Below are 242049 nucleotides of genomic sequence, written 5' to 3' on the forward strand. Positions count from 1 at the left end.
ACACTGTGGGAACCCACATACTTTGCTAGTGAAAGCATTGACCCTGAGATGATAAAACCAGCAGTAAGGAGGGATGCAACAAGCACGTCACCAATGGAGCTTGTGTGTTTAAGGAATTAACATTGGGTGTGGAGAGAGGGAGAAAGGGGCTTTACATTGTGCTAGAGAAATACAAAGTGCTTCCTAAATGCCCCTGCCATGCCTTTGGTGACCCGGGCACCTACCTAGCTAAGGATGTCACTGCAAACTGTAAGAGAATACACAGTGTGAGGAATAAGTGGGACTCCTGGTTTTCCCAGTACTTCGCCCTGTTGCTAGGCACATCCTTCAGTTTTGTCCTACAGGCTACCCCTGCCCCCTTTGCTCTGACTGCCGCTCACTTGGCACTGGGTGTGAGCAGTCGCGCGCGAGAGATGCTGTTGTTGGAGTCACTGGTTTGTCACTCAGCCCTACAGAGGTAGTTAGGCCTTCCCACCTTGTGCTGCCAACATCCAGCACAGCAATGAATTCTTGCGGCTGCACCCTTGCTAATGTTGGCATCAGCGGCTCAGTGGAGTGTTAATGCTAGTCTGAAGGCATGTTCCTCCTCTCACAGCCACTGAGCTCTTTGAGTTCCCTGGAGCAAGTTTTGGCAGTTGATGGCATTGTGTGTCTGGTCGGGACAGGGGTGCAGACAGGGTGAACACAGATGCTGTTTTGATCGGGAATCGTCTTGCCAGGGGGCTTGTTCCAGCAGAACGTAGCAAGGATTTTACTGCATGGCTATGGAGGTGAGCAAGCCAGAAACCAAGCTCTAATGAAACAGAGTTGTTCCCCTGACAACCTCTCTGCTGTGATTCAGACATTGCACAGTGCCTCTGACAATGTGGGGCAAAAGCAAGGGTCTTTGGGAAGTGAGGCTTGTCCACAACAGGCAGTGCCTGGGCTTCCATGGGAAGATGGGGGGAGAAGAGGGTGGTGATCCTGCAAGGAAAGCCAGGCAGTGTCCCTGCTAGCGGCCATGGCTTCCTTGGGGTTGTGGTTGTTGGTGACTGCTGAGTCAGACTGTCTTGGAAGAGCATCCTGACTTTGGAAAGTCCTTAACTAGTTTAATTTGAACGTGCTGTATGCAAACTCCAGAGAGGACAGTGTTGCTCTTTAAGTCTCATAAAAGGTCATGTTTGACCTTAGCCCAGCATGGAGCATTCTGGATAAATGGAGCATAAGCCTGAACACACACTCACACACGTGCGCGTGCACACACACACACACACACACACACACACACACAGAGAAAATACATACTTGTTTGGAATATGTGAGCAGGTGCCTGCAGATAACCATCTAAAACGTGTGAGGGCATGTGATGTGCCTAAAAAGAGAGGGACAGAGACCCCATCCCCTTCCTACAAGTTCGTTCCTATATATTTAAAGGGTTTAGAGTCTTGATGCCTTCTGCTTTTATTGTGATCACAAAGCTATACAATATATAGTCTGCAGCTCCTGGGTTGTATCCAGTGTGCTAAGTACTGGCTCTAAGCCTGCTTGTCAAATGGCAGATGCCCCCTGAGTAGGGAATGTTCTATATTCACCAGTATAAGTTTGTTTTTTTTTTTTTTTTTTGTTTGTTTGTTTGTTTTAATTAACACAAAAGGAACTTAGAAAAATTAACATACACAGCATTTTTGGATCAAAAGTATTTCACTTTCTCCTCTGCCAAAGTTTGGCTGGAACCTGGTCTGTCCATCTCCTGTGGGTTTAACAATAGACTGGCTAGGAATGGGTTTACAAGGTCTTTCCCAGTGCAGCTATGCAGTGGTTGTACTGGACAGTGTCATCTTTGTGTCCCAGAGGAGACAGCCAGCTGCCATTGAGTCAGGAGGGCCACTTGAGGTGCTTACAGCTCTGTCTGTTGACCTCGGCTGATGTGAATACTTGAATTCCAACATGGTTGTTGTCCCATGAAACATAGGTAGGAGAATATGTTGATCGAGGCTGTGTATCCACAGCACAGCTGAGTTACTGCAGACAGCTAGCCCTTGTGCCACGCTGAAGTGAGGATGCACTCTGAACTTCCTTGTATTTTTCCATCTCCTGTGATGCTTTTCCACTTAATGCAGAGCCAAAATTGGATCAGGCTTCTGCTGTATTTTGCATTTATTAGGCAGCTGTTGCTGCCATGACTCTGATTTAATATCTCCATTATCATAGAGCTCTGGTTTGCCAATGACTCCAGCCATCCAGTATGCTCCTCAGCCATAACTAAATGTCTGTGGGGAACGTTGAGGGGCTGCTGAACGTAGCATCTTTCGAGGAAAAGCACCTTGGAAGGTGTTTGTGCTCCTTTCCACTCATCTTGTGAGCCACTTCCCTCCAAAGGCGAGGTGAGACTGTGAAGGGAGACCTGAGGGCAGGTGCCATATTACTCCTCTGGGATTATTTGGTGGTAGGGGGATCTGAAAGCAACTGTTCTGTGTGAACAACGCTGAGGAGATTCAGTCCCATCAAACTGCATAGAAACACAGCTGTAGGAGTGGCAGTGGTTCAAGAAAGCCATCGCATGGCTCTCCTCAGAGACAACATACCCCAGCCCTCTTCAGCCACAGGCTGCTCCCTTTGCTCTGGCACTTTGCATCCCAGCATAACTAGCCATCAAGGAACCAGGACTTTATCAGAAGATAGTATGAGGCTTCTCAAATTAGCAAGGAAAGGTGTAAACTAGGAACTACCTCTAGGTCTTTCACAGTGAAGGTGCTTTGTTTAGGAAGGGGAAGAAAACTCCCTCTGAATGACCTCTCAGGTTACTGTGCAAAGAGGAAGACTTATGTTATCAGGATCCTAAGAGTACTCACTAATAAACCTTGATTGCCAGACCAGTCTCACCTGGGGCCTCCACCCACATCCCCCCCAACCATAGGTCCAGGAGCCCCATTTAAACTCAAGTTTGGGCAGCTGGTTTCTGAGTTATGTTGTAGGAGTAGTGGTTTCTAGTTCAGTCACAGCTATTTTCCTGCCTGGCAACAGACCTTGCTGGTCTGAACCCCAACCTGCAGACTGTCTTGGCTTGACCTCAGACCGTGTCCCTGTGGATTTGCCCAGTGTTCATTGGACTACACGTGAGCCTGCTTACCTGAACTGACTTCCCAGCTTCACCCTGCACTTGCTTCAAGCTTGTTTGATGATCTGGATTCCTGGTTGAACCTGGTTACTATCTCTGGGTCTGCCCTGCTTGCCTTTCTAGCAGTGCCCCTGTCCTACCAGTTGTGTTATCAAGCTCAGCTCCCTGTCCTCTAAGAAATAGCCACCCATTGATGCTCCTGCCTGTGTTTCTCAAACTCTGCATAGCAAGGGCTTGGCAGTCACTTGTGTAGGCTTAGGTCACTGCTCTGAGAGAGGCAGAGCAGGGACTAAATATCCCATACCTTGCTACTAACCTCCTGTCTATCTTCATGATATTTACTTTTTTTTTTTCTTTCCCCCCCCCTGCAGATTTTCTATCCCTTGGCAGCCCTTCCCAGAAAGGCATTTGGTCTCTCTTAGGATCTGAGTTGCTGAACTCCACACTGAGATAAAGAGTTTCTCCAGGCTGTGCTGAGCAGAAGCCTAATTTAAATGCTGTGAATAACCATAAAAATCTATCTTTCTTTCCTCTTCTTGGTGGGGAGATCAGCAGTCACCCTTTATGTGAGTGGCAGGCAGTGACTGTCCCTCCACGAGCTAATGCCAATAGAATGATGACTGAGTTGGTGTTCCTCTGGTGCAGAGTCCTATCCCTTGGGGTATCGGGAAAACCTGCTTTGGTTTTTATCTGGAGAGCTGTTTGGTTCCTTGCCCCAGGTGGCTCTGTTAGATGGTTATTCTAGCCCCTTAATCAAACCCAATATAGCTTTGTTTTCTTCTGCCCTCAGGAGTCTGTTGGGCTTTGCTGTCAGAGCCTCCTGCAGGGGAATGGCACGGCTGTTAATGCAGCGATCAACTCTGTTCAGTGTTCAGAAATGTAAAGCTTTGTGGATGGAGAGCAGCAGGGGCATGTGAAAACTGGGAGGAAAAGTAAAGAACAACTTGTGCTTGCTCTTCTACCATGCCTTACGGCGGGGGATGGGAAACAAGCAGGAGTGGTAACAGCTCTGTGGCCCAGGTAGGCAGCATGCCTCCTTCCCCTAAAGGAAGAAAGCTGATGCAGAAAGAGACAATACAGAAAATCTCACTTCTACTCTTGGGCTCTAAACAGAGCAGATTCTATTCCCCTCCAATTACAGCACACCCCTGGAGCATTAATTGCTCTAGGACCTGCACCTGAAGTGTTTATTATGTCTTCCCCCCACGTACTTTTTGTAGAAGACTGGTGTAGAAGCTTTGTGCCGTGCCCAGGGAATGGCTATGCCCCTCACACTGAGCTCTGCAAGAACAGAACAGGTACCTGCCCCCGCATGGTACTACAGTCAAAATGTTTCAGTGTCCCAGCATTAAAAAGGCTAAGTCAACAAATAAGCTTACAAAACATTCGTTGGCGACTGTAATATCTGTGTATACAGCAAAAAGGGAAGGTTAATTCTCTCCTTGTGCTTAAGAAAGGAGGGATTGGACTGGGCCTGGCAGGGGAAGTCTTGAGCCTCCCCAGGAAGGGGGACTAGATGCCAAAAGGCTACCCAGCTTGGTGGGAGGTGGGGTTAAAGTGTTTGGTGTGCTGCAAGCCTTCCCCAAAGAGGCAAAAAACTAAGCAAGCTGGAAAGAGTTTGAGATGTTTTTTTTCCTTCTGCCCTAAGAACAGGCACAGATCATTTTTTCCATTGTATGTACAAATGTTAGTGTGCAAACGAAAAGCAAGGGTTAAACTTTCCCTGGTGCTAGTAACATCTTGCATTTCTAATATTGCAAGAACCTAACATCTGAGTGCTTATTTGTTTTGCTTCTTGTTTACTTTCCTGCCCTGATGAGCAATGGCAATAGATTAATTTCACCTTTGTAGGTAAATTAAATTTTGATGTACTCAGGAGACTAAAACATCTTAATAGTATACTTGAATGTGTTGTTTTTGTTTTCTTAACATGAAATTTCAAAACAAGTTGGACTTCTGTTGAGAACAGACTTAACATTTATTTTTTTTAATTAATAAGTTTAAGGCATTGAATTCTTTTCCTTAGTTATCACCTCGTTCCTCAGTAATACTTGTTTGCTAGTATCTTGAAACAAAACATGACCCTTAAATTGAAATCAGAAAGCTAGCTGAAATTCCTGAAGGCAAAAGCTGTTTTGGTAACTTATGGGAGGAGACAACAGAAGGATTTTCAGTTTTGTCAGCTTAAAATACACACTTACTTTCTGATCCTGTATAACAGCCATCACTGTGAATTAAATAACTTGGGGAAGAACAGAAAAACACAGACAAAGGCAATATTGAGGGGGAAAGAAAAATCCTGCTATCGCTTTTCAGAACAGTTTTGGAGCAGCTATATATTAAAAATAAAACAAAAAAAAAACAACAAAAAAAAAACCCAAACAACCAAAAAAAAAAAAAAAAAAAAAAAAAACAAAAAAAAAAAAACTTAGTGTAGTTCCAAAGCCCTTTTTACCACTGCTCTAAACATTGTTTGAGAATATACACCAGGTTGGAAAGCTGGAGAAGATCAAATGAGGAATGACAAGCCTTTGCTTATAAAGTTGTTGTTATCTTAGAACAGACCCTAACTAGCCATGCTCATTCAAGGTACCATAAAATGAGATGACACAGGGGCTGGGTTTAAGTTCATGCTCTCTTGAAAAAGAGAGCTCCTCTCCAGCTGTTTCCTGCTATGCTGACAGTGCTGACCTGGCTGATTGATGTTGCCACTAATTTTTATTTCATTTTCTTGCCTAAGATGCATATTCTCCTTTAATACTGTCCCTTTATGTTGCTCAGTCTGAGACCAATGTACAATGTCAAAATAAATCCAAGCAGCATGAGGGAACACCATAAGCCTCAAAGGAAGTATGCACAGTGCCATGCCCACGTGGTTCCATTCCTCTAATCTGAGGGCATGTAATATATGAGGGCATTTTTGCACTTTCTTTAATGTGATTAGGATGCTGTAGACTCTGGATGCAACTTCTAAGATTTGAGGGTTGATTGTACCAGAGTCAGGATATCTGAATGGCGTTCAGTTACCCACTTGTAGTAAGCCACCTGCATGCTAAGAGAGCCAAATTACCAGCAGAAAAGTGAAAAATGACAAGAGTATTCATTGAATACCATGCTCAGGATCTGAATGCATTAAAGCGTTTTTATCTCATCTAACGGCTAAACTACAGCTCAGTATTTCCAGCTGCGTTTCCTGCTCCGTGGGGCTAGTGGCTTCATTGATTGTGGGATAAAAAGGATTTTCAGAGCACTGGAAGGACTCTTTCTGAAAAAAGGCGGAAGAGATGGCTTTGTTTCGGGCTTGTTACCCAACCTGATAAGGCAAGACTAACCAGGGCCTTGTTACGTGCCCTTGTACACACTGACTACCCAGAGCATGACAGATGTATGGAAAAAGCCTGCAAAAAAGGCAGGCACCTGCGCAAGGGGGTGACTTGTCCCAGTGCTTGCCTGGTAGGAGCGATGGAGGCTGGTATCGGTAATTCAGAGGAGACTTGGTTGGTTGGTTGATTCACAGGAGGGTTCAGCATGTTTTGGCCCACGCAGGGCAGTGGCAGGCATCTAGACGCCCTTCTTTCTCTGGGTGTTTGGTACAGAGAAAGCTCAAAACTACGAAGTTCATGCTAGAAAAATACACCGCCAATAATTCCAGAAGATTCACAAAACTAACTCTTAAACCAAATGAGGTTTGACTCTTATTTGGGGGTGAGTTGGCATGGGCAGATTCTGTTGTAAAATATTTTTAACAAACTCTTATTTTGGAGTTAAAATGTTTCAATCTGAAATTCTGTCTCCCTTTAGACCTATGTCCTGCGTCCTTGGCCCCGCATCTGTGTCGTCGCCCTGGAGCGTGAGGCCCGTGGAGCCAGGTGAGCTGCTGACTCGCTGGGGCTGTCGTGGTGCCCTTGTGTCACCCTCTCTGGGCGCGAGCCAGGTGGTGGTTAAGGAGAGGGCACCTCGCGCTCCTTTAACGTGCTCTTTGACGTGCTCGTAGCTTACTGCGGAGAAGAGCGCGCGGAAGGTGACTCACCGATTCACCCTTGCCGCAAAAATCTTTGTGACTTAGGAACCAGCAAACCCCGCACGCAGGAAAGGACCCGGTGAGGCAACGACAGGGCGCCCGGCTCTTCACGGCAGCCCGGGGGTGTTTGATCTTTAGCCTTTCCTGGCTGGCGCTGAGGCGCTCGGCGGGCGCTGGAGGAGGACTGCCGAGGGCGAGATGCCTGATGGCTTAGCTAGTCAACGAAGAGGGTGAAGCGCAGGGAGCGCGGGGGTGGGAAGGATACAGAAACAAGTCGGATGTAAAGTTGGGAAAATGAAGTTGCCCCAGTGAGAAGCTTCCATGTTAGAAAGTTGAGGTGGTACCAGAGGGAGAGAGGGCTGGGAGATGTGACCAGCTGGTCCGTGGGCCAGTAAGCACAGCAAATGAGGAAAGGCTGGAAGAAAGATGTGTGGAGGGTCTTTCCTCCATGAGGTTCAAAAGGGCCTCGGTTTGGGCAACTGTTCCTGTCAGACTCCCCAGCGTTTAGGCTGAAAAGGGAGCCGCACGCCCTCCTGGACCTTGCGGAAACCCCCAGCTCTGGTCGTTTTTCCTGACGGAAAGACGCCGGCGCAGCCAGGCAGCGGCTCCACGAGGAGACCCCCGTCCCGTCCCGTCCCGTCCCGTCCTTCCCCCGGCGCGGAGGGGGCCCGCGGGGCACCGCGGCCTCCCGCCCTCGCGGGACTCATCACCCGCGGCGGCGCATGCGGCCGCGCGGCCGGCGCTAGTTGCGGGCGCCGGGGGTGGGGGGGCGCCCGGGGCGGGGCGGGGGGGGCGCCGGGCGGCAGCGCCGCAGCCCGGGATGGGGCCGGGCCGGGCGTGCGGGAGCTGCCCCCGCCCCGCTTCCCCGCCCCCGGGCGCGGCGGGCAGCGCCCGCGGGAGGAGGCGGCGCCGGGCGGCGGGATGCAGTGCGGGGCCGGGCGGCGGGCGGGCGCGGCGGCGAGGGGCAGAGCCCGGCGGGCGGCGGCGGGGCGGCCCCGCTCCCCGTGAAGGAGGAGGCGGCGCGGCAGGGCAGCGGCCGCCGCCGCCATGCAGCCGTTGCACCGGGCCCTGGCGCTGCTGCTTCTGGCCGCCGGTGAGTGAGAGCCCCGCGCTGGGCACCGGGACCCCCCCGGGCACCGGGTCCCCCCGCGCCTCGGGTCCCCCTTTCCCTTCCCTTCCCTTCCGCCCGGGGTCGGCGCTGGGCGCCTTCGACGGCCGCGGTGCGGCGAGGACGGAGCCCGCTCCAGGCGGGAGATGCCGCTGCGCCAGGGCAGCCCCCAAACCGCCTTTCTCGCGTTTGTGGCTTTTTTTTTTTTTTTTTTTTTTTTTTTTTTTTTCCTGGCATCGTGGCAATTTTACCAAGTACTGCGAAGGACGGGGGCAGCTCAAACCTCTCCCTGTTCCCCGCCGCCCCCAGGAGCCTTGTCCTGAGATCTGGAGGGGAGGCAGGGCGCCGGGGCAAGGCGGCTAAGGGCGGGAGCATCGATACTGGAACAGTTACGGGGGCTGTTGGGGGAAAATCCCCAACAAAGAGACCCCCTCGGAGGCTGCTGAGGCCGAGATTGCCCTCTCCCCCCCCCTCCACCGCCACAGCCTCTTGCAAAAAGCTGGTCGAGGCGAGGCTGCTGCTTGCAAAAAGCTGGTCGAGGCGAGGCTGCCAGCAGGAGCTTTGGACGGGGACCTTTAAAAGTGCGGGGGAGTCTTTGTCTTGAGTCATCCCGCTTGGAGGGCGAGCTGCGCTCCCAAGGAGTCACGGGCTTCCAGCGCGGCTGAGCCCTGAGACGGTGGCGTCCAACCCCCAACACGTCTGTCGTATCCCCGCCACCACCACCACCGTCACCCCAAAACGTTCCCTGGGGGATGTGCCAGCTCTGCGGGGCTGGGGCCGCGCTGTCCGGGAGCGGTACGAACGGCACCTGGCCCCGGTGGTCGGGGGCTCCCAGCGCTCCCTAAAGAGGAGGAGTAAAGCCTTTAGGTTTGTAAACAATAGGGAGCTCATAGAGCAAAATGAATCCCTCCAAAAAAAAAACCTTCTGGGATCTCGCGCCAGTGCTCTGTGTCACAGAAGCGCCAAGTCTTTCCTGAGCTGAGCCGGAAGCCAATTCTGTGGCATCCTCGAGGCAGATTGTCGATGCTGGGGAAAACCACGGGCACAGCTGGCAAAGGTCCTTCAGCCACATCTTAGCAGGAAACTTGTGCTGCCGACTGCTAGAGCGGCGTCCCCTCCGTGGAGGGGGACAACGTGCGTGGGGAGGAATGGTGTTCCCACCCAGCCCTTCTGCCAGCACAGGTTGTCCCTGTCCCCATTGCTTTCAAGCAACACCTGTCCCATGGAGGAAGGAGAGGGATCACGCGATTGTTTTAAAATCTGGTGGCCAAAACAGCTGATGCTGCTTTGAGAGGAGGGTGTGTGTTTTTTCTTCTACTGAGCCTGCTGGAAACTTTCTAGTGCTGCTGTCCAGCTGGTAATGGCACTAAGGAGCTGAGTCCTTGGATTTCCCTGTGGTCCTCTCTCCTGCCCTAGCAGGGTGAGATGTAGGGGTGGGATGGGAGATGCAGCTCTGAGGGTCAGCTCAATTCTTAATCAGGCAAAATTGATAATCTTGGTGGGTTGTGGTGGCTCTGGGGACAGGAGGGTGGACTCAGTTGGCCAGGCACCTCCAGAGTCCTGGATTCGTACCTTGACCAGAGGTCAGAAGAGAGGACGAAGACTTCTGGGAATTTTAGAAAGGGAGCCCCGTTTTGGTTAGCCACCCTGAGCTTTCTCAGTGGTTTGGGAACCGTTCCAGTGTGGAATAATTCAGTGCGCTCTGGCATCGTTCCTTCAGTCCTGCAGATCAAGAATGGTTAAAACCTGAGAGCCACAGCAGCTGAGCATGACTGATCCGCTGCAGGGAAGGTGTGTGTCCCACAGTGTGCCTCCTGGGATCGGGAGCCTCACAGGCTTGTGGGATGGGCTGAAAAGGGATGTGTGCCACCTCGAGCACCCAGCAGCGCGATGGCAGAGCATGGAGACATCTCTCCAGGCTCTAGGTTACGTGAGCCTCTTTGCTTTTGCATGTAGGAAAATGATGTGGTTAAACGGTGGGGGAAAAGGGAGGGAATTGGGTCTTTTCCCTCTCAATGTCTCCCTAGGTGCTTGTCTGCACGTGGGCTGCTAAGTTTTTTTTTTTCTTTTTTTTTTCCCTGCCTGCTTAGACGATTCCTTGTTAGCACTGTATGAACGAACCCAAGCTGAGGGAATATAAATCAGGATGGATGAAAATTCCCTGTAGTCAATTTTGCCTTGGTCTCTTCAGTGCCAAAAGAAAACATTCATTTAATTATAGGCATCAGGGATAGAAATAACTACATTAAGCCCTCAAGGGGAGGCTGCAGGTGACAAGCTGCAAATCGGAGCGCACAGAAGTTTTCCCTCTGCTCGGCGTGGGAAGAAGCTCCGGCATTTTGTGGGTAAATAAGTGAGCGGCAGTAACAAAGCCAGTCCCACCGCAGGGCTGCGGGGAAGGTGCGTCGCTGCCCATGGCAGGCAGCAGGGTGAATTTGCGTCCAGTTCTTGCTGGCTATTGAAACATGTAATCCCAGAAGAATGGAGAGAGGCTATTTGTCAGCCACACGAGTGCAGCCCAGACAGAGTCGCACAGAAGCAAAGCAAACACGTGCGTTGGTTTGTTTAGAGGGCCAGGGATGCTGGCAAGGAAGATATGTGCTGCCAGGGCTCGTATCAGACCTGTGCTGTCCACATGCCTGCTTAAGCCCTGTTGTGGTTGCCAGGATTCAGATGTACGTTCCTGTCTTGGGGATTATTTTTTATTGTTTAGAAGCCAGATTTGCGGCCTTCCCTCTATATGACAACTGCACTCAGCTCTTCCTCTCCTGTCTCGTGTGCTGTTGAGGTAGTCAGGACCTGTACCTGTGTCCACGGACTACTGAAGCGTTGCGTGAGGCCAGTGCTTTTTGCCAAGGATGCATGAAAGTGTGTGGAAGGTGGAGGCTTTGGGGACGAGCCTGCTGCGTGGCCCAGCAGAGCGTGCAGCATACGACAGGGTGGTCGTCGCTGTGCTCAGCTGCAGGGGCTGGAGCACAGCGTAACCATTTTGTGCTCAGTGTTGTGCGTGGTGAGTTTTAACGCCTTTTTGGCTGAGCCAGGCGGAAAGGACATCACTTGTGTTTTGTCGTGTGGCCGTGTCTTGAGGAAAGTCCCTCCTGCGTTTTGAGGGAGCGCTTGCCCTGCCTGTGCAGGGACGCTGTGAAGATGGAGCAGTGATGGGCCTCCGTTTGGTGTCCTGGAAATGGGCAGAGCAGTCCAAGCTGGGACTTTTTTCAGCTTTCATCCTGTGGCCTGTTAATGCCTGGGTGCCAGTGGCTGCTGTGAAAGGTGACTGAGAAAAGCAAATTCGCTTCTGTTGTATACAGCTGCCTCCCCTGATGCTGTTTGGCATGGGACCGCGTCTCCCCGGGGCTGGGAGCTGCCACTCCAGCTCACACGAAGCACGGAGGAGAGCAGACGTTACAGCAGCAGAGGAGGGGGGTGTGAAGGCTACGAGACAATCTGGTGAGAGCGTGGAGGGGAGGGTGCGAAGGGAAACAGTCTGGGAGACTGAAACCAAGCAGAGCTATGACTCGTGGCATGACTGGTTGAGGGAAGGGGGGTAGATGCAGTTGTCTGAGCTGCCACGACCTGCTTACGCAGGGTACTTCTGCTGGCGGTGGGAAGTGGTGTAAAGAGAAGTCCTGATGCTACTGTTCCTAAAGACAGGAGTCCTGACTCATCTCAGGGCTGGCATTTTCATTGCAAGTGGGGCAACCAGGACAAACTGGTTATGACTGAGGATGCCCTGCACCTCTGGAGGTCAGAGCCTAGTGCATGTGGGGTGCTGAGGAAGGGCACACCTGCAATTACCTGCAAAAGAAGGTCCGTCTCCTGGCAGTGCCTGGCCACCTCCTGGTTTGACCTCTAGACCTGTGTCCTGTGGGTGTTCTCTGCTGAAATGCCAGGGGAGAGATTGTTTGCGGTCCTTTGCTGATGGCAATGTAACGCCTACTCAGCACGTACAGACGTGCACATCCTGTACCCTAGTGCTGGAGCACTCTCATCGTGTTAGCTGTGAGGATCTATAAAGGCTTGAAAGATGGTGGCACAACTATTGTGTGCTCTAGGATCTCTCTCGAACGAGCTGTCCCAAGGCAAGGCCTTACTCAGTCACACCTTGCCTCATTTTCTCTAGTTAGGGCAGGTTGTTAAATACATGTGCTCCCTGCAGACCCAAGTGCTTTACCCGTTACTTCTCAATTGTACCGGGGCTATGGGAAAGTTGGATGACCTGGAGAGATGCTTGGCGAGGGACCTGCTGGCTAACCAAAGGAGGGATGGCAATCTGACCATGCTTTCTAAAGCCCTAGCTAGAAATGATCCCTGAGATTATGGTCCTGGCTGAATTCAGGAGTGGTAGTAGGACGTGAGAGAGCAGCAAGGTGGCGTGGGAGCTGGGCTAGGAGAAGAGAGGCATCCTAGCTGGAGCGTTTCAGCATGGGGATGGTCTGTAACTCCAGTTTAGCACTGAAATGACTTGGCCAGGTAACCTGGTTGTCTTGTGTGCTTCCTGTGCAAGCCATTGAGTGTCTGGGGGGCAGAGGCTCCAGATGAGAGATGGGAAAGGAGCTGGGACACTCCTCAGCTGAGCACTTCTCTTCCTCTAGTGTCTGTGGCTAGGATCCTTTTTATCATTTAAATTAGCCCTGTGTTTTGTTATGTTCTGCAAGCAGTTTGTGCCGTTGGCTGTGCTGCCCCAGGGCCTCTCTTCTCCCTGCCCTTGGTCCTTGCTCCCCAGCCTTTCCAGGCGCAGTGGCCTGGGGGAGGGAGGATCCCTAGCAGATGCTTCCCTCATCTGGTCATTGTGTTTCTGTCCTAAATGATTATCAGTAAATGACCCATTCCTGACCCAGGAAATAAGTGTTGGACAACTCCTGGGTTTGGGATAGGCTTGAAAGGAAGGTCAGTGGTAGCGGGGCCAGATGGACATCATTGATCTGCTGCGTTGGCAATACCAGGATGCCTCTGAGCTCTCCCTATACCCATTGCACACCTGCTTGGGTGGTATTGCACAGGATCTACTAGCTGGTGGAGAGAGGCTTAGTGAGGGGAGAAAGCCTGGGCCTGTGCTCCAGGCCGATTCTCTTCCCCTCAGGCAGGGTTGATCCTGCCTAGTGGTAGTAGTGTGGTGGGCATAGCATCTGAGGAGGAGAGGCTTGCAGAGAGAATGCAGATGGGGAGACAGGCAAAGCAAACGGCACACGAGCCCCTCTGAGTCAAGGCAGTATGCTGATATCTTAAGGGATGCTTATGTATTTCCTTGGAGAGAAAACTGAGGTTTACTTCTTTTTAATTAAATTTTTAAAAAGTCATTTGACACTTTCACAGCCAGATTCCATTTCATCTCCCCAAATCCCTACTCTCAGTTCAGCTGGATACAGAAATAACTTATTTCCTCTTTCACTTCTGGTCTGTAGGCCAAATAGGATCTTTTAAACAGCTCCCCCAACCTGTGGAGAGATAGTTTGCCTTGTGCCAAAGGATAAAGTAGTTCTCAGTTAATATAGAAAATGCTTTCAGATTCTTTCAGAATTGCTTTGAAATGTGAAATAGTTCATATTCACTGCAATTTAGGAGAAGACAGATCTCTCCTTAAACTCTTGGGTCTAAGGGCTCAACAGCTCCTGCTGTTGAGCAAAGCTCTCATATCTGCCTTGTCTGGGCATTGACTCCTCTGCTGAGCTGAACGGCTTTGAGTTGGAGGCATTTTCTGAGGGTCCACTGCAACCAACAAACTCATTTCGTGTGTTTGAGAGACACTAGCCTCGCTCTCTTTCCAGTGCCCTTAGAAGGCTAACACAGGAGTGTTACTCCCTGATGTTAAAATCTGCTCATTTTGCTCCTCATGGAGGTGATGGTCCTTCCCAAGGTCTGCATTACCTCCTCATGTCATCTTTGGGGGTGCTGGCAGCTGGAGAGCTTGGGAGGTCTCAGCCCATGCGGGAACTCCCTGTGCTGATTTTGGTGCGCTCTCTCTGCCTTTGTTCCTCTCCTTTCTCCATTTACATCTCCCACTTTCTCTCCTTTCTCGTCCCTCCTCTCCCTGAACTGGGGCTGGTTTTGCCTCCTCTGCTTGTGGCCCTGCTGTTTCCTGAAAGGCTGGCTACCCTCTTTAGCATGCACAGCCTCAACTCCTCCAGGTTACGCAGAGGTGCCGCAAAAATAGAAACAAGAGACAAACGCTCCATTGAAGCAGCTGGCGAGCCCTGGCTTCGTTCCCTATTCCTTCCCATTTACATTTGCAAGATTTTATTCGCTTGTGTTTCATTTTCCTTATCGCTTGATATCTGACTTTTAAAATACCAGATCAAGAGACTGATGGCAAATGGAAGTTGTCTGATCCTTGTCCCTATCCTAAGAGGAAACTGGCTAGCCGCAGATTTCTTGGGCATCAGATTTCCTCTCTCGGCTGTGCCCCCCTGCCTCCCAGCTGAGCTTCTGCTTTGATTCTTTCTTTGCCTTGGTGCTGACAGCTGCACTGAGCTCCTTTGAGATGCTTGGAGAGGGTGGGAAGGTGGCAATGCTTAGGTCTGCTGTTTGGCGTCCCAGGCCTTTGGGTTATCACTGCTGCTGGTGCAGAAGGCATAAAGTGTTGCTGGGGTGCTGTCAGGAGAGGTACCGCTTTATATGCTGTTGCAATGGTTCAGCTGACCCCGTGGCGTTAAGGCTGGTGCTGGGACAGAGGATTCCTCCAAGCCAACCTTGATGTCCAGTGCCTGTGGATCAGGTCCTGAGGCATTATGCTGCCCCTTCCCCCCAGTGAAGATACCTGGCTCGCTCAGGCTCTGTCTGTTAATGACTCACTCGTAGGGCTGTGAGGATGTAGTTTTATCTTGGGCTGAGGAGAGCGGAGCATCCCAGTAAACAAGATAATGCAGCTTAGGGGTTTTAAACTGGGTAAACACTTCAGAGTTAAATGAGAGTAAACAAACTTCGAGGACCTGAGCTTCCTGCACAAGTGGAATCAGCTGTCCAAGTGCCCAGGTTCATCTGCAGCAACGTGTCAGTGGTAGAGGTGGCAGAATGGGTTGTAGATAAGGTTTCGGGACAGCCCCAGTGGTGTACAGCGGGTGGAAATCAAGAGGCTTGATCTAGGCTTTGAGGTTGGGCAAGGTTATATTTCACAGCTTTTTCCCTTTGCCTAGCTGGGTGGGAGACTTGGGCATGTGCTCTAACATGGCTGGAAGGATAGACAACTGCATTGGCCAAGTCTCTGCCAATGGAGGTCAGAGGAAGCAGAGGTATCTGGGGGATGTGGGGGGGAGGGGAGATGAAGAGCTAAAGAGCTAAATCGATGCAGGCAGTCGATTGCAGTCGGCCCAAATCTTCCATGTGGTCTTGGGTCTGTGATGGTCTTTCTCCATTATTCTGCTCCGCTTTCTGCATAACAAGGAAAGTGTTCCCTTTCTCCTGCTTGCTGCTCTTGATCATTTTTGCTGGAGCCGTGAGCTTCTCTGAGCTTCTCCAGGCAGATGCTCTGTCTGACAGGGCTGTACAGAGCTGAGCAATGCTCTCTGCTAGTGATGCAGACACTGCCGACTGTCTCATGTCAGGCTGGGGAAGCCTGGTCCAGGTGCCATTGCTTTAAAGCCTGGCGAGCACACAAGCAGCACTAAACAGGCGGAGGGGCTGCCCTGGGCAGGTCTCTCCAGACCAGTGCTCCGGCGCAAGAAGTGTGTGAAGTCTTGTTCCAAATGCAGACTGTGCTGTGGATGTACAGCACATTGGGAACTGGCCTGTCCCTGGGGATGCCCAGAGGTGCTTTGGTTGGCCTTGTGGTGCTGCAGTATCTTTCTTCTCCATGCACCCTGCCTCTGTTGCCATTCCGTTTTTGTTGCTGTGCTGGCCTCGGCCAATCTTGTCTTGGATCAATAGAACAAACTGACAAGACATGCTGAAGGGCTCAAGCATACGTGGGAAAGAGCAACCAAGAAGCTCAGAGTTGAGCTTTGAGAAATGCATTTCTGGGCCTCCAGCGTTTCCAGAACAGGTTTGGTAACCAGCCCTATGAGTGAGCAGTGATTCCCAAACATTTTCTGCTGACAAGTGAGTGTTTTCAGTGAAAGCACAAGGTCCAGCCCATTTGCCATTTCCCCATAGCTCATCTCTGCACCTGCCCTGGTTTGAATTTGTCCATCTCGGATGTGGGGTTGTAGATGGTGGTGGAAGGAACCTTGGGAGGTCTCCTAGTCCGTGCCCTTGCTTGAAGGCAGATTCAGCTCTGCCTAAACCATTTCAGACCACATGTATCCAAATTTGCTTGCAACATCCAGATGAGAATTCAGCAGTGCCTGTGAAAGGCATTAATACCTCGATTTTCTAATGCTTCAGGACTGTGCAAGCGTTTTCACCTCTGCATTCCAGTGATATCTCAGAGCCATTCCTAATACAGGAATTTCTCCTATTAAGATACCTCTAATGGATAGATATAAGTTTCTTGTAGCAGAAATATTTGTTGTTAATTCCCAAGATGATGACTCTGTATTATTCCTTTTCATAACATTTCTGTTCTTTCCATCCTCAAGATTGCCTAGCTCTACCTATAATCTTTCTGTGTAGCAAAGATATCTCCTCACTTTGTCTCTGGTTAATTTCATTATCATGTTCCTAATTTTCCTGCCAAGGTCACTTAGGAAAATATTAAAGATGATGAGTTTCAAGGACAGACCTTGAGGAATTCCGCTAATAGCCTCCCTCCGGCACAAGGCACTGTCATTTTTCCTATAGCTGAGGACTTACAGTTTTTCTATTCATCACTGTCTTTTCTTGCTTCTCTTGTAAATCTCCATGTGGTGCTGTATCAGATATTTTACTGAAGTCCAGATAGATTAGATCTACTGCATTTCTCTTGTCTAGAAAATTAGTTATCAAAGAAAGTTACCAAATTAGTCTTCATTTCAGCTTATTCAATTAGTTCAGTTCAGTGACTAGTTCATTAAATTTTGAGAAACTGACTATGGGCTGAGAAAGCAGGAAAGCTTCTCTCTCTCCTTTCTTTTTTTCCCCCTTCCAATCTGTGAATAAAAATCAGCTGTGAGAGGATGAGTGTTTCTAGTTCTTGTGTACTGAAGACCAGAGGGCTAGGAAACAGTTGGTTTTGTTCATTGACTGCAGTTAGTTGTTTCATTTGCTTACCAAAACTATTTTAAATGTGTTTTGGTAAATTTATTTTTTCCTTTATCTCTCCATGATATTATTCAGCTGATAAATACCATCGCTTATGATGGTATTTATCAGCTGAATAAAGCCAAGTTTCAGATGCTGTTTTCTTGCATTTTAATTGACTTTCAATATGCATGTGAATGTACCTTGACACAAATCACAAAGTCTCATCGAGGAAATGAGAAATGTTAGCCAAACTTTCTAATATAAAAAATGGAAATACCAGGTTTATAATTGTTTAAGAAAGTCTATAAAGTATTACTCATCTCCCTGCTTAGCTTTAGGTAGATATGTTTGCTGTTAGTGTGTTTTAATTCTTACCAGTGACAGCCCTTGCTTATGAAAACAAAAGGTGTGAGTGCAAAATGATGTTCAAATCGATGACTCAAAAATAGATTGCTAGCTTGCTGATTTAAAACATGATTAGAATTGGTGATTTAAATAATTTTCATTTAAATCAATCTCCCTGCATGTGATATAGGTGCAGATCAGGAACACTAAGGTGAAATCTTGGCTTTGTGACAGTCAAGTTGAAAGTCTTGTTGACGTCACAGAGCCAGAATTTCATGCTTTAAGTGTAAAATACGCCACATCCCTTCCAGAATGGATGATTAGCAAGGCACCCCCTCTTTTCAGAGAGGCAGAAGCCTCAGAAAGGGCAAACCATCACTGCCCCATTGAACAGCAGTGCCCAAGGCTGGATGGCTGCTTGGTACTGGCTGCTTCCTGATTGATAGGAACGCTCTTCTGTGTAGTTGTGGGTGTTTCCTGAGATATCCTGATTTTTCTCATCCTTTAAGAGTGCAGCTTGCCGGAGGGGCAGGTTACCCCAAAAGCAGGTAGGCAGATAGAGTTGGCAGGAGAATACAGGCTACTGGGTGTCAGTCCTGTCTCTGATATGGGTTTGCTGTTGTTGTACAGGGACATTGTGCCTCTGCCTTGCCTCTTCAGAAGAGCCAACTGCTGATGGCCTCACTTCAACTTCCCTGCTGGAGTTTGCTATGATGTCCCATCTGGAGGCCCTGAATTCCCATGAGCAAACCAGCCCAGAGGCCCCAGAGGCTGAACTCACCCCCAGCTCTCTGCATACTGCCCCAGGATCAGGCTTTGCCAGCGAGGAGAATGAGGAGTCCAAGATCTTGCAGCCCCCGCAGTACTTCTGGGAAGATGGGGGAGAGCTCAACGACTCCAGCTTGGACTTGGGACCGGCAACAGGTATGTTATTTTTACCCCATTCTTTCTCTTCTCTTTACCAGGGCTCTGTGAAGGCAGAGGGATGTAGGGATCTGTTTTCCTGCTTTGACACAATTCTTGCTAAGAGGGTCTGAGATTAAACGTCAGCTCTATTTTATCACCTCGGTGCCTGACGTGTCCCCAGTGAACCCTGAGCAAGCACAGGCTTTAGAAAACAAGTTGCAGCTGAGCCTTTATTCCTGAGCTGCTACGAAGTTCCCTGAGCTAGGAGAAATTTCACTTCCATCTCCTTGTTTGTTGTTTGCTTCATCTTCTTTCTCTCTTTCCTTCCTCCTTTTATTCTCTCTTCTCACTCCCTTCTTACTGTTGCTGTCTGAAGGTCTCAAGACCGTGGCTCAGAGGTCCAGACCATCTTGGAATTTGAGTCCCAGCTGAATTCCCAAGGCCAAATCCTAGATTTCTCATGCCATGACTTCAGTGGGGACTTGAACCAAGTGAAAACAGCAGGTTTTCTCCATTGCGCAGTTGCCCGGCTGCCGTGTCCTGTCCGCTCGTGAGGAGCCTGGGCCAAAATTAACTGTATGAGGTGTTTGAGCTTGCCTTCCTTTGTGGAATGGTTTTGGGTGTTGGTCCCTTAGCGTTCCTCCCCTGAGCCTCTTGATGGTTTAGAAATGCTCATGGGGAGAGGGATGGGAGGAAAAAGTGTTCACAGGGTTTCTAGTAGCTTAGGAGATTACTCTGCATACTTCAGCACTGAGTGTCATGCAAGGCATGTATTAAGTGTTACCAAGGCCAGGCTTTCAGCCTTATCCCTCCTCCCTCATCAGATATCACTGCCTCCCTCTCAGCAGGTCTGATTGAGGTCTGGAATTAGAAAGCACAAGTCTTGTTTTAGTCTTATCTTCACAACCATTTTTGTGACCTTAAAAAGGCCTGTGCGCATGCAGGGCTGAGGGCTGCTGTGGCATGCTAATTGGCAATGCAATGACTCGGGTTGCCTGCTGCGGCATGACGTGCGCTCTGCAAGGCCGTAGGGCGAGGGTCATCCTGGCTTAGGTCTCTGAAGCCCTTTGCTCACTAGCATTGCTGTTAAATTTGCTTGGCCACTGCCGCTGCCCCACTGCTTGCATGGCCCCCAGGGCCCTTACAGTGCTGGCTGTGGGGAAACTCTGCAGCAATCTCGTGGAGGATGGCACTCGTTCCCACTAACGCGTCCCTGGGACAGGCTCAGCCTTAGCTGCTCTCGCGCACTGGCAGTATACTCAGCGGCGCTTTTATTTGTGTGCCAGCAGGCACCTGCATGCACTCACAGATCTGGACGTGACTTGGAAAACAGCATGTGCTTGTGCATTGAGAGGGAGATGCGCTGGGTACCAAACCAGCCTTGCCTCTTGCACGTGCCTCACTCCATTTGTATGCAGAACACGCTCATCTCCTTCCGTTCTCGCCTGCAGTACTTTCCAGCAGAAACAGATGTGTGCTTTCAGCTGTCCTTTACACGTCCTCTGCCCTATCTGGTGCCCACCTAACCACTACAGTGCTTCTAAGCACTGGCTTTTCCCTGACCATTGCTGTGTCCAGGACACATTTCTCATTGGCATTTCAGAACCTTGGTTAATAGAACAGTTTGAATTATTCAACAGCTGGGAATACATATCTACTTAAAATTTAATTAGAAACCTGCTGTGTGTCATTTTACAATAAAAGATATTGTAATAGCATCCCTAAATTGGGCAGCCTTCTCCTGTCATGCAAAGTCTGTGCATGAGAGAGATACACTCAACCTTACTTGCTGCATGTGTGACAGATGCCGTGTGATACCTTGTGGAACTGTGTAATGACATCTGTTAGGTTATTTTCAAAGTATAAATCCATTAAACAGTTTCAAACAGCTGTTTAAAAAAAAAAAAAAGGAGTAAGGTTTAAGTTTTCCTTATGCAGGCTTTTTCTCTGAATGGCAGTAGAGTATAGGCTGGCCTAGCTGATAGCTCTGCCCCAGGCACAGCTCTGAAACCCTGTATCAGTCAAAGCACAAAATAGGATTGTTATACTCCTAGAGAGAGAAAATTCCCCGCTTTGAAGAGACATGTAGTACTGGGCTTCTTTCCCTGTTTAGTTTAAAGATATTGGGCTTGGGATTGATGGTCTTATTGTAAATACGCAGATCTCCTGAGATTTCAAAGCTGTATTAGTCATCTCTCCTTTTTCCTGTCCCTCTGAAGTCTGTACGGGGTGCCTGCTCTGCCTTTGTGTGACTTTGCAGGCTGTGGGAGATAAAAAAAAAAAAAAAAAAAAAAAAAAAAAAAGGCAATAACACTCTGCAGCTGCTGCACTTTTTTTTTTTCTAAGTGCACTCAAACATCCTTTAAAAATATTTCTGGAAAACATGTGGCATCTAGGGCCACCTGTTAGTCCATTAGAAAGTAAGAAAAGTGAGAATGAACTCCCACTGGTTGGACACAGCTCAGCCTGGGGCTCTGGTTCTCTTGAATAATGTGCTTTTGCTGTTTTATGCTACAGAACAGTAAACCTATATTGACGTTAGTGAGTGCCAGTCTGTGAAAGGGCCCTGGGATTTGTCTTCTGTCTGAGTGTACACAGGGGTGCACACTTGTGTGTGCACTAACCCATTGGTATGTCCTGGCTTTGCTGTTCATGCACAGCTGCTTCCCAGGAGACCTACATCTGAATAAATGGATCTGGTCTGGTGGGGGTGTGGTGCTATATCCTTAGGGAAAGAAGCAGTGAGTGACTCCCATCTCAGGCAAGAGACAGGTGAGGGAGGCTACCTGCTGCATCTGCATCCTGCTCCTCTAGGGCTTCCAGGGAATCCAGAAACTGCTTGGGTTGTAGTTTGAAGTTTGATTGCTTTGTCTCACCTTTTGTATTAAATTGGCCTGAGCCAGGGTCAAACCTACGAGGAGATGAGGACTTGCAAGGACTTATCTGGCCTTTCTTGCCCTCTTTTCCCTACTTCCCATATTGTTTTGCCTGAAGCATTTCATCCACCCCCATTTCTTACTAGCCCAGTGTGTTTTCTGGGCCAGAGATGTGACATCTTTTCTTTAGGGGTAGAAGGGAGTTATCAGGGCTGCAGGTCTCTGCCAGGTGCAACTTCCTTGTCTCTCTCATCTCTGGTAAAGGAGCTACTGTGGTGCGTACAGCCTGATGTAGTTCCTCGTTTGCATATCTAAGTTCCTTGTCGGCTCAGTCAGAACCTGGTGCACTCGCGTTCCTCCTCCAATCAAGGCTTTGGATTGAGACAGCCTAATCATTAGTAGGAAATGGGATGTCATGAAAGCTGATCCAAGACTTGAGGGGCTGGTGAGGGAAGGTGTATATCTGTCTCTTCCCTTGTCCAAGAAATTGGAGTGCATCATCACATCTTCCAAACATGGTGGTGGGCTAGCATGAAGCTCACTACTGCTCTGTTAGCTCCACAATTTTGCCTTTGAAGACCAAGGCATAGCTGTGTGGAAGCTATCACATCTAGACTCATGAGCTGGGAATTCACTAGGATAGCATGTGGCACTTTGGGGAAAAAAATTGTAATCTTTTAATTATTCATGGTGATTAGTAGAAGGGATTCCCATGAGAGTTAGGATGCAAGATAACAGGATAGATAAGCAGAGGCACTGCATTCAAAGAAAAGTAAGCTTTCCAACCAGCTAGTGGGATAAAATCTCTCCCATCCTCAACTATTCTTTTGTCAGAGAGATCCCAGTCCCTCCAGTCGTACAGAAATCTGCTCCTCTTCATCCAGACTGACAGCAGATCTCCAGTTCTTAATACCATCTTCAACCCAAGCATTAATGAAATGAAGCACCTGGTAAAGACTGTCTACATAAGAAGCTTAATGCTGAGCAGCCCCCTCCCTGAGCTTAGCTCCCGGGATGCCTCTTGTTTATGCCTCGATTTAATGTACACTGACGCATTAGGTGATCCGTCTTGGGACAAGCCATTGCTGGCAAAAGCTGACCTGTGACAAACAGGGTTTCTCTGGGCATGGCATTAATCTGACATAACTATCACCGACCAACTGTGTGGGTGGTGGTGACTCATTCTGTCCTGTTGCAGGTTACACTGAGGGGGAAAAGGTATTGGGGCTATTTAGGAACAGCCATAGCCCTTCGAATTAGTGCCCAGTCTCCTTCTGAAGCAACTGCCAGACATCGGTGAGACTTAAAATTTTATTTCCTGGAGTCTCTCTTTTAACTATGACCTCTCTTCTTGTGTGTGTGTGGATATCTCTTGAAGTCCCAGATAGTAACTTCACCTAGCTCTTCAGGAAGATTGGGGTATTAACCCAAAGTGGCTAAGTGCCAGTATTGGTAATTACATTTTGCTTCTGAAATCCGCCTGCAATTTCAATCAGGTGTAGTATTCCTTTTTGCAGTAAGCCTAACTGCTTACTGTTTTGCAGTATGGAGCACATAACACCCCAGAACTTGCTGCACTTTAAGCAGCAGTGGTAAAATGGACCCCACACTCCATGAATATGGTAGGTAGTGTAATGTAATGATGTTAGCAAGCTGTGTTGTTGTTACAATGGGAGCACAGGAATGGGCATGTCTTTATTATAGTGCCTTCTAGTTATCAGTAATTCAATCACTGGTTAATGTGATCTGCTTTAATCCAATAAAGACCTTATGGTCATGTTGTGTGTACTAAAAATGATGAGGGTCACCCTTTATTCTGAACTGTCACAGTCACTTTAAACAGGTAATAATGGTAAATACAGGCTAGGGAACCTTGCAGGCAATGACTGAGACCAGCTCTTCTGAATGAAAAAGAAATAGAAGTGCAATGAATTAATTGTTTGGCTAGGGAATTGTGCTTTGGCAATGTGCCAAGTCTTGGCCCATCTGGTGTCAGGGAAGTTTTGGTATTGATTTCAGAGAGAGCAGGATACAGCCTAAAGGACAGCTCTTGCAAAGGATTGTATCTCATGTTCACCTCTCCCAGGGCAGCTCATCCACCTCCAGCCAAGGGAAATGAATCTGTGTGACCCAGACCTAGGCCTGTTGGGAGATGCAAAGGGCAGGCCTTGAGTAGTAAGAGAGCTGTGTGAGATGTTTTCTACAGAAAACATTGCCTGAGGGTCTTTGCAAGAGAGCTTGGAGGCGGGGGCGGGGGGCTGAAGGCAGCTGGATGTTGCAGTGTGAGTAATATTGCTACAGGGCGTGATGCGACTATGAATCTCTGGGAGAGAACAGGGCATGGAGGTAGTGGCTGCCTGCTAAACTAGTCTGGTTCATCCCTACCAGACTGCTTTGGCCAGATACTGAGACAGTCGTGCTCCAGAGGGCAGCTCTCCTGAGCCATCCACCTCTGATGGGGTTGGCTCCATCATGGCTTAGCTGTCCTTACTTGTGGCTGCTAGGGTGCAGTATCCAGGCATACATGATCTCTGTGTATATCCACATGTTTTGGTTGTGGTCCGACCTACTGCTGATCTCAGTGGAGACTGGCAGAGCAGACCCTGGCAGGGAAGGAGCTGGTGATGTGTGCGGTTACTGCCTGCTCCTTTCCCAGGCACCCTTCTGTCTAGCAGCTCTCTGCTCCCTCATTGAAATTCAATGAGTTGATAAACCAGCCTGACAAATCTGGCATTGCAGTCAGCTCTGTAATACCCATCTCCTTAATGTAAAACCCTGCCTTACTTCTGCAGCAGCAGCATGGGTCGCTTGAGTCAGTCTGGTCTTCCTGTTCCATGCTTGCTGTTTCTCATGAATCTCCACAAGAACTGATGGGCATGGGACTGAATAGTGCTGATCTAGGATGATGGGAAGGTCTGTGCAGTCCCTTTTGCATGCCAAGGGTGTGGGAGCCAGTTATAGAGGGTCTGCTGAAGGGAGAGGACAGCCAGGTGGGCCTGTGGGTTTGCAGGGTCTGATAGACCCCTCACTGAAGGAGAACTGCTAGCTAAACGTTGGAAGGGATCACTAAAAATGAGAGATGTTCTTTGAGTTGACCTAGAGCTGGGTGAGGAAGGAAAAATATTAAAGGAAACGTTGAGAAGTTTTCCTCAACGAGGAAGCTTTAGCTCTGGATTGCACACAGATGAGTGACAGAAAACAGCTTTTCTGGAACAATATCTGGGAGGAAGATGCTGGGACCAGCTTTGTGGCTGGGATCATAGCAAGGAAAAGGATGGGATGCAAAAATTCCTTTGAATTATGGAAGAGGCATGTAAACTAGAATCAAATGTGAGTGCCTTAAAGAGACTGGACCTTCCGAAGTTGATGAATACTCTCTCTTTGGAAGTGAGGCCATGGGAGGACAGTTACAGGCAGGAATGAAGTCCCTAGCTGGAAAGTTTGAAGGGAGGGACTGGATGATCATCCCTGAACCTTTGCACTTGGAAGCAATTGAATTGTCCTTAGGAATCAAATTGTACAGAGAGGTCCTCATTTTAAGGAGCATAAAGCAGCACAACTATGACCAAAACACCTTGAGTTTCAGCATTCTCCAGTTGCTAAATTTTGCATCTTGCCCCATCTGAATAACAGTCCTTGCAATATTTGACGGGAATTGAGGTTATAATTGATGGGATCTTACTGAGCCAGATGGGAACAGGATGCTCCCAGATTAGCACACTGGACAGTGGGGAGGCTGGTGGCAAGTAGGAATGTTAAATCAATTAGCAGTGAGCATTGAGGGCTCCTGTGTCTGCTTCCACCTCGCTGACTTACTGCCCCAGGGAAGCGACTTTGGTTTCGGTCTTCAGCTGCCTTGTAAGACAGACACCTGCTGGGGGAGTGTGGAATTGGTTCTCCTTGAACTTCAGTCACCACCTGGGGAGATAGCAGAGGTGGCAGTCCCTCAGGCTTCCTTAGACCTTGTTCATGGAAGGTGGCATGGCTGAACCACACGAGGCTTTTCCCCTTGGGATCTAGCTAATCCATGACAGAGCACTTTAAGGAAGGGTTGACTGCATGGCCTTGAAGGAGAGCTGACAGTTCAGGAGCATTTCTGTCTCCCCTGGGGCAAATGTCTTGCTTCTTTCTGCCTGGTCTCTTTTTTTTTTTTTTTGTGCCCAGCTACCAATTCTTGCTATTCTCCTACTGGGAAGAAGCATGGGGGGGAGAGGAGGTATAGAAGAGCTGAGAAAAGCTGAGCGTGCAGGCACAGGAGATGGTAGACTGGATCACAACTCCTTTAAAATAATGTCCTATCTGACAGGGGGAAATAAGTATCTCCCTCCTTGCCCACAGGGCGGCAGTGCAGGCAGAGCTCCTGCAGTTCCTGCTGAGGCTGGTGTGTTCAGTGCAAACCCCTGTCCCAGTGGCAGGAGGAGCAGAAGAGCCCAGGGAGAGACATTAAACCTTCACCATCTGTTGGAAGAGGGTCCTGACCTAATGTCCTCAATCCTGTGATCTGTGGCTGTTCCTGCTGTTAGCCATCATCTGTCTAGCAAGGCAACTACTTCTCTATAGATACTGGGATGCATAGCTGTCGGTGAAGGCCTTTGGGAAGGCCAGCAGCAGGCAGCATAGAGGTGATGGCCTTCCTCTGCCTTTCCAGTAGGCGATTGCTCCTACCGCCTCGGTGGCCACCAACAGAGCATCACCAGGGAGGCTGCTGGATAGCAATAATCTCCTTTAATCCTCAGGATCCTTGGACTGAGATGAGTCTCAGTCAGGCTGGGTACTCTAGTAAAATACAGCAGCAAAGCAGACATATGCTAGAGGGAGAATCTGCCCCTGGTGGTGAGTAGATCTCAGTGGTCTGTTTGCAGCCTGAGTTGGGAGAGAGTCACCACATGACATCCCTGAAGGTCAGCAGCAGTGTCCGGGGCTGTAAAGCTCATCCCTGGGTGGCATGCGGAGGGAGCTGCTAACAGTAAGGCAAGGTGGTGGATTAAAGGGAAGTGCAAAGTGGTGGATTAGGGAAGCCACTTGCTGGTGAATAGGAGTATCTTCGTGCATCTGCTAGGGGCAGAGGGAACAGTGTGATTCTCTCCCCACTTCCTAGTCTTTCCAGAGCAAAGGGGCTGGGTTGCCAGAGCAGCATGGGCAGCCCTGGTTGCCAGGGAATATCCAAGGCAATAGAAGTGTTTGTCTACATGGCCATCCCCACTTGGGAGCTTAGTGCCAGGTCCAACAGCAGCAAGCAACGGTTTGGGGTGGGGAGGGTGTGGAGATCTCTAAGACATCCGAATGGCTGCTGCCCACTGTACTCAGTGAAGCAGCTGCTTTGGCAGACAGGCAAAGGGACGGAAGTGTTGAGGATTTTAGACAGGTGCTTATTAATAACCAAAACTTGGGTTAGAAGCTGATTTCTGGCTGCAAAGGGACCCTCTCCCCTCCATTTCTTGACCAGAATATGTGCTGTGCTTATCTTGGGGAGAAAAGGAGTTAATTGGGATGAAAACCCCCTGAAACATGCTGTTGGGATACAGGCAGTTTCTTGAGAAAGATGAAGACTGATTTATGCCTGTTGGAACTTTGCTGAGTTCTAGCTTAATGTATCTGATCTTACGGATGCTTTCCTTATCCTGGGACGGCTCCTCACTGCAGTCCCAGAAGAAACCACTGCTTGCTCTGACCTTATATTTGTGAAGTGCATTTTTCTCCTTCAGCTGCATTTTCCTAGCGAAGTCACATGCAGCAAGCAGTGATCAGAGCCACAGAACAACCAATGGCTGAAGTTGAAGGAAGAGAGGGATTGAATTCAGCTCTTGCTCTGGCCTGTTTCTCGCCAGCAAAAGAGCTCCTTAGTGTCATGGGAATCTCGTAATTCAGACATTTGAGATTGCTTTTCTGCAATGAAACCAAACACACAAACGCACGAACAGAAGTCCTGCCTTTCAAAGATGCCCAAGTTGATTCAGATTTTGATGCTCTTTGGGCACACCAGGAAGCAGGATCTGGTTTGCAAGGCTGCTATTTTTCCTCCCTAGTATCTCCTGCTTTGCTAGTGGCTGACTACTGTTACAACCCAGTATCTGTCTAAGCCCTTTGTGAAATGAATCCTTGGGTCCCAGCTTTTTTCACAATGCTTGTAATCTCACTTTAGAGATGCCAAATATCAAACGTGGTGTTTGTGACTCTCCTGGCTAGCAGGTCTGTGAAAACATCTTCGGTGCAGAAAGAGGTGGGGAGGCTCAACATATGAATTATTCTTGGGGAAAATGAGTTCAGTGGGATAGGGCAGGGAGGTTGGGGGGCCATGGGAAGTTGCACTACACTTATTGGCTGGGATTGTTCCTCTTCGCAGTGGCAGGCTACATGCTCTGAGGGCCTCTGCCATTGGACCCTCTTCAGTGACTAGCCATGTATACTGGGGCTGTCTCCTAGTCTTTCAGAGTTCTTGTATATGTGAGATGTGACGCAAAGTCTCTTGGATTTCTTTTTAGACTACAGCTTCCCTGTTGCCTCTCAGAAGGCCCAGCCCAAAGGGAACAGGACGCAGATGAAAGACACGTGGGAAACAGCCACCCTTCAGCCACCAGCAGAGCCAGCTGAGCTGGACTCACACACATCTTTCTCTAGCACGCTGGAGGAAGAGGAGGGGCTACTTCCTATAGACCACTCGAAAGGAGGGCCAGAGATCCTGCAGACCTCCAGGCCGAAGGACACATCATCCAAACCAGTAGGCCAAGAGGACTCCTTGCTATCCGTCCTGTTTTCCACAGTCTCTGCAAGGCCAAGTGTTGTGACTGAGGCAGCCACAGGAATTCAAGAAGAGGAATCTGTTCCTCCAGGCTTAGACCTTGGGAGTAGCATGGGGCCAGGCCTTCAGCCTGTGTCCTCTGTCTTTTCTACTACCACTGCAAGATCCCCTGGTGTTTCAGAAGAGCCTTTTGAGCTGACAGCTGGGGACACATGGGCTGTTGAGGGAGCAGGTTTGGAGCCAACTGTGAACACCCCAAAAACAGAGCTTGCAGAGCCTGCAGTGGAGGCTGATGATGAAGAGCATTTGGCCAAAGAGGAGTTCCCAGAGACCACGGTGAGGTGGGAGACGCTGGAGCCCACGGTGCTAGCTGGAACAGAGCAGACAGTGGAAATGTCTGTGGGGACACCCTCTCCCAGCAGCATCTCCCCAGACACTCAGACCTTTTCTGGTGGAGACCAGCACCCTAGATACTCCACAGCTCTTTGGGACAGATCTGATGAGCCAGCCCTGGATCTTGCCTGGAATGACACAGAGTTGGCCACAGAGACCGTGGCAGCAGAGAGGAGCATGTCACCACAGGCTGGGGATGCCCGCATGGCTGTGCTGCCAACAGAAGTGCCCTGGAGTTCACCACAGGTAGCTCTGAGAACGAGGACTTGTTGGGAGGTTGCAAGGGAGATATTTGGATACTCCTCTCAGGAGGTGTTTAACTCCTTAATCTTATCTATCACCCTAAGTCCAACCAGTTTAAATAGCATCTTCTACTCACTCTCTCAGCCAGTAAATTTTGGAGGAAGTTTTCTGTTCTTTCACAGTATTTCACCAAGGATCATAGATACCCTGAAGAAGGACCTGCCCCCCTCCTGTCTTCCCCCATGAACTGCTGCACAGAAATTCTGTTTCTAATAAATGCTTGCCCTTGGGGACACAGAGAGCAGCAAAAGCTTGTTGTTTCCTCAGCCTGCATTATTGGAAGTGTCAGGACATAAATGGCCCCAAGGACCTCTAGAAAGGGAGTGAGAATCAAGTGCTATTTTTGCTGCTACTGCTGCTGTTAGCTGCAAGGGCTAGATGCAGAGCAGGTGGAGCAGGGTATGGCAATCTAGGAGGCTGTTAGGTTGGGAGAACTGGTGGGTGAGGAGGTGCAAGGTGAACGAATCTGGCAAACTGGCAGGTGGTTGATAGGTAGGAGGAGCTGGCTGATGAGAAAGTACTGGGGAAGGTTTTTTGTTTTGCTTTCTACCCAAAGTACTTGGGACTCTGAGGAAGTGACTTAGTCCCTTTGTATGTCCGGTCTTGCCTGCAAAATGCTGCCCTATCTGACCAGTTTGTATAAGGACCACAGAGGCTCCTGTTCAGGTTTTCTGCTGTGTTAAACCTTAGTTACATATAAAATAAGGCTTTAGGCTAGAGAGAGCTTTTCAATGAGTACCTGAGTCCTTTTAGATGTAGGTAGAAGGTAAGCTGAGCTGTGGCATGCTGGCACAGTAACCTTGTCCCTGCCTATATTCTAGCACTGAAATGAAAAGAACTTGTCTTAGCTTACAGATGGAAAGGTGAATCCCCCTGAGTTCAAAGAGTTAGAGGACGGTTACTTCCTTTGAGAAGCACCTCCAGGGGGTACAGTGCAGCCCCTTTCCTTGTTCTGCTCCCTTGCGTACCCTGTGAGTTCAGCAGGACAGCTGCATTCACTGCCCAAACTCAACTGTCTTTATGTCTTGTCTTTCAAGGTAATCTGCAAAGACTGGAGCAACCTTGCAGGGAAAAACTACATCATCCTGAATATGTCGGATAACATCGACTGTGTAAGTCAGTCCAAAGAGAGTTGATGGCGTGAGAGGAATAGCACTTAAAAATGCTGAGGCAGGCATGGCTCTTGCTGTGTGCTTTCACAGAAAAAAAAATTAGCACTAAATCTTGACGTCCCTGTAGAGCTTGTGGAGAGAAGGGGGATAGGACAGAAATATTCTCATTCCCCAAATAGGGAAAGAGAGGATTTTGCTCAGCCTAGTGCACGTCAGTCGTAGTTCAGATTGGGTTTTGTCTGTACCAGTCTTTCCTGGATTGTCATGAGACACAGGAACATTTAAAATTGCACCTGTTTCTCAAAGGGAACATGGCAGGACTGAGGTGGGACCTTCTATCTCTTTCATTTCTCTTCTCCTTCCTCTCCTTTCAGGTTATATTCACTTTCCTTTCATGGCTCAGGGGAATAAAGATGCCCCATTTGCACTGTGAATGGTTCAGTGTCAAGCAGCTGTCACTAAATCTTCCTTAAGTGCCTCTTCTCCCTACCCTGTTACCTTCTGTGTTATCTGGGTCTGTTAACCAGACATGCTCTGCTAATCCAATGCGTGTCCGTCCATCCCCATAAAGCTGCAGTTAATTCATGAGCCCAAAGCCCCTTGTGTATCTCTGGTAAAAGGGCTCATCCACCTCTGCTGGGCCTTTTACCAGGCACTTTAAAACCAGTTGTGAAAGGCATAGGGTCAAGGTGCCCTTCATATTTCTACGAAATGATTATAAGCCTAGCAGTCTGCGACTGAAATGTTGCATCAGGGAACCCTGTTCTGTCCTCATGTGTTTGCTCTCTTGCTTGTTACAGCTCCCGCACCAGGGTGGGCAGGCTGGTTTTGTTACTGCAGGGTGGCTCGTTGACACTGACCTATGTCCGCTAGTGTTTGGGGTTTTTTGGGGGGGCAGATGGGGGGAATATTTCGGGGCAAGGAAATTACTGTACGCAATAAAGTGTGCCAACCTACCTTAAAGAGAGGTGAAAAAGTCCATCTCTTTCCATTAGTCTTCTGACTTTAAGCAGACCAGTTTGCCCTTTGGGGAGTTTTAAGTATTTCTGTTGCAATTTACAGTTGCAACTCAGAAAATGAGTCCTTGAAAACCTGAATGCTACTGCACTGTTTCCTCCACGTCCTAGTCATCATCACTGTTTCTCCTATTTCTGCAGTTTAAATGCTTGTTAATTTTGTAGTACATAGTAGCTCCCTTCCTGTGCACTTTCCCTCCCATCTGCACTTTCCATGTTTTAAATCACTGAAATGGCAAGAGCTGAAAAGCAGAAATGCACAAAATTGTGTCTTTGCTGTTGAATCCTCAATTGTGCCTTGCTGAAAGAAGACAGTACCCTAGGATAGGCAGGACCGAACTATTTTTCTACTTGATTTCATGTTTCAAAACATATTTCCAAACGAGTGATTTGTGCTGTCCTCTCCTTTATTCAAAGAGACGCTTGTCAACATACATATTTAAAATGAACATTGCTTCCATTCCCTGCCTCCTGTTATCACTTTGCGTGACTGAAGCTAAAATCAAGCTCTTTTCCTTTCCATCTCTGTTGATGTAGTTTGTTTCCTAGCAGGGTAATTTGTTCTGTTTGGGCAGCTCGGCTACCCCGTCTGCCCCTTTTGCTCTCTAGTTTATGTCCTGGACCTTTGTTGTTTGGATTTCTGGGGCTTCAAGGGAAAGTCTGCATTGCCAGCACTGTAGTTTAAATTAGGATGAATGGATATTTCTCAAATATTTCCTACATTTTGAAGCTCTGATCCCACTGAAAAGCTGAGGGATGATGAGGGTGCTGAGCCCCTTGCAGAGAGGTGTGCCCTGAGCTTTAGTGTTCTTCAGAGCATCTGGTTTTTACTCGCAGGGGTGATGTCTGTGTTGCTGGGTTAAGCTGGCAGCCCTTTTATCTTCCTTACTGGGCTCTGGCCAAGGCAGTCATTTCAGTCTGTCTCTGGGCAAATCTCCCACTCACTTTACCTGGGAATTTTGCCTGAGTGAGAACTGCAGGGTCTGACCTGAGAGCGGTACCCAGCATCGCATCGAGAGGTGACCTCCACCTTGGTGCGCTCATGTGTTCAGATGCCGTCACAGGTCACAGCTCCCTCCTCTCCCCAAGGAGAATTCATCAGCGTTCTGTAACCTCTGCTTCCTCGTCACTAGAGGCATCTCCCTTCTGTCTCTGCTCCCCCTTCCTCCACCTCTCCCAAAATGGAGCCACAGCTGGCAGTGGGGCCCCAGCCTGCCTGGCAGTGAGCCGCGAGCAGGAGTCGCAGGCGCGCAGCAGTGTGCTGAGTCCTAGCACAGCTCCTCCTGCCTCCGCCTGCACATTGCTGCTGCCAAAACCCGTAACGTGATGAGGGGAGGCACTGGCAGACCCTGGTGATTCGGGCCCCAGTCATCAGTGTCGTTTCCAATTGGGCTGCTTTCGGCTCAGGTCTGTGCCTGCCCTGAGCGCTTCAAATTGCCATGGCAACAAGAGTGCTCCGTTTTATTAATCATCTCTGTGGCCTTCAGGTTGGCATGGCAACCAGAGATAAGAATAGAAAGGCAGGAATGGGAAAGCAGCAAAGGAGCCTGCCAGGGGATGGCTGGAGCGTGTCAGGCAGAGCTGGGCCTCCTGACCCAGTGCCTGGGAAAAGCCTGGCTGAGCTGGGGAAAACCTGGCTGCTTCTTCCTTCCTGCCTTGCAAAATAACAAGGGTCCCTGTGTCCTGGGGGCTGTGGGGTGCATGGCTGTAGGCATGCAAGAGGAGGGTTGGTGTGTTGGGAGAGCTGTATGAGTCTGGCCTACGAGACTGGGGATGTGCAGGGGGTGTTATGCTGGGTTTGGGCACACCTGAATGCAGGTGATGCTGGTTAGTGGGTCTTGGGCACACAGTTGCACCAGCATCCCATTGTGCTGCATTGCCATCATGCAGTCACTGAGGTCCTTTTCCCATGGCAGGAGGAGTTTCGGCTGGAGAGGGGTCCCCAGCTGCTGGCACTGGTGGAGGATGCCTTCTCCAGACAGACGGACAGACTGCAGGACCGCTGGCTGATCTTCCTGAGCAAACCTAATGAGAACGACAAGCACTTGCTAATGACACTGGCAGGGGAGCAGGGTAGGTGCTGGGAGAAGGAGTTTTCTAGTGATGCGTGGCGTGGAGGGTGGGGGAGACCCTATCTTTAGGGGTCTTGCAGTGGAGATGCTTGGTTGTGTTGGAAAGAGCTTTTGCTCTCCAGTCTGTTTCAGTGTTTCTTGTTCACAGTGTTAACTGGACTTAAAGGATGGAGGGGCATCGAGGACACAATCCTTTTGTTCTTCTCATCTCCCTCCTGTTGCACCTCTGCAGTTTGCACCAAGCTCCAGCTTCTCTGCTCTACCTCCTGCTTTATTCCTTCTCTGGGTAGCTTTGAGACAAGCATCCCTCAGTTTTCTCCCCATGTTTCTGTGCTCTCTGTGGACAGGCCCTTGCTGCAGCAGCATGTGAAAGTCTGCTCATAGTTCACTCCTTAACTTACCGCTTCTTAACTCTCATCCAGACTGGATCAGGCCTTATAGTGCCTCCCCAAAGAAATAGAAGCTGCCAATGAAAGGTGGGCCAGGGTGGAACGTTTTGTTATCTCTTTATCCCATTCTGGTACCGAGAGTGCTTTTTCTCTGCTTCTGCTGCCTGCTTAGTGCTGGAGGCCTCTTATGTTGATGTTATGGCCTATATTAAAAAAAAAAAAAATAAAAAAAGTGGTATTCTGAAGTGGCTTGCAGGGGTAGGAAAATGGAGCTAACATTTGAGTGTGTTTGTTCTATCTGTGCTGTAAATTGAATCAGTCCCAACCCCTTGGGCCAGACCACATACCAATGAAAAGGCTTTTGTGGTCATTTGGGTTTCTAATGTAAAGCCTACATGTCACAAGAGGGAATGTCCTTCCTAGAGAAGAAAGACAGGTCTGCTCCAGGAGCATGGCTAAGCTGGGAGATTTCTGTGAGTTTAGAAACCTTGAGAACTGAAGTATTTTCTGCTCTGAAGAATCATGCTTTTGTTCAGTTTCTCTTTCTATTGCTGGGCTAAGAGAAGGGAAGGAGAAATGGGCTTCAGCTTTTAAATCCTTGCTGTGTGGCCAGGCTGTCCTGGCTTAGAGAGCATCCTGAGAGCTGTTAGGGAAAAAGAGGGTCCTGGGTGTGATGCTTAGTGTGGGCTGCAGCGCTGTCTTGCTGAGAGCCAAGCTGTCACAGCACATCTCCTGCAGCCTCTGCTGATGTGCCAGGCACATTGCTGTGCTAGGGCTGCCAGCAGAGCACAACACACCTGCTAAAGGATGCAGTAGGTGAGCCTGAAGCTCTGTGGGAGCATCCTGAGTGCTACAGCTCAGGATCAAAATGCGCTGGGCAGGGCACCTGCCTCCATGACTTTTTAGCTGTTGCTGCTCCCAGAGCAGACAGATCCTGAAAGCTCCCGTGACTGCAAGAATGGTACCTGGGTGCCCTAGCATCAATTCATGCCTGTTTCTTTTCCCTTTTTAAGAACATTTTGAGATATCCTCGGTTATGATTCTTGCATTTTTTCAGCCTTACAACATAATGTACTAAGTAACAAAAATCCATGGGTACTCCCCTGCCTCTGTCATGCTGTGAATTTCACAGTGATGAGTGCTTCTAACCAGGCTAGCCTGAGCTGAGAGAGCAGCACTGATCTCTCCCTTTCCTTCTCTCCAGGTATCATCCCTACAAAAGATGTTCTCATGGCACTGGGGGATGTTAAGAGGAGCTTAGCTGAGGTAAGAGCCTTTGCCTGCATCCATCCTTTCAGGTTGGCTATGAAATTAAAATAAGCACCTGGAAAATTGGGGCCATATCTCAGTCTAACTGAGTGCTGAACCCACAACAGGTGAATAGATGAGTCAGGTGTTTTTGCAAACTCCCTTCTCCCCTCTTTGCTAATTGCAGAATCATCAAATGTCAGCTCCCAGTAAGAGAGCAACTGTGCGTTGTTCCTTCTCTGCTTTTCTGGCTTGGTTTTGAAGCTGCATTTTACATGCTCATTTTGTTGGGACCTTTGGTCTCTTCCCTTCTACACCATTTCAGATCAGCCCTGCTCACCCTACAGCTGATTTAAACACGCTGGCAGGCTGCTTCCAGTCACTCAGCCTTTGCAGAAGGGGCTGGAAGAGGTGCTTGTAGTAGACAGGACACATTCACGCACCTTTCCCCTGCGACCTCAGGTTTCACTCCTTCGGAGTGCTCTCCTGAAGCAATCGATGCCAGATTCGTCTACCAGCTGCCTCTAGTCCTCACATATTTCCCTGTAACCCTGGACAGCTTGGAAGAGGACAGAATCATGGGCAAATTAGTGCTGTGGTCTCTGAGCTTGCCCCGTAGGCCAACTGGACATGGAGACATTGACAGCCTGATTCTGCTCTTCCTTACACTGCTGGAGTAATTCTGATGACTTTAGCAGGGTAAATAGCAGCAGAATAGGGCCACTGCCTTTCTGTCTGTTTGCTCTCAGGTTTTCCCCCTGATGTAACAAACTGGTGCAGTTAGACAAAGCAAATTAACTGCTCAGTGTGGTATTGATTGGCTTACACCAGAGAAAGTGCTAAGAGCGAACTGTGTAGAAATTGTATGACTGAAATATCAGCAACTAGAACTGTCCAGATAGAAGGATTCATGCTGGTGCAAGGTTTGACTTCTTTGTGCAGCAGTGAACCTACATTAACATGGATCCTACCCAAGAGCCTTGCCACCTACCTCTGACTCTCCAGTCCTATCAATAATGAAACACGGCTCATTGCATTGACCTTGTGCTAGCACGAGCTTAGAAGGAAGAGGGCGGATATTCTCTTACACTGTCATACTTACTGTTGAATTGATACATAACCTGTTTAAAATCTACCAAGTCACTGGGTGCAATTTTCAGCTTTGTTTGCTGACACCCCATTCCCCAGCTGGCCATTCCCCAGCTTTTTGGAGCAACAGAGAGCTGTGCACACTGAAGACTTTGGATGGACCACTGTGCCCTCCTAGGACTAGAGTCTTATTGGAAACCTGTTAATTATGCTTTTGTTCTCTGTCTCAGTCACCAAAACTTCAGCACCTATCAGTGATTTGTAGTTTGGTTTGGGAGCTCTTAGCCTGGGTCAGTTTCTCCCACAAAAGCATCTCTGCCTTGAACATTGGTGTGATCCTTTTGCACGGTGAAATTGTGCCCGCTGTCATTTGCTGATATGTCAGGTCTTGTGGAAGATGGAATTAATTTAGTCATGTGCCTTCCAGTCATGTAAGACAATGTAAAACCTGCTTCCTAGTCCTGGATTTTAGTTCCTCTGTCAATGGTGAGGAACCTGTGCTTGAACCTCAAAAGTCCAAACAGGTTCCTATCCCGTTCATGATTGCAAGCTAGTGGTTTTAATGTACTTTTCCTTCTAGATTGGCATCCAGAACTACTCAACCACCACAAGTTGTCAGTCGCACCCTAACCAGACACGCAGTGATTATGGGAAACTCTTCGTGGTATTGGTGATCATTGGCTCCATCTGTGCCATCATCATTGTTTTGGGGCTCATATACAACTGCTGGCAGAGACGCCTGCCCAAGATGAAGAACATGGTGAGCTGAGGGTGGGTGGGGAAACCTTTGGGTTGGAGGGGACTGGAGAGTTAAGAGGGAGATCATTTTTCCTGGTCCACCTTCTGGATGTTGCTGGGTACAATGCTGGAGCAGCAATGCAGCCCTTGAGGCATAAGGGAGATGCAACCCTATGGTTCTTGCTGTGCTCAGGACAGCTCATTTCCACCATGAAGGCTTGGCCAGGAGTAAATGTTCCTTTTCCCACTGACCCTGCAAAGTCCCCAGTGGCCCTTATAGCCTGGTCTGACTGTGCTTCTCAGCTGCCTCAGGACCTGTCCCGCTTTGTCTCCTTTGTGTTCCTCTCCTTCCTCTGCAGTCGCATGGTGAGGAGCTGCGCTTTGTTGAGAATGGCTGCCATGACAACCCCACCTTGGATGTGGCTAGCGACAGCCAGTCAGAAATGCAAGAGAAGAAGCCGAGCGTGAATGGTGGAAATACCATCAATGGCCCCGACAGCTGGGATGTCCTGATCAATAAGCAGGCGAACGAGGATGTAGATGTGTTTGAGGAAGACACGCATCTTTAAAAAAAAAAAAAAAAAAAAAAAAAAAAAAAGGCAAAGAGAACACCACCCCTTTAAATACATTTGTCTCTCTACCATTTTGACTGATGGACCATGGGATCAGGGTGGCTGCTCAGGAACTTCTTAAAGGCTTGGGACAGGTCAAGTCTTGGGCATGTTTTCCTGCTGGAAGTCCTGAGCCCACATGAAAGGCTTGGAGCCTGAAGGATCACTGAAGAGGGAAGTAGGAGGGGTGGGTTTGTAGGACTCCGTGTGTGTGTTCTTATCAGTAGCACCAATGCTTTCATCACCTTTAAATGCACTTACTGTAGCTCTCTGGTAGTGGCTGAGAGTGGCTGGGCTTGAGAAACAAGGCGGTGAGGCTGTATGCCACAAGGAATCTGGCTTTGGGGAGTAGATTCACTTGGAGTCCAGCTTGGGTTATAGCAGCCAGACTCTGACTTTGCTGGCATCTGGATTTATAGTTGCAGAGCTGAGATCATGAGCAGGTGCAGTAAAACCTGTATCTCATTCTGGATATGGGGAGCCAAGACTCAGCTGATCTCCTGGGCAGAGAGTGTGCAGAGAGATTTTCTAGTGCTCTAGCATTAGCTGCCAACTGAATGGGCTGATGTTTACATCTGGGGAAAACATCCCCATGTGATCTCTTTCCCTTCTTACCCCCAACAGCCTGAACCCCTGTTCCAGTTCCACAGCTCCCAGTTGAGCTTGCAGCGTTTGAGCACTTTAACCTGTCTTGGTCTGCTTGGCTGGCTACAGAGAATTTGGTGCCATGGTGCAGCATCTTAGCTGGAAATCTGCTTTAGGCTGGAGAGTTGCTCAAAAAGAACTTTTACCTGCCTCTTTCACCTAACAGCCTGTGAAATCAGCAGCAAGGTATCCCTTATCTAAGTCTTAGTCTTAGGTTGGCAGGCCTTTTCCACTCTTATTCCATTTTCCAGGGTAGTTTGATTTCAGTTAATCTTTTGAGGTGAATGTACAGCCTATATAAAACTTCTAAACAGGAAAAAAAGCAAAAATTCAGAAACAGTTTTATGGTCCTTGTTATTTTCTTTTCAGGAACCTGCCTTAGGCGGAAGTGTTTAATGTCACATTGGTGTAAATCAGGGGTAACATCTTTAAAATCACTGCGTTTAAACAAGCATAAAAAATGGTTTAGGTGAGATCAGGATCAGATCTAAGAGTTCCCCAATGCCTATTTCCCAGCCATGCCTCAGGCAACTTTCAGGCCCCAACTCCCTGAAGATGTGTGATAAAAGGCATGTGAACATACATAATTGTTCTCTGAGCCCTGCGTAAATTGAGACTCAGAACTACTTTCAAACTTGAAATCCCAGAACATTTGATTCTTCTGTCACTGAGAGATTGAGGGACTTGCTTAGGTCAAAGGCAAGAGTATTCCCTTCCATTTATGATTAGCTGCTTGCTTGCTTTCTGCAAGATGCAGCTTCATGTTTGGTCTTTAAAGGAACCTTTGTACAGAAGGACCCCAGATATATGGCCTGATGCTTAACCTATAAATCTATCCCTGTATGTACAGATATTTTTAGCATGCTCATCCCTGATGTGAGTGCCTAAAGTCAAGATACATAAAGAGTCTGTAGTTTCATTTTTGCATAGCGCTTTGCATACAGACTGAACCGCAGATTACTTTGATGTAGGACCATGTTGATATCAGTCTATTATGGATTCAAGAAAGGTGATAGCCTTTCCTTTTCTATCCAGATTCCAATTTTGCGTGTGTCTGTTCTGCCTCCATACCTTTCCCTGCATTATATAGGAGATGGTGTTCCTCCTCTTTTTTTTTTGTTTGTTTGTTTGTTTTTGTTTTATCTGTTTGGTAGAGTTGCAGAGTTGCCTGGAGGAGCTCCCTCTCCTGCCTCAACAGTTGACAGTGGGTGGCTGGCTTGGGGGATGCTCCATGGGCATGAGCAGCCACATGCAGCCCTGCTTCGAATGCCCTTCGCTGGCAGCACTCTGCCCAATTTGATCTGTGCAGTGAACCTGCACAATTTCAGGAGCTGTGTTGATGGTGCTTTGGGGCTCACAGGATTAAATGTAAGTTGCTGTTATGACATGGTGAGTGATTTAAAGCATGGAGTTAAATTTTGAGTTTGTGTAGCACTTAGCATAACAAGGCCTGGCATGGCTGTGGCCTTTAGGCAGTTTCACCATATAAATGTTTATAAGTCCAATAATCCTCATTAAATACACTTTTAATACTTGGTGGCTATTTAAAAGGTAAAGGCACCAATCAAATGTGAATTAAGTTCACCCACAGAACACTTCCTTGGTGTACTTCATTGCTAAGAGCTGATTTGCTGCCCTATTTTCTCTCCACTTTACTGTAAATTCAGAGAAAAAACAAGGTGCTGATAAAGTAATGGGTCTTGTGTTGCTGTCGGGCTTAGCACCTTCTAATCTTGTCTAAAATCTTCAAACTTTAAATAGGCCAAGGTGGCTGTCCAGGCTCCTTGAAAAGCAGTGCTGACCCTTGAAGCTGTCAGCTAGCAAGCTCTGCTGATCTGGCTTACTCGGGCCTGATTGTATTCCAGAGGCTGTAGTGGTTTCTTCTGAAGCTGAAGTGCTCCAGGGTATCTTGAAAGTGTCCAAGGGTGACTGTCACTAAGCTGAGAATAATTTTCTGATGTCTCAGACATGGTACGCTTGGCTGTATAGTCTCAGTTTAGCTCCAGAAATCTACTGGTTAAGAGCATTTCGTTTTTAATATGGAGATACTTTTTATATCTTTTCCATTTGTTCTTCTTTGTATTATTTTTTGCACTAGGCTGATCTTGTTAAGTCAGTTGCACTGTTGTCCCTATCCTGCAAACCTTGCGGACGGGTCACCTCTCGGTACCTGCGGGCTGGGAAGTGCTGCAGAGTCAGGCTCCTGGGAGCCGGTTTCGCTCTGGCTCTGTTGTTCAGTTTCCAGCTCCGCACAGGGAGGAGGCTTTAAAGAGGAGAATAAATGTGATATTGTTATTTGTATCAGGAAGCTTTTCTATCACTTTAATGTAGTTAAACTTGTTTTTAACAAACACTGTAAAAGCTGGACTTCTCAGAGCGGTGTGCCAGGTACCAGAGCAGACAGAAGACAGTAATTCCTGGAAAACTATTTCCCACATACTAAGAGTTCGTTGTAGTCCCATCTGCTAGATGTTTGATCACACTGACACCTGGTGGCTGCTGGGAGTTAGAGACAAAGAATAAAAAAAAGGGACTTTTCTTCCTCCTCCTTAACTATGGATATTTATTTTCCTGTGATTTACCTGGAACAGTCGCCTGTTGTATTCACGCGGGGGGCTCGCTCAAGGGATGGCTCGTGTGAGCGCGTCCCCACCCGCAAAGCGTCGAGATGAGCTGTTCCCGGGCAGCGACACAGGGCCGCAGCCCCGTCCCCCCGCTTTCTCCTCCACGTCGCCCCTCTGCGAGCACGGCCAGACGTCAGGGGCGCCTGACCAGGAATGAAGGTGGTTCTCCGGAGCGGAGCTCTGCGCCCTGGGGAGCGCCGGTGTTCGCCCAAGGCACAGCCGGCGTCAGCAGGGTGGCCGTCCCCGGCAGGGACGCTCAGATGTTTAAAACGGGACCCGCAACGTAGAGCAGTAGCCAACGCGCACGAGGACTCTGCATCTGCCCGGCTGCCCCGTGGCCGACAGAGGGTAGGGAGACGCTGAGGAGTGACCCAAGCTCTGCAAAGCGCCTGTCACGTTGAGAAGGTCCTTCAAGATCCCACCTCGAGAAGCCCTCTGGGCAAAGGACGCCAGTCTGAGCAGCAGCTTGTCCGTGTTTCGCCAGTCGCGTGGCAGGAAGCATCTCCTCACCGGGGGGGTCAAGGCACCTGGGGCTCCACCGAGAGAGACGCCACGTGCACCGGCCCCCGCGAGGGCCCTGGGGGCTCGGCCCGGCGGCGAGCGGAGCGCGCCGTCTCGCTGCCCTTGTTCCTGCACAGCCTGTTGGAGGCTGCTGCTGGAGAAAGCTAGAAACTCTTGTGTCTGCCCTGGAAGCCACGAGGTCGTGGCTTGGTCGTCTTTGCAATAAAAAGCACCTCCCGGTGTCTGAGCACTGACTTGAGCCGGAGTCCTTTGCCTCTGCCCGAACTCGTGGCCGCTGCATCTGCTTACAGAGCGTCACTTGGGCTTCCTCAGCGGTGGGTTATCTGCCCACGCCGCAGCAGCGAGCGTGGCTGCCAGGCCCCGCTTTCCGTAGGAGCCCGCCTCCCCCCGGGCTCTAGAACAGACCCCCCCCCCCCGACGCCCCTTCAGGCACCCCCCAACCACGTGTGCTCCAGAACCGCTGCGTGCTCCAGAACAGCCCCTGCTCCAGGATCCCCCCACTCCAGAACAGCCCCTGTTCCAGGACCCCTCCGCTCCAGAACAGCCCCCCGTGCTCCAGAACAGCCCCTGCTCCAGGACCCCTCCGCTCCAGAACAGCCCCCCGTGCTCCAGAACAGCCCCTGCTCCAGGACCCCTCCGCTCCAGAACAGCCCCCCCGCTCCAGAACATCCCCCGCTCCAGGACCCCCCTGCTCCAGAACAGCCCCCCCGTGCTCCATATCCCCCCCTCTCCAGGTTCCCCCCCGTGTTTCAGAACAGCTCCTGCTCCAGAACCCCCCCGCTCCAGAACAGCCCCCCCGCTCCAGAACTGCCCCCCCCCCCCCCCCCCCCCGGGCCCCGCCAGGCTCCGTCGCTCCTCCGCGCCGCCGGGGGGCGCCGCGCTCCGCCGCGCTCCGCCCCGCCCCGCTCCCCGCCCCGCTCCCCGCCCCGCTCCCCGCCCCGCTCCCCGCCCCGCTCCCCGCCCCGCTCCCCGCCCCGCTCCCCGCCGTGTTTACATCCGCCGCCGCTTCCGTCCCGCCGCCGCGGCCCCTCCGGCCCCTTCCCCCGGCCCGGCGCGGCCCGGCCCGGCCGCCCTCCAGCCGGCAGCGTCAATGCGGCGCCGCCGCCCCGCGGCCTGCCCCGGCCATGGACACCAGCGACCTCTTCACCAGCTGCAAGAAGGGCGACGTGAGCCGCGTGCGGTGAGCGGCGCCGCCGGGGCCCGCCCGGCCCGGCCCGGCCCGGCCCGGCCCGCGGGTGGGAAGGCGCCTCCGAGGCGGGGGCCGGGCTCGGCCCCGCCGCCTGCCGCGGCCGCCAGCGCTGGGTCTCTCCAGCGGGGGCCGGAGACAGCTGGGATGTGAAAAGGAAAATTCATAATAATAATAAATGCGAACAGGCAAACACGCTTTGCCCCGAGGAGCTGGGCGCGCTCCGCTGTGTCCCTCCTCGCGTTCGCAGGCTCGCCTCGAGTCTTACCCGCTGCCGTAAAATCCGGGCCGCGGGGTCGGATGCTCGCGGATGCTCGCGGCTCGTGTCCGCGCGCACAGCGCTTCTCTTCCCTAGCTCCCTCTCTGCTGCTGGGAGTCACACCTGCAACGGTAGGAAACTAGATCTCTGGAAAATAATTGTCATGGAAATACTTAAGCACCTTGCCCTGGAGGCTGTGGTCCTGTCTCTGAGGCGTAGCAGGCTGCTAAATTTCAGCTCCTTGCTGGTATCGAAGCAGTATGGTTTGGCCGAAATGATTCGGACCTGGGGTCAAAGCATTTTCTTGTCTGCAGTGGTGAGTGAGAGTGTATGCTAGGGTTGAGCCCAACACTGCTTTTTGCTTCTCAGTCTTGCTCAGTTTTCTTGCTCCTGATGTGTGGATCTCTCCAAATAAACAGAACGAGATCTGTGCTTCAAAGTGCTTGCTAGTTAAGGATAGATAGGCAGATGGAAAAAGTTTGGAGGATGTTTACAGCAGGTGTTTGAGTTTACTGCAAGCAGTAAATTGCATCATTACTGTGGCCAGAGAGGCCCTGCAGGTGGCCTTGCAGGTGTTGTAAGAGGGCAGCGTAGAAGAGAGAGTGGAGAAATGATTGATCTGGGAATGCTGTCCAAGCAGAGCGGACAACATGGACAAAGCAGGCTGATTAGAAAGGAGCTGAATTGCTTTGGATTTTGAATCTAGAAGGGATTTAGCAGAGGAAGCTAAAGTTTGAGACCAGAAAAATGGAGAGAGTAAAAGAGGGGAATGATGTGATAGATGAGGAAAAAATGACTTGAGAATCTTTGTCAAGGCTAGGGGAACCTTTACACAGGGTCAGGAGAAATTGTGTTGCAGTAATTGAGGACATGCTATAACAAGAGCCAGCTTGTATAGGAGATTTGTGTGCAAGGCAAAGGCCAGCTTCTAGAGGTGCCAAAGAGGAAGGCTTGGCAGCATTTGATACAGTCTAAATGTGCAGGGCGAGGAAGTGACAGGAATTAAGGACAGAGACACTGATATTATTACTTGTGACAACAAAAGCCACAAGCAGGATGGGAGTCCAGCTTTAGCCTTGTAAATTTGGTCTCTTAATTTTTAAGTGCCTGGACTGTGCATGTTGTTGGAGAAAGTGAAGGTCTTCCTGTTAGCGTTCAGGCTTCATTCATGATTGCTGTTAGAAGTCAGCAAGAGAGAGCTGTCAAGCCATGTGGCAGAACCGTGCTCTTCAGGTCATTCAGCTGATACCCCTTCAGCTCTTGCTTCCCCGAGTCTCGTGCAAGTTTTTGACCTGTCTTTGGAAGTTACTATCCGAAAATCAAAGTTGCATCTTTTTAGAGAGGAGAATGTGGCTGACTGAGCAACTGCAGGAAGTTATAACTTTGCTCTCCCTTCTCTTCCAGATACCTTCTTGAGCAGCGAGATGTGGAAATTAATGTCCGCGATAAATGGGACAGTACCCCTCTGTGAGTCCTGCAACCTCGTGTGCTGGCTGGGTGGGAGGATAGGGCTTTTGGAGTTCTTTTGTCCTCTCTCCATCGGCATTCTTACAAAATTTGTTTTGTGGGAGCTCTGGCCACATATTTTTGCTTCTCTCCTCTGTGGGTGCTGTGCTAGATATGTCTTGCTCCTCCCATCTGAATGAGACTTGTAGAAGTGCTCAGAAACGTTTGTGACCAGATTACCTGAATTAAGCAGTCTATTCTTGGCCTGATGGGACTGTTTTTTCTCAAACTCTGTGGCATTCTAGCATATCTTTTCAGGTAGAGGCTTTGCTTGGTGAAATGCAAAGTTACTGTGGGATCACTGTCTGATGTGGCTGGGAACATGCGGTAGGCAGTGGAGAATCCCCATGCTAGTACTGAGGAAGATGGTATGGGCTTTGTATCTCCTCACATGCGAATTCCAAAGTGCCTTTAGACATCTGCAATATATTTAGCATATGAAATATCTTCCCAAAATAAAGGTGGACTAATGTTTGCCTGCTGCATTGCAGGTTACAAGGCTAGTTTGTCAGGCAATTTGAGATCCTCATATGGAAGAGAATCATTAAAAAGCTTAGATTGAGGAAAGAGGGAAAAAAATATCTTAAGCAGGACTTTGAGGTGCGTTTGCTATACCTCCGCTGTGAGTGCTGTTCCCTCGTTACCATAGTGCAGTAGCAGACTGACCGTTCTGAGAATGCAGTATAATTGCTGAGTGCTCGTGAAATGAAATCCGTTAAAGCAAAGAGGCAGATTTGGCAGTGCAACAACAGATGCTGATCCAAGACTGGGACCTTGAGATCTCCTTGCAGGATAGCAAGGCTTAGCATTGCTTAGGACAGATCCTGCTCAGTAGGTTGCAGGGGTCAGACTTCTGTGCTATTTGGGAGCAATTTCATACTTCTGTGAGGAGACATCTTTTAAGCTTGTCAGTGATCTCTCAGTGCTGAGGTCTGCATGCTGTGGTGTAAACCTAGCGCTGAAGTTTTCTTCATATTGTATCTTTAATTTTCTTTCTCTTGTTATTGCCAGATATTATGCTTGCCTATGTGGACATGAAGAGCTCGTACGCTATCTTCTAGCCAATGGTGAGCAAAGACATGCTGCTTATGGGTGTCATATCCTTCTCCATACCCGTCTGTAGGGATTGTACACCATCTAGCTGTCTCTTATGAAACCTTTTATTATAACCAGCCATCTGATCAGTGATCTCAGGCTTCAGTGAGACCCTACAGTCACCCACAGAAGTGGTCCCTTCTGCCATTTACTTGCTGCTTGAATTTGCTACAAGGAAGCTGTCTTTGACTCATTAGACAACGTGACTTTTTTAAAATCACAGATGTTTTGCAAGGATGTGTTACTACTGGGGATGTATTGATGCAAGAGTTGTACCACATCTGGAGATCTGTCTGTATAAAACTTTCTTCTACTGTTCTTACAGAGTCTTGCTTCATACACAGGACTGTGTATGCAAAGGCTTTTACTAATTTCAAACAAAGCAAGGCAAATTCAGGCAAAATAGTTGCTGATTTAGTTCCTAGCACCCAAATTCCTCAAGGTTGTGATGTTGTTCTACCTTGTGGCAAAGGAAATTGTGTGTAGAATCAGATCTCTGAGGATTTGTCTCTTCTACTACATTCAGCACACCTAATTATCCACTTGTATCATTCTAAAATAAGAAAAGGAAGTGCCCTCCAAACATCTAGTAAAACCTAACTTTAAAAGGCATCGCTTGCCTCATGCAAGGCAAAAATGCCTTTTGGGAGGAGCTTTTAAAAGTCCGATAGGTGATCTTACTCTTGATACAGTTGAGTCTTCTTCTTTGGACCCTGTTGGAATTGTGCTGGGAGGCGTATTATCAAAGTCAACTTAAATGAGTCCTGACACTCTGTCAGGAAGGGATTTTGCTGAGGGAGAACAACTTTACGTTATGCATGTGTAGAAGGAATTTAATTTTAGTGATTATACTGAGTAGAGGATTCCAGTGAAGCTTGTCACTAGCGAAAAGTCATACACAATTAGTGACCATCCATGGGCGCATGAGGAAGATTAACTGCCTGTTGGACTTATACCTCTTGTCATTTTGCAGGAGCAAAATGTGAGGCAAACACTTTTGATGGGGAACGTTGTTTGTATGGAGCTTTGAGCGATACCATCCGACGCCTGCTGAAGGAATACAAGCAGATTACAGCAAAGTGCATGAAGAGAGACTATTACGATGTCTTTCTACAGCGGTAAGCAGATGGGGCAGCTACATGTGTAACACATTTTATTACTCTTTCCTAGCTGCTAGCTTGGATATTCAAGCTGTCTATTAGGGGCAAGTTAAGTGGAGCCTTGTGTCATCCTGTGCATGCAGGGATTCCTGCTTGCCCTGAGGGATGACTTCCAGATACGTGTGCATTTAAAAGATAGCCTCCAGTGACTTGTGTGCAGACCCTGAACAGGTGGAAAGCTGGTCTTTCTAATGGAGAAGCATTAGATTGTCATCCTTGACAGTCAAACCAAAATCAGATTACTGAAAAAGCCTCAGTGATTTAGGATAATATGTCAACTGAAATTAAGTTTTAGGCCTGAAGTGCTGTAGCCCACAAGCCAAGGTTTCCAGCGGTAATAATAAATATCTCATTTCCAAGATAACCAATTTGGGGCTTCTGAAAGAGCTCTTATGGGGAAGAGTGCTCAGTTCTTTCTTTTTATTAAAATTTCATTGAAGTTATTTAATTCTAAGATGTTTCTGAAAGTAGCTTGTTACATCTTGAAGTCTTATCCTAGAGCTTAAACAAATCTAACTTGTTCCACAGTTAGAGGAATAGTGGTATCTTTCCCTCTTGTTTCTCTACCTGGGCAATTCTGATGCTATTACATAGACCTCTTTTTTTCTTTTTCTTTTTTTTTTTTTTTCCCTTTTTTTTCTTTTCTTGGACTGATTTTTAAAAACTAAAAACAAGGTTTCAGTATCTGTATCTTCAAAGTGTGAGAGCAAGCAAGTGCTAGAAAGATCTGAAAATCTTCCCATTAGTACGAGGTTCCAATTTGGAAGCTGTGGGGGGTAAAAAAAGATTAGAGGAAGAAAACTCATTTATCTGAGTAAAATCAGATTCTACTTTTCAGGGAGGTAGAATTGTGCATGGTGATTTTATCACTCCCCTGCTGAGTTTGTGACTCAGTTGATGCAAGGCTGAGCTCGCATAAAACCCAAAATGCACTGTTGTCTGCTTCTCTTTCTAAACAGACCTTACCTTAAAATTGAAACAAAGGGCATCAGTGGGGCCAAAAATAAACACCTAACTGCTTCTATTCTGTTTGAGTGGAATATTAGTAGGAAGAATGTTCTGGTAGTAGGAGCTTGAAACAAGCATTCAAGACCCTGCTATGGCACCAACTACTCGTGTGACCCCACATCTTTCTGTGCATCAATTACACTTTCTAAAGGGAGGATGATGCCTGACTTCTCCTGCTGGACTTGATATTTTGGGTATGGTTGTGAGGATAAATACACAAAAAGTGATGGGTACTACAAAATATTAGTGATAGATACCCTCAAACTTTAAAAGTTTATTCTTTTAAAAATGAGGGGGATGAGCATGCAGACAAACAAGACTTACATGGTAATTGCCTGAGTTCCATGCCTGTAACATCCATCCTTCTGCTGAGGGTTGCTGATCTCAAGTCTTCTTCTGTTTGCTGCATAGTTAAAGCATGCCCTCTGACAGTGGCCAAAGAGCAGGAAAACAGTGCCTTATCTTGCAGCGGGGTAACTTTTCTGTGAAACGTGTGAACTTCTTTGTAGCTTTGACTGCTTTCTGTTATCTGACAATTTAAAAGCAGGATTCATCTTTAGAAGTATGTTTGCAGACATAACACATTTGATGATGAGCAAAAATCATGGGATCCCCTCATCACGTGTCAATCAGTCCCTCTTTAAAATCTGTGCTCCCTGTGTTCAGGGGTTCATCTAGGGCAGGAAACTTTCTGTAGCCTTCCTCTTGCACTAGTAAAGCTTTTCCAACCCTGTTGGGAAAGGGAGAGATCCAAGTTTATTATGTGCAGTACCAGCTCCTTTGCTGCCCTTTACAATTGGGCAGGGAGGGGCTGCAATGTCCAGAGGTATGTGTGGAGGAGTGGGGTGGTATGTGGGAGGACGTGATCTTATAGGACAGTGAAAGTACCCTGCATTTGTCTGTCCTTTCTGGGCTGGTCTCTAGTTGAGCCTGAAGGTGAAACCAGGACGAGTTTGTTTGTTTTGTTTTTTCAGACTGCAAAATAAAAGGTTAAATCCTGAATCACAAAACTGGAAATGAGGTTAATGGAGTCATGCAGAATGTACTTCTTTACTGTGCTTAGCAACAAGATTCTTTCCTACCTCTTCCAATGTCTTTCTTCAGATCCTTAAGACTTGTCTTAATGGCTATATCTGAGTGTGAGATAACTCAGGCTTGTGTTCTAGCCCTTTCCTACAGATTTGGACTCTGTTCCTTCCTCTCCCTTTGCAGTCTGTGCTCTCCGGCTTCTGTTCAATTCAGATGTTGTATTCCTGGTTTGACTGGTAGAGGTTACCCTAATATTCTCAGAGTCCTTTGGAAGTTCACTTCTTCCTCCTGGACCGCGTGAATACAGCTATGCTGTAGCTTTGATAATCACATAGAGACTGTTTGGGTGAAGATGAACTATTCAGGCCAGTGTTGAGTAACTTTTGCTAGTCAAAATACTCTTCGGGATGGGGACTTCCCTCTTCTTATCTTGTTTTGTAAAGACAGCATAATACAAATGTTAATGATCTTAGTGGTGTTTGGTTTCAAGCTGCATATACTAGGTATTAATTGTGCACCACTTAGATAAGCTTATGAGTTTTGCGAGTTACTGATACCATTATAAACATCAGGCTTGATAAAAGGTATCATGGCAAAACAGTCTTTTAACCCCTTCTTCTCCTGTCCCTTGTACTCTGTGACCAGTCTATTTAGAGCCTAATAGCACCACGTCCCTGCTAGCATTTTTCCGTTCTCTCTTGTCTCATTATGCAGCAGGTTTTCTCTGTCTTTGTTCCTTACAGGTTGCTGGAACAGGGTTATCAAAGTGACATTGTTTTCATCGTCCATGGCAAGTCTTTCTGTGCACATCGCTGCATCCTCAGCGCTCGCAGCGCCTACTTTGCGGAAATGTTCGAGACCAAATGGAAGGGGAAGAACATGATAGTGTTGAAGCACCCGCTGGTAAGCAGGGCTGTGCTTCCACCTCTTTATTTTCTTTTGCTGTTTCAACTGGGTGAGAAAAGAGAGTGGGAAGACAGTTTGAGACTTAACATTAACAATCCTGGGGCTCAGAATGACCCTAGTAAAGTAGAAGGGCTTGTGGGGGCACTTTGTGCGCTAAAACAGCATATTACTCTGATAAGAAAAGGCTGTAGACTATGCACTTCCCCTTTATTCCTTCTGTCATGGGTTCAAACACAGCTTAATTAACTGTGGTAGCAGGTAGCTATTACCATTTGCCAGCTGTGTCACAACTCCTCTGTGGGATGAGTTGAGTCTGTCTGATTCCTGGTGGACAGGTGGTCTGCAGTGAAGACATCACCTCTATAATTGGCACTAATTGAGTCTCTTTTCTTGCCTTTATGGCAAGAACTAAATAGGCCATAAGTGCATTCCATCCATTAATCACCAGCAATCTAGCATGTGTTTCTGTGGTTTGATTGTGTCTCTGCAAAGCCTCATGAGCCTCTCTTGGGGCAAACACACTTCCGGTTTCTAGGACATTACTTGATGTCTCTCCTTCTTGCTCTTTCTACATCATGGTGTCCCCCTCACATGAACAGGAGGGGTGGAAGTGCTTGGGACTAGTGAAAGACTGGACTTTACAGAGCCTGTATTGTAACTGTCTATTTAGATATAACCTATAGCATCTCCATTAGTCAGGTCCCCCTAGGCACATGGATTAGTATTAGTTAATACCTTTAAGGAATTGTATAAACTGGGTGGAGTGACAATGTTAGTTATGTGGGGAGCAAGGACATTGTCTGGGTGATGAGTCTGCTGTATCTGAGTTGTCATGGGGCAACTATTGCCATATAGGTGGTATTTTTCAACTTGCTCAGTATCATGTTTGTATCCAGGCAAGTTTTAAGTTTGTTATGTAAATTCCTGGAAATTCCAAAGGTAACTTTCCCATATTTTATTTTAGATCAATCCAGCAGCCTTTGGTTCCCTTCTGCAGTATCTATACACAGGTAAACTACTGCTGTCTAGTGTGGTTGGCATGTGGTTGGTGGGTAGTTGAGTGTCCCTCTGTTGTGGCACTGTTTGGGCTGCACAGGTTTGCAAACAGGTGTGTTTGGGCATATGAGTTGCTAACACATCCACTCACCTGGCAGAAGGGGAAAGTGTGAGCAATCTCCTGTTCTTCCCAGGTTGGTACCTTTTGTCCGTTGTTGTCCTGCCAATAGCTACAGAGTCAATTAAAAAATCAGCTTTGGTAGAATGGGTGGGTGGATGTAGAAAATACGTTTTAACTTAGGAAAGTGTATTTGTCCTCTGGGTTAATGATCCCCAAAGTTGATGAAAAGCCAAGTTCACTCATAGGACATGTTCAGTCTGGCAGACCTGAGCTCTGAGTGCTAAATGATTTGACTACATGCTAATATTTTTCCTGAACAGAAATTGTTCCTAAACTGTCAACTAAAGTACCGAACACGTTGCGTCATAGGCATGTAAGTGCTGAACCATTTCAGACCAGAAGATGGTGCCAGAAAATAACTATCTTCAAGGTTTTCATTCCCCAGTTCAGTGTTTTCACCAGTGTTTCTTGTATATCCTCAGCAATGATAAAGGATTCTGGGATGACAGCTTATGAGCCTGAAGTCTTTTCTCACCCTAAACCAGATTTCCCATGGCAGCAGTTATGTCCATTTCTGTTGTGCTGCTCTTTCACCTTTTCTGAGAGAGAGAATTGTAGGTTTTCTCTCTAAGCCTGTTTGACCTCTTGGATGAAGATGTAGAAACTAGGCAGTGGGAATGTGAGTCAGATGCCAAGCTGAGATTCACCAGAGTGGTAGACAGTGGGGTAGCAAGTCTTAGCTTCTTGGACTGAGTTGGAACTGGAGGCTGAAAGGTGAGGCAGTATTATCTAGTTACTGAGTTTCTAGGCCATCAGGTCTTCAATCTTCTGTTTTTACAGCTAAATGATATGGATTATAAGAGCTGGCCTCTTTTTTTTTTTTTTTTTTTTTTTTTCTTGTCAGGTCGTCTTGATATCGACGTAGAATATGTAAATGATTGCAAGAGGTTAGCCAAACAGTGTCGGCTGCAGGACCTCATAGATGATTTGGAGACCAAGTGTAAAAAAGTCTATGAATTTGGTAAGCTTTTTTACCTTATGTTTTCTCTGCTGAGCCTGTATTCCCTCCCTCTCAGAGGGAAAGAGGAGAGTGTGCTGGTAGATGTTTCAAAGGTGGTGGTCCAGAAAATGAGTCTGTTGTGTGATAGTTCTCAGTTACAGGCTTTCTGTAGGGCAGCTGTAGTAGTGTTTGACACATGCATGTTCATTTGTATTGAGCATTTTCATTCTAGTAGAGCAACCATAGTGGCAGGACTTGGCTGTGGCTGCCGGACAGTCAGTGAAGCACCATGAGATATACTGGGAAGTGCCTTTTAGCAGAGAGCTTGTTCAAGTCCCTGGTGAGATAAATATGTACAACTGGAAGTCCTTTTCTGCATTTAGATGACTTCTAACCAAAGTAAAACATCTGATAATTGGCTCAAAATGGATGCTGTATGTGCATAGAGGGATATAACGCCTTTTAAAAAGCACAGAAATATTTCTGAAGCCATGTGTATATTTATAATGTGTTCATGCACAAGACCTTAAATAATGCAATTCTTTATTTAAGGGCTTTTTGTTAACCAGGAAACTTGTGATCTAATCATGACATCAGCTCATTACATAAAAACCATGGAGTTTTTCATTCATCTCCTTAGTTCAAGCTAAAGGACACGTGAAAAGGAATTAAAACAGTACAAGTAGAGCAAAGCATGGTGTTAGTCATTAAATGACAGAGAATTATTTGCTAATGAAACCTTCAAGTTGAAAACATCTGATTCTCACTTCATACTCTTGGTTAACTCCTTTACTTCAATCAAGTTACTTTTGACTTGAGAATCTAGTCCATAACATTTAAATCAAGAGCACGCTTTTCTTTTGTGTAATAGGTAAGGGTGTAGCTATTCAGGCTTTTCTTTTTGATTAGTGAGTTTTGATTATTCAGCTTCCTAAAGTTGCATGGCTTAGCAGATAGAGACAATACTTCTGATTCAACAAATGTCTCAGCTGCAAATCACGTGGAATGTGCTACTGTGTATGTTCTCCCCCTTGGCATGCACAGTTGTTTGTTGTGGATAGGATACTAGGTCACTACAGTACAGCCGTTCTCATACAGACCAGGGTGCAAGTCCTTACGTAATGGAAGCTGTATCATAAGTCTTGCCTCAGCTGTGTAAACACATCTGAAGAGATGTGAAATGCATTTCTTGGTACCTTGCTTCAAATAAGTCTAAGGTATTGTTATTTAATAAGTTCTGTATTAAATAGGTGGTGGAAAAGGGGAGCGGTGATAAATACTATGCCTAGAAAATAAAAATTACTGAAACAATTGTGTAACAGAATTATCTTGTGTCATTTTTTTTATCAGAGAAATTCAATGATATGCTAGAGATTTGGGGGGTTTTGTTTGTTTTGTTTTGTTTTTTTTCAGGATGTAGCTGAGGTATGTCATGACCATTCCACATTAATACATGCACAGTATCCACATGCAGTGGATACATGGAAAAAGAGGTGAATGGTTTAATAGCTGCTGCTGCCTGAAGCCACTGCGTAGTGTGTCATTAGCAACTTGGGATTGTGAAGTGCGATGATTAAGTTACAGAACTGCAAAAATACTGAATTCTTGGGATGCTCAAAATTGGAAGATGATGAAGTAACATGTAATGTTTCAGGTTGATTGGGAATTTCAGATAAGCTTTACTTGCAGATGTGCTAATCTTCATGGGTGGCACGGGACAAATCATTTAACTTCTGTGTTTTTGGAGAGGGAAGAGTAGTTCTCCATTTCTAAAGCTTAACAGAATGTGTAATCAATGAGTGCAAAGCTCTGATGGAAGCACTATGCTTTATTTATGACAAGTTGGATTCAAATAAATAGAACTGCTGATGGAGCTGTTAAATAGGTCTCATGTGGGAGCTGGGAAGACTTGTTGAATCCTCAGAAAATAATAAATAAATAAATACAGGTGTCATAGATTTTTTTTTTTTTTTTAAGGCGGGGGGAAGATCTTTTGATGTCACCTCTGGCACTTGACATTACTATTCCCTCTAGCGTACTAGGAATCTCTGTATCTTTAAAGTGCCTTTTGTGGCATAGACATCTGATTCAGGTATGCAGAGCCAGGGTCATGTGTTGCATCTCTGTTACAAAGTTGAAACATGATTAATAAAACAGTGTGAACTTAAGCCTGTGCAGCTCCAGTGGATAACTGCAGTTCCTGTAATCTCATTGTATAGAGTTAATCAGCATTTCAGAAGTGGTTAATGTCTTGGCATGCACAGACAGTAGTTTAGGAAAACCCTAGAGAGGTTGACCCAATGCCTTCTGTAGCACCTAAGATAAAATTTCAGTGTAACTGCTTGCATATTTTAACCCATCCGTATATTGTGGCTATAACAATGAAAAACTGTTCCAGAAATACTGTTGCCCTATTTGGAAAAGCTCAGACAGGGTTTATCCAGGCTAAGCCATAGTCTTTCTTTTAAACATGGAACACTTATTTTCAAATACGTCCAATATGATTTATGCGTGTAGTGCAAAAGGTTTAGATAAGGTTTGGGGTGCTTGCCTTATAGCAGGGGCCCTAGATCTATAGAATCAGTGGTTGTAACCAGTCATGGTGTTCTGAAGAGGATATGTAATGCAGGTATCTGAGTGTGGCATCGTTTTGGAAAGTTTTATTTTATTTTTTTTAAAGTGGTGCATTAGCTCAACTGAAACAAAAGACTACAAAGATGTATTGAACAGTGAAAACAAAGGCAGCTAATGAATAGATGGGTGACATTCAGTGCTCTACAGCTGGGCTAGAATGGGAAGAAAAACAAAACAGTTCATTCTCAGCTGTAGTTGAGTTATTCCTTCCAGCTCACTGCATTGTTTATGTTGTTTTATCCAGAAAGCCCTTCATTCTCGCATTTTGTAAGAAGGTGATCATCCCTGCTGCTTGCTTGCAGCCAACATCATTTTCCTGTTCTATTGCTTAGGTTTTTTAATTCTTTTTGTTGGAGTAGAGTTGCTTGTGATGCCAAATGCTGTGCTTTTGGACTGGGGGAATGTAATGTCTGAAATCTCTTGTGATACATGTGCTTCTCGGACATAGCACTATTCTTTCATGTTCCTATGAAAGTGCACAAATGCTTTGTAGATTCCATGAGAAGTCTTTCCCTTGACTAGGTTTAAAACTTGCTAGCCTCATTAGTGTTTAGAAAGCCTGATTGATCTGGAAACTCTGCTATGATAGGCACTACACAAATGTAGATGATACTCTGGCGTAAAGAATTTCTAATTGCACAGTGAGAATTTTTTTTTCTCTCATGGTCTGTAAGTGGACTCTTTGAGAAAGCTCAGTGAGTCCTGTTTGGGTGTTAGATCTCCTCTGGGCTTACTTACTCCAGAAGTTGTATGTTTGAAGTTAGTCCTATTAGAGCGGCCTGTCTCCTTGCTGTGTGTAGAAAAGATGGTACCCAAACTGTCTTCTATTGGTAATTATCCTGCCCTTTCTCCTATCTCTCTGAGATATTCAGCCTGTTTGAGGTACAGTGGTGGCATATATGAAAGGTACTGTGGTAATGTGGAGGAGGGGGAGGAGAACTTATTTTGTGGCACATCAGTCTTGTTTCGCCCACGACCAATGGAGTCATGCGATAGAGCTCGTGCAACGCTGCACAAAATGTCATGAAAAATGAGGTCTCAAGGTGGTGTGATTCACCTGTGAAGGGTTTTAATGCGGTGAATCAGACCTGTCAGAAATCCCTCAGAATGCTTCAGCGTGGGGCTGCTTAACTCTTTTGTCCTTGAAAGTTAACTTTGCTTTTCTGTGGCTACTAACAGTACCTCAAGCCTCCTGCATCACAACTTCGTATTTCCAAGTTGTGCTCCGTGTTTTTCAAGTGCCTCCCTGTATGCCAGGGACTCTTGAATGTCGTACATGCTCCCGTCCTCAGCATTAAGCATGCTGAACTGAAAAGAGGTCAGAGGTAGTCAATGAGGGAGGGAGGTGACCAGAACGTGGAAGGGCTGGGCTGGCAGTGGTAGAATTATAACGTAATACTTGGATATACTTTGGACTAGTGACCAGCTTCAGTGCTGTTCACAAAGCTGAACTTCTGTAAAGCAGGAAGAAATTCTCAAGGCTTGAATTTTATGCAGACTGCTTGGTTGTGTCAGAATACTTGCTTGTATTGCCTTTCCCACTGGAAAAGGCATTACAAGTGCTATAGCAAGCTGCTTTTTCTGAATGGGGCAGAGCAAGCAAAGGGGCGGGATGACAGGCTTAAATCTCACCTCTGTCATGATGTGGCAGATGGTCTTGTTCCCGGTAGTTTCTGGAGGGACCCCAGCCTTTTCTATTTAACAGGTGAGATACCAGTTTTGGAGTAAACTGAGGGCCTGTACTTCAACCTCAAGAAAAGCAGCCCCTTTGTGGTCTTGGCGGCAGTGTGACGGGCTATACCCACGCTGCAGGGCTGAATTTAAAATAAGCAGGTAGGGACAGTTGGCCTCGGTGAGCTCTGCAGCAACCTTGTTCGTAGCAAGACTGCCAAACTAGATACATATATTTGGCTTCCCTTTTACCAGCCTGTTTAATTGGATACCCTGATAGGGCAAGACAGGAAGACACTCGTGACTGTAAAAGGAAAATGAATTTGCCATCTCTAAGGCTTATTTGGTCTCTTCAGTGGTAGTAGTGATAGTTATTTAATGTTTATAAGCAACACAGGCCCAGTCAGGAGGGCAGGTGATTTGGGGGCCTTTGTGCTGTGAGATCTACAGGTACAGAGTAGATGGCAGATCCCGATGCCCAGCACATACGAGCTACATGAGAATAAAACTCTTTGTACCCTGGAACGAAGTTAGGATGGCACTGCTGAAACAGGACGGAGAGGGATGGAGGCAGACTTGATTTTAACTAAGTTTCCCTACCTTGGACTCCACTTCCTGTCAAAGGGTGGAGGGTAGGGGTGGTTGGTTGGGGGAGGCAGCCCAGGATCACCCTGTGGCTCTTAGCGGGGTTGGAGGCAGCCCGTATAGGACAGCCTTTGACTGTAATTGATGACAAGGGTTGCAGATCGGCTTGAAGTGTGCTTTAGGAGACTCTGCTGCATTCAATCTCTTGGTATGAGGAATAAGCAGAAGTTTGAGGAGAGACGATAGAACTTGTACCCCCTTCCAACCCTGCTTGTCAGCTGTAGTGAGGGTGTTGTATGAGTGTTTACACAGAGGCATCGCTTGTGTCTTGCAGCCAAAGCTAAACAGCAAAAATATGGACGTTCCCTGGAGTTTCTTTCTTTTCTCTAACGGGAGAGAATCTTTGCAGAGGAATTCAGGCATCTCTGCTCTTTTTTTGTTTTGTTTTTTGCTTCTTCCAGTCTCTTCCAAGCCAGGGACCTGTGTGAAAGTGCTGACGATTGAGCCCACAGGTAACTGCCGGCTGCAGGAAGATCTGGCTCTTCTAGCAGACTGCGCCCTGCCAGCCGAACTGCGGGTAGGGAGCATTTATACTTCTTATTGTCTCTGTGGGCCTGCAATACGTATCCACATGTGTTCATTCTTGCTCTCTCCATTTGTGTTTCGTTGCTTATTTCCTAGTATTAATGCTCCAAGCTGATTTTGTAAATACTGAAGCTTTTTATTGTCTAGAAGGGCTGTAAAATTGTTTAATCAGGCTGTCTGTGTTGGTCCCCCCCGCAGGGATCTGAGTAAACCAAACACTTGCCATGCTGTTAGTGGGAGTTTCCCCGTTGACTGCAGTGGGACAAGAGTTGGCCTCCCGCTCTTTTTCCCTCTCCTTGCCACCCTTACTGAATATGAGAAGTATTTTATCAGGAGGAAAATGTGCCTGAAGGGACATATAGATGGAAGATGGCTTGCTGGGCCTACTTGCTAGGAACTGACACCCTGCAGTGCTTTCAAACCCTGAAAATACTTTCAGCGGAAATGCGAGTCCTTCTGAAGTGAAATTAACTTGATTGACAGAAGATTTGCTTTTTGTAGTTATTCTCATGGACCCTTAGAAATAGCCCCGCACCACAGCAGATTAATGATCGCTATGTTCAAATACCGTCAGGATTATCAGTTAGACTCGGATATGTAGATCTCTTCCAGTTGCAAATGAACAGGATAAGTATCAGTGGCTTTCATTCTCCCTGCCTTTGTTGTTCTGCATAATGTCAGCAGATTCTTTGCTCTTGTATATCTACCCTTTTTTCTTTCTTTGCCGTACCAAGCACTGGATTTAATAACATGAACTCATTTTAGGTGGCTGCTGTGCCCAGAGGTCATACGACTAAGATAGCAAAGTTTATTGCCCCCTTCCACCCCTCCCCCTCCCCCCAGGATCAACCTGCCTGCTGGAGAGGTCAGGAAAAGTGCTGAAGCAGAGAGGATCCTTCACTCTGTCTATGTTTGCGTGCGCATGCACGCACATGTGAGCTACTGGATAAACTTTCAGAGCTAGGCTATGCCAGTGCATTTTGTGTTGGCTTTTGGCACACCTGTTTCTCTGAGTCCTGAGTACCTTATACAGGGAATTTTCTTCCGTGAGTTTTCTTCTACCAATGTAGAAATCTTTTACATACTCTTCCTCCCTACCCCCAACAAAATGTTGTGCTTTTATTTGTGCCTTTCAGTGTGCTTTATTTGGATGTTTACAGACTTTAAGGGGAGGTGATACTGTAAGCCTCAGTATCATCTTCCTAAGTATCACAAAAATGGATTGTGGCCTCCAAAACAGTGAGATTAACATAAATTGTAAGCCACTTCACAAATAGAGAATGCTTTCTGTTTGTTTACTTGTTCCCAGACCTTGGTGATACACTGATGTCAGGGTTAGTGTTTCTAGACCTCAAGAAAAACTTCTTCAGAATAGGAGCTGGGAGAAAAATACAATATTCAGAATAATATAATCAGCTGACAGCACTGTGAATTCCTCTGTGAGTTGTGGTTTCCTTGCTATGTTCATAGACCAGAGAGAAGGCAGTTACAGTAGCATTAGACTTGTAACTATAAAATTGAAGAGGGCATGGGCACACATTTATTCACTGGAGAATTTATACAGTGCACTGATGTGGGTGCTTTGTCTGAGCCTGATTAATTCTAAAAGATTCCCATGTTTTTCTTCTATCTTGCACCTTTTTTCTTTCTTCTTTTTCTTTTCTTTTTTCTTTTCTTTTTTTTTTTTTTTTTGTTAATTTACAAAGAATATGTGAAACAAAGATCATCATCCTGTTCCCATTCATATCTCCTCTTAATGTTTGCAAACTGCTAAATTCTGTGGACTGGGAATATTTGTCTTGAGACAGAAGAATCTCATGTTTTCATTCTTATGGATTTTAATACCATACTGTGCAAGGAATAATATATAAATCATTTAACCTAAAATGTCAGGGACAACTGAACAGTCATGTACAAACACCGCATTCTTGAGAGAAACATTCACATGTTTTCCAGCCTATGCAAAAGAAAATTAGTATCCAGCCTCTGGATAAATGCCAGCATTTCCTGAAGGCATTTCAGGGTAATGATCAGAACTTGAGAAGAAATGTTTGGAACTGCTGCATGTCATATAAGGCTGTATAAAACGAAATTGGATGTATATCACTCTAAACAAGTAATATACATGTAATGGTTTTGATATTAGAGTGATGCAAGAAACTGTATGTATCTCAATTTCACAGTTCAGTAACGAACTGTGATTAGAACAGTGATTAAAATTTGATGTCTTTGATATTCAATCACAGTTCATTATTAGCTTCTAAAGAGAAGAACTATCTATTCTTTGAACTTGTTTCATGTTTATAATTTTTCTATCTAGTTTTTCGTTCCTATTTGTACTTGGAAGTCTTTTCTTTTTCCTTGTATGTTTTTAAAAGCGTGGTTATTGTCTCTGTTTTATTTCAAACTAGAAATGGCCAAAATCTTTCTGACTGCAACAGCTTCTTCATCAGTGAAGCTCCATCATAAGCCAGACAACTGTTAAAAACCATGTGGTTTCCCACTGTCTGCTGGGTGACCTATGGATCAGAGACTCAATGGCTTCCTGTATATGAGACTGCAGACACATTGCTTTCTAGTAGCTAGTTTTTCATTCCCTTTTAACTGAAATCTTATTTTCCAAACCAAAATGAAGTAAGACATAGGAGGATCAGAATCTTCCATGAAATAAATACCATTCTTTTCACCTGTATTGACATTTAGTGCTGCTGCAAAAATTGTGACCATTTGTCGCCTTTGGGATAAAGCTAAATTCTATATTGCATAAAAAGAAGAGAATGGAAGAAATTTGATGGGTACCACCTTGTCCGTCTCTGCACTAGTGCAAGGTGATTTCTCCTTGGCAGTTATTCCTGTGCTTTGCTTAGCCTGTTTGGCACAGGCACATTACTTGAACTATGTGCAGTTTCCAGGATTTTGTCTGATCCAGTTGCATCTGATTATAGGCTGATAATCTCCTCCTGGGTCACTAACCCCTGTATTTTATGTTGTAAATTATTTACAAGTAAATCTTCATGCTGGGATAGTCTCCTGGTCAAGGTACAAATTGTTGCTACTGCTTTGTTTTGCATGTTGTTGCCTCCAACAACGCTTCTGTTTAAGCATTAATAGTAAATTCTTAGCAGCAAAGACGTGGTGCTCCACATGTGATGGCTGTAAGATCTTGTGTATGTTCAAGCTGTCTGATTTTAGATATGTGTTAGGAATATTTCTGTATGGTGAATGCCTTCTTGTGACTGTGTTTGCATTTTGTAGATTAGACTGTTTTGTGTTTCTTAGGCAATATACTTAATTTTGGCAATTGTGCTTTGCCTAGACAGGGGTGTGCTAGAGAGGTTGCCTGAATGAGGGGTGGAAAACAGACCAAAATTTTTTACAGGGAAACCCTGTAGAAACCTGAAAGGGAGAGGAAATTTCTCAAGTTTGACAAGGGAGGAGAGTAGAAAAAGTAGAGATGTAAAACGGAAAACTCTACACAGCCACTTCATGCTGAATAGGTGAGACAAAGACATGGACCTGCTTTTGTAGTAGGATTTGGACATGACCTCGTAACCATCAGCATCAGAGTGGGACCAGCCAAAGCTAGAAGCAGGAAACTGAGCCAGTAGGATTTTGTAATTCAGGAGACAAACTCTGAGCCAAGTAAAACTCTATGTTCATCCCAGAAGTATGGTTTACCCCTTATGCCTCTTAAAGATCTATGTTTGGGGAACAAAAGGGGAGCAAAGAAGGGAAGCATGTACAAGTTGGGGTGGTTATGTCTCAACCTAAGAGCGTAGGGTGGGGATAACAGCAGGACAAAGGGAGCAGGCAGTTGGGTCATGGCTACTAGCTTTTATAACGGGATGCTGCAGAGAATGTGCCTGCAGATCCCAGGCTGGGGTTTCTTCATTGCCTAGAAACATAGTCTAGATTGTAGCAAAACAGCAGCGTGGGGAATCTGCAGATGGGCAACTGAATGTCATCTTTGATGCTGGAGGGGCCTTTCGTGTTACAGCTGTATAAAAAGCAGTGGTAGTAGGTCAGGTTGGGAGCTGGGGAACGAAGAGGTGGGGAAAGTTCCCTGAATTGCTACATCTTCTGGGAGAGGACTTCCCCAGTGGGCATGTAAGAAAGGACCCATAGGGGAGAGACACTATGGGGAGATAGCATTAGCGTGACAGTCACGTGCACAATTTGCATGTCACTGGGCCTAGCTTTCCTGTAATTAGGACCCAGAAGGTGCCAGAGGTTGCTGTGGACAGACACAGAGCTGGGCAAATGGTGCCAGACTGCAGTGTTCAGAGGTGTTGTGGGCCTTTGCCAGCTTGGTACCTTGCCACGTCCTAGAGCATGTTGCGTGAGAGAAACTCTGCTGCATACAGACTGAGCTCGGCTGCGAGCATCGGGCAACGTATCCCAGGCTGTGTCGTTGTTTAGTTTGGGAGGGGGAGTTACCTGGGTCCTCAGTAAACCTGGAAGCGAATTTCCTGAATTAGGGTGGAGGCAGGCATGTTGGAAATAAGTAGTTTGCTTAGTCTGTGATTAGAAGAGAGGTTTTTATCGTTGGTCAGGGGTTTTCCCCGGTGCAGACTTGGGATGTAACCATCCTGGATGAAAGGCGGTAGTAATAAGCTCCTCATCCCAAGTGGCTCAGGGACATGCATCTGGGAAACATGAACCAGAGGAAACATCTATTTCCAGAGATTAATCTTGCTGGTTACATGTCTGTGAATATAAACTTTTTTCACATCTGAATTATCTTGTACATAGAATAAGGTGAAAGTGAAAATATTTGAAATTATCAGTTTAAAATAACAGAAGGCCAATGGATTTTTTTATGCTGTCTTTGTTGCCATGTAGGACTGGGAGGAGGTGCGTTGGTGTTAAAATAATTCACTAGAGTATTAATACTGCAACAACACTATCTTTGGCTGCAAATCAAATGAGAAATTTAAAATGTGCTTTGGAAATGTTGCATTATTTGAGTAAGGCAGTAATTGTAGCCAAATCACTTCAAGTTGGTGTATACATCTGTGTAATCTACACACTACCTCATCCACCTGTACAGCTACACAGTAACATGCCAGTCCTCAGCTGCAGTGTGCTTCTGGTGCCCACTACATGAAATAAACTTCACCTGTCCTCAGTTATTAGCCTTCCTAGAAGGTGCAGAAATGCTTTCCAGAGGTGTCTGGAAACTTCCAGATGCTTCTGCACAAAGGAAAAAGCCAAATCGTATCAGGAAGATTTCTGTCAGGAGTGTTAGGAATCCAGTCCTTGACCTGTGTTTGCAGCATCCCTGGTGCTCTGAGGGAACAGATGGGTGGTTGGGTCTGGGAAGACTAAGAAGTCTAAACCTAGGGCCAAACTGAGAAGTCCGGACTGAGGGTACTTGTACTATGGTTGTTAAAGGCAGGGTTTTCCGATTTCTCTTCCCAGGTTGGTTTTGGGGAGTTGCCATTTGACAGCACCGACAACTTCAACAGTTGTTCTGATGTGTGTTTCCGGGTGGCAGACTATAACTTCCTGTGCCATAAGGTATGTGCTTGTGCTATGCTTCATTCCTCCCTGCTCGTTGCCCTGAGTCTGCCTGGGTCTCCCACTCACCCAGTGCTGGATTCACCCTGCAGAAGCAGTATTGCCTCATTAGCTGGAAAACCAGCAGTCTTACTGCAGCTGGAGACTGTATCTGAAGCACTTAACGAAACAGCCAACCCGGCCTTTCTTGCAGAGATGAGGAGATGGATTAGTGATTTGAGCTACAGCATTCGCCACTGCAAAACCTCCTACTTTTGGTTTGTGAGTGCAGTGTTTGGAGAGGGCAATATTTGATTTGCAAGTCAACAGCAATAGGAATGGATTTTGAGAGTTCCCACTCAGCCTTTTTGCCCTACTTCAATGCTAATTTTGAATCCTTTAAGCTTACTAATGCAGGGTAGGTATGTTCAAAAGTAAGGCATGGCAGGAAAAATGAGAAAAAGCTGTCTCAGAGATTGCAGATGCAGCTTCAAAACAGGGAGAGTCAGAATTATGTAGTCAGAACTTCAGAAATACCTTTGCTCTGACTGTTGGTTGGTTAGCTCTGTCCGGCTTGGAGCCGTGGGAAGAGGTACTAGTGTTTTCACCTTTCTTCCTCTGCAGGCATTTTTTTGTGGTCGCAGTGATTATTTCAAAGCCCTCCTTGAAGACCATTTCTGTGAGAGTGAGGAGTTGCAGACACAGCCCAGCATCCCTGTGGTGACTCTCCACAACATTACAGAAGACATTTTCATCAGAGTCCTCTACTACATCTATAGCGATGACACAGAGGTGAGGCCAGCCATGGGAGCCCTTCCTCCTTTACTGTCTTATTCTGGAGGTGTTCACAGCAGTGTCCTCCTGCAGCATGCTGGAGATGATTTCTTAAATTCCACTGCACTATTCAGGCTACTCAGTTATCTTAGGAACCTATATATGGGAACTTGCTGTTAGCCAGTAGGGATCTAGTTTGTGTATGTGACATTAGGGAATCCAAATCCTAGTTTTTCATCCCATGACAAAAGCTTGGAAATTGGTTTGCATGTTATATGTTGGCCCAATACAGTGCCAGGATTTGCAGATTTCACCTGCATGGGCTCTCTGGAGGGTGAGCATCTGCCACTAGATGGCAGCTTGAACACATTTGGAGATGTGGAAGTGTTAAAGAGATTCCTACTTATTTACTCTTGGCATCACAACACTTTTTTCCATTTGTAGTAAGTCATTATTGCCACTGTTATTTATTGCTGGGGTAGGCAGAGGTCCCACTGGGAGATCAGAGCCCTGCTGTGCTCAGTATCACAAGCAGCAACAAAATTACCTCAACTCACCCAGTTTGCAGCATAAAGGAAGGTGCAGCAGATCTCAATGTTCAAGCAGCTTCCTGCTTTGGTTTTGGAGCAAATATTTTCCACAAGTTTAGCTACAAGATGCACGGGCATATTCTGGCATTGGGGCAGTGAACAGGAACACTTCTGCACCTGCCAGTGTCACTTCTGCCAAGGAGCATTAGTGCTCTGGGTTGGGTGCTGCACACAGAGAGCGCACACAGCTGTGGCCTTGTTTCTGCTGACCTGTTCCACCCCAGGCAGCAGCAGGCAGTGCACAGTAGGGAGATAGATTCAGCAGGCAGCAAGAGCAGGACTGCTGTTGGTATTTGAGAGAGTGAATGCTTCACCTGTTTGCACTCTATTCAGCCACTCTCTGAAAGGGCAGGCAGAGAGGGAGGGAAGCATGTTAGGTTGTGAGGACCCTCCAGACTGTTGTGGCAACACTGCAGTGTAACCCTGTCACCATGCACCTCTCCAGTCTGCCTGCGCATCTCATGACGGCTTGCAGGAGGGATGCTACCCAAGCAGCCATTCCTCTCCAAAGGATGCCTAGGCTGTCCTTATTTGGCAATTGAGAGCACAGCTCAGAGCAGGAGGATGGACCACCAAAAACATGTAGGAATGGAAAAGAACTTGCTCGTGTGTTTCCTATGGAGAACAGTGCCACCGTAGAAACTAGCCTGGATATCAGACCGAGCCGCAGGCAAACTTCTGTGCAGAGTTCATCTGTTTTGAGAAGCTGCCTGGAAAAAATATTGAAGAAAACAGACATGTGGAATTGGAGCTATATTCTTATGTGGAGTATTCTTTCTCCCCTTTGGGTTTAGCCAGCCAAGTTTCAGCATTCCCAATTCCACTTGCTTTTTTGCAAAAGATTTAAATATCTCTCTCTGCCTTGTAGCAGTGACAGTCCTTGTAGCCAGGATGAAGAGCATGTGCAGAGGACAGGAGAGGCTCCAAGAACACTTGTGTGGGCTCAAGGGGAGCTTTCAGAGAAATGTTTGCCAGGTCTGCCCTTTATCGAAACAGTTGGGATCTGCTGCCATAAAAACCACTGACTTGAACGCCTCCAGCTTATGAGGTTCCTAGAGCATTATGAAAGGACAAAGCAGCACTTGATTAATAACCCCAAGAGCTTTGTTATACCACTGTGACACTATAGCATTTGTGGCTTGTCTCTAACACATCTTGCATCCTTCTGCACAGCTGTTGCAGGGTATTATACTGCTGTGACATTTGCTCCAAGTAGTCTCAGCAAACACCGATGTGGACAGCTGTAGGGGAAGAAATAATTGGCTTGTGCAGTTGTCAGAATGGGAAACCACATGTGTAGATGTGTACAGCAGTGTTGCTGCTGAATGGTCATCAGGGTGATGGGCCACATGGCACCAGAGTTACGGTTCCTCACTCTAGACCTGTGTGGCTCAGTCTGTAGGTGTTAGTGATCTGGCCTCCTCCAAAGCCAGGGTATGCTGTCAGATTCACTGTTGAGTTGCAAGTGGGTAACTGCACTCTTTGCACTTCACATTAGCAGGAACAGAACTGTGTGGAAAGAGACTCCAGTTCCAGGTTAGTGACGCAGATAGCTGACTAAAATAGGATCTGCCCAGCCAAGGGGAAGAGATTGAGTGAAGCTGGCAGTGGTGTCACCTGTATTACCTACAGTATTTCTTATTATCAGATCACTTGCAAGGAACAAAAGTACCCAAGAGGGAAATGGGGGAATGATTATCTAGCTCAAGAGTCTGAAAATGCGCCATGGACAACAGTGTAAACTTGAACATTGGGTACCTGAGTTTAGCCCAGTTTGAATGCCTATTCAAAGCCCCTCAAAGTTTACTTGGGGTGCAATTTTCTGTCCTTGGATATATCCCTATGTCACTGGATTTGTTCCTTCTATGTGGTCCATCCAGCTTTGATACAGATGTGAAAATATTCCTTATCTTGAAGGCCCCTTGTGCCTTAAGGCTAGATTTGACCTTCTACTTTAGATACTGAGATGTTTTGCAGGAGTCTTGGTTCTGACTGTAACTGCTTGAGATTGTTACTAATTCTTTGGGAGCTGTGTTTGAAGTAGAAAAGAGGGGCTGCTGTCCTTTTCCTGCATGTTTCTTAATCTGAGATCTCTGCAATGCTTGTCTCTGCAAGAAGGCTGTGGTATGTATAAGCTTGCCCAGTGAGTTTTTGTCAATGGATGTTTGCTACCCTGGTGATCTTTCACTGTGGTGCAGAGTTTCTTTGCCAGTTGAGCTTCCTCCATCAAGTGAACTGGGACACTGGTAACCGCTTCTTGTAGTCCTGCATGGGCTGGTTTGGGCTTGTCAGGTCTCTGATTTGATAATACCTGGAGTTCCCAAAGTACATGGAAATGACAGCGGGGGCAGGAGGATGGGTTGGCTGATCTTAAGAGAATAGTGTGTTGTAGGGTGTGTGTTGGGGGATTGTCTTGTTGTGTTTTCTTTTTCTCTCCAAAATGTGAGTCCAGCAGTACAAAGTGGGAGGTAAAGAGATAAAGGTCTAGTGGAGGCAAAGGTGCTCTTTGTCAGCCTTTTTCTTTTCCCCATCTAGAACAGGCTTTAAGTTCCTCTGGCAAAAGCCACCTGGACAGCCTGCACAGCCTGCAGCTGCACTTCAGTGTTCAGTATTGCTGTGTGCTTGGCTAGAGGAGAGAGTTACAGGATGGCAAACATCTTGCTTTGCGAGGAGCAGACTGCAGCATTTCAAACTTCTGCCCACCATTACAGTGACTGAGTGGAAGACCTAACCCTGAAAGTCTGAGCTCCTGATATAGGGTTATGATTAGCACTTGCCCTCTAATAGGCAATACCAGTTCAGGAAATCTCTGCTAATATGTAAGAGAAGGCAGTAGTTTGCCAGTGGCAAGTGGAGTCTGTAGGACAAGATGGTAATTCCCCTCTTTCCATTGCCAGCTGTCACCAGAGAACGCCTACGATGTGCTATGTGTGGCAGACATGTACCTGCTGCCTGGACTCAAGCGCCTGTGCGGCAGGACCTTGGCACAGATCCTCGACGAGGACAACGTTGTCAGCATCTGGCGGATCGCAAAGCTGTTCCAGCTGACTCGTCTGGAGGACCAGTGCACAGAGTACATGGCAAAGATCATTGAGAAGGTAGCAGAAAAGGGCCATATGTGCCCATAAATTTGGCTGCATAATGAGCCATAGATTAAAAACTAGGTTTTATAGCTGTACTTTGCTCCTTAATAAATAGTTGCCATCTCTGGTTTGAAGTGCTTCCTGAAAAAGAGCTATAAGAATAGGAAAGCACACGTCAGGTTAGGGCTCAGAACAAGGAGTGTGGTGGTACCTGACATCACTGCAGTAACCTCGATGTTGCTGGCCATGTAGCATGACCTCATGGACTGTGTGCTGCAAAACCTGCCCAAAAGGTACTGTAAGTTCTGTGGGCAGATGGCTGTGCTGAGCTTTCAGCTACCATGACTGGAGCAACTACAGTGTTGCTCAAATACACCAGCTGCAGCCCAGAGAACTGGGGTGTGCAGGGCAGCTCTGTGTTGGAAGCACGTCGATGTTTGTCTGTAGCCTACTGAGGATCTTCCTAGCATAATGCTATAGAAAGGAGTAACCAAGGTGATCTTCACCCTCCTGCAGGATGACAAATCTAACAGAGGTTTCCACAAGGAAACTTGGCTGTTGACCAGCCAGAAGTAACAAATCTAACACTGAAATTTCATTTATGAGGCTCAATTTAAGCGTTATCATGAGTCTGATTATAGCTAGGAGTTTCAGGACTCAAGGAGAAAGTCACTATACAGAAGGACAGGCTAGACTGTGGGGTATTTTTATACCTATACGGGTGTCTCATAAATGACTTGTACAGCACACATGGGAAAGCAGCACTTTTCACCTGCAAATTGAAAGATGTGCAATTCTTTCTGGCTTGTGAAAACCACGAAGGAAGTAATTTGGAGACTGTTCTCTTGCTCATGTACAATTGGGAGATGATAGACAGATCAGCATGGACCCAGACCTGGCTTCTGAAAAGGGATTTTGGTTCAAAAGCAGAATGAATATCATAAGTAGAAATGGGGCAAGCTATGACTTTGCTTAAATGTTTGCTTTTCATTCTCCTCTAGCCTGAACAGGAGTCATTGGGCCCAGCACTGTAAATGTGCCTTCCTAGGGGCATTGACACAAATGGAGCCAACCCAACTGTTAAAATATCAATAGCTGCAGTGTCTTGTGGAGATGCACTGATGCTGGCAACAGGGGAGAGGTTTTGGCAGAGACTTGTAGTATAGGCTGGGGGTCAGCAGCCTGCTATGCCCAGACACAGTTTGATAGCATGGACAGACAGAAGCTGCCTCTCACCCTTCAGCATGCCGCATGTTCCTGGAGAACTCAATACAAAATCATTTATGGGTGAAGTGATTTTGTCAGGCTGGACATGGAACAGAGCAGCTGTGATCTACTGACTGGCTGTCGGTGATGGGGCTGAGAGCCATGATGGGCAGAGTAGTATTTGTGGTTCCTGGTCCTCAGTTGGGCACATGCACCCTCTGCCTTGCCTGTGGCAAGACACTGCCTAAAGGTGCCTGGCAGCTTCTCTTGGCTCCTGCTGCTGGCTCTTGCTGGGGAGCCTTTCTTGAGGGAATTTTATGTATATTTGTGGTGTCCTGGTACCAGAGCTATGAATACTTGGTTAATGAATATTCGAGTGTACTGTGTGGGGTACAGGTTCCTCACAGTCATGACCATTTATTGTTGGAATTTTATTGCCTCCTTCAGATGAATGGCAGGACTGCATGTGCACTCAATGGTACGTTTGCATCTACAGGCATGTCTCCAAATGGTGTCTGTAGAATGCTCAGGAAGATTTGGGTCTCCACGTAGCCTTAGCATTCCTATCTCCTCCTGCTGGCTCAACAGTCGCTGAGCCCATTATCCTGTTGTCTGCCCTCTGGTCTTGCTAATGTTTATCTTGTCCATCCCATCCAGCTGGTGGAGTTGGAGGAGTTTGTGACCGCTGTGAAGGAGAATGCGGAGGCTGTGGAGGAACGGCAGGAGACTGACTCCATTCCCTTGGTCGACGACATCCGCTTCCACATCACCAGCAATGTGCAGACTTACAGTGCCATCGAGGAAGCCAACCAGAAACTTGAAGCTCTGGAAAACCTTCTGGCCAGTATAGGGCTCGAGTGCTGATGTGTGCAAACCTTGCCTGTCATATGCAGCCTGCGTAACCCTCTACAGTGATTTGACTCAGACTGCAGGAACATCTGAGTCTCTGAATGTCCCTTTTCCCCTCCCTTGTCCTCCTTCCCATCCACTTCCAGGCATGGTTTCTTTTTAATTTATTTATGTCTGGACACTTGCATGTCTGGTTTGTGTTTGGTTTTATTTTGATTTTGTTTCTCCTTCCAGAAATAGCTCCTAAAGCACAGCCCAGTTCAGTAGCTGCTGCTTGTACAGTACAGTGCAGACAGGAGACTGTGGGTCATTGAGGGCAAGGGAGCTGCTGTGGGGAACTTGCTACTGCCTCGCGTAAGGACCCGTCCTGTTCTGTTGTCCAGTCACACACTTCTGAAACTGGGTCGCACCAGGGTATTTGTTACATTGCCACTAGCAGAGGAGGAAAACTGGATTAAACTCTCCAAATAAGTACCTTAGAAAGGAGCTGTTTTTTCTTTCACTGTCAGCGTTATAAGATTGGCAAAGGTGGGCAGTGCTTCCCTGACAGGGACACAGGATCACTTGACTGTTTGGAAAGAGCTGTTTTCACCTGCTATTCTAGTTCATAGGTGAAAAATGCCAAAATGATTTCCAGGTCTTCCCTAGCTTTTTGTTGCCTCGAAGTGTTGGCATTTAGATTTGCACGCTCAGGGGAGTGGCAAAACTCAGGTTTTAAAATATCTGAGTTCTGGCAGATGGACGATTATTTTCAATCAGGAGCATAGCAAAGATACGATGTTTTCCTTGTACTGTGTGAGATGCACAACTTCAGAAATTAAAAGCTTTGCTTTCTGAACACAAATCTTTGGGAGTGTGGTGGAGACCAGAGACCTGTTCTAGAAGGCAATAGCTTTCGATGCATTAAAAGGGTGAAGTTCCCGTTTTTGTCCTAGCAGGACAAGGAGCACCTTCTTGGAATAGGCACTTTTCCTTTCTCTTGGTCTGTTGTTGGAGAGCAAAACTCACTTATGCTGGTGGGTCGGGGGAGAGGGGCCTTTTGGGCCTGTTGCAGGGCAGCTGTCCCACTCTCTGACCTTCTGGCTTGGCTCAGCCTTGAGCCTTGTAGCTTTATTGTTCTCCAGGAAATTCACTGTTTGTGCTAATGAATGTTTTTGAATCTGTGTTCTGCAGTAGGTCGCGTTATCTCTTCGTCTCCCTGGACTCCTAATGAGGGTAATGATGTTCTTTCTCCTTGGCGCCAATCAGCAGCCGATACCCGTGCGCAAAGCCTGCTTCGCTGCCCTCGGAGCTGTTCATCCCCAGCACAGCGAGTTGCGAAGGTCTGGAGCCTCTAGGGCATGGAGAGGGCAAAGCACACTCTGCCGTGCTGCGAGTTGGGAGGGAGAAAAGGGGTTGTGTGAAGTACAGGGGGGATCTTGCATGAACAGTGGGCTGCCATTACTGGTGGATGCTGATTGTCACTTTGGTCACTTTATGAGGCAAGAGCTTAAAATAACTCTGTCAAAGGGGCCTGGCCCCCCTACAGCTGCAGGGGAGTGCTTGCATGGGTAAGGGACTGGTCTGGACAAAGACTTGTTAGAGATGTGGAGGTGCGGGCAGGATGGGCTGCCTTTCCCTGCTAATCCCATGTGGCGAAAAACACACTCTCCCCCAGCATGTGAGAACACACTGCCGTGCTCAGCGCACTGCCCAGACCTGGCACGGCTTTGAAGTTGTGTGCTCTTACGTGGGCAGGCTGGGGCAGGCTGCAGAGAAGCTGCTCGGTGGTGGTTGGGTAATGCACTCTAGAGAAGCTGGACTCCAGCAACAGTGTGCCAGGATTGAGCTGCACGGGCAGGGAGCTTTGGGACAGACATGGCAGGGCAGGAAGGAGGTGCATTGCCAAACTGGACCCTGGGTGCTTGTGCAATTTGTCATCTGTTTTTAACTGGTTTCTCTTGCAGGACAAGTCCCTTTAGGGTAGGGGGTGATGGCTGCATGGCTCTTCAGGCAGTGTCTGCCTTGCTTCTGTTTCAAAATGCTTGTGTAGAAATAAAAGGAGTCCCTGTGGTTTGCTTTCTGCAGCCATTTTAGGGTGGGTAAAGGAATGTGTCCGTGCAGGTTTGTGTCCCTGTATGAGAGCAGGGAGCAGCAGGGGAGGTTCTTCTGTTTGGGGTGGTGATGTGGAAAGGAGCTGTATTTGTTATGCAATTTGTGGGATATACAAATCTCTTCACCTCCATGTGCATCTCCAAGCTCAGAGCAGCTTTGACACAACAGCCAGAGCGCTCAACACAACTTGAACTGATAAAAGCAGCTCAGTAAAGCTTTAATATGAAGTTCCATATATTTTAGGGAAAGAGGGGTGTTTAGTGTGCTTTGGAAACAACTCATAGCTTGACCCAGCTAGTACAGTTCACCAATGTTTTTCCTCCCTTTGTTGCTGAAGATGACAATAAACATAAGCAGGATGTTTAGTTTATCGCATCCCCTCTGCTCTTCCTGTGTAAATTCCCTATCTGACATCTCGGTAGTTGGCTTTCCACAGCATCAGGGTTGTGACAGCTCTGCACGAGGCTCCGGTGGAGCCACCAGAGAACTGAGCGTGGCCTTTGCCTTCTGCTTGTGCTGAACGAGATGCAGAAATGGGATCACTGAGGAACGTGCTGATGTTTTTCTCTGCAGACACCTCAGCTCCTGAAGCAATGTGGACACTGGTAGCAGGCAAAGCAAGGAGGAGGCAGAGCAGGGGCGGTGATTTGGAGAAGCGTTTTCTCCATATGACTGCTCTTAATTCCATTCCCGCATCCTTAAGCATGGAGCAAGCGGGGCTGCAGTTATACGAGTGCAGTGAAAGGTCAGTGTGGCCTTTTGATTTGCACCCCCTGGTAGCACAGTTGCACGCGGGCTGCCAAGCAAACGCCTCATCCGTCTGCGTGCACTTAGTGGTCGCATCTGTGAACACCACCAGATTGCCCAATTACTCGGGGTCTTTTAACCCCCCTCCTTTTGGCAAAACAGGGCTATGAAAAAGCATGCGTAAGCAGATGGTCAGCATGCAGGCAGGCTCCTAATAAGATGAGCCGGGTCATAACATAGATATGAATTTACTTTATTCACATTGCAAATAATTTTATCACAAGATAAAAAAAAAAAACTAAGGATTTTTTTTCTTGTTGCCAGTGTCCTTTTTGTGTTCTGTTGCCTCTGTCCTTTTTATTTACTACCAGCCACCTGTTGAATTAAGGAGATTGTAAAGTTTATCAGAGCAACAATATATATATATAAAAAGAAATGTGCAAGCATGTGTGCAGCAATAAAAAGCTATATATTTCACTATATCTATTTCTGCTGTGGCCTATTTATTAGCAGCTGACGTCAGGGTGGCTTTATTTCTGGAAGAACTTGGTGGGTTCCTTCAGTTTGTTTTCCTGCACCCAAGCAGATGGCTGGCTCTGCATCGTCCTGCTTCAAGCAGTGAGGAAAACGTGACTGCTTCGCTCCCTTGCTGGCCTGTTTGGGAGTAAGGTACTGTGGTTTTTATTGAATCCTTTCTCTTAGAAGTGTTTTTCATTAGCAGCACCATGGCACAGCCTTGATAAACACTGTGATGGTGTGTCAGGGAGGTGATTTTTATCTTGAAAAAATTGCTCTGGGCAGTCCTCAGCAGATGAGTTGTCCATCTTCTCCTCTTGTCACCCTGTGCTGGTGTTGTCTGTGCCTCTGTCATTACTGGCTAGTTTATTCTGTTCGTTAAATCCAAGGGTGGGGATTGCTTAGCCTCCATGGAAAGCACTTCCTGTGCTTATCTACACATTCATGGAGCTGCTGAAGCATGTTTCTGAAAGCTCAAGTGCACTGAAGAGTCTAGGCAGTCCTTCATCTCCTCCCTGAAAACACAGAAGCTTATTCTGTCTTCTGCCATCTCATGTGTCTGGGTGGCTGCAACAATCTCCATGGCAAACAGCAACGATCAAGCTGCCCCCATGCAGCTCCTGGTGACTTTGGAGTGTGGCTGGGGCCCAGGGAGCGGGGAGCAAAGTGCATCCCTGAAGCTCTGCATAGGAACTTCCAGTGTTTCTGGGAGAGAAGAGCAATAGCATCTGCGTTACTAATGCTGCTGAAGGGAGGGACCTGGCTGGGAAAACTTCAAGCAATGATCAGGCTTTTGGGACTAGGCAAACAGTGCTTACAAGGAGTGTTGTGCTGCAAGAGCCTGGAGTAAAAGGTATCTTCAAGATTCTTAGGCTGTTCAGGTTGGTACAGTCATGGTCAAACTGCAGAGACGGCACCTTCCTACCTAAGAGCTCGCAGTCAGCCTGTGTTGGCAGGTTGCTCTGCTCTGGGTGACTCGGATTTTTCTTCTCTGTTGCTACAGGTACCCTGGCAAAGCCCGTTGCGATTTGGGGAGCTGGATTTGGTCCGTTCATGCCCTTTTGTTAGGGATGAGCAAGTCTAGCTAGTGCTGTTGATGAAAAGCAAAGGCAGAGCCATGGCTTTAGTCCTCTGCTTGCAGGGGGTCACACGTGCCAGAAGAGCAGGTTTTTCTCTTAGCTTCTGAGCTAACCAGATTTGACATAACAGATTTATTAAGATAATAGAGACCACAGGGGCAAACTGTTTCTCATAGCAGGGCCCTGTTTCTCATGAGGAGCTGTCTCGCTGCTGATGCTGCTGCCTGCCTCGAAGATGTGCTAAGTGAACAGCGGAGTGAACTCCGTTTCCAGGGTTAAATGGCTCCTCTGGTGGAGATGTCTCCTACTAGGTCCTGCAGCTGCGCCAGCACCGAGCTTAGCGGGTGGCCCACGAGCTGCTGGGAGAGCAGCAGGTTCCTGCAGGCTGTGTCGCTTTTGCTGATCCTTGTGCAATGGTGTAGGAGAAAGACAGTGAATGTAGCCCAAAACAGCAACGCGTTTGTCCGTGGCTCCGTACAGCAGCCGCCATGGGCAGGCTGCGCCTGGCAGTCTTGGCGAGATACACGGGGCACATGTTTCGGGGTGGGCAGCTGGTCCTTTCTGTAGCAGTTATTTAAAAAAAAACAGTTTGGAAATCAGAGGTGGGTTACAGGCAATAACAGGCAAATTCTGCAGGAAGGGAGAAAATCTCTTAGGGGCCAGCAGCCACGCGAGGGCGCGGATATGGGCTTGCAGATCCCCGAGTCAGGCCGCAGCCATGAAGTTCAAGTGAGACCAGCTTTGGGGAAAGGCGGAGAGATGTGCGTGGGCCTTTCTCTTCGGGGCAGTGAACTTTATAAGCCCACAAGTTCACAGCAAGGTTTGAAGGGCATTTCAGGAGACTGAAAGCTTTGGAAGGGAATCGGTACCAGGCAAAGAGTTAGCCTAGGTCCCGAGGGTCTGGCTGCTCGGTTCCCAAAATAAGCTCTGAGAAAAGAGTGCGAGAGCTCCCCTCTCCCCTCTCCCCTCCTGGTACCGGCAGGGCACGCGCGACGGGAGAGCGGCACTGGGGAGCAAGACCTGCTCCAGACCTGCTCCCTCCAGGCTCAGGCTCTCACGTTGGTTTTCTCATACCTCGTCCCTGAAGGTTTGTTTTGCTCCCTGCTCTGGTTGCTGGTACGGAAAAATGTGAGGCCCTGGGGCACGGCGTGCTGGGAAGGGGGGCAAGTCCGGAGCAGGGGCAGCCTTCGGAAAAGGTCGGGCCTGCGGAGAGGCCGCGAGGCTGGACGTGTCCCTTCACGGCATCTGGGTTGTGCGCGGGGGGTGCTTCCAAAGAAAACCGCGCTATCTTCACGTAGCTTTCCCGTGGAAGAGTCCGAGCCGCTCTGCGTCGTGTTGAGATGTCGTTAAAATCCCTGTAAGAAACCAGCCCCCCCCCCCTTTTCCTTCCCTTACCCCGCCGCTCCTTTGCTGGTCAGGGTTGTCCCGCTACCGCTCGCCCAAGGATGTGATAGTGATGAATCGCGTGAGCAAGGTGGTGCCGCGACCTGCTCTGGAGGGGCACCGTGGCACGTTTTCCATCTAAATGAAGACACGACCGTGGGATGGAGGCTGCTGTCCTTGGAAAGCTGGGAAGCGCCGGCTTCTCCTGGCGCTCTGGCTCGTGGCAGGATAGGCCGTAGCCCGGCAGAGCTCTGCTCGCCTGCGTTCGTGGCCCCTTCTTCAACGGGGGCAGCAACCGTCCCGCTGCTCCCCCTTGCGCCCAAGCTGCCCTCGCCTTGCTGCTGCCGTTCTGGTCTTCTCTTGAGAGCTTGCACAAGCGTTTTCCGTGCTGCACGTCTTTCCCCTCTCCTCCACTCTCCCACCAGGCCGCGTGGATTTCCACGCCAAGTTTCTTTTAATTAGACGTTACCACGCGTTTCATGCATATCACGCAATCCATCCAAACTCTTAATTAATCTCTTAGGAATTTTTTTTTCCATCTGAATGCCCGGAATATTTCCAGACCCAGAAGAACTTCCCGGGTGTGCCTGGGTCCTGCGGCAGCGTCTCTGCCACCCGCGGAGCCGCTGCGGGGGACATGGGCGGCTCCGTGCCGTGCCGCAGGCGCCGGGATCACACCTGGAGGGGCCCGCGGGATTAGAGGTGTTTGCTCGTGGATGTGGCTGTTTAGTTTAATTATCCTGCTGTGAGGAAGCTAGCAGGAAGGTGAACAGCAGCTTCCCTGTCAGGTGGAGAAAATTGGCTGCAGCATTAGAAGAGACCAGCGCTGCCTGATAAGCTTGGAGAACAGCACTGTTTCGGAGCAAAAGGGAGACTTCTGGTGCTTACAGACAAAAAGAGCAAACATCTGCTGGAAAACAAAACACCCCCGCCTCGCCCAAAGCAAGGGAAACTGGCCGCCGGCACAGCCCGCGGTGCCAACGGGCTCTGGCTGCCTGGTGGCAGCAGCACGTGGCCCTTCTGCTCCCCTTGGCAGTGGCTGAGCTCCGGCTCCTCGGCCAGCTCGCGCCATGGCTTGCGACTGGAGCAGCTCCCCCGCGCAGTTATGGGGTCCTGGAGGCCAGCAAAGCCACACTGCTGAGCCGTGACCTTGGGATGCTTTGCCAGTGTTAGCAGAGCAGCTAGAGAGCCAGCCCGTGCGTGCGGAGGGCTGCCCCCGTCTCCCTGCCCGGAGCTGGGGCAGGAGCGTCCCTGCCGAGCTGCCGGTTGACAAGCGCGTTACAGTTCCTCTGGTTCCTGCTTTACCGTCGGCTGATGCCCCCTTGCAGTACGAGAACGAGGCCCAGACAGCGCCAGCACAGGGTGACGAGGAGAAGATGGACGACTCACTGGCTGAGGACTGCCCGGAGAGAACGAGCCGGCTCCAGATAGCAGCTTCTGGCAAAGATCCGAACTGGGGGGGGCTGAAGAAAGGGGCAAAAAGCAGCAGCATCCTGCAGCCTCGCGGGAGAGGGCTCGAAGCACAGGCTGGAAACAGAAAGGCCACCTGCAGCCAGGACCGACCGCGGTGGTGGTGGCACAGGAACCTGCCGGGGAAGCTGCAGGTCTCCCTTGGCGTGGGGGGTTCGTCGGGCACCCCAGGAGCACCGAGCCCTCAGCTTTGGCTAGCCGAGGGCTGTTAACGTCGGCCCCCAGCGCCTGGGAACCGCCTGCGGGCGCCGGGAGAGGCCAGGCGCGCTGCCGGCCCTCTGCGGAGCTGCAGCGGGGGGCGAAGGCAGCCTTTAAACCGCTGCTGCTCCTGGTCACGTTGCAGATGCTTCCTGTTTGAATTAGGCATGTTTCAGGACTGAAACAATATTTTAACGGGCTTGTAAAACCGTGGGAAGAAGGTCAAGCTTGTCTGGTACTGCAGGCTCCTGCCCCAGCTCCAGCGCTGCGCTGCCTGGGCCGGGGGAGCACTCGGGGCCCCCCGCGTCCCCGCGCGGGCAGCGTCCCCAGCCCTCCTAGTGCACCGGCCGTAGCAGAACCGAGCGGCTGTAGCTGGATGTGAGCAAATCCGCCTCCCTTCCCGTGCCACATAGCAACGTTTACTGCAATGCTCCAAGCTAATCCAGCCTCTGGAAAGCCGACCTCGAGGCAGAAAGGGAACGGCAGGCCTCCGCGAGCGGCAGCCGGGCAGCGCGCCGGCCACGCCGTGCGGCGGCACCGGGGGCTCCGGAGCCCTCCTCTGCAAGCTCAACAGCAATTTAATCTCTCTCTGCCTTACCCTGCTCCTGCTCCAGAGAGACAGCAGTTGTGAACGATGCCCTCAACCACGATCTGTTCAGAAAACATAACTTTATTATTAGTTGCAATATACATTGTATTCCTTTAAGAATCCTAAACTTGTACATTTTTTCCCATTGAAAATACATGTGTATGTATATATGTTTATATATATATATATATATATATATGTATGCATTTTATTGAACTGGAACACAGTGGAACAAAGACAAGCTCAGAAATTACTTGGAAAAATAAGTGTGATCTCAATGGGTTTGTGCTGGCAGTGTGCTAGGGTAAGTGGTATAAAAAGACCAGGCTAAATAGAAAATGTCTCGTGTAGGTCTGGAGGAACGGTGTCTCAGTGCTACAGGTGGTGGTATCTACAGCAGTTACACGTTACTATTGCTCAGTCGCAAACATCACCTATTCCCAAAGGCAGCCCAGCCTCTGGGGCGTCTCCAGCCAGCAACATGCACGAGGCCAGCTGTGCTCTTCCCTACAAATGGTACCTGCCATTTGAAAATAGAGTTTAATTACGTTTCCCTTGGCAGCAGCTCTGCTCATTGCTAGCCCGGTCAATACAGGAAGCGTTCCTCCAGGGCCTGGTGCAACCTGACTGGGTCAACATAAAGCAGCTTACACGCTGTGTAAGGGCTCAGCAACTGTCCTGACCACGCTGGCTGAGAACCACAGCTGCTGGAAATCAGCATTTCAGGTGGCCCAGGTTGATCTGCTCCTGGCTTGTTGCTTCCACAGTGATTCCCACCACCTGAAAATCTGGAGGTGTATATGGGCAGAGGCAGCAAGCAGGTAGCAGGCAGAAAGCCGCTGGCTTTTCTTCAGGTAAGCTTCCCTGTGTTGATTGCCTCAAAAGACAGCTCTTCAGAAAACTGGCCAAGGGTGGCAGCAACTTCTGCCCTGCCAGGGGTTTGGGGGTGTTTTTGTTTGTTAATCTGATTTTTCAAATGCAGCTTCCTCAGGCCACATAGCATTGCTGAGCTTAGCTAGATGGAGGGACAAGTCTCCCCTAGACTGACATAACTGGTTTGCTTTTGTTCCTTCTGAGCTGCAGATGCTCCGTGGTGAAAGGATGTGCTGCAGCAAAGGCACGGATTGCAGACCTTCCTCTGCCTGAGGCCACACTGGAGGGAGCAGACGGCCCCGACCCTCCTGCTGGAGGGTCGCTTCCCTCTCTCCTACAAAGTGCTTGTCAGTTTGTGAAGGGATTTAAAGGATGTGGGCACTGATCTGCTCCTACTGACTTCCTCAGGAAAAGTGCTTTTGAAAAATATCACCTTTAAGTTGTCATCTTGCTACTACCCCAAAACACCTGGCTCGGCTGCATCATGCCTGCTTGATTCCTGTTCCAGCTGAAGAAGCAGGTGAGGTTTATCACCACTGAAATCTTTCCACACTTGCTGTCTTTCCCCAGCAGTATCTGGCAAGGAGGGCCCTTGCTCAGTGAAAACAAGTTAGAGCAAGCCAGTCTGTGGGCAGACACAGAGCAGGCAGCCTGTGCATCGTCTCCTCATTCCCCTAGCAAGTGTCGCTGCAGGTTCAGCAGGGGTTGGGGACAGTGCTAGATTGCATCAGAATAACATTTTAATCAAAAGCGCACAGTGCTAGGAGAACTACAGCTCGTCCTTCTCCTCGGAGGCAGGAAAATACAAGTGTAGAAAGGCCTGCACCAACCTGTATAAAAGAGCTTTCCTGACTAGGTCCTCAGGGCATAGCACACGTCCTCGCATCACTGGTACCTCACCGCTGGCGGGGCTGCACGGGGCCTGGCCTGATTCTGACTGTTACTGCACAGAGGTCCCTTTCCTGAACTGTGCCAGAACTGCTACCACTGCTTCCACTGCTACCAGGGCAAGAAACGGGTCTTGTTTTGTCACTGTGGGAGATACTCCAGTTTCTCTCATGGAGCATTTAGTGGCTCCCTCTTCTTGCAAATTAACTCCTTCCCTTTGGCTAATGCCAAGAGGTGTATAATAATTAGGGCCACCTTTTGGGTAAATTCGCCAGCACAGCCGTGTTGTGATCGCTACGCTGCTTTTGCTGTATTGATACAATGCCTTTGCTCTGCAACAGGGTCTTCGGTCTTTCCTTTAGCCCCACGGTCACTGGACGCTCAGTCAGCTCCAGCATTTGGCTCGTCTGCACCACTGGATCAGCTCACGGTGCTCCAAAGCAGCTTGTGCACCAGTGCCCCTGAATACCCGCAGGGCAGCAAGACTCGGGTTGGACAGGTGATTGTACCCTTTACTCTGCCTTTCGCTCCCCACCTTGTGCAGAAGGGTGAGCTCAACCCCGTGCTGATCCTGCCAGAGGTAGCTGTGCTCCTTCAGAGGAGAAAGGGTAGTGCTTGGACAGGATTTCTATTCATGCTTTGGGTCTCCTATTAAACTGATGGACCATGAGGACACCCACTGTTACTCCCCACCCACCAGATGCTTTGCGCTTCTCTGTAGCATTTTTTTCGGGACATTTTCCAACTGATGAAGGAAAACAACAGATTATGACTGTAAAGTTATGGTGAGAGAACTGGTTCCTGGTAGGACAACGTTATTCCTTGCCAAGAGAAGGAACAATTAACTCCTTTAGATCCTCCTCCCATTTATTTCCCAGTTCCCTGCCACCTCTATATACATCATATATTATATTACTATATTCTCTTAAAACTCTGACCTTGCTTCTTTAGTTTCAGTAGCACAAGTAATTAATCCAAAAAATTAGAAAGAAAGGAAGAAAGCAGCCCCTAGGAATATTTACAGAGTAGTTCATCTTGCAGAGGAGATGGGGGGGTGGCACTGGGAATAGCACAGTTTTTGAATGTGTGAAGTGAGTTTGATTCTACATTCATCCTTTTCCCCTCTGGGATTCTGTTCTGATGATGAAAATTAGAAAGCTGTTCAACATGCTTTCCCAGAGTGCAAACTCACAGAGGAGTTAGGGTGGGAGGAGAAAACACACTGTTTATTCTTTTCCCTTGAGTCTGACCTGCTAATAAAGGTAGTATCCAAAGGGGTCTGACCTTGAAAACCAGCCTTTTGCTTTCAAGCATAAGTCTATTCCCACCCCCCATCGGTTCTGCCTTTCAGCCTCTCTTCATTACCCAGCAAGCATTCTCCTCTAAGGGCCAGGACTTTTAAGGTACTGGATGGTGGGAAGAGGGATAGGACTGTACATACCTGGAATCAAAACCATAAAATGGAAGATAAGGACCTGTTTAACATACCAAAATTATTGCAGTATAAATACAATCCTGGCACCTCAGCAAAAACAGAGAGGGGAAGTGATAGAGGAGGCTCAGTGGATAAGGGGCTGTTTAATAAAACTACCCAACCTGGAAAGCTTTAATGGCTGCTCCCATAGCTATAAATTCTTTCTGAGATTAGGGCAATGGCCATTTACATGAGCAAAAAATGCTCCACCTTGTGCCTCTCCCCCCCACCCTCCCTCATGCTGTGCATGGTACAATATCCCAAGAGTCTCTCTGTGTTAGATCTTTTTCAGAGAGATGTCTATTAGGAATAGCATCTGTCCACAGAAAAACCCAGTAAGAGTTGCAAAAATAATTGCTCTTAAGTATGGCTGGTTTCCCCAGCTGCTGAGACCTTCTGACCAATCCACGTTAGTATTTCTGTGAAGACCGAGGTAGTGACCTCAGGCAGCTCTCTGTGGAGGGCATGGTAGGCTTCCTCATACACCTGCAACCAAAAAGAGAATAAAGATTACTACAGCAGAAAAAATTCCCAATGAACAAAGCAACCTTCAGCCACATCTTGTTAGAACTCGCAGACCCAACATATCCTGCTCACATCTAGTCAGATTTTTTCCTAGACGTGGCAGGTTATGAAATCAAAGAGCTTCCTTGAGCTTTGGCCCACACCACTTCATAAAGGGATCCCACCTGAACTCTAAGGTTCTCTGTTGATGGAACCTGTTCTGGATTGTGCTCGAGGCAGATGTTGTTTTTCTTTAAGATTCTTTTCTAGGGGTGGAAAACAAGCACAAAGGGGGTAGTGAGGAAGGACAGGACATCATATGTCTCTACACTTTCTGCTTTTTGTGGTAGTTCATGAGCTGAGGTCTTTTACACCCCAGGGAAAGGACTGGATTCAGTGGAGCCATGAGCTCGCAGCAGCTCACGTAGACAGATTACACATGTCCTCAGCTGAGCACCTCAAACTAGTCACTTTGGCAAGCTGCCTGGGACAGTGTGTAGGTAATAGGTAATTTAGTAGGTAAATAGTAGTTTATAGGTAATAGAAGTAAATGGAAATATTTTTTCCTCCTATTTCTGATCCCCTTTCCACAGTTAGGTCCTCATGGTAAATGGCTCCTTCAGGATTTGATCCCGTCTCCATTTTATATCCCTGACATCTGCCAACCTTTTAGCTCCCTCCCATTTTTTGTGTGTACTGTTTCTTCTTCTTTGCTGCACTTAGCATTCATGGTGCTAGAGAGGACATTGGCATTGGAGCTTGACACTTGTGCATGACCAAGCACTCTGCTGCCCTTTAGTAAGCTTTCCTGTTTCTTATCCCAATAAGAAGCAGGAAATCCTCATCATGCCCTTGGAGTTTAAAGGACAATGGGGGATGTTCCCATCATGCCTTGTGTAATTTTACTTCTTTCATGGCTAGCCTATCCAGTTATTTTTCTGATGACAAAAGCTTTCCCTTGGTCTCCCTGTCTCTCTTTCAGGCTCATTCACGTGATAACAATTGGTTAATCAGCTGTGGCTCCCTTGAAATGAGCAGATGTGAAGGGGCTTTTGTTGTGCTGGGCTTTGGAAAGGCCTCCCTGCACCTTCATGCACTGGGGCATGAGGTAAGGTTGGTGCTAACACAGTTGGTATTGTCCAGAAAAGCTGTTGAAGGTCAGCACTTCACTTGGTTATGAGCCTTGCTCTATGGACATGCCAAGTTGCTTCATGTCACAGAGATCTCTAAGTACACAGCTACCAACAGGATCAGGTATTCAGGTCACCCACAACCCCCTGCTCCAAAGGGAGTTCAGCTGAATTCTCACCCCTAATGGCCTTGTCAACCTTAAAAGGCAAGAAGCAAGCTTAGCCCTGTTACTTATTATAACGTGGATATTGGCCAAGATTCCTTGAGAGAAGGTTTGGGCCTCTGCTTAACGACTATGTTGACATACCAGGACAGTCCAGCTTTATACAGTCCTGCTTTCCCTCAGTACTGCTTACATCTCTGAAGGGAGCTAAGCACATTCCCTACCCCTCACAGTGACTGGTGCTCCGGCCAATCCTAACAGTACAATTCCATAAAAAGCAAGAAAGCAAGATAACCTTGAGTGTTTTGTCTTGACTCTGCACCGTGTCCATCAGTAAATAGGACCCTCTGATATCACAGAGCTTGTCAGAAGAGCCGTGCAGCACCAGGATGGGCAGAGTCAGCTTGGGCAGAGCTCGCTCAATTCTGGCAATGGCGTTCATCAGCTGGATGACAAAGGAGACCTTCATGCCACCGTGGCAGACCAGGGGATCTGCTGTGTACGATTCTATCTGGCAGGGAGAAAGAGGTAATTTAAGTTTAGCAATATTTCATGCAGAGAAACAAAGCAGCTCACTTTGGCTGTGAGGAGTCTCTTCCCTTGCTTGCATAGCCATTTCCTGACCTGTCAGGACATCCTGTCGTCAGAGTCAAAGCTGATATCTTCACTGCAGCTTCCCAGAACCTGTCACAAAACCTGGCTTGTTCCAAGTTGCATGTTTCTCTTTTACATCACTAAAAAATAATTTGAGCCAAAGATCCTTCTGCAGGCAAACAATCAGTGTCAGCCAATGACTGTTCCCCTAGGGACACCTGGTTACATCTATTTCTACCCTGACATGTCTTTCTGTCACTCAAAGATGACAGTTCCTTCTGCATATGGTTCTTCAGCCTGCAATATTCCAAAGTTGATATTGTCCAGGTCCTTACCCTGCTTTGGTGAGGTCCCAGATGTTCCTCTCTCTCTGGGGATAAAAACAGTGATCTATAGATGACTAGCATATCTGATTGCAAAGCACTCCTACACTTAGGGGTTCTCTCTTAATGTGAAGCTTGCAGCTAGAGACAGAATCAGCAAAGACAACAGTACCCCATAACCCTTCTCCTCAAGCTGGACTACTCCATGCTGGAGCCTGCAGGGCCGGGCCTCCAAGGGAAGGTGGCTTCAATGTGCCTGCTTTGTGTGAAGCAAGCTGTGGGCTCATGGCCAATAACATTTAGGGAGCCCCGTGGCTCAGTGTAGTTCTTCATTCAAATGATGGCATTAGGTGGTAGCCCTCCCCCCCCCCCCCCAAAAAAAAAAAAAACAATAACCAAACAAAAAAAGCCCACAACTTGCTCAGCCAGACTGTGAGAGGATAAAACTGTACAAGAGCTGGTGCAGAAAGTTGCTAGGAAAGAGTAGTTACCGCAACAGGCAAATCTACAGTAAATATTTGTATACTGTACACGGAGACAGCCCACACAGCCACTGCCATCTCAGTATTTGCCAGAATGCTTTGATTATGGGCTGGTCCTTGGCAGAGCCTCCTGTTCCTCCCAATTCTGACAGATGTTTATAGAAATGATGATTATTTATAGACTAGCTGAAGACAGCCTCCCTCTCTTCTCACAGGCTTTCCCTTTACTGAAGGGTAAGTCCTCTCCTGATGCTGCACATGCCTGCCTTGAGGAGGCCAAGGGTGGGAGGTGACCCATGATGCCACTCCAGAGACACCTAATTACATAGAAGTTTGAGACCAGATGTCTTGCTTCCAGTCACCACCTCCTCCTGCTGGTCCTGTTGCTGGCAAGCTCTATCCCCTGTTCCTGAGTGCTGCCCTGGGAAAGGAGTGTGGGGGAGTTTGGGTATATAGGGAGCTGGCACCTTTCAGATCCCTCCCTTGTTTTGGCCCTGACGAGAGTTCTGCACAGTGCTAAGCATGGCTGAGGGGGAGACAGCCTTAGAGCCACTCTAATTTGTGCTCTAGTTGGGCCAAAAAAGATTCAAGTTGCTGTAGCACCTACTTCTTGACCCTTGGACACAGCAGAAGTTTCCAGTATCTGATTACAGCCAATGTTATAGTTTGTCATAGGGAGGAGGTGGCAGGAGAGCGCAAAGAGATGAGGTTCATTCTTAATGCAAACCTCTGCTGTGCAAGGGGTAGCTGGAGATGTAGCCAAGGACAGCTGCTTCAGTCTGAGCCTTGAAGCTCACAAAAACTGAGTCCTGTGTGAAACTGAAGTCATGGGCATGACAGAATACAGGGCTGGATATACTGGTAGAGGAGTAAGGAGAGCCCAAGGGTCCATAGCAATGTATGGCCTCACTTTTGGCCTCTGTGCAAGACCATGGCTGCATCTAGCCCTTGCACTAGCCTCTGATATGAGGTGTGGTTTTTGACAAGGAGACAAATACAGACTTCTCTCATCTCTACAGCTCAGAAAAAGAGGATCTTAACTTTAATATCCCCCTTTCAAAGAAGCAAGTGCCTGTGCACTCTGAGGATTTGGAAAATACTGTTTGTAAGAGGCTACTTCAAAGGTGAAATTCTGGTTAGTATAAAAGGATCCACTCTTAATATGCCGAGCATCCTCAACTCCTGGTAGAGTTGTTAGAAGATGGAGATGTTCAGCAGTGCCTGGTCCTGTCTGTATTCACAGGGACTCTTCAAGTGCTCGACCAGCTTAGGGTGCAGAAACTGCTGTTTCCCATTCTCCATCCCCGCACCAGCAGAGGAACTACAGGCAGAGCAGCTCGGCCTGTTCGTCTGACATACCTTCTCTGGTCTGAACTGCTTCAAAAGGGCAAGAAACTGCCTTTTTTTTTTTTTTTTTTTTTTTTTTCCAAAACATCAACCTACTGGTACTCCCTTTAGCTGCTGGGTGTACCCTGATATTTTCAGCCAAATCTGTTGACTTTTCTTCAGCTTTTTAAATAAAAACACAGGGCTCCCCTAGCTACTTAGCAACTAGATCTGGGAGTTATTTGGCTAGATCTATGTCATAGCACTGCACTAAAGCAACACGACTTTGACATGTGTTCTTCCTATTTTTATTTTTTTTTTCTTTCTTCTTTTTTTTTTTTTTAATTGAAGGCAACAGATGAAGGACTCTAGGTGAGGTGGGCAGGTGGACTGATAGAAGTTCCATTCCCATGGAGTAAAATAATGTCAATGAACTTACGTGAGTTGGCCCCTTCCTTTCCCCCATACAACGCTATAAATGCCAAGGGATGACCTAATGGGCTTCTTTCTTTCTTTTCCCTTTCTTAAAGAACAGGAAGTTTCTGGGTGCTGAGCAGCCAACCAATATTTTTGTATAGATGATTGGAGCTGAAAAAAGAAAAATCCAATCCCAACCAGGATTGATCAGCACTGCAGGAGGGAGGATTGTAGTCCCTGTGAATGAACAACAGTCAGAAGTTCAGTGCATGAGGTGAGTACAGAGCACCAGGTTGCCTGAGAAAAGAGGGAAAGATAGCGAATGGGCTTTATCTTCTGGTGGGAAAAGGTAGCAAGAGAAAAGCCTTGCACAGTGGAGCAGCCTGGGATGGAAAAAAAAAAAAAAAAGAGGTTTAAAGAATAGCCATCTGCATCATTTCCTATTGTAAACTTTAGCTGTAGACAGAGTTCAGAGAACGTAGGGCTGATCTTCAGCATCCTGAAGGATTTCTCACCTGCATTCTTGCTCTTATTCCTTATTATACTTCTTCCTGACCTGCTTCTCTCACTACCTATGCTTTCTGACTTTCCTTTGTGGGCACTAGAAAATTGCAGCTGACCTCCTGCTCCTGTTCATTACATGCCGGTCTCAGAGCATGTTCCCATGCTGAAGAGCTAGCATGGCACGTTCACCTGAGGAATAGGGACTAGGCATGTCCATGTCCCAGTCCCCACTACTGACAGGTAAAATGGTTTTAATAAAACTGCCACAGAAGGATTAATTTAAACCATTTCATCCATGACTTTAAGCTTACAAACCAAACCAAAACAAGTAAATAAATAAATGAGAACATTTAGGAGTTTGTTGAGATGACTGATCTACACTTCCTGTTTTGTTTTGTGACCAAGGTGAGTTGGTGATGTAAACTGTTTTTCTTTTGTAATTCTAAGATAGAAACAACTATTACGGCTCCTGCTGTGCTAGGTTTCCCTGCTTAATGTTTTCATCTTTGTTTTGTATTTTGCTCAGCAATAAATTCATTATAAGGCACCTATAGCCTCACCCTATGTGAGGGTCATAGAGTGTGTTGGTGTAATCAGTATATATATATATGTACTGATACTGATATGATTCATCAGAAGTGTAATCAGTATACTTCTATACTGAAGTCAGTGGGACTATTCCACTGAATTCAATGGGAGCTAATGAAGATTAATGGGGTAAGAGAGTGTCCCTGAGACCTTATTCACCTTGGAAGCGGGAATGGGTTTTTACGATTGCTTCTTGCTCCCTTCTGTGTCTCTTGCATTTGATATAACAATAGACTAAACATCTCCATACTATCCTGTGTTCCAGTCCCTACACCCTGAGGCCAGCATGCTGGGAACAGAAGATCATCAGGAAATTCTTGGCTGACGTCCCAAAAATACTTCTAGAGAATAGAAAGTTGGTCTGGCAGAAGAATACATTTAACATATAAATAATGGATGTTTCCAGCACAGTGTGTGCTTTGAAGCTGCACATCTTGAGACTGAAAGTGGGATGGAGTGCGTGTCAGCGGCAGCTGGAGTACTAAGATGATGTGTTGCTTTCAGTAAGTGCCTGGAGCCTCGGGTGCTGGGGTGGAAGATGGTCAGGAAGGCATGTTACACTGCAACTGACAGCTAGCTAGGGCAGTTGTGTGTTGATTTGCAGGCATGCCAAGCAGAAGAGTAAGGAGGGGTTTGTCTCATTTTGAAGACTACTCTATTAAAGTAGATGCTAATGAAGCAGACCTACATTTTTAGCCACTTCAGGAGACTTGCACAGAATAGGCCAAAGGTAAGTTCCAGACAGGAGCTATCACATGAGATTGGACAGTATGGCTAGGGCTGCTCCATGTCAAGGGAAATGTCAGCAGAAACAACACTTACAGAAAATTATTGAGACTTGCAGCATAGAGCAGTAGGAGCAGCAACAAGTAATTGGGTAGAAAGAAAACACAGTAACTTTTAAAATGGACTATGTCCAGTGGTTGCTGTGGTGATTCCTAAAATCACCCCAGCAGCCTAAATGGAAAAATCTGGACAGTATTGTGCACCAGGCTAAGAGTGCTCATTTACACTTTTCTGAGTACATTAGGATGTGAGATGCTTGTGTCCTGCGATGCTTTTTGGTGCACCACTAGCACCTCCCAGCAGAGGAATCAGATGTTGGAGGCAAGTATGTTGGGCTAATTGTCATATAGAGAGTAACATTCTCAAATTCCTCTCCTCCTTCAGAACACAGGTCACTTTTATCTTCTAAATGCAAATGCAGGAGTGAAAACTTTCCTCTGTGTGTTGTTGCTGAATTAGTTCTCTAATTTAACTTATTATCTGAATTATATGCAATGAATTACAGCAGGTGAATGCAATTAAGAAAAGGTTTCTATAGCTTGACTAAAATCAGCCTTCTTCCCAAGTACATATTTTGTGCAGCCTTGTACTGTACTTAAGAACATATGCCATACTGCATTTCAATATACAGTGGATTTACACCAACACACTCTATGACATTTTCCCAGGACCTACTGTACATCTTTCTTCTCCAAGCTTCTTGAATCTCTCTGCTTTCAATCCAGTGAAAGATTATGCCCTGTTCATAGTTACGGAAACTGAAGTCATTTGACCAAAAAATTCTTTGGTAGGGCCAAGAAATATCCCCTAAAGCCTTGCAGCTTTTCTGCAAAGCTCTTTTGCCTTCCAGTTTACTGAATGGGCAAGTCCACAGATTGAATGTGCAAACAGAGGTTGAATACATTGTACTTATACAACTGCTGACATTGTCTTTGCTCCTGATCCTTTCAGCTTCCATCCTAATGCTGGTATAGCTGCCCTCCTAGAGGAAGGCATGAGCAGCATGAGAAATTATAGCCTCTTTCGGCGAGATGCAAGCTGACACGGGAGCACCTGACCACAGGAACAACTGATTTCCTCTCTCCAGACAAAGCAATTTCATTCACTTAAAGTTCGTGTCTCTCTCCGTTCTCTTCTCCCACAACAGTTAGAAGGAAAAAATCTCAGTATACATTGCTGGAGCAGTTGCTAAGGCATCTGGGTTTGCCAGTGATCACATGAACAGGCTGCAACAGTTATTACTGGAAGTGTGCATGAATGGGAGAAGAGTCTCAAGCTATGGCCACACTGACAAAAAGAATCACCCTGAAGCAGATCCATTCATGATCACAGTGGTGGAAGCTGGAATTAGTTTGTTCAGTTGCAGCTCATTGAAATATTATTCTGAGGTGCAGAAAGAATACATCATTTATTCAGAAAGGCTGTAGCTGGGCCAGTACATCATCCTGGAGACCTTATGGCAAGGTCTTTGGGGCAAGTATTCTCTTCTTTGGTATTTGAATACATCCAGCACAATGCAATCCTGGTTTGTAAGCAGGACTCCACAACACAACTTAATACAAATCACTACGACTGTAGTGTTTTGCATGGTATCCCTGCAAAGAGCAGGGTTGGAAAGTGTGATCTTATCAGTGTTTACAATCTGTATGAACTATTTTTGCCATTGTAATGAGCAGTGGTGGCCTATGGTTCCCATGTTTGCTACCATAAATGTAGCACGGGTATCTGCTACGTTTTGTGCCCAGAATGGCCAAAGGTGCATGCTGCACTGAAAGGATACACTGCTGATTTCCAATGGGGAGCCAATTTCTCTGCTTACGTAGAAAGAGACATGGCTCCATTGACCTCAGAGATGTTTTACCTTTTTACATGAACAAAGAGCTTGCCCTAGTGATTTAGCAAAACACCTTTCCTTTTTTTTCTTTTTTTCTTTTTTCTTTCTTTCTCTCTCTCTTTTTTTTTTTTTACAGCAGTTTTTTTTTATGAAACTAGGAATGCATACCAACTCAGCAGTGACTTTAAATGGCATTAAGATTCTCACCTCCTTCTTGTTCCGGGAAATTGCATTTGGATCTATTGATCCCAGGGACAGGTTTGGGAGAACAAAGTTGAGCACTTTAGCTGCAAAAACCTGTGGGAGAGGAAAGCAAGTAGTTAGAGGGCTAGTTAGAGCAAGAGTGCCAAATTCTCAGCTGATAGAAACCAGCACTGAAGTTAAGTAGTAAAGAGATATCAGCTGCCACTGGTGAAGATCTGTCCTATATTTAAACCATTTGTCATAAAGGGAAAGGATTTAAACTGCTCCTGGAACCAGGCACTGGATGGGCTAGTTTGAAATGTTTTCAACTGTCCACTTGCAACATCACAACTTCATTGTACTTTGCCTTTTTCTCATTTTCAAGTTAATTTCAAAAAAGGCCTCAGTTAAACACTTCCTTAGAAAAAAAAACTGTCTCCATTCTTCTGTGGGGCTGGGTTTTGTTGTTACTAGCCTTTCCTTGCTGTCACAGTCCTGATTTCAAGCTGCAGAGCATAAGTGATATTCTGTGCAATCTGCAGTAGTTGCCTAGGCTGCACTCTTTTCGATAAGCATATTCTCAGGGGAGCCTGCAAATAAACAACAGCAAAACGTGCATGCATTGGCTGAGGAAAGCTATTGCTCGCTTGTCTCCTGGGAATGAAACACAAAAGCATTCAGCAGCCCAAGTTTGAGATCTCTGGCAGAAGAAAGGGTAACATATTTCATTTCAATAGCAATCTACAAGATCTTTCATACCAGGATTCTGCTCTGATCTTTGATAACTGTCTTAATTAAGTGATCACCATTTAAGTCAGAAAATACAAAATTAGTTTTTATTGGTCTATTTTATGGCCCTTTTGTGCCCACAGTTAGTACTTGTAAGGTGTACTGTCACCTATGTTCTCTGTTTCTGCTGATGAGCAACGCTTCTAAAGCACTCTCTGACATTTTAGATCTCAGATGATACATGACAGAGTAATTACGACATTAGAGGAACAATGCAAGGCTGAAATCAAAGTCGTCCACGACTCAAAAGCAGTAAAGACTTACAGCAGATTTGAGAACACCACTGTGCTTTGGGGTGGATATGACAAGGAAATTGCATCAGTGTCTGCAAGTAGATCAAGCCCTTCGCTGACCATGATGATATTGTGTGGGCAAAATTAAGTTCCACTGAGGTCCCTGGGTTTGGACCAGTTAAAAATGTATCGACACAGACAAGTATGAGTTTACAGTGCTAATGAACAGGAATTGGGTTTTCTTTGGTTTATGTTAATTCCAGATGACAATGATTTGGGGAACGCGTATTTATGAATTCTATGCAAGGTTATGGACTATGTGACCTGTGATGTGTTAAAGGACAGGGAGTCAGCTATGTTCTGATAAGGCTGTAACACCTTTGTCTCTCTCAAACCATTTACAGTGACCTAGGTACATGGCAAGTAACTTTAGTTATCTAGCTGAGGTATATAACTTAGAAATAAAATTGCCCTAGGTTCTCTTACGGAGTGTGGAGAGTGAGAGAAACAACCTCCAGAGCGCACATAAGATCTGAATAATGATTTGGAAGTGCCTGTCTCCAGAGATTATCGTGACAACCTAAGGCAATTAGGCAGCCCTAAAATTGGGGTCTGAGTTATGCTTTCGGGTGAGTTCTTATGCCTAATGATTGATTACTCAATGGAAAATACCTTAGCTTAAGAGGTTAGCTGGTGACTTCTCAATTTTTTTTTTTTTGAGTATTGGCCACAAGATCAATATATTGGTATCAAGAACACAGATATTGAGGTCAAGACTGCACATAAGAGACAGTAAAAGATGGCATGCTTTTTAGATGGGGTTTTTGTTTACTTGTAGATTCAGCTGAAGAAGGAAGCTAGTTGGCATACTCTAAAATTTCAGAAGAAGCTGTAAGTTTGATGGGGATTCTGCTCTGTGTCTGCTTGGTACATGTGAATATTTATATCCCCAAAGATCTGCAATAGAGATTTTGCAGGAGAAGCATAAATATGAAGCTTTTCCTCACATGAGCAACAATATACCAGCCTACCAACATCCTGAAGGCAGTGAAAGTGTGACAGGGAAAGGAAAACTCAATACATGCCTTATTCTCAGAGTCTCCGTTGTTGGAGACAAGCTAGACAGCCTTTTGCCAGATTCATTATGGCCATTTTTCTATTCTAATTATATAGGCTTATCATCAAAACTCCACAGGCTAGTGATGACCATGACTGTGACATGCTTTGGAAATGTTCCTGAGATTTTTGCACGTTTCTGGAGTTTTGCCAAATGGAGTAACTAGCAAAAAAACTGCTGAAGAGAAGAAATGACTGATTCTGACTCCAAGTATAGCAGTACACACTGGCATGGGTTGCTGATATCAGTGAAATCATTTCTGGTGTCCAGCTGTACAAAGAGAAGAACCAGCCCCATATATGGATATGTCAGATACACCTACACACATGTATACTCCCTATATGCCTAAAAATAATTATTACTTATGTGCAGACAGACCTAATCTTGGTCAAAAGAACTGATTGTGACAGGACTCTGCTACCATTCTTGTAAAAGTTTTCATATATGCAGGAAATGCTGCATTTCCTCTCATGTTTAGTAGGGCCTCAAAATTCAGATGCAATTTTGATGATTTTTGGAATCAAAGTCATGGCCAGTGGAAAAAAAAGGTCCATGTTTTAACCAGGAGGCCAAAAGGTTTCCCTGAGCCTTTGCTGATTTTGTGAGCACTCTGGTATCATTTATGACACGTTGGTCTTTAATTAAAAGCTGTATTGTTCAACTGCTGGCTATATGTGATACCTGAAGACTTTATCTCCCTGTTGGTTCAAAGTGGAAATGTCAATTCTTGAGAAAATAGCTCCCAAATGGTCAAGAAAAGTTAAAACAATAGTAGCATTATTACTGGTTGGGTTGAGGATGATACTATTGAGTAACGGTTATTAAAACTGTTCCAGGCCAACAGAATCATTGAACAGTGAACAGATAATTCACTGTTCAAATTCAACTCTGCTTTCTATGACAAAAATCCCAGAGAAAGATAGAAATAGAGAGCTGAACATTGCCTCTTGCCTGGAAGTATAATTTAAAGCTGATTTTGTGGGTTTTGCACTAGTTTAACTATATGGGTGCTCTACAGCATAGACCCTTTTCTTCTGCATAGAGTAATCCCTGTTCTCCCCCCACCTCTGCATGCTTATTTCTCTCTCCCATGACCTCTGCTCACTAAACTACTTGTGTGAATGCTTTTAAGTTCAGTTACAGATGAGCTGGAGTAACAAAGATGCAATTTTGTTCAAGCTAGCCAGCCTTATGTTGACTGAGGCAAAAATATCCGGAAGAGACACTTAGATGAGCTACAGTGATTACCTTGGGAGCAGCTGGAACAGTCACAGCAGGGATGACATACTGCCATGCCTGGACTACCCATACCAAGCTACCCTATCTATGTTTGTCATGACTAAAACATTTCTGTAAAACTGGAAAGACCAGAGAAAAGTCAAATAAGAATTTGTAATTTAGTACTTTCTTGCAGTTTGATTATATCTTTAGAAACAGTCCTCTGCATTATTACTGTATGCAACTTCAGCCTGAATGACTGGAGCACTAGTCTAAGAGACTCTCACATACTGGAAGAATCTGATGTTCATTTAGGTTGGAAAGCCATAGCTCAGTAAAGGCTAAATGGAAAAAACAAAAGGCTATTGCATACTCGGTCTTTAAGGCATAGGCTGGATGCTAGTATAGGCTTAATCATTCGGGAACATTTCTTAGGTTCCTAGGTTTCTGAGGTTATCCTGCCCACCCAATTTTAAAGTGTTTAATAGCGGAAGTTCAGCAGGATATACACTTCTACTGTTATTCTACCGTTTGTCAGCACATGTAATTCATGTCTTTTTGCATCCTTCCAAATTTAGAAGATTTGGAGCCAAGTCTTGTCCAGCTTAGTTGAGAAGACAAGGGAGAAGGACAGCTAGGTCCCTTGCTCCTCAGTAACTTTGGAATGAGTAGGTAGGTGCCTCTGTTGGGACACAGTATTTACAAGCTGCCAATGAAACTGTTTCTGTAAACAGCAGAACTTATTTCTCCTGCATGCATTCTGTAAAGGCACGTCCCTTCTGCCACGGCCAGGGCTGGTTCAGCAGTGACTGAAGGTATTCCTAACACTAACTGAAGGACTCAGCATGGAATGTGGCCCACTATTATTGTTGCCTTGAGCCCCCGTTTGCTTAGGCCAAGGTAAATTCTTGCTTAGTTGGAAACTTCCCCAGCGAGTGGATGAATGCAATGGTCCTTGGGAAATGGCTCAGGGCCTAGAAGTCATACTAGTTCCAGGGGAAGAGCCAAAGCCTTTGTATCTCAAAGGCACAAACATCAGTGAAATGTCTTTTGGCTCTCAGAGGAAAAAAGCACACAAGTGTTTTCAGCTCCACTTTCTGGGGAAGAGTGGCTTATACAGGAATACTCTGCCTGTTATCATTCCTTCCTCTCGTAAATACCTTTTCAGCCCTATGACTGACTTCAGTTAAGTTTGACAAAGCAAATACTTCAGCGATAATTAATTTTTCAGTTTTGAGAGGCAACAATAAATATGAGAGAGAAGGAAAAAAAATTCACTGTGAACTTGTGTTATTGCAGATAGGAGACTCTCTAGGAAAGGTACCCTATAAACACTCCCCAAATACTTCAGTTAAGAGATTAGAATTTCCTATATTGAAACCAAGCAGCTATCTGACACTAATCTGCAGGAAATCAGATTTTATCAATACTAGTTCCCACGGAACTTGTTAGCCTTTATTTCTGTAAGGGTTCAGCATCTAACAAAGCAAAATATACAGCTCCAGAAGTGGAAAACTTTTTTCCTGTTTTCCTTGACTTCACTAGAAATAGAAGCTTATCAGTATCTCTCAAATTTAGACCCTACTTGATTTTTTTTTTCTTTCTTAATCATTTAGTCTTTATCCCTTTCCCAAGTAAGAAAAAACAGGAGCACTGGTGCTCATGGGATGTTTATGCAGATTCAGACATAGCCTCACCTGAAAAGAATCAGCTACCAGCATCATAAAAGCACCCTTCAGTACTTTGAATCTTGATTTGTAGCCTCAGCAGATAGCTTAGGCTAGAGGAGAAGATACTACGGATTATGCTGAAAGCCTAAGCAATGTTTCCTTTCTCTCAGAACAGTGAAGTAGGAGAAATAGTTTAGAAGTACATTAAAATAAGAAACTAGAGCTAGAAAAAGAGCCTAGGGATAAAGGCTAAAGGAATGAGAAGTGTGGGAATGAGATGTTCTGTTCTTGGCTTAACTGACCCTTCCCTTTGCTTCCTGTTTCTTTCAGGATTGTTGTTTATTCTTTTAGAAATTCAGAAATGAGGGGAGCAAAAAAGAGATGAGGGGTCAGTTGCCCAGCAGAATTTCCCTGGGGAAGGGCAGCCTGGGCAGTGCAAATTTTCATCAGAAATAACTCAGGAAAAGATATGTGAATAGGAGGGGGTAAAGCCTAGCTGTAAACTGAAGAAGGTATTTTTCTGTCTGAGCAAGAACCAGTTATAGTACCAAGCCAAATGGGATGCTGCTAGGGCAGTAATTCTTTAGCTGGAAGCCTTCTTTGAGGGTGCTGAAATATTCCTGGGACTGAAGAGCTCTAGTTTTGTTTAGAAATTGGTCACCCCCCAAATACCAAAAATATCCCTGGCCTGACTTAGCCAAAGCCCATGTTGCAACTACACCAGACTCTGTATGAGTCAGGAAGAAAACTGTAGGAGAAGGGAAAGGACAGCACCGTGTGGGCTGCTAAAGGGTGTGGTGAAGAAAGCACAGTCTGCTACCGCCTCCTCGGGTGGCATCATTCTCTGACTCTTATTTAAATAAGCTCTCCTGGACTGGAGTTCAAAACTCACTTCCCCTCTGAAAAGTAAGTGGGGGTGTGGGGGAAAAGAAAAGTATTGACTGGCATCCAGGTGGTGCACATCTAGTGAGGGTTTTGCATTTTAAAGATAGAGGTCTTAAAGCGCTTCCTTCAACAGAAGAGAGGAGTGACTAAATGCAATGCAGGTGTGCTCTTACCTTGATGGGTGTGGCGACTTCTGGGCTGGCTGCCACTAAAGGGGAGATTAACAGCATGCCTGAAAACTCACTGGGTCTCTCACTAGCTGTCAGAATGGAGATGGCTCCCCCCTGTAATGCAAAAGTAACAGCCCACATCTTAATACAGATGCCAACGTCTCATTTACGCAGTAATCCTGCTACTGGAAGGGTTTTAGACCAAACAACCAAAAGGTTCCTCCCCCAGTGAGATTGCAATGCGGTCAGAGAGGAAGGCTAGAGGATTAGGGTCAGTAAAACTGAAGAGACTGAACTAAGCTGATTTTTGTGGTGGAAAATAGATCTGGTTTCTGCCCTCATGCTGTAATACCCATCACATCACACTGAACAAAACTGTGTGCAATATCACTGAACTCACTAGGATGCATTATATCCTCCTTGCTTAAGTGTGCTAAGAAGAAACTGTCTAAATGGGTAGTTCAGGTGGAACTTGAAAAATAAGTTGAGACTAAATGAGTGGGTGAGACTGGTGCTGCATGGAGGAAAAGGGGACATGCAAAGAAGTGAAGCAGGGCTTGCTCTGTACCTGTGGCACAGCTAACACTCAGTGACAGGAAGGCTCTCATCTGCAACTCTAAAATAATAGCTAATTACTCAAAGTTAAATATTCTTCTCTTCAGTGTCCCCATCCTCTTCCATTCTCCAGCGGTGTGTCCACAGCTAGACAGTTAAAAATCCAGCGTGCTTACAGTTTCCTTTGAGCTAAACACTGGTCACGCTGGGTCCTCCTGTGTGAGCCCAATAGTTGATCACTAGTTGGAGGTGGGGAAGAGCAGAGGAGAGGAGGGGGATTTGGCTGGCTTGCTCAGGAAAGTTCGTAGAGGATTAGTTGCCAAGGGAAATATTTGGTGAACTTCCATGCTGCTGAGGAACCAGGGGCTTGTTAAATGGAGCGGCAGCAAGAAGAATCTCAAAGACCTCACTGGGAAATTAGCTCCTTGTTACAGAGGCTTTGGAGCACAGTGAGCACTTAAGAACATGCCATGCGTTCTTATGTAAGAACACTTGTTTATCTGAGTATGGGCTGAATCCCAAAGTACTTATTCATTTTTCTCTTCTCCGGGAAGGCAGGGAGAGGAGATCAATGACATCAATGGGAATATTACTAGCTTGAATAAAAGGATTTAGCCCGTGCTGTCAGAATCAGACTTCAGATCTGTTCACCAACTCAGTGCCTTTGTTTTTGCAGCCCTAATCCTTGGTACATTTTTCTGTAAGGTTGTTTAACAGAATGAGGCTACAGGGAATTTTTGTACTTCATCCTTGATCCACTTGCAAAGCTTTGGAGGGCTTAACCTCCTGCTTACTGGTTAAAATGAAAGGAGAAATCCAATGCTACAGGGAGGTGGTGGGATTTGGTTAGGTACCTACTGTGAGTGAATGGTCCTGTTAAAAAGATAGGACCATTGTTGCAAAAGGCACTAATTATGGCCATGATCCAGGTAGAAAAGTTAAGGACTGACAATATTCAAGACAGATCTTAGAGGTAAAGGCAGGCTGGTAAATCACACAGTGTATGAAGTGGGTCAGAAGCTTGCTTGTAGTTTTGTTTTTCCTTCTGTGGGCTGAGTTACTCCTTGTTGTCCAGAACAGTACTACTGTGGTGTGGGACATATCCTGAATAGTGGTAGAAAGTGTAGAGGAAAGGGTGCTTACCATGGAGTGTCCCAGAATGAGAATGGGGAGGCCAGGATGCTCTTTCTTCATGAGATCAATGTGCTGCAAGCTGTCTCTGATGAAGACGTGGAAATCTGACACAACCATACGATCACCCTCACTCTGCCCATGGCCAACTGCAGCAGAAAAGGAAAGCAAGCATCTAAGTCATTCAAAGCAATGGTTGAATTCAAGAAAGGCTTTATCAGAAACATGCCTGTTAGGCTTTTACTATCTTAACCTTCTCCTGCAGCCAGCTCTCAATAGGAAGAACTGTAGAAATGCAAAGGATGCTGCACAGAGGCAACAGAGGAGCTGTCTGCCTTGCTGTACAGGTAGAAGGTCACTGCATACTGGCCCTAGAGATCACAGCTACTGGAGTCTGAAGGCTCACCACACAGTAAGAATTGCAGTGTAGAGTCTTGGCAAGAAATGGAAATTTCTGAAAACTGGATACGATCACTATAAACGTAACAGGCCTTAGGCATAGCCTTTTCCAATACCTCAGTGTATATGAGCTTTGCAGCATCCAACTGTTCCCACTACTACTCTAAAGCACTGAGTAAGCTGGAAATCTTCCCTGCTAGCAGTTCAAGAGCTCTTGGCTGAGGATCCCAAGTGTGAATCACTGCAATGCTCTGTAATGGAAATACATCAAGTGGCATGCTCCTCCTAAACAAGTGTTAATGCAAACTATATTGCACCTGGAATGCTGTTAGCTTATTCTGTATCTGGGAATTATCTTGTCTGATCAAAAAGAAGGAAGAAACTAAAACTGGAGATGATGAGTTGCTATGGAAACAGGTATCCCTGTTAAGAGGTGGAGTCAGCAATATCCATGAACACTGTCCTAGGCAATTTTGAGCTTGCAAAGGCTTGAAATGAAAACCTCCTCTGAGAAGCAGTTTGTACAATTTGTATGACCACATATATCTACTGTTATCTATCAAGAATAGAATTCTTCCCTAAAAAGAGTCTCTTTGCTTGTTTCCATCCCATGCAGGATGTAAAGGGAAACTGTGAAGGGGAAAACCGCTAAGAAAACCGTATCAACATGGAATTAGGTGCAGGATGTCTCAAACATCTCCTTCTTACAGTGTCTCTTTAAGCCTTCTAGGGGGATCAGCTGTAGGAGATTTTTAAAGGCACGAATAGGCAATGACTTGTTAAAGGGTGTTAAGTGCCTGATAATTGTTTATAAGGTACCCCCTCTAGTGATCAGCAAAGAAAAGCATTGCCTACCCAGCCCCGCAGGTGAAGGCTTTTCAGTTAGATCTGTTAGCAATAGTCAGATCAGAAGAAATCAGTATGTCTAAGCTAAATTTTTTTGCAAACCATCAAAAAAACAGAGCCACCTCCTAAATTAGGCAAAGCTTCTAAAAAAGACCTGGACAAAATATGCCCTATCTAAGAAAAACTGAATACAAAGCTTGCACTTATTTTGTCTTGGCAAGTGGTCTTTAGAGCTGGGTGCCATGGCAATGAACACTAAAATCAACCACAATGTGAGGTAATCAACCACAGGTGTCATGATGGTTAATTATAAATACCTGTTACTGGTCCTGCTTTCTATGCTTACTCTCCAGTTCTATTTAAAATATGGTATAGCAAGCATCTTCCATGGATCAATGACCAGAAATAATCTGGAAAGCCAGTTAAAGTAAGGGTTGTAATAGTCTATGGAAGTGAAACTGTCTGTGGGGCTACTGGAGCTATTTACTTTAAGCTGATTTTTATTATAGAAAGAAGACAGAAGGTGAGTTTTTCCCAAGCTTTATACACATTCAGTTTACCTGCTTTGTGGAGTTCAAATGTTTTCTCTGTTTAATATTTAAACTTCAAATTTAGTAGATTAAAAGCAGTTGAATAGTTCAGAGAGAGGAACCCTTTCTCTGAGCAGAGCTCTCCACCTTCAATTTTCTTCTTATTTATTTATTTTTTCTCCTTTCTGGTAGTACTTGCACTTCCTTCTAGGATCTCTTTCTTTACAACACATGCACATGTGTGCACATGTATGCACACACGCATGCACGAAAGCTGATCAAGCAGAAACAACAAACCTCCATGGCCTAGGTCTGCGTATGGGCTATGACTCTGTTGTAGGGCTGTTAGGCTTTACTCTCTTTCCAGATGATACAGAGGCAGGTCTGGAAGGCCTCCTCAGTCTTCAGCATGGATAAAATTACCTGGTCCTATCAAAAAATAATGATAGTAACAGTAGGAAAATTCCCTGGTTCTACCACAGAATAACCATGCTGCTGACATCAGTGAAAGTTATGATTGTAGGAAGCTGATACCTGTGCAGTAGCTGTGACTCCTGAGCTACTGTTCCCCATGCAGATGGCACAGAACAATGCCTTGGGGGGCAGTTTGCCTGCACACATTAGAGGAAGGCCACTTAAGTATGGATTCTTAGTCTTTGTATTGATGCTGTCCCTATTGCTTGCCCAACGTTAGCCAGATGGCATTTCTAGGTTGTGTTCTTTTATTTTACTACTTTTCTTGCTTCCCCTCCAAGGAACCAAACTTGCTCCAAAATATAATAACTTTACTGAAAGTTTGAATCTCCCAGATGAAAAGCTCTTCTGTTAAATGGAAGACATCTGCACAATCGAACTTTGATACAGTCAAGAATATCAGCATGTTTTTCTCTGTGTGTGTGGTTTTTTTTTTTTTTTTTTTTCCTCCTTCGGAGCTATTAAGAATGAAAGATCAGGTGCATCCTTGATGTAAGCCTATTTGCTATAGGTTTTTACTGAGAATGAATCTGCCTTAGTGGTTCCATAGTGCTGGTTTCAAGAAAGCTGGTGCAGAAGGAGGGGATCTAAAGGGAACTCTCCATGAGACCCAGGAACTGGAACTAACTACAGGCTGCTCAAAACAGAAGTGAGACAAGGGCAGCTCAGAGAAGTGTCATGTGTATCAGAACCCCAGGAGTTCCCTGTAACAACTCCCCTCCTGGAACCTCTAATTTAAAGAGAGTGATGTCTTTATGATGAGGCTTTTGAGATGCTCATCTGTAAAGGGGTATGATTATCAATGCAGATCTGCATGGTACACTTGATTTTTTGAAATATATTGCCTGGTTTCATGTCTAACTTAGGTGGTTCATTGCTAATAATTGTGTATCTGTAGTGGCTCAGTGATTGACTGTTTCAGGTTGTGTGTACTGAGATAATTATGGGTATCCTTTCCTATGTGTAAGCCTTTAAAAATGAGAATCTACAACACTTCTAAAACTTTTTTTTTTAATTGCAAATGTAGAATTAGGAGATCTAAGCCTCCCTCTCCAACCAAACACACTACTGCAAAATAACACTTTGCTCAAACAAGGTCTGAATAAAGACTGCAGGGATCTGTCCCAACATGTAATAATTCTTGTTCTGTTTTGCCTTCTGTATTTTCTGCATGAACTTGTTCAGATTGCAGCTCTACCACTGTAGAGATAAGAAGAGTAACTCACAATCAGGTCTATTTGAAAGCAGGACATAAGAGCATGATTTCATCTATGCTTATAGATCTTCCAAAGCCACACACCTCTCTTGATGTTTCAGAGATATTTCAGAGATGAAACATTTGAGGTGTGAGGGATCTGGGGACTGCATTATCGCCATATAGATATCACTCTGCCTGCATAAAGGATCCCTGTGGTCCTGCAAATGCATACTTTTACAAGTCTGTCCATTCCTCGAGTCCCATATCCTTTATGCTCTTGCAAGCCACTCCAAAGCAGTCAGACCTTCAGCAGACATCTGTTCACTCTCCTCAAAGGATTTTACATACTGGTCAGACTGGAGATATGCTAAAAAATGTAAACAAAAAGCATGGTGAAATTGGACACTCCCTTCCCTTCAGTACAGGTCAAATGGATCTGACTCAAGAAACGAGTGTAGCCCAGCTCTAGACTTACTGGACAAATTCATTCACACAAGGGGACCCATGCTGTGCGCTTCACCTGTCGCTCTGCTGTTGGCTGCTTGCTGATGATTAATTTCCGGCATGATGCCTTTTTGCTGGGGCAAAATTCTTCTGCTTCAGCAAATTCTGTTATCTTAATTTCATCCTGTTCTTCTCTGCTTTCTTTTCCTAGGCCTTGTCTACCCTCAGATATTTGCAGAATTTTGGTTCTCACACCCAGCTTTTATATAAGCCATAAGTTACACATATTCCTTTCTCTTTCCTAGATGCCAAACCCTCCATGACAAAAGCACGCACTAACCCTAGGTTGCTCAGATGAGGAACGAATTGCTTTTCAAAGCTTCAGTGGAATGTCTTGCTGTAGAAGATGAGGTGACAGAGGAAATGCAAGGTCAAATGTTGACTTCAGCTATGCTGCTGTAAATTTACTCATTTCAGCAGTGTTTCTTAAAAGCTTACAGTCATAGGAGAGCAGAAATTACAAGCCATATTGTTTTTTCAGCCTTTGCTCCCTCTTTATTATGGAAAAGCCATAAAATGGAGTGAGAGGACATGAAAAAATCTGTCTGGGGAGTAATAAATCTCTAGGCAGAATCTGGATCTTGACTTTCCTGTTCTTTAGAGGTTTGCAGCTTTTGGGGAAAGGGAATGGTTTAGATCCATTTCTACTGGACTGGTGAGGACACGATCACAAATGTCTGAGGTCTGAAATGTTGTCTCTAATCAACTGACGGTAGAAACAATCAGGAAGAATACAGACCTGGACTCCTGTTTCACACAGTGTATTTATTTTCCTCTCTAGATGTATAACTCCAAGAATTTAAAGTGGGAGAACCACTAATAGGGAGGGATAGGAAAAGTTCAAGCACTTCAGACTTACTACTCTCTCTGAGCATAAATACATTTTAAATTGCAAAGGCACTAATGAAAAAGCTTGGATCCAGAAATTTTTAGAAGTAGTTAAAGGTGAGAACTGTCACCACTGCAAAGTCAATTACTAATCTGCCACAGTCAAAGAGCTACTCTTGCATCACAGAATCCTGCACCTAAGGGAAACTTCTTAATTATGTCAGAGGGGACCATCAGCAAGGCTCAGTGCAGTAGTAACAGATTTAATAAGGCAGAGTATGGATGCAATTCAGTTCCCAAAGGAGCCATGGAAGGCTAGAAAATGTAATTTTACTACTTCAGCACTGGCTCTGCAGTAGCAGCAGGTAGCAGTACATCATAGTACTCCTGTTGCCATACTGAGCAGTGGTGTAAAAAGGAATAACTTTTGTTACAGCCTACACTAAGCTCAAGCTGAAGATCCTCTTATTTCACTGCCTCCCTGATCAATAATATTATTGGACAGATTTTTCTGACGAGTCCATTTGATACAATCCCTAAATACCTTTCAGGAGGTACTAACATGAGTGTTACATATTTATCGGCTCTTTGAATGACTTGCTTTATTCCTGAGGACCTCAGTTTTCTGCCCAAAATCTGAGAGGGAAGTGGCTCCTAGCTTGTGCACATGATCGTTGAGCCCATTAAGATGGGCCCATCTAGCCCTCACCCTTCTTGTTCCTCATCCCTCTGAGCAGGCAATGCTGTTGCAGAAAGACGTGACAAAAACATGTCCTTCCCTGCTGCTAAACTATCCGAGTTAGGGAAAAAAAATGATAATTAAAGGATCTCACAGACGGTTTTACTCTGCAGGTGGCCCGAGTGGAGTAGCAATACTGGCCCTTGAGCCTGTGGGAGGGTGATGCTGATGACAGAAGTTTGGATGACTTTTCCAGTGCAAAAGGTGCGTATGTGCCAATCTAATCCCTCTCCTGTGACCTTTATAAGTAATAGCATGTAGCAGGCTTGCTCAGGTGGGGGCCCTTGCAGTGATGGTATCTGACAGGTTCACAACAAGGCTTGCAATCCTGCTGCGGTGGGAAGGGACTACTTCAGTAGCTCATAGTGATATCCAGCCCCCATGGACTGGGAAATGGTGCCCCTTGTTAGACCCTGCCTTCTGTTCCACCACGTACTAAATGCATGCAGATTTATAGGCAAAACCAGCCAAATCCACTGCATGCCAATACAACTGTCATGCCACAGACCTGCTAGGATGTTTCTGTCTAAGCCTTCAGCCTATACCTTTGAATTTCTCTCTGCATCTTCTTGCTGCCCTCTGACCCATTTCTGTGCAATGCCGACCATCAGCTCGTGGAGATGTTAGATATGACACTGCAGATGTTGAAAGTGTTTAAACTGGCACTGGCAAGAATGGTTAGGATATAATGTAATGGTTATATTTAAAAGCAGGAAAGGAAGCAGATAGTTTTTAGGGGTGTTTTAGGTTTGGAAGGCAGTGTAGCAGCATTAACTAAGTAGTGTTAGAAGACATTACGGCACTGGGTCTTCTACGTCTGTTCTTTCAGATATAGCTGATGTCTGTATTAGGGAGATTATTTAAACTCCTCTAAGAACTGTGCTTCATTGCACCTGTATAGCATCCAGCACTGTAGGGTGTCATCACAGACCTTGGTCCTAGGTTCTGCAAGAACTGAAAGTAATAACTAAGTCTAATTCTGGATCGTAAGGTAGCATAATCATACAGAGGAAGAGCTAGGAAAAAGCATATACAAGGAGGATGTGGGTGAGATAATACACAAGATGGCACTAACAAGGGGTGTACATAGCAAATGATATGTGAAGCCTTGATTTTTCTGGTTGGATTTTTTTTTTAAGGTTTAATAAAAAAAAAATAATGAACTAGTAAACACTTGAAATTGCCAGAACAGTTAACTACTGAACAAACTATACTTGGTTTATAATGAATCTAGCACATATTCTTTTCATCAAGTGAGTAAAGTTCATTAATTAAACATACTGGACTTTGAAGCTCCTGATGGTCAATTATTTGTTTAACGAGCAGTACATCTAATCCACTGTTCAGCCACACAAACAACTAAAGCAACAGGAAGAAGCTTCAAAGCAGGACAATCAACATCTGGAAAAGTCAACAGACTGTGCTTTGTCAGTAACATGCAAAGCAAATGTTCTACTTGCAGACACAGGAAGCACCTCAGATTCCACTGTAAAGATTCCTACTCAAAAAGTTGGTTTTCTTGCACTGAGAACACTCTTAAAACAGCAAATGAAAAAGGAGCTTGATCCTTTTTTCTTCCACTGTCTGTCTTTTCCCATTCCTTTGCCAAGGCAAAGCTAGTCCATGGAACACATTCAGTAGGGTCTACTGCCCATAAAGATACTCTTCCCACTGCATTACCATGATAGCATCTTTCAAACTTTAGTGTCTCCCTCCTTACAATTACCATGAGGTAAGGAATACTGTTTTCCCAACTTTGCATATAGATGGAGACCAAAGGCAGTACAGAGATAGCTGAGCTAGCTGAGAAGCAGTGTAAGTTGTCCCAGGATATGCCACATTACCATGACTCTGTTCCTGCTGCTGCCTAGGTTAGCCGATCAGAGGCCATACTGCAGTATTTTGTAGATACACCTTGGAAGCGAGCTTTTCCAATGGAGGCACTGAAACAGTGTCTGTTTGACCTAGCCTTAGCTGTGCCCAATCTCTCTCATCTTCTCCCACTGCTGGTTTCCACAAGAAGGAAAACCACTGCTTAGGCTGGAAAGGAGAGCTGTGGATTACCCATGATCTGGACCAGCAGGAGCCAGGACCATAGAGTAAACCTGCTCTACAGTATAGACAAGCTTTAGACTCTAAATGTTTGATAGAAGCCTACTGTGTAAGAGGACTACTTCCCCAATCAGATGGGAAGTCCTGGAGACTGAAGGGAAAGAGTTTACCCTAACCACTAGTTCCATCTTTTTTTTTTTTTTTTTTTTTTTTTTTTTTTGCTCAAGGCTATTTTAACACATGCTTATCCTTAGTAACTCTTGTCCACTTCTCTATCTGGACAGTCCTTGGCATCCAGCTGTGTACATACAGTGCAGATCCTGGGTTGTCCATGGCAATGGGCACATAAGACCATTAAATATGGTACCCAACAGAAGCATCTCCTCATCTTTGGTGTTTTATGTACTAACAATGTATGTAAGAATTGCAGGTGGATTCTGTCTATCTCATATCAAAAGGGGGTCTTGTCTAGAACACATAAGTCCATCATCTTCCTTTTCTTTCTTAAGATTAAGAAAATCATTTTTCTTTCAATATTTGCTGGACAGGTTTTCTTCTCTTGCCTCACACAAAGAGTGCAACAAACTGAAAGCCTCCTCCCACATCAGAAATGCATTTGCAGAGCCAAGTTATTTTTAGAAAAGTACACAGAGAGATATATTGTTTGTAGTCGCAGTTAAGGAAAAAAAAAGAAACAGGCAAATTTCTATACCAAAATTATTTGTGACTTATTGCTGGCATGCAGAGAACTAATGTCATGCTGAAGCCAGTTAAAATCTTTTCTGTAGTCTAGAAATGACAAACAAAATGACCTGGTACGTATCAGAATAGTCATTAATTTTGTCCAACAAGACAAACCGTTTCTGTCAACGTTGAGAGCCAAATTATCTCTAATGAATACAAGCATGGTTCTTTTGGCTTTAGAAGACTTGCCCATTTCTTAAACTATTGCTGAATTTGGCTCTGAATTTCACTTTCTTAAAAGTCTTCCTGGAACATCTTGCTGCTCAAGAAAACATGCTGAAAAAAACATCTGAGTGTTGTGTTGTAAAATAATGAGTACTTCATAGGCTGCATTTACAAACAGCAGTCACTATGGCCAAAATAAAAATATTGTAACTATCTCCTAGGATATCTTACAATGAAAGGGAGCCAAGACACTACGAAAACCTGCTCTATCACAGTCATTACCTATGTAGTTTGTATTAGTGTGACTGTCTCACACTTTCACTGCAGAATCAGTATTCAGCTTTGGAGTGTCTTGTAGAAGTTAAGGCTCGTGAAAGAGAAGAGTATAGAATCCATTTACTTTTCCACAAAACTCATATGCAACAACATTCCACTTTCTTCCTCAACTCCTTTTGCAATGGCACCTTCCAAGGCAGCCTGCGTATTTTCTGCATGAACATTACTGTAAAAGGCAGCTGAAGGGAATGTCCTCTGCCAGGGTACTGGGATCAATGGTTTGAAAATGCTGCACAAAGAGGACACAGATAGTTGAACAGCTGTTGAGTTCCACTGCAAAAGAGTTTCTTTTTGATGGTGGATGAAGTGATTCCTATCTAATCTCTTCTCCCAGGAGATGAAAACCAAATATAAATGTAACATATATAATCAGTGATGCAAACTGTATGGTGTCTCTAAGTAGTTTTATAACCAGGAAATAAGTGGTTTTATATAAGCTACTGTAATACTTTTCAGCTACTATTCTTGCAATGTTGAACTGAGATTTCTCTGTTTCCTGAGGAGCATATCAGCCTGAAGTATAGAGAGGACGACTTTGTCTAACATCAGAGTTGGTCTTCAAAGACTAACTCTACGAAATCTGGGGTGACATAAAACCAGTATCAGCTGTCAGTTACTGCATAACATTTCCATGGACTTTGCTGAAGTTAATTCAGGTTTTCTTATATACTGCTGATCTCTTAAGAATAGTGTAGGGCCTCTGTTGTGCTTTCTACATATGATTTAAGATTTAACTAATGGTACTGAGAGTTTCACACTCACTAGGAGTGAAGACAACACCTTTGTCGCAGCCAAGGAAAATCTGCCTGCTAGTTTAACTTATCTTAACAAAAATATGTATAAAGGATACTTTTATTCTATTGCTTTAGCACCATAAAAATCCAAAAATGGTGCAAACTTTATTTTTCCCCATATGAAAACAAGGATGAAAGTCCACTTGCATTGCATTAACTTTCTGATCCAAGGTCCAGCTTTAACATGCCTTCAAATAGCTGTGACACCAATTCAAAATGTCAGGATTTTCAAGGAAAAAGCCAGAGCTGCAGTGGAATAGCACACTCCCCTTCCCCTTTGCTGCCCATTTATTCCAAAGCATTGCTGGCATGTGGCTTGGCTCTCTAACACGCACATGCTATTAAGTCCTAAATGACAGCTTGTTTAACTAGAAAACATTTCCCTTTTTCCTTAACAAAGGCCATTCATTTCTTGCTCCTCTGTTTGGTTAAAGACGGTTTCATTTGCCCTGCTTGAAAGTTTGCACAACCCGCCTGATTGTTCCCTTCCAAACAGCGCTGCAAGTTAATGACCCACCTCTTGATCTCTGAGCAGGGAGCCTTGCCCAGCATATTGCAAGATCATCAGCAGGCTGGTTACATTGCAGAATCCATACGTGTGGCTTGAATATTTTTATGCTTGAGAAAACAACAGAATCGATTAATCTCAGGAAAGAGAGCCCTAATTCTTCCCTGCTAACACTAGATTAAGCATCAAAAAAAAAAGAAGAAGAAAAAAAAAAAAGAGGAAAGCTAGAACATGGGAACTTGTAGTAACTTCTTCTATGCTGTTGACTGATGTCTTGGGGGACAGGCACAACTCCTTTTCAAGCTATCTTCAAAAGGTTCCCGTCCATGTAGACCTCCCAATGGGAACTCACATCAGTAACAAAAATAGTTTAAAAGAACCATTCCTCACCCAGTTTATTTATATATTAAAATAAACACATGCTGCCATACAGAGCAAGGGCTCCCAGTGGGTTCTGTTTAGTCTATGAGATTCTTGGCACTAGAATACATCATTTCTCTATTCCAAAACTATCTTGGCACTGTTTTTCAGTTATATAATTTTTAAGCAACTGGCAAGGGAATAATAACGATGCTTCTTAAAAGTGGGAAATATGTTTGAAGACACTGACAAGGTGTTTTACAAATTAATCTACCATAAGGTAATTTGCAAACCAGAACTCCCAAACTCTTGCATTAAGGATCAGTTCTCCCCATGACTGGTCTGAAGGAAGCTTGGAGTAACATCTTTCCCATAGAATTAAGGAGATTTTTGCTTTTTGCTTCACTCATTCGCACTGCCACATGGCAGTGGTCTTGTGACCAGGTAGTGCTACACTCATCAGACTGGATTTGTTCCCATTCCTGACAAGATGTGAAGGAAATATCACTCTTCTAAAGTTGACAGCCTTTCACATCTATTTTGCACAAGCTTATTGATATACTCTCTGAAGAGCAGGTAGAGTATTTGAAAGAAGGGTAAGCTTTTCTTTCTCTCCCCTCCCCCCCCCGAGTACATGTCTTTTCTTAGACACTACCAGAGCTGACTGGGATCTGTTTTTCCCATCAATGCAATTAAAAAAAAATCTTCTGATTAAGCAGGCCTGACAAGGAGTGTTCCTGGGTGGGACAAAACTGCCTGGTGTGCTAGAATAGAGTCCAATGACTGCCAGTTGGCTCATGACCGGGTGGTATTTACATGGCGCAAGTCACGGGGAAGCAGCATGGCAGAAAATAGCTCTACTAAATTTGTCTTGCAGCAAAACTGTCGTCCTCTCTTGGTACAGATTGATTTCAGTGCTATTGTTTCAGCTGCTTTTTAGTATTTGGTATCGTTTTCTCTGTATCACTCCTCTCAGCAACTCTAAAATCCTCACAGTGTATTTATTTACCAAGCAAGTCAGGATCAAACAGGCAGGTTACTGCTGTCTGTGCTCTATTGCTCATTTAATACCACAGCTGCTTAACAGTAGACAAGACTGTTTCTTGCTGGGTCTGCACTTTAGGAACGACCCACAGGTACAGCTGTTGAGCTGTTGAAGATTAGGGACCTGTATGTTGCTTTTGGGCTATACAAGCTAGTTTTTAATCAGTCATTGAGGGAATGTTTGCAGCTCACAAAAATCTTTCTTCAAAACCCTTGTCGGGATGGGTGCAAGGTTCAGGAAAAGGCATGGCACTGTAGTCAAAATAACAAGATAGTATCAGACAGTATCAGTTCAGAAAAGCCCTGAGTCTTCTCTGCCTTCCCCCAGCCCTCAGCCGAACCGAGCATAAACTTGGCACCACTAAAGATTGCGCTGCATACTCCTTAGCATTAGACAAACTGCCAGGGTCTCCCAGCACTCCTTCTCTTTGATAGATTCAGAACCATAAAATAAGTGCAGTATGGAGAATCTCAGTTTTAAGGGAATCTGGGTTGAGAGCATTAGTCTTTGTATCATCTACAATTCAGCACATTTTTTTTTCCAAGCTGAAAAAGGATTTTCAAATTGGAGAGTACTGCCAAGCCCTGAATAAATCTCAGCATTAGAGATGCTGTTGGTATAACAGCTTTCTCCATGAACTGAATCTGCAGACAGTATCTTTGGAGAAATTAACTCCTCAGTGTCACAAGATAGACTCTGTGACTTCAGTTTTGATGCCCTAAGAAATCTCACCTAAGGGTTAAAACTGGTTATTTCCCCTCAAAGGGCAATAATATTAATGGAGGATGAAGAAAAGCACAGAATTAGTTGGTACAGAGTAACTTTTCTGCCTTATCTGTGAAGTGGCCAACTTTCCAGGTGCACCCTTGAGTACAGATTTAGTTGGTGAATGTACAACTACTGAACTAGTCTACCCGCACATGTAATTATCTGACATTATGTTTTCTACCTACAGTGCCTGCCTGAGCAGTTCCCAAATCAAATGCTTGGCGTGTGGATATTTCAAAATGCTATACAGATGAAATTTAACTTTTGTTATTTTTATCTTCTGCCTCAAGATATTTTACACTAGACTGTGAACTGCTCTCTTCACTGGCTAAATCTTCCTCTTAGCCTGTGAAGAGCCATTCACAGGAACAATTCTGCGCTCTTAGAGCTAAGGGCTTTTCATGTGCAAGCTCTCTGAAAGTGGGTTGCTATCACCTTCTGATTTCACAATGAGTAACCTGAGATGCAGTGAGGTGAAGTGTTTTTCCTGAGAGATACATGTTGAATCTATGGCAGAGCTGAGGAAAGAGTGTGGGTTTCCAAACACCTTCTCGTGTATTTTAGTATTGTAATAAATAATGAGCTTTATCCTGGTTTGAATCATATTGGATAGATCCTACGATTAAAGAGAAGGTCCCCCTGCAAGAGAAATCTGTGACTTCTAAAACTGCTGCTTACAGAAATGAGTTGATGAGTTCTCATTCTATGACTTAATGAATACATTGTCACATTACAAAACCAAACCGCCTCCACTATAGTTGGTTCTCTGGCTGCTGGACTGCACATAAGACTTGCATACTCGAGAGGATAAGACTCTTCCTAGTTGGCCATAGGCTTTGTGAACCTTTTGCAATTCTCATTTTATAAAGCAGGAAGATGCTCAAGGCTGAAGGAAATGTTGTTGTGATACTAGAAAAATCTCATCTGGATTGAAAAGTGAACCAGATGCCAACCAGATGTTCTGCTTTACTAATGGACTCAGAAATTAAGAGGATCACACTGCCAGAGGCTTTCAATTATGAAGATTAATTCTTTTTATATTCTGAAATTATTCTCTCAAACCATCAATGGTGTTTCTCACAGTTCTCTGTGCATCTCTTTATCAGCTCAAATGAGGTTTTCTCCTCTATAATAATAGTCTAAGACATGTTAGCTTCTTACTAATATAGCAAAAACAAGCTTAAAACCCACAAGTCAAATTCTGGCCTCAGAGAAGTTGGTGACATTTAGCTACCGCCTTCAGAGGGAGCAAGTTTGTATTCTGCGTATAGAGACATCGAGCTTAGGCAATTAGAAAAGAAACCCTCAAACCACATAAGAATCACATATAAATGTGGTTTTAAATTATAGACATTCTGAAAATAGAGAGAAGCTGCAGTGCTGAGCTGGGAGCGCACGCATTGGCATTACCCCTGAAGGAGCAAGAGGCAAGACTCAGAGAGTCTGGCACATGAAAGATCTGCCTCAAAGGGGAAGGGGAAAGGCAGAACCAGGAGGAGTCAAGGGGTTAAGTAGTAGATAAGCTTGAGACCCTTGTTAATGTTAATGCTCTGCCAGACTCCTTTGACAAGATGCGAGACCAGAACAGAAGTGCTCTTCACCAACATATTGTGGGTAGCCACTAGGTACAGAAGAGATGAAAATATTGTTGCTAAAAACATAGCCACAAAGTGGGCAGAAATACACTGAGACAAAAAGTGAGAAGTAAGTTTCTAGCAGTCAGATGAGCGAGAGCCTGGAACAGCCTACTCAGCTGGAACACTGCAAACAACTAAACTCTGGGTAAAAGCTGAGCTTTGCCTATTTGTGAAAAAGATTTAGGAATACTATTTGTAGAAACAAAAGACAAGATGATCTTGGGACTCTCTTCCAGGCTGTGATCCTAATAAGAGTGTGTTTTAATGAACAAAGAAATGTCCTTTCCATTTCACATTCAAAATGAATGTGCAATAAGGGGAACCTGATTAACTGAAAATACCAGTCACTATAGCAAAATATGTTTCTTTTGCAACCCTCAGACAGATAAAAAAGGGAAGAATCTGAATATGTGAATCTGAAAATCATGAATTTTCCCTTAGTTCATTGTCTATTTTGCTTCTGGGGCTTGTTGCAATATTCAATGCCTTGTTTGCAGTGACTGCTAGAGAACATTTGTGGTTTAAAAAAAAGTCTCTGCTTCTTTTTAAATAAGAAAAAAGGTCTATTCGTTTGAGGACTTGTAAGAACAGTCTCTTGAAAGTGCTCACAGTATGTAACAAATAGAACTACTCCCAGGAAAATCAGCAGAGCTAGTTATTTATGGAGGAAATCCACCAATTTGAACCAGGCATATGAGCTCTATAGCTCTATAGCAACATGCTGCAGTTCTTGAATGAGCAAATAAGCCATCAAAGAACAAACATTTGAACTACAAAGACACTGCAGTGCTTCTGTGTCTTTATTTTGACAACTGATCAGCCTGATCTTCAAGCACAGACCATCAAAGGATCTGAAGCCTCACTTGCAAGGAACCTGTTGTTGGTTTAGACGTTGTATCAGCTATTAGCATTTCCCAAAGCACTAATAAATACAGTGCAGTGTATTTGCTAGGGGCAGGCCTAGGGAATCTGCTAACAGCAACGATTTGGTGAAAAATGGAGTAAGACTGGCACATTTTTTAAATCAAAGCGCATAAATGCATCTGGCTTTAGTGAGGCTTCCCATGATTTCAGACTCTCTGTTACCTATGGTCTAAGGAAGGTCAATCCTTTCATTCAAAGTTTTGAAAAGTTCTTTTTTTTTTAAGTGAATGATTTCCCCATATACAGTAGCTATTCAGTTCAGAAAAGCAGTTTTATTCATTAGTTTGTAGGCAGGTATAGAGTCCATTAAAAACCAGGATGGAACAGCAGTTACAGGCCATTCACTGACCGGGGATATATTTTATATCTTTCTCTTCATAAAGTAGCTGTCCTTTGCCTTTGTTCTATGCAAATAAGAGCCTTCTTTGAATCCAATACTTAATAATCCTGTTCCTCCAGTTTAGCACTGAGCTACAGAATAACCTGAGGTGGATTGTGTTCCCACAGCTCTTGTTATCTCAGGAAGGACTGAGGGGAAATCAGGAATATATTTAAACCCCAACAGAAGATATACACACAAATTATCTTCTCCTCTGTTCTTTTCAAATGATGTTCAATAACTTAGAACTGCCATTTATATCTCAATAGGATGACAAACTCCACATCTGTATGAAGATACGTTTATAGGTGAGGAATGATTGGTAATTACCTTCTGAAACAGCTTCTTCCAAATCAGACACATCTGACAAATAAACAATAGGGAAGCTAGTCATATTAATGATATGCTGTTGCCATGGAAAAATTGTCCCTGTAAAGGTGAAAATAAACTCATGCCTCCTCTTTTTATCTTATCTAGATCAACTCCCCACTCAAAGTGTTTCCTATTCAGTCAGGTTGTTCAGGGCCAGCCCAAGTCCAGCTGAGCTTTAAATATCTCCAAAGATAGATTCTCCCACCTCCCTGGGCCCTGCTCCAGCAGTTGCCTACCCTCAGAGTAGAAACATTTTTCTTTCACTGTACACTTTCAGGAAGAGTCTGGCTCTGCGGTCTCTACACTCTCCCAACTTGCAGACAGCAATAAAAGCCCCTCTTAGCCTTCTCTTCTAAGGCTAAATAAACCCAGTTTTATCAGCCTCTCCTTGTACATCTTGTTCTCCAGCACCCTAATTGTTTTGACAGCCCTCTTCTGGCCTCGCTCCAATATGTCAGTTGTTTTTTCTTGTGCTTGGGAGCAAATTGGGCTCAGTATTCCAGATGCTGAATGGAACAGAATAATCACTTCCCTTGAGTTGCAGGCTATAATCTTTCCAGTACAGACCAGTATTTGTCGTCTTCACCACAGGCTCACACTGTTCACTCAAGTTCAACTTGTCGTCTGCTAGGATCTCCAGCTCATTTTCTGAAAAGCTATTTCTATCCACTCAGTGCCCCATTTTTACTGTTGCATGCGGCAGTCCACTCCAAATGCAGGACTTAACAACTATCTTTGTTGAAACTTCATGAGGTTCTTGTCAGTCCATTTAGTCAGCCTGGCAAGGTCCCTCTGAATAGCAGCCTTCCAGTGTATTTCCACAACTTGATATCCTGTAAACTTGCTGAAAGTGCATTCCATCCCATCATTCACATCATTAATGAAAACATTTGACTGATGACATATGCAACACCTTGGGTTTTTTTTCTTTCCTTCAAGAACATAGGTTCCTCTGAACAACTTCTTGAAGCCAAAATCGTTGCTGATATGAACAAATCAGTAAAGGAAATGACATATGGAACTGGAACAATATTTCAAGTAAGTTTGTGTCTCTGTCCAGTAGCCATAGGCAGTAGATCTAGCTGCTAACATACAATGATCTGTTCTCTCAGCCTTAGCTCTCTAATAGACATCTGGTCCTTGTCCTTCCACTCTCAACCATCTTGCATGCATACCTGTTCCTTGAGCTAGCAAAGCTGGTTGCTGGTGGGCAGATGAGCTGCTGAAAATATTACAAAGATTGTCAACTGTCCTTCACTAATAGGAAATACAGTTACAAATTACATGCCTGAACCTGCTTTGTTACATGGTGACAGAATTTTTAGGGGTTTATCTGAGAAAATGTGAAAGTAGAATTTGACCCTTGATGTGAAGATTGATATATGTATGTAAAAGTTGAGTATAGATAACAATTACAGAGATCATTGAGTTAACACAAGCAAAACAACTTGTAAACTGAAAGGAACCTAGTTTGGTCAAGGCTATTTCCTCTTTAATTTTTCCTTATCTTACCAAAGTGAACCATTGGCTGAATAATGGATGTTTTATTCTGATTTTCAGGACTTCTCCTCCAGAATTCCTATCACTTAGCACCAGTATTATCTGCACTCCACACAAATTCAATGGTCCCCTCCTCTTTATCATGGAGAGTATTCCTCATCTCAGATGCAGACTCATGGAGGGGAAGCCAGAAAGTCTTAACCCTCACAGGAAAAAGGAGGCCTTTTAAGTTTCCCTCATGAGTGACATGTCACTCCTCTGTCATGCAGTGTGTCTGTTAACAGTTAACAGTGACAGGTTAGCGAGCATGGTCTGGAAGGTGGCCAGCGCTGACAGCTCCTTGCTCAAAATTGTTCTGTAAAAAAGGGAGCATTCTGTTCCTGCCATTGCTGTTTCCCCTTCTCACTAGAGCCCGTTGTTACAGCCTCACGCCTCCTTGTGTGAAGGCCAACAGCGAGGCTTTGTTCAAGGAGCAGCTGCTGAGAAGATGTACTCTCTCATGGAATGACCCACTGACATTTCTCCCTCTGCTCATTAATAAGCAGTGAATAATTAGGAGAACTAGGGCAGATTGCATGGCCCATTTCTTTCAGAGTAAAAAGGCAGCTCCTCAGATCCCAGTGTGCCCTAAAAGGGATTCCCTCATAGAGTGGGCTTGGTGCAAAGCCAGGGGAGCTAGCTCTGTACCACCTTCTTCTCAACACCTTGTAGGGTCAAGAAGGAGGAAAGCTCACACCAAAAATTGGATGAGGCAAGAATAGAATAAGAGGTGCTGCAGCTCAGCTTTGCTCTGAAGGGGCTTGGAACTCAGATCCACATTTCTCCCCTGTTCACCTCAGCCGCAGCAAGAGCCAACTCAGCTCAGCCAGGAAATTAACCTGTTAATTGGATAATATGTCGGGTTTTGATGGTGGGTTTTCTTTTATTCTTCTTCTTCTTCTTTTTTTTTTTTTTTTTTTTTGTTATAATAATCTATTCTTACAGAGCGGGTAAGGGAATGGCTGAGCAGCTGGAAGGAGCAGACTAATTGGGAAACTGAAGGAAAGCATAACTATCACTCCAACTAATATTTTAAAACATATTATGGATGTCTGTAAGGTTCAAGTCAGGTTCCAGTCCCCAGTAATGGTGAAATGCCAGGTAGATTGGCTGGAGCATTACTAAAGTTATCAACTGTGCTTTTAGTAATACTACACTGATTATCACCTGCAGAAGACCTTTATGATTATAACAAAATGCAACAGCATTGTGATTCTTTCCTTGACTTGAACAGGAACTGTACTAATCCTAAAAAGGGGCCAAAGGGTTAAATAAAATGGTTCCCAAAGACGAAAGCACAAATGAATGTCTACTTTCTAATTCTAAGTTCATGGTTTCTAAAATAGTTCACAGAACAGAGCAGTGAGGATTTAAATCACCTTATTTGACTGGATCTGGAGTTTTAGTTATAGTAAAGGCTAATGGGCCAGACTAGAGTTTCTCAAAAATAACAGTAACAACAATAAAAATAATGTGCATATCTCTGTTTAACAAAATGGATTTTAAGTACTTACAACTGTCTATTGACAAGAATACTCCTCTGCAGTTGGACACCACAGCATACTCAGACACAATTATAGTCTAATTCAACTACATCATATTGTAAGAGATGTATCCAGACCCCTTCTTTCTACATGAGGTGTATGACCTCTCTGGGATGTACTATCTCACAACCACCAACAGAGCACAACTCCATGCAGCAATCTGAGAGAAAGCTAGAGAAAATATAATATCTAATGGAAAGAGTGTGTTCAAGAGCTTCTCCAACTCCTGGGTAAATCTGCATCTTTTAGATGTACGAATCATATTTTGCCTGTAATTTCCAGGAACTCCAATTTTTTCCTTAGCAAAATGTCGCTTTGGCTCTGAGATCTACAGTCATCCTCTGCCAGAACAGCTGGAGTTGAAAAGTGATTGGTTTCAACTTGTCAGGGGTTCATCAGCCGAAGGCAGACTGGTCTCCCAGTATATCGTGAGTTAATTCTGCTTTTTGTTTTTCAACATCATAATTCATGTCTGTATTGGGAGAAGTACACATTGTAACCTTCTCTGTAGAGTCAGTTCTCAGCTTTACTTGAGAATCCTCACAGCTGAGAGCTATTTGTTTTATAGAAGGACTTTGCTCCAGGTTCTTGCAAACTTTTTCACTTCCTAAAGAATTACATTGTGTACTGTAGTATCTGAACTCTAATCTGATAATTATACACTGCGAGTTCACCTTCTGCATGCTCTGCATATGTTAAACATTCCTCACTGCTGCCTTTGAAGGCATATAGGCCTGCTACCTTTATTCAATAAATGGAGAAGAAAAGGCTTGAGAGAGAGAGACTGGCTTAGGACTACTCTGAATCAGAAGTCAAAACAGGAATAAAACTGTAGAACACAAGCAGTGCTCTGCCAGACACACCAAACAACTATCTCCTTTGAGATCCCAACGCTAACAGTAGCCTGTAGAACATGCTTAAAGAGAGGATATAAGAAATGGGGCAAATGAGCATGACTCTTCCCTGGTATATCCTCTCAGCTTCTTTATCTACCCATATGCTATGCAGCAGATATCACTGCCTGCTTTGCACATAGCAGCACTGTTTATGACTCAATCTTTCCCTCAGTTAAAAAATGGAAAACGATGAGGCACAGTGCTGAATTCCAGAAGGGGCTCCATGTGTCTCATATGACAGTTAACACGGATCAAGGTTCAAAGTATCATCTATCTAGAAGTTCTCTTATAGTCCTATTATTTTTGCTATGTCACAAGGTTTGTATGGCAGGTTTTGGAGCTATATATATATAAAGACTTATGTCCATACATACGTATCATGGTAGGACAGATTAATGACCCCTTAGCAGAACTCTGCCCAATACAAATGAGTGATCATAAAAGACTGAAGGTCAGACAAGCCAGGATAATTTGAAGGGCTAATTTCCCTATAGGGGCTGTTCTTGAAAAGTTTAATCTAAAGCTCTGAAGAATTTTATTCTAACCTTTTTATTTGGCAATTCTTGTGAACTATTAGCAGAAAATGCTCCAGCAGCAGCAAGCTGACAAACAAGAATGGGCTAGGATTCTTCAGAATGAAACTATTAGTAAAAGTATTTAAAGAGGGCTTTCATTACTCTTGAGTAATGTTCTGTATGCAGAGAAAATACACAGCAACAGAGCGGAATTCAACCTGACAGCTTGACTCTACCTTTCTTCCAGTCTGTGAACTGTAATAGCATCTTTCATATTCCATCTCCTCCCCTGACACTTGTGTAGAGAGTGAAAAACACAGAGGTTTTGCATGACTGCAGATCTCATTGCAACCATCCATACTACTCAAGAGCTCTGCCTACAGTGTGCAGTAGTTCCAGGACCCCCCTGTATTTATGCCTGGGGCTGGGCAGTGCATTATGAAATTCTCCTAGTAGAACAACTTTCATAACTTCAATGAAAGCCCTAAAGCGGATGCATTGATAGAGCACAACAGCTAGTGCTATAGCCTCTTCTCTAGCCAGAGAGAACATCTGTCCTAGGATGAGCACATCCGTAGCAATCTAACTGCTCAGAACTTATCTGTTGGTATAATTAAATTAGTATAAATTTCTAGTGCAAGCAAATCCCAGTTCTGTGTGAGGTCCTTCCTGCTGTGGTGGACATGAATAAGAACAGAATTCAGGTGGGGAACAGTCATTTTGTACTCCTACAAACACTAATATTTCCAGACCCAGGGCTATTTCCAATATGTAGTATGGAAGATTCCATTTCCCAGGAATGTTCGAGCATCATACTGAAGGCCAGAAGCCCTTCTCTTTAAAAAAAAAAAAAATCCCGTTATAAGCCTCTTGTCAAAGGAAGTGCAAACAGTGTATGCTATTGTCTTCTGTGTCTCTGCAGAAAAGCAGTTTAAACTTCTCCTGCTCTAGTGAGGTAGGATCTTTGAATCAGAGGAAGCAGAAAGAGAACACACCCACACCCAGCCTTGGTAATAGTCACCAAGAAAGAGTTTGCTAGGTGCTGTGTGCAAACCTTCTCTGAATAACGCTTGCCAGGACTTTCCTTAGTCGGTCCTTGGAGATCATCGTAAAGGCCGCCTGATCGCATCATTGTAGTACTGCCGTCCACAAGCATTCCCTTGCTCTGTTTTGACTAAGCTGTTATTTCTCACTTGCAGTACTACCCTAATTCTTGCTCTTATTAATGCCAATATCCTTCTTAAGTCATTCCCCCCACACACCCTGTTCATCCATGTTTAGTCCTTTTTAACCTTTCTGTGTAGATCAATCCTTCCTAGAACTATGAATAAATAAAAGCCTTCTGTTCTCATCAACAAAATAGTCTTTTAACAGTTGCAAGAACAACATAGCAATCGCTTCAAAAAAACCCCTCATATTTGATGCATTTTTAAATCTCCAGCTATTTTCTACTCTTAAAAAATAAGTGCTTTGTTAAGTAGAGAAACCTGTGAGAAAATTAATGGGGAGCACAAGCAGCAGTAGGTGTCTGAGAGGGACCTGCTAACCCATCACAAATGCTCACCGCACACAAAATAGCACTGAGTCTAAAAAAGAAAGCTGAACTTCAGTTAGAAACATCTAAGGAATATGAATAAGCTGTTAGATCTGCAACCTTTCCCTTTGCTTTGATCCGACATTACACATAACTTAAGACTGGGAAATTCACCAGCTACAAAGAGGTTAAGGAGTAGAAGGTTGCTATGCACCAGGACAGGTAGAGGTTTTGCTCTGCCTCGATGGAGAGGGTATTTTGAGGGGCTGTCCTCAAGCAAATCTAAAGGCTAGGGACTGCTATACTGTTAGAGCTAAAAATGTCACCTTTCTTCCTCATCTTCTCATATGACAGCCACATCATCCATAAGAAGCACAAGCAAGTCCATGTGAAAAAGCATTATTGAAAAGCATAAGAGACAAGTAAATATATTTTTGTGACCCTTGCATCTTGGAAATGCTTTTGTAATTGCTATTAGTTGACACTGGCTTTTGAAGGTAAAACTGTGGTTGTTCTGGGTTCCAGCCACATAACACTACTAAAGTGAGTAAGAGCTCAGGAAATGAAATGTTATAGGAAGTGAGATGAGGATACCTGGAACATTGTGTGCTTTAACAATTTAAAATACTTGGTACTAGAAAACAAAGCCACATTCTCTACTCTTTACTTTTATTTTCTTTGTTTTTTAGCTTTACAGATTTCAAAAAATACTGCATTACAACTAAAGCTAGTTTCCTAGGCTGCAATCTGTCTATAACTTTCTGAAGAATTATAATATTACTCCAGTTTGATGAATCTCCCATGGAAATTCATTCTAAGAGGGTCTTCCTAAACTGGCTGCCAATAACCTAACAAATGTTTTTCTATCTCTTTTTCTGTTAGAATTTTGAAAAAGCTTGAATTTCCACTAATGAGTTGTGTTAAGACATAAGACAGAAAACTTATCAACATTACACTATTTCCATCCGAAATAGGCTGCAGGATGATGTCAGGAATCACTGATGTGAAGGCAATCTCACAGAAGTGATGCCATAATAAAACAATAACACAGAAATAAAACTGAAAGGTGAGATCTCATTTCAAAGCAGATAAAACTCATTGAAATGCATAGCAAGGTCATCTCAGCAGCCTTAACTCTGCTTCATGAACCTGTACTACAAGTAAACCCAGAAACCATGGGAAACTGTTACTTATAACCAATATTATCACATAAAAAACCAGAAAGATTTAAGACATAACAGAACAAAATGCTCTATTACAAAGAAATAGCATTTTCCTCTTTCATGGAATAGATATAAAACAAAACAATTTAATAATATCATGCGTAAGAGGGGGCTAAGATATCTCCTGGAATTAAGTTCACCACTGTGGGAAGTTCAACGTATAGCAGTCTCAGGATTACTTCGGCTTACTATGAGGTATCCAAAAGAGTGAATACACAAATAACACATCCTGGAATATCCTTAAAATCTTGAGATACTAAGAGAACTGAGCTAGTGCTACCTTTTCACTGTCAAAAAAAAGATTCAAGTTTGGGTGAATATTGTCACTCTATGAAGTACCAACCTTTTTGCTTTAGCCTTGCATAACAGGAAATTGTGGTGTGGAGCCGCCTTCAGTGAGATTTAGAAACAGTGGAAAACATTTATAGAATCAGCAGTACAAATGGAAATTATTTTTCCTTCTTTTGATGGAAGGATAGATACCATATAACCCAGTCAAAGTCACACATACTACGGAGTGAGTAGCTTCCTGACTCATTTGGAAAATCATGCTAGCCACACTGTGGAACTGCATTAATAACTGCAAGGATAATGTGATGATGTTAGGGATTTTAGTCATGAGTTTTCTGAATCAGAATAAATGTCCAGATCAGATAATCTACACCAAGATCATAAGACTTGAATCACTGTAAAAGTTGGGGAACAGAAAGCAATTATTTTGCTAATGCAATCAAATAATTCATATTACAGAGAGACATCTAAAGAACAGGATACAAAAAGGTAACATGCTGTTGAAGTGATCTGGAATGCACAAAATGGTGGAGAAAAGCTATAAGCCTCCCAATCTGATCTGAGCAGTTTCGCAGTGGGGATGCATCTGTCCTTCTGCTCATGCTGGCATCCAGCTAGGGCTGTAACCTGTTCCCTCCAGAGAAGGTTTATCCTCACTGCGTACTTATTTAGGTGCACAGATTATTTTACTGAGCCTAAAACACATTACTTGTCTTTCTAACTTGTCCTGTGTCTAATCCCAGTTAATTTAGCTTCTTTGTGTAGTACAATTGTGTTTCCATTTTTCTGCTTTCAGGTTCCTCTTTTCCCTCTCCTTTCTGCTGATAAAGAAAACCAAACTGAATTTACAGAAAAATATTGTGATCTTGACAGGGAGAATGGAGTTATTAACTGGCATGAGCAATCACAGTTGTGTTAATTGTAGCAAAGCAATTAATCCAGCAACATTAGTCTATAGAAAAAAATATAGAATATTTACGCTTCTCTAGTCAAAAAGATATTAAAGGAAAAAAAGAGCAAATATATGCCCTCCTATGCAGCACAATAATGTCTGATAAGAACCTCCACTTTGAAAGCTATTTTTCCATCTATAGATGAGGCGTTTTCCCTATCAAATCCTTGCCATAAAATACAATGTGTTATTGTTTGTTCCTTCAAATATTTTTATTATAACTCCACTACATAAACCATTTATTAGGGGAACAAGGGACTAAAGCAGGCATGATAAGCATGCACAGTCCCAGGTAGGCCCAGAGTACTGGGCTCTGGCGTTTGAACAGATTTTATGTTCTGGAGTTCAGTATGTTTTTGCATAGCTTTTCTGTGGTCTAGTAACATAAATTTAGGTGGATAGCATGTGGTCTCCTCTGCAGTTTTTCTCATGAACTTTATACCATATAGATAAACAAAGAGGAATAGAGACACTTTCCACCAGGATTATTGCACACTTGAAACCTGATGAGCCTCCTTTTAGTTAGGTCTAAATCAGAAAGAAGTATATTGAACTGAATGAACCAACGCTTACAAAAATTGTCCCTATATGAGGAGAAACAGATTCATGTTGTAAGCAAAGCTGCTTTTGACTGGGCCAACTACCATTGTAAAGCCAGCTCTGTATATAACAGATAATCAACTGTCCAGAAAATTAAATGGTTTTTACTGATTTTAATTGAAAGCTGTCCTGAGGACCAGATACTTTCTGTTTCAGGAAAAACAGAGGGTTACTTTCTGCTCGTCAGTGGAGGTGCTGTGAGTGAAAGGCAGTCACAGGAACAAATGTGATTGGATTCAGTGAGGTTTTGCCTCTGCTCTTAAAGAATAATGGACTAAATGGCACAATGTCTCAAACGCTCTGGTTGCTAGAGCATGCAGAGGAGAGAGATGCTTCAGTATTAAATTCAGACAGTAATCTGCAAGGATAAAAACAAAACAAGATTTCCAGGTACATGGAGGGCATCAAGTTGCAAGAGTCAGATGTGAGAAGAGGCTACCAAAGGACTATGATAGATGGTTCAAATATATTACCAGGATGCCCCAGCTCACGTGCTTCAGATCTGATAATATCCAGTGTATCTTCTCCACTGAATGAGGCATGTTGCAGAGCTCCTCAAGCTAGCACATGCTGGGCCATGGCACAGCACTACCCAGACTTACTGGCTGGGGGCTGAAGTGGTGTTGCTGTTATAGCACAGCCTTGCCCAAACTCAAGCATGCTACTTTCTCATCAGAGCTAATGTGTATGCTGCCAGCTCTGGTGTCTCTACTGGACTGTGGAGATGTGTTCAAAGGTCAGTGTCTTCTCCATGTCTGTCCACATCCCAAGGGTGAATTTGTCTAGTTGTATGTGTGTATGCAAGCTACGCTGTCATTTCAGCCTCCCCTATGGGATCATTTAGGACAGCAGTGAGCATGACTCCAGCAGAAATAGCTCCTAGTCCCACTTCAGCAATGAACATCCCCCACCCCACCCCACCCCACCAGCGATAAGACAAAAGAGAAGCAGTCCCACAAGGAGAGGTTAAAATTGCCTCAGCAACAATGTTAATGAGAAGGCTGAGGAAAACTCAGGAACTGAGGTGGCTATGTTATAGATTCAATATGGAGATCTTCACAAAGTATGAAAAGAATCTTTCTCTTTTCTGCTGTGGTATAAATATTTTATTGACTCTTCTCTCACTGCTGGGTAGCTTTAATGACATTTGCCTCTCTGAAGTCCTGACCTGCTGTGTATCAAGTGCTGTTTTAGACTACTCACCATGGTCGTGGGCAAATACAAACAAGTTAAGTCCTGTCAGCCTCTGGGCCAAGTCATCATAACGGCCGCAGTGTTCCCCAGCACCATGAGCAATAAACACAAGGGCCCTAAATGGAGCATGAAGGTATATATTGTTAACTTGGCAATCATCCCACAAAGGCTTCAGAGTTGCAAGTAAAAACAGTGTATTAAACTTAGCAACGTTTCAGACATCAACAAATACAAGGCAAATAAATAATGGCTGAGGTGGGTTTTAGCAGAGGAGCACAGATTGCCACCCTGGTCTACCACCAACCTGCTTCACCAGGTGGCTTGGTGCTAGTAGGATATATAAAGTCAGATATAAATGGGACAAACATATTATTCTTTCCCATTTGTCTGCCACCATGGTCTTCTACAAGTTGAAGGTGCATGTGAGCATCAGCAACAATCCTTGGCCTGGCTACCTACATCTTGGGCTGGAGGTTTCTACTGCTGCTCCCACAGTAGAAGTGTTTCCACTGATTTCAGTTGAGATTGTTATTTCTTTCTGATTTCAAACACAAATGTTGTCCATAACTTTTTAGCTTGTAACATTGATGCTACAGAATCTTGCTAAAGATGAAATTTCAGCTAAAGAATAGATCCCAAATAGAATGCAGAACTTTGGTTGGAGTTTGGAGTTTTGTCTTTTGACCCAAATTCTGGTGATTTTACCATTGCAGTTTCTACTGCAAAATAATTGTTTCACTTTGGTGATTATAAAGTGACTCTTACATAATCACAGCACAACTATAGCCAGGGATCATAAAATAAACAATCTAATAGACACTTTTTGAAAGGCATTATGCAAATACTCATCTTCAAAGATTCCAGTTTTACCAATGGTGTTTAATTTTCACCGGAATGTCATTAAATGAGCATGATTAAAGTTGAATGAAATGTCTCATTGTTTTACCAGGCAAAATAAGTAAAGAATTATTATAGTAAAAGTAACAAGGACATCACATAAAGTTTTGCTGGATTTGACAGGTGACTTTTTGAAATCTAGCTTTAGCAACATAAACCTAACTTGTTCATTTAAAAGTACCATCTGTCATCAGAATATCAGCAACCACAAAACTGACTGAAGCCTACAAGTTAAAGATTTTCAGTACATTAACAATTAAACATTAAATGAGCTGACAATTTAAAAGAACAACACTAGTTTACAGCTAATAAATTCCTCAACTTTATTTTGATCAAAGTTTTGAATACATTTATAGATAGTATATTCACTGGAATAAACTGCTTTGATCTTAATATATTTAAACTTAAAAAAAAGATGTTGGATGATGTAGAAACCATTGCTCTAGCTCTCTCATTAGCACCTGCTTCAAAGTATTTGTTAATGCTAGACAACTTGAAAGAGCATCCATCCAAACTAGAAGGATTTTACAGAGCAAACAGCAAAAGCTAACGCAGCAATGCATGGATGCTCTAGTTTCTGTCTAATATTAATTAGGAATGGTGAGGTTAGGTTATGTTCCATATTTAACTTGCTGTGCCTAACAAATGCTTTTTTAATGTCACTAAAGGTTTCAATGTGATTGGTGTGGAGCACTCATTTCTTCCCCTGTCAGCAGATTTGTGAAATTATCGATGCACTTGCCAGACAGTCAGAATTTCAGGATATCTGTCAGATGTCCAAGCTCAAGTGTAACATGTATTATTAGAAATCCAAATACAGAAGAGATGGAGACACTGCTTATATCATGATAGAGACTATTAACTTTCTGCATCTGGGGCATCATTGCTTTGTGTATCCTACATCTCCCAGAGGTGTGCAGAAAGATTCCAGCTAGTGCTGGTGTAGCGAGTCACTATTTTATACGTGCCCCTGAGAACTGGAGACATCATTTAAATGCTTCTGCTTCCACCCATACATAATAATCTAGGATCTCAGACCTGGTCCTGGGTAAGGAGATTGCACCACAATCTCCAAGTCTGGGACTGATGGATCTGTCAGGCATTCAAAACTGCCGATGAAGAGTGGCAGGTCAAACAAGACTGGGGTGTTAACCTGCACACTCCGGACTCTGCAGTACTGCAAGGAGTGGCACTGCTTGCCTAGGATTTGGATGAAGAAATTAAGGAAGGAAATGAGAGAGAAAATTCCTGTGTACTCATCACCCTGGTATCCAGCTGCATTAGTTAGGCTATGTTTTTCTGCCTACGCCTCCTATTAGCTGGCTTTTGACAGCTTCCCTGCTTACTGCCTTACTTAAGCCCTCTGTTACTCTTCAGAGCACCTGTGGTTTTTCTGCTGACTAGGCACGGAGATTAAGGTGCAACTTGGCTAACTAAATACAGTCTTTGATTTCTCAGAGAAATATTACTTGAATGTATGAACTGAAATACATCAAGTGAATGAAACCTGAAAGGAAGCTGGTAAAGAGTGCTCTGTCAGGAAATGCTGTTATTTCATCCCCCCGACAGCAAAGACCTAATTCTGCTTTCATTCACATTGATGCAGCACCATGATTTTGCCTGAGAGCATCCTGCAAGATGCTCAGCCCCTTCATCTTCTCTGAAACCAGTGAGAAGAGAAAAAACTCCAGAGGCATAAGGTGATCTTGCAAACTTTCCTCAGAACTAGTTCTCATTCTAGGAAGGCAACTGTCTTGCATTGTGGAATTGAGACTTTGGACATCACAGGAAAGGGACCTGCGTTACTATTTGACTGCAAAACACGGAATAAAATTCCTGAGAATGTTTGTGCCTTAAAAGCTCTAATGCCAGTGACTGTCAAGCAGACTTAGATTTTTTTAAAAAGTTTTGTTGTATAAATAAGCTATGTTAGAAATAAGGAGTATAATTTCCATGTTGTTATGTCCAAACAGAAGTAGATCTTTGTTGTTGTTGTTCAATATAAAAGTGTGAGTGACTTCACTGACTAAAAATTAAGTCACCTTTACACAGGTCTCTAGGTCCAGCTTTAAGGTGTAAGTTTACAACTCATATATTAAGCAGCCTTGAAAAGCTGAAATCAGTAAAAGCATCATCTGAGCAAGAACTGAAGGATTCAGCTCTTTCATGTAATTTTTCATTTTCCACTACAAAACAAGTCCAGATTTGGCAAACAATACCTGAAGGCAGTATAGCAAATACATGGCACACATATTTTCACTAGCAAGCTGGCATGAAAACACAGTAAGTGATTACATTGACTGACAGCATTTCTTTACTGTATGTAAACATTTTTGCAGACACCTCTGCTCTTGCATCACAGTGTGCTCTTTCCTATCACAATGGCTGAAAAGGAAGAAATACATAACAAAATACCAGCGACTGTTTTCAATAGAAGGGTCTCTATGAGTCATTTAAATTAATACAGAAACCCTGCAGGCTTTAGGATTTTGTAGGACCATAGTGCCTCTGTGCATGACCTCAATGGATGTTTTGTTTAAACAAGTTCTGCGTACTTGGCCTTGTACAAAACTGATCTTGGGAAGAAATTTCTTCATCTCCAGCTTTTGTAATGTCACAGGTGAAATCCTTGGAAACTGGCACGTCTCAGGCAGAAAACATTGTGTGAAAGCTGATCTATGCCTGAACCCCAGGACTTTCATGGGGTCTGTAACCCTAGAAAAGGGAACCTTCATGTAGCTTCAGATGCTTCAGCTAGCTTTGGCTGTTGGAACTGCAATTGCTAAACATCTCCATATAGCACTGCATCGGCTTCTGTTCACGAGGGCACCTAGCTGGCATCTAGTTACACAATCCTCTGGAGCCTTTAGGTGTGCCTGCACACAAAGCCAGGGTGTGAGCTGTAACATGAGTAGGCATCCACGCGCTAGTTCTCATCTATCTAACGCAAGTAACAATTATGGCTATTAAAGGAAACCAGTTTATTAACTGTTGATTGCAAAAGCAGTAATTTTCATAGATCCGTGCCCTTCCAACAGCCTCTTCCCCCTGCCTCCCCACTGCAGGTTTCTATCTCCTGGTACTGCCCATCCTGACAAACAGCCAGGGTTATTTAGCACAATGAAGGGTTAGAACGATATTTTTTCTTTTTACTGTTCAAATCAACAGTCCCTCTTTCTGTTTTGCAAACACACCTTGCTAAGCAAACAATACACACAGAAATGCTGCACGTGCACGTAGTATCGGGCACATGCAGGCATACTTTCCTGAATAAGGGTAGCCAGGAACGGTACAAGTCAGACTACATCATGATGCAATGAAAGTTGGTGTGTACGAAAGCATATGAATACACTGCCTCTCTGTCCTGCTTCTCTGAGAGGTCACTGGTTAGCCTAAGCTTAAGCTACTTTCAACCCTTGCATACTAATCACTGTAACTACAGATAAATAATATATTACTTCTCTATAGCTAGGGATTTAAGCAAAATTCATCAGAAAAGTAGGACACTGGTCCCTGGGCCAATAGGGAGTGGCTCTTGCAGGATAGGAATTCAGGCAGAGGAGCAATAGCAGAAGTAGTTTAGAGGTTCCCACCTTCCTTATTACTGACCACATGTTGCCACCTCTGCACTACTGTTAACTTCCTCCTCCACTGTGCCAGTACAATTCTTTATAGATTATTTCACCGATTCAGTTTATAATGCAATTCCACAATCACTTGCAACAGAAAAACCGAGTAGGAAATAAACTAGCACAGAACTCACGCAAATGGACAAGAGCTCTTTTAAATCAGGCCTCTGTCGTTAAATAAAACATACCTTGAAACTACATCAAAAAGCGGATATGTTATGAAATAGGAAGGCCAAAAATAAGATTTAGGACTTGGACACTGCTAGCACATAAAACACACATTCTTGCTTTGCTTTGTTAATTGATTTAGGGCCAGAAAAATCATATTGGAACTGATCTGGACAAGGGGAATGGTGAGTGGGATGATACGATTTTAACATCTTGAGCCCTCCATGGCCAGAGGCACTTCTGCAAGACCCTTCGCGTGCTCTTTTATCATCCGAAAGAAACTAAAGCACTGAGCTTAAAACAAAGAACTGAAGAAAAGCTTTCTATGACTGCATATATAAAAAATTCAATCTCTTCCACTCCATTCAAAAGCATCTCTCTTCAGAACAATATTTAAGTATTTGCTTAACATCACAAAAGTCCCTTAAAATCATGACTTTCACTAGGACTTATGAAATATGAAATTAAAGTTAAAAAGGGTGCATATATGCTGCCCTGAGTAAGGGCTGATTTAATCACATACAAAACTGCTCTCCTGGATGAGACCCTTGCATCTTAAGCTAATACTATGCTATTCTCTGTTAGACATAATTGTCACAATCCTGATTCTTAGAACTGAAATGAACAATAACCCTCAGTTATCAAAAACATATCAGTGATGGTATTTTTTGGACAGGTAAATGGATAGCTGGCAGCAGTCTTTTAACTTGCTAAAAGAATGTAATGTCATATCTAACTATTTTGCTCCCACAAAATGTTATCATGAAAAAATCAGTTACAGGTATATGTTCTCTTGTTATTTGTGTTCGTGATCCTCACTGATGATGAGGCTTAGTTACCTTTCCCATAATAAGATTAAGCACTCAGCAGCTTGTAACTTTGTTAAACTTTAACCGTGATTCCGATTTTTTACCCTTGCTATTTGGTTAAAGATTAACTTTTTTTGGAAAGCTCTAACCAATCATTTCCAAGAACACGTAGTGCAAAAAAATATTTTGTTCACTGTAACAGATGTCAGTGACCTTTTCTCTGGCGTGCTCCAGAACCTCTTGCTTTGGCCATAAAACCTAACGTTTGGTAGGAGGATACCTTTGCATCTGCTTTTTGGGTTAGCTTTTGCTTTTTTTTGTTCTGAGGTGATCTATGGCCCAAAGTGACCCTGACAGAACTTGACTACCTGAAGGAACTGCTAAAAGCTATGGCAGTTTTGCTGACATTGTGTGCGCTTGTGATTTAAGTGGTTAGCCAAGAATTCAGCCTAGTGACTCCAGTTAGACAAGGAAATTTATGATGGAGTCCAGTGTGTCCCTTGATGCCATCTTTCTGTCTCTAAGTAACACACACCCTGAAGGCACTGAGAATGACAAGCGGCAATGGCCTTGCTCCTAATTTCAAGCCCTGTTTCAAGCAGCCATTAAGCCCAACAGCTTTGCTCGCTCTCTTGCTCAGCTTTTTTTTGGGAAATGCATTCCCAGCCTCTGCTATATTGGCCCATTAATGCTCAGCTTTGCCATGCAAGTCCATAATCTGAATAGTTCCCTCCTTTTTTGGCTAACATTAGACTTTAATGATGTAACCACACCAAGCAATTCTAATGCTACTTTTCACAACTCAGGAGAAAGCAAGTCAGAATAGCAAGAGTGATGCTTGGCAGAGTCTCTGTTGACTTTCCAAAATTGCGCACTGTATAGCACCAGGATGGATATCTCATATGGTCCAAACTTGGGGAAACTCACCTCTTCCAAGCAGACAGACTGAGGCAAGAATCCCTCCTGTAGTAGCTCAACATATAAAAAGCCTTTGAGCACCACAGGACATGCCAAAGGACTGTGCACTATGTTCATGCTACCAAAAAAAAAAAAAAACAAAAAAAAACTCCTTGATTTAATAGGACTTGTGGGGATTAAGATTCTGTTAGTCTGTGTTTAAGGTGGTTTGATCGGTTCTAGTAGAATCAGTAGTTTCATTCCTAGCCAGTACCTCAGCTGGCTATTAAAAAGTAAACCCTTCCAGCAAACTGTGCTTCCACTCAGCCCCAAACGGTTGCTTTTGGACAGCATCCCTCTGACTAGCATGACAGAGGCTTAGGGCTCAGTCTTAAAATCTGTGCGTCTTGATTCCATGAGCAACTCTGCTGACTTCAGTAACTCCACACAAAAATGACTGCATGTCTAGTCTCATAATAAATTTTAAAGTTGCAACAATTCCTTGTCTGCATTGTGTTAGTAGGAGATCTTAGAACTAACATGACCTCCAGGAGGTATAAAATGGGTAGGTTACTCAACTGCACCTGGGAGGGTAGACATTTTAAATCAGTGGAGCAGAGGTAGAACTGCATAGTATAGATAGATTTCTGTACAAAAGGCTCCACAGGATCTAGCTAGAGCCAGCATGAAGCAGTGTAGAGGAACAGCTTATGCTGATTTATTGGAGCTCTTGAAAAAAAGCAAGTTTTCACTGAGAATAACTTGTGAGTAGCCTACTATAGGGAAAAGAGATGAAGGAAAATTCAGGTGAGGGTGAGAGGGAAGGAACTGTTTGAACCTGCAACTGCCTGGCTCCAGACAAATCTCTGCAAAGTTAACATTTGAGATCAGCTGAATTTTTTTAAAGGAAGCTTTGAAATTATATTTTAGGGGACACAAGGCTGAGATCAGAGGTGAAATGCTTGATGTGTAATTTAAAATTCATGGACAGGATCCTTCCACCCCTTTCTTGGCTAAAATTGAAGAGAAGGGATTCTAGGATTACATGGATTGCCTCAGGGAGACACTCCTCCACTTTGACAACAGAGACGGGATTTTCCCTGGCAGAACTGACTGACTGCAGGGCCTGCTGCCCTACGTTTGTAAGACAGACAAGCACGCCGGAGATGGAGGCAGCTCAGGTCCTGGAGCTGCATTTTGCTCATGCTGCTGCCGTTGTACAGAGTGCACTGGTTTAATCCCTATTTTCACCGTAATCTTTGAGAAGAGAATTACGACTTCTCTTTCCGAACAAAAAGTGCGTTGCTCCCATACACCAGACTGAGGAATGGATTACCGTGGGTAAGCCAGGGCAGTTTGGCTGAACTGCCTCCTCATGGGGCTGGCAGTAAGACTGGAATCGGACACGCTTGCTCTGTTCTTTGCTCTGCTGCAGACCTTGCGTGTTACAAGGGCAACCCAGTTCACCTCCTTGTGCACAAGAGAGATAAAATGGAGGTCACATCTCCCAAGGGGAGCTACAAGGATGAATGCACAAAGCATTCAGTGTCTCTCTGAGAAGTCTGTGCAAAGCATTATTTAAAGAGAAGCCATCAGCTGCAAAATTCAAGTTGAGCTGAAATCACACCCAAATTTTTTAGCTGAGCTTTAAGGTGAAGAGGGGAATATTCAAAGAAGCAAAGGAATTTGTGGCATAAATCCCCCTGGAAATCAGGAAAATAAGATTCTTTCTGTTCATTTTATTCAAAATGCATTTTCACTTGTAAGCAAAGTCTCTGCAGATTGAAGACGGCTGTGGGATCATGATGGTCAAAGGAGAACCAACAGAGGGTAAAAGCAAGAGCAGTTTTTGCAGAGCTCCCCCTCCTCTTGTAACGTGTACTGAACCTTTAAAGATTCTCAAAGGGGAAAAAAAAAATTACAGTTTAGCCAGACTTGCAGCAGTTTCTTCTTGAAATCAAAATGCAGGCGCTGCCTGGTGAGCCAAAGCTCTGGGAAAAGAAAAGCTTGTGTAATTAAACGGACTGCACTTTCAAAGCAGGAGCAAGCTACAATTAAAGGGCCAGAAGCTTTATTCTGTGCAGTCACTACCACTTAAACTCAGTGCTACTAACCAGTTCAGCGCTAAATCTGTACTGAACAACCAAAAAGCTATTTTGTATAAAAATATGATTTTCTTCCAAAGTAACTGTGTAAAAATAGTTCTTTCTTACTCAGTTCACCTGCAGTTCAGGTATATTCAGAGCACTGTTACCAGCTCCAGTGACAGTGTGAGTCTACTACTTATTGCTCCTAAAAGCTTACAGCTTGGCAAATCCAGCTGAACCCTAAAAGAGCAAGCCAGTTTTCTAGTTAGGAACAAAGTGTGCTTGATTAAGAGATTAGTTCAGTCCATGCAAGATTGCTCCCTGTATTACATTCTAGCCCCAGTGAGACCGTTTTAGCCATCTAATCTCACCTTCTTACATAGCACAGAAAATGGAATGACACTCCAGTATTCCTGTATCAATTCCAGCACTTCTAGCTGAGCATCTGAAGGTTTCAAAATATAGAAATTACTTGGTAAAGCTATTCCTCTTGTTCAGGTCACACAAGCATTTGGTGACTTTTAAATGCTAGAAACATGTTTGTTTGCTTGGTTATTCTCAAATGTTTCCTAAGCTCTGAGACAAACCATAAAGTGGTGTAGAGAACACTACTTCTCCTTAAAATTAAGCATTGTTTCTTAAGTCCTCTAAAATACATCTGTAGACTTATACTGGTTTCACATTTTTCACAAGCTATTTTTCATGCAGGAACGGAACATCACTAGCAGCCAGAAATTGGGCTCCTCTGAGCAAGGGCTTCTTCACAGAGAGTCTCCCTAAAAATCAATTGCTCTTTAAAATGGGTTTGTTCGCATTTTAGACTCAAGCCATGGCTCTAATCATCTCCAGGCTCAGGCTGTTATCTCACTGAGTAGATGGTACTGATAACACATGACACACAATATTGAAAAAGTTATTAAAGGAAGAATTCAAATCATTACCCTGGTACCTGTATATGGAAGAAACTGAAAAGAACACACCCGGCACAAGAGGATCAGACTGTTTTCAAGTCATTCATTGCAACAAAAACTACACAAATAAAGGGTTAGGGTCAGACATTCTAGGTTTGTTGGAGCAAGTCTTCCACCAGCTCAGAAGAAAGCTATGAGTAAGTAAAGACATGACACTTTACCTGCCCTGTGAACTTGAAATAGTATGATATTATTATTTTTAATAAAGCACTGGGGGTACAATACCCATCTATGGCAGTGGTTTGAAGCACAACATATAGCAACAATTCCCTGAAATACTTAGACCTCATAGCATGGTTTGTAACTAGGCAATTCCACCATAATGTGCTAAGGAACTCTTGATTACTTCCCACACAGAGGCTATTATCCTTCCTCACGTTTACCTTTCTCATCCAGTTTTGTCTGTGGTCTTCTCTGTTGACAGAAATCTTAACTGGTTATCTTTAACAAAAGGCTTAACTTGTAAAAAGTCAAGTTCAGTTAAATCGATGTCACAGATAACCTGAGTCTCCTTGAGCCAATCTTTTTCTGAGTGATTTTCCAAAAGCCAGTATGGAATTATCCTATAAACTTGGAGACAGAAACTCAAGGATTGATTTCTTAATCATAAAGCAGTTATGTATATTTTAACATACTATGAGATTAAGCACATTAATTTCCAGTGAATAATACTCTCTCAGCGTATCCCAGAGCTGCACTTCAACACTGGCCAGCCATGAAAAGAATCTTTGCAGAGAGAGGTTTTACAGGATGTGTCAAAATCAATATTAGGAACTATTCCTCTGGGAAATTAGTAATGTCACAGGCAAAGCGTTTGCCAAAGCTTTGAGCATGTTCCAATTAATCTAGTATTCCACGTTTGCCACAGACCTGAGGTAGGAAAGTAAGTTGAATGTAAACAGTTAAACGTGACATACAGTAATCCTGTTAAGACAGTGATTACTGGAACATATGCTTTAAAAGCTGAAACATTTATTCATGCTTTGAATCAATGTAAATTTGACACACTGTTGAGGTGCGGTGGTTTACCAGCAGATGATTTACCCGTTAACAAATGGATAGAGACTTCTGTCTACCATTGCCAAATCCAAGCCTGTGTTATTTCTAGGTCACACTGAGCCAAATGATCTGTCCAAAGATTTTAGCTACAGCAGGCTTGTTTCCTAAAATGTTCTTTCATTTCTAACACCAAGCAGCTTCACCTATGGCAGTAAGGACTGCCACACTAATGTAAGTAAGGAAATACTTGTCACTAGTTTCGAACACTGTCCTGTTGATTCAGTTTCAAAAAGAGATGTATTAGCTTTAAACATCAGAAGTTGAACGAGGCCTTGACCAGCTTGGGGTGCAACTGCTAGAATGGGAATGAGTAATAAAAATAAAATAAAAGAGTATTTAGTTAGATATGCCATTGGCTGCAATCACTTTAGGTACAGTCAAAGAAAGAAAGCTAAAGGCATGTGGGATGCCTTTTCTGCAGTAAGGCTTAAAATAGAAAAGGAAATCAATACTCATTTACAGTATCTGGCAGTCACTGAACCAAAACATACATGTACACCTACAGCAAGGCAGAAATAACAACATTTATTTAAACCACAAGCTGTTATTCTGCTGCAGGAATGCTGTGTTTTATGTGGATTGTTTCACCAGGAACTGAGAAATACTACATATTTGTGACCATTTTTAAAAAACCTTACCAATATAAAGAGCAAATACTTCCAGTATTACAAATATTAATCTTGTCACTGCTAGATCTGGCTCTGCATGCACAGTGTCAGAGCTGATGTATGAGAAAACAGCAGGGAAGATATTTTGTCTTCCCTCTTCAGTTTTTCTTCTGCCAACTTTGAAGACACCATTTGTGGGATCACATGTGATGCCTGCATCTGTTACATCATGGAACAGGAAGGGAAGAGCATTTCATCACCTACATTGCTACAGCTTCAGAGGCACAAGGGTCTCAGATGAGGGTCGACCAATTGCACTTGCCACGTGGGTCGTGGGGAGGAGGAGCGACCTGAGCTCTGTAACTGTGTGAATGAGAGGAGGGGGCAGGAGGCAAGAAGCAACCATGCGAGTTCCCTGCATGATGCTTGTGAGCTGGCAGGTGTGCACCAAGCAAGAGGGAGGCTCGCTAACTACCTGCAAAGCCATCGAGGCAGTAACTGGCAAGAACGGCATGTCTGAAAATGTTTTGCATTTAGCAAAATGTAAACGGGCCTTGATGCTACATTTAGCTGTGCTGAGTGATACAACCACCTTCCATAAAGTAACAGAAAAGCTCTCACACACAAAGCAATCCTCTGATGGTCAGAAATCTTAAGTTAAACTTCTAAAGAGAAATGTAAACCTATGCCTAAAAATGATATAATGTTTCTACTTAATATGTAAAACTACTGATTTTAGGGAAAGGATAGTGTTTAACAAATTAACATTCCCCAAACACAGAAAGTGAAATTGAATATAAACAAAGTGAAACTGCTGACTGATTTTTTTTCAATTCCTCAGCTTGGAGAAATGTGACTAGTAAATAAATAGCATAAATAATAACAACAGCTGGATTTTTGTACAACACTCCTTAATCACAAAAATCAAAATGCTTTACAAAGGAGGCAACTATTGTTATGGCACAACCACTGGACACAGAAATGAATGGGGTCTCAAAAGGTCCTCTACTCCATTCCAGTATCCCAGGGAAGGATCAATCTTTCCTTCTACTGCCAGGTAAACTAAAGTACAAGAGGTAAAAAGCCTTGTCCCTAGCAATATAGCATGTCAGTGGCAGTGTCACCAAAAACCGTGGGGATGGAAATGCAGTGTACAGTAAATCCTGACCCAAAAGAAATAAGTGGGAGTTTAACAGTGGATCCAAAACGTCACCACAGGTTTGCTGAGTACCAGTCCTGGGCTACGGTGAAACTGGAAAGGAAAAGTAAATTTTTTAAAAGCTTTCTGTTCTAATGAACCTGTGTGTGGCTAGAAATATTAGAAAAACAATATGTGCATTTTCAGGACAACATGTTTTCAGATATTCAGTATTCCTTGTGGAGGCCCTGATGACGACCGAATGCTGATCGCTTGAATATCCTTTTAATGAAATGAGATTATGAATACTGCTCAGAATACAGTTTTTAATATTCCAAATATTGTAGACTAGCTTTCACAGAAGATTGAAAGAAAGAAGAAAAAGCTTAACCATGAAGTCAGCTAGATGTTATCTCTACAGCAGTTAAATTACTTACTGCTTCCTCATCGCTCCTCACTCCTGGCAAATTAAGCCACTGCAGATTTCTGGAGTTTGACAGGTGTATTTGAAATGTCACTTAGGTAGTTTTGAATAGTAAAGGTAAAAAAATAAGCTAAAAATAAGAAAAGTAAGCTTATCTTTCTAGTTGGTGAGCTGGCTAGCCTACCGATACTTAGAGCAAATTAAACTGTCCTTCTGTTCTAAAAAGGCCATGGATTTGAGGGGTTTTTCCCCCCTACTCCGCAAACTTCAAGTTTGATCAAGGAAGACAGAAAGCATACAGAACAAGTCCTTTTTAACACAGGTCAGGCAGATGCCTGAAAAAGTTCAGTAATCTTTTTTTGTCTATCAGCTCTACAGTGGTTTGTGCATTTTCTCCTTATCTACCCATATTCAATACTGGAACAAAAGATTACTACACTATTACCTCTGAATATTTGGTTCTAGCCCAGTCATCAATATTTAGTCTCCTTTTTCTCTTGTTGTTCTCTTTTCTTTATTCTAACAGATTGCTGCTGGGACAATTGTAGCTGAAAAGCAGAGAACAACTAATGCATCACAGGTAGATTTTTAAAAAAATCTCTCTTTAAACAACAAGCACTCTTCAAATACCAAACTCTGGTTTCCTTCAGGAAACTTCAAAGAATAGCTTAGTTTCTTTAGCAGCTTTAATGCAGCAACTTCAGATCCTTCTGCAATGAACCCATTTCATCACTTGCCTGGATGATTATACCAATTTCTAGATGAAGAAACCAAAGCATAGACAAATTAAAGGTGTGCTTCTGTAAAACACTAGTCTCTGTCACTGGCTAATGACTGTCTTGACCATGTTTTTTGCCTGTTCTCTTCTCTTCATTGACTTCTTTATTCTGTTATCTGACACTATAAGTTTTTTAGGTCTAGCAATCTGCCTTTGCCATCACTTTGATAGGATGGGAGGATTCAGAGGCTCCCTCCCATCAACAAGTGACCACCTGCCAAAATACAAATGAAGACAGATCCTGGCCAAAGAGTAAATACGAAGAGCACATAGAAGGGAAGTCCCTTTTATTCCAATGGAAGTAATCATGAAGTATGGTATTATTCAATGTCTTGGGAAACTGAAAACGGCTACACTTGTAGAAAATCTACCATGATGACTACTAAAAGCAAAAACAAGAATGAATCCTTACAGCCATAAATATGTACTGCATCTGACTAGAAGAAACAGATATATTCACACACAAAGCACACTCCAAGACCCATCCACCTTCCTGCTATTAGCTATCTATCTTGTGGATAGCCTGCAGACTACAGGATAGCCTGTATTGACATGGAGGCAGGCAAATCTGACCAGAGCGGAATTTAGCCATCAGCACTGCTTTCCACTGGGTGCTCCCTGCCCATTCCCAAGGCCATACCTGCAGTACTACCGTCTGTCTGGACAGCGAGGCCTTCCTGACACCACTACCCAGTGACTCCACCAGGACTGGTTGCTTTAGAAGGTGTTTATGGTCAGGACAAGCCTACAGTTGGTACTTGGCATTACTGTATCAGTATTTCTCTTCCAGTTAACGAGTGAGATTTTATCGGTCTGCAAGAACAAACTCTAGGATGGGTATAGTTTTAGTGATGCCAAAAAACTTTACCCTGGCAGGGGTAATTTACTTCCTATGGAGCAATAAGCCATATTGATATGGTGAAAGAATCTCCATACTGCTTAAGTAAGAGTATGGATGTACAGATAAGGATATAACTTTGGGATGTAGAATAGATGGGATGAGCGAGGGGATCTGCCCAAGCATAACTTATGGAATCTGATGGGTAGGATACAGTAGTCTCTCCTTAGTTATTTCAGGGTATGAAGAGTCAGTCATTTGCAATCAGGGTTGTGTCACATCTCCTAGATAAGGGACAATAGAAGGTCGTTAAACACTGATGGCTTCCACTCCAGCGGAAGCACATTAGGACAACGGACCGAACCTAAGGAAGCCAGTTCAGCCAAATGTGTCTGCAGGGACAGGTCTTAGAACAACGGAATTTCCCCAGAAGAACAAAGAGATTAGATGTTTGTGCTGGCTCCAAAAAAAGCACAAAACCATAGCAGCTTGAGGGGAACTTGCAAGGAAATACAGGCCAACTCCTCTACAACACGCATCTAGAAAAATCACCTCCTTCTAGCCAATACAACTATACCAGCCAACTTTTGATGTGGACATACTTAGAGTGATCTAAAAGAGTTACTGGTTGGTCCCAAAGGAAGATCAAGAGCGAGTGAGTTCTAACTGAGGCAAGGAACTGCGTGCAGCTGTTTTTATTATTTTGTCTAAACCTAGATCTTTCTTGTGCTAGCTAAGCAAAGACCTCTTGTGTCTGGAACCCTGATAACATTGATGTGTTTGTCAGCTTCAACTACTGTGTCACGCTGAAGAAATGGCTTAATTATTTAGAGTGCTCCCAAGTTTGGTGATCTTAAGAAAATGTATATAATGGAGTCTGAGAGGAAAGCCAGTGCAGGGCCAGCTCAGGCTGAAAAAATGCTGAAGTTAGCAGGCAGGTGAAGAAGGCAGGGCTCTAACTGTTGAGTGTCCAGCTAAGGGAATTCCATCAGGGTCATGATACAAAGCCAGTACTGACTATGCTTGTAATCTCACTAGGAAATGAACTATTTGCATGAGAGAAGCAAGGTGTATTTAGCCTTCAGTCTCCGGCAGAATCAGGAGCAGAAACTCAGTCTTGCAAAACAATCTCAAGAGCATCTTCTTCTTTTCTCATGTCTCTGCCACCACCTCTGATATTCACGAGGCAAAGTTCCCAAGAATTCATCTAGTTAGTGGCACTAACTAAGAATGATTCTCTTCTATAGTCTTGGGGCCAGGATGAAATTTTACTGCTTTGCAATTCACCACAGGAAAATGCTGAAGTCATCTTGTTCTAACACACCAACATCCACAAAGCTGCACTGTCTTCACAGGAGAGTTGCACACTTGTGTTCCGATGCTGACCTGAACAATGCAGGTATCTGAGCAAAAGGAGCAGTTTAATAACACTTGTTATTCGTTAAGCAGCTTATTAGCTTTTTTCTTGGGTTCCATGGCAAAACAGAGGCAGACTGGTTTCTGGGGAACATTCTTGTGGAGTCTGAAAAAAATTATCCTACTAATGAAAGCTGTTAGAAACATCTATAGCAAGAATTGAAGCTGCTCTCCTGTCTGTCAAGAGTCCGTCTTACGTGAAGCTTGTTTGTTAATTTACCCACCCTCTAGAAATGAAGAAGAAATGCCGAAAGGATGCCCCGTTCACAATGAATAAAGCTGTCACATGGAGCAAAGAGAACATAAGCATTAAAGGCACATATATACAGCTGACGAATAGAAGAGAGGCTTTAGCGACACAGGCAATAGCAACATTAGTCTGGAATGTTGATCTGACAAGGACAATCCTTAAGCAAAAATCTGTTATTTCCCCTGTGCACTGTGTATGGAGGGAACTGAATTCATCCTAGGACTAGCTATGCTGATATAAGGCACTCAGCACCAGACAAATTTGGCCCTTGTGCATTTGTTTGAAGTTGACCTCATTAGTGAAAACAGAAGTGTTGTTTCAGAGTAACACTGGATTAGAAATTCCTTTAAGGAAGCTACCTCTTGCTGGCTGGTAGACTGGTAGCTCGGCTACCACCTATTTAAAGAAGCCAAACACAACAGAAATGTATTTAATGCACCAGACAGCTATTTTTTTTATTTTTATTTTTAGAGGCTAACGCTGCACAGTATAATTAAAACCACTATAATGAGTGACTTAGTTCCTTTTGCTTTGACTTTGCTTCAGCTTATTTATTTCTTTATTTATTTATTCATTCATTTTGGAAGGGTCTGAAAGTCATATTCAACTTTGTCATCTGCTCATGCTGAGAGCTGTGCTGTTTTTCTGGAAATGCCATAGAAATGCTGGGTAATAAGGTGCCAAAATCAGCAAGCAATATTCAACAATTTAAAGGCTGGTTGAAGTATAAAGGCAGTTTGTATTCCTGCACCACAGGCAATTCTGCAAAGTCCTTGGGGAAGAGAGAAATATATTTTCTTCTTATTGGATTGGTCTTTCAGTGCTAACAAGTCAGAATGAATAGCAGGCATTTTTCAAAGAGTAAAATCCAAATAATATGTAAATAGAAATGCGGGTGTTTCTTGTTTATTTCGTTTTGTATTTTTAATCACCCTTTTCAGATGTAGAACTGAAAGAATACCTACGAGGATAGGGCTTACTCAAACAATTGCAGCTGGGTTCACAGTGTTTAATGCTGAGCCAATCTCTTTTACTTCACCTTAACAAGCAACCAGGAACTCCTATGTGGCCTTCTTCTGTGTCTCATCTTCGGGCAGCCTCTTCAGGCAGACTACTTCAATTGCTAGCAATCATGTAAGCATACCTAGAGACCACTGTGTGGAAAGACACACAAGTATCAAGCTGGCTAGTCAGATAATTATTTCTGCTTTATGAGGAAGCTCATATTCAAATACCTTTGGGATCCACTTTTTCAAAAGCTCCTCTAACTGCAAGTGTCCCAAGCTTCCAAACTAAAGTAACTGATTTATACTTATTTACAGGGGGGAAGAGATGAACATAACTTTCTCTATCTGAACTCAATGGTAGCTGCAGGTTATCAGCACCTTTAAAACACTAAGCTGGGTTGATAAATCTCAAAGGGCTTACTCGAGGTCACACAAGGGGGCTGAAAGTGCTCTAGATAAAATTGTTTGTACTTATGTAAGCAGTGACAGTAATAACTGAGCATCCAGAAAACTCTAAGGGGATACAGAACAGAGAGGAAAAGGTGGTCATCTCTGAACTTCTCCAGGCCCTTTAGGAGCCTCAGAGGAAATGTCCTGACTTCTCCCTGCTTTCCTTCCTCTTCCTTGTCCCATCTCTATTCTTAGTGGCTTTGTCTGAGAGCTGGGAACAGAACATGGTCTCTTAGTTCTTCCTATTACCTCACATTTTCACTCAGACCACTCAAAAGTGGTGGTAGAGATTTTATCTTTGCATGCACGGAGCTGTTGCTTTTGTTTATACTTTGAAGACTACTTTCCCATTAAGGTAGGATTTCCTCAGCTACTTGGACATGCCATAGGCATGAGATCAATCTGTTTTGGTATCAGTGTTTTAGTTCCTCCAAACAACATTAAAATGTACTGAACTTACACTGCCTAGCCCACATCTTAAGCTTTGCACTTACCAGAGAGCACTCAGTGCCAAAGAGCTGCCTGTTGTCATGCTCCATAAATCTTGTTGTTGGCATGATAAAAGAAAATGACACCAGAATATGCTGGTCTTTTCTCTGTGCTGCATCAACAAGGCCACTTAATTATATCTTGTGATGAAACTGGCTCAACAAGTTGGGCAGCTTGCAAGGCTGCTTGCTGGGGAAACTGCAACTGCACTGCTGTCAGCAGACAGCAGTAGAGGACATCCAATCCCCAGCTCTCTGTTTGGGAGTGACCTCCTGCCCCAAAAAGAAGTAAGTGGAAAACAGTGCCAGCCGCCCTCCTTAGTCTCATTAATACCTACTCTCTCTACCCCATCTAATCGCTATGACATCGGAGTGCCTTTGTGTGTCAGCTTCCTGTGAAGTAATCACCTAAATCCTCTTCAAAACAAAACAGATCCTGCAGAGGAACTCACAATAGGTGCCTTTCACTCGCACGACAACCTTGGCCTCGGTGGCACTTACAACAAAGCTTCCATATGTGCACCAGTATGGGCTGATCAGTCAGATCAACACCACACAGGATCAGAGCCTGGCTACCTCTGAGCGCTAAGCTAAAGATCCTTACAAAATTTCCCATCTTCCTGACAAATCGTTTTAAAGAAAGGCTACAGCACATCAGTCCCCCACAGCCCTTATCCACCTTCGCGGGCCTGCTTGAGGAGAAAAAAGCAACGCGCTGGTTCGGAAGGGCAATGTCTGGCCGCTGGCCCCCTTCTCGGAGAGTGCCCAGCCATTGTTTGCTGTTCAGCCCCAGGCTCGGGCTACTTTTTAATTTTTCCGTTGGTAGATATCCTGTTTTTTCTTCCTAGGCGGGGGATCAAGGATGGTAAGTTCTCTTCTAATTGAAGTCAATGATAACCTTCGGACATCTGCAGTGAAAAGGTATTTCTACAGCTCTAGCTGGGATTAGATATATAATGGATCAATGAAAGATCCCGCCATTTGATTATTATAGCATCACTCATTAATGTTAAGATTTCAACCTGAATCAACAATTGAGTTAGAAGATCAAGAGTTGCCTTCAGTGTTAGAAATTGAATAAATTGGTAATGGGCCTGTAAAAGTCCCCTGAGGTGTCTCTGCCTTTTCCTATATGTATGTGTACCATTTTTGCTGAACATTTAAAATGAGATGAAAGTTGCTAAGCTTCTACATATGAAGCAGAAAAAGCTGAGCTACTTATGAAAAGTGAGAGGAAAAAAATGTATTTTTGGTCTGCCTTTCTGTCAAAGCACTTCAACAGCATTCCTGAATGTAGAATCCAGGCCCTCACTTGTTATTCGGTTACTTACAATCTCCCTCACACATAACAATGCAAAAAAAGCTAATAATAAACTGTATGCCCACGCCGTACACACAAATATGCATGCACAAACACACACACTTAGGAACCACTTGTAAATGAGCAACACTGATCCCATCTACTTTGTTGTCACAAAACTAGGGCAAACTCTCTTTCAATTAACTGCTTGGCGCACAGAGCCCTGAAAACAATTAACTATCTGGAGGACTTAGACACCAAGTTTTAACTTTCAGTTCTTTACCATCCTTTCATTTCTTGATCAAAGATATATTCATTCACTACTAATTTGCTAAGAAATTAAAGATGAAAAGAGAGAGCAATTCGATAATTCAGTGAAGAACACTGTGGGCAGTTAATGATTAATTAGCATTATAATACGAGACAGGCTGGTTTCACAGGAGAAGATTGTTTTGATACCAGTATTTTTCTGTAGAGGAAATCTTCAGGCTGGTGCAAGGACTATGCAAAATATCAACGCCAAAAAGTTTCTTCCCTGTTTCTGGAAGGCAGTAATTAGAAGTAACCAATAAACACTCCATGGAGCAGGTGATCTTAAACCAAGGTGGATGTTCTAGAGCCCAGTTAACACAACTGACCTACAGTGGGCACCATCCTGCTCCTTGGGGACAGGGTAGCAGTGGATATTGCTTAGCTGCTTGCCTACCTTGCATTTCATTTCCACAATGTATGTCACTCACAAGGCCCTGTAGATTGGTTGGCATGAAACCTGAAGGCAGGTAACTTGGCACCTATCCATCTCTCAGCACACCTACAGGTTGATTTGGAGATAGAAGGATGTCTAACCTATTGGGTAATCAAAGAAAAAAACTAACTCCAAACTACTGCTTGAACAACTTTTTCCTAAAATATTTCCCAGCTGTACAAAATCATTATAGCTTATCCTGTCGGCTTGCAGAAAAAGAAAAGAATAAAACAATACCCATATTTTTATAATGTAGCTACTTATGCAGGAATACATGTCAAGCCAGAATCTTAGAACAGATACTGTCAGAAAGAAAAAAGACCATAAACAACTAAGGGAACACTGAGATAGCTTTCTATAGCAGATCATAATCAGCACATAATCAGCATAGGAATCTGTTACAGGAAAGGGATTATTTAAATTATGAAAAAGGTGCTATTTAAATTTCTCTGATTCTTTGTGTTTATTACCGACTTCAGTTTTGAAATCATAGACAGTTTCCAGCAAAGGAGCTCCCTAAATCATTACTAACTACAAATTTTAAAACACTCAAAAAAAAAAAAAAAAAAAAAAAAAAAAAAAAAGCCCAATACAGTCAAACCGAATCCTGCCTTTTGTCCCAAGACTTCTGCGATTACTGTTCAAACTGAATTCAGATTCTGCTGTTTAAAGTGTTGACACTAAGAAAATTAAAAGCAGGAGACATCCCTAAGCTTGTATTGCTTTCCGATTGTCTGCGGTAATAGTTCGACGATACCTATTATTGCTGATAGGCATCAGACACCTGTGTGCACCACTCTGTGGCACTGCCAACCTGTCCAGCTGTGCATAAAATGAAAGTAACTCTGTGTTCCACATTAGTAAGGCCTACTTAAGTGAGTAAAGGTTTAGAGAATACAGTCTTTACAGTAGCTTTCTCAGATGAAGGAAATGTCTTCTTAGCTGTTCGGTAAAGCTGTATGCACACACTCCTATAATGCTAGGAATGCCATAAATAATATTTACATGAACAGAGTCTTATTTATTGATAGTAGAAAAGAGTATTGCTTGAAAGTGCTCACCTGGGAGTTCCTGCTGGCTTCCAGTACCTGCAGAAGAGGTATTGCCCATCAGCATTGATGATATGAGGCAGGTCCTTATAAGGGATGTTTAGAGGACTCCGCTTTGGTGAACTTTCCTCTGGCATTCTGGAAGAATGACCTGCAATGTGATGGAAGAAGCAAGACATACTTTAAAAAAGGTGAAGGCAGGATAGAGGCTGATAGGCTCAGTAGCCACAGACATTTAAGAAAGTCAATCAGTAAGGCAAGCACCACTGATGGAAGTCTCTCCTCCACATCCCAGCCAAAAAATCTTCACTGCTCTAAAATCGAAGCCTAGCATTTTGTGATCAGAAAAGGCTCACATTTTGGGGGAGGGTATTGGAGGGGGGAAGGAGAGAAGATAAATCCACCATCACTACTTCATTACAGCTTTCTCTCCCCCACTTCTCCCATCTGTGTTTATTTTTCATCATTTTGTGAAACATCTTAAAAAGAATATTTTAGCTGCAATCAAGTGCAGATTGTGCAACAACCACTACAGATATGAAAAAACAGCTGCATAAAAGATTTATCTCTGCCTTAACATCTCCAAAGAACAGCAAAGGGTACACAGCAGAGGTATCTGCCACTGTGTCACTATTATGATCTTCTCTGACATCTCAAACAGGAAGGTGGTGGTGGTGAGAAATGAAGCATTTCCAGGAGAATTTGTCACAAACCTGTTTTCATCCTGTGCAAGGGTTTGCATTCTAGTGAGAAGCTGGCATCGCAAGTCAAATGCAAGCAGATAAGGCTTTTTGTATCTCGCTATGGAGAAACATTAACACTCCACCAATCATGCAGCCCCCACAGGTCCCCGCTCAGTTGCCAGCTGGTCCCTCCTGGCCAGCTCCGGTGCGCCGGCAGGCTGCGCTGGGCTCGCTGGAGCTCCTCTTCCCCGGCTCGCTCACTCTTTAAGGAAAGTCGCTTGGGTAATTCACCACTTCTTGTTCATTTCATCAGTTTTTCTCAAACAAATTGCGTGTGTGGGCTGAAGTGGCGGTGGTGGGAGGGGAGGCTGGGAGGGTGGGGGAGAGGGAGGGCTGATGAGTGGGAAAGCTGCAGTCCACTTTCCAGAAGCTGCTGCACACATCAAAGGCACCTTGAACACATGCAGCTGTAGCAGCCCAGAAAGTTACTGTTGCTGCAGGTTGTTTGCAACTTTACTTCCTTCCTGTCACTTACTGTTTCAAGGCCACGGCGAAGGGGGGAAGTGGGGAGATCTTTTTTCAAAGCGATCTCTGCTGCGAAGCCATCTCGTGTGCAAACACAACTTCACCAGCCTCTAGCTGCGAGACGGGGGAGCGGGAGGGAGGGGAGGAGGAGGGATTCAAACACCAACGCGATCCCAGGTTGCAGGCAAGAGGGTGCTGATGCAAACCCCGCACACGCATCCTCCTCCCGCCTCGGCAAGGCAGAGCCTCCCTGCTTCCCCGAGGAGAGCCGAAGCCGGGCGGCTCCGGCGCACGGTGCCGCCGCTCCGGGCTGCTCCCAGGGAGCCGGAGGGAGCGGCGAAAGGGAAGTTACCGGTGGCCGGGCGGTGCCGGGACGCGGTCGATGGCCCCCGCTCGCCTCGGCTCGGCTCGGCTCGCTGCCTCCCGCCGCGGCTCAGGACCTCATCGCGCTGCCCGAGCGGCTCTGCCCGGCGGAGCCGCGGCTGGCAGGAGCCCGGCAAGGCAGGCGCACTGGGGCCAGCGGCGGCGGGAGGGTGGAGCAGCGGGGCGGGGAGGGGAACGGCGCCGCGGCCGGTCCGCGCTTCGCCTTGCGAGGCGGGGGCCGGGCGCAGCCCCCCCCCCCCCCCCCCCGAGGCTACCGCGGTCACCGCCCCTCCGCGGGCGCGGGGCGGAAAGCGGCGGGGCGCCGCGGGCGGAGGCGGGTGGCGGCCGCGCTGCGGGCAGCGCTGCACATGGCTGGAAGCGTCCTGGCAGCGGCTGCGGGGGCCGCCGCGCTCGGCCCGGGAGGAGCGAGCGACCAGCGCCGCGCTGCTCGAGGTGCCTCTCGGCAGCGCCGAGGCCGTCGGGCGCCGGCAGCGCTCGGGGGCTGCCCGGCGCCGCGGGCCGGGCTCGGGCTCGGGCTCGGGCTCGGGCGGGCGGGGGGCGGCCCCGCTCGGCATCACCTCCTCCCGCTCCGCGGGGGCCCCCGCGGGGCTGCCCCGCGCCGGCTCCGCGCCGCGGAGCTGAAGCCGCCGACGGGGAGACTCGGGAGCGGCGGCTCAGCCGAGCGGCGGCGGGTGCCGGGGCGCAGCCAGAGCCCCGACGTGCAGGGCGTCCCCCCCCCCCCGCCGAGAAAGCGGCTCCCCCCCGTCTGCACCGCTCCTTGCAGGCCCCAAATCAAAACCTCCCTGTGCGGGTTTAGACGGGCAGCTCTTAAGACTTCGAAGCCACACCAAAAAGATGGAGTCTTTCAGCTACTAGTGCGGAGGAGCACCCCAATACCTTGATTTGCACTCTCACTCATGCTATAAAAAGACAAGTTAGAGTATATAATTCATACATATACACAATCTAATAGTGTGCATGATCATCACAGACTATATACAATACCTATGTTGTTACTGTATAATTTTGAATGTATTTTACAGTATGTTATTTGCTTATGAGAATTGTCACAGTAAGGTTCCCTTGAAGTTAAAATACCTTCCCAGCTTTAAAGGATCCAGACACCGAACTTCGTCATTTAATTCTGGTAAATGCTTAGCATTTATCGAGTACTTTGAAGTACTGCCTATACTAAGAGCACGGATTCAGGCCTTTTATGTTTCATCATGATAGTATAAACTTTAATTTTTAGATGCCTACATGTGCACCAAGGTCTCAGGCTTTTTAAGGAAAAGCACCTATTTACAGTATTTTTTTAAAACCAGGCAATGGCTCAGTAAGTCCCAACCTGGGAACAAAGACTGAGGAAAGGAAAGAAATATATGATAATAACAATAACAATAAAGGCGAAACCTCTGAAATGATCCACATAAAAAAGGAAATCAAAAGCAGATTTCCCCCCTTTTAGTGTCATTTATATTAAATGCCTTAGAGGGTTTTTAGTTATAACCAGCAAAAGCAAGATTACATATTCCCATAACTGCTATAGTTAAAAACCCCCCAACATTTATAGCTCTTCATAACAAGCAAGATTTAGGTCAGATGGAGTCTTAAACAGAGCCCTGGGAACTGCACTTGAAGGTGTATGATTTGCTGGGCCAGCTACTGCCTAAACACTGATGGGTGGTATTAAAGAGCTATCACAAGCCAGCTCCAGAGCCTGGCGAAGTAAAGGCATGTATATTTATTGAAAGGATATAGATCAGATAATAACTGGATTAAAAGAATGAAAGAGAGAAAGAAGCTCCCTTCCCCTGCTCACACAATTTATCTGCTGGGAACACTACTACTTCTCTACAGTGATCTGTGAAACTGCCAGGAGCAATCTCCTCTTCTGCTTTGAGGTTGGGAATAGCTGAGTTCCCAGCGCCACAGCTAGAGGAGGAGGAGATGAGGAAAATTCTCCTTCTAAAATCCAGGATAAAAATAGCTTCTCAAAGAAAGTGACCTTTGCTGGGATATGAGGGCAAGATCCTATCTTGACGGACTGCCTTGGTCAGTCTGGACACAGATTCCCTTGATATCCAGTTAACCTCAGTGTAGTTAACATTCGAGTCAGCAGCCATGTGTGCCAGGCCCAGAGTCTCACCGGCGCACAGGAGCTCGGCGTGGAGGAGTTGGAATCCCTCCTTCCCTGCTCCACAGCTCTCCAAGAGCCCCCAGGAATTTTGGACATTTCTTCTCATGGACATCCCCCCCCCCCCCAACACACACATCTTGTAATTATTATTTCTTACAGAAAGGAATGAAAATCAAGTGACTAGTTACCTGATATTTTTATGGAGCTTAAGCTGTAAATGAAAAGCCACTTGAGAAAATTGTGTGGATTGGGACTGAAGGATTCACCCAGCCGATACCAAAGCAGCATACAACTTCAGCAGGGCAATTATTGCATACCAGTCTCTCAGTGAGAAATCAAAGGGATGTCTGCGCATGCAGTATTTATGAGACTGTAACATCTTCTCTTTTCTCTGTGGAGTGAAATACATTTTGGAAATACAGTTTAAGCTAAATCAACTTCTTAATAAAGAACAGAAACACACTGGTGAATCTCTACACTAACTCAGCAAACGCTTAAGCCTTGTTGGGAAAGATATTTGTTTTTAGTATTAAAGACTAAACCTCGCTTAATTTAAGCATCTCCACTGACTCCTAAGGTACCCACAGGAGCACAGAGGAAAGGATTTAGCCCTCAAATAAGGCAAATTTTAGGAAAAGAATCAATTTCTCAGATAACAAAGAAAACATATATATAATGAAAAACTGTTATCCCAGCAAGGGGAAAAAGAGAACAGGCTAGAAATGAGGGAAAGGAGAGAACAGGGCAGGTAGAAGAGAGCATGGCGGGCTGGACAGTAATTCTGATGATGTGGTAAGGGAATGACATATGATTTTCTTTGTGACTTTTATGCACAAAATACATTTTTAATGGATCATATCCTGTTGGTATGCAGAGGTGAATGGATTTTAGGAGATCCTTTTGCTCCAGTCAACAGTATCATGCCCCTAAACTGCAAAGTAGTACTTCCAGTTGAGAAGTGGATTTGATGGGGTATGTATGCTAAGCCATTTGTGGTTCTTCTCACTAGGACCATGAAGAGAACTTTTGGCAATGATGATGAGGGAAAAATAACAGAGAAGGAGGAAGCAAAAAGAAAATATCTAAGAAGTATGTGGTTATAAAAAATCAGCTCCAACAGAAATATGCTTTAAGTTACAGTAGGCAGGGAGCAGCTGGAGAGAGAACAGATCACTGTAAGGCAGCAGAGCACATGGGAAACAATGAGAGATGAAGCATTAAAACCAAGTGAAAAGCAAAGAAGCCAGTGTCACTACTGCAGTCACTTTAGAGTCATTATTTCAGTTTTGCTCTTCTCTCTATTTTTGTATTCATCCCTAACCACAGTCCAGTCACTCAGCTTTACTTTTTTGTGTAATCTGCCTTTGCTTGCCTGTTGGTATCACTGAATAAGACATGTATAGGGAGGAGATAGGAGTGGGGGCTAGGATTAACTGCTTTTGTTTCCCAATAACATATCTATTTTGATGCCTTCTAGACAAAAAATAAACACTGTGTCAGGCAAACTGGCTTGAGGAAGAAAATGATAAAGAACTTTTTTTTTTTTTGATGAAGTTAAGCTAAAAATATCAGAAGAAATTATAACTAGGTTGGCACCAGTTTGCAGTTCTGCTATCTCGTGCACCTCTTCACAAGTTAGAGCCAAGGGGGATGTAGAAAGGTTGAAGGGTTAGAGCAGGGCTCTCAGCATCCCAGAAATTGTATGCAGGCTTCCGCTGATTTTCTGCCTATCGGTAATTATTTTTTTCTATTTTTGCTCTCCCTAATCACAGTGGGAATAGAACTATTAGATTAACATGCCAGTGCTTTAATACCTCTAGATGTAAACTACAGTCAAGCAACAAAGTATTTTTATTACATAAATGAAAATAATTAGTGTTAAAAATACTCCTGTTTTTCTGTAGGCAATAAAGATTTGCAAATCTTGCTGTCATTAGAAGTCACTTGTAGAGCTGTGACTACAACAGTAGCTATATAAGTGAAGTGACTAGTATCTTGTCTGTGCTTCCCATTTAACAGGACCAAAAATACACACTTGAAAGTATGCTATTTGAATATAGGTTTCAGTCCTTTAAACTGATGTATAAAAGATAGCCCATCCTACATAATTGCTAATTTGAGAGCTGGTTGTTTTTAATTACAGAAGAAATACACATTTTTGTTTGAGTGCTTGTTTGGGTTTTTTTATTCATAAAACCCCTAGACCATTGATACCAGATTATGAGACATTCCTCGTACAAAAAATATAAAAGACACTCTCCAAAGGTAGGAAATTCAAAACCAAAGCCTGAAACTGTGTTCTAGAGTTTCGCCTACCTGGGGGGAAGTTGATAGAGTTATTCTGACAATACTCTGTTTCAGAATAAATATGAGATACTTTAAATTCTGGAATTTTGTAACCTTAGCAGTATCTCACAGAGGGAGATGATCCACACTAGGTCCTACAGAAAATAGCTCCCTGGTCAATTTTATCAAGTGCACAAGTCTCTGATTTTTAGAAATTGCAGTAGGTATTGCAATTCTCAGGCACTAGAGGGCACAGCAATAGCTTCTCTGTGCCCTTGGAGTATGTGGACACGAGAACCCTACCAAATTCTCTTTCCTCAAGAACTTTGTAAAAAATGTTTTTCTCAGATCCCCCTTTATCATTAGCCCCCTTTTTCTTTAGACATATATCCCTTTAATCTCTGTGACCTGTGCTGCTTTCTACACAGAAGTTTCCTGTGATGATCTATAATTAGTCCACTTTCCCACTGGATTCACTCACATCATGAGAATAAAACTTCAGGGTTTTACACCTTAGACAAGCTGTAACACTTGAAGGGGAATCCCATCCCTGTCCTTATGAAGACAGGTTAATGAGTCTGTTATGGGATGGCATTTCCTATTCACTGTGACATGACTATATATAGCCATATTTGATAAAATTTAGCTGCCTCTGTAGAAACAGCATTTTTATAGGAGAAAATGTAACTGGAAGATACCTTAAAGAAAAAGGTTCTAAACTTTGAATGTAAAAATGTTTAAAAATCAGGAATAAGATAATATTATCAATTTTCTCTCCATGGAATTACAGTCTCAATTTTGAGAAGTACCTGACCGTTCCTTTTCTCATTTTTATTACTGAGGATAACTGCATTATCTACTTTACAAGCTCAGCATAATTGTGTCAGGATTAAATACTACAGCAAAGAGATACAGCTATTCTGTGGCGGGTAGAGCGGTGCTTTACTTGCTTTACTTTGGTAGCCAAACTGGAAGCACTGACTAGAGAAGAGTTATTATTGTGCTGCCTGGTTTTCTTGCTGCTTTGCAGTTGACAAAGCATCATTTATCATGCTTTGCATTCCAATTTTTCTTTGCATGTTTTCCAGCTCATCATAACATAATTATGTTTCTGTTTCTTCCAGCCAGGGGCCGATACTTTCTTTTTCTAAGACAACAGCTGCACTGCACAACCTTGATGAATCCCCATAAGGGTAAAATGTGTCTGTGGTGCTTGTTTCTGCCTTGGCAACCCAAATGTTCATGATCTCTTCTTTTTTTTTTTGACAAATGCTGTTCTAAAATGCATCCAACCCTGATGCTTTCATAGCATTTCTCAAAATGAGGCTTTATATTGTGATTTAGACTTGAAATATTAAACAGCCTGGCTGGTTTGTAATTTTTAAGGCTTCTTTTGTAACATTTCTTTTTATAATGTTTATAGGTTCATAAATACTGAGATGGAATTTTAAGAGGACCATGATTATTGATAGGGAAATTATTTTTTGAAACAGATGGACTTTATGTGCAAAAATCAGGACAATCTAGAGATCTGCTTTATGCTCTGAAAAGGCATCTTAAGGGAGATTTATTGGTACAGGTGAATTATTTCCTTCCTTGGTCTCAGTTTCTGCAGTTGCACTGTAAGGTAAAGGTAATTGCACTAACCTGTTCTATGAAGTGCTTTAACAGCTACTGATGGAAAATGCCATAAAAGACCCCTCATATTTTTATTATTATTTATTGAAATATTTCCTTTAACTCTTATTTTACCTCAGATTTAAAAGTACTTCAGAAAGGAAGAATAATACTTTTATTTTACAGGGGAAAAATTAGCGTAGAGGAAAGTAGGGCTCAATACTGGAGGCAAGCTGAGGGCAAAACTCATTCTTAATAGCTCCTGATTTTGTTTACCCAATTATGCAATTACTAATTCCTACCTCATCTCAAAATCTATCCATCAGTGCACTGCGAAAAACTCAAGCAGTAACTCTTGCAGTCATTATAGAGTCTCCAGCACTTTTGCAAGCACAGAGAGTTACGTGTCCTGGACAAAACCACAGCTTGGTTAACCACATTCTGCAGGACAGAAGACACCCCAGGGAGGTGTTTCATGGGTAAAAATTCATGTTCAGGGGTAAAAATTACAATAATTCTGCACACAGAGGCAAGAGTTTTAACTTGTATGATTAATCCTATTTACACTTATGTGTGCAGTGATCGAAGGATACTTTGGGATCTTTGAGTATGAAAGTGTATGTAGCAATGTTTTAGTTCCTATCCATCATATTGATTACTGATGTAAGTGGCTGAAAAGGCTCTTTGATTCTTGGTGGTAACTGTACCTGCTTAAACAGGGTTAAAGTGATCTTCCACCCATGAATTGTGACAAAGTTACTAGCAATTCTGCTGTTGCTAGAAAAGGTAGAAGGCTTGTTGCTTTGGATGTATGATGAATGTATGGATCACTAGAAGAGTTAGATACCAGGCTTTGTGCTGTTTCTTTCTTACAGCTCTATGGAAAATCCTGGTCATTGGAAATCTGCTCAGATATTTTTTAGCTTTTTCTCATTTGTCTTTGATTTCTTTACTCAGTCCACTTGCACATATTCAATGTATGGCTATGTAAGACATGCATTTTATTTCTGATTCATGTACAGTAATTACTTCCTAACATCTGCATAACAGATTTTGTAAGTAAAGTAACTCTGCAAATATTTAAAAAAAATCGATGTATAAAATCTTTGAAATCTCTATTACTGGGTTTTGTTATCCACAGCTGACTGGATCCATTCCCAGCCAGGAAGCTGGTTCAGCAAAACAGCTGCATTAGTTATTTAACTGGAGGCCTGATCCTACTTTTGCTCACACTGATGTAAATCAGGAGAGGTTCTAGAGAAAATAAAGAAGATCAAGAATGTGAAATGCTTATTGGAAGAAAGTAAGCCTCATGATATGAAACAACTAGAAGAATTCTAGCAGATAATCTGTGATGCTGTCTTAAGATACTGCATTAGGTCAATCTTACAAAAGCCTACTACCAAATGCTTTGCTTACTCCTCAAAGTATTCTCTAATATATATACTGTGGTAGTACCAACTGGCCAACAAAATCAGGGCCCAGCTGTGCTCAGTGTTCTACCCTAGTAGTGCAAATTCACGTCACTTACTCTGTAGTAAACACCACACTCAATACTGTTTGCAGCTGGTTCATACATGTTCTTTTATTTATTTTTTACACTATTTATGATATACTACTTGTTACAATTGATAGTTTCTAAGGCACCAAACCACACTCACTGGTTTTCCTCCTATCCTGAATTAATGCATGTGCTAATAAACCCAGATATGCACTTGGAGAAAGGAGATGTTAAATGAGAAACATAACAGGGAAAAAGAGGACAGAGCATCCACAGGAGCTTTAAGTCTTTCATATATAAGATGACATTATTCTATCTTAAGACAAAAAAGGATTGTTACTGTAGCCTCATGTGCTTTAGAGATGGACATCTTCATACCTTTAACACTCTTCTTATTTGACCTTACTTGTAAATTAGCAGCACGTGCTGGTTATTAACATCAAAAGTTGCAGTATGTAGGAGTACAACCCCCCTACACTATCAGCCTGTTTTCCTCAACATGAGATATCTCTTATATCTTGACTATAGTTTGTGATTCTCTTGTAGCAAAGGTACCTGTGGCTTTGTTTCTGCTGCAGGCTGATGCGTGCCGTTACAGATTCCTGTTATAGATCTACAGGTAGGGCTCCCTGAACTCTAAACACAGGAATCTTCAAATTCACAGTAGTATGCTTTGATGTCAGCATCTGTGTTCATTATTTTTACTTGTTGAGTTTTCCTGGTACATCACTGCATCCTCTCTGGAGCTGCAATAGCTTTTTATTACAAAGGCTAAGGTTTGGAGATATTACCTTGCTACATAGAAGAGAAAGCGCTAAGCTCCCGTATATAGATACACAGTAGCTGCATGAAACTCCATCATTCCCAGATCTTAGGGAGTTTTTCAGGAAGAAGACTGCATAGGGAAGGCTGCAACATTTAGCATCTGAGCCTACAAGAAGAGAGTACAAAGCAGTTCTATCCCTGCTGTCTTGTGCAACGTGCACGAGACATGCTGAGCAATGCACGTGTGGCTCAGTCTCAGCCGGACACCTGTGCCTGCAGCCTCAGCTCCTGCAGTCATGTAATTACAGCAGCATCCATGCTTTAGTAAAAACAAAGATAAGCTTCTAGCTTTTGATGTTGTGGGGGTAAGTCTGAAATGAGACAGGAGTGAAACCAATCCAGCAATGCCTGCCTGAGTCCAAAACCTCCCTTTGCAGCCCAGTTCAGCCAGGTACCCCATACAGCACCCCGACAGTCCTAGGTCTCTGCCATGACCCAGCTGCTTCCACCTCTGCCCCCAGATCCTCAGGTTCTTCAGTGATACACGCTGCAATAAACACTGAATTCTGGGTCAACTTCAGTAATTTCAGAAAGGTAGGTTTCTGCTTGATTTGAAATCTGTGAGCATGAATGATTCACTCAGCATAGTACCCCTTGGCCATTCATATCTATATGGTGATAAAATATATTTTTAATTATTAGTCTGGGGTATTTTTTTTTACTAGACAATACCCAACTGTATTGTAAGAGCTGTTGGGAGACAGCCAGAGAATTTGGCAGCAAGATATAGAACATTTGGACTCTCGACACTTAGGAACATATGGAAAGAGGTTTGGAATGCTGCCACATGAGGGTAACTTGGGAGATGCTGAATTTCTTCATCACTTTTTTGTGGACATAAGTAGAAGAGATTTTACTTTTTTGAAGGGTCCTAATTCCTGCTCATTTTCCATGATACCCTGCTGCTCTGGAATAAACCACTACATTCAGTAGAAAGATCCGAGTAAAAATAAGCCGGATGTTTATGGGGACATACAGATGGGTAATTCAAACGGTGACAATATTGCAAATCTTCCCAAATTTTTACCTCCTAATTCTTAAGATGCCTCCTAGGTGAACTCATAAAGATACAGTCTGGCGAATCAGATCATGGGATGAAAGAGGTTGTATGGTGCTGGGCCTGAGACAAGATATGTGCCACTTACAGAGTCCTTGAGGTCCTAGAAAGTGGTACATGCTTCTTGTTCCCCCTGTGACCACCTGCCTCCCCATCATCTACACACATATGAATGGACAGGCAGCTCAAGCCAGCTGGCTGCCTCTGGCACATAATTTAACTATGTGGGTTGAAGATCCAGCACTAAACTACAAATGCCAGTCACGGTTGGAGCAGCAGGGAAATGTGAGAGAGGAACTATCTCCAGTTGAATGCTCAGGACTGACATATATGACACTGGTGTCATCTTCATGCCATTTTAGGGATAGTGCCTCATGCCCATGATATGGGAAGTTCAAACCTCTCAGTGATACTGCATCTGTTTGTCAGAAAAGTGACGCATAGTTATTTCATATTTGCTAATTCCTACATCATAACTGATGCTTGGGAAAGGGTTTTTTTATGCATTTTTTGTGATGCACTTGAGCAGCAGGTTGGGGGGCTGTGGCAAATGCAGAGTTTATTCGCATGCACAAACCTGTAAGTTCTGCTTAATTTGCACCACTGACACATGGATTTTGCAGCTTAGTGAATACTAATTAATCTCTCAGACTGCTAGGAAAGCATCATCATCCTCTTTTAGCGATGAGTGATGAAGGCCAGGAGAGATGAAGAGGCTTGCACTGAGTTACAGATAAAGCCATAGCAGTCAGAACTATGGTATTCTTTGGTGTCTGGAATAATACCTAGAATAAACCACCAAAGTGTGCTAAGACCATATCCAAACAGTAGGAAAGAAGCCGTTAAGGTCTTGCCCCTCAATCTCTGTCTCCAGTAGCTCAGATCAGGGCATACTGCAGCTCTCTTCCCACCTGAGTGATCAGGTTTCCTTTCCATGTGAAGGCATAAGGCGGATGGGAGGGTGGCGTATGCCCAGATCTCACTTTAATATGGAGCTGGAAAGCAGCCAAGGTATGCATTCAGTTCTGAGAATTGGGAAGCACTCCCAGACCCTGAGTTTCGGTTATAGTCTGAATGTTTCTTGTCCACAAATTCACTGTGATTTTTTTACTTGACTTTTCATGTGACAGTTTGTTTCAACACAAGCAACCAAATAATGACTGAACTGGGGCAAGTTCTTGTTATTCCTTTGCTGACAACATACCGGGGTCACTAGGGTAGCTCTAGTTTATAAAAGGGATATGAGAAAGCTAAGAAGGTGACATCCAGGAATAGCAATTGTGAGTGAGGAGGAATTGGTGACTAGAATGGGGAAAAGAGCACCTCCTTCAAAGGAGTGCAAAGGCCTGTCGCAATAGCTTTTGAGAATTAACCGTGTAAGTCAGGAGAAGAAAAACGACAGGCAAACTCCAAATAGTTTGAATGGGATCTACTTTGGAATGAAACTTCTACTTCTCTGAATAAAATCTGGGAAAGATCTGTAGGGTTTGGAGCATTTTTTGCATCCTGTTACTGCCATATTTTTAAGCCAAGTAAAATCTGATTTGGAATGTTTACAGTATTTTGCCTCTTCTCACTCAACATGCTTTTAGAAACATTACAGTAACTTATTTTCTGTGCAGCCACAATGGACTCAACTTCTGCTATTCTGACTATGCATTTCCCTTTCTGAGTTTCAGTTTTGGTCTGCATCTGGAAATCTTCTTTTTGACCCTAGCACAGTTATAACCATTATTTTCTTAGAGACATTAAAAGCACTAAACTAATGTACAGAACAGTATTTCCACAAAACCGATGCAATCACATGCTTCTTTGCATTTTCCTTCCTATCTCTACTGATCTAAAAGAAGAAAATTTTCTCTCCTATCTCATCAGCCCCTTCCTGGTGTCTGATTAACTTGCTGTTATCACAGGTCTTCCTTTGCACTATTACAGTTCCATTTCAAAAGAAAGAAACCTGATGTTAAGCTCCTGGATTGTGGCATCGCAGCAAGAATCAGGTTTCTGTTTATCACAGGCTGGGCCTTCATTGAAAATCAGTGGATATTTTGCCTAAAAGCAGCAAGCAGTGCAGTATAAATCAGTAATAACTGCTTATCAGAGGACATCAGGAAGGAAACCCCAGAAAAAGACTGTAGATGACAGAAGCATGAGTGTATAATCGGTTTGGGAAGCTTTCTTTTGCATTTTTTTAGCGTTCGCCTGGATTTGAAAGAGACACTTTCTTTAAAAGTACAAAGACACCTACAAATTAAGCAACAGCTAGCTCCTAATGTGTGAAACTGCAATTTGCATACATCATGGCAGCTGCTGAGTTGGTCCTTATTACCTCTACTGGAGTGTTAATTCAGCCACATCTTTCTCATTTATTTAAATGAAAAAGCAGCAGGTGGCTGGCATGCCACATTATCTGCAAGGCAACCTGGGAATCAGGTTGGTAGAGCCAGAAGGAGGTTTCAGTTCAGAGGGACTGTGGGGGTGTTGGTGTTGTCCTCTAGACCAGGGGACGCAGGTAAGTTCAAGATTTCTCTTGGTCTGCTCTAAAGGTCAAATGCTTAAAAGTGTAAAGACCCTTATGGGGGGAGGGGGGAATTGATGTTGTACTTTGACTGGAATAAGGAAATAGGTAATAGGATTAAGCTGGATTCACTGGTTAAGTAAGTCTCTGTTCTCACTCCCTGTATATGCAAACTGGCACTGTATATATGGGTGTGATAACCAAAATACCATTACTGGCTCTAACATAATGCAAGTAGAATAACATCTATTTGTAGAGCACCTAGCGTAACATAGCCCCAAAATGCAATCAGGGTCTGAGCGCACTGCTGTTCTCCACACAGCCAGGTGGATGCTAAAGCCTTCTCGGTGCGCAGGAGTAGCTGTGTCACTGAGCAGCAACATTGTCATCCCTGCTGCAGCCAGCCTGAAGGCACTTAAACACATGACTTATGCTCCGTGGATGAACTGGCATCAGTAGAATTACTCACATGTTTAAAGTAAAGCAAATGTGAGACACTAGTCCCAAAGCCAGTCTCGCTCTCTGGGAGAAGAGAATAGCCCCCGTATCTGAAGGGATAGGATTAAGTCCTACAAACAAGGACATACTTGGTCATTCTGGGCCAATTCCAGGGACATATAGAGGGAGAGGTACTGGAGTAATTTAGACCTTCCTCTAATCTCTCCAGGGTATATGTTGCCTCAATGCGTATGTTTTCTCTTTTGTTTCTGTACTAACCCATCCCAGTATAATTCCCATGTGGCCCACGTGATTCCACAGTTCAGGAGACCCAAGGAATTTCTGGGCTGGGATGATTAGAGAAGAGGACAAGTTAGGGAGTCATTCTTGGGCATGGAGTCAAACATGAGACATTGTTGTTCTAAACTACAATTTTCTGCCACCACTTAATGGAGTATCTGTATAAAATCATGTATTTGTCAGCAGGGAATGAGCTAGAACAAAATCTCAGAACAATGACAAGAGTGATAGAGGAGATACGTTAAAAGCAACGTGCTAATCAGTGGCAGTAAGGGAAAAAATGCATCCTGATAACCATCGCGCACTATCCAGAATTTACCTAAGCTAATGTAGACCTCTTCTCAATTATAACTCATTTTTGGCTTGTGTGTCAATTTATTACAAATGATGTAAAAGACTTTTTGTCTATGGACAGTTTCCATTTGTACTACATAATTGCCTGTCAAAACAGGTTTTCATTTTTTTGGATGAACTGTGTATCTCATATCTGTTCCCAAATTCTTTACTCGTACAAACAGTCTTGGACGCTGGTATGACTTTTGCTTAAAAAGGAGGCATTTGTCCAATATCTTAATCACTAGAAGTGAAGGTTAGAAGGGAATTTATTTGTTCATGCAATGTCAAAGTGTACTGTATCAATGGCATGCAAAAATTGTACTAAAACATAAATTCAGCACATAGTCCATAACTGGTATATTTGCATCAAATGTGTCCCTTTTATCTCATACCTACTTCTCATCATTGTTTGAAAATACACTGTGTTAAAAGATCATGTTTGTTATTATCACAGATTTTTTTTTTCCCTCTGCTATTAATCTACTGAAGTTCAGCAAAAACTTTTGTCTTCGCCCACTTTGCAGCCAGTATTTTTATAATTAAAATCACCATGACAACAGGTAATGATATTGGAATGAAAGGCTTATGACTTAATTACATGAAGAAGGTAAAAACGGGCTTAGCTTACAGCAGTGAAAGCTTTAATTGTAGCAGAAATATCCTGGGCCTGATTCACTATTGTGTTACTCCATTTGTGTAATCATAAAATGCTACTGATAGCAGCGCAGCAGCTCCCCTGCTGTAAGATGGAGTGCCACAGTGCTGACTCAGATCTCAGGTTTAATTTCAGTGAAGTGCAAGAGAAATATTCAGAGTTCCCTAAACGATTGAAAGGAATTTGTTTTAAAAGCGCTAGTTAGTGTTTTTGTGAAACTGGCTCATTATACAAATTAGCTGAAGAAACACACCCATGGAGGAAACATGATTATTATGATGGTAGCAGAGTGGTTTCATATAAATAAAATTCATTCCCCAAGCACTCCGTGCTAACCATTGTGATACTATAAATTGTTCTATCTAACAGGAGAACAAGGCAATTCAGGTGATAGGGTTCACTTTTATCATAGCTGTTGCATTTTGTTAGTTGAATATTCTGTCTTGGGTTCTATGAAAACTATAGTATCAGATCAGATATTTTTATTTCTGGATAAAGCTGAACTTTTAATAAGAACAATCTGAGAGTTCAGGCTATATATCTTTGTAATCTGATATCAGAAAATTTCTGACAGGAATGAACTTTAATCACTTTTTTTTTTAATAGTTTCACTCACAAACTACAAGAAACGTGCCTTTAAAAATGATGTACATCTATATCTGTCACCTTAAACAATAAAATGTTATTAACAGTTGAACATTCCTGAATACTCCCTCCACTGTTTTTGAAAATATCACATAATAAAACCAGTAGAATAAAAATCTAGATAAGGAAACACTTTCCATTTTCAATTTTCCCAGAAGCTATTAGATCAATCAATCAATTAGTACAGCAAATAAATAAATTAATATCATTTAAAAAAACATTCTGAAAACCCCTTAATGTCTTTCTCAGCTAAAAGTATAGGCTTAACATTAATCAATTTTATAACCCTAATTTTTGCTTAATCTTTCTTCCATCTTTGCTTAAACATATGGAAATATAAATATATTATGGCCCTCTCTATTTCCCTCTAATTTAGAGTACAACACCATTGGAACAGATCTGCAGCTGATGTAAATCAGTGCAGCTCCATTATTCTGGACCAATTTAGGGGATCTGTTTCTGATTTACCTTAACATAAACAAGAAGATAATCAGACTTTATATCTGATTAAAAATATAAAGATAATATTTATATTCAGTCAGGAACCCTTTTTTTTTTTTTTTTCAAACTCTGCTCAGCCTTTGTACAAGGAAACGCTTATTTCCCTTGAAGTGTCATTTTCTGAACAACTTCAGCTGTTAGCAGCCCAGCAGAGCAGAAGAAAGAGTTGGGGGAAGCTCCTCTTAGACGCTCTGTACCTGAAGAGACAGCGGCCTCAATTCTGAGTGCAACGTGAACAGGACGGACTAGCAATGGCGCTGCCTCCTGTTCGGCACCCCGAGTCGGTGATAAATAGGGGTCACTCTGGCCATCGCCTAGGTGGGAACTGCTCCAGCTGCCAGAAACAACTGTAGCACAGAGATGGGCTCGGTTGTGTGCCCACGGCAAGGTCTCTGTGGGCGCGGGACAAAACTCTTTAAGTGGTATCTGCGCTCGATTCCCAATCCGGTGAATTCCCAGGGGGATGGACATAGCATCAAGCAGCGAGGACTGGGAGATGAGAGAAACAGAATCAGGGCTATTAGGGCCTGAAAGCACCTAACGTCTGCAATATCAAAACCACACAGGGAGATGCTTCTTTTCCCACCTTGTGCTAATTGCACATAGAGCCAAATTGTCAACGGGTGAATCACGTCCAAGGGGGAAACTTAAGCTTTTGTTACTACAGGTTAAAATGCCCTAGATCCAAATAAATCCGTGCGGTGCAGGCCTATTCCTAGACTCAGGTTTGGGAGAAATCCAACCCTCTCTTAGTAAAGGGAAAGCCTCTGTCTGTGTTTTCCCATAGGGAAAGTGGACCCTTGCGTATCCATATCTGCTGTCTTGTCTCCCACGTTAACCTCTGCCAATGACACGAAACAGTGGCTGCGCCGTTCCACAAGGATCTCACTGTTTTATAAGAGTTTAATTTGGCAGGTGGCAAGTCGGACAGTACGAGCAGGGGCAAGGAGAGCAACATCAGTGCCAACCCCAAGGCTTTCAGCTGAGTCCTAACGTGCCCCTGCGCGTGACATTAAAACAGCTCCCTGTGACAGCCCGGAGCCCGGCTAGGTCTATTTATAGCCCCTGGCACCCCCACCGCGCACCAGAAGCTCCGTGCTGCTATACGAGATCTGTTTCCCTCCCTTTCAAACCCAGTCTCTCCCACACAGTCTCACAGACACCTGCTGCTCCAAGCGTCAGAAAGGTACACGTTAAATCTTTTCCCCACTCGGAGCAGGGAAGAGACGGGAGTTCGGTGTTGAGACAGGTGGGCAATGTGGAAACATCAGGGCCAGGCTGCTTTGGATTTTGCTGGGTATATGCGAAATTTATGGGCAGGGGTCCCTAAATGCATGTCTCGGGGAACCCTTAAGGATGCCAGAGATGGGGCCTGTATACAGCTGTGCAAGACAGCTACGTGGTGGGGAGGCCGTCGGGTCCGTCATTTAATATCTGTCGATGCTGAAACGAGCCCTGACAGCTCTCTAGAGCGCCTGCCATCCCTTTCAAAAAGGAGATGGAAGAGATTCGTTGCAAACAAAGTTAGGACAATAACCCCCAAAGAGTATCAAACCCAGGGTCTGTTTGTAGCTACGTGGGGTTTGCCAGTAGTGCAGAAATAGAATCTGCCTGCGGATGCACAAATTTCAGCATGCGAGTTCTGCGTGCGGGGCAACTTTGCACCCTCCACAAGGCTGCAAACATCTAGACTTCTTTCCACCAAGAGGTTCTGAGAGACTCTTGCTTTCCTATCACAGTATCTGTAGGTGCTTGGGACTGGTTTTGACCATTAAGAAGCTGAAAATTTTTATCATGATGGTTCAGAGGGGCTTGCCGATTCAACGCATATTGATGCGTGTTAGTGCAGGGGCCGTTTTGGATCTGCTGCTGTGTTGCAATGGGTTTGCTATGAATTTTCTTTTCTGTAGGTATGGACATACCCAGGTATTTGCCTGGTAGTGACTGAAACTAGAGAAATTTATGGGGAAGGCTGGCTTCAAACTGTAACTAATGGAATGCTGATGTCAAGTTATAGTCTGTAATATGTAATTTATTCTCATTTCACTGCTGAGTGACAGGGATATTAAAGCCTTCACACACTAGCATTTGCTAACCAAATGGATACATATTCTACAGTTTTACATAAATATTGGCAATTAAACTTCACAATCTTTTCTGGTATATATTTAAAAAAAAAAGCAAACTGAATTTAGTTTGCACCAAATTTTTAAATTATGTTTCTTTTAATTGTGCTATAGTCCAATTTAAAAAACACAGTATGATCTAATAGTTCCAGAATGCCAGTCTTTCATATACTATCCAGTGTATCAAGCATGTTTAGATAAAAGCAAAAAGAGAAACCCTTAAGACCTCTGCCAGGTTGCTTTAAAGAGCTAATGAAGTAAGTTTTAGAAATATAGTTTCTTTCTGCTGGCATCTATCATTGGATATGTAAAATACTTCTGCATGCTCCTTCTGCATATGAGCACTTTGCCATTTAAATTAGTTTTGATATGTAAGAAAATGATCTGCACATGGGAGCTGCAGAAGAAATGGGCTCTGTATATATTTAGCTTCTATTCTTCTTGTGCAATTAATGTACATAATCTGCTCAGACTGGGATTTGTTTATAGGAACTTGTTTGTGCACAAAGCCTCATCCATTTTCTACTGAGGTCAAAGGGATCTTTTTGACTAACACCACTTTGAATCAAACCAAGATTAAGGTCAGGTGAAGGCATATTTGAAAAGGTGGCCCACAGGGTCTTTCATTTTCAGCTTTGATTTTTTTTTTAATGAATCTATCATAGTTTAAAGAAGAAAAAATGGTATTTTCTGAGATAGAATCAATATTAATCCAATTCTACAGATAGGTCTCTGCCTTGGCAGTAAATGGAGCTCAAACTGTCAAATTTTTCCAGAATCATAAGCTACATAAACACTTTGAAAACTGATCAAAGCATCTTCAGGTCTCCAATGGTCAAACGTGCTCCCATACACTGTTTCTGAAGCACTGCAGGCTGCTTAAAACACCATTGTTACGCGTCAAGTTTCTCCCAGCAGTAAGAGCAAAGTGCTTTAAGACTCGCTTTATTTTTGCTTTAAGCTAAAAGCAACAAAATTAGAAAGAAAAAATAAGCAACTGCAGAAAGGACACATTATGTTATAGGTAACAACCTGAATGCAAGTGTCTTGCAGCCTCTGCCGACAACGCAAGGCTCCCAGCTGTAGGGATGCAGTGAAACCCAAACAGGCTCTCATCAGCCAGTTGTCCATATGGTAACAGAGCGTGTGGGGTTACCTTTACTGCTTGTAGGCTGGCAGCTTGTCTTCCTGCATCGAAAGCTTCCATTTATACCACTTGCACGCTGTGACCCACTAAGAAAACTCTCATGAGTATGCCTAGCAACAAGTTTTTCAGCAGAAGCTGGTTCATGGGTGGATATTATGAGACCTTAGGTTGCCTTGATTCAGTTGTCTTGGTGTCAGATAGCATGTAAAAATAAATAGGTGCCACTGGGTTTGAAGGAGAAAAATAATTTAAATCACTCACAGAAGTATTTTCACACAATCTTATATATGCCAATGACAGAATTTGATTTGCGATGTTCACACTTTTGAAACTTTACATCCTCCTTCCTGTCCAGCAACAAATCAATTCAGATTATCTAAAACATACATGCTATAGGACTGATCCTGGCCCCACTTAAATCAGTAAGAGTTCTTTTTCTGACTTCAATGGGAAGGAGATCACTTCATCTGGTAAACTTTCCAAAACTGCCTAACTAATACAGGTACTAAGCTCTAATATATAATGTGATGCAGACACCTCAGTTCTTAAACTGTGTGGTGAGCTGAAATAGGACTTGGGTTTGTTTGTGTGTGTTTGTTTTTAAACTTAGATGCCTTTGAAAAATCTGAAAATCCAAAATCTCTAAGTAAATAGCAAATAGAACTTGAAAACTTCCATAAAGGTTGCTTTGCTGATACTAATCATGGAGACAAATGGGATAAAAATAGTAAATGGATGTTTGTCACAGTGAAACATTTAAGACATGTATCTGTATACCCTCTCAAACCACACAAATTTTATAAGAAAAAATGTCAATGTTCTCATACTTAAGTGCTCTGCCACAAATTTGTTATTTTATCTAGCCAAAAGGGATAAATATTTATTTCCTGAATTAATTTCAAGTCAAAGCAAGAAAGTAAGTTTTCCCTGAACCTGAGTGGTCTTTTCAGTATAGATCTCTAGACAAACACTAGAAATGCTTCCCAGTTTGACCACTGATAACTGTTATTTGAATGTGCTTTTTCAGACAGTTGGGCATCCAACGTACACTGATTTAGTTGATTTAATCATGGTTTGTTTCTAATGATATCATGGGGGACTGTACCTACAACTTTACTCAAGACAAAGTATCTAATTTCTCCCCTATTAACTCTGAAAAAATGAAGAAAATCAGATTGAACTGACGCAATTTGTTCTTAATAAATAGGTGCTCTACCTGCTTTTATCACCTTATTGCCCTCTAAATTCTTATAATTTGGTTGTGTAATAATTTCTTCCAGCATCTTTGTAGGTATCAGATTAGGCAAGCTGGTCTATAATTCCCTGGGACCTCCCTTTCTGTATCTTATTCTTATAACTTATTTTTTTCTGATATCAAGATTAGTAGTATTATTTGCCTTTCTTGAGTAGTGCAGGATCTTTTTTATGGTTTAAATTCTTGATCTTAAATCCCAGTGCAGTCTGCATAATTAACCACCCAGATTATAATGTTATAATCATCTGGATTCTGATTTCTGCCTCACTGTGACTGTCAGCCAAATGCCATAATGCATACAATTACCAGATTTGCTTCTTAGCTTACTGGTAACAAAGGAAGCACAAATAATTCATAGGCAGAAGCTCCAGTTCTTTGATGTGACTGAACTATGATCCATTCAGCACCTGAAGGGAGGCAGGCTGCAGATGGGGTAACCTCTTTAAGGGAAGGGGAGGAAGGAGGAGGAAGAGGAGGATGCAGGATCCTCTGTGCCAGAGTCCATGGCAGCAGCCCTGCTGCCCCATGCTGGGTCCTGTGACCTTGCCTGAGCCAGGTCCCTTAGCTCCCACCCTCCCGCCACGGCACTGCGGAAGAGCAGATTCCTTACACTGCAGCTGGAGAGAGAAAGACAAGACAAAATTCAGACAAAATAATGTCTCTAATTACAAGGTAGCATTTTTTTAAGAGGTTAAGGGAAATTCCTGGTGAGATAGTTCCATCTGGTTTACAGTCCCTTTGCGCTGGGGCAGTTCAAAGAGGTTATAGTGTAACTGAGAAGTGCGGATAGCATTTATTTATAGTTTGATAGCCTCATAAAAGCTGTAGAGCTGAGCTCACAGCAGTGTACTTATTTATGTTTTAAACTGCTCATGTAGCACCCTACTGCCTTGCAGAATGTGTGCCGTAGCTCCTGCATAAAATTATATATGACTCTTTATAAGATTCATGAAACAAAGGCAAAAAATATGAAATTAGACTAACAAAACAGATAGTATGCAATAAAAGTAGCAGCCAGAACTACAGAAAAATAAACAGCACAGCTCTGAAATAAAGTAACATCAAGAAGATTTGCACCGGAATCTATTTTTCACAACAGAAGGAAAAAACCCCAAAACTCTTAAGAAGCAATAGCTCTGATTTCAGCTCCTGGTGACATTACAAAGGAGTCGAGTCTTGCCCTGAAGGTTTTATAATGACAACCCAGCCTCTGGCACAATCTCAGTATAGTGTCTCACTGTAAATTATATTTGTATCATACTTATCCTTTCTCTTAATATCAATGTACCATCTTTTTCCTCTGTAACCCAGAGGGGAAGCAAAGCAGCACCGTTTCATTATTACCCTTTAACAGTCTTTCCAGTGATATAAGGGAGAATATTAATATCCCTCCAGTGACCTCAGCTAAACACTACTAAAAGCCAGGAAGAGAGTGACAAGTGTGTAGCTAATGTATAGGGCTGAAATCCTGAACTTAAAGAAAAGATTTCAGCCCTGGGTTTCAATCCTGGTTTCTTTTTAACCTTTTAGCTTCGCTTTCCTCAGCTGTAGAATGGGGAAAGCAGACTTACATAAAAGTTGACAGCGTGATTTTATTGAGTGGAGCTCAGTAAGGAGCCTGGAGTGTTTTCAAATTAAAGTGACTAAGGAGGTATATTCTTAAGAGGAAAGGCAAATATTGTGGGGTTTTTTTTAAAAGCTTAAGGTAATCAAGCTCTGCCTATAGCTGTGATCCTGTATTTACTGACTGTGGAAGCAGTGTTGCTTTGCAGAATCAGATCAGGTGGGCAAAGAAGAGGTTGAAGGGGTACAAGGTGGAGACTCGTTGCATCGCTCAGCCCAGGGCTGAGGTGATGGTTGGGTATGGACCAGGTCTAGGTAAGAGGCGGCCACCATCCACCATTTGCAGGCCACACGTTACTCTTGATGCTGGGGAGGAGGCCTGGAGCGCTGCTCCTTCACAGCAGTCCTCCGCTGGCTTTGTGGGCAGAAGGGTAGGAGACTACATCGCACGTGGCACAGATGGGCACTGCCCTCCATCTGAATGAAGGGTGTAGGATTTGTCCCTGTGACTTTTAATTACTCTACAAGATGATTTGTGCCTAAAATAGTATACAAACGGTGTAAGCTATACTGTGCTTTGAGATTCTTACTGTTAATGTCTTACTGAAGAAATTGAGGAAAAAATGGCTATGAGCATGTTGTGCTAGATATCCTAATGTCCTTAAATGAACACACAAAACTCTCAAATCTGCTGAGCAGTGTAATCAAAGTGTTGCTTTGGAAAAAAGCTAAATTAATAGTGAAAAGACACTTAAAGGTGACCAGCATAGGAAGCAAAATGGTAACACCGTTCTACACGCTGTTTCTTCCTGATATGTATAAAAATGTGGAAAGGATGACGGTGATTAATCATCTCACTTGTTTTTCACATTAGAAATGCACATTTTGTCCATCATGGAAAAGATGGAGGATGTGTGAAACTATGACATCACAGGAAAGAAAAGGAAGAAGTTGATCAGTTGGGAGGCAGAAGTCTGTTCAGTCAGATTGTTTTAAATGATTTGGGTCTTGTTTGTATTTAGTAACACTGGCATCAAGTTGGGGAACGAACAACCTGATAAAACCTTACAGCTCATCTGCTTGAGATGCGCAGTGTATTATAAGCACACACATGAGATAAGTATAGTTCCTTTATCAAAATGCAGGGAAGATGGAACATTACAAAGTAATAAAATAGCAAGAGGAGAAAACAACAAACTGGTCATCTAATTATCATAAAGAATTTGAAAAATAATAAAAAGAACAACTTCTTTTTCAAAAAAGGCTTCTACTGACTGATTGACAGTTGATGCAGGATTAAGACCTAGGTTTTCTCAAATTTCAGTGTAGCTAGCAAAAAAAACTGTTCTGCATTTTGGAAATACCATCACTTTATTTTTGTACTGAAAGTACCATAAGAAGAGTTTAGAATTTAGCCCACATTCAGGCTATGAAGTTAATATTTTGTCTTCCAAATCCATTTTTACATTCTGGTAATAATCCAGATTCATTTCTCAGATGTGTTGCTTCTAGTCCCTGATTTGGAATGTGGAAAGAAATGATAAAATCAAGGAAATACTAGTCTTCAAGCATGCCTAGCTTTTAGTTTATCTCCCAAAGTGAAGAATCCATGTAATTTCCAAAGCAGAAGGATGACCATTTCCAAAAAGAACTGAACAGCTAAAAGAGTAGGTCTGAGACTGATCCTATAGCTGTAGAATTCTCTTTCACCTGGGAGATAGACTGAAATTTTTTAAATGTTGATAGTTTATTTAGATCTGTAGAGAGATCTGGACTGTTTGTGAAAATGCCTTGAAGTGGATTTCAAAGAATATCATATGTTCATTTTTTATGTTGATGCATATTTCTTCAATGAAACCAGAGCTACTCTTTGTGAACTGTTTTTTCTCAAATCAAGTCATACAAGAACCCGATCTTGCAAATATTTAAGCTGGTGAGGAGTGTTACTCATTTGAATAGTCCCATTAAGCAATTTACATCATGTTTAAAATCTGTATGAAGCATGGTTATATCCTACCTTTTGGACTTGTCTGTGTATCAGTGATTTGTGAAGTGATTCCTTAATTCATTTCTGCAACAGAGCTGTCTCATTACTACATTACAGACAAAAACTATGTTAAGGACCGATACTCCTCCAAGTGATAGGTAAACATTATTCTCCCATTAACAGATTTACCACTATACCTCCAATTCTCTGGCTAGTTAATCGGAAAGTGGACAAAATTCAGTAAATGGCCAAGAAATAAACAGCAATTGGATTATTGTATCTTTCATATTTTCCCCAGTAAATAAACACAGAGGCAGTAAGTAAATAATTATAATTTAGTTAAAATCCCATCTGATGTTGTTGTAAGCAGAACTAAAACTTCATCACTCTGTAGCACCTTACCATGCAGCAGCCTGCTGAAGGGCCGGAGGACAGCTGCCCCGTTTATGAATCCTTACCTCAAAACGATCAGTATCAGCTCTGTGGAAACCAGTGGTCTATACCTCGATGTGAAAGAGTGAAGAATGTGGCCCATTATTTAGACCCAATTGCTTTCTGCCAATTATGCTGTGACACTCTAGGGGTAGAAGTTATTAACCCTACAGGTAGAGCAGCTTTGTGTTGAAGGAGTTTCTGTTGTATAAATTCCATAGTGAAGGCAGATTGGTAGGTGGTGGGGAGGCATGACCCAGAGGAGCCAGGGCACTGTAATTAAGTAGGTAGGTTTGACAATAGCTATGTGGCTTCCCTCTTCCACCTCCCTCCTCCATATATATTAAAAAAAAAAAAAAAAAACAAAACAAAAAAAAAAAAAAAAACACTCTTTTGTACCTCATGTTCTCCCTTCCCTGCTCTCTGGGCCACATTCATCTCTCACCATTGCCTTCAATCTCTTTCCCAAACATGCTGGAGATCCAGCTCTTTTTCTTTGCACCCTAGAACTGCACTCAGTATTGGATCTGAAGTTGTCTCTCTCAAACATCTGCTTGACTAAATGTCTCTTTCAGCTTCAGGTGTGGAGAGAAAGCTACCAGCAAAGCAGGGAAGGATGGGGCAAAGTCAAATCTATTGCTACAATAAAGAGCTATAGAACTATACATTGCAGTTTAAGAACTTGGCTGCATATTCAAGATTTAAAAAGAAAATCCCTCATACTTCTGCAATCTGACTATTGAAAGATGTATCAGTTCCAGACTCAAAATAACTTAGAGTTCCAGACTCTTTTATTTGCTTAGGTACCAAAGCTGGAGTGAAAAAACACATACTGTTTCTACAGTTGGAAGCAAGCTACGTTGGAAAAGGAAATGTTATATGCTTTGGTATGTATTACTGATTTATATATCTCCCTATAGAATGACTATCTTTAGATACTAAGAGTAAAATTAATTTGCCCAAGAATTTGTTCTTATTAGACAATGTTATGTTTCTTCTTCTAGAAACATTCGCAATGGAGACCTTATTTGAAAGCAACCTAGCATTCAAACAGCCCTTCCAAAAGTTAGACGAATTTTGAGGAGATTTTAAAACACAAAGCTTGGAAATAAATCATGGATCCTAAGACTGAGGAGAAAAGAAAGCAGCACCATAGCTTGACTTTACTGGAACAAGTAACAAGAATGAAAGACGCAGCAGAGATAATTGATGTTGTTCTAGTTGCAGAAGGCGAGAAATTCCCTTGCCATAAGGTGGTGCTGGCTGCATTCAGTCCGTACTTCAAAGCCATGTTTACCTGTGGCTTGGTTGAATGCACCCAAAGAGAAGTAATATTATATGACATTTCTGCGGAGAGTGTGTCCATAATACTCAATTACATGTACAGTGCAGATTTACACCTCACTAATCAGAATGTGCAGACTGTTGCGGTTGCTGCGTATTTCATGCAGATGGAAGATGTCTTTAGTATATGTCAGAAGTACATGATGGACCATATGGATGCTTCAAATTGTGTGGGGATTTACTACTTTGCAAAGCACATTGGAGCAGAAGATCTATCTGATCAAGCAGGGAAATACTTATATCAGCATTTTGCAGAGGTGAGCTTACAGGAAGAAATATTAGAGATTGAAGTCCAGCAACTGTTGACACTTATAAAATCAGATGATCTGAATGTTTCCAGGGAGGAGAGCATTCTGGACCTTGTCATTAGATGGGTTAATCACAGCAGAAAATCACGTGTGGTACACCTTATTGAGCTCCTGAAGCAAGTGAGACTGGTACTTGTCAGCCCTTCTTTTTTAGTGGAAGCCCGGAAAAGGAACACAATGATCCTGTACAACTCAGAATGCAATGATATGTTTGAGGAAGCATTAGAAACCATCAGGATATCCAGACTGCCTTCTCTCAGTCTGCGATACGGCATGGAGACTACCGATCTTTTACTCTGCATTGGCAACAATTCTCTGGGCATTAGATCAAGACATGGTAGCTATGCAGATGCCAGTTTCTGTTACGCTCCAGCAACACAGAAGACTTACTTCATTTCCTCTCCAAAGTATGGAGAGGGTTTAGGTTGTGTTTGCACTGGTGTTGTCACTGAGAATAACGATATTATTGTGGCAGGAGAAGCAAGCGCCGTCAAAATGTCTAGACAAAAGACCAAGAACATCGAAATTTATAGGTGTGTACCTTCTGTCAGAAAACTTTTGATTTTTTTAGTCCAAATAATGTTTCTGGGGATAAGAAAAGGCCATTAGACAAAGCATTCTTTCCCTAGAAGCTTGCACAGAGATTTCAGTTACTCAAATCAGTTTGTCACAACTCAACTTCATGGCACGATGAAATTATACACATACAATCAAATCCTGATGCCTTTTCTCATGAAAGAGTATTTACTGTGGTGGCATCCTTGTGTAAATAAGCTTGATTAGGTCCTCAATCAATGTATGTGGACTTTGTATTCTCCTAACTCAAATCAACATTTTGCTAGGGTTTTCTTTCCTAGGTCATTAGCAAAGGGAAGGAGTCAAGGGAATCAGCTGAGAAGTCCAGTAAGACAAGGATGATACTCTTCTATAAAATACTATGTTGATGATACCTCAGAGGTAAAATGATAATGGCTGACAACTTAAAACTCTCATTTTGTTTTCACTTGTGTCTTTTTCAGATGAACCCATTTTAAAGGAAATAGGAGCTTTTCTGGATTCAATTAAGTAAAAAAAATAAAATAAAAACAGCATTTTCAAATATAGGTGCCTAAATTTTATGAAGTAAATCCATATTGAGGCAGATGAAGGGGCCTTATTTTCAGCAGTGTTGAGCTCTCACTCTTCTCACTGACTTCAGTGGAAACTGGGAATGAACAGCACATGCAGAAATAAGGGACTCCTATATTAATTAAGGTCAAATATCTTCCAAAGGGTGCCTAAAATTAGGCTCCTTTGTACTAAAAATATTTGATCTTGCAAACATTGAGCTCAATTTTATAACTTTTCTGTGAAGAAGAAAGCTCCTCTTGTCATTGAATCATTGAATAAACAAAGAAGATCAAGAGGGTAACACTTGAAAACAAGCTGATATGACCTTGGTGAATCAGGGCATTCACAACTTTGGATTTTCCTACAGATACCACCGGCAAGGAAACCAGTGTTGGCGCAGTCTGTGCACCACTCAGTTCCGTGAACTCTATGCACTAGGCACTATCCATAACGATCTCTATGTAATAGGAGGGCAAATGAAAATGAAAAATCGCTATCTGGTCACAAACTGTGTGGAGAAGTATTCCATGGAGCAAGATACCTGGAGAAGCATAGCACCTCTTCCCTTGCCACTAGCCTGCCATGTGGTGGTAACGGTGAAGAATAAGCTCTACGTGATGGGTGGCTGGACACCACAGGTTAATAAAAGTGCTAGTTATTTTATTTTGTTTGTTTACTAACAACCAGAGCTATGCTTGGTTAATATGTTGCATAATTTTATGGTGCTTCTTGCACAGGAAAATTACATCAGTGATATGAGAAGAATAAATTGCTCTCATTCCTCTGACATCTTTCATAGGAAAATCAATTAGGGTAAAGGGGAATAAAATCTGTATTATATCACCTTTACTCTAAAAGCCAATTTCTGGAAGAGCAGTTTTTTCATAGAGACTTTCACTGTAAGCAAGAATCTAAAATGTATCTCTTGTGTCAATATGAGTTCTATTTTAAACAGCTACTGAGTTAAATATTGAAGACTGAATTGAAATAATTGGGATGATATTTAAGTACTTATTTGGCAATTTTGTGTCATCACAGACTGGGAAAATGGATTAATTTCAGCCTTTCTGTATATATTGTCCTCTTAATTTTTCTAGATATCAGGAAATAATGGTCTTTTAATCACACAGAGACCTTTAACAAGCCCTATATTAAAAAGGCACATATAGAGGTGAATTTTGGGATCAGATTCATAGCAGACTCATATCTGAGTTCATCTCAATTTCTCAGAAAACCTTTTTAATTAATTAATGTTCCTTGTTTTTCATTATATCCTATTTTTAATGAAAAGTCAAAGCATTATTTGGAGAATAGACTCCTTTAATCCATGTATTTGTGTCAGTTGTGTTGCTTGGCCATGTAGAGTACTGATGGAAATTTTCAATGGGACCACAAATACCATCTTCAATAATAGAAACAATATTTAGAACTATGCTGCAAGGCAGGTAGATGGCAGAAACAGTGCTTACCCTCTTTAGTATGTCCAGTGTGAAAGATTTTTTTTAAGAGTGTAGTCCATTTTTTACTTCCTGCTTGGTGCAGTATAACTTTAATCAATCAAGTTAGAGCCCCACATCTACCTGACAAAGACGAAGGGCATCTGTAATCTTTATTGCTGACTAGTATTTTCAGAGTATTATCACATCTCATTGGTTTGTGATCTCTTGAAATTAACGTTAAAGTATTTAAAAGTGAAAAGTATTCAGCAAAAAGTATTTCTACCTCTATGGATATTTTGAACACAGAAGTCCCCAAATGGAATCAACAGAAATACCGGAGAGTATTCTGATACTAAAACAACTGAGCAAAGTACCTCTCTATTTTAAGAATTAAAATACGGGAACATCCTTAATGTAGAAACAGTTTGTCTGTAAAAAGCTTGAGCTTAAAGACTTGTTATATAACAAAGAGAGATTTTAACTTAGACAACCATCTTTGTCTTGCTTAATAGTTCTCCAGAACAGATTGTAAGGGGGGAAAACAGCTTGGAAACACTAGTCAAGAATATTGAGCCAAGAATCATTTACAAAAATATAAGCACCTGGAAAACACGTGAAGCTAAAACCTGCCGATCAGTTTGATCTGTAACAATACGTGAGAGTCTGGTTTTACGTACAAAATGACAATACTAATTGACTAAAAACTATAGCTTTGTAACATGAGCACATACCCGAGCAGATCAGAACAAAATTCGCTAAAGTACTCAAAAAAAAAAAAAAAAAAAAAAAAAAAAAAAAAAAAGTACTTTAATGCTGCAGAGGGTGCTGAATTCTTCTAGTATCCTATATCTCCTCACATTCACCTTTTAGATGCTGCAATTGTATTTGTGAGGCTGTCACAGCTGCACTATGAAAGCATATTGGTTTGTCAGGTCAGGAGTTGCCTTTATATTCAAGCAGCACTGAATGTTCTGACAATCCTTAACAAATACTAATGATGCAGCATTGATGGAGTGCTGTAAATGTATGTGTCCATTCACAGGACATAGATAAATACATGTTCCCTTCCCATTCAGACTTTGCAATTGACTAAGACTAAGTCAAGCCAGGACATAAAATGACAGCTTAGGAGGGCAAAGACTTGACTCACCACAGCACTGCTCCAGCTCAGCACTGGTCTATCTTCACTGACGCCAGTAGAGTTAAAAACCCAAGTGTACTGGCTGTGAATTAAGCCCTGGTAACTGGGGGCTCTTAAAATGGCATGAAGCATCTGCTGAGGGCTGAAGGGCAGGTTTCAGATCCTTGAGATAGAAGGGACATTTATTTTTTCTGTATATAAAGAACACTGTGTATACTCTGAGATGGTTCACATTAAAGTTACCACAAAAATGAGGTAGGATGTGAACTTACATTACGTCAAATGGCGTCTGCTCGTCAGCATACGCACTTACTTTATGGTAAAAATGACACGGCTTACCCCACTTCCAGTGAATACTGAATTTCAGTGTCTCACACTTGCAGAGAAAGGGCACGCTCGTGGGCACTTACAGGACAGTAACCAAGGGACTATATATTTACTTCCTAGTTTTCCTCCTCCTATCATTTCCATCACATCAGTGTTGGAAAAGTGTTTTGGGATAGGAAAATAACAAGCAAAGCAAGAATACATATAGCATCTTCACTAGTAAGCAAAGTAGTTCTCTCCTTTTCATTATCTCTGCATGAAATCTTTCATCTGGAGATATTTCAGAGCCCTCCTCCACAGGTTATTGCTTGCATTCCAAGTTACCATATCAGAAAACACAATCTCAGTTCCTGTCCTATGCCAGAGAGGAAGAAAGAGGGAAAGAAGACTAGAAAGAAAAAGAGGAGTAGGAGTGAGTATAAAAAGTATATTATGGTAGCAATGATACAGTGTAAGGTTAAGAGCTTATTATTAAAACTATCGAAGGAGAAGACATAGCAGTTGAACGGTATTACACCGTTTAGGTTGACTAAATAAACATGCATGGTAGTTGAGAATAAGTTATATACGTAAACAGGCCTGAGAAAGGCAGCTAAGTACTTCACTGAGGCTCGCAGTACAATCTGAGTAACAACGTAAATAGAGATTCAACCTTTAGCAGGAATAAAAAATATCTTATAGAAGGTTTTCCTTTCATTATCAGGACTTCACAGGGGCCTTGTAAAAGAGGTATGTCCTGTCAGAGCTGGACCCATGAATGTTTTGTTATTATCCAAATCCTCAGCTTTATTGCTACAGAATATAAACGCCCTGTTATTCACTTGCCTTCTACAATGCACTTCCAGCCACAAGTCATGGTGCTGTTAAACTGTAGTGAGTATGAATCACTTCACAGCTAGAGTGGCTGTGTTGATGTTATTTATCTGCTCAGCTGTCTGCTGTGATTAATTGCATGCAGGCGTGTGCAGAGGGCTCCAAATGTTGTATTATTATATGGCTGTCATATTTCATACAGATGGATCTGCCTGACGATGAGCCGGATCGATTAAGTAACAGAATGTTTCGGTATGACCCGGGCCAAGACAAATGGACAGAGCGTGCACCAATGAAGTTCTCCAAATATCGCTTCAGCACAGCTGTAGTCAACAGTGAGATTTATGTCTTGGGTAAGAGGAAACAGATTTTTAACAGATAGCACAATGACTTTTTCTTTTTTTTAGCAATTTGCCTCAGTGAAGCAAAATATCTTACTTGTACCTTTGCTATGTACAGTAAGGCAGAGTATGTTGGACTAAACGGGTAGTATTTTCTGGAGCTATTTTTTTCCCACATAATTTCTTCCTTCCTTAATTCATGTCGATTAAATTAGTGACAGTTTAGTGCTTTGGATTAATGTAACAATGATACTTTGCTTTTTAAATCATTTTTCTTTGGAGTATCAGTGTGCTCTATAACTAATAATGAATTCAAAAAGATGGGTAGAGAAGCCTTGTTAGCATCATTTTACAGACGAGTAATGGAAAGCTGAAGTAACATACTCAGCGTCATAAAGGAATGACACAGGAAAAAAGAGAATTTGGATCTCCCAGTCAAAACCAAAATGATTTGTGAATTCTGATAAAATTTAATGAATAACGATTCATTCTACCCGCCTCAGTGTAGATAAACCTTTTTTGATAAGTCTAAATCTTTCATTTTGTCATCTTTAAAGTAATGGAGTTTATGACAGAATTAGTATTTGCACGAACTCTGTTTCCAACTTCTCTCTAAACCAACAGAAAGAACACCACTTGTTTCAGAACACTAGCAAACATCTCAGAAAACCAAGACAAGCAAGGGATTTTTATGAAGAGAAAATGATTATATAAGGCAGGAAAGCATGGATGGAAAGAAAGGCATTGTAAGTATTGGGCATGATATAGAGAAACCATTGAAGAGGCATCTTGGAAGGAGAATAGGAACCAGGAAGGTGACTAAGAATGAGAGGATTACAGCTAGGAGTATGACTGGAAGGTGCTTACAAAGGTAGGAGAGAAGTTTGTATGACCAGCTAATCCACAGATGGGCTGTGGGTAACCCACACTCTTCCATGCTCAGGGTCCTGAGGGCATGAACAAGGTGGCAATTACATCGGCACCTTTTAATCCCTGCTGCTTCAAATTACTCCTTTCAAGCTTATCAAAGTGGGCACAATAAATATGGTCTTATCAAATTAATATATTTTTTATTTTAGAGATGTTTTTGCTTTGTCTGGGGTGTTATTTACCATGGATAATGGAGAGTGTGTTCCTGACATGTAACACAGAAGGCATTTTGCAGAAGGCTTCCTGGAGATGTGCATCTACGAAAGGTGTCTTTGGAGGAGCAGAAGGGGAAGATGGTTTTAATACGGCATTTGTCTTCTTTTAGAGATGCTTCTTTCTCTACAGTGGCTTGAGCCAGACCCACAGGCACAGCCAGGAGAAAGAGTGAAAGAGGCACACATGCAAAAGAGAGTTTCACAAACAGAAAATTATTGTCAATAGTTACTAACAGGTGAAGTATGCAGTTCAATAAGGCAAGTGCTGGCTACTTAGGTTCCAAGGCGCTCTGAAAATGTGGAGGTTTAATACTCTTTAGAAGGTTAAATATATACCTTATTTATTTATACAGATAATGATGCTGTAACTGGGAAGCAGAAGCAGCAGTAACAGTTGGGAAGAGAAAAGCTCTATTCATGCATTTCAGTAACAAGCATTCTGAGATCAAGACCAAGAATTCTGTGATGACACAAAGGAGTCAGGGAGAAAAAAAGGACCTGTCTTCGGACGCTTGTGATAAAACAGGCTGACAGCTGTTTTCACAGTAACTCTGATACTGAAACATGGAAAAGCAGTGGCTAATAAGGAAACTGCATCCATTTTCTTCCCTCAAAATCCCACAGAGCAAGAAGCATATCTGAATGAATACAATAGTGAAATGTATAGATTGTACACAAAGCATAGTTTTAGTCTGAGAAGTGATTATTAAAATGGCATTAAGGAGTTCCAAGTGTATGTGTCTCTTAGAGACTTTCACGTGAGTTTCACTAACATAAAAAGCATCATTTTACTACGTATAGTTGCCAAACTGAATATTAACTTGAATTCTTTCTTATATGCCATTAACTACCAATACTAATTTTTTGGTGGGAAGATCTTTTTTAACAATTTTATTGGCAGATAGGCTGGAATATAATCTAATTCTGTTTCCCATCACCTTGTTGGTTCACATACCTTTCCATGAGCAATCCTTACTCGAGCAGTCCTAGGGGAATAAACGCAGTTAATCCTGTGATTAACAATCTGCTGCACTGGACCCTTTGCTCTTGTCACTAAATATGACTAAGCATATGCAAGAGTAGTGTCTGATCTTACCTTTAATAGTGTAAATTTGGGTAATTCTGCTGTAATGAACAGACCTGCTTATAATTTATACCAAAGATAACTGAACTCACAAGCTGCTCCAGGGAGCAGATTTTTGAGAAAGATTGTGCTATTTTTATGATGGCATTTCTGAATGTGCCTCTGTTCTAATGCTATGTCCACTGCAAGGTGTAACTGCAGCAAACGTAGACTGAGTTAACTTCAGGTAGCATGAGTATTGATTGTGGGAAGACATTTTACATAGGCTACAACACTAGGCTCCTTTTACAAACTCCTGATTGTCTATTTTCAGAAAATTTGTGAGGATTTTCATATCTGTAAATCTGTAAAATTTGGTTGAAACTCACCAATAGGCTCAAAAGCTATTAGAGGGCAGACAAAATAATGCAAACAGATACAGATCACACACGTACCAAGCGCAAGTGTGTAATTCTTGTTTCCTTAGGAAATCATATAAAATTAGAGCTAATTTTTAAATCAAAAATCAAAGCTTATACAGAGCCAAAAATGATTTGTCAAAAAATTCTACCTTTGAATATGCTGTTTTAAATCCACCCTTAACTGCATGGGTGGAACTAAGAAGATTTAAGTATTGAAATTGAGAAGACAATTTGGGTGGGAAATTTTAACCAGCATCAACTGAAAATTCTATAGAGGAGACTCTAAAGCATTTTCAAATACCTCTTATAATGATGAAGCAATTTTCAAAAGAATTCTGTCTGGAAACAGCTTTACAGTCACTGATACTGGCATCTCATTCTGCTGGTATCACACATGGTCTCATCTCCAGCTGTAAACTCACACATGCCAACTGTAATTAAAATCTTACACAGAAAAGATGCATTTCATGCTTTATTCATGGTGACAAGTTCTTGTTACCTTGTGAATTCTCAGACTGTTGGGCTGTGAAACGGGTACAGTTTTCCTTTGGAAACAATTGTGATGGTATTCCAGGCTGGGTGGACAGACAGTTCATGACATCGAAAGGAACATATTGAAAGCGCTCTTAATCTGGCTAATGTAGTACTTCATCATGCAGATGACATTCATGAGAGAATGAGAATGGAAAGAATTGAAGTTGATATTGACAGACCAAAGAATAGCAACTGTCATGAGAATGGTAAAACCATTGCAGACTGTTCAAAGCTATGGATCCTTTGGAGTTTACACTGTTTCACAGGGAACATCGATGCTGTCAAGGCCAATTTGTTCAAAAAGACACATTCTGAAGAGGATCACAGCTCCGAGGTTGTCCTCACATACTGATCTTAGAGGTGGCTATACTCGGGCACCATAGCTAAGCTTTTTTGCTACAGACGAGATAGAGTTTTGTGGAGTTTCTACCATTGCCCTTTACACCCTCTCTGCCTCCAAACAGGGATTCCACACAGATGGGTTGTGTGTGTGTAGAACTTGAATAATCTAGCAGGCTTCCACAGAGTCTCAGTTGTGGACTGTGGACTGTGGACAGTCAGTGAAGTGGCAATTCAGAAGCACAGCAATGCTTTGATTCCCAAAAGAATCGCCCCGTTTTCAGATCTTACTTGCTCCTCATGTAGAGCAATGTCTCCATGTGTTTCTTGTAGCCTGCACTGATTTAAAAGGTCCACTGGGGAGTTCTGGGGACAGATGAAGGAGAGGAAGGGAGGAAGGATAGAAGTAGGAAAATGAAAGATATTATCTGCATTCTGTGAGGACCAAGTCTTGCTTCCTGGAAGTAAAAATATAAAGAAATACATAGCTGTAGCTGAGTACATAAAGTAGTATTGCAGAGAGACAAGACTTCTTTTGAGCAACTCTTGAAAAGTGACATATGTCTTTAAAAAAGTAAGACTGTCATCTCTTTCATCGGTACAGTCTCTGTGGACAGTTTGTACAGTTCTCAGCACATGCAGGGTTAGTTGGGACTCCAGAGCACAAATGAAAAATCACTGCACTAATTTCATCCTCTCCTCTTGTCTCTAAAATATGAATCTAAGTTCTATCACAATATAAGGCCAAAAACACAGGTGGATCACTAGCTTTGAATAAGATACCATAACAGATTCTTTGATATACAAGTCTAATTTTTACTCTCATCCATACAGGTGTAAATTTGCTGCAAGTCTGCTGATTTCAATTGTGTTGTGCCAGATTCATTTTGTTCTAACCAAGATCAGAATCTGACACTTAGCCTTTGAAGTGTTAATTTTTGAAGAGTCCCATTGGCACAGAACATAGAGTACATAGTCACTGTCCAAAACCCTTCCCAGTCTAATTGCCACCTCCAGCCTGTAAAACTCTAATGACCCAAATGGAATTATTCTAGAGTCTCACTGATGGAAAGAAAATGAGAAATAGATTAGAGTTTTTTGTCTGAGTAATAGCATTGTTCGGGAACCTGTACCACAAGTCCTTAATCAGCAATCCTGAAATATAATTGTCTGTTTGTTGTGTAATGTTCCTAGAGAATCTTTTGCTATTTATATGGTGTACATAATCCTTATAAGTAAATGAACAGCATTTCCTGAGGCTCAAAATCCTTTCTCCTATTCATCCTATTTGACTGGTCTTAGCTCTTTCTCTCCATATTTTCCCAGGAACATAACTATATTCGTTAGAAAGCCCAAGAAAGAGCAGTATTGTGTTCTTAATGACAGAGGCAATTGAGATACTTTTGGAAGAAAACCAGATGGGAGGGCTCTATTTAAGGTCATGCATTTTAATCTCTTGCTTAAAAAAAAAAAAAAAAAAAAGAAGAACTTTGCAGCTGAGTCTCTGAAAACTCATTACAGCTGATGGATAAATTAGAAGAAGACCTGCCAAATGAATTAGCTTGTATTAAAAAAACATTCAACTACTGTCTCTGAAATACAGGTCACTAGTAAAAATATTGTATCACTATGACAGCTTTAACTATGTGTTGCTTTTATGTTACATAATACCTGTTTTATAAATAAGCACACACAGAAAGACTTAAATAAGAAATCCTATTAGTAAAGATCTAGGAATCAAAGAATTTTTGTTTATCCTCCTTAGTTTGGTATCCCACCTCACTAAAATCTGTTTTTTCCCTGAGTTCTTGTTGAGAGCTTATTTTAAAAGTTTTAAGCAGTTAAATGAGGTTTAATACTGAATATCTCCATCATAATATACTTATTTGAATATGGACTATGAGGTCTCTCTGGAATGGAACGCTTGTGTAGGAGGGACTGGAAGGAGACATTTTAGCTTTCATGCTTCAGTATTAACTGTGTGTTTGAGTAACATCCTTCTTTCAAAATAGACATGTCTGTAAATACGTTTTGGACTTCCAACAAGTGGTAGATAATGGGTCTGATTCTGCCCTGTTATACCTGAGCAACAGTCCTTGTAGTGCTAGTGTGCAGGGAGGAACCTAAGGCAAAACCTGGTCTGATACATGAGACAAGAAATGTTCCCTATTCGTTTAAGGATTATCAACTGAAAGAAGAAGAAGGTATTACAGGAAAAAAGAAGGAGCTGGTACTGAAGTGTTGACTGTGTTTAGGAAGACAATCATTTGGTTTTCTCAGCCCTGTTTCTAATCAATCTTTTGATCTCATGTCTCCCTACAAGCTACATTACATCATCTGCTTTGCTCTGTGATAGTAAAGAATGACTGTGCTTCTCATTTTCATTTTCCTAAGTGCCTGCCAGGGCTAGCTTTATTGCTCCCTTATTTCTCCATGAAATCAGTTATATAGTCCTGCTTTAAAGAGAGTGAGAGAGTAATGTAAGTGCTGAGACTCTCAGCTTGAGTGCTGTTTAAGAGTAATGAAGGGAAATGTTACATAAAAGATTAGCGCTATTAAATCCATTGTGCATTCCAGAGATCAATTTAATAGTGAATTATTTTACGGGAGGAGAAGGAGAGCAGGAGCTTACATTTCACTCGCTTATTGGCAAACTACTCCTTTTTTCACCCATCTTCAGTTTCCTTTAATAAAAATTCAAGCAGGCACTAGTAAGAATGCATCTTGCTCAGTATTGTGATCTGAGGGCTTAATCACATGGCAAAGAATTAGAGCATCAGGGCTCTGAGTGCACTAATAGGCCTTAATTACCCTGACCAGCCTTACCTGGGGCCTCCCACCCACAGCCTCCGCTCATGGGGTGAGGAGTGTCCATTTAAGCTAAGGCCTGGGCCTTCAGTCCCTGCTTTGCCTGGTGGCTCCTGGACTGCTGACCTACAGCCATCGCCGTGCAGCTCTGCTTGCCTGCCTCTGGTGCTGTGGATCTGCACCCCGACAGAGAGGTCATTGTACGGCTCACCTTCTTTAGGTAAGAGCCTGCTCTTGCTGCTTCCTATCACATTGCCCCAGCTGACAGATTGTAGGTTATCTCTAATTTTAGCTGTCTGTTTGTGGGAGGATCAAATTAAAATGTATAAAGACATTTAGAGTCTTTACTCTGAATCCTCATCTTCCTTCCCCTCTAAATGAAGTATGTAGGCTCTTTTCAGTTCTCTCTGTGTCATGAACAATCTTTTAAGTATCATTTTGGTAAGCTATCCTGTCTACGCATTGTGCGCTGAGCAATCTAGAGTTGGATTTGGACCGCTAACCTGAAAATTAAATTGTCCAGGTCGGACTCAGTTGCCTGGCACATCTAGCTGTGTGAGTGCTCAGTTCTTATGGTTCACTGTAGCTGTTTAGCACTACTGTCCACTTCTACAAGTGTCAGTTCCAGTGATGCAAGTGAGGTCACTGGGCAAGTGCAGGTAGGAATATTCCCTCTCTGTTTCAACCTGATTATATGTTAGTCCTCTCCTATAGATACATGTACACATATATATGGCACCTTTAAGGCACTTAGCCCCTTTGCATCAGCTGAACTATTACTAGGGATGTCATCTACCACTTCACAGGCATTCCCACTCTTCTGCTGAAAGGGTGTCCTGTTATTAGAACAGATGTGATTCAAATTGCATTTAGTCTTCTCAAGTAAGAATGGAAGAAGGGGGAGGCAGCTGACCTAAAGCAAAGCAATATGTTTTTCCTTCAGCCAGTTATGAACAGTGTGTGGGTATAGCAAGGCACAAGAGTATCTCATTGAAATTCTGAAGATGTAGTAATCACATCACCTATCTTGCTTTGCCTTCTTGCATCAAAGGCTTTTCTTTTTTTATCCTAATTCCTTAATAAAGATCATATATTGTATTTATATATTTTACTAATGGAGCTTCATGTTAAATTTAAAACCCATTAGAACCACTGCTTTCAGAGTGCCCTTGAAAGTATGCTTGATTGTGGAATCATCCAAGCGTGATATGGAAAGCTCTCAAGCATTAATGGGCTTGAGAACACAAAGGTGGCTTCACTGGCTTATTTTAGTCTTCCAGTGGCATCTGAAATATCTCCCAGGGAAAGCAAATAATGTAAAAAGCCTAACATGTTGAAAGGATGTATTTGTAAAGGGGGGAACTGATTCTGGGATTAAATCCTCTTGTGTGATGAATGTGAAAATGACAGAAATGTTCAAAACTCCCAGTGAGAAATCCATCTCTCTCTGCAGAAAGGACATATAATTGGGCTATGTGCAGAGAACTAAACCAGGTGGTGTTGAATTCACCTAGTCTGTCTGTGATAAGAGGGGAGAACACGGGTTAATAACGCGAGACCCTCCACAGGGTCCATTCCAGTTCTTAGCAATTGTTGTCCTCCTGAACACCTTTGGGGACTTCTGGGAGGTTGGGACCACAGCATTGATAGTTCTAGGTGGTTGAAGATACAATCACAAGTGCAAAATTCCAAATACACAAATACACAAATTTTTGTGTATTTGCAAATACACAAAAATGACCCCTTTTCCATGTACTTTTGGCAGATCACTTGGCACAAGAGTATCCCTCAAGCGACCTGCAACATTCTGCTCTTTTTACTGCTTTCTTTCTTAGCCCCTTCAAGGTCACCTACATTTCATGCAGAGGCCCATTTAGGAACACACTCTTGTTCAACTGCTTTACCAGAGAAGATGAAATCAAATAAAGAGAATCTTCATGGTCTTAACTGTAATTTCATATGTCTACATTTGTACTTCTAATGGTTTCATAGATCTGTATAAAGAAAAAAGAAAGACAGGATGTTCTGGACCTTTGAGTGACTGAGTACAAAGCTTGGTGAACTGCCTGCCATGTGAAGTTTTTTTTTTTTTTTCTGCCAACTTGAAATCTTGTTTGGTAGACACATTGCAAATATGATGGATAGTCTGGCTAACATCAGAAACCTCCACCCAGTTGCAGATGTGGGCTGATTTAAGCTTGAGAAATTTTCTTGCTGATTTGTGTATTCTATTCTTTGGGAAAAGCCTTGAGTCCCCACAGAAAGGGGGAGGGGGGAAAGAGTATTGCCTCACAGGAGGAATTCTGAACTACTGCATCTCGGAATACGGCAAAGCAATGCTGGTAGAATCGAATATCTTCAGATTCCTTTGTTGCTGATATTTCAATGTTAGCATTGTTTTAAAATAGGAGATTGAAATTCTTTTGTAAGTTTGATTTCTTCTTGTTTGGGATACTATTTTTTTTAAGCTTGAAAATTAATTGATTTGCTTCTCACTTTCTATTTGCCAAGAACTTAGTTTTGTGTTTATTGTAAAATTAACCTGAAATTGGATTTACTTCAAATGGCTGAGGGTGTAAATAAAGTGGAGATACTTTGTACCTTCAGGACTGTCTCTCTCTGAGTATAATAGTGTTAAAGCAATTAAACTACTGAATGAAGGTTTTGTAAATGCTTGAAAACATACAGCAGCTCTTAAGCTGTTGTAAAGAAGCTCCAAAAGTCACTAAAGATTATTTCTCTCATAATTATATAAGGAAAATATTTGAAGGCTGCTCCCCTGGGTTGCCAGCTGAATGTCTTCACTAATTGGTGATGGTTAGGACTTTTTCCAAAAGTTACTAACTGTGCTGTATCAGTACTATACCTGATTACCTGATTATTTCTATTCTTTCCTAAATTACTATGCCCCACAATTATTGAACTTTGAAAATAACTTTGAGAATAACAAAATTCAATAAAATAAATAAAAATCAATTATGCCTCTAGAAAAGTTCTGAGGCATTTTGGCTACTGGTACCCATGAAATGATAAGGCATTCAGAAAAGCTGTTCAGTTGACTCTGATATGCTGTATGTGTGCCCTAGCTAGTACCATTCTTCCTCTAATTGAACAATATGTTCTTTCATTCTTCAGATGAAGACTCTGTCTGTGGGTGAGTGGATATTCTTCAGAGTAGTATAGTAACACCTGATGTAATTTTAAAAGAGTAATTTTAAATGCTTTATGATAAGCAATCAATTATAGCCTTCTCGCTGAAGAATTTTTCTGATTAGCTCCTAAAACTTTCCTTGACAGTGTTGTCCATCAAATTCCGAGCTGCAGGATAAGTTTCTTGAAAGTCCCCAGCTGGGTTAGAAATAAATTTTCTGGGTGCCAGGGCTCTCAACTCATTATACTTTAGTTGATAACCTTCTTTGAGTGATAGTTAAACAGGGCTATCACCTACTAAATGAAGATGTTGACACTGGATGTCAAAGAAAGCACTATATGCACATATCAATTCAAAATTCAGATTTTGAATTAGATCAAACACCAATAAGTTCAGCTGAAGGATGGCTTCCCACTGCTGATAATGGACACTGAGTTTGGTTCTAATCTTGCTGCCCTGATGCAGGCATGAGTGCTTTACCTGTCTCAAAAATACAGATCTGGAAAAGAGTGAAGGCAAATTCAGAGCATTATGGTCCCTATTTAAATGTTGCCTCTTGCAAATACCTTTGGAGGGTGCACAAAACGTTAAAAAAGAACACAATCCAAACAAAGGGGTAGATGGAAAACCATATGTGAGTATAACTTCAAGCACTAGGGGTTCATTTATCTGATAGATCATCTTAATAGCACTGTGCTGGAGCAATGTATTTTAAAAGCAACCTCACCAACCCTGCACAGGTTATTTGCAGTCATTCCATTTTCCATATGCAAAGGTACAATTACATGCAGTATCATCCATTTGGGATTTGCACAACTGAATGGTCCTACAAGTGTATCTGGAAAGCTAGCCCTTCATGCATACTGCTGTCGTTCTATATTTAAAAGTGGTCACATACACGCACATGCACAAAAGAACTGCTTTAGCATACCATTAGTGCTCATTACAGGGCATTGTATCCATTGGCACAGATGGAAAACCTGCTAGAATATGTCAGCATATTAATTCTGGAGAACTAAAGGCTGTGAATTCAAAACCTGGATTTGATCACTGGAAAGAATTTGAAAATGCAGTGTTTACACTATGCTTTCAGTGTACAGTGTTTGCAGTGTGCCCTGAGATTACAGGTGTATCTGCAGCCTGTTGCAGTATGTTCCAGCAAATGAAAACTGGGATCTGTTTCAATCCTGACAGACAGATTTCAGGCATTCTGATTAACCCTTCCACTATAGGATTTGTCACAAATGACTCAATTGGCACTCCTGCAAATTGGATGATTTTGTTTCTTGAAGCTGACTTCCCATGAGAAACGGATGAAATCTTTTTCTTGTGTTGAAAAAGATGCAAGTAAATCCGAACAATCATTGGTTAATAAGTTTGAAGGTCACACCCACTAACAACAGTAACAGAAACAATTTTTGATACACTGAAACTTAATGCTAGTGATTTGTCCAGCACACAGAAGAAGCAATTAAAAGAATTTCTACTGCATAATCAGAAAACAAGACAGAATACCTTTGCTTTTCGAAGACATGCTGCTTGTCCTTCTTTTGATACCAAGCTTCAGAAAGGTGCTTGCTTTAATGTCTGTAGATAATGTGCAGTGACTTCTGCTCTGAGTTTACTTTCTAGCAAGCTTTTGGAGCTGAAAAAGGCAAAAGCAATGCGATGAGGACATGTAAACAAAAAATGATGCAATCAGCAATGTATTTTTCAGTGAAAGCGTGTGGCTGCTATAGCTGAACTAGTTATCTTATTTTGCAGGAGGGATTGGTTGCCTCGGTCGTGACAGGGGACAGACACGGAAATGTCTTGATGCAGTGGAAATTTATAACCCTGACGGAGACTTTTGGAGGGATGGTCCTGCTATGCCTTCTCCTCTCCTCTCCTTACGAACAAACTCTACAAGTGCAGGCTCTGTGGAAGGGAAGCTGTACCTCTGTGGAGGCTTTCGTGGAGCAGGTACTGAAATGAATCTGAAGTTCTTTACATAGCTCAAATTTCACTGTGAAACTGTCATGAATTCATGACTTGTCATCAGGTGGTACAGGCATGCCCTGGAACCACAGAGCTGATTCAGCCCTTTGGACTGCTGACTCCTAGTGTCAACATGAATTGTGTTCCATACTGTTTGTCCTCCCCCCCATTACTAACAACAAAATTTAAGTTTGTGATCTGTACTATAGCTGTCCACATCTATGGTCTCTATAGAATCAAGGATCTACATCCAGAGCTACAGAGATTAGAATCTTAGCCTATGTTAAAACATTAAGCATTTGGGCATATTCTTCTAAGTTTAAGGCATTATCCGGCTGCCTTTAGCCAAAGTATCTGATTCTGTTTATTTACTTGTATGATTTCCATTATTGTCATGTTGAAAGAACTCATATATCTAATGAGTTCTTTGGGTAGGGAACTGAGTTACAAAGGGACTAAAATTCCAGATCCAATGATTTCAAATAATCCTAGCTCTATGATCACCCTTCTAATTCTTCCAACTCCAACTGTGCCTGATTCCACTCTTTGTATTGCAACTAACTGTACTTGTATAGGTTTGTGTGCGTAGTCTTTACTAACTAAATCTCCAGAATTCCTAATCATTATTGTTTTCACTATGAATGCAAAGAGTCTCTTAGACCATACACACTTATGCTCTCCTATTGTAGCACCTGCTGCCCTATCTCCTCTCTAGGAGAAAGCAGTAACACAGATATATTGTCATGGCTTATAAATGTCATGTCAGGCTCACTGTTGCCCAGAATTTCCATATGGTATCATTGGGTGACATATCCTTCATGTTACACTGACACTAGTTTCACTGACTTTTACTTCTATAACAAATTCTAAACTTAGAGCTGTTGTACACTAGAATGATGATTGCTTTCCTGTTGGTTCACAAATCGCCTTCCCTTTCCTTCATTTGTTTTTCTTTGAAGAAGTTGTTTCCTGAAAGCAACTGTATGGCTGCTAGCAAACAAAAATTGTGCCATCATATTTTTCTTTTTCTCAGAAGTATTTGGGGGGAAAAAGCCTAAAGTTAGTGGGTATAAATCGCAAAAGGCTGATCACTTGCACTGGCAAGCGAAGTGATTTCATTCAGGATGACTAACGTATCAGTATGGAACCTTCTGAATAAGGTAGCTTCAAAGCCATAAAACATTCTCTACATAACATCAACTTGTTCTGTCATTGAGTCATGTGCAAAGAGTGGTACTACTGGGAGAGGCTGAAAGTCCCCCTGTGGGTTTCAAGATGACCATCTTCTTTATGTTTGTATAGTGCCAGCACGATAGAGCCCTGATTCCTGACTGCACTATTGCAAGTTACATAATTATGTGCAGAACTCCCCTGCACTAAGAGTATTGTTTAGATTGCAAATCAAAAAGTTAGAGTTAAAAAATGCCAGTTTTACAGTTACCCATGCAACCTATTCTGACATTTGTAAACAAGTTAAGAAATAGTATCTGATTGTCTTGTTAGACGCTGCTGTGATATCTATTAACAAGGGAGCCAATATAAGATTCTCACTAGCAACTGTAAATCAGATATATCCAAATGTTTAAGGAGCCTGACAGGAAGCTCTGCCTAAAAGAAAAGGTTCTTAATATGTTTTTCAATTTATTAAAGGAAAAGGGATTTTCGAATCTTCTTCATAACAATCATAACTTCCATTTACCATCATCAAAAAGGCCTGCACCCTAAGTTACATGCACTGGACAAAACATTTGCTGTTCCCATTACAGAAGTAATGTCCATTACTTACAATAGGAGATGATTAGCAAGCCAGAAGGAAAGATGGGTAGAGGTCATATTCTAAGCCTAAAGAGATCTAGCCTGCTTCTCTCCCTGGACCCTTCATTCCCTGTATGTTTGAAAGAGTGAAGGATGTGGGTGAAGGGTGGACTGAAGAACAGAGGATTATTGGTGTCATATGGGACCTCTGAGAGGATGGCTTTTTCACATTTAGTTCTTCAGCAACTTGAAGATATTCACAGAATAAATAGCATGTGCTGCTGTTTTAGCAGCAGATAGTTATTTTAGAATGTCCTTGTTGCTTGCTTTTAGTTTATTGGGTTTCTTGGCATGCCACTGAAGATTTTATGAGGGAGGCAACCAAGAGAGGATATTCCAGTTTTATAAAACATCGTAATTATTTTCAGCCAAGTGGTGATTTTGGAACAAGCTGGAGACACAGCTGTAGTCCAAGTTTTGTACCTGCTGAACTCTACAGGACCACTGTGAACCCTGCAAGTGGGTTCACAAAAAAGTCTTATGCAACATATATGAGGGACAGCAACCAATTCTCCATACAATATCCATGCCCAAGTCTCTAGCTTCAACTTGCCTTTGCATTTACTTAAAGCCATTCTTGATTCAGCAGTGTGAAAGCTGGCCTACTAAGGAGGATGTGGCATTTTCATTTTACTCTTGTACGCTCCATGCTCTGTATGCATTTCTGTGTGAGTACTGACCCAAATGGATAATCAGAGACATTGCACACACACACGACGCTGAAAAGCAGCTCTCTACTGCCTGAAAGGCATTAAATTTGAATGGAAAGACAAGCACTACTGCCCTCTCAGCTATCATAATTTCTGAGTGTCCCATATAACACTGCATGAAGTTTTGTGATGGCAGGATTCCCCTCTCTCAAACCTTTAAGTCTGTTTGAAGGAGGACAGCTAGAGTAGCATTAATAGCATGCCCAGGAGCAGAGGAAGGAAAAACTGCAGCTACTTAGTCTGTTAAGGGGAAGCTACCTGGCCAGCTCAGAGTAGCATCTGAGTAATGCTAAACACAGCCTCTCAAAAGGATGAGTGTGCCCTAAAGTGTTCCCAAGCTTCATCAATGGAAAGCTTCCTCTGAATCACAAGGAATAGTGTTCAACATTGAGTTGTGTTGACGGACACAACTTGTGTCCACAGCTTGTGTCTCGCAGCTTGTGAGAACTCCTCTGCTGACGTTTCAAGTTTTAACCTTGTTTGAGGTCTGGCTGTGAAAGGGGAAAGCGAACTCATTCAGCTGCAGTTTAGACACTTATGAAGTGCCTGCGTTAGGAACTTGGTCACACTATCCCTGCGGCATACAGAGAAGCACAGACACTTCCAGAGAGTGATTCAGGTCTTAATACCCTAAACCTGCTCTGAAAGACCAGAAAGCAATTCAGAATACTGATGGTCTGACTCATCTCTTGATTGTCAGTGTTTCTATGAGAATATGAGGGATCTTAAGTTGCCTTACCTAAAACAAACACACTTGGAGCTTGGTGACTATGGTTAGATGATAAAAACCACCAAAACTCGTGCGCTGTATTATTAACCAACAAATAATATATCTGTTATGATCATGACGAGTACCCCCAAATCCTATCTGTTTGCTTTGAATTCCAGTTTTCTGCTTTAACATGACTTGCAAAACTTCACCTTTCAGCCAGAAGTTTATACAAATTAGTATTTCAACTAAAACTATTATTAAGGAAAATTAATCTGCTTGTCTCTGACACTCAGCTTCAGCGCATGTAGCCCCACGTCATAAATGTTGCCTGTCATTTGTCAGCACTCAGCAAAATACTGAGAAACATTTAAAATGGTTATTTTTGTCTATTAGTTTATAGTTCCGCACAGAACACAAACGCTAATCACTGTTTGAATATTCAAAATGACAGAATAAGCAATAGCCAGCTAGTTTTCTACTAATTGTTAAAATATGTTGCTGCATTTACTGCCATAGCTATAGATTTTAAACTAGCCTTTGCAGATTAATTGCATAATGTTCTTGTGGACACGTTTTGCTTTGCCTTTACATAGAACTAAAATCTGACACCTGCACAGGTTGACAGCTATTAATATTAGTCTGTGTCTGGCAGAAGCCGTCTCATTAGTATGCCTCACTGAAGGATGTGGTAAGCAACTGTTAAGGTATGCAGCACCACACGTTTATAACATTCCTGCCAGACTGGCTCCCTTTTTCTTTGATTGTTTCTTTGAATTATAAATATTTTTATGGTTAAAATAATGAAGGCAATAGTGTGTGTCTGTGTTTGCTGGGACTGTTTTATTTGCTTTCTTTGTTAGCTTAACAGAGGCACAGGTCTGTTGACTTTGCCTTGTTGCACCAAAAATACAGATTTTGTGGACTGTTTCTGGAGACTGGAGGTATGTGAAAAATCACTGGGAATCTGATTTTTTGATTTTAGTTTTAGATTACAGATGTTGGGCCAACTGCCTGGCTCATAAATTTGAACCAATAAATCCAAATCTAGACTTAATTTTTGCCTTGAGGACTTAAATTAAAGGCTCTTTACCATATAGCAATTGACATCAGCTGATGTGCAAAAGGACAACTACTTCATTTCAAATAATAAAATACTTAATAGGTCTTTGTTAGTGGTACATATTATTTAAAAGGCCTTATGATTTCATCAGCTAACTGTGCTTGATGCGGAACTGTCTCTCTAAAATGGCAATTATGCCATTTCCATCTCAAATACATTTTCTCTGCTGTAAACTGTATTTATAATTTCCCTACTATATACTGAAGATTTCCATAATGTGTTTAGCATCACCATCTAGTCATATGTAGGACCAGAGCTGCTCAACTCAGTTCTGTTATTTACTTATTACTGACATAAAGCAGAAATTCATCTTTCACTCAGGTAGTGGTACAGGCAGTTAAAAAGTCAGAGAAAGGAAACAGGGAGGAAATGTGTCTGAATTTTGAACATAAGAATCTATAATCTCTTTTGTCTTTGCAACTGTGTAAGACAAGATAGGTGATACTGTGACACTTGCAGAGTCCTAGCTGTGTGTTGTGATTCTACCAAAAAAAAAAAACAAAAAAAAAACAAAAAAAAAAAACCAAAAAACAAACAAAACAAACAAAAAAAACCAGAAAATATAAACTATCCCAGATGCATTTGCTGTCCTCTTCTTCATTTACATAAATTGCAATCCATACATTGCAATAGAAGCTAGCTTGCGGCTGTGCAGAACCATGTAGTAATTACTATATTCCAGCTGAGCTAATGAGTCTGTATCTCCATGTCATCCTCTCCCGGCAGTGGACTAGCTTAATAGTTATTTATTTTGACTAATCTGCCATAAAGGTTGCTCTCCTCGGTCTCATCCATTATGCGATTTAGCTGGAGAATCATTGTTATTCTTTTTTATTATTATTATTTGTTATAATGGTTATGGTACATTACTGGAATCAAATTAATTTTAGAAATATTAAGGAGCTTGGCATAGTAAATACTGCACTTGTGAAGTTTGGGGGATGACAGGGAAAAAGCCTGTTTCTCAAGCACCTTGCTATGCTCCCTGTTAAATAAAGCAGAAGGGCAAACTCTTAGCTGCCTATTTGCAGCACCGTTTGTTTCTCTCAGAATTTACTGGGCAGTGATGAATAATTGAAGTTCCTCTGCCCACAGTTGTTACCATTTGAATAAATACTCCCATCAGTGAAAGCGACTCAGGGTCCTGTGTTTTGCTCAGCACAGAAGTCTGCTGCCGGCTGCCTGACGTGCCGCAGGCACTGCCCCGTCTCACCAGCCTACGTGCCGAATCCATCCGGAAAGCTGCCGGCCCGCCTTTCGCCCACTTCTCCCGGTGCCCCAGCGCAAGCCGCGAGCTTGGAAACTGGAGCGGCTCCCTGTTCCCAGGGAGGGCTGCCTGTTTGCCCGGCCCCCATTAGCTAGAAACTCGCTACAGTAAATAAGGCCAATGCAGGTCAGGATGAGCAGCACACGCTCACTTCAGATCTAAAGTTGACCCAATATCTGCCAGTGCTGTATTAGTAATTCAGTCATGCTTTTTACTAAGGCTCAGTTATAGCTTATAAAGGGTTAATAAATGATTAATAGATATTTTAATGCATTTTAATTAATTGCTGGAGAGGTCAATAAGTTGTTCAGAAACATGGCTTACAGCCATGTATGACATCTTCTATTGTGTTCATAACTGCCTGTCATGCATACTGTCTAAACATGCTTTATATAATCTATTAATAATTTATTAGCCCATTGTAAAGCATTTAGAAACAGTATCTTCGGATGGCCTGAACCAGTAATTCTTGTTTTGGTCTTGTAATCTTTACTCATATGAATAGTGCATTGACTTCAACAGCACTGATCTTGGTGCTACTGAAATCCAATTCTGCCATTGCCTTCAGTGCAAGCAGGACCAGCCTCAGAAGACTGTCTGAGACAGGCCTGGTCTATAAGCTGTAGATAACTGGAAGAATTTTTAAAGATGCAAGAAAAACAGTTGAAATAATTGAATTAGAAGATCCTTTCTACATCACATTCTCCTTTTTAATTTTTTAAATTTTAATATATATTGATCTGAGTAAAGGAACCAACCATGACACTATGGTCCTGAAGAATTACACAACAGAGCAAGAGGATATAGGTCTGGTCTATGAGAGTATCTTACCTTACTCCCTGTAGGTGCTCTGAAAACAGCAAGCTGCCACAGTTGTAAATTCAAGTCCCAGCCTGACTTCCAGCTTTCCCTGTGTCTGATGGGATACAGTAGCTTGATACTTAAGGCTGGCCAGCATGTTAAATAGTCAAGCCAAGTTCCCTCTCCTGTGTATTCCCTGTGTGTTTCTGCCCACAGGCATAGATGATGGATGTACTTGACCTGGCAAGGGGTGTTCTCTGTGCTATGCTAGCAAGACTGGTAGAGTTAGGGGGTAGATCACATACACAAATGGGATTGAAGGCCAGAGACTTGATGAACTTACTCTTTTTCGTACTGCAAGCAGGAACTAGTACATCTGGTGCTAATGATCTAAATGCACTTTTATCTCATTGGAACACAAACATGAATTCCCAAGTCACCTAACTTCACATTATGTAATTATGAAAGCAGCTATTAGTAGCAAGGAAGATAAGTAGCAGAGGCTTATCCCATCCACTTGAAATTGTTGTGTGCTCTCTGGTATAGATAATGGTATGTGAAAACAGATACAAACTAGCACTGGAGGCTGAGTTGCTTCAAGGCAGTTCCAGCATGGCTGCTAGGTGACAAGGACTGGGGAAGCTACAGAAAGAAAAACCTGAGTAAACATTTTCTGGTCAGTTTGGGGATTTGGCACTGGCAAGCACCTAGTGATGGCTGAGGGCTTTCTCAGTGGAAAGAGGAGAACAGGCAGTTAATAATTTAACTACTAGAGTTTTAGTGGCTTTTCTTTTTAAATTGATTTATAGTTAAAAAAGATAAGGCACATCAGGGACTGTGAAAGCTAGAAAGGTAATGATGCTAGGACAACCTGAGGAAAAATGCCAGAACTGGTATCAGCAGGAGCTTGGGGAAGTAGTCTATATGAGAATGTCTCAGGGCACAGAGTACAGGGACAGTGTGACAGCAAGACTGTACCAATATTACACAACAGGATTCCATGCAGAGGTACCTGGCCCTGCTCTAGATAAACTTGGTTATGTGCTGGCCGCCATACAACAATATGTCCATGTGGCTATGCTGCACCTGGCACCCAGGTGAACTTCCCGAAACTACTTTGGATACTTCTCCCTACACTGATATATGGAGCGACTTCAGGATTTGTGACTTGCCAAAAGTCTCAGTATCTCCATAATTCTGTTTCCTCATCCATAAAATGGAGGAAACTATACTAGCTCACATCAATGGGCTACTATAAGAAATGATTAAATATTGACCACACTTCAGCAAACTTGCCACAAATTTAACCTCAGTGAACTGAAATTAAGCATAAGTTCTTTTTTTCTCTGTGAGTTCAATGCCCTGGACACTAAGCAGGCAACAGTAGTGTAAATTGCTTGGTACTGACTTAATAGTATAATAGCTGTATGGTTAATGGTCTAGATGGACCATAGATTTTCCACCTGCTTAATTCTTTTATGTCTGTCTCCCCGAAAAAAAAATAAAGAAAGAAAGAAAAGAAAAAGAAAAAAAACCACTATTAATTGTATTGGAATGCTCAATTACAAACAGGAAACAGAAGAGAAAACCCAAAGAGATCAAAAGTCATAATAAATACTATATTCACAAGGGAAAATTGTCCCTCCTCCAATTATGTATGGAATGCAGTTTAAAAAAGAAAAAAAAGAAAAGAAAAAGCAGATCAAATATTTATAATGTTGCCTGCAGGCATACTGTGGGTCTTCCATGTATGGTCCATCCTGATTTATGGTCCACTCTGATTCAAACAGGATAAGAAAACATACAACGTAAAATAAAGTCTGGCCATATTTGGGGAGGGAAGGAAATTTGAAAATACACCTTTAAAAGGAAAACATAATTGTGTACATGGAGTGGAGGCAATCACTTTACTGAAAATTATTATCTGCACATTCAGAGAATATGTGTGGGGAAAACTGTTTTGTTTACAGACCAGTGTACAAATGAGAATTTAAAGACAAGACTTATATATTTTGCTTGCCAATCACTGTAATTGTACATATGAAATATGATTCTAACATTTATCAATTAAACACATTTTCAGGTCTAACTGAAGTTCTTTATTTCTAGTAAAAGACAGGTTTGTAGGTTCACTATTAGTCTTCAGACTCTACTTGTATTTTATAGAAGTATAACTGTACTAGCAGAGCTGTGATTTTCTGTTAAAATATCACAATTTCAGGTATGGATAGATTCATGCCAGAATAAATGTTCCTTATGATGATTTAGCCTTTTTGTGTTCTGAACAGGAACAGGCCATACTGCTATAAACACCATTACACTGTTTTAAAAGGGTCTGTATTATGTCTAGGTTTGTATTTTACTATCTGAGTGATTCCAATACAGCTACAGTGGTTTAACTCTTAGGCAGAAAAACATAATGAAAAAGTTTTAGAACTTGCCTTTATGGCTAAACAAGAATCTACAGAAAAACTCTACCTCATTATGAGGAAAACGTGAAAACATTTGGAAGTGAAAGCCTTTCATTAGGTAAGGTGGTTGTCTGGTAAGTGATACAGAATAATGCTATGTGTGACAGGGAATTCTATGAGGTGGCTTTTTAAAAGGATAATCTGTATAATAAAGACAATTTCTATTTGTAGATGACACCTTACTCTCCTTTAAGCAAAACTGGCTGCTAGGATACTGTCTCTTTTAAAAGAAAATTACAATTACAATAAGATGAACCACTGAGGCAGAACTTGAAATTATTTTCACCTAGGTAAGTTTTAGACTTAAAACTGAATGTTGGTATTAAAGCCCAAATACAGCATTAAAATTGGGAATCAAAGGTGACAATCTTTCAGAATTTCTCTTTGAAAAACCCTGCTTTTTCTCCTGACCTGCCCAAGAAAAATAACAAAAATCAAAGGACTTCAGAGTTGAGCTGTTTTAACTCATTCTCTTTTAAAAAGAAAGAGAGGGGTTATTTTTGAAATATGACTGTATTGTGAGCAGTGCTTTTCCTTGCATGAACTTTCTGATCCAAAGGGTGCTGTTGCCTTTTAAATTAAACAAGATAAGACTAGAGGAATGATTGTTTCCCTTATTCCAACAACATAGACTCTTTTTATCTTCCAAGGGTTAAGAGTTAACCAGCACTCCACGTACTGGAAAGCAGAAATTGTAGAGAACAGAACAAAACCAGTTAAAACATCCCACAGAAAAAGGAAACAAAGGATAAAGGTTATGAGTCACCAGTGTCAGGAAAAGACATAGCAAGGCTTGTAAGGAAGGGCTGCTGAACCTGCCTTTGATGTTTTAATTATAATTTTTTTTCTGAAGTGTTCCAATCACCCACAGAATGTTTTAGACAGTTCCAGTGTTTTATTTGTTCCTCTGATTACCTCATTTTTGTCTTGATCTATGCCAAAGAAAATCCAGGCAAAATAATTTATTGCATAAAGGAGATGATCTAATAATAAATACAGGGACTGGAGCCTCCCATGGTCACATCTTATGTCTGTTTGTGTCTTTGTATTTGCCTTTTTAGAAAAAAATATTCACTCTTGCAGGGTCATATAAAAATAAGATCTTTGCTGATATGTGCACACCATTTGTTTCCAATCTATCAGTTGTGCTTTCTCTCTCCATATGTTACTGAGTATTTCAGCAGTTTACTGTCTTCTTCTATGGATGAATGCTGTTTTCCTACCTACTATTCTCATTTTTTAATGAATTACCCAAATTTGATAACCAAAATAGCACAATAACTTTTTTTTTTCACTTTCTGTGAACAGAAGAAAGGAATGGAGCAAGGACTATTCAGATGAGGCTAAATTCTGAAATCTTACTCAAATTTTACTCAAGGAAGTTCCCAGAAATTGATGTAAGTCATAGCGGTCAGGACTTGGACCAAAAAAAATTATGGATTATTTTCATTCACATTTATTTTGCCTTCTTCCACAAGTGAATGCCAGACAGCTGGGGGGGGGGGGGGGAAGGAACAGGGGCTGAACTATAGGACAGAAACACTGCGTTATACTCCTTACTCAGGTGAGAGAGAGTGGTCAGAGCTGGTGATTGGTTGGTGAATCATCTCTTTTAATAGACAACTAACCAAAAAGAGCATATATTTGCATAAAACTAACTCAGACATCCACAATTCCCACACGTGCGCAGGACCTACAGTAAAGCAGAAATGACCCCAATTAGCTCAGTGAGGAAACAGACTCTGAGAACTCAAGAAGTCTTGTTTCCTTGTGATCTCCCCCATGCTAAAACTACTTGTAAAGGAGCCCTGGGAGCATTTTGAATCTCATGACACTAAGTCATAATAGCATCAATATTGATTTCGCACTGCACCTAAACAATAACGTTACCTTATAGGTAAGAGCAGTAGACCCCCAAGACAGTCGCCTTCTGGAAGAATCTGTGGCCTGTAAGAAATAAAATATACATCTCGTTTCTGTTCTGTATTTCAGTCCTCTCTCCTTTGTTCTTTTGCTGTCAGATCCACTGAAGGGTAGTGTCCAAACAATGAGATGCAATCACTAGTAGTAGAGGATATTTTTCGAGGTAATATTAAAAAAGAAAAAAAAAAAAAAAAGGATTGAGCATTCTAGAAGGAAGAGCTGAACAGGAATGCTAGTCTAGACTCTACAGTTCAGCCTGTCACTAACCTTTCAAGTCTCAATACACTGTTGAGTATTTAATGTTTCTCACTGTGACAGTGGTTCTCCTGTGGGCTGTGAAATGTCTCTGCTTGACAGTCTTTGAGACCTAGCTTCTAATAAAGCTATCCAGAGGTTCATCAGAAGGAAGGCAGGGAGACTGACAGTGAAACATATGCACGGCCTTTTCTCCAAGTAAGAAAAGTTTAGATTAAGGTTACTTGCTGTGAGAAAGCAACTTGGAAATGAAAAGAAAAAGTGAGGCAAAAAGAAACTCACTTTTCATTTTCAGGAAAGAACTTGGCTTTGAGTAACAACTGCTGGAGAGTTCAGACTTGTGTTAGCAAAGAAAGGGTTTTCCTTTTTACGAGACGTTTAATACAGCACTGCTGGCTGACATCACAGTTCTCCCCTGCATGGTGATTCTTTTGTTGTTTTGTTAGTTTCAGTAAAAAGCTTCTTTTCTTAAGATTGCCTGTGAGTTAATAGCATTGTTCTAACTTGACTGTTCATGACAACTTCCTCAGCTCTTCAGAATAGCTAAAGTGTATGTAAGGCCCTGGAGATTTATTTCTGCTCTGTTCCTCTCCCAAATCACAGGATGTCCAAATTTTGCACCCAAGCAAAAAACATTATAATGGCATGCTTCCAGGAGCCTGAGAGCTGCATTTTATTCAGGGGCAAAGAAAAGACAACATTCGGCATGTAGGCATACTCATCTTCGTTAACAATAGGCAATGCTCCATCTTAATCTGAGCATTTGACAGTCAATCACACAATGAAATGCCACCTGCACACTTGGGCCAGGACAGAGCACTTCACGTTTTTGTCTCCTCAGCTGCACCTGCAGTTCAGAGCGTGAGGACTGAATACACTGCATAGATCTCCACCTGCACTATTTAGTTTGCTATACATTGACAAACTAGCATACTCCTTAAACGGTATAGCTGCTAATAGCACAAAAAAGTACCTCTTACAGAAAGATAGCAATTCTAACTGTGCAAACTTTTTTGATCCCGTTTGGCTTCACTTCTGATTCCTGCTGTTGTTCCTACTGTTTTTCAGCTCGTCACGAAGTTATTACCAAAGAGATCCTTGAGCTGGACACATGGGAGAACCAGTGGAATGTGGTGGCCATCAACGTCCTCATGCATGACAGTTATGACGTCTGCCTTGTTGCGAGACTGAACCCACGAGACCTTATCCCTCCTCCACCAGATTTAGTGGACCAATAGAAAAGCAGTGACTCCCAGCACTTCCAGACTCTACAGACACTGAAGAATTTGGAGAAACACGTGCTGAAGTGACTCAGGATGATAGCTGCATCCCACGGAGAAAGACCTGCAACATGTGCTTAAGGAAAGAATTGCCTTTGAACTGCACTTCTCAGATAATGCTTAATTTGTCAGTGCAGGTACTCTAGATTTCTGTGCTTGAAAAGTCGGAGTTCTTCAACCTTTGTGTTTAGCCAAAGTGCACTGTCTCTTAACAGTATTCTATTCTGCTATGCAAGCTCTAGTGTTTGGTGTAGACTGGGCTTCTGGGAAGCTTTGCCTCACAGGCACAGTGGCAGCATTCCACAGTGCAACAGCACAGACGAAAGCAAGCTCTAGCCAGAGAAATTCTTCCTTTGCTGTATATCCCACTGAGTTGCACTGAACTACTGAGGGGACTAAAAAGTACCTGAGGTCAACTGATGAAAACTAGTCCATTTGTCCCAGAAGGATATATTGTAATTGGTTGATCCAGGAGCAGAGGGAAAGCAAAGAAGAGACAAGGAGGAATCTGTCTTAAAAAAAAAAAAAAAAAAAATTAACAGTTCTGTTCAGAAGCCAAACACACCAGCTACTGAAAGCAGTATCTAACTCATGGACAGGACAGTCAGAGATCCTTTCTTTGTTGGCAGAGATGAGCCTGTTCTAGTAGAAAACAGTCTTCTGGGAGGTTTGCTAGTTTATCAATACCAAAGAAAAGAAGAATTCTAAGTTTTGCATAGATCCTACCTGTCATGAAATCTGGTTTGATCAGAACCTAAAAGCTCAGTTAGAAAATCCTCTTCCTTTGAGAGAGATGGAAAAGGGGACAGAACTAAAAAGTAGTAATGAAACCGGTGTTATCAGCATACTAGCTCTGCAACCACAGAGAGAATACATGTGCTAAATGGTTAATGTTTATATAAATGTAACTGTTGCTGTAAACGTAAATGTAGCTGTTTTTATAGAAGTTGCTTTAATGAAGTAACATAAAGTAAATCACCAACAATTTGGCAATAATCACGGGAAGAACAGTAGTTTAAAAGATGTTTCTTAAGGCAGCATTATGTTTATAGGGCTAGATCACAGTGAGTTAGAGAAAAACTTAAGTGTTACTAGTACCTGTTACCCTATTTTAATTACTCATGACTATTCCTCATCTTTTCTAGTGCCTACCTTATAGTATATCCATGTTTCACTGCCTGGGCACTGCAAACGAGAGTCGGAAATCTCAGTTTTCTTGAGTCAAAACTGCTAATAATAGTATGCTGCAATAGACAGAGAATGAAAGTCAGAGGTAAACACTGTAAAAGTAAGCTATAATACAGCACAAGAATGATCAGTAATTCATTCTTAGCAAGAAGTTGCTTTTTATGGTTACAAAGCAGCAACAAAAATGGAAGGAAATAATTAGCAAAGAAAAGGGGAACTGTCAAGTAGTTTGTGCATAGTCACTTGTAGGATTTGCATTTTGGAGCATCTCCATTTTCTTTTTAAATCACATATTTGGCTGCAAAAATACTAGCAAAATACACACACACACACACGCGCGTATATATATATATATATATATATATATATATATATGTATATATATATATATTGCCTGCAATGCTTATGGCTGAAAAAGATGATGACCCAAAAGCCCTTTCTCCTCTCTGGCTTCTTTGATTCATGAACTACTTTCTACAATATCCAGTGGGAATATTAAACTGTCTTATAAAAACAATTAGCAAGAAGGTCACTAAAGTTTGCCTGATAACTATAGCACCACACTGAGGATTGCTCAGGCAATAGGGAATTTGGGGGGGGGGGGGGAGAACTAAGGAAAACATGCAGGAAAAAAAGTAGGTCTGTGAACCTAATAACTAATCTCATCTCCCTTTAGGTTCCAAAGGCAGAATGAGTATAGTCTAAGCACATACTCCTGTGTTCCTACCATTTCTGTATTATCCATTCTTTTTTTCTTTCCTTTGTTGATACATAGGTCATCAACTCTTTAGGAAAGAACTGTGACAAACATGAACTTCAGTGGTACAAACTAGCAACCTGTTCTTAAAATCTTAATCACTCTGGTTGCTAAACACTGTCTTAGGTATAAGATCAAGAAGGCAAAGAAAATCTGCATTAATATTACAAAAAAAATTCAGTAGAGAGTTCTTCCAGTTAACCATGCAAAACTGGAAACACCCTTGTAAGTCTAATTGTCACTGCAAAGTAGAAGTAACCTTTGCTGTAAACCTTTGTTGCTCAAGTCAGCAGGAAGCAATGCTCTTCAGTGGCCACTCTCTTAGCCAAACAGCTAAGCGTTTCCTTGTGATTACCACAAACTCTGCAATAGCATCTACTGATTTTATTTCTATCACCTTTTCTGTTTAAAAGTGTTTTTTTCTTTTTTTTTTTTTTCTTCTTTTTTTTTTTTTTTAACTTGGGTCTCTGCATTTTGGGCCTTTCCTGAGCTCTTCATTTTAAAACCTGAGTTAATCTACTGGATTTTGCCTTGTGAAAGACAGTCGACTTAGAATATTTCAAGGAGGAAAAGGAGATTTTTGCAGGCTTGCATTAGTCAAATAACAGTGGCATTATTTGAACATATGTGTGGAACATGGCTGAGCACCTCTATTATTTATTCCATTAGTGAACTGGCCACTTCTTTCACAGTTTGTATGTCCTGGTTTTTAGGCTGACACTTTGTGACTCGGAGAAAAACTATGTACTCTGTGAAGGTCTGCCTTGATAACCAAAGGAGAACAACGGCTTATGTTTTATACACTGACTTTGCTACCAGCTAGATTGAGCAGCAGTGGACAGAGGGTTTGGGTTTGTTTTGTTTTCATGAGCCACTGGAATGCCATCTGCCCCTGCATACACTGAGCACTGCTTCATGCTCTGCCCGCAAAGTCCAACAATTAGCAGGAATTCTTGTGTTTCAGTTTCTCATTTTTTTTTCCCATATCTGAATGTCTAGAGTTATATATCAGGGAACTGTTTTCTTCTGGATCAAATATGCAGAATGGGGGTAGAGACAAAGTAATTTAGGTACTAACTTCTTAATTCTATGAAGGCCCCATTTAGTTCATTGTTGGCCCTGAGGGTCACCGCGATTTCTAAACTAATTCTTAGAAATGAATGCCTCACTGAGGAAGGAAGGAAAAAGGAGAAGGCATACTTATTGAGAAATGTAGGTCTGAGCCAAAATCCTTCCTAGAGTATGTCAATTTTGCATGTCCACTGATATATTCATGAGTAATCTCACATTGCTGGGAAAGTCCTTATGAGTCTTCATTTTTTTTCTATTACAAATCCCAATGCAGAAAAAAAACCTGTAGAATAGGAATTCTCCAAGCATGTGACCTTCACTGAAATAATAGTTTGCTTCAGCCACTTTTTATCTGAGGAACAGTTAGCTGAGCTTTTAATCAAAGCTGTGCTGACATCATCCATAATACCAAAATGCAAATAAAGCAGCCCTGGCAATCTATAGAACTACGTAAATGAATGGGAGGGTTGTTATGCAAAAGCATTCATTTAATTTGTCATTATTCATGAAATATTGAAGTATATCACTAGTTGTCAAATATGAAGAAAAAGGTTGGAGAGGCAGCTGGTGATGTTGCACAAGGGAATAAAAAGAAAAATGAAATGCTATAAAAGGCTAATGGAGGTTCTCCACTTTTATCCTCAACTAATGCTTTATTTTGAAAATGTGCGTGCATAACTGATTTCATGAGGATTCCCTTTGACCTCTAATCTCAGTTTTTGTACACGTGGTCATTGTAACTGCCCATACATGTAATCCATCAAGTATCTGACTACCCATTCTAACATACCACTATGGTGATTGCTTGTAGTTCATAGTCACTGCCCATACCAAGTAAACATACACATACATTTTGCACCTGGGCAATATTGAAGTTTATGGGCCAGATTCTGTATTGTGTTCCAGCTGTACTGGACCATTCACAAAGCCATGACTTGCTAGCCAAGAATTGCTTTGGTACGTACAAAGCTGTCAGAGATACCTTGTGCACCAGCGCTCCCAAGCACATCCCAAGCAAGAGGCAAAGGGAGCAGCAAAACTGCAACACCAGTAACATCAATCAGAATGTTCTGACACGCAGAGGTGCCTAGGTGGGGTGCAATGATCTTCCCCTTCTCTTCTAGGGTGAGTTCAGATGTAAAAGGACCCTGAAATGTGTAGTGAGATTCTTGAAGACCAGTGAAAATAAATGCTAGAAAAATACATGTATTTTAAATGTTAAAATTTATTAAGATCTTTGTTTTATTGCTTTTTTTGCTGATCTGAAAGACAATAACATTCTTTTAATAAGCTCTTTAGCCAGTGATTGCTCTCTGAGCTATAGTGATGGTCTCTTTCACAGGCTCTTCTCTTAATGGAATATTGTAGCTCTTCTGAAAATTTGTTTCATGAATCACAGTGCTTTGAATCACCTGGTCAGAATTTCAGCTACTCTTTTGCAAATTTCTGTGTCTCTCCCTACAGCTTTTCAAGTGGACTCTAGCTGCAGCTTCAAAGAAAAGCTACTTCACCCCCAGTTGTGCTCAGCTGGAACTAGTGCATTTGCAATTTACTATCATTTGACATGTTGGGTTTGAAAGCAATGTATTGGAAATTGGCTGAAATACACAAAATAAATGTACTTCAGAAGTACACTTTCCTTCTTTTCTTGGCAAACGTCTCCTCTGTGTGTGTACCACCCTGTCTGGGTGTCTGATGGAATGATTTAATAATAACCCATGATTTCAGCCACAGTGAAGGTTGCACAGGGGGCAATGTAGTTATGCTGCCAGAGCAGACAGAATCAGCATGATAGAAAGCTGTGGCTCTGTAAAGACTGGCCAGCCTTGACCTAAGAAATTACCTTCAAACTAAAATGCATGTAAGTTTTCTAGGATGTATATTCATGTATTTTATATACATATGTATAACATTATTTTTAGAAGGTTTTTTTTACTAACAGTAGCAGGATTTTTTTTAACACATACCTGGCAACTCTGCCTTCTGCAGAGCTCATCAGAGTACTTTTAAAAAGTGCTAGTCTTTAAATAGATGGAACTATTCCAGGCTTCAAGTCGAACAGAGGCTTAAATTTTTGGCTTGACTAGGGAGCAAATGGGGAAATCTTTCAGTCCTTACCTATGCCTCCTTCATTCTCCAAATCTTAGGTTTTCAAAGCTTTGTACAAGCCTGCCCTGTATACCCAGAAGATGGGAACGGCTGCTCTGGGTGCTCAGCAGGCTTCAGACTTCGCAGGAGCCCGCTAATCCAGAAACAAATCAAATTTGAAAAACAGAAGGAAGGCCATACCAACTCCCTGGATTTCAGAACCCTTGTCTTTGGGCAGGTTCAGGCCCCAAGCTAAATTTTGTGGTTCAATTTCACTGCAAATAAAGCCTGCCTACTTTGTAATGTTACTGGTCTTTTGGTTACAGCACAGGTTTAAAACCAGGTGATCTGTGTCCTGCTTAGTTTTGCAGCTCTCTCTCTGAATTATGCTGGTAAGTTTGACTTTAAATGCCTTGCATACTGCTCGTGCCATATCTGTAATGACTGCGAGTGCAAACCACGATCATTATCTGTGATACCTGAATACTAGCTGTTCCGCAGACAGATTGAGGCACAGAGGGAGGCACCTCCATTTTTGCAATATAGATCAGGTCTTAAAGTCAGATATTCTCTTGCGGTTTCAGTCAGGGCAGGTTCCATTAAAGGTCTCTTAATTTATCAGGTTTTAATACTGCTATTTTTTCTGGATTTTGTCCTTTTCCAGTCATTCTTTATAAAAATACAAGTGACTTTGCCAGCTTTTCTATGAAATGCATTATCCAAACTGGCCTCCTGAGGCTGTTGGCTTTTCATTATTAGGGTCGAAGTACAGCCACTAAAATGACAGTCAGCTGCACTAATTTATTTTCTGATTCAGCAACTTCATAGAAGAGGAAATGCATTTCATCCATACGTACAGTAATGTGAAAGGAAACCACTTCCCACATATACAAATTCCTGACTCATTCCTTTCAAATGTGGCTGAAACAACTACCAAATTCTAACAGAAAATGCTATGATACCCCTTAGAGCTAGACTCCCGGGCTTTCCCTTGTATCCAGAGGAGAATCACAGGGAGGCAGTGGTGTAACGAGGGCTCAGACTGGAAATCTGAACGTTTGGGTTTCATTTCCAGTTCAGTCACTGTCTCCTAATCTTGAGCAAACTGTTCTCTGCACTTAGGTGTATCCATGAGTAAAACAGCCATAACAACACAACTCTACCTCATTTTGGGTCTGCCTTACTATATTTCTAGATGAGATGGCTCACTGATGTCTTTATGTCAAAGTTCAGAGATCAAAAAGCATAATAAAATAGCAGAACACTAACATTATTGCACAACTGTCATCTATCTGCTTTTTGGTAATATGAGTGTCCAGGGCATTCAGAAACTGAGTCCTCCTGGAAAAGGAAAGACTTGATATTTGCAACCATGATATTTTGTTCACTCTATCATAGGTAAACAACAAAGGATATCAAATCATGCAATATGTTAGGCAGAGGAAATCTAAGGCTTACCGCATGTGTTTCATACCTAGTCACACTTCTACACAGGCAGAACTAATCTCGGCAAATTGAGAGGTCACTGACTGAGGCTAAATTTGAGCAGTAGTAATTATAAGAATGGGTGAACTGTATGTTTCTCAAAGCAGTTTTGATTTAGTAAACTATGCCATTTAGACAGCCACAATTGCTAACAGGCAAAAAAGAGAAGGTGTTTTATAGAAGTGTAGCAGATTTACTGGATAACTGAGACTTGAGCTGAATATAGACGATCTACCACACAGCTTTGATTAGGAAAGCAGCTGTTGGAAGTCTTCTGGGATTGCCATAAGGAACCTGGATCTGTAATGCATTTAACTGGCCACTAAAAGGCAGTGTTACATCCAAGAAATCACCTACAGAATACTCAGAAGAGGGTTTTAGGATTTTGCTGAAGTGTAAACAGTGTAGGATCTACTTGCTCAGTTACTGAATTTATACCAAGGATTATGTAGTTTTCCCCATCTGTGTGCACGTCCAACTAATCATAGTTGAACTGGTTGGTAATTTACAACACAGAAGTCATGAGAGTTCAAAAATCTTTCAGGTTATGACAAGTTTTGTAGTGTACAGAATATTTGTTACTAAACAACCAGGGAGATGTATTGGTCCCACAATTAAAAAGCAGCAGCAAAACAAACACATGCAGTTATTTGCAGGACAGAACTGATCTTAATCAGAAAACTACCTAATTTTTTTGTTTTCTTTTAATTTATTAGACTGAAAGCCTGTGTGTGACAGTTAACTGGCACCTTAAAAAATTAGTTTATAAGGAGTTACATGAATAAAAATAGGACATATCCCTCTTTCTCTCGCAGTGGTGTAAATCAAGTATAAATAATTTTACGTCAATGCTGTAACAAAAATGGAAGTGAGACTCAGATTTAAGATCTATCTGAAAATCTATCTCTACTCAAGGAGGCTCAGTGTTAGAATCTCACCCTCTGTGTTGAGGATGAAAAGGAAACAAAGCAAAAGATGAGATGTGAGAGACTGGTAATAGAGTACCAAACCTCTTCTTCTACTATGGGGCAAATCTAGTGCAAGTCAAGAATTCCCTTTAGATGGCTGTCTACTGACCACTGCTAAACATATATGTATATAAACATACACATATAAATATACATATATGGCCTAACTTCCAGTGGACAGATAGTTCAACTACTGGAGAGGAAAACAAAACAAAACAAAACAAAACAAAAAAACAAACCCCCAAACACAGTCACGGCTGGTTTACACAAAAATACAAGGTCAGGGTCTGAATAACCTGCAAGATTCACCTTCCAATCTCCAAATGAACAGTCAAAAGAAGTTTGCATTACGTTTGTTTCTACCCATAACTGGAAGAGGAAAGGTTAAATGTCTTTCAAGAGTGCTTAACTCTCGCAAAGATGGAAAGGAAGAAGTCAAACTGGAGCAGTAGTAAAGAGAAGGGGAAGAGCTCTCAAACCTGTCTTTAAATTCATTTCAGATGTTTATTCCATCATTCTTCATTCTGCTCCTACCCTCCAGTTAATTCACTCAGAAATACCACATTAAAACAAGGGTGCAGTTCTTTACCTCAGGTCAGCTCATGTACTGTAATGGGAAAGGCCATATTTAATCCAGGTCTCAAATGTCATATTGGACAATCCAGTCTTCATTATTTGTATATATTTTTCTAAATTCCTCCAGAATGACAGGCTAGATGCTTATACTGATAGCCTAACAAGCTTCCTCTGAGATAATGTGTTTCAGTTCTATTCCTGATTGCAATGACAGTCATCACCTACAATATGACAGTATCTACCTAACCATCTCCCTAAAAAAGCAGATAATCTTTGCTTTTCCTGGAAATCAAACCAGTGGAAGGACTGATCTTGATAAGTATTATATGTAGAGATGGCTATTGCTATTCTAATACATAGAAAATAAAGACATACTTAAATCCATTGTCCTCTTAAATAGACAAAGATTAAAATTGCAATGGCAAATATTGTACTCTGTGACAGTTGGTGGCATGGCCTCTGTCTTCCTTTTTTGCCTTTACGAAGGATCACAAAGTAACACTGCATTGACCTTGTCCCAGTGAATCATATTAAACTGTATGCCTTTCGTAAGAGGTCTTTCCAGATTGCCGTGAAGTCTTCAACTATACCTTATATTCAGAAAATACAAAGCTCTAAGGATTCTTAATGTGCTTATTCCTTGCAAGTATTTTCAGTAAGGATGCTCTAAGGACAAATTTTTGCCTACTGGAATCAATGGCAAAATTCCCATCAATATTGGTATGACTAACTTTTGCCCTATGGTTATTTGAAATGTTTGCATAAGAATTACCTTGACTCATAGGATAAATTTAATGGTGGGTTAAAACGACATGACAGATGTGTAAGTTAATGTGATTGCCCATGTTACACTAATATTATTGTGTGATTCCCTCAAGAGTCTTCTACTCTCCTAAATTTACTTATTTATTAAGACACCTATTCACGTTCCATCCCTCTACAGTGCCTTTTAAGACTGTAACGCTTGCCTAACCACTAACAAGAGTCTACAACAGCACAAAGCACAACTCAAAAGGTAAGAAGATAAAAGTGTAAGAAGAAAAACGACCTTTAAAGGTGGCTGATACATTCCAGTTTCTCTCTTCTGTCAGCTGGGACACACTTGTACTTAAGTGTATGTTGATAATGAAGCTATAGCTGTATTGCAGTTGTGAGGTGTGATTTTAAACTGAATAGACGTACCCAACCCAGATCTAATGATTAGCAATGAAGATCCAATGGCCCAAGTGTCAGCTGCCCTAGCAGTTCTGTGTGATCTCCAGCTGGACTGAACAGCCCACGCTGAAGCCCGGGTTATTGTGTGTTCACTGCTCTTGTTACTTATCAGCCTCAATTAAAGCTAACTCAGGTACTCACTTACATTGCAGTCAGAACTCCTAAATGAGTATAAAAGAGAATAAGTATGTAGTCCAGCTTGCAGAATTTAAAAAAGTTCTTTTCATTCAGATCATTTTGCAGTCCATGTTGCCATGAAGCTACAAAATTGCCTATGCTGGCAAAGCACAAAGAGAGGCATAGAGATGGGAACAAGCAGCTGCTAATGGGTGTGTGGTATGGCAGCTGCTTATGCCAGCACTAACACTTGAAAAGTCACTCAAACTGTGCCTTAATGTACTAGTATTCACCTCAGGTTTGAAGCTAGCCCACTGTAAATGCTGTTCATTGGAGTGCTTTTAGGAGACAAATAGTCAAAGACTACGCAAAGATTGATAATTACCGCAGATTCTTGTCATGACTCATGCATTAATAGCCTACTGCTTGATACCTTCTCATGTTCTTGTACAAAGATGCCAAATAGCACATGAAGAAAACCATGGGATAGGACGTTTACCCTATTTCCAGTATTAATAGCTGGTAAAACCTTCCTAAAGGTTTTAGTTAAAGGACTTTTCAAAACAAATTAAGAATTCACTCCTGCTCAGCACTGCAGCGTGAAGCAGTCATTTGACACACAAAATAATACTTATTTTGCCAGGAAATTTGCCATTTCCTTAAGCAGGTCATTCTTTAATCTGATTTTTTTGTTTCTTATTTTAGACAAGCTCCTGTAACAAAAATGTTCAGTGTAAACTGTTAAGCCGCTTCACATGTCTGTAAAGCTCAGGCATGTTAACTATTTCATTGCTCTTTTCAGTTGGCTTGGGTCTTTGCTCACTTGCGTTTAAGGACTTTAATATACTTGACCTACTGTGATATTGCACAGATCACCTTATAGTTTCTGCTTTATATACCTAGCTGAGCTAGATAAATCTTCATATGTAATTACATGATTTACTTTTATAAGGAAAGTAAATCTTCATAAACACAAATTCAAAGGGAAGCCATAGCTTGGTTTTTCTGGAACCATCTGTGCACTGTGTATTTAAATCATATTTGTTGTGATCTACTTTACTGGATACATTGTATGCAATGCATTAGGAGATTCATGAAGATGTGATCCACTCAATGGACTTGACCTAGCTCCATTTAAATCTGCATCATTTTTAGCCAATAGAAAATAGGAGCAGGATCAAACCAAGAGTGTAATCCTGTTAGCATTTATAAAAGCCTTCTCTGAGATCAGGATATAAATAGTAATTAGAAGGCGATTAAGAAAAAGTGATATGCAATGAGTAATTTGTAACTAGTTTACACTGAAACTGTGATAGTCTTAAAAGGAAAGATGGTATCAAGAAAAAAATGGCCAGCTACTGAAAGACACCGTTGCTCCACTGAAAATTACGGATGGATCATTTCTAGAGAAGGAACTAACTTCTGAAGATGACAGTATAAAAATCATAACAAAATCCGCTGTGTAACCATCCACAAAGACTATCTGCTCTACTTAAATTATAGCAGGTTTTTGAGGCATACTTGTTTTTTAAAAAAAAATTGGAACAAATTTGACGTCAACTAAACAGTCAAAACAAAACTGAAGTCCAATACCAGGGGAAATGTATCTTTCTGGGGAGCACCCACAGTCAGAATGCAGAAGTGACGGTCACTGTGTTAAAGACATAGCGATTCCCTTTTGTAGGAAGCAGAAAGAAAATCCGTTAGAAATACCTACAGAGACCTCTAGCTCTATTGCCTAACATTTACAGTTGCCTACCGTACAGTGGTATGTTATGGAGATAAACAATCATGATAAAAATGCATATAATAAACTTTAGAAATATAAGACTGGAAATTCGATGCTGTTTTACTTACAAAACGTTTCTCATGCAAGTGTTCCCAGAAGCTGTTTTATAGTAAAGTTTGAATCAAATACAATAAAAATCAAATCAAATCCAAGCTCATTCATTCTAAAACAAACAAAACAGCTCAGGTTTCAATTTGGGTATGATAATGAGTGCATGCAAAAATATTCATGTATTACATATTTGATTTTCATGGAAAAGTCATGAATTTACAAGCAAACCTCAGCCACTACCTATGTGTATCACAACAGTACAGATTCATGTACAAATTAACAGTGTAGTTGTACATCATTGTGTGCATGAGGTTATTCAAATGCAGTATCTAAACACTGACCTGAACAGATTGCGTAAATGCAAAAGTCCTATGTTCATGGTATTACTAATTTTTGACTACTGTCAAAAAATACCAGCTAGAGAGTAAAAGAATCAGGTATCATATAAGGCTTGATAACTTGAATATCAGCCATGCTCCTCTCATCAGTACTTTTCTATTCCCAAATATAGGTTCAATGTGTTTTTACCGTGAAAGGTATTTTTGCTAACGCCTCAAAAAATTCTAGAGAAAATTAATGCCCCATGCCAAAAGCTTTCTCTGCAAAAGTGTAAAGGCTCTCTCAAAAGGTTATTTGCAATGATTTCTGTCCTAGCCAACCTCCACATGGCGAATATCACGATTAAGTCGGCAGTGACGCCCTATGTAAACGAGGTGATTATCAGAACTGTATGTATCTGGTTACTAGACTGTAAGCACTTAGAGGAGACTGGCATCAATATTTCCAAGACAAGTACTTTTTCTCTTAGCATTCCAAATATTGATTTTTTTTACTAAACAATGGTTTTACAACAACATTTTAAAGATTTTTAAAAAGCATATAAAAGAAAGCCAGTTCTCAATCTCTAGAAATATGAGTATGTTCACATTACTTAGTTCTATTATCCTTTTACAAAATCCAATCAGAGAAGCCTTAGTAAAACAAGTAATAGGACAACAAAAAATAAGCTTTCTCTGTGGTAAACTTTTATGACTTTTACATAAAAAGAGTATGTTAGTGACTTCAAAACCTCAAAAAAAAAGTCAGAAAATAACATGTAGAAAGTGTGTAGATATTAATAAGAGACTTTAACCTTGCATTAGCTATTTCATTAAAATAATCTCTGCATTTGTTTGAACTGTGCTATGGACTTCCTGGTGTTGCTGAAATAGTCACCTCTTGGTTTAACATGAACTTATATAATTTGTAGACTGTCAGTTGAGAGCCAGCCATTATCAATCAAGTCTGGAACCCTGTTGCCAGCAACAGCCAATACTACATTTCGCAGCGAAAGGTGTGAAACTTCTTTGTCCTTCTTTCATATGTCTCTACTGCCTGTAGTGCACCTGCTGATGATTCAAGTATCTGTTTTACTTTATTTGCTAATCTGCATAACTCGATGATAATTTGTCATAATTTGAGCCCTTCATGGCACATTTTAGCAAATAAAAGTTAGGTTTATAACAGCTTTTTCTGAAGTAATAGCAGTGCTATCATTGCAAAACTACATGTTATGTTCTGTGTCTACATGAAATGTTGAGGCTTCACTTGAAGATAAGGGATAAAATGCTGGTCCCACTTAAGGGTCGCTATTGTTCTTTGACAACACCAAGGTTTAGCCATTGGTTCTTTGTGTTACACAAAGAGCATGTTATAAAGAAAGTCTGACTTATCAGAGCCAGAAATCAGGATTGTATCTATCAAAAGGAATGCTGTTAATACTGCCACCTAAGAGCACAGCTGATGAAAGTTACAGTATTAGAAATATTAGAGATATCTTATTAAGTATTGCCATAAATGCACGGAATAAAGTGATGTTCCAGGAGTGCCTGGATGAACAAATTGGAGAAATATGGGTGTGAGTCATAGTAGGAGTTCAGGATTCAAAACATTTCATGCAAAGCTGTACAAAGACATGCAGTTAACCTCTCATGTCCTGATAATGATGTTGGAAATTCTTTTGTGTGCTACAGTGTTGGACTTGTGCCTGATGGGGAAGCTAGACTTGGTTCTTCTGATGTATCTAGGGCCATTCTATTTAAATAGTGGCATAGGTATCTCATTTTAGAAATCTAAATTGAAAATTTTTTGCAAATACAGTTCTGAAACACTCTATGATCCTAGGATAGGATCAAATTTTGCATTTCTTACCCATCTCCACTTAGGAGAGAGGATGGATTTCATCCCTTAAAACATTGCAGGTTTCATCTTTTGGAATGCATTTCCTGAACTGGAAATCAGCAGGGCTAGAGGGAATTTGTATTTTCAAATGTTCCTTTTACTAAGGAACCAGAGGGTTTGTTTGGCTAGAAAAAAATAGTATGTTTTTAAGTTTCAATTAAAAAGACAGTCAGCCGTTTCACACAGCATCTCTCATCACCATGTAATACTCTATAAAATAGAGTACAAGTATAAATTTATATAAGAAAACATAATTCATTGTTTCTTCAACTAGAAATGTGGCTCTCAACATCTGCTCACCACAAAGGATTCCTGTCTGCCTTTTGGCACATTGCTTCAGGTTTCACAGGCAAGCTGGGGAAGAATCTCCAGAGTAAGGACTCCACGGGAAATTCTAGCTCTGTTGAAATCAATTGAGTTTCACCATTAGCCTTAAAGAAGTTAGGAATTAACTCCCTTTTTAGGCTAGAAGGATAGTCTTTGTTCTAAAAATGGTGTTTGGTTAGGGTTCCCTGGAGGTCACTCTTAAGTCCAGTCTCACCTGCTGTGCAGACTATGAGCCTGTACTTGTGACATGAATTGTTTTACATGTGCTACAGCTTCCAGAATCCGTAAGAGCCCACGTACCTGCGCAGATAAATTGGTAAGGACATCTGACAAGTAACTGTCAAGCAGTCTGAAAGACAGTCATGTGGGTGGCAGGCAAAGGGAAGATAAAGCATGTCAAGCTTATGGTTACTCCTGGGAACATTCTGTCAGAGCATTATAGGTATAGCTGCTTTATCTAAGCCAGATATGCTAATCTTTTTGGAGAACCTCACTGCAGTTAAGGGATCTCTTATGGTGTTTCTGTACTATACAGAGAAACTTGCAGTTATTTTATAAGGTTCACAGACCTGAGCACTGTGTGCATTACTGGGATCTGCCTGCAGTAAGTTCCTTGCAGGACTGTGGACTGTATCTATACTACCCTTAGCATGAGGAGTTCTGATCCCAAATATAACCCTTTGGCACTGATGTAACATAACTATTAAATAATGACAATCATAAAACTTGCCTACAGTGTGTGCGTATTTCATGCAAGCTTTGGCATCGTAAGTAAAGCTGTTCTTCCACCTTGTGGTTAAATAGACTATTGCTTGCAGAGTTTGTGCATTAAAAATCAAGCACTGCATATGAATAATGCTATTAAACAGATACACTGCACAGAGCACTGTTGCTATCACAGAACCTCTCCTTCAGACCAGTGCTATGAATATTAACTAGCTAATTTTGTATGGTGAACACTTGTGTGTACATGTATGTGTGTGTGTGCATGCCCACATGTGAGTGTGCAAATTAATAGAGTTAGGTTTCCCTCTAGTGGCCTCAGCCCACAGAAGTTTTGAGACTTGGTGTAACAATGACTAAAGTCTCCTTTAGTTTCTCCAGTAAAAAAAAAACGTTATTCAGTGCTACATGCGAGCTTTGTCACATTGCTTTAAAAAAAATAGAAAGACTTGGAAACAGAGTGCAAGTATGTCACAGACCAGAAAAAAACGATCTCGTCAAATAGAGATTGTGGCCTGTTTCTGTGAGCAATGTCACTAGAACTAAAAGGAGTCATTTAGAGGCAGCGAAAAATTCATCTATGCTTTCTTCTCCATTTCCACTCTCTCCACCCCTATTTTCCACTTTTTACTTTCAGCTACTTAAGCAATCATACAGTCTTTGTCATTGCATCAGGGTGCAATTCAGCACAATTGGGTCCAGCATCCCCAGTCAGTCACCACACAGTGAAGCCCAACTTCAAAACCAGTAATTAAACATCAATTCTGTGCTAATGTAATAGAGGTAGCTTGAGATACATAATTTTGTAGTAAATGCAGAAGATCTGCACTGTGTGAAACACTGGAACACATTGGCTAACATACTTCAGAGCCAGTAAGTGAGTATCAATGTTTTTAATGGTCCTAAATTACACTTCATTCCAAAGCAGGATTAGCTTGGTTATGTAAGAGGGACTGATTTGGTTCAAGGAAGAATAGTGAGGCATGAAAAGAACAAGCTGTTTAAAATCTATGCCTGCTTCTCAGATGTTGCTGTTCTCTAAAGAGTGGTTTATTAATTATGTGCCATCCTCCTCCCCATTATCATTCCAGTTCCACCAGCTGGCACTATTCTAAACTGATTCTCCTTGCATAGTAGGTGCGCCCCAAACACAGCGTAAAAATCAACCCTCATACATCACACTCCTTTTTTGTCACTCAATTTATAATCATGATCAGCAGTCAAAATGTTCCCAGAATAAACCGTCAAAGTCACTGAGGAACATCATTTTACCTAGAGCGTCACATTGCAATCACTCCCCAATAACCAAACCTTCGTTTCTTTTGTTCATCTGATCAGTAGACTGACAGCTGATTATAAAAAGGAGCTGACCCTGGAGCCTCTCTGTTTTTTTGACTTCAGATGACAAAAAGGGAGATTTTCACTTTAACACGCTAAGAAAACTAGTTTTGATCAATAATTTTTTATACCAAGAATTGAACTGCAGTCGCAAATTTCAGCTGTAAGACAGTACTCTCATTTCCCCTGAATGTGAAGTTTTTCAGATCCAGAATGGACAACATATAGAGGTAAGCAGAAATACTGAGTTCAGATATAAAGACAAATGCAGATTTCTGTTGAGTTCTAGTACTAGTTTGTAGATGTAAAGCTAGTGATTCAGTCTCCATGTCTAATTAGATGGATGCCACATCTAATTATAAGGTTCATTTTCTTACAGTAGCAAACCAAAGTACATTTTTGTCTATAATTATTTTCAAAACAACAAGAAGCCAAGAAATCTGGCAGTGGGCCCAGGCACAGATTAACAGTTTATTTTTTCACCTATCTTATATCACAGATAAAGGCTACCAGCATGAACAACAGGTGGGACTTTTACCCCATGAAGCCAGTTTTTAGGAGTAGATATCACTGTGGAGGGGAAATGACTGAGACCAGTCAGGACTAGCCAACCGCGCAGGTACAATGATAACATGAAGTCAGTTGACAGTTCCACAGAAAAGGATCTGGACTTTTAGGGGCCTGCAAACTGAAACATTACTGTACATTGTCGTACTGCTGAAAAAAAAAAAAAAAAAGAGCAAACTGAGATAACACATCCTGGGATGTATGAACAGAATTAATACATATTAAGCAATTTTTATGCTCTTGAAGATTCTCCTGAGGTCTGGTTGGATTACTCTATCCTGTTTTGGACACTGTACTTAAAGAAAGATTCAGACCAATTAAAATCAAAATGAGAGTGAATAAAATTTGGAGTTTGGAAAAAAAAAACAATTATAAAAAAGATCAAAAGACAAATTACTTATAGACAAGGAAATCAAGGGAACATGGAGTGACAGTATCACACACATAAGTGATAGTAAAGAAGAAGAGAATAAATTACATGCCCACTATGGTTGGGACAAAAAGTAACCGCAAAATAAAGGAAGAGTTAGGTTAGATGTGAGGAACTATATTCCAATGAAAAGTATAGTGAAGTGTTGGAATAGGTTGCTCAAAGTAATTGTGGATTCCATCACTGAAGGTTTTTAAAAGTTGGTTAGACAAACATCTTCTAGAGACACCTAACCTATGGGCAGGAAGAACTGGATGACGTCCAGAGGTATCTTGAAGCCCTATTTTTCTAAGATTCTACTCTATGATGACAGTTTTACACCAAAAGACCATCACATCATCTTTTGTTGGAACAACCATTTTTACATAAATGAGATGCTCTTTAACAGACAATGGTATCATAGCAAGTCACGGGAGAACACCTCTTATGCAGTATTTCCACACCTTCCTACCTGCTGGCATTTATTTTAGAAAACCTTCACCTACTCCTCACCCTGACTCTTCACATCAATCTACTGATGTTTACTTACAATGTAAAAATTTGCTCACAGGGTGAAAGCTCCCCTCTTGTACTTATTTTTGCAGATGCACTTCTATACAAAATCTATATATGAACTGTAATTGAGTTGTATTAACACCTCCATTTGTCCTTCTCCTTCCTCTGTTTACCTTAGTTTTCAGAGCAGTGGTAAGTCCCTCTCTAAATGCCAGGAAAAGAACACAGGACATAAACAGCTCTTGTATAACATGCTGATATGTTGATATACCAAGACTTGACACATGGCCCACAGTTTCATATTTTCATCAGTGTTTCCTATTCTATTAGAAGCCAGCTAGATTTGGTATGTTAGGGCCTAGCCTGAAGCAGAAGGCCTCAGGCGCTATCTGCATGAGACCATCAGTGCCCATTTTGTGCGTGTGGTACACCTGCACAGGCGCTCACTGCAGAAAGAAAAGGCCATACCGTAAAGCTGTAAAAGCAGAAAATAAAGGATAAGTGTATTTATCTGTTAGACTCTCTTAAATCAGCGTCATGACTTCTGCTAGCAGAAACATGCGCGTCTCAAAACACTCCACTACCTCAACTCGTCCTCACAGGCCTCCCCCTGTGCCCGTCCCACACGGCTTTAAGATGGAGGCTCGGAAAAGGAGGACTACAGCTCCCAGCATGCCCCGCGTCGTCGCCCCTCCCCCCAGCGGTGTCTTGATTGGCTGCATAGCCTCTGGGGAGCCAATAACCATCAGAGACCCTCGGCGGGCCGCAGCCCTCCTTGGGGAGTGTAGTCCACTTTGGGGGCAGCGCAGGGCACGATGGGAGTTGTAGGCGCCTCGTCGGCGCGGCCGCGGAGGGCGGCGGTTGCTGGCGGCCGGCGGCGGCGGCGCCTGCGCAGTGGCGGCGGCGGCCGGCGGACGCGGCGCGTGGCAGGAAGCGGAAGGAGGCCGGCGGCGATCGATCCCTGACGTGTCTCTCGGAAGCCGCCGCCGCCGCCGCCTGCTCTTTGCACCCGTCGGGCGGCCGCCATGGGGAGTGAGTATCGGGGCGCCGGGCGGGCCGCGGGGGCTCGGCGGGCCGCGGCTGCCCTTCGCGCCCCCGAGACGGGCCCTCCGTGCGGGCTGCTGGCGGCTCGGGCGGCGGGGAGCCGTCTGCGGGGCCGCGCTGCCTCCCGCGGGGGCCTGGGGGCCCGCGGCAGCCCTGCGCAGGCCGGGCTCCTCTCCCGACTTCTGACCGGGAGGGTCTCCCGGGGGGTTCCCCCCCTCTCACGGTGAAAGACTCTTCTTGTGGCCGGGACAGGCCACAGGTCGGAGCGTGCCCGTTGCCTTGCCGAGGCAGGGAGAGGTGCAGGACGCCAGGTTAAAAACCAGCGCAGTTACCGAGGTGAACCGCGCCTCCGGATCGCGGCGCTTAGAAGCTGGCCAAATGAGTTATCGGTCTGCTCCCTCGAGGAGGAGCCTGATCGTCTCTTGAAAAGCATCTTAGTCAGTGTATACATTATAGTAGACGTAGGAGAGAGTCACAGCTTGATTCAAGTTAAAACCACAAAACAGCGTAACTTTTCTGGTAGCTACTAGTTTGAAATTAAACGAACAACTTCTGTGGTGTTGCCATAAAGTATTACAAAACGGACACTAAGCTTGTTGCCTTCCACAAAGAAGTAGTTTCAGTTCTCTTACACTGAAGGCTTCACCACTCGGATCAGTCCAAAACATGTGTTTGCAGTGTGAGATTTGTAGTGAGAGGTTTAGCGTTAACTTTCTTCCAAATCAGGCCTTTCAGTGTCTGTTCACAGGAGAATATGTGATTCTGTAGAGAGAACCTCCCCTTTTGTATGCTTTTTCTGAGACTGAGGCAACTTTGACTTTTCCTAATAAGCAGGTAAATCCTTTTAACTGGGAGATCATCACATGAAAAGTTTTGTAAAGTAACTTGAATTATTGCTCGTGAACTATATGTAGGAATTCTTCAGCTCTGTGGCCCAAAAGTAACCTCTGAATTAAACAAAAGCAGACTTGGGTATTGTATTTCTTAAATTTCAGATTAGAGAAGAAGCTATTATGAAATAAAAGTTCAATGATGTTGATAAACTCCTACAAAACAGCAGCAGGTTTTTTTTTGTGCTGTTAGCCCTAATCAGTGAGATTAAAAAGATAGTAAATTTTTGTCGGTATCCAATCCATATTATACCTAGTAAGAGGTACTTGGAACAGATAAGAATAAAAAGAGTGCTTTGTTAATGGAGACTTTTAGAATTTAAAGTAGGTGTCCAGGTCCTATTTTCTTTGAGTTTTTCCATATGTTCTTTGTGTATTTACTGTGTCTTTCAACTAATTTTTTTACAGTTAAATTTCTTGAAGTAATCAAGCCCTTCTGTGTTATCTTACCTGAAATCCAAAAGCCAGAACGGAAGGTAATGAAAAGGTTAATTAAATTTCCTTCATAGGACTGTATTTGTGTAACATAATTTGTTTACAGCTTAGTTTGCATTTATGTTTTTTTTCTGTTGGGATAATTTTCAGTATAGGTATGCTTATTTTTGATGGAGTCCTTGTCTAGTATGTCTTGTAGCATGAATATGGTTGTAAAAGGGTATCTTTGTTGGTAAATACTCTTGGACAGGTATGGTTGTGTTTTAGCAGTGAACCATGAGTTGTTGAAAGCAGTAAATATTGGAGTGTGAACTATAGTAGTTTAAAATAGCAACCTGAACATCTTTGCTTCTTAAGTTCTAATCTAAGATTATTTGTTCAAATAAGCCTTGCCTTCCCTTCCCCCCCCCCCAATCAGCAACTGGTTCTCATGAAAATATAAGGGTTATTTCTGTGGAAATACTAGAGTTACTTCTCACTTGTATAAGCTTGTTTATTTGGATTAAAGTTTCAGTAAAACTTGTCATTTTTCCTCAGCTTTATAAAATGTGAAAGGGATGAAAAGTTAGTTATTTTCTTCAATATGTCCTATACTTTGTCCTTTCAGAAGAAAATCAAATGAGCTTAAACTACTATGAAAGTTGACCAGTTATTGTTATCTTGACAGCCTTATTTGCTTTGTTTTTCCCTTAGATTCAGTTTAAAGAAAAAGTATTATGGACAGCTATCACACTCTTCATCTTCTTAGTATGTTGCCAGGTATGTTTCTTTCCCACGTTCTTAAGATGGAATGTTGAAAGATTGTTACAAAGTCTGTACTTTAATCCTGTTTCTCTCTGTTGTTTGAAAATTCAGATTCCCTTGTTTGGCATCATGTCATCAGACTCAGCAGATCCTTTCTACTGGATGAGAGTGATTCTGGCTTCAAATAGAGGTATGGTCAGTAATGTGGAGTGAAATGCTTTGGGCTTGCTCTTATGTTACACTCCATTTTAATGAAACCAAATCAGTAAGGAGAGAAAAAGTTGTTTTATGTATTACATAATGATAAAAAATATGGACATTGAAAAAGGCACAACTTCGTTGGCAAAATGAGTTTATGGCTGGATGTATATAATTATTATATAGGCCAAAAATGAGGATTTTGGAAGAGGAGGTGTAAGGGTTAAGGGAAAGATGATTCCTGATTACTTGTATAGCTGCCATTACAATGTTCTGTATATTTTTCAAGATTTCTGATTCATCTTCAAAGCTATATGCTTCCATTGCAGTTTTCTGGATGACATCTTTGAGTCACAATATCTCATGATAGATTAAAATTCATAATAACTTATATAAATTGTTCAGTTTCTCACTGAGGGTTTTTACTGCAGTTATAAGTTAAGAATTGTGACAGTTACCTGAATAAATATATCTTTTGGGATATCTATCAGTTTGTGCTGTGATGAGATCTATGTATATGCATACAACTTGAAGCAGTCACAAAAACAACTCTTTTCTTCATTTTTAAAATAATGAATAATATGAAGTATGATTGTCAAAGGCATAAAACAATGTAGGAGTTTCTTTTTTATGTGATACAGTTGTTCCAGACAGGAGCAGTCTTTCCTGCAAACAGAGTTCTTAAGGTACTGAGAAGTACTACATTGCTTAGCAGACTGATTTTAAGTAAATTCTATTTTCACTGAAAACCTTTATGGAGATTTGGAGTTTTATATTATCGCCATCACGATACAATGCCTGGAAAGTCCAACTTTGAACTTCAAAGGTGGCTGGAAATATACAGTCTGTTATTTTCTTTCATTGTGCTTCCTGTGTCTGTCAGGTACGTTGATGGAGCTGGGTATTTCACCTATTGTGACTTCTGGCCTCATCATGCAGCTCTTGGCAGGCGCCAAGATAATTGAAGTTGGTGACACCCCAAAGGACAGAGCTCTCTTTAACGGAGCACAGAAATGTGAGTAACAGATGGTATTCGAGACTGAGAAAATGTTTTGGAGTATCTAACCCTAACCACAACAACCATAGACTTACCCTGCAATTAGTCCTGAAGTCAGATGTACAGGTTTCTGTACATGTGAGCATGTGTTCACAATGCGCTAAAAATTTCTGTGTTTAAGCAGTCTTTTACTCACTGCTTTTAGCTCACTAGCTGTTAAGCTTTAGATTGGTTTGTAAAGGAAATGTATCTGTGCAATTGGTCTTGCTGCTGTAATCTCATCAGATAAGCTAAGTGATGTACAAATTATGGAGACCCAACCTTTGAATGGTGTTCGTCAGTCTTAACACAAACAGGTTAATCTTAAGTTTGTTGTAGTTGTTCTTGCCTTGCAGTTACCTAGAATGGTTCTTTTTCAATAATAAGGGATGTATATGCTCACTTGATAAATGCCTTTTAGATAAACTTGAATCTTCTCTAGCTATTTTTTGCTGCTCTGCAACACTTTCTGATCTGTTCATTGAAAAAAAAATCATAAATTGCTACGGTGATATCTTAATTCTGTCGGAGTTTTCAATACTTAAGGCTATCTTTGGTAATCCGAAATACTTGCGTCTGAGTGTATTTTTTTTCTCTTTTTCTATTGGATTTCTTTCTATGTTGAAATGTTTGTGTTACTTATTTCCAGTGCCAGATTTTGGACAACAGATTTAAATTTGCCCTTGAATTTAAGTATCTGGTGACTTATTTTTATAGGAAGTTGGGAAGGAATACAAAAGTGCTTATATATGTCTTGATTTTGTCTGCTGGCATAAATCTGCAAAACAAATACCTTTTTTTTTTTTTTCTACAGTATTTGGAATGATCATTACCATTGGTCAGTCTATTGTCTATGTAATGACTGGAATGTATGGAGACCCATCTGAGATGGGTGCTGGAATCTGCTTACTTATCACAATTCAGGTAATTTCTATTCCCATGTTGTTATCCTTGCTCTGAAGGAGTAAAAAAAGCAGCCTACGGACTGTTGCCTGCCTCGCATGTAGAGAAAAGAACTCAGTGTGCCTGCTTCCTCATTTATAGTCTTTCCTTGTCTTATTAATACAAGCTTTGTAGCAAATCAAAAAGGGATGTGAGTAATGCTGTGATTCTCTTCTGCAGCTTTTCGTTGCTGGATTGATAGTTCTGCTCCTGGATGAGCTCCTACAGAAAGGATATGGTCTTGGTTCTGGCATCTCTCTCTTCATTGCCACCAATATTTGTGAGACTATTGTATGGAAGGCTTTCAGCCCCACCACTGTGAACACAGGACGAGGTAATATGACATGTTCCGTTCCTTTTACTTGCATTAGGATTGAATTATTTTATGGCTTGAAGCATAACAAATCAAGTAGCTTCAAATTCACAGCCTTCATATTCTTTTATAATTCCAGCTCTTTACAGGCTTATGTAGAATGGTATAATGATCGCTTAAAAATAATTATTTCAGTTGCAGAAAGGTCTTTCTTTTTTTCCATGAGAGCAAAAAACTTTTGTTTGTTTGTTTTTGTCAGCATGTTAACTTAAATGTTTCTGGCATCTTAGTTATGTAGATGCCATGCAGTGAATCTTGTTGATGTGGAAAGTGCTCCTATGCAGGCTACAAGTGCAGAGACGGTTTTGTTTTGTGGGGTTTTTTTTGTTAGTATCTCACAAGGTATTTTCTGAACTCTATTTCTTACAGTGTCTTCAGTACAACTTAATAGTGGTAGACTGCTATTATATTAAGGCTGCTGCCTAATTTACTGACAATTTATTTCTTTCTACTCTTTGCATTTCTTGCTCTTTGTCCTGAAGACCTTATTGTCTAAACCTAATAGGGGATTATGTTGTTTTAGGTACTATTAAGTAGAAAACAGAAGGGAGGTTGTTACATTTGCTGCAGTAGAAAATGAGTAATTCCCCAAGAATGATAGCATAAAGCATGTTGTCTCCATCTTTAAAAATTTTTTTTTCTTTCAATGAGTTTGTGAATAACAGTGTTTCTGGATATCAGTGGTCATCTCATTTGATTTTTGGGTTCTGATTAGTTTCTAGGCCACTACAGTGGGATTTCCAAAAATTCCTGGTACTAATGTAACTGATATGGAAGAAGACAGTGGTAAACCTCAGAGCATGTTCACGATGAGAAAGGTTGCAGCAATCGCGTTCTGAATCCTGTATTTCAGAAATATGCCTAATAGGACAAAGCATTGAAGTTTGGAGACACCACAGCACACATAACTTGGGTTGTTCTTTTTTTCCATTCCAAGGTATGGAATTTGAGGGAGCCATCATTGCTCTGTTCCATCTTCTGGCTACTCGTACAGACAAAGTCAGAGCTCTTCGTGAGGCCTTTTACCGTCAGAACCTCCCCAACCTCATGAACCTGATTGCTACCATCTTTGTCTTTGCTATTGTAATCTATTTCCAGGTCAGTTGGTATCAAGACTTGTAAAACTATGTGATAGAATTAAATCTGTATTCTGCTTAACTCTATGGGGGGGTTACATATTTATCATCTAGTGCCTTCAGAAGATTTGCTTTTGGGCCTGCCACATATAGATGTTCATTTAGCACTAGCTTCTCCTAATCAGTTTCCATACTTACTGTAGCCACTCAAAGACTTAAGACCACCATGGGCTCTCTAAAAGAACAGATGAATGTGTATATATACCTTATAATTTATATATATACACCTTATAATCCATATAATATATATATAAATAAAATTATATTAATGCCTTAGCCAAAATACTATGGCTTTTTGCTGGAAAATACCTTAAAACTAATCAAAACAGATTTGATATTCTTCAGCAGCTTGCTGAAATAAACACTAAGAAATTCAGACTTAAAGAATTTAATGTCTCTTTTTCTGGACACTATGCTCAGTCTTCTTACACCTTCAAATTTCTTCTAGTGTCTAGACATTTCATACCTTTTAAATGTGTGAATTTAGACAACCCTTCAGGTTTCCAGGGCCTTGGCAAAACTGTTTAAGTGGATAGTTCCTCTAGGTATTGTATGTGATACTTGCTGGAAGTCATTGCATTTTTTTATTTTATTTTATTTTTATTGTTAAGGCCTTGCACTTGCAATTGACCTGTGGTATATTTTCAGCTCATCAAGATACGATGAGATTTTTTCCTTGGAAAATTTTTCAGGGCTTCAGAGTGGATCTTCCTATCAAATCTGCTCGCTACCGTGGCCAGTACAACACCTACCCTATCAAGCTGTTCTACACTTCCAACATTCCCATTATTCTTCAGTCTGCTCTTGTGTCCAATTTGTATGTCATCTCCCAGATGCTTTCTGCTCGCTTCAGTGGCAACTTACTGGTTAGCCTACTGGGCACGTGGTCTGTGAGTATTTCCTTGTGTCTTTCATACAGCTTTGTAATGGTCATATTAAAATGCTTAGTTGAAGAAATGGTCTCTGTAAACATTGAAGTGCGTTACTGCAGGTGGTCTTGTACATTGAAACTCCTAGATTAGTAATTAGGAGTTATTGCTCAATTTAAACTATGAGTGCTAGTTTAAATTGATAGAATATGAGACTAGTTGTGAAGAGTTTAGATGTTTTGTCTTTGTTTACCTTGGGCTCTTCTCTGCTGACGTGGGTATTTTTGCTTTTTGTTGCTGTATTCCATTTCCACATTGGAAGCTGCTGAAAGCTGAATCTGTGTGTGTATCACTACAGCAGCAGACAGTGTACATAAAGCTGATAGATAAATCTAGACTTAGCTTAATGGCAAAGAAATAGTGAGAAAATTGGTGACCACTTGCTTCCTTTTCTAGGATACGTCATCTGGAGGCCCAGCTCGTGCTTATCCAGTTGGTGGACTTTGCTATTATCTATCGCCTCCAGAGTCCTTTTCTTCAGTGTTAGAAGACCCTGTCCATGCAGTTGTTTATATTGTATTTATGTTGGGATCCTGTGCTTTCTTCTCCAAGACATGGATTGAAGTCTCTGGCTCCTCTGCCAAAGATGTAAGTTTACATATTAAAAAAAAAAAAAAGGTGCGGGGTGAGGAAAATACGTGATAGAAACAGTGTTGTAAGAGAAGTAGGGACTTTTTTCTGAAATGGCTGTTGTGCTGGTAATCTTGTTGTCGTCACTGGTATAAACAGACTTAGCTCTTTCTGATCCAGAGCCATTTAAAAATAAGAACTTTTGTCTTTTTTGGTAAGAGTAGAGATGAAGGATAGAATCAGGGTATTTTTGACCCATTTTCTTTATTCTTTTTTCGTAAGCAACAACAACAAAACTCCAAAAGACATAATTGCTTTCACTGGCATTAGGAAGCTTCTGGCGTTACTGCATGACGTCTGATCAATGTGAGAGAAGACAAATTTACATGAAAGTTGTAAACTTTTTTTTAGTGCCAAATGACAGCTGCATTGTGTGCAAGGCAGATACCTCTTGAGGACTTGCTGGTCCTTACGGTCCCAATGGACATAGGTCTGGTATAAGGAGATCTTTGTTTCTTTTGGGGGAAGGTTAACTAGAAGTTACTTCTCTCTTGAGAGAGCAGATACCAGTGTACCTGTGCCTAGTCACTTAAAACTTTATTGAATATTTATTATTCAGCCAGTGTTTCATTCTGAAATTAGAATTGGAAAACAAGATGGAAAGTAGCTGTCATCATGAAGTTTCTTTTGTATTGTGTGGTTTGGTGTAGAAAATAGTTTGACAAGCCATATGGAATGGTTTTAGTCCATTCTTTAACAAATATGTAATAGCTGTTGCATGGTTACTGTAACAGCATGAGCACTCTTCTTTTGGACTTGCATCTAGTTGCTTTTTGTCAGACGTGGAGGGAGGCACTCGCAGCCATGTATAGCTAGGTTTTCTTTCGATATGAACCAAGAAATGTCTTTTAACCCTTAAATGCACTTTCCTGATGCTGAAGAAAAGGATTTTAAGTTCACATTAAACAATGTAAAAAACCGATAAATCATTGCTTAAATGTTCATAATGTAGTACCAAAATGGTAACTTAGCCATCTGGAAGTGCATGGTTACGCAGTACTTTGGATTCAAAGACAAGCAGCTTAAGAGGTTTCCCTGCTGGAGTTTCAGTACCCCTCAGATGATTATTCAAGTGTTTGCAGGGCTCTGTTGTAACTCTGTACAACTGCAGTAATCCAGTTTTAAAATAATGTTCCAAAAGCACTTTCTTTCTAAGTTGCATTGTTTCTGTGGCTTGATTTATAATGCAGCCCCTCAAATACCTGTTAGCTCAGCTGAACAGGTTTGCTAACATGTACTAAACCCTAACCAGTAGATGGTAGATGACAAAATAGGAATTGGCTTGTGTGTGTGAGAGTCTACCAATTTCCAGACTTTTCTTTTCACAGTAGGACAAGAATTACGTAAAAGCTTTGCATAATTGGCAATGTGGAGAAGTGCCTGTGACTGCAGTCCATCCAGATGTAAAATATTGGATAAAGTCTAATTATTAATATAAGAAAAAGTTTTTACTGAAGTCCCTTGGTTACGTTTTCACATACTACTTGGTTTTATGGCTTTGACAAATGACACTAAGCTTACTTGTTCCATTTCTTGATTCTTGCAGGTTGCGAAACAGCTAAAAGAACAGCAAATGGTAATGCGAGGCCATAGAGAAACCTCCATGGTACATGAACTAAACAGGTGAGCTGCACATTTCACAAGCTGTGCAAAGTGTTACAGGGAAACAGTGCACATCTTGTTTAGACTTCCATTTTTTAGATGCTAAAACGTGGATATTCTTTAAGCTTCTGTATTATATGCATAAGATATAGTATACACTCTCTTGTTAATAGCTGGATTTACACAGTGCAGCCTGCTATTGCCTTACAATTAAGGAATGTACCTTAAGCTCTGGGGCTTTTATTTTCCTCTTGTTTTTGTACTTTTTCACTTTTATACTTATTTTTACAGGATAGTTAATAGTGAAGCTTTAAATATAATTGACTACTTCAAACTGTTGCACAAGTATTTTTACAGTAATTTTTAATATGTTAATATGTCTTAAGAATTCTGTTTGCACACTGATCTTGCTTGAGAGAAAAGAAACAACAACAACAGCCAGCTTCTTAAATCTACTAGATGTAGAGTTAGGCAGGGATTTGTCTCTTTAAGTTTTTTAATTGCAGAGTAGGGCTCATGCAACCTTCATATTATCAAAGAATCACAACTTTAGATTTCATTCATCTGTGAATGACTTGGGGATCTAGAAGCCATGCATCTCATCTTTGTGCTCAGTTTCATGGAAAACAGAAACATTTTCTTTTCTGCAGCTTAGTAGTTTTTCCCTCCAGTCGAGTTGAGTTTTTCTTTCCTTATCTAGTACATTGGCACTGTTATGTTCTTTATCTTGGATTGTTGGACCTAGAATAGAAGAGGGTATTCTGCCATTGACTTTTTTTTTCTGTTCAGCTAATAATTTTAAGATTTTTTTTTCCAACCACTTGACGTTAATTACCTCTATAGTCCTCTTCGTGTTCTCAGTGGGGTTGGCTTTCTATATAAAAACCCAGCTTTTCCAAATTATGAATTTTTCATAGTTCCTGTATACCACCAACCACCACAAATGCACTACTAGTACATTTCTAAAATCCTGAGCAAGGTCTAATGGTGCTTTTTCTATTCTCATTATGTGTTTTACAGGTACATCCCTACAGCTGCTGCCTTTGGTGGTCTCTGTATTGGTGCCCTCTCTGTCTTGGCAGACTTCCTCGGGGCAATTGGGTCTGGAACTGGAATCTTGCTTGCCGTCACCATCATTTATCAGTACTTCGAAATTTTTGTAAAGGAACAGAGTGAAGTTGGAAGTATGGGAGCTCTTCTTTTCTAAATGTAGCTTCTCATGGACCCAGGAAGAGGGGAGGAACATTCTTGAAATATACAGTCAGGTGAAAAAAAGTAAACTTGAGTATGTCATTCTATAGGAACATGTATTTTAATAATGTTTCCAAAGCGCATTCCCTTATGTTCAAACTTTTCTAGCATACTGTTTGCATTTTATAAATTGCTGGGGGAAAAAGTGCAAAAAATTTTTTTGAAGAAAATTGTTTTTTAATTATGTGTTAGGAAAATGAGCTTTCTGAATTGGATTTAGTTCAGTCATTCTTCAGTTTTTGTTTCATCCCCTTTCAAAATGAGTGTACCTGAAGCCTTTGAAGGTTTTAATAAATAGTTATGGGGAAGATTGTTTGTTTGGAAGGGATTTTTTGCATTTAACTTGTGTTTGCAGCTCCTTTGCAGTAGCGGTGAGAAAAATCTCTCCCTCTAATGCTTGAGTTCCATAGTTATGGTTGTAAGCACAATGTTTAATATATTCAGTTTTGTGGGTTTTGTTCGAGTATAGCAGATTTAGGGATGCAATTGTTTCTTTTTACTAAATTATATCTTTAATTCCAAACGTCTTGTCTTATAATTACTAAGCTAAGCCTTTTAAGATGTTGAATATTGGCTTGAGACTGTCGTCAGCTTTCTTTAAAAGTCAGAATGTGTTTTTTTCCCCACCACCCCTGCTCCATAAACAGAAAGCTCAGGTCAATCCAGATTCTGACAGAGTCTGTGCCTAAGAGTTGCAACTCTGAAACTTGGTAATACAGGCAGCTTTGTTTTTGAAAAAGAAAAAAGTAAACAAACAAACAACAACAAAACCCTTTTAATTACAATTTTTGTTGCTGTTAGCCGTAGCACTTCTAGTTCTGATACTAACTGACAGAAATGGATGTTACAGTTGTTTAGATGCAAATCTTGTACCCTTTGCTAAAGCTAAGTTTCTCTGATCAATAATAAATTCTGGACACGTAGCAATGAGAATATTATCTGGCTGGTCATATCTAGTGAATTTTGAGACTGTTGTCACAGAGGAGTACAGAAAGAATGTAGGTACTTGTCTCAGTTTTTTCTCTGTAATTCTAGATATGAGACCCTTGTCAGGTAACTCCTGTTATTGCTCATGTAGAAGACTTTACTGTCTTATAGCCTCATTGACTTGGATGGTGGATATAAAAATAATTTGCGGAAAGGCATCGGGGCTCCTTTTTTTCAGGGTCATGCCCTCAAATCGGAGAAGTTACAGTAAAAGGCTTTAATGGACCAGAATAATCCTTAATTTTCCATTTTAATTTAGATTGTCAATATTAATCAGGTACCTAGGACCAAATGCAAATATTTGTGTATGAGTCTTGTAAATACACTTTTCCTCAATCAGTATTGGACAACGTGGAAACCAGAATGAGAAGTGATAACAGTGGAATGTTTCTCTACACTGCATCAATATGACTTCCTGTGCATTTTTTCACGTTGTGCTGACAAAATATAAATTACTATTTCTGCCTGGATTGATGAGACTTTTTGTTACATTCCCCAAGATGACATCCAGAAGCCCTTGTTAATACACTGACTCAAATACCAAATGCATGAGAATTTTGTGAATCCTGTATGACATGCACCTATCAATAAAAATGAAACTCCTGGGTGAAGATCAGAATTGGAAAAGGAGCACAAGTGCCAGGAGAAAATAGCCATGAAGTGCTTGCTACCAAGTATTCGCTATTACTTCACACTACCTTCTGTAATTTTCCTTTGTCTTTTATAAAATAGCATGCCACAGCACAATTCTGGATGTGAAATCAGAGGCAGTTCAAAAGTGACTTTAAGAGAGGGAAGGACTGTGGCGAGTTTCGTTCATTTGTTTGATTTGGCGGGGGGGTGGATTTCTCCCCCCGCCCCCCCCAGGAAAACAGATCTTTTCAAAATGAAGAGGACTTCACTTCTGAGCGTGCAGTTCCGGCAGGGCTGGAGCTGTACTTGCATTTTTGGTCATATCATCAGTCTGAACAAGTTGCAGTTTAGACCATCGGTTCTTGAGTGTCTCAGCACTTTTTTTATGCATCTGTATTTTTTGCTGTCTAGTGCTGGAATCTGTCGATTATCAAGCAGCTATGTCCTCAAAGCAGGACCTGCTGATCAAGACAGATGTTCACAGTGGATGTTCACAAAAGAAATAATGCCTAAACAATCTGCTTTATAATGAAATAAAGTTCATCTTTGGAACTAAGGCTTGGCTTTCAGTGCTTTGAATATTGTTACAATTCTAACAGTTGTAGAACATTGTTACCAGGCTAAAAGACTGAAAGTTGATCCCTGTTGAAACAGCAGTTTATGAGAATGTCAATATAAAAGAGAGAAAAATTGTGCTTGCTTCAGAGTCTTCTCTCAACAATAGGTTGTTAACATCTTCTGAATTTACCCAGTGCATTTGTATTCCAGAAGAGCCACAATTCAAACAGTGCTGAAGATGTGCAAGTAAATAGTGGAAGAGTAAGGTAACAAAATGTCAGTGTGACAAGAAGAGTGACTGTATAAGTACAGTGCCAGCTGGCAAATTTTTTTTTCTTGGGGGAGTAGCATGATAGTAATAACAAGATATTAAGTACATTAGTAAAACTCGAGGACTGATGATATTCCAACATTATTTCTGCCCTCTGAGTTTTTAAACTTAAGTTGGAGTAAGAAAAAATGATGCCTATTTCCAGAAGCAGATATCTAAAAGCTAATTTCTGAAAATAAAGCTACTGTTTATATGGCCTAGACTTCTGGCATGTATGAAATAATCCTAAATAACTGCTTCATTTCTGTAAGTTGAGACACTTTCTCTGCCCCCACCCCTTGCTGCATTTTTTTTCCTCAAAAAATTTGCATTAGTAATGAAGTGGTTGCTGGAGGGATATTTTGTAATTACTATAGATAGAGGAGTTATCCACAAGACAGTTAAAATATTAAGACCAAGGCAAAGTTTGAGACCCTCTTGCTGTTGATACCATTTCGAGTGAAATTCCATTCATAGCCTGATTTTCTGCACTGTAGCTTTCATGTGAAAGCTGGTTTGCACAGCCCTACTTGCGCTAAATACCTGGAAGTAGATAAAGATTTTAATTTGAAATATTTTAATGTCAATTACATAGACAAAATAGGCTTTATTTTGCTGCAGCCACTTAAACACATGAGCAGTTTTGACAGATACTTTTCTATTTTTAAGCTTAAATTTACTTTTCTCGGTGTGTAGGGAGAGGCACCTCCATTTGGTGGCAGAGCGTATGTGCGTTAGGTTTCCTTGTTTCCTCCCCTGTCCAGCTCTGCCTTTTCAGAATTACAGCTTGGAACCACAATTCTTACGCGACGGGTGGCTGATTTCTCATTGCCACTTAAAGTTCCCTTAGGTTTAGGCCGTAGGAATAACTGAATTGCTCTCCCCATGTTCATGCTATCTCCACATCCATGCAGTGTTGAGAGGGGAAGGTCATACTGTTTGCCAAGCTCCTCAAACGTTTCATGTGGTGGTAGTGGGGTTGTGGTGGTGGTGGGGTGTTTTTTTTTTGTTTGTTCGTTTTTAAGCATTTTCCTTTTGGCTGCAGCAATCAAGACTTGTTTTATTCTGTGAGATGTTTCACAGCTGTATTCCTTTGACTGCTTCTGGGGATAACCTTGTCCCTCTAACTGAGATGATGATCTGTGCAAAAGACTTATCAGTAAGCTTTCAATAACGGAGGAAGCCAAGTGACCTAGTAACTGTTTTTCCGAATTGTTCCCTCTTGCAGCCAGGATTGATAAGCTTTAGGTGGCCTTCAGTTTTATTCCAGCTTTAGGAAGCTGCATGCAGATTTGTGTATGCTGCTGTTTCCCTACCGCCTGCGTGTCACCTAACTGACAGGTCTTCAATCAGCCCTCGCTGCCCGGAATACTAAAACCGTTTCCTGCTGCATCTGTGTGCGCCGACCGAGCAGCCGGGTCCTCCACGGCCGGCGCACGTCTTTGCGCGCGCGCCGCGTGGCTGCAGGCTCTTGTCGCCGATGAAGATGTGCCCCCCAAAAAGGGGAAAAGGGAGGGAGAGGGGTGACATTTCTGAAGCTCTCGCTTCGCCGGGCGCGCGGCTCGGCCGGCCTGCCGGCTCCGCGTCTCCGGCCGTTCCCCCTGCCAGCTTTCCGCCACGCAGCCCCAGCCTTCGCCGCCTTCCCGCCTGGAAAGGCCGCGCTCCGAGCGGCGGCCGGCGGCACCCTCCGAGCCGCAGCGCGGCGGCGCAGGTGCTCGAGCAACGCGGGCTTGTGCGGGGCCCCCGGGCCGGGCCCGCCGCCCGCCTGGTGGCGGTGTGCCCCCGCCGCTCGCGCCCGCCCGCCGGTTTTCCCTTTGCCTAGGATGTGAAAAGTTGCAGACGGGCTCCAGCGCTCTCTACATGCTGCGCTGAGGGGCAGGATGGCAGCCGGTCTGAAACCGACCCCCTCTTCTCGGTGTTTGTAGTGTTTTCCAAGCTGCCGGGTGCCCAGGAGGCGGCTGCTGTTCTGGCCGCTTATCTGCTGAATGCTGCTATGCAATTTAAGCCCAGATTGAGGCAGTCTATGGGACTGGGGAAAAGGCAAGAAAAGAGGCATTTAAAAACAAAATCAATATTCTAAGCTGGAGGCCTAATTAGTCAGCGAGGCTTTAAGCTGCTGTTTCATGACATGAGACTGGATGGAGCTGCTAAAACTGAAACCTTTTTGTGGGCCAGGTCCTCATAATCCTCTGGCTATTGCTAATACGGCGGTAGCCAAACTGGCAGCCGCTGGCAGAGAGGAAATACCTGACAACTGGCACCTCCTTTGGCAGCTGAGCCGAGGCGCTGGAGCCTGAACGAGCACCGACACGATGCACTTTGTCATCGCGCAGCGGGCTGTCAAGGTCAGGCACGAGGTGCCTGCTCTCAGATATTTCTTGCTAGCGAAGACTGAGCCAGTGAATCTTCCAGCAATACCTATTCCTGAGAGCTTAAAATAGAAAGGACAAATAAAACAGCAGGGATACGGTTGGGAGATAAGTTTTTAAAAAGCTGACCTTCAGATATTTTTGTATTGCCTTGGGCAAAATCAGGATCCATGGCATATATATTATCCCCAATTCCCCTTCTATGTAATGAACTTTATTGTAGATTAAATAGCTTTACTTCTTGGCAACAAGAGAACAAGGAATCGTTGCTGTTGCTGAGCTCCAAAGGGCTGCAGAACTGTGCTTAGCGTGCCCAGAGCAAAGCTCACCCTGGCCACACCTGTGGTCATTTATGCAATGATTTGGGATGTTAGTGCTCGGCTGCAGAGCGTGAGTTGTGGGATGTGGTGAGGAATAGCAGTTCCAGGCAGGAACTGTGGGAAGAAGTAACACGAGAGCTGAGGCAGTGGGAAGATGTGTCCTTGTGAAGCCAGTACGCTTTGGTGTGCCTGTGCCTAAATCTGGGTACATCTAAGCATGCTCTTGAGCTCCAGGATTGTGCTGACTACTGACAACAAACTGTGAGTGCATTGAGCTAATGGGGATTTTGATCAAGGTGGTGGATGGACAGCTAGGTACCTTGCCTTTCCCCAGTAGGAGAAAGCCAAGAGCACCTGTGTACTGTAGGAGTTGATGTTTTGTCCGTCTGTGATATCCCAGATGGACGTCGTGCTTCCTTTCTCCAAAGTTTCCTTCATTTTCTGCAGATGTAGAATGTGTAAGATCGGGAAACGTTGTCAGTTAAAGGTGCTCAGAAAAGGGGTTTATTTCTCTCAGGTTTTTGACTGGTTTTGCATGAGGCAGCCAGTTTTGGGGGGAACTGGCTGTAATTACACACCTGAGAGAGATGCTTGGCTCTGAAGATTGTATGGTCTGAACAAAAAGGTCAGGTAGGTGGAGGGAAAATGAAGCAATGCTGCGGAGAAGGATAGGACTTGTCCCAGGTCATACTGCTGGTCACTGCAGAAGTCCTGACACAAATACAGTGTGTGGACCGTGCCGTGTCTGTACTAGACTTCTCTATTCTATTGACATCTGTTCTTGAAGCACAAGAAGTATTCTTGAAGTATTTTGCAGGTTGTAAGTCTGTGGATGAGTCGAGTTTGAGCCTGCTGGAGGTTAAACACCTGTGGAAGGCTGTCTCTTCCTGTCTACCAGCATTAATCCGAGGCTGGTGTGTTCCTGTGTGCATGGGCTCTCCAAATTGGTGTCCTCCAGCACAAAGCCCTTTCAAAAAGGGTACCACTGTTATCTGGAAAAACGCTATGTTGTCGCGTTACCCCGTGGAGCTGTTATTGTGGTGATGAAGTGCAGATCTGACAGGGTGGCTTTGCCTTTCTCATAAATCCTCTGGCAGGAGACTGATGTGATTCCTGCCAAATGCCTCCTCGAGTGGTAGGAAGACCCAGGAGGGTCCAGGAGTAGGATGAATGCCCAGAGAGGTGGGCAACGGAGGTTGGAGGTGGCCTGTCCTCATTGTGCATCAGAGCTTTGTGCTCGCGCAGATGTCTGCCGAAGGCACCGGGGCCTGATTCCCCCTGGCAGGGAGCAGGAGCTTTGCGAGCTCATCTGACATGACCGTTTAAAGGATGCGAGATGAGCTTCAGACAGCTCCTTTTCGTATTTTTCAACAACAGCAAGAGTAGTTGACTTCATGTGAAACTGTTTTGCTTTGTTTCTGCTGTGTACAGGTCTAAAACATACTTGGAGATTCCTGGATATACATTTTTATTTTCCTCTCCCTCCCCTATAAGGAAAATGTTTAGTGCATCTTTATTTTTAGCTACTGTTCAGTGACTGTGTTTATCCTTCCCCAGCCTGGGTGGGATATTTTTCCCTGATTCTAGATGAGGGAGGGTGTGTGGCATTTCTGAAGACTCGTGTTAATAATTCTGAATTATTCTGGAAAGATCCGGCCTTCTGAATTGAACAAAGTAAATTCACCCTCTGAAAAATCTATCCAGAAGGACAGGACTCTTTAGGAAAATATAGTTATCAGCCTCTGTAATCTTAGGTGCCGATCATGTGTACCCAAGTTAGTACAATACGGATGTCCAGACGGGCTGGAGTCATTCAATAAAGCTGCTGCTATAGTTCTTTACATTAATAGTGAGCTTGAGCACATCGCTCTTGCGGTCAGCGGTATGCAAAACTACATGTGGCCCTTGGGCTTGGAGAGCTTTTGGGGTGATAAAAGAAGGGATGAATAGAGGCAAGGCTCTGGGTCCCAGCGGTCCTAGTACCTGTGAAATGCTCGAGACCCGGAGAAACTATTACTCTGGTGCCGGAGGATCCTCACTAGCCCCCATGGCGGCGCTTGGCTTGGTAGGTCCCACCGCTACCTAGAAGTACGTTGGCTTGTTGGGGCCGCTGTTGTTCGTGATAAAGGTCCGTTGATTGGAGGTTCTTGGGATCCGTCTGCCCCCAAGACGGTGAGTTTGCAGCTGCAGTGACGCTGCAGTCATTTCAGGACGTCAGGCTAACACAAACTGGGCTTTGTAGGGGCAGAAACAACATGACAGTGGTGAGTCCTGATTTGCCAAATCTTCTACTTTCTCACCATGCGAATATGGCGCAACGTATGTGACGGGGACTCGGCCAATGTGCTTTGCTCCAAGTTCAAAGCCAATGGTGAATGTATTCCTGTGTCTGTGTTCAGCAGCGAATGATCTGCCAGGCGTGAATACACACAGGGTTCAGATCCTGCATGGGACACTACTGCAAAGAAATATGTTCAATTTTTAAAAATCTTGGAGGCAACTGAGGAGTGGAGAGGATCTTGTTTCTGGAAGAAAATATTTTTAAGGAAAAGTGAAGTATCTCCTTGACTTAGTTGTTACACAAACTAAACTTTATTTGCTTCTCTAAGGATGAAAAATTAGATATAATTAGACAGCACATGGAAAACACTGTTGGAGGTTTGTGAAATAGTTGTTATTTTCTTTACCATATCATAGTCAAAATGCGGCACATACTAGAAGTGGAACTGCACTGCATGCTAAGATTCTTGCACTGACAGATTAAAAAAAATGTGTATGTATATTTGACCCTAAAACAGGAGGGAATAAGATGTTGAAAATAGCAAGCATCAGTACTGCTAATGTGTATATAGAAATGGTTATATCTTATAGCTCTGAAACAGAATGCAAAAAGGGACTTAATTCTGTGTTAGAGAACAGGCTGGGGGCAAAAAGGATGTGAGATCTCCATATAGATTGATTATAATGTGGTTAAGAGTGCAGTGCTAAGGACTGACAGCAAAACTGGCCTGCAATAAATGGGAATTACAGTTACCTACCATTTTAATTTAAAACAAAATAACTCAAACTGAAATATTTATGCATTTTATAGAAAGCTTCCCCCCCCCCCCATAAAGGAATGCAGAAGTAATGTTATCACTTTAAAAGACAACTTGTAGGAGAGGATGTTTTCCTCTTTTTCTCTGTGTTGGGCCTGCCCAGTGTTTTTGCACCTCCAGGTCCCGCTGCTCCCCTTGGGGAGGGTGGACGGGGCTCCACCGGGCCTCAGAGCTCCAAAAGTGTTTGGGAACTCGGGCGTGAATAGCGCGGGGGGGGACGGGAGCCACCCCGACGGAGAAACTGCCCGGCTTTTGGCTGCTACAATAACTGAGGCAAATAAGGCCGTCTAGGGAAAGAGCTTGATAAGAGGGGGCGCAGGATGCGAGGTCCTGTGTGCGTGCTGGTTGGAAAGCAGGTGGCTACGGAGGTCTCTCATGCAAGTTGGACACGTGATTTAGTTCATAACTAGAAGTAAAATTTCTGTCTGTGGTTTTGGTAGATCTGCTCCAGCACTTTGCTGTGGGGTTTGGTTTGGTTTTTCACTGGCCTCAAACTTCCTAGGAAGCGTGTGGTCAGGGAAGCCTGTTGTGTCCTCTCAGGGGTGCTTTTCTCTCTTCTGTTCCCTTCTCCATCGTGCCTTTCCTCTCCCTTCTCCAGCTGCCTCTTTCTTGCCTCTGGTCTCCTATAAAACGCAGCCTTCCTCCATGCGCCCCTCTGACCCTCGTCGCACGTCCAGGGCACAGAGGGCTTGTTCCTCCTCTCTGGCTGTGCTTTTTGGTCAGCCTGTTTCCACTTTTCCCCCTTTCATCCCTGTTCTCTAGATTTTTTTTTCTCCTTCCGCATGCTTCTGTTTTCAGACCTTCCATCCATCTTCTCCAGCCTGCCATGCTCCCTCACCTTTTCTCTGCTCTTTGCCCCTTTCCTTCAGCCCCTTCCACCACCTTCCCATCCCTTCAGCGCTGGATTAATGAGTGCGATGGCCCAGCTGAGGGCAGAGCAAGCCACCAGCATGTTTGCGCTGTTACTCCGTCGTAGGTCTCCTTTGCGCGACGCTGAGCTCTCTGCTCCGTCGGCAGCAGAGGACAACGGAGGTACCGCAGCCCGGCATGACGGGCACATCGCTCCTGGCTCTGCGAGCTGGGCTGCCAACAACACCGGCTGCCACGTGCCGGTCTTCAGATCGCCCCCGCAAATGAGCAGAGCAGTTGCCCATGTGCTGTTATCTGAAATTAAATCTCCTCTGCCAGCCTTCCCCTGGTGCTGGCGGAGGGAGGGTGGTATCTGCTCATCAGCCAGACTGCTTCCAGGTGGGAAAAGGGAATGCTGAGCCCTGCCAGGGCTGGGCTGGTGGAAGCAAGGACGCCGATGGATTTTGCGGGGCAGTCGGCAATCTTTCCACCTCCTCCTGCAGCCCAGACCTCATCACCCAAGAAACGCTGGTACCAACCAGAAGCTGGAAAGGAAACGTGCCGCGGATGCAGAGGTGCTGTAGTAGGGGATCAAGTTAAGGGCAGCCTTCCAGTTTTCCCGACGTGGAAAACGCTCCCCTGTAGCAGTGCGGGCTCTGCACTGCCAGAGGCACCGCGGATCAGCTGGGAGCCGAATCCGAGGCGCCAGCTGCCTCGGGCCGCTCAAAGCCTGGTGTCTCTTGCTGTAAGAGTGACCCTGGTGAAACTCCGTTCCTGATCATCCTGTTCTCTACTTTCTTTTCCAGACAGTTTTTTTTTTTCTTTTTTTCTCTCTTTTTCCTCCCTGGACTGTGCTGTGATGCTCTGCTCCGTTAGGCGGTTGCACCTCAGCCCAGAGGTGGCTGCAGCTCACTGACAGATGAAGTGGAATGGTTAAAGCAGTACTAGGCTGGGCCACTGTAAAATATTCTTTATCAAAAATAAGCATTGCAAGGAGTGCTGTAATTCTTTTGACCCTCCCCCCCTTTTTTTTCTCTAGCAATATTTCCGCTATTTAATTATTATTTTTTTTCTTTTTAATATCTCTCTCTCCAGACTTTTTATTCCAGCCCCACTGCCTGCGGCTGCTGCGGGGTGAGGGGAGAGAGGCTGAGTGACAGGCTAATAACCTGCTCCGGCTCTCGCTCCGAGCCCAGTGGCAGGTGTCCCAGCGCCCCTATTGAATGCCACCATCCAAAAAAAATATATAAAAAAAGGAGAAAATTTATCAACAATCTTCCTTCAACAATGATTTATTATTGCCATAATTTGCCTTGGTACAATGAGCCGCCGAGCATGTTCCTGCACCCGGCTGACAGGAACGTGATGGCTCCAGGTTCCCATTTTATTTAGTCTCGAGCCGAATGTGATTTGGTTACCCCGGCCCTCTCCTCCCTCCCCACCCAACCTTTTCTCCCTCGTTTTTGTTTTCCGGGGGCGCGTGTTGCGCGTAACCCTGGGCTGGCTGACAGCGCTTGTAAAAACCGCGAGTCGATCTCGCGGCGGCTTTTCACCATTAATCAAGCTGCCTGGAATTGGAAAGTAACACTGACAGGCTTTTATCTTGGCGAGGAGGAGGATGGCAGACGTGTTTTATGGCGGATGAGCCTTCGCGGCTCCTATTAGGCCGGGCCTTCGGCGGCGCGAGGTGGCGCCGCGCGGGGAGGCGGCGGCGGGCGGCGAGGGGGAGGCGAAGCCGGGCAGCAGCCTCCAGATAAATAGATCCGTCAGTCAGGCGCTGCGGAGGTCTCCGGGCGGGCAGCCGCGGTGGGTGACAGAGAAGGCAATCAAAGACAAAACAAATCAAAAGGTACATCTTATCAGCAGCGGGCCAGCTGGACGCGCGCGGCGCTCCGGGGCCCCGCGGAGGGCAGGAGAAATTAATCGTGCTGTCGAGGCCGGAGAAATTGTCGCGGCGGAAGGTCCGAGCTGGGGCGAGCCGAGGTGGCCGGCGCCGGGGGAGCAGGGGGGAAGGGGCGGGGGGGCCCAGCCGCCGGCCCGCCGCCTCGCGGCCCCCTCCCCGGCCGCCTCGCGCGCCTGACGGGCGCATTCATCGCGCGATGATGGCTCGGCACCTGCGAGCGCTACCTTTAATAATATAGCCCTCGCTCAGCTGTCACCCTGAAAGAGCAATTTTTCCTCCCGCTTCCCCCGATGCGAAGATACATCCGTAATGAGAAGTGTGACAGAAAGCGGGAGCGCGGGGAGCCGAGCAAAGTTTGCGAGGACATTAATCAAAAAGTGAAGCCGGAGGTGACGCCGGCCGGCTCCTCCGGCCCCGCGCGGAGCTCCGGCTCGCGGAGCGCCCTGCCCGCCCCCGGGGAGTCGCTCCAGCCTCCTCGTCGCCTCCTGCCCCCGCTCCCGTGGCGCTGGCGCTTGGCGGGCGCCCTCGGAGCGGTGGCCGCGCCGCGTGGCCGCCCCGGGCCTGGCGGACGGGGGAGGCTCGGGCGTGGGTCGCCCCACCGCGGCCCAGACGCTGGAGGTGCCGCGCCGGGGCCGGAGGTCTGCGGGAGGTGCAGAGGCGGCTCGTGTTTACTGCGTTTGAGGAACGCATCTGCTTTAATTCGAGGGATAAGCAGCAACGTCCTCGAGCGCAGTTATCTCCTGTGGTTTTCAGCAGCGTTCCCAGCTCGGCTCTTGCGGCTTCGGTCCCTCCCCTCGGACGAAGCCCTTGGGCTTGAATTCTTCGGCATTAGTGTTTGGCAGCCTGCTCCCTAATCCCGCGTGTTCCTTCTCTAGTACCTACAAAGGATTTGCTAATGTGCATCTGTTTTTGTTTTTAACCTCATAAAAGTGGGGATTACAAGTAGATCTGGATCAAACGGGCTTGCCTGTGAAAGCCGGGGGCGCCGGTCTCGGCGGCTCAGCGCCTGGGTCCCGCAGGCTTGTGAGAAGGCAGGGAGGGCTGGATGGTATCCTTGCAAGATGTGTTCTCTTCTCTTCACTCTCCAAAAACTGGTGATTACTTCATGCCTTCTCCATGAAAGCAGGTAACTTTTGCAGACAGTAGTTGGTGGATGTGCCCAAACCATATGGCTGGGAAATCTGATGGTAATAGGTGGTGGTAAGACCAGCCCTTGAGGAACCTTTCCCTCACACGTGCAGGAAAGGTGAACCCCAAAAGGGTAAATGCAGCCGAGGCAAGGCAGCAGAGCTCTGGTTTTCATGCAGACCCCCTTAGAGGGAACGCACAGAAAAGGAAACTGGACCCGGGAGTTTCTGAGCCCTTTATGTGCGTAACAGATGAGCCCTCCACACCTCCCCCCTGCAAAGATGATACAGAGCTGTTTTGCTGGTGTTAAAATGCGTGAACAACGTTTTATTTTTTTTGTCTGGTAATGTTTTCTGAAGTCCATAAGCTGGTGTCTTCAAGGCTTAGAGATGTAAGAACAAATGCTTGGGCCTATTTCGAAAATGAAACAACTGGTGCCTAAACTTCACTGAGACTTTGGCTCCTTCAGGAGGCTTAGATGCTCTGGAGCATCTCACTGCTACATTCCTAAATTCCCACTAATCTTGTCAACTTCAGCAAAAGAAAACCTATCTTTATAGATCCAGGGTTTGTTTTTTGCAGAGACACTGAACATTTCTAACTCTAAAATGCCCATGATTACTATAATATATATAAAAATAAGGTCCTAAAGTAGTAGGTGCTTGGAAACTCATCTAAGGGAGCAACTTGTTGAAAACTGCAGCATAAGTTGGGAATAGAGTCGTGTCCGGAGAAATTGGAATGGGACTTCTGAGCTGGGCTCAGCTGTTGCCTCTGTTGAGCACGCAGCCCCATGGAGGTACACACTGTGCATGAACAGGCACCTGCCCGGATGCTTTTGGAGCTTGTTGTCGGGAATTAGCTGCATCTTTAAGGCTGTTACATCCACAGAGGCTCGCTGGCTGAGAGACAGCTGGTAGCAGCATACCCCTGCCAAGTGAGTGCGCTCACATTAGCAGAAGCCCCAGGAGAGAGCCCTCTTCCAGTGCAAGCAGCAGTGCTGAGCCACCTCTGTCCTTGCTGCCCAGGTTTTCAGGGGATGAACTTGCATTGCTGTGCCTCATAGCTGGCAAGGCCACCTTCAAGAGCTGCAATGGGGTTATAACACTGAGTTTTCTCCAGTTTTGGCACAAATATCAATCTTTTGGGGCTAGAAGAACAGGACTATTGGAGGATCCTGCAGCAGATGCAGGAGCATGCTGCATGCTGCTATGAGAAATGGTGCCCCTTCACTGTTATGAATCAGTCCCCAAACTGAAGTCCCTCAAGATATGATGGTGCTGGCAGATATATCATGCAGTGTAGCCCTTTGTGCTGTCTTCTGCTCATGTGTGGCCTCTCAGCAGGTCTCAGCTGCATGGACCCTGTAGTGCTGCTCAGGCAAAGTTAGGTGTCCTGTCGAGAAGCTGTTGTTAGTTAATGTTATAACACGCTGCTTGTGGCTTTGGCAGGTAAGGAAAAGCATGGGAAGCAGAGGCAGGCCCAACAGTCTGAGTCAGAAATGGACGAAATTGTATCATACAAAGTTGATCCTCGTATCTGTCTAGATCGACAGTACCCTCAGTGCAATCAGGACGGATTTTGTAACAGTATGGCTGAACTGAAGCTCAGGTCACAACATAAATCTATTAAGTCGTAAAACAAAACGGATTTCAAAGTACTTCTTTGCACCGTGGTTAATCTCCTGCAAATTCTATGACTCTAAAGCATTGCACAGACTGTGTGAAGTCTAACCAGAGAGGTGTGCAGAGGCTGTCACCTTGGACCAGACACATCTAAACATGAGATGAGGTCATGTTTACATTATATTTATGGCTATGGTACAACACGGATATGTTGCAGTATTTTGATTGCTTTTGCAGATGGGATCAAATTGTCTCTTAATCACATTTAAAGAAATCAGATTATGAGCTGACTGCTGTAGCACTATTCTACTAAGATGATTATGAACAATTTGGTCCTGTCTGCAAACATCTTAATGAAACAGGGAAGCTACTCAACATAGCTGAATTTACACTGTAGAAATGACTCAGTCTTCAGTCTCCTGCTCTAATCACCAGACAGTATTGACTCTCTGACTCTTGTGACTTCTTAAAGTGTTGAAGACCACAGCACAATGAGCCCTGCCACTACCATTGCTATGTGATGAACAGAGCTCTTCCTCCCCACTCCCCAGCAGCAAGCAGAGCCCTTGAGCCTTTTCCTGTCTCCTGGACATCACTGGGGCTGAGGGACTCCAAAGTGATCATCTCTGTTCTTCTC

At 43.1% G+C, this 242049-nt stretch overlaps 5 protein-coding genes across 19 annotated transcripts; 4 read left to right on the forward strand and 1 right to left on the reverse strand.

The window, feature by feature from the left end:
• The first annotated feature begins 8107 nt into the window (after positions 1-8107).
• Positions 8108-41180, forward strand: PODXL2 (podocalyxin like 2). The gene is made up of 8 exons (XM_062585714.1): positions 8108-8211; positions 18295-18588; positions 27929-28824; positions 29919-29993; positions 32926-33082; positions 34675-34736; positions 36388-36567; positions 36905-41180. Exons 1-8 carry the CDS (start codon positions 8166-8168, stop codon positions 37112-37114), a joined length of 1920 nt encoding a protein of 639 aa, XP_062441698.1. The 5' UTR covers positions 8108-8165; the 3' UTR covers positions 37115-41180.
• An 823-nt stretch (positions 41181-42003) lies between these two features.
• Positions 42004-72012, forward strand: ABTB1 (ankyrin repeat and BTB domain containing 1). Its single transcript, XM_062585590.1, has 12 exons — positions 42004-42127; positions 43797-43859; positions 44910-44965; positions 45967-46111; positions 48934-49093; positions 50061-50106; positions 51118-51234; positions 56565-56680; positions 62110-62208; positions 62812-62979; positions 66449-66649; positions 68498-72012. The coding sequence occupies exons 1-12, from the start codon at positions 42072-42074 to the stop codon at positions 68702-68704; spliced, it is 1434 nt and encodes a 477-aa protein (XP_062441574.1). The 5' UTR covers positions 42004-42071; the 3' UTR covers positions 68705-72012.
• A 4816-nt stretch (positions 72013-76828) lies between these two features.
• Positions 76829-145223, reverse strand: MGLL (monoglyceride lipase). Of its 4 annotated transcripts, XM_062585981.1 has the most exons (9): positions 145062-145134; positions 144720-144823; positions 143514-143652; positions 122503-122609; positions 96616-96752; positions 94921-95031; positions 88860-88949; positions 82094-82309; positions 76829-80486 (listed from the first exon to the last, which is right to left on the reverse strand). In XM_062585981.1, the coding sequence occupies exons 3-9, from the start codon at positions 143636-143638 to the stop codon at positions 80361-80363; spliced, it is 912 nt and encodes a 303-aa protein (XP_062441965.1). In that variant the 5' UTR covers positions 143639-143652; positions 144720-144823; positions 145062-145134; the 3' UTR covers positions 76829-80360. The 4 variants fall into 4 exon arrangements, with proteins under 4 accessions (XP_062441965.1, XP_062441966.1, XP_062441964.1 ...); XM_062585982.1 differs by lacking the exon at positions 144720-144823 and having other exon boundaries at positions 145062-145223; XM_062585980.1 differs by lacking the exon at positions 145062-145134 and having other exon boundaries at positions 144720-145051.
• A 15768-nt stretch (positions 145224-160991) lies between these two features.
• On the forward strand, positions 160992-200786 carry KBTBD12 (kelch repeat and BTB domain containing 12). Of its 12 annotated transcripts, none has more exons than XM_062585933.1 (8): positions 160992-161077; positions 169205-169288; positions 169406-170586; positions 171531-171801; positions 175086-175236; positions 186451-186648; positions 196868-196956; positions 198806-200786. In XM_062585933.1, exons 3-8 carry the CDS (start codon positions 169517-169519, stop codon positions 198926-198928), a joined length of 1902 nt encoding a protein of 633 aa, XP_062441917.1. In that variant the 5' UTR covers positions 160992-161077; positions 169205-169288; positions 169406-169516; the 3' UTR covers positions 198929-200786. The 12 variants fall into 12 exon arrangements, 9 of the variants coding, with proteins under 9 accessions (XP_062441917.1, XP_062441914.1, XP_062441918.1 ...); XM_062585930.1 differs by having other exon boundaries at positions 160996-161077; positions 168977-169288; XM_062585931.1 differs by having other exon boundaries at positions 161016-161140; positions 168977-169288.
• A 16552-nt stretch (positions 200787-217338) lies between these two features.
• On the forward strand, positions 217339-229804 carry SEC61A1 (SEC61 translocon subunit alpha 1). Its single transcript, XM_062585664.1, has 12 exons — positions 217339-217454; positions 218765-218832; positions 219485-219550; positions 219647-219725; positions 220617-220748; positions 221584-221693; positions 221892-222045; positions 223022-223182; positions 223913-224110; positions 224546-224737; positions 226326-226402; positions 227402-229804. Exons 1-12 carry the CDS (start codon positions 217448-217450, stop codon positions 227586-227588), a joined length of 1431 nt encoding a protein of 476 aa, XP_062441648.1. The 5' UTR covers positions 217339-217447; the 3' UTR covers positions 227589-229804.
• The last annotated feature ends 12245 nt before the right edge of the window (positions 229805-242049 follow it).

Source organism: Rhea pennata, chromosome 12 (genome assembly GCF_028389875.1).
Source record: "Rhea pennata isolate bPtePen1 chromosome 12, bPtePen1.pri, whole genome shotgun sequence".
Classification (NCBI taxonomy): domain Eukaryota; kingdom Metazoa; phylum Chordata; class Aves; order Rheiformes; family Rheidae; genus Rhea; species Rhea pennata.

Excerpts from the sequence above, each read along its gene's own strand:
- MGLL (XM_062585979.1), bottom strand. Across the intron at positions 88,950-94,920 it reads AAGTCGCCACACCCATCAAG|GTTTTTGCAGCTAAAGTGCT; the intron begins GTAAGAGCACAC and ends CCTCTCCCACAG. Across the intron at positions 80,487-82,093 it reads GTCAAGACAAAACACTCAAG|GTGTATGAGGAAGCCTACCA; the intron begins GTTATCTTGCTT and ends TTTTGGTTGCAG.
- PODXL2 (XM_062585714.1), top strand. The coding sequence starts at position 8,166 with ATGCAGCCGTTGCACCGGGCCCTGGCGCTGCTGCTTCTGGCCGCCG. Across the intron at positions 8,212-18,294 it reads GCTGCTGCTTCTGGCCGCCG|GGACATTGTGCCTCTGCCTT; the intron begins GTGAGTGAGAGC and ends GTTGTTGTACAG. Across the intron at positions 33,083-34,674 it reads GACACTGGCAGGGGAGCAGG|GTATCATCCCTACAAAAGAT; the intron begins GTAGGTGCTGGG and ends CCTTCTCTCCAG.
- KBTBD12 (XM_062585933.1), top strand. The coding sequence starts at position 169,517 with ATGGATCCTAAGACTGAGGAGAAAAGAAAGCAGCACCATAGCTTGACT. Across the intron at positions 170,587-171,530 it reads AAGAACATCGAAATTTATAG|ATACCACCGGCAAGGAAACC; the intron begins GTGTGTACCTTC and ends ATTTTCCTACAG. Across the intron at positions 196,957-198,805 it reads GGAAGTTCCCAGAAATTGAT|CTCGTCACGAAGTTATTACC; the intron begins GTAAGTCATAGC and ends ACTGTTTTTCAG.
- SEC61A1 (XM_062585664.1), top strand. Across the intron at positions 220,749-221,583 it reads CTTTAACGGAGCACAGAAAT|TATTTGGAATGATCATTACC; the intron begins GTGAGTAACAGA and ends TTTTTTCTACAG. Across the intron at positions 222,046-223,021 it reads CACTGTGAACACAGGACGAG|GTATGGAATTTGAGGGAGCC; the intron begins GTAATATGACAT and ends TTCCATTCCAAG.
- ABTB1 (XM_062585590.1), top strand. The coding sequence starts at position 42,072 with ATGGACACCAGCGACCTCTTCACCAGCTGCAAGAAGGGCGACGTGAGC. Across the intron at positions 42,128-43,796 it reads GGCGACGTGAGCCGCGTGCG|ATACCTTCTTGAGCAGCGAG; the intron begins GTGAGCGGCGCC and ends CTTCTCTTCCAG. Across the intron at positions 44,966-45,966 it reads ACGCTATCTTCTAGCCAATG|GAGCAAAATGTGAGGCAAAC; the intron begins GTGAGCAAAGAC and ends GTCATTTTGCAG.